The sequence below is a fragment of the Globicephala melas genome, chromosome 2 (genome assembly GCF_963455315.2).
Source record: "Globicephala melas chromosome 2, mGloMel1.2, whole genome shotgun sequence".
NCBI lineage: Eukaryota > Metazoa > Chordata > Mammalia > Artiodactyla > Delphinidae > Globicephala > Globicephala melas.
Window position 1 is genome coordinate 172,811,759 of NC_083315.2, and position 281,371 is coordinate 173,093,129.

The window sequence follows — 281,371 nt, forward strand, 5'->3', positions numbered from 1 at the left end:
CTGACGTCACAGGCTGATGCTGGGGATTCAACGGGGTGTGAAGGCCCAGGAGAGCTGGCCCCTCCTGCAGCGGAAGCTGGGCCCTCTCCTGCCTTCCTCTGCGGGCGGGCGGGGGCTTCTGGCTCAGCAGTTGGAAGGAGCGTCCAGGCTGTAGCTGTGGAGACTCAGCGTGTCCAGGATTGACTGCAGGAGGCTGGGCAGAAGTGGGGGTGGGCAGACATGAAGACACTCCTTTGGCAAGCGAGGCTTCCTCCAGGAAGCCCTCTCGGACCACTTAGGTTGGGCTAGGTCTAACCTCAGAGGGACAGGTCCATTCGCCCTTCAGAGCTCCACTCAGACCTCCCCTCCTCCGGGAGGCTGAGTCTGGCCTCAGCTCGTGTCCCCTGAGCCCTCCCACCTCAGTACTTGCAGAGAGCTCCTAGCACAGGTCGCCTGCCCTGCCCAGCGGGAGGATGGATGGCGCCCAGGCCTCCCATCACCCGGTCACAACAGTCACGGAGAAGCGCTTGCTGCCCGGCTGCGACTGTGCTCAGCATGTTTGTGAGCCGTGCTCCCTTAATCCTCACGCCTCCATTAGCCCCATTGTGTAGATGAGGAAACCGACGGTCTGGAGGTACCCCGTAGCTGGCCCAGGTCAGGCAGACCACCACCATGCTGGCCCCTCTGACTCGTGTCGGGGTGGGACTGAGACCTCTTCCTCTACGATACACAAAGCCCCGCTGTCTTAAAAAAACAAAGAACACTTTATTCCCTTGGCGGTTTCTGTACAACAGTGATGCCACAAGGTGGGAGTCCTGTCCTTCCTTGAGCACAGCCTGCCTCCTGGGAGAGCTTATCACTTTGCCCAAGAGGCTGAGCGCCACTCGGGGCAAAGGAGGCCACAGTCACCTCCAACTTGTGCAGAAGCATCCTCCTCCCCGCCTATTCCCACGGCCATGATGCACTGGATGCGCCCGGGCTGCCCTGAGCTCACACCACAGCCCCGCTTCTAGTGACAGCCCCTGGAGCGTGGGCTCAGATGCCCTTCGGCCTGGAGAGGCCCAAACTGGCGGTACCTGTGCCCACTTACAGGCCCTGCGATGATTCACAGGGACACGAAGCATTGAGGTTGCCTGGGAAAGACACCATTTCCTGGGGAACCCTGGTGTTGGTTCCTGGCCGTTGGTAGTGGGCCAGAGCCCCAGACATCCGCTGACCCACGTCCCCATTTTACAGATGGGCAGCCTGAAAGCCCAGAGGGTGAAAAGACTTCTCCTTGCCATGGCTGTATTTACCTGTTGAGACCTCCCCTCCCACTGACCTGTGCCCGCTCCCCCACCCCGGCCCCTAGGCCAATACGGAGCTTCCAGAAGGTCTCATGGCTTCTTAGTGGTCCCCCAGATTACCCTCCAGTGGGAGCGTCAGGGGTAGGGGTATTCCCAGCCTTGCCACATGGAGAAGCTGGAGTGCACTGGCAGAGGATTCAGTTCTATGACACCAGGAGCCCCTGAGCTGCCTCTCTGTCCCTAACACAGACTGGACAGGTGGCCGAGAAGTGTCCCGAGAGCTCCGCCAGGTGGAGGATTTGCAGCGTTAGCGAGTCGCTGGCAAGCTCATGGGTGGGTCATCAGAGACCCCATGGTGGTGTGGCTGGGATCCCAGGAAAGGGCTGGCGTGATGGCTGGGTTTCTGGAAGACTCCAAGTAACAGCGCCAGGCTGGGCGCCGCAGGGGCATCATCTCTGAGCTTCCTGACTGTACAACGTGGGCATGAGGATCCCCATTTCACAGAGGAGAAAACCGAGGATGTCAAATTTGTGGCCAGGGTCACCCAGCTCGGGCGTGGAATTCAACCCAGGTCTGATGGAGTCCACAGCCCACGGGGTCTGGGAGTCCGGTGCAGGGCGGTTGGCGTCAGGGGCCCAATTTATGTCTAGGCTGCGTTTTGGAAAAGCGGCCCCGGGAGAGGTCGGGCCCTCTGGTGCCGGGGGCCCCGGGTGTCACAGGCTGGAGGGCTGGGCCAAGGCGGGCCCCGCCGGGGCGGCGGGCACGGCATCGCCCTCGGGCCGGGCCTCCTCGCCGCGCGCGTAGCTGAGCACCACGGTGACGGTGGCGAAGGTGGCGGCGTTGACGGGGAAGGCGCGCAGCAGCGTGGAGGCCAGCCCGCGCGTGAAGACGCGCCAGCCCTCGGCGCGGTAGCTCTGGCGCACGCAGTCGAGGATGCCCCGGTAGCGTGGGGCGCCCCGCAGCCCGTCAGCCTGCAGCCGCGACTTGACCACGTCCAAGGGGTAGGTGGAGAGCCAGGACGCGATGCCCGACGTGCCGCCCGCCAGCAGCAGCTTGGGCACCAGCAGGCGGTCGCCCGGCTCGCAGCCCAGCACGCGTGTCAGCGTGTCGTAGGTGAGGAAGTAGACGCCGAAGCTGGGGGTCTCGCGCAGCAGCGTGGACACCATGCCCCGGTTGACGCCGCGCATGCCCTCCCGCCGGTAGACCTGCGCCAGGCAGTCCAGGGGCCCGCGGTAGGTGCGGGCCGGCCCCGCCTCCTGCAGCTGCAGCCGCGTCTTGGCCAGCTCCATGGGGCAGCAGATGACACACTGGATGGCGCCCGCCGCCGCGCCCGCCAGGAACTGGTTCAGCGGCGAGTCCCGGCCCAGGGCCCGGAGGGTGTTGCCCTGCACGCCGAACACCAGCGCGTTGATGAAGGTGAGCCCCAGGAGGGGCGAGCCCAGGCCGCGGTACAGGCCCAGCACCTGCGGGGCGCACAGAGACGCGTCAGGGGCGTTCCCGCTTGGAGTCCGGGGTTGCCCAGGCCCACCTCTCCAGGGACCCTCCATGCAGCTGGCGGCTGCCCCGGCCCACCCTAGCGGTACACGAGGATCAAGAAGAATTTTAGTAGAACCGAAGCCCTCAATCTGAGAGGCCTGGGCACTTGCACCCTGCCATTCGCAAAGCCCGGATTTGCCCGACAGTTGCCCCGACGCCTCTTCTTCCAGCTCTGTGGTCTGCGGACGGCAGCATCCCAGAGGCTGGTTCCCCGCCACACCCCCACCGGCCCCAGGCCACTCACGCCTTCCTGCTTGATGATGGCTTGGAAGCAGTGCAAGGTCCCTCGGTACTGGGGCTTCTCCACGCTCTGGACCTGGAGCCGCACCTGGAAGGAGGGCCCGGTGAAAGGCGGGCTAGTGGAGCCAGGACGCCCAGCTCCCCGGGGCCAGCACTCAGGACACCCGGGGAGGCGCTCTCCAGGAGGCCCAAGGCCAGACCCAGAAGGCAGGGAGCCAGGGAGCTTTCTGTGGCTTTAGGAGTTCCGGGGGGGGGGCAGGGCTGGGTGTCTGTGCCTCTTCAGGGAAGGCTATCAGCGGGCAGTCACAGGGACAGCCAGCTGCAGAGGGGCAGGGGTCCTCAAGACCCCTGCTTCACTATCTCTGCACCGTGTAGTGACAGTGGGGCATGAGACATCTCTCGAGACCTCCCCACCCTCCCGGTAGCAAATCGTGGCCGACGCCAAAGGGGCTCAGGATCTAACATCCCACCACGCACTCCCTTCATCAGGGGCTGGCAGCGCGCAATGGGCACTGAAAGTGAGGAGCCTCGGGCCTCGTGGGCCTTCTGCTTGGTTTCTGCCAGTGCCCCCCGGTGAGGGCAGTGGTCATGAGTTAGTAAAGCGGTGACAGGAGAGCAGCTGGCAGCCTCCTTGGGGACCGTGTCAGCAACTCTGGGGCCTGGGGGATCAGGCTGCACTGCCCTTGGAGCCCAGCGGGCCAGAACCTCACTGTGAAAGCGTTCTTTGTTGACCGAGAGCTTATCTCTGTCCTTGATACGCAGGCCCCACAGTGCAGAGCAGAAGCACATTTCCTGAACTCCGAATCCCTGTCACGCGGGTCGGGGTGAGCTAGGTGAGGTCCCATTCCGGGAGCTGGTCTCCGGCTCTGACTCAGAGATTATCACCATTACAGGCATAATCACTGGCTGAAGTGGGTTCGGTCACTCCCATTTCAAAGGTGGGAAGACAGGCTCGGAGATGTTTTGCAGCTCGGTCAGGCTGTCCACTCCAGGGACCTGAGTGGCTGTGTTGGTCGGGGCCAGGGTGGGGTAGGGGTGCTGGCGAGTGCACTTACAGGAAATGTTTTGTAAGGAAGGAAAGAATATACCATCTCGGCACACGAGGACCTCAGCCAACAGCTGGCAGACACTGCTCTGAGAGGCAGCTGACCACCGAGGGCACCCTGCGACGTTCACCCCAGCACCCCTCCCTGCCCTGGCTGCCAGCTCAGAGGAGAGAAGCACAACCACTCGATGAACTTGGAGAACATATTAACACCATGAGCTCTGTCTCAGGTTGTTTTCTGTGATGGGAGGCTCTTCATTTTCCCTTCAATGTTCTGGGGTCTCTGGGGGACTCTCTCTTCCTCCTGTGGTCCCCCAACAGTGACACCAAGAGGGCTGTGTCAGCAGACATGACCTGAAACGGAGCTGTTCCCTCCGAGGCTGGACTTTCAGATGCCTCGGGGGAGTCTTTTAAGTCTTGACAGGATGTCATTTGAGGACTGAGGGACCCACCCCTGGAAAAGTGGTCATTCGCACACAAGCCCCGGAGGCTCCCAGCTCCCCGACGGGGCTGGGAGACCCCACGTGAAGACTCCCTGATCCAGAGGGGGCTGATTTTTCTCAGCCAGCCCCCAGGGCTCCCACCCCAGGATCTGGGCTGGGCCCAAGCTCACCTCACACCCTCCCTGTCCCTAGCTGGGGAGAGATCTCTGGGGCATGGGGGGTGGGGAGGGGCGTGGCGTGGCGGGGTCCAGGCCCAGGGTCTGATTGTGGGGGGCGGGGAGGGGGGAACGACAGAGAAGAGAAGCGTTGGGTTCACCTGGTCTGTACTTACTAGCGCTCTCCGGGGTGAGGCTTAACGCTCATCTACAACAAAGTTACATTTTGCTATGGATGGAGACAGCCCCTAGCTCAGAAAGTAAAGGCGGTTAAAGCAACACAAAATTTCAACATCACATCCAGGCAGGGACCCCGGAGGCCAGCCCCCAGCCTCCCCGCCCCCTCCCCTGCCCGGGCCGGCTGTTCCCTGGTGAAAGAGGGCTCAGACACGGTGTCCCTGGTCACTGTCACATCCAGTGACACAGGACAGAAAATGGCCTTCCCACAGAAACATGTGCGAAGGCGGTGTGCCTGCGGACAGCAGCTGTGATTCTGGGTGCAACAGAGGAAAACCAAACTTTGGACTCAGATTTTAGCCCCAAAGACCTGGAGGAACAAGCTGCCAATGTTGCAGCCATAAGACAGCGTGGATGGGCATGGAGCACGGGTGTCCCTGCGCGCATAAGGCAGCGTGGATGGGCATGGAGCACGGGTGTCCCTGCGCGCATAAGGCAGCGTGGATGGGCATGGAGCACGGGTGTCCCTGCGCGCATAAGGCAGCGTGGATGGGCATGGAGCACGGGTGTCCCTGCGCGCATTCCGGAGCCCAGGTCCGAGTTCATGAGGTTCAAGAGGTAAAACAGACCACAGATGAGAATTAGGATGGTGGCCGCCTGGAAAAGGGGAGGGCGGAGGTGTCAGGAGGGGAGGGGGGCTTCGGAGGGACCGGCCTTGTTTCTTCTCCCAGGTGTGTGCTTCACGGTGATTCATAGATTCGTACACGGAGCGCGTGCATACATTTCTCTGTGTGTGACACTTCAATTAAAACAACCACCGCAGAGCTATGAAGTAAATCCCACCTTTGCCAAAAGCAAGCAATACATATGGGCCTGTGTACATGTCTGTTTTTTGGTAGAAATCATTAACAAGGTTTGGGGGAAAGGTTACATAAAGGACTGTTGTCTTTTTGTTTTCTTTTTAGTTTATATGTCTCTGTTACGGAGAACATTTTTTATGACCTACATTACTTCTGTAATAGAAAGTCAACGAAAAAAATGTGTATGTACCCGATGATTAAAAAAGCCATCAAAAAAAAATCACGTTTCCCAATTTTCTTTGAGAATGCTTAACTTTTATAATGGAAAACAGTAAAAAAAAAAAAAAAAAAAAAAAGGCCATTGGTGATAGAGCATTAAATCAAACCAAATGAGTGTCTCTAGAATGAGCACAATTTAATGGTACCTGAGCCCATGGGTGGGACAAGAGCGTCAGTGGTGACTGCTGGGGGTGGGTTTTCTCTCCCTGCAGAATAAAAAGCTTGGCTTTTTGTTTTTTTTTTTTTAAGAAGGAAACAATGTAAATATTTTAATAAAAACAATCCCACAGCATTTATTGTCATCTGATAATAACATAAAGGTGAGCAAAACAATACGAATAAATGCTTTAGAACTACACTTCTAACAAAGGACACCTGAAAACACTGTATTGCCTTCTCAACAATTTCTCACTTCACTGATCATCTCTAGTTGGAGACACTCTGGAGCACAGTAATGTTATCTCCTTTCAGCGTGATCCGACTCAGCTGTTTTCTTGACTTTGTTTTAGCATGAATCTCTTCTGCATCATCTAATACGAAGTTCATATACTCATCAAAACCAGTGATACAGCCCCCTATCTGCATATTCACTTGCTCATAAAGCCACACCTGAATCCCAGATTTTGCAAGCATCGGACGATAAGATCGATGGGATGCACCTGCACCTTCTGCACCTTCCGGCCCCGGCCCCGGTACGCCATGGTGGAAGTTCACAAAGACACACTACCCCGCACACCAAGAGCTTGGCCTTTTAAAGACAGCTTTGCCCAGATGGGATGCTGGTGGGCCACGGTGGCAAAAACACAGTTCCAAACGGATCTCCTCAAAGCCCACCCTCCAGGTGCCAGGTAAGGTGGGGGGAGAGGGGTGTCCCGGGGGCAGGAACCCAGTGGGGCAGAGGCTCCTGTGCTCAAATTACTGCCGGGGGTGCTGGTCATGGTTCACAAGGTCCGAGGGAGCTAGAGACGCCAGAGCAAAGTGCCCCCCAGCCTGGCGGGCCTGACTGAGGGCCGGGGGTGGGGAGCTGCAGAAGGCCTGGCCAGGCCTGGCTGAGTCCTAGCTCAGAGAGGCCTCTGCAAAGCTGGGCTGAAGAAGTGAATCGGAGACACTTCCTGGCTGGATGCAGCTCTGAGAGGCATTCACAACACATGAACACGCGACAGAAACACAGCACGACGTGGACCCTGCTTGACTGTCCTGGGCTGCTCTGGCCCGTGGGCAGGCCCCGGGGGGTGGCCAGCTGGGCAGACACTGGAAGCCGTGCGGACAGGCTGCCCCAGCACCTCACTCTCACAGGTCCATATGGGGGCTCAGGGGCTGCTGAGTGGCCAGAAAGCCCGGCCTTTCCAACTCCTCCCCAAATGCGCTGAGTGGCTTGGAAGGAATAAGGAATTCCACGACCTTCGGAACCAGCACTTCACCCGGCACAAACTGCACTGTTGAGCACCGGGCCCAAAGGCCTCAGTAATCTTGCCAACCCCTCACTGTGCAGGTCAGAACTTTACCCAGAGGTAAAGTGACTGACCCACAGTCCCATGACAGATCAGCCGGGCAGGGGGCCCGGAGCTGCACAGGCCCAGGGACAGACTTATTTTTTTTGGCAGGGGGTGGGGTGGGGGGCGGGGGAGACTTTGCTGAGTGGCTTGAGGGATCTGAGTTCCCCGACCAGGGATTGAACCTGGACCCTCAGCAGTGAAAGTGGGGAGTCCTAACTACTGGACCACCAGGGAATTCCCGGGACAGACCTTTTTAAAGTCAGAGCCAGTGCATAAGGCAGGGCCCTCACGCCTGTGCTGGAGAAAATCCCTGCCCTAGTTCACAAGACTTGTTCTCAGCCCAGGAACACCTGGGTTCCTGAAGAAAGAGGAGACAGGGAGTCCTCTCAAACCCACCTAGGGCTGACGTCCTCGCCTGCGCTCTGCCCTCGCCCCCCTGGGAAGAGATGCCAAGTTCAGTGTTCACAGCGGGACACCAGGTCTGGCCGAGTGCCTGCTGCTGGCAGCTCACCGGGCTCCCAGGGGAAGCCCGCAAGGAAGGGTCCTGACGTGGCTACAGCTGAAGGACCAAAAAGCCCCAGAAACGGGGGAATCTTATTTGGGAATTTCCAACTGGGTATGCGGACTTCCTTGGTTTCCGTTGAGGTGCCGGAGAACCTGGGGCCCGACGACGTGCCAAGGTGTGGGCTCGCAGAGGGGAACTGGGCGCCGGCCCCGGGGCCATGCTCAGGAGCCACCAGCACCCTACAGGTGCACACCAGCCCTCGGGAAACGACTGCTCAGTTTCTCAGCCCTGATCACCACCGCTCTGTGAAGATCACGGTCACGGGAAAGGCTGACAAGGTTTGATTTTTCTGCATTTTCTCCCTGAACTTTTTTTCTTTTTCAGGAAGCTGTCTGGAGGAGTTCTGTGTAAAAACGGGGGGTGGGGGTGCCCCTTGCTCTGGGTGGGAGGAAACCTGTCCTTCGGCCCCTCAGTCCCAGCTGGCCAAGCCCCAGAATGGAGCTCCAAGTTCAGCCCCAGCTGGGAGACTGCAGGGACAAACCTGGGAGGAAAGGCCGACTTGGCCCGGTGGACAAGCTGCCTCTCACCTGGGCAGCAGGGAGAAGAACCCTGACTCTACCTTCATTCTAGAACCTGTGGTAGGACCTTGGAAGGGCTCCCAAGGTGGTGCCCAGAAAGGGGGGTCCAGCCACCAGGACGCTGCAGGCCGCCCTCCAATGTCTGTGCCTCCACGAGGGCCTGAGAATAAAACCTCGACGAGAGACTCACCTTGACCGTGTCAAACGGGTGTCCCACCAGCACACCTGCCACACCTGGAGGGAGAAGGGAGGACGTGTGACCCAGATGCCTCGGAAACCGCAGCGTGGGGCACGGTTCTGGCAAGGACGTGCCTGGCACATCCGGAGAGCCCCTTAATCCTCCGCGTGAGGGTAAGTGAGGGTGACCGCCCCGAGGTCAGGCCAGCACCTGGCCAGCTCAAAGCTGGTGACCCTCCCTCCGCCCTGCTGCTCACTGCAGGAGCTCCCCCTTGGGAGGCTGCATGTGCCATTTCTAAGATGCTCACATCACTCCAAATGCCTGGCCCGGCTGGGGGCTCCAGGGCTCTGGGCTTGGGGCGGCCCCTCGCCCAGATTTGAACTTTCCCTGTCATTTACCAGCTGCTCGAGCTCACAGAGAACTCGGTGTCCGAGCATCACTCTCCACCTGTACAGGTGTGAAGATCAACCTCCCCAGGGCTGCTCCTGGCCCCGAAGTGCTGACCCAGGACCTGAGGCGTTCATGCCTGGTTATGTACCAGTCCAGGACCTGTCCGAATCCAGCCCCCCTCAGAGGACAAAGGCTCCCCCTCCAAATGGCCCACAAGCACCTGTCAGAGTCCTGCGTGCTGTGTGTGTTACAAACATCCCTGTGAATCAGGCAGTCTTGTTACTCTGCTTCATGGAAGAAGTGAGGCTCAGTGAGGTCGGGTGACTGCTGCGCTGACTCCCATGCTTTCCTCCCTAGAATTTCATGTGTGTACATCTTACAGTTCTTTTTTTTTTTTTTTGCTATATTTAAATGTATAATTAAATACAGCAATTAAACAGGCTAACATTTGTTGAGTAACAAACAGTAACGTTTCTACCTTCTGGTTACCGTTCTTAGTTTTGTCCGTGTACCAACTCTCTTTCTTATGTATGTAAAGAAAGGACCATTAGCCCGTTTTACAGATGAGGAAACTGAGGCATAGAAAAGTAATATGTCCATGCCACACAGCTAGGTAAACGGTGGAGCCGAGATCTGGACCCAAACCTTCTGGCCCTGGAGCCGCCCTCCTTAACCACTCAGAGCTAGCTCCCTGTCAGAGCTGGTTAGCATGTTCATGGATGCCCAGAGTCAACGGGAGTTACTATGCTTCTTCATAAATTGAATTTTTAAAAATTTATTTATTATTATTATTACTTTTTGGCCGCACCGCACAGCATGTGGGATCTTAGTTCCCCGACCAGGGATTGAACCCGTGCTCCCTGCACCGGAAATGTGGAGTCTTAACCACTGGACTGCCAGGGAATTCCCCCATAAATTGTATTTTTAATCCTTGTATAATGTCCTCTTCATCTTAATGCTTCGGACCTTAAAATCCACTTTGTTTGATATTAGCTTTGCCAATCCTGCTTTGTTTTTGGTCACGTGTGTCTGGTATAGTTTTGTCCAGTTCCTAATTTTCAACCTTGTCTTACTGCTTTGTTTTAGTTGTTCCACAATCTACAGCTGGGTTTTGGTTTCTACTCTGGCCTGCAGCAGTCTCAGATTTTGCCAAGACAAGAGCTCTGACATGATTCCGTCTTATTTTATGGGCATGATCTATGTACTTCCTTTCCTTTCCACATTTTTGCTGGTTCAGGCAAACTACTATTTATCCCCTTTCTGCTTGCTCATTTCTAACTTCAGCTAAGAGTTACTTCTGCTTTTGAACACTCATAACCCTTATGTAGAAACAGGGTGAGAACCGTCCCTGCCATGGGGTGAGAGTAGGAGGCTCTCTCTGCCCTCTACTGCCCCACCCTACCCCCAAGGGGGTTCCCACCCTGCCAGCTTCCACTGATCTACAAACCCCACGGGACTCGGGGCTATCCCATCTCCTCTTCACCTCTCCCGCCATCTCGGGGTCTCTACTCCGATCGTTGGAGCCTTTCTTGACTATGGCCCTCAGTTGTAACACATGGGAGACATGCCCTCTGAATTCCTGCTCATCTGCAAAATCTGCTTCTTTAACGCCATTAGGGAAAACAGTCCTGTGCTCTGGTGAGAATTCCGGGCCCAGGCCATTAAGGGCGGCAACGTCCCAGAATCTTCCGGTTTCCAGTGCAGATGAGAAATCTGTTGTCAGCGTGTCTGTTCTCCTTTATCAATAACTTATTTATTCTGTGAAGAAGCCACTGAGATTTTATCTGTAGATTTCAGGAATGTCCCCAGGAGATACCAAGGGTGTTGTCTTTTTCCTTTAAAAGAACCCAGCCTGGAACTCTCCCAGCACAGACTAGCCTTTTCCTGATCAGAGAAAATTTCCTCTATTATCTATTCATCGTCTCCAGACCTTTTCCTCCCTCTGGGGCCCCTAACATTCAAGGTGGGTGAAAAGACACCCCAAGCCTGTCTTTCCCCTCGAGACTTCCGCCTCTGTGTCTCTGATCTTCGAGACACACTTTGTTTTTCTCTCTTGAGATCTACCTTCTTTTTCATTTCATGTTTCGAATTTTCTGAATTTGAAAATCCTAATTCTAGGACCTCCTCTCGTGGGCTGTAACTGGATCTCCTCGGGTTCTGGAAACCTAACACTGCCTGGGGTGCGTTGCCTGGCCTTCCTTCTCTCTCCAGCCGTGCCCCCTGCAGCCAGGCCCAGGAAGGGTGGTCCCCTTCCTGTGGGTGGATGCCCCCGCCTTTGGTCCCAGACTTGCCCAGGTGCCAGTAACAGCCTTCATCAGCCTGTGGGGTGGGAGAGGCGCCCCTCAATCCCACCAAGGGCTCCGAGAGCAGGCAGCTGCATTCCTATTTTCTCCCTTGATCTGAGGGCCCTCAGGCGAAGGGCTGGCGCCCCTCACCCTAAACATCTCCATCCACAGAAACAAGAGTCGGCTACGGGCCTGCCTCCATCAGGGCCTCCAGTCCCCCAAATCCTTACCCTTTTAACCTCCCAGTCACCTTGAGAGCCAGGAAGCCTGAGGGCCGTCTCCCTGAGAGGGGCCTACAGTCACAGCAGCCAAAGTGGACCGTGTCTCCCAACTCCAAAGCCGGTGCCCACTGCCTTACATAAGCTGGCCTTTGAGGGGCAACCCGCATCCCATGACCCTCAAGGGCAGGAGGTGGGACCACTGTCCTGGAGGCGCCTGGCAGAAGAAGTGGTGGGAAGGGACACCAGGATGACTGACCTGTCCCCCATATGCAGGGTCCCACTGCCTATGGTTGAATTTCTCTCCTCCCATCCATGCCTGTGGCAAGGGGACCCCCATTCAGAGCCCAAGGTCAGACCAGGAACTGACCCGTGGTGGGGGAGTGCAGGCGGGCATTGGGACCCTTCCACCCCGGGAGACCTCGGGGAAGCTGGCAATCAAGGTCCCATCCGCACCTCCCCGGAAGGCGAGGTTGAACACGTGGCCCACACCCAGCCAATCAGAGGTGACGTACTGTCCTTCCTCCGGGCAATCTGAATCAAGAGGCACCCCAGCTGCGGAAAGGCAGCCTTCATCTGCCCTGAGCCTCCAGGCCTAGAGGAGCTCAAACCCCAAGGAGCCAGGCAGCCTCTGGGGGCCAGGCCCCAAGGCAGGGGCGCCACCTGCGCAAGGTTCCTGGACGGCCCCTCTGCTCCAGCCAGGCCGTGCCAGGGGCCCGGAAGGCAGGCCTGGGACACAATCCGGTCACTGTCCTGTGGGCCGGCCCCTAGCGCCCGTGAGGCTGGGGGAAGGGAAGAGCTTGGCAGCCTCTCTCCACTTCTGAGGGCCTAGGTTTCTCCTGGGTCAAATATACCAGGAGAGGGTCTCTCCTATCCTTTCCCGTCACCGCTCACACAGTGCGGGAGAAGGTGGGCACCACCAGCCCCAGGCTTCCACCTGGATCCAGGTAGGGCAGTCGGTTTGGGGGCTGTGGTCCAGCTCTCCCGGGTGCTGGACCCTGGCCTTGCCCCAACCCTGGGGCCTGGACAGGATCTCTCCCAGGTGGGCTTGGTGAGGATGGGCAGAAGGCATTCCAGGCAGGGTCCTGGGTAAGCAAGAGCCCAGAGTGACTTAACAAGTGTGTCTGGGGGGATGGGCCTGGCCTTAGGATGAGTGTTCCCAGCCCAATCCCCGTGGATCCCAGGACGCCTGCGTGAATACAGAAGGAATCCTGCGCCTCTGGGGAAAGAACCCACACTCTGCCTAGCGGAAAGGGGTTGGAAGGGGTGTTGGCCCTGGGGCTGAGGGGTGGGTAGAGAAGGGTCTGGGGCCCAGGAGAAGCCGGCGGCCTGGCGGCAGGACACTCAGGGAGGTCCCTCAAGGGGGACAGGAAGAGCAGAGAGTGGAATGGGGATGGGGGGGATTGAGAGCTGGGTCCACAGAGGCCAACCCCTCCTGTCTCCTCTGGCACCCTGGGCTTGGGAGAAATGCTCCCCAAATTACTGAAAGCTCTGGGGCCTGGAGGTCTGATTGGGTAACCGTCTGGGACACTTCCTGGGCACACCCCCTTCTCCACCAGCCCTCCTCTGGTGCAGAACACGAAGCTAGCAACGCACTGGTTTAAATGCTAGATGCTCTCCTCTTCCTCCAGGTGCTCACGGCTGGCAGGTAGCTGAGAGCTTTATTAAAGACAACAGGGGCAGGTGCCGGAGAAGAGAAGCACCTGATGTCAGAGACTGGATGGGGCCTGGGGACACCCAGCCAGCAGCCCTCTCCCCGTGAGGCAGAGCCCTGCCACTTCTGTCCACTCTGCTGAATTCCTGAGGGCTAAACCTGGCTCCCAGTGAATACCTGTTGAATAAATTAACTCTACAAGTAAAAGCAGAGAAACTAAAGGCCAGAGAGGCCAGTGCAGAGCCCGACGCCCAACGGTCAGGCCACAGCAGAGCCCGTACAGCACACTGACTCAGGTCCTCCCCGGGACACAGGACCCCAGCGCCACGCCCCGGCTCCGGTGACACGCACGCGTGAGACCAAGGCCTAGCTCGCGCGGCGTGTCAGGCCCACTCTGCCAGCCGGGTGGAGTCTAACCACCAGCAGAGCCACGTAGGAAGGGGGCGGGGCGCCAAAGCGTGACTCGGTGCCTGGGGTCGTGCCGGCGCCTTTTACGCCATCTCCCTAGGGCATCGTCCAGTGGCCCCGGCCCCAGCCCCACCCAGACGGCTACGGGAGACGGGGGTAAAGCCAGCTTCAAACTTTTTGGGTCGAGGGAGGGGACCCTGCTCCAGGTGGGCGCGGGCTGGGGGAGGGGGAGAGGGAAATGGGCTCGGGGCCTCGCCGTCCGCTGGCCTCGGGCGAGGAGGGCTGTGGGGCATCCTTCTGGCAGTCCCCTGGCAGCCACGGTACTGTCCCGGAGCGCCAGACCTCTCGTCCGAACGTGCCCTGAAGGACTTAGAAGACACCTGCCCTCGCGGACAGCGTGCTAGGCACCCTCCCGGCTTGTCGGCAATTCACGCCCACGAGAATCCCGTGAGACAAGAGCACTGTTAACCCATTTTACAGACGAGGAATCCCCAGCCTCAGGGTAAGCCACTGGGCCGAGAGCTCGCAGGTGGGCTGGCCTCCCAGCCCGGATGCCTCGCCCCGGCGGCCCGGCGTTCCCGGCCCCCGCACGCGCCCGGGCAGGACCCGCCCGCCTCCTTACCCCCAGCGCATCCAGCCAGAAAGTCGAGCGCCATTGCCGGGTCCTCGGTGAGGCCGCCCTTCCTCCTTGTCCTCTTTCTCTAGCCCTTCGCCGGGCTGGTCGCCGTCGAAGGCTCCCCCTGCCCTGCTGGGCCGGGACTCGGCCTGGCCGCCTCCAGGCACGGAGCACCGCGCAGGCTGGGGTCTGGCGGCGGCGAAGGCGGCTCAGCGCGCGACTCCTCGCCGGGCGCACGTCCTTCGCTGGCCGGCTCGCTGGCCCTTGCTGTCGCCAGCGCACCGCCCGTGGTCCCTCACCTCGGTCGGCGGGTCCGGCCCCTCGGACCTGCCGGCCGGGCTCGGGCGGGGCGCAGAGCTCAGCCAACGGGCGGGCGAGGCTCGGACAACACCCCGGGCCCTGCGCGCCGCCGCCGCGCTTCATTGGCTGGGCGGACCTGGGGCGGGCGGGGCGGGAGGCACGTAACAGGCAGGCGGGCGGGCGGGCGGGGGAGCTGCCGAGGCGCTGCAGACAAAGAATGTGCTTCGTGCGCCCGCCCGCGCCGCCCCGGGCGGGAGAGGAAGCCGGGTGTGTGCTGCTGCGGGAAGGTGGGGCCCGGCCCGGCCGGGGAGCCAACGGCCTGCGCGGCCCAGGAGCTTCCCGGCGTGCGCGATGCGGATCAGCGGGGCGGGAGGTGGCGTGCGCTCGCTCCGGATTGGGCCTGGGATCCTGGGGCCTGGGTTTAGATCCCGACTCCGCCGCCCAGCCTCAGGGTCCTCGCCTGTATAATGGGGACACGCCGCGGTAACGAACGTGGACGCACCAGGACCCTCCAAGGCCTGCAGGCTCGGACACTAATTGTCACACTCCTCGAGCGGCGAAACACCCCCTCGGGGAGTCTTCGCCCCTCCCGTCTGTGCGCCCTCCTGGCGGCGGCCCTGCGGCTTCCGGCCGCCTGGCTCACCTCGGGAGGGGCGAGGAGCGTGGTCAGGCCCTCGCGGGCCCGCACCTGAGCGCGAACTGCGGGAGCCGCGGAAGGTTGTGAGGCGGGGGAGGTTCCTGGACTGGTCCGAGAGCCGCGAGGCGGGAGAGGCCAGATCGCGTCGCCTCCATATCGGCGGCCAGGCGCTGTGTGGCCGGAGGGGACGGTCCTCGAGCCGCGGCTCTGGGAGGCCTGCGGGCCTGGAGAGCCGGGCGGAGGGGAGGGAGGGTGCGAAGGCGAAGTGGGAGGGCGCTGGGCTCCTGTCTACGCGGGTGGCTGGGCGGCGGGGGGTCGGGGGGGTTAAGTAGGAGCCGAATCCGACGCCGCTCCCCGGCCCTCCCCCCCAGTCCCCGAGATTGGCAGTGGCAAGGGACCCCCTCCCTGCTCCCTGGGGAGGGTCCGGGTCAGAGACTTCCCCCTGCCCTCCTTCCCCAGCGCCTCACGAAGTCCTGATTGGCCGGTTGGGACCGGGCTTGGCTGGACGCTTACTCACAATGGGAGTCAGGTGACACCTTCAGGCCTGCGCCCAACTTCCTTCTTCGTGCTCCTGTGGTCAGGACCACACCTTGCGGTGTGGCAGATCACACAGTTCTTTTATTTGCATTTTACTGTTTCTGAAATCGACACGGGGGTTGCCGTGGACATGTATCTCATGGACAGGTTTTAAATATTATATATACTTGGTACTAGGGGGTATATGTCAGGAGAATGTACAATAAGTAGTGAACCCTGGTGGTACAGAGGCCACTAGGAATCCGACGATTATGTGCGGTTTCCTTTTCTTCTTCTTAGAATCTAAATAGAACATTCCGTAAGCAGAGACCCAAACCCAGGTCTGCTGACTCCTAGTCCAGTGCTTGTGATGGCTGGTGGGCCCTGAGCTAGGGGTCTGGAGGCCTGGGTTTGAACATCGCCAGCCTCTGACCCAGCTCAGGCCTCAACAAGGCCCATGAGCCAGAAAAGCATGTGGGCCCCAGGAGCAGCCCAGACTCAAAACAGGAGCAGGAGTTGGCTGGAGACCTCTGAGGCCGTGGCGATTAAACTGGACAACCTACGTCCAGGTGACTCACCTCTAGGAACAGGGGGTCCCTGGGTGACTGAGGCCTCAGGAGGTAAAGCACAAATGCCTGCAGCATCTGTCCCTGTTTTTGGAGGTTTGAGAGGAGAGTCAAGTGCCTTAACAGGGCAGTGAGTCAGAAGATTATTATGGACCAATTCATAAGGAGACAAAGAGGACCCGCTTTGTTTTGCTTTTAAGAGAACACAAGTGCCTTTAAGTTAATGCCGTGCTTGGGGCAGGTGGCATGAGCCCTGACTCCTTGGGGGGGGGTCCTTGGGAAGGGGCCCAGCAGCCTGGTGCACAGTAGGCACTCAATATTTGAGCTTCAGAAAGCTCCTTGGAGGGAAGCCCTGTTCGGGCCGACCCTACAGGGATCCAGGTGGGGGAGCTGGTAGCTGGAGGGTGGGATCCTACAGGCCAGGGAGGAGGGGTGAGGTGTGAGGCCTCTAGCTGTGCATCCTGCTGGGAGGGCTTGGAAGTGGGGCTGGGCTGCGGGGGAGCCAGCGTTCAGGCTGAGGTGTGTCGGGTCTGGGGACAAAGGTCCAGTATGTGGTGAGCAGTAGAGGGGTGGGCTCTGGGGCAGGTCTGCCCACAGCGGCGTGTTGGAGAGGCCTAGGCTGTGGGTGCTGGGCAGTGGCCTCCAGCTGGGAGCACCCCAAGGGCAAGTCCAGGGTCTGTCCCGTTCATCCCAGGGTGTGCTGGAAGCAGCATTTTCAAGGCCGTGAGGAAGGAGTAAAAGCAGGCACTGCGAGGGGTGCGCCGCTGGCTTACTAAACCCTACGACCACAGCTCCTGAAAGCCGCCTCTCCCTGAGAATCACGCATGTCCCCGCTGCCCGGGAATCCCTCCCCCGGCTGGTGCTCTGGGCCTGGAGCAGACCCTGGACCACATACAGTGTCACTCTAGGAACTGGACGAAAGCAGGGCATGGGGATGGGGTGGGGGGAAACCCTCCTCCCTGACCTCCTGGGCCTTCCATGACAGCTGGGGAGAGACCCAGAAGCGAAGAAGTCGTGGCCAAGTAAATGAGTACGTCCAGACAGGCCTGCGTTATTACATCAGCCGCTGGGGCCCATGTCTGTTCTTCTTCATTTCCTGAGGATAAAATTACAGCACAGAATGTGCTCTTTCAAACTTCTCACGTTCCACGGGGCCCCAGGACACTTCCCCCTCCCAGGGGAGGCCACCTTGCGGGGCTCAGACCCCAGCCTTTAAGAGGTGGGAAGGGCCCAAGGCCAGAGCAGTATGAGGACAGCTGGGAGGGGAGAAGTGGCACAGGGGACCAGGGGTCAAGCCAGGTCACTGAATGCACGGTAGAGTTTTTATTTTGCACAGCTTTTATAACTTCTTCCACAAGACAGTTTGGGTTTGGAAAATTTAGAAACACGAGCAGGTAAAAAAAAAAAAAAGGGTCGTAAATGTTCTCACCTTGGAATCTGATGAATTCAGTGACGGGAGGCTATTTGGACCCCGGGTGGGGTGGGGAGTGAGGTTGGAGCTCAAGGTGTCACAGGGTGAGTGGGGTGAGGGTGGACCGAGGCACCTGCTGTGTAGACCTTCTGGGGTGTTAGGCTGTGCCGGAGGGTGCGCAGGGTGAGGCTGGGGGCCAGGGCAGGCGTGATTCTAGGATGGAAGCCACCGGAACAGGTTCCAAAGCTCCTGGGCAAAGGCTGGTGGGGGGGACAGGGCTGTCAACTGGCCCCCCTCTCACTTGGAATAAAACCCAAGCTCAGTGCCTCAGAGCCCAAGGTGACCTGGCTGCACCCTCACAACTCCAAGCTCATTCCCACCTCAGGGCCTTTGCACTGACTGCTTCCCCTGGGTGGGAGCTCCTCCTCCCAGCCTGGCACAGGTCATCTCCAGAACTCAGTTCCCTGCTCAACTCTCAGCTCCTCAAAAGGGGCTCAGCTGGGGGCCCCCCCACCCCATCCCCATGCCCTGCTTTCATCCAGTTCCTAGAGTGACACTGTATGTTCCTCTGTGTTTATCACCTCCCTTCCTCAGGCATGTTAGCTCCACCAGGGCCGGGACTTTGCCCCTCTTTACTAACACTAAACTGGGCCTGGCACACAGCAGGGGGTGAGCAGGCAGCCGAGGAGCCTGCCCTGGGTGAGTGAGTCCTGCCCTGTGGCCACGGGTCTCCCACCCCAAACCTCTAGGATTGGAGTCTCCCAGAGAGACCGCTAAAATGCAGATTCTAGGGCCCCACCTGGGCCCTCGGAGCAGGCAGAGGCAAAACCTGCATTGAAACTGACCTCTTCAGGGGCCGAGACCGTCTCCAAGGACAGGTTCGGGAAGCTCTGGCTCAGATTTGCTTTTCAGTCTCAACTTGGACCCCTCCTGGCTGTGTGGCCCTGTGAGCCATCTTTGTCTCAGGTTTGTCATCTGTCAGATGGCTTCAGGAGGATTCTAGGGTCCAGAGCAAGTGAAGGAGGCCACGCAGAGTGGGCACAGAGCAGGCGCAGACCCGGCCTTGCTGTCGTTCCTCCAGAGCAAAGTGCCCGGCTCTCTGCCTTTATCCATTGACACCTTTGCAGGAAACATGGAAGATCAGAATTAATTAATCAGCTGAGGTACTGAAGGGTTTCCTAAGGGCCTCTTTTTTTTTTTTTCTAAGGTCTTCTTAAACCCTGACCCCACAGCTGGGCTCCAGGCCCTGGCTCAGGAGGGCCCTCTAATGGCTGCTGAAGATGCTGCAGTGAACAGGCCTGGTGGCTTTGTGCCGGTGCCGATGAAGGGGCTCTGCCCAAGGGGCGCCTTTCTCCCGGTGGATAAACGTCTGCCGTCTGCGTGACCCTCTGGCCTCTGGTCCAGTCTGCACTGGGAGTGACTCAGCCACCCCAGTGAGGGTGTCTGCGCTGGGCCTCAGAGGGTGGAGGGCCTGGGACCCCTTAGGGACAGTCAGCCAGTGTCCTGGCGGCCCCTCCCGAGTCCACGGCGCCCAGAGTTCTCCTGTTGGGTAGACTTTGTGGAATTCACATCTCAGTTGAATTTAGTCATCCCCAAAGCGGCCACCGCGCTGTGTGTGTGGGTTTCTTGCATCTTCCTTCAGCTGCAAACAGTCACAGTTTTCCCCAGGGCCACCTCTCCAAGTGAGCTGTGGCCTCCGCTGCGCTCCGCACCCACTTGGCCTTGGAGTGAGTGGACCGAGAGGCAGGATCGAGGGAGGCTCTGGCCAGAGTATGAGATGAACAGAAACTCAAGATGGGGAGTGATATAAATAGACACGGCAAGTGCTCCTGGTGTAAAAATAGAGCTAAGGGGAAGTGCCGGGGGCGCCCTGGACCCGGAAGGCCAGTAGAGGTGGACCCCGGCGTGGGTTGGGCTGACTGGCCAGCACGAGGGGCTGGGCGGGGGGGGCTCGGCCAAGCGTGGACACGTGTGCTTTGCTGCCCACGGGCCTCCTGGGGCCAGGCCTGATCGGTGCCCTCTGGGGGCTCCACTGCCGTGGTGGGGACAGCTGGGTGAGCAGACCGTCCCCGGCTGACGGGCAGTGTGAGCAGGCACCCAGCGCAGTGGCCAGAGGAGGGCCGTGTGACCCCACCCAGGCGGAGTCGGTGGGAGGGTGGGGCCCCGGGCAGGGGTACTGGGTACTGAGCCCAGGGGCGTGTCCGGACAGCAGGGTGGCAGGCAGGCTCCTCGCCAGCGCCGGAGACCACGGAGAAAGGGGCTGAGAGAAAGACATCAGCACCCTGGAAACCAGGAGCCCTGCTGTGGTTGTTGGACCCAGAGTCCAAGCTCCCCTTTTCCAGAACCTGTCCGGGTGGGAGGGGCCTTTGTCAGCGCTGTGTCCCTCCTCCCTCCTGTGGCTTCCTCTGTCCTGCCTGCCCAGCCTGGGGCAGTCACCCAGCCAGACGTGAGCCAGCGCCCGACTGGGGCAACCGAGCAGGGAGAACGGTCCCCTCTGCCCGAGCCAGAATCCCCCCTCTGCCACCTGCCCCGCTGCTTTGGGCTCTGCCCTCTGGAGCCCCTGCCACGGGCCCGGCCTTGGGCCCCTTGGGTGCCTGACACTCGGCTCCTGTGCCACTCAGCCAGGGGCCAGGCTCCCCTCCCAGGTGAACCCCTCTCGGGGCCTTGCTGTCCAAATGGAGGGTGGCGGGCCGGCTTCTGTCATCCGCCTTTGAGCATCTGTTGTGCCAGCGGGGGTGCAGGTGAGCCTGCCCTCAGGGGCTTCCTGTCAGAGTGTGCCTCTCTCTCCTTCCCAGCTGGCTCAGGTGTCTCCTCCACCCTGACACTTTGTCCCAGCCTCCCCTCCTTCACTGGCCACTGCCCCCCCAGGCCCGCCGCTTCCCCTGGATGTGCCCGTGCCCACAACCAATGAGATGTGTCCACATGCTCCAGCCAGGGTGGTCCAAGCCCCTCCCAGTCCTGGCCCGCCTTCGGCCTTCCCCCACCGCGCTCCCTGCCGGTCTCGTCCAGGTCTCATGTGCTGAGGACGCCCGTCCAGGCAAGCGCTCCTCTTGCTGCCTGTGAGCAATTTGTCTTTTTTTTTTTTTTTTTGGCTGCATGACGTGGCCTGCGGAACTTCCCCGGCCGGGGATCAAACCCAAGCACCCTGCAGTGCAAGTGCGGAGTCTTAACCGCTGGACCACCAGGCAGGTCCCTCTGTTGCTGCCTGTGCAGAAACCACCCCCTTCAAGAGGGCCACGACTGCATAAAGGCACTGTGGCCGGACCCCGGCTGTGTGGGAAGCTAGGCGCCGTGTTCTGAGCCTGCTCAGGCGGCCCTGTGGAGCAGGTCCATTTGGCCAGGAACTGAGGCCCCCAGCCGACAGCCGTGTGAGCGAGTCAGCCCGGAACATGGTCCTCCGGCCCCTGGCAGGCGTCCGATGGCGCAGCCCTGGCTGACAGCTTGACTGCAGCCTCACGAGAGACCGTGAGCCAGAGCCCCGAAACTAAGCTGTTACCGGATCCCCGACCCTCAGAAATGGTGAGATAATAAACATTTGGTATCATAAGCTTCTGAGGAATTTGGGGATAATTTCTCATGCAGTAATAGATAACGAATACACTCCCCAGCCAGGCCGGGGCTGCCGGGCAGCATCTGAGTCATTTTTGAATCCCAGCACCCAATGTGAGGCCTGCACAAGAAGGTGTGCGCTGGAATGAATGAATGACTGACAGACGTCAATAGCTTGCTCTCCCCACATCATCGGATATGCTAGGCCTCAGGCCCTGCTTGGGACAGAGCCTCATTCCTCAATCCACGCCCCTGGGTCTTAGGTCTGGGTGGTGTCAGAGGTCATCTTGTCCAGGCGAGAAGCCTGAGGCCCAGGGGGTATGATCCTCTCAGCCCTTCCAGCCAGTGGACCCCAGGGTTGAAGATGCCTCCTGGGCAGGTCGTGAAGGGGTCACAGGGGACTGGAAACAGAAGACGCTGCAAGAAGTGACCGGAGGGTGCCGGGGAACTGGGGAGACAAGGCCGGCGTGTGGGTGGAGGCAGGGCAGGACTGGAGGAGCCTGACCGCAGGCCCAGGAGCAAGCCAGCAGCGGAGCCGGGCCTGAGGCTGCTGGCTGGCCCTTCGAGGGTCTCTTCTGCTCCGTCTGACAGCCGGTGCCTGGAGCCTTCAAAGTCCTTACTGGCATTGGGACTTCCCTGGCCGTCCAGTGGTTAAGACTCCGCGCTTCCACTGCAGGGGCTGTGCGTTCGACCCCTGGTCGGGGAGCTAAGATCCCACATGCTGTGTGGTGAGGCCAACAAAATAAGAAAAAAAGAATTTTAAAAGTCCTTATCTGCATTAACCCTGCCCTAGGTAGCTGTCGTCCCTGTTCGCAGATAGGGAAACTGAGTCATGGGGTCCAGTTCATTGGTGTCACCGGTGGCACAGCGGGGCTCAAATTCCAGGTCTTCCCCTAATTGTCACTGGCCCACGGTGTCCTCATCTGTAACACAGGGGTGGCTCCAGGGGGCCTGGCGCTCTGAGCTGAGCTCAGACGTAAAGGCAGCACCATCTGGCACCCCCAGTGGGAGCAGTGGGAGCTGGGGGCAGCCCTTCCTGTTCACCCCGTTGCCAGGGTGGAGGTGAGGGCACGGCAGACAGCAGGGGACGCCCTGTCATATGCTTTGCAACCGAGGCCCTGGGAGCCAGGGCCCTAACCCCTCAGGATATCAGAGGGGGGCTAGGGTGTCTGGGAGAACTGAGGTGGGGACTCTTCCACCCCCTTTCCCCCGAACCAGTCACACCCTAGAGATAGCCCCCCCACCAAAGGTGGGTGCAGCCTTGCCTCCTGCCCGTGGCCGTGTGGTCTGCAGCACCCAGCTGGGCATGGTGCGATCGCGCAGAGCACGGCAGGGGTCGAGCCAGAGTGTACAGGCTTCTCTCCCGTCCCATTTTACAGATGAAGAAACTGAGGCTCGGAGAGTCACAGGGTGAGCCAGGAGAGCACCCGGGCCCTCCTGACCTTGTCCAGTCTTGCCAAGGAGCCCCATTTTCTGGAAATGCCAATCTCCGGAGCCAGCCCAGTCCTCCAGTGCCCATTCTGGACTCATTGCCTGGAAATCCCACTGTCCCCCTCACCCCCGCCCCTCTAAATCCTGCCAAAAATGGCAACGTATGTGACAGATAAAAATAGTTCAGGTATCCTTGACCCAGCAGACTCCTCTCTGAGAACGTGCCCACTGAAACACCAAAGACTCCAAAGCGTGATTATTGGAGCACTTTCTGTAATAGACCGGAGTATCAAGTACAGTCCAAAGGACATCACTAGCTCCAAGGACACCACTAGCAAGTTGAATCATAAGGGTGATATTCAGAGCTCCTGGCTGAAGGCATGGCTCCAGGAGCCTCGTGGCTGCTGACGCTTTAGCTCTCTCAAAGCCATACGGTGGGAAGCAACAGAACTGCTCTCTTACAAAGACACTGAGGCCCCAGCGGATCACACAGTGAGAAGCGCAGGGTGAAGGCCACGCCCGGGCAGCCTGGCTCAGCCTCCTGTCCACCCAGGCCCCGCGGCCACCCCACGGGCACTGTGTTCATGCAGGAGAAGGAAGTGAGTCCCCAGGTGCCACGGTGGCAAGGCGTCCCAGATGTATTGATAAGGAAAGGAAGCAAGTCGCGAAACGATGGTAAAAAAGAACTTGTATCTGCCTGCGTCGTGCTGGGAGGCGGGACCCGCGCCTGGGTGGCGGGGCTCTCACTTCTGTGCCGGCTGCATCTCTTTGGTCTGGACTTTTTGTTAGTAACGTGCAGTCATTCCTTTTGCTATGAAGTGTAAGAACGCGTCTTAGGATGTGTCAAGCTCCTCCATGGCGCCTCGGCCAGCAAACAGCCCCGCCATGCCCAGGGGGGTCTCGCTCCCCCGAGCCCTTTGCATTGGCGGGCCCACGGTTGTCTGTGCCATGTCTGTCTCCCCCTAGAGGGCGGTTCGGAACTCCTCGCTCGGGCTTTGTAGGGCCGCACGTGGTGGGGCTCTGCCGTTGGTGGAGGAGGCCTACAGCCGACCTTGCTGCTAGTAATAGTAACCCTTGCCACTGGGAGGCGTGGCCCCAGCAGCTGCCCATGGGCTCTGTCTCCTGCCATCCATGCAAGACTCAGAGAGGTCACACCACTGTCCGAGTTCACACAGCTGGGAGAGGTGGAGCCAGGAGCCAAGTCTAGGCTGGGGTCTCCCCCAAACCATGTGGGGTTCTCCTGAGCCAAAACCCCTGCCCACCCTGCCACCAGACGGCCTCTTTGCCAACTCCTGTGTCAGGGGTGAGCACATGACCCTGCCCTGGGTTCGTCCATCTGTCCATCCACTATCCATCCATCCAACCATCCCTCATCTAGCTACCCATCCCCCACCTTTCCATCTCTCTGTCTGTCCTTCCATCTACCAGTCCTTCTCTGCTTCTGTCTATCCATCCATCCATCTCTCCATCTATCCGCCCTTCCATTCACTGACGCATTTACTCATCCAGTCTCGCCAGGGTGCTCGCCCTGGGCTGGGCGCTGTGGGCTCAGGGACAAGTCCAGTACGACCCCGCCTGCAGAAGCTCACAGCTGGCTGGGGATACGCGTAGACCGGCACAAAGCAGCCTGAACAGTGAGGTGGCGTGTTTTCTGTTTCTGCTGTGGAGAAGGCTAAAGTTTGGGCATGTTTGTTCAGGAGACAAAGGGCAGGTGAAACCTGGCTGCAGTGACCAAGAAAACACGCCTGTCTCAAATGCCACCTCTTGGGGTGCCCTTTCTAGCACTGTCCCCGCCCCCACCAACACCCCCTGTCCCCTCCCTGCTCTGACTCTCACTGGCACTTATCGCCCTCTGGCAGACTCTTTATTTTGGATATTTATTGTGTTGGTTTTCTGTCTCCTCCCCTGGAACGTAAGAGCCAGGAGAGGACCTTTGCCTGTGTTTACCGCGGTGGCCCAGTGCCTAGAATGTGGCATGTAGCAGGCATGCAGCGTTTGTTGCCCAGGTGGGGGGCATGGGTGGGGTGGGCTGTTGTCCAGGGGTGGAGACCATGCAGCTGGGGGCTGTGCACATGGGTAGCGGGAGTGGATCCCAACGTGAACTTCAGAGGGTTGACCTCAGGACTGGGTGCCTCACAGGTTATGGGGTGCAGGGGGAAGGGTGGCCAGGGCAATTCCTGGGCTCTGGCTCAGGTGCCTGGGGCTGGGTGGCACTTAACTACATTAGACACTGCAGGAAACATGAGACTAGACAGTTCCCTGTTCTTTCAGTTAGACAACACGCCTCAAGCTCCCTCATCATCCAAGGTTCCGGTCCCTCAAGTGTAACATCTGCAGTTGAACCCATGTCCCAAATGGATTTGCCCTGCTCAGAACTGTCCTGTCGTCACCTCCCTCCTTCTAGAACCTATGCTCCTACTAATGCAGCCTTAGCGTCTGGCTGGCCACTCCCACAGGGACACACGCGGGGTTTGCCCTGAGTGCTCACAGAGAGGCAGGCACTGTCCTCATTTCATGGGTGCAGAAACGGAGGTTCAGAGAGGTCAAGGGCTTGCGCAAGGTCTCAGAGCTGGGATTTGAAGGCAGACAGCCTGGCTCCTAACCAGATGCTAGCCTGAACCTCTCTAAAGGCCAGGATGGATATCAGGACTGGCCTTGGAAAGGCTGCCTTTTGCCCTTTGTCCTCTGTCGTGGCAGCGGCCACTGCCAACCTGTGTCCCCCTCCTTGCTCCACAAACAGCTGGGCAGGTGGAGGCAGGGCTCCCCCTCTGTCAGCACCAGTCAGTTCAAGGCCAGCCTGCAGATCCTTCTGTCAGAGGACAGGAAATGGGCGGACACATGGCCCCTGCCCCAGGGCCGCCTGGACAGGGCTGCCCAGACACTGCCATGTCAACACCTCCCCACCGGGGGTGACCCTGGGCAAGTGCACAGCCTCCCTGAGCCTCAGTGACCTCGAAGGGCTGTGTGGGGTCACGTGGGGGCGTGTGGGTCGATGGCCATGAGCGCAGGGCTCACGGGCGTCAGGGCCTGGCCCTCGGCAGCAGAGAGGGGCTGGTTGTGCAAGTATCCAGCGATCAACTCTGGCCCTGCCGCTTGCATGGCCCTGGACGAGCCCCTTTTCCGGGCCTCAGCGGCTCCATCTGTAAAATGAGACCATCAGCCCTGCCTCCCTCCCGGGGCTGTGACGGGGACCCCCTGAGCTGGTGAAGGAGGGCTTGGTTAACTGAAGCGGGCTGCAACTGCCGGGGGGTGCGTCACCATTCTTTACAGTGGTTTCCAGTGCCCAGCAGACAGAAGTGGCCTCTTATTGGAGCGGCGTCCCCTCCAGGAGTGCCCTGGTTTGGTTAGAGGCCAAATCAGCAGCCTCTGCCCCCGTCCTTCTGTTCAGTGAGCCCTGTTCAGTGCTGGGTCCGTGTTGGGCGCTAGGGACTCAGAACAGAGGCAGACCTGGCTGGGGCCCTGGGCGCAGGGAGAGAGCTATGGAAGCGGCAGGGGAAGTGTGGGCCCAGGGTGGTGTGAAGGGCGTGGAGTAGAGGGTGGGCTGCCCGTGACCTCTGTTGGGGCTGCTCACAGAAGGGCTCTGGCCAGCCTCCTGGATGCTTAGTCGTCGGTGGCCTGTCGCCCCCAACTCCCTCCCTGCTAACTGGAGCTCCTTGGGGACAGGGCCGGGGTCTTATTTGCCTCAGTGCAGCCTCAACTCAGATAGTGTTTGTTGAATGAATCAGCGACGGAGCTTTGAGGGTTCCCTGGGCAGGAACAATTCCAGGGGAGTCGAGGAGGCCCCAGGACACGGATAAAGTCTGAGCTTGGGCTGGGAGGGATGGGGGCATCACAGCCTCCCCAGGAGCTGCCTGGACGTGGCCTGGGGCCAGGCCTGCAGGCGGTGCAGACGGTGATCCTGCTTCCCGAGCTTAAGCCTCCCGTGGTCTCCCACACACTTCCCGACACCTGGGTTCTGAGCACACTGGAACAAGGGTCCTTTGGGGTAGTGGGGAGGGAGTCCAGGTGGGCACTGACCTGCCTGCTGCCCAGCACGGCCTCTGCCTTCGGGGCCACTGGTCAGCAGGCTCCGCCCCCCACCGCAGGTATAAGGTCTGAGAGGAGCCAGCGGGGAGCTGTTGAGGCCACCCTGGTGGTGGCAACGTACCTCCCTCAGGCACGCTGACCGCAGGGCCTTCCCTACCAGCCACGCTGTCCATGGAGTTTGCTGCTGGAGCCATCGGAGGTAACAGTGGGGACAGAGGGGTCTCGGGGGGGACGCTGCTCCTGGGGCCAGCAGGAGGGGCTGGAGGGGGTGCTCTGCCCGGGCAGCAGTGGGGTTTGAAGCCCCCCGGAAGTGGCCGGCACCTGGCGTGGGCCACAGGTGCTGGGAGGACAGAGCAGTCTTCCCGGAGGCTCGGGGCAGGCGACACAGGGCCCAGGAGGAGCTTTTGGGGGGCCGGCGGGGGGGAGTCTGCACTGGCCTGGGGGGGCTCAGCCTGGGAGGCTGAGGGGCTGCTGGGTGGGAGCAGAGGGTGGTCTCTGCGTGGCCAGGGGGAGCCTGGGAGCTGTAAGCATGGAGTGGGATGGCGGAGTCATGGGAGGGGAGGGGAGGCTCCAGGAGACGGTGGACAGTCAGGACAGATGGGGCCTGGGTCCTGCCACACTGACTGCAAGGGTGGGTGCGGAAAGGGAGGGTCCCAGCCGAGCCCGGCACCCCCGTCCGCTGGCTGTGTGCACACACAGGGCCAATCCCGGCCTTGCTGACCCCCGGACCATTTTCACTTTCGGGGAAAGGGCTATTGTGAACGCCCGATGCAGAGACAGCCGGCCCACGGGGAACGGGCTCCTACCGGCCTCGATCACACACACACAGGCTATTTTGGGCGAGGCGCCCTTGGCCTTGCTCCTCTTGTGAAACAGCAGCGGCTGCCCGTCAATACTTCTGGGAACGGTGTGGGGTGTTTTCAGAAGGGGAGGGCGGTGCCGAGCCAGGAAAGACCAGGGCCCTGGCCTCATCAGTGGGTTTCCTGAGGTCCCGCTGTGGGCCGGGCCTGAGGCCAGCTGCTTCCCTGGACATTAGCCCCCTAAGGAGGAGGCTCAGAGAAGGGGCTTGACTTGCCCAAGATCACACGGCAGGAAGGGCTCCCGAGTCCTGCATCTTTTCTCCAGAGCCCAGGGAAGCCCTAGGTGGCAAGGGCTCCTGCTCTGTGCCTGGCTCCGGGTCACGGGGATCAGACCTGGGCCTCTTCCTTGAGGAACTCTAGTTCTGGAGTCAGAGACGGCAGGCGGTGGGACAGCAGCAAAGCCATATGACAGGGGCTGTGACTAACGTGTTTTCTGGCACAGAGGCAGCCCGGAGTATAGGGGTCAGGGAGGGCTCCTGAGAGGAGGTGATGCTATGGCAGGCCTTTGATGGATGAGTAGGAGTTTGGTGAGGTATATGTAAGGGTCAAGGAGGGGTAATTCTACCCAAGTCAGTCAGTCAGTCTTTTGCTTCACTCTTTGTTCCTTCACTCATTCATTCAGTTTATTCTTTCATTCATGCGTATTTCGCGAGTCCTGGGATACACAGTAAATAGGGCACAGCCCCCACATGCCTTACTGTCCTCAGATGGCCCTCACCGCCCCCCACAACCAGGGATGAAATCCCAGGGACCTGCCCACTAGCTCTCTTTCTCATGGCAGTGCTGGGGGCTTGGACGTTGAGACCCTGGTGTCAAGACAGGAGAAAGAGATAGGCGGGTGGCACCTGGCCCTCTTTGCAGGAGGCAGAGGGCCCTGGTCCAGGAAGCCTTGAGTCCTACTCTGTCCCATGCAAACTCGTGCTTCCAGGCAGTTCCTCACAGAGGCCTGGGGTGACCCGGACTTTCCCAGCCCCCAGCCTCTGCTTGGGCTGTGTCCCCCCGCCATCACCCCCAGAGCTGTGAGGCGCAGCTGCCTCCTGGCTTGCAGACAAACCCTCCACAGACTGAGACTTGAGGGCGAGCTCGGCCTGGCTTGGAGACAGGGCCCAGCAAATTTTGGACCAAGTCTCCCAAAACACACCGCCAGAGGGGAGGCCAAGGAGTGTCCCTGGCTTTCAGAATGAGGCCCCAGTGGGCCAAGACTCGGGAAGGAGAAACCACTAGCAGCCTGGCAGACATCAGTTTACCTCTCTGAGCCTCAGTTTCCTCATCTGTAAAATGGGGGTCACGCTCCCTCACTGATGAGACACGGTGTGGAAGAGAAGAGCCAGGTGTGGCCTTTCTCAGCAGAAGCACCGTCAGGGTTCACCCGCCCCCTCTCCCTGGGACGGCTCAGGCTCCCGCTCCTCTCACCGGTTCCTCTGGTTTCCTTCCAGGCGTCTGCGGTGTTGCTGTGGGCTACCCCCTGGACACGGTGAAGGTGCGGTCATCACCAGGCCCCTGCTACCCACCCCAAGGCCCCTGCCTGGGCTTAAGCCCCCCATTCATGGCCAGAAGACCTTTCTAGCCTGCTATTCAGAGCCAGTCGCCCCAGGCTCCTCGGGACTGTAGTGCCCCTTTCTCCCCCTGTGCCTCAAATTTCTCATCTTAAATGGGGCTCACTGTCCCTGCTCTGCCCACAGTCAGCAAGGCTGCGACAATCAGGTGTTGGCTCTTCCCCTCCCCCAGGGCCTGCCAACCTTGCCCCTGGCCTGGAGCCACCCCTTCCTGAAGCCCACTTCTCCCACAGGTCAGGATCCAGACAGAGCCCAAGTACACGGGCATCTGGCACTGCATCCGGGACACGTATCGCCGAGAGCGGGTAGGCCTGGGGAGAGGGTCACGGCAGCAGGATGTTGGGGCCTCGGACCCCAGGGCTGCCACTCACCAACCAGCCTGGCAATACTGAGCTCCTCTCTGAGCCTCAGTTCTCTCACCTTCCAAATGGGAAAAGTTGTACCAACCTCCTGGATTCCTCCGAGAACAAGAGCCAGGGTGTCTGGCACACAGGAGGTGCTCAGAATGAGGTCCTGCCTCCAGAAGAGGGTCTAGAGGGGACATCTGGGGACTTGGAAGGTCTGGGGAGGAACCTGTTTGCATTTCTGTCCCCTCCAGCCTGGGCACCCCTTGAAAGAATGCTGGGTGGAGTCATCAGGGGTCCCAGGGTCCAGCTCGGAGCCCCGTCCAGAGGAGGGTCTCAGGGACACTTACCAAAGTGAACTTGGGAATCAGTGCCGACCACGGGTGAGCAAAAGAGAAACAGCAACGACCAAGCTGCTAGTTCAATGTCATCGTCATCAAACAGCTGCCCTAGGTCAGGCCTGGCCCCCCGCCCTTCAATCCCTCAGCACAACCTCACGAGTCGGGGGTTACAATCCCCATTTTACAGCCAAGGAAACTGAGGCCTGAGGCAGTCTACATGACTTGCCTGAGGGAGGACAGGGCAGGGGCTCAGGACCCCCTCGGGCAGCCACTCCCCCCAGCTGGGCCTCTGGCCTGACTCGAGCCCTCGGGCCCCCTCCACCTGCCGCCAGGTGTGGGGCTTCTACAGGGGCCTCTCGCTGCCCGTGTGCACCGTGTCCCTGGTGTCGTCCGTGTCTTTCGGCACCTATCGCCACTGCCTTGCACATGTCTGCCGGTTCCGCTATGGCAGCGCCGACGCCAAGCCTGCCAAGACGGACATCACGCTCTCTGGATTCGCCTCCGGCCTCGTCCGCGTGAGTGGGGCGGGGTGACGGGGTCCCGGGACCGCAGGGGTGGGGAGACGCTGGATGGATCCTGGGGGACTGTGGCTGAGTACACAGCTGACTCGGTAACTGAGGGCAGGCTAGGGAGCCTCTCTGAGCTTCTGTCTCTTCATCTGTAAGAGGGGTGGTGAGGTCACGCACGTGAAGCCACCCAGCACGGGGTCTGACAGGTATGAGCGAGCACGACATGTAGCCAATGTTATTAGTAAAATTATCCTCTATGTTATCTATTAACTTTATCAATGCTTACATTAAGTGTTACATTATTCTTACAGTAAATACTTACATTAATTAAATAATACATTAATATGTCATTAATAGATTAATGATGAGATTAAGCGCTTTCGTGAACTGGAGTCACATTTACCCGACACCTACTGTGTGTCAGGCCACTCTGCCAGCAGAGAACGTGTAGCTAAAGGAAGCACTGGCTCCGGCTGGGTGGGCGCAGCCGCCTTTGAACCCCACTCCACCATGGCCCGTGGGCCAGCCCGGAGCTTCCTGGGGCCCAGGCTCCCTGGCGGTCACCACGGGCCACAGGGGCGGAGGGAGGCCAGGGGCAGGGAGTGCGGGCAGCGGGCAGCGCTGCATCCTCGTCCCTGTCGGCCCCGCCCCTGCTCCAGGTGTTCCTGACCTCGCCCACCGAGGTGGCCAAGGTCCGCCTGCAGACGCAGACGCACACGCAGATGCAGACGCAGCAGCGGCGCCCCTCGGCCTCGGGGCCCTCGGCTGCGCCCCCCACGTGCCCTGCGCCCGCTGTGGGTCGGGCGCCAGGGCCCAAGTACCGCGGGCCGCTGCACTGCCTGGCCTCGGTGGCCCGGGAGGAGGGGCTGCGCGGCCTCTACAAGGGCAGCTCGGCCCTGCTTTTCCGGGACGGTCACTCCTTTGCCACCTACTTCCTCTCGTACGCCGTCCTCTGTGAGCAGCTGACTCCCGCTGGCCGCAGCCGGCCAGGTGAGCGGGGGCCAGGGCCTGGGGCGGTGCTGGTGGCGAGGCTCAGCCTGGCGGGAGTTGACGTGGGGGGAGGAGACGGGCTGAGGTCACACTGGCACCCAGTGCCTCCCAGGTGGGACGCTCATTGCCCTCAACAGGAGTCAGGACAGGCCTGCTCTGGGTGGCCCTGGACAGGTCATGTCAGGGGCGAGAGCCCAGGGCTCCCTCATGGCCAGGCCCCGCCCTGGGTGCCCACCAGCTCTCCTCGGGGGCCCCAGTGCGGCTTCCAACCAACGTGCCCGTGGGGCCCTCCCCGCAGACGTCTTGGGCGTGCTGGTGGCCGGTGGCTGTGCAGGGGTGCTGGCCTGGGCCGTGGCCACCCCTATGGACGTGATCAAGTCGCGCCTGCAGGCGGATGGGCAGGGCCAGCGCCGCTACCGGGGCCTCCTGCACTGCGTGGTGACCAGCGTTCGGGAGGAGGGGCCGAGGGTGCTCTTCAAGGGGCTGTCGCTCAACTGCTGCCGCGCCTTCCCCGTCAACATGGTGGTCTTTGTCACCTACGAGGCCGTGCTGAGGCTCATGCAGGGCCTGCTCTCATAGCTGGCGCCCATCCCCCGGGGCCAACCCGCCAGCAGCTTCCAGAGGCCGCAGGGGCTGGAGGGGGCGGAGGGGAGTGTCGGGGTCTGGGCCCCAGGGGGCCATCCCCCCGACTGACCACGAGGAGGTCAAGGGGCCCAGGGCTGGCCTGAGGGTCACAGGAGCCAGGGAAAAGCGGGCCTCTGGGATGAGGATGCGGCCGCCTGCAGCCGTCTTTGCGTGTGGTCAGTGGCTCGTACCGGCTCCCCTCCCACCTCGTCCCGCCACCCCCTCGGCTCCCCATCCTTCTCTCCCCGCTCAGCTCTCCCTGCTGGGCAGCGTGCTCTTCATTCCTGGTCCTCAGACGCAGCCAACTGGTCTCCCCACCAACCGGAACCCGGGTGCAGCCGCCTGGCACCCGGCGCGCTTGGTCCCCACACCAGGATGCTCAGGGAGGTGTCGCCCGAGCCCGGTCACCCCGCCTCACTCCGCCTGTGGACCCGAGACTCAGCGGCGAGCTGTTGCCAATAAAACGTTTCTCGGGCAGTTCGGTGGTGTTGCTCCGTGGTCTGTGGGGCTGGTGACTGGGTCCCCATCTCCAGCTTGTCCTCAGAGGCCAAGCCCTCCAAACCTGTGTGACCAGGGCTCCCACTGCACTGACAGCACGCTGAGGCCCCGCCAGCTCTCCGGCTGGCCCCGCTCCCTCGGCCTTTGGGGCCGGGGGCCACGCCTGTGCGCTGAACCTGCCCCAGGGGGCCGTTCAGCATGATGCCTGCTCTCCTCACCACCTCCATCCCAAACCCACCCCCTTTCTGAGTGAAACTGATCTCCAGCCAGTTCCAGACACCAGGATGTGAGCTGCCTTTCCATGGGGCCTGGAGGAGGGAGGCTCCGTGTGTCCTCAACACCGCTGGGTCCGTACACAGGTTATCACAATGGCTCAGAGAGGACCGGCCTACCCAAGGCCACCCAGCAGGGAGAATGGGGGTCTCACACCTGCACTTCTGAGGCCCCAGCCCTCTCTCTGGCATCACATGGCTTCCGGTGACGGTCCAACACGAACCTTCCGGGTGCCCACCACAGCAGCCCTCTGGTAAAGCCAGACAGCACCTGCCTTGATGCTCACTCAGACACTAGCCTTGACCGTGACTTTGGACTGAAGTCCAGTGTTCACTGGTCCACCTCCAGTGTTCTGGCTGAACACAACTTTCCTGTTCCCAGAACACGTGGGTGGACCCTCTCCTCCGGCCTCTGCTGTCGTACGGACCCAAGCATTTGCTTACACCCTGCGCTCCCTGCCAGGGACGCCCTTCCCTCCGCTCTGCCTGGCTAACGCCACGCATCACTAATCCCAGACATCACTTCCCCCAGGAAGCTCAGCTGCTTTGAGGTGTCTCCTGCTCTGCTCCGTGGGGCCTGGTTTGTGGTCTGGTCACTTACCCACCTCCTGCACCGCCCCGCCCCCGCCGCCCCGAGACGGTAAGCCGCGCACGGGCTGCACATGCCTGATGTCAGGGCCCGGCACGCAGCAGGCGCTCAGGGAGTGTGGAGTGCATGAATGCATGAGGGAGTGAACGAAGGCCCGCAGTGGATTCCTGGAAGTTCATCAGGCTGCGGTTAAAGACACTGGGATGCTTTGGCCAGGTGCAGGGAAAAGGGCGTCTCCTAACAAAAGGTTTCAATATTCGTCAAACCCTGTGTCCACTTTTGGCAAGAAGACGACTAGTGTGTCCTCCTGCTTTGGCCCTGGAAGGAGAGTTACTCCTTCCTCATGGGGAGGGTGGGGACCGTCGGTCACGGAGCACCAGCTCTGCTGTGCTGGGGAAGTGGCTCTGCAGGAAGGCCCGGGCCTTGCTCCGGCTGCATCCTCTGGGAAGCAGGGCCCTTTGGAGGGCGGATGTGAAGGGACAGGGAAGAGAAGGGCTGGGCCCAGTGTCAGCGGGCCAGAGCTGGGCTCTCCTACTGAACGGGGCCACCCTAACCACGTCCGGGCTGCACCTGAAGTTTCAAATGGGAGATAAAGGGTGGTCACCCAAGGGCTCCCAGAGCCTGTGCTGACTGGGGGTCATGGGGCCTCCGAGCCGCATCTGCCGCAGCCTGCGCAGGGCCTGGCCCAGCTCTCCACTGCCGTCAGCGGGCTCCTCAGTGCCCCTCAGATGCAGCTCCACTGGGCTCCCCCAGACTGGGGACAGAGGCGGAGCAAGGTCTGAGGGGTGGACATTAACAGTCACGGGGGCTGGGGACCGACCTCCCACTTCAGCCCCCAGACACCGCCGGGCCGCACACCTGCCCATCCTCATCCAGGGCATCTCTCGGGGAACTTTAAGAATCTACTGGTTTGCAGCAAAATGTGGCGGGTGGGAGGGTCTGTGGCCCTTACCAGCAGTGACCTTGGGCAAGTCACCTGACCTCTGGCCCAGGGCCCGGCTGACCCAAACATGAGGTGTCAGTGCTCTTGTTTTACGGGCAACGGGGGGTCCCGCCCAAAGTCACTGGCCTGTGTGGGGCCTCAGCCCTGCCCTTCTGTGGCCCCGGGATGACACCCACTCCTTCTGGAGGCTCTGGCTGGGTGAAGGGGCGGCTCTGCCACCCCGGGGACTTTGTTGTGGTCCCTCCTGTGACGTGGACACAATGGAGCAGAGAGAGGTTGTCTCAGCTGCCCAGGCCACACAGCCTCGCCACCTTCTGGGCTCACCTCCACGGGCCACATCCGGTCCAGCGGGAGCTGAGGCCGGGAGAGGAGACGGGATGAGCTCGTGCCGCACACGGCACCCGGCCACCCAGGTGGAAACCTCAGGGCCCTCACGTGTAAAACAGCCTGTGCGAGGAGACAGCACACGAGACAGGATGGGCATGTTTGGTCGCAACTCACTGTGTGGCCTCGGACAAGTCACATTCCTCTCCTGAGCCTCAGTTTGCCCACGTGCAGTACAGGGTGGGCGGGCAGAGCGAGCCCAGGGCTCCATTCCGGCTGGGCCCCTGGCCTGGGCCCTGTCACTACATGGCGCTGCTCTGACGCCCCCGTGCTGTCTGCGAAACAAGGACATCTGCTTGCATTCTCCAGCAGCTGCTGGGGACCTCCAGGAGGGTGGAAACCAGCACGGGGAGACCGCTGAGCGCCAGGAAGGCGCCGCTTCCAGCCTATTCCCGAAGCCTGCACCTCCACACCGTGGGGCTCCTGGGACCACGCTTCCATCCCACACGCATCCCGGTGTGACCCGTGCAGGAGCTAGGGCATCCACGGAGGGTCAGGCGCAGCACGGCCCTGGGCTGGAGCGAGGCCTCTGCTCACCCCTCAAAGCCCAGACGGAGCACAGTGACACAGGCGGGACCAAAGGAAGTTTATCTGTCACGAGCGAGACCAGAGCGGGGCACCCAGGAGTGGACCCTGCACCTCCAGCCAGGGCAGGCTCTCGGACCCAGGGCTTCCCCGGGACAGGCCATTGCTTTTCTGAAAGTACACAGGGCGCTTGGTTAAACAGGCCTCCCACAGACACACAGCCGAGGGCCTCGAGGGCTGCTGCACGCTGCCTAGCTGTGCCCACCCGTCTGGGGCACAGGCAGGGCACTGCTCTGTGCAGACAGACTTCCACGCCAGTCAAGTGTCAAAACAAAAGCACCTGCAAAGGCAACAGACTCCCCTCAGCGTCTGGCACCATCAGAGTAAAGCAGCCATCAGTTCTCAGGATGGAGTGTCTAGGATTACTTTGTGCAAACAAAATATTAGTACGTTCAGGGAAAACAGCATGATTTCTGGAGTACAGTACACGCACGGTCTGGAGTCTGGCACGCAAACTGGGAAGTTTCACCCACAGAAGACTCAATTTAGTAAAAACTGGCCCACTCTGGCCAATGTTCAGAAACGTTCAAGGCCGCTTCCAAGCCGAGAGGTCTCTTGGTGAAATGCTTAGCAAAGCTCTTGGCCAGCACTTCTCTTTTGATTTTGGGGGCATTGCTGAAATGCCTCTTGTGCCCATTAAGCTTCCCCACAACAATTTTTCGAAGCACTTCTTTTTGGTTTTATGATAATAACATCTTGATTCCAGGTATGCATACACAGACTACATATTCTTTGATAGAGCACGTTTAAGAGTATGTTTGGATGTAGGATGCTTTCAAACAGGAGCTGTCCTGTGGACCAGAACAGGCTGGCCAGTGGACATCCAGCCCAAGGCTGCACATCCTTGGGGCTGCTTTGTGGGAGAGACTCCAGCTGGACTTGCCTGTGTGACCACTCAGTGTTACCCGGCACCCAATCACCCCACAGGGTTATGCTCACAGGAGACAGGGAATGACATTCAGCAGAAGAAACAGCATTGATACACACAGAGGGCTTATAGACACCAGGCCAGTAATTACCGTGTGACACAGCCTAAGGGAAGTGGTGATTCGACTGGGCTGGGATTCTTGGTAAATTACATCTCAGTAAATGTATAGAAAGTGAGCGTTACTCAAAGTCGTAGGACAGCTTCCGGGGAGTCATGAACTCTTTCACTATCTCGTCTGTGACCTCCTTGCGCCGGGCCTGGTGCTCGGCGATCAAGGGCTGCAGAACTTCTATGAGCTCCTTCTTGAGCTCGCCGGTGAGCATGGCCCCGCTGGTATAATCCTGCCCGGGAGGAGACAGGCCATGTGAGAAACGGCTGCGCACGCCCTGGGTACCTCCCTTGCCCGGGCACCACCCATGCAGAGCCTGGCACACGGGCGGCATAGAAAAACGAGAACCTTAAGCCATGCCTTTCTTAAAATGACTCTGGGCCCTGGTAAGCAGCTGCGACTCAGGCTGGCACAGCGAGGGGAACAACGGGGTCCGCCCCCCCACCTCGCCCACCCTCCTGCGGGGTCGGGGGACTCCAAGCCCTGAGCCCGGGGCTGCCCCCTTCAGCCTTACTGGCTTCTCTAAAATCTCTGCCGAATCTTTTTTCATTTTCTGATCGTGATGGTAACATGTACTTACTGAACAAACTTAACAAGGTACCGAAACCACAGAGCAGCAGCAAAGTAAAGAAAAAAACCCCCTGCGAAGCCAGTGCCCAGAGGCTAAGGGCCACTGCTACTATCCTGGCATGTCTCCTTTTAGACTTTTTCTGGTGCGTTGTATTTAAACATAGTGGATCTCACTGCACGTCCAATTTGGGGTCCTTTTATCACTGTCACTGGCGTACTCCCCCGTGTGATCATAAACCTCACACCTGTGTGATAATCCCTCCTGACGATTCTCAGTTAAGGTTTCCTCTGTTGTACAGAGTCTCTTCTGAACTTTTTGCTACTGTCATTTTTACCGTCTTTGCATAGAGAGCTCTTTCTTATTCAGGATTAGTTTCTTGGAAAAGATGCCAAGAATTGGAAAACCTGAAGCAGGAGCTATGAACATTCTTCGGGCTCTTTGGCTCGCTGAGAGGCACGCAGGGAACGCTCGACTCACCCGGGTGAGCCCCAAAGCGTCTGGATTACAATCAGTGCAAATACGGCACAAACCCGCTAAATTGGTAGTGGAATTGTTTCAACATTGAAGGCGTCCTGATTTCACTTCTATTTCTCGATGACTCGTGGGATTAAACCTCTCTGTGTGGCTACTCACTAGCGGTTTGTATTTTCTCTTTTGGGAACTATCTGTTCATGAGGTTTCTGGGCACGTGGTCAGAACACGACCGACCTACTCAACTCTAATCTGGTCTAAGCTGAGCGCCTGCCCCTCAGGCACCAGGGACACCGGCTGCCCCCAGCGTGGCTGCCAGGCCTTCCAGGTGCCGTGTGGGCACTGGGCCCCCGCCTCACCTTCCTGATCTGCTCCAGCCTGTCGTCATCCTCCAGGAAGAAGGTCAGGTACATGAAGGACACGTCCACGTCGCAGTTGCCCCCAAACTGCCGGTGCTCCTCCGTGGTGTCTCTGCCTCCGGAGAACGCGTGCTTGTTGACCTGCGCCAGCGAGAGGACACACATGCTCGTCGGGCCGCCGCCCTGCGCATGCAAGCCGGCCCGAGCAGTGGGGGGAGGCCTCGGACGCTCCTTCCCACCGAGCCCGGGACGGGCCACCGCGGGGCTCGCTGCGGAGAAGGGGGGACCGGAGGGGGTCTGACCCCCCCACTCCCCAGAGACACAGAATAGAATCGGGAAAGCCAAAGCACCACCTGTGCTGAAATTTGGGGAAAATGTCCTGAAGTGTCCTCGGATTCAGTAAGAGGACAGATACGAGCCATCTTCAGAGCAAAAGGGACGAGCAGGGAAGGGCGGCTGCTGCCTGCGAGGGCGCGCTCTTGGCGGAGGACAGGAGAGCAGAGCACCCCCCCACCAGCCCCCCACCGTGGACGGGAGGACGCGAGGCACAGGACTGGGCTCCCGGGAGGGCAGAACCCGTGAGGAGCGCCGAGGTGGGCAGGGCCCGCAGGCGGTGCCCACCTAAAGACAGGCACTTCAAGAAGCTGAAGAAAGACAGACTCAGAAACTAACAAAATGGTTTGTAGGATTGAAGATAATCTTAGAGAAATCAGGATCAAGAGGTAAGAGAAGAAAAGCCAAAAAGGGGAGACAAAGTTCCTTCAGTGTTCTTTCAACGACTATTTGAGAAACCTATCACGTACAAATGTCACCCTCATTTTCTTCCGGAAAAGGGTGTGTCAGCAGTCTCAGTGGAGACGTTTGGTACAGCAGGACTCCAGAGAGGATTCCTAACCGGATCATCCAGAATCGCAGACTAACGTCGGGGGGCAGAGGCTGGCGGCCACGAGTGAGGCCAGAGAAAGCTGGACTTTCTGGTGGGAGTGCCAGCGGCTCTGAGGGACAGCAGAAGCTCCGACCTGTCCCTGGGCGTGACGTCCCAGGGAGGCGGGAGGCACGTTTTGGCCCGCATGACGAAGGAGCGGTCCAACGATCCACATTTGAACTGAAATCTTAAATTTGGGTGGTACTCTACAGTTTGCAACCACTTTATATGTGATCTCATGCAAGCCTTGCCCCTAGTCTGCAGTTTTGTACAGCTGCTCCCACTTGACAGTGACACCTGGACAGCCATGGTCACCCACCAATGGCAGGTAAGTGGCGGGGCCCAGACAACCCAGGGCTCCTGCCTCCAGGCCACCCGAGGGCCCAAGCCGTGCGGGACCCGGGTTATGGCCCTGCCCCACTGCTTCCCAGCTGTGTGAAAGTAGGGAAGCTGCCGGACCCCTCTGAGCCCTACGTCCTTGCTTCTGAAATGGACGCAGCCCCCGGGGTGGCTGTCAGGACTCAGTGAGCTCGCACAGGTGAGCACATGGCAGGTGATCACGCAGCCAAGCTGCCGTGTCCCCAGCACTCTACTGTTGTTATTCGTGGGAGGGGCCTGGAGCAGATGCCCCCTCTCCTGGCTGGCGTGGAGATTCTGCTTCTGGAGTTGAAGGTGGGCTTGGGGATTGGGAACAAGGGTCTGGCCTGACCCTGTCCTGCCCCACAGGGTGCTCATGACCCTGGCAGCCTGGGTGGCTCCCGACCCTCCACTCACTGCTCACCCAGCCCTCGGGTCTTTGCTCATCCTGAGTGAATGAAAAATGTCCCAGAGCCAAAATGACTTCTTTAAAACTTCCAAAAACAAAACAAAATGACTTCTCTGCTAGAGGGAACAGGAGCTTCCCGTCCCCTCTAATGCACTCCGTGCTCTGGAATTTTCGGCCAGAAGTGAAAGAGAAAGGAAAGCCCTGCCGAGGCTGGGAAAGCTGGTGGCTACCACTTCCTGGAAGACAGTTCTGATACTAAGGGTTCCCCATTGTCAACCAGAATCTGGGACTTTCCAGAAGGCGTAGGGGCCCGGTGGTCACTCAGATGGGTGCCCTACATGCCTCAAATCCAGTTTCTGTCACTCCTGTTGTGATCGTCCAACCCGCAAACGTGCACTTGGTTCCAAATGAAATGTCAACAGCTTTGTGGAACAGAGAGGGGACTGAACACATACTGGCAGTTCAGAACTGAGCAACAGAAGTGCGGCCCTGAAAAGTAAGGAAGTTCAAACTAATTCTGATTTCCAGTTTCTCTGGTGACCCGGAAAATATTTACTGAGCTCCTGCTGCATGCCGGGCCGGGCATAGCACTCCCAGGCGGGACCCGACTGTGGAAGGAGGCTGATCAGTCCTGAGTCTCAGTAAGAACGCTCTGGAGAAAACTAGCCCCTACCAGCTTGGTAACGGCAGCTCGTGGGCCGTGGGCCAGGAGGGCATCTCCTGGTTTCCGGTGGAAACCTGGTCAAGCTGGTCATCCTCTCCGGGCCTCATCCTTCTTGTCTTTAAAGGGAACACACCACTATCTCCCAGTGAGAATTAAAACCTAGAAACATAAAGAAAGCACCTGGCCCAGCTCCTGGAATACGGCTGACGCCCAGAAATACACTACATTTTTTCTATTGTTTAACTGTAACTAAAGAAAATTGCCGTGATTTTGCTTCCCGAACAGGGTTGGTGAGGAAATCAGAGAAGAAAAAAAAAGAAAAAAATTCCAAAGCCTTGCCCACATGAAAAGACACAAATAAGAAAATCCCCCTGTCATCTGGGAACGGGGACAGGCTGCCTGGACCCTGGAATTCAGGGCCCCCGTGGCAGCGGAGGCCAAAGGGCAGAGCAGCACCACGCGTGCGTGTCTCCCCGGGGTGTGGCCCTGCGCAGGGGCCGCCCGCGCCCCGGGTGCCGCTCACCTTGGTCTTGATCTGCTTGGCCGTGTCTGTGAGGAAGATGGAGGAGTTGGGGTCACTGGCGCTCATCTTGGTCTGGGCCCCCTGCAGGGCGGGGAAGAAGGTCGAGTGCAGCAGGGCTGGCTTAGGGTAGCCGATCCTGGGGGCCACGTCTCTGGTCATCCTGAAGTATGGGTCCTGTGGGGAGGGAGGGGACGGTGGGAGGCGTGGGCCAGCTGCTAGCCCGTGAGCAGCCCCAGCTTCCGGTGAGCGCAAAGAGTCAGCCCCGCCCCGCGGCACCTTTTAGACCCTCCTTTCCCACCGAAGAGGGCAAAGAGCCTCGTGCAACACCCAGGATGACACAACCCTGGCCCTGCCTCCTGACCTGGTCAATGGCACACGGGATGAGGCACTGGACATCTGTCCGGTCTCGGAAGATCTGGGGGAACGAGTTGCTGAAGGAGGGAGCGGCCTGGATGGCAGGAAAACTGATCTTCCCTGGAAAGGAGGACAAAACATCTTTATACACGAGACCGCTTCCTGCTGGAACTGTAAAAGGGGTGAACAAAAATCGGCTTTCTCCCCACTGGAAAAGTAACAGTCATTAAAGAAAACCTGAAAACTACAGAAGAGTAGAAGGAAGAAAAAACCCCCTATAGTCCCGGTTTGTGTCTCTTTTCACCCATTTCCTCTCCCTTTCACACTCTGCATTTCAGTTGTGATTCTCCTCCGGTCTGTTTTTACAGGTTCCACTTTGTACCCACACTCTATCCCATCCACGTGCCCTGGAGAGTCAGCGGTTCTCCACCCCCTGGGCGTCTGGGGTGTTCCTCGGCTTTAATTATGATACATTATGACCTCCTGGTGCATAAAACGTTCTCAATATTTTGGATGCTGCTGTTGTTAACACTGCTACTGCTATTTGCTTAGACCTGCAGAAGCGGAACTCTGGGGTCAAAGGGCATGGATCTTGGTGTGACCCTTGATAAGTGGAGCTGGGCCAGTCTACCCCTCTGCGCTGCTCAGGCATTTCCCAGGTAGCCCACGTGGCTCCAGCCCTGAAATGCTGTCTCTGTGATGCTCTTTCCCGGCAGCTGTTCTCTCCCCTCTGCAGAAAGACATGCCTCATTTCTGGGCTCCTTTCTGCCTCTGGGTGTCCGCGTGGCAGCTGCCACTGACACCAGCACCCCCTTTACAGCACTGAGCAGCCCCGGCTCTGGCTCAGGGCCTTCCCTGGGCTCGTCTACGCCCCACGACTCTATGGAGAAGGTGTCACTGTCGTCCCCATTTTATGCACGTGGACACCAGGCTCAGACTGCCTCTGTGGTTTCCTGGGACTAGTGTGCAGTCAGTGAGTGGCTGAGCCAGGGTTCGAGCCCAGGTCCCCTGGCAGCAAAGTGTGTGCAGCTCCTCGTCGCGCCTGCTGTCTCCCTACTCACTTGGGCAGCCTTCAGGGAGACACCTCTCCACTCCATGCCGGGATTCCCAGGGTTAAAAAACCCTTTCAAAAGCACCGGGTTTATGCCCCAGTTGTCAGGAATGATCTGACCGAAACATCGAAGGGTTCTGCTTATGTGAAAAGCCTCCCAGTAAGGCCTCTGCACATTTCTCTCTGCACTCTTCCTTACAGGCCCCTCACGGTGGGCCCTGGAATGTGCTCCGTCCCAGCAGGCACACCCGGCACAGAGCGCCTGCAGGCACATCCTGGGAGCTGCCTGGGGCCGTGCACCCAAAATAAAGGGGAGGGGGTCCGGAGGCCCAGCCGCTAGTCTCAGGATTGATTCTCTGCCCAAGGAGCTAAGGGTCTCAAAGGAGAGAAAGCCAACGCATCTGAAGGGGGCGTGGAGGGAGACACAGGGAGAGGGGCGTAAACGTGGGCAAAGGGGCCTATCTGCTGCAGACAAGCCTGGAAGGAGAGCGAGGGAGCGCAGGTAGGGTGGGCTTCCCAGGGCCTCCAGTCAGGACCCTCCTTTTGCAGGTGGGGAAGCTGAGGTCCAGGGAGACAAAGACGGCAGGTTCCGGCCATAGAGCAGGCCCTCCTGCAGCCCCTGGGCCCCCACCAAGGCCTCCCACGCGGACTGGCGTCCCAGGAGCAGGCGGAGGACAGAAGTCATCCGTACCCTTCTCTTCCTTCTAAACCTTAAAACGAACGGATAACTAAGGAGAGGGACAGAGGGTGTCCCGAGGGATAGCTCCACATGGCCCAGAAAAGGGGCCAAAGGCATCACACCAGCTCTTGATGTTCCAGGGAAAACCCACCTATTTAAAGAGACAAACTGCAAATGCTACCACCTCAGAGAGAGCTCAGCCCCGGGCAGGCACCAAGCGCGTCAACCTGCCTCCTGCTGAGCTTGGCTCCTGTCTGAGGGCAGCGGGGCGGGGACCGCGGGCAGCAGCGGCTCCTTACCGATGCAGTCACTGTCAGTGAAGCCGAAAATGCCTTTCACCTGGTTGAAGGTGACGTGCTTCTGTATCTTCACCACGTTCTTGTAGAAGCCTGGGCTCATCCTGCAAAGACAGTCAGAATCAAACTCCGGACCCAGAGGGTGGCGTCCACTGAGGGCAAAGCAGCAGATGGTACAACATGGCAGGCCAGACACAGGCCGGAACACACTGGGGAGGAAGGCGCTGTGACGCCCCCTGTACGCAAAGATGCCTGCGGCAGGCGAGGCGAACACACCTCTACCTGTGGAAGGAAATCAACATGAAGCTGATAAGCAACTAAGACAAGAACACACCGGATTCAGTGGTTGACTCAGCGGCTAACATGAGATATTGAGATTCTGCCAGGGTCACTGCTGAGCTTATGGGGCTGTAAGTTTGGGGGCCCCAGTGCAGCTTTTCTGTTGAGACGGACCATGTGCTTTCTCGTGGGAGATTACCGTTGACCCTGGAACAACGCGGGTCCACTTACACGTGGTACTTTTCAGTAGTTAACACTGCAGTGCTACATGGTCTTGGCTTGTTGAATCCACGGATGTGGGGAACTTAGGCTGTGGAGGGCCGACTGTGAGTTATACGTGGATTAACCTTCTCATTGTTCAAGGGTATTTGCAACCTGTTGCTGGATGTAGTGTCCGGATAGCAACTGACGGGCCCAGGAAGGAGGGTCTGTCTCAGTGCAGCTGGTCCTCCCTGCATCCGGCCACCACTGTCCCCTCCACCGTGGGGCAGCCAGGCTGTCTGGACAGGGCGAACTCTCCTGGGTGGTGAGGGGTGTGAATACAAGGCCTGGATCTGTGGCAGCCATTCTGCTATTAGAAGGAACTAGGCTGAAGGGGCAAAACCCAGAGGGGCTTCTTACACTGCATCTTTTGACTGACATATTCAGTAGCTTTTCCTCCAGGCCCTATTATGTGTCAGGCACCATAAAGATAAAAGGAAAAGGCGGGAAAGCTGCCGTTTACTATCGGGGGCAGGAGCTGTGCTGAGTGCGGGAGATACACTGCCACTGCCCCGCTCCCCTGTGAGGAGGCAGCTTTGCCTCCACTTTCACAGAGGCTCAGAGAGGTTATGGTCATAGACCTAGTGAATCTAGGACCTGGGATCCAAACCTAGGCTCGTCTGGCCCCAAGGCCTGTGCTTTTCTCACCACATCTCACAGCGTTTGAAGAGTTTAAGGCTTCTGGCCTGACGGAGGGCCACCGAATGCCTCTGGGCAGGCACGGGGCGAGCGTCAGAAGCGCAGGGATGCCGGCTGCCTGCGTCTAGGGCAGCCACAAGGCAGGGAGGCCGGTAAAGGCCAAGGCCACCGCAGCAGGGTCTGTTTGAGTTGAGCAGAGTCCCACTCAGACAGGGAGCAAGGGCGGGGGAGGGATGGTGGCTTCCACTTCAGCCCTGGGGGCACCGGCCAGGGTGGGAACAGCGCTGCGAGGACGCGCCAGGAGCAATGGCAGCAAAGCGCTCCCAGCACAGGCCACCCCCCCCACCCCCCCCCCGACGTACACTGAACACACTAGAGAGCAGAGCGGGATAGCCACCTGCAGAGATGCCCGCTCGTTCATCCTGCCGGAACAGGAGCGACCTCCGTGCCAGGGGTCTCCTGGGGGAAAGCAGCAGGCCTCGTGCTGCCTACGCCTGGCGAGGACCAGCGCTGTCCACCACCGGGGGGGGATGGGCAAGAACTCCGTGCATCCTGGGGTTGAGGCGACCGTCAATGCTAGTCCCCTGGGCAGGTCAGCCGGTAGGCCCATCCTCTTGTGTCTGGGGTCGTGCTGCATAAGATGGCCTCCAAGGCCCACAAGGAGGGAAAGTCTACAGCAGCCCTAGTATCAGAAGCAGTGCTTCTGAAGAAGACCGCCTTGACCGTTCTTGGAGGCCGGGTCGCTCTCTGGCTGCACCGAGAGCATGGCCACCCCCCGCCACCCCCCCAGGGATGTCTGTCCCCCGGGCTCGCCCCTGTGCCGATGCAGCGTGACGCACCCCGAGGCTTCGCCTTGGGGACCAGGAACAGACCCAGCTGCATCCTGTAAATGAGGGCTGGGTACCAGTTTGTCCCCCGAGAACACCTGCCCCTCACACTCACATAGCTTGGAGAACATGGCCTGGATTTCCTCACACAGGCAGGCAAATGAGCGACAGGGTTCTAAGTTGGAAGAGATTTTCAAGAGTGACACTGGGCACTCACCAGGGCCAGGCTCTGCTGGAAGCGCCCCACATGCAGCAGTTCAGTGGTCAGTCCTCATGAAGCTGCAGCGTAGGTGCTCCCGTCCACTGAGCTAACCACCCTGTCCTTTCTGTTCTTCCTTTGTCCTCACAACACTCATTCTCACCTGGTTTACTACCTGTTAAGTCCCGTTAGAGAGAACCTGACGGAGCGGCTGGATAACTGTCTTGGCTGCTGACCCCCAGCATCATCTGACATGTAGCAGATGCTCAATAAACACCTGTCCAACATTCACTGCCCGAGTCACACAGGAGGTGGCGGTCAGGATGCGAGCCCAGGCGGGCACTCTGAACCCCTCAGCTAGACCACCCCTAACTAGTAGTAACCCCCCACTGCATAGGAAAACGGGAGCTCAGAGAACTGAAGGACTTGCCCACAGGAACCAAACCAAGCCCGGCACAGAGCTGGGTCTGGACCACTGGCTTTCAGCGTCCCGGAGCAGTGTCCTTCCACCCCTCGGGGGTCCTGTCAGGAAGGCCCCTCTGGGCCCAAACGTGTGGGGGGACAGGGTGGCGGGAAGCCTCAGCCCCAGCACCGACTCCTTCCCCCATGGAGCCCCCCGAGGGGGTGGAGGAGGCTTTGTTGTGTTTCTTGTTCGTAAGGAAGACTGGCTTGGGGAAGGAGCTTTATGAAGTCAGAGGTTTAGATTTTGAGTTAAACTTCAAGAAAAACAGTAAAATGCTTGAGTGTTTAGAAGAAACTCTTAAAGGGAAAAAGACACTTGAAAACAGACTTTAACATTTAAATGTCCCTCCTAACTTTAGGTTCAACATAAAATACCTAAGAAGAGCTAGGACAGGCCCTTTGTCTGGGCTTTCATCTTTACCCCACGTTCATAAAGAAAAAGGGAGTTCTTAGGGAGCAAAGGTGGCAGAATTGAAGCTGCAGGTACCAGAAAGACAGGGTGGAAACCAGTCGCCACAGACGCCACATTCTCTCAGAACGAGCTGAAAGCACGTGGGCCATGGTGGTCTTCTCACGCGGACTGTTCAGAAGTTCACGCCCCCGCCCTGACATTCTCACGGACTCGTCAGAGGTGTTTGTTTCTGTCCTATCAACATCTCAGCACCACAACAGGGGACTTTGTTTTGCTCAGTGCTGTGTTCTCGGGGCCTCGGGGGGCACCTGCCACGGCGAGCACCCCGTGACGGCTGCTTTACTGGTCTAGTGTGAGAGGACAACCCCTCACACTGCACCAGAGGGGGGGCCCGGGGCGCAGGGGGACCAGAGAGGGGTACCTAAATCTGGCTGCAGGAGGGACAGCTCCCAGGAGAAGGTGGTGCTTGACCACGTGTTTGGAAGGCAGCATAGGAATCCGCGGAGCTGGGAGTCCTGGGGTCAGGGCAGAGAAGAGCAGGGACAAAGGCGAGGGTGTGGAACAGCAAATTGTTCTGTATAGCTGCAGGGGGCGGTGACCAGAGAGGAACACAGGTCAAATCACAAGGGGCTGGTGTGCAAAGGAGAAAGCGAGAACTTTATCCTGATGATGATGGAGAACCAGGAAAGCTGTGAGCAGGGGACTGAGCCACACCTGCCTTTTAGAAAGATCGCTGGCTGGTGGGGGACCAGAGGCTGAGAGGGGCCACGGTGGGTGGGAAGGGGCTGCACAAAAGGATGCCAGTGACTGTGTGATGCCAGTACTGCCTTGTCCTAAAAAGAGCAGAACCCATGGTGTGTCTATGGGTTCAAGCAGTTGAATCAGGTCCTTTTAAGGAATAGGGGGAGAGAAATAAAACTAAGTGTCATGAAAATGATAATAACGGTGACAACTAAGGTCTCATCTAACCCTATTTCATGGACCAGACTTGCTGACTCACAGACCCTGAACAGAGGAGACCTGGGACTCGAACCCAGGTCTATTTTCCTCCCTTGGAAGGTCATGTTTCTTCATGGACCCCACAATGCCTCTGTGCCCACAAGAGAGTGGTTAAAAAAATGTAATAGGTAAAATTAGAAAATGCATTCATTTACTGGCTGCTAGAAAGGTCAGATTTCATACCAAGGCGTGTATTCCTCTCAATGGCTATAAAGCTCCCCCTCAGATCTCAGTAGTTACAGAAGGGACCCTTCTGGGCAGTGTTAACCAGCAAGCTCCTCTGCGCCTACTGCTCACGCAGCCTTTGGTGTTTCCGCTACACCCCGTCTGGGCCTCTAACGAATCTCCTAACAGGGGCCACACTCCACCAGCAAGGTGGGCCCTCAGGCACTGTCCCCCACGGGCGGCCAGACCCGTGCAGGGAGCGCCATATCTTAGGGGCCCATGCAATACTTGGTGACCTGAAGAGCATTCTTCTTGGGACGGTGGACAGAGTCTTACTTTTCTAGCACACTTCTTGGTAGTCGTCTGGAATGAAGTTCAAAACCGCAGAAGCTACAGTTTGAGGACTTCCAGAAGGAAATCTTTTGGACTATTAAGTGTCTGGTTTAACTAGACTGTGAGGGAACTGTGTCACCAGTGAGTCTTTTCTCTGTAGGGAAAAAGGTACACTGAGAAAGAGAAAGACACCCAAATTGGCACAACTGACCATCCGTGGAGAGAAACTACGACACAGATGCACATCTGTCACAAGCTGAGGATGGAAATCGTATTTGTCAATAAACCAATAAACCAGACCATAACATTTAATAAGGGAAGAAAAACACCTTCCAGACCTCGAGATGCTTCAGGTGTTTCAGCTGCAGCCGTGGCCATGATGACTTGTCTACAATCTGCATCTACTTATTTAAAAGGCAGGCAGGCGTTCTCTCCTTACCCCATGTAGTCAAGGTCAGAGAAGATGAAAGTCTTCTTGATGTCAAAGCCGCAGGCGATGATGTCCTTGGCGTTCTCCACAGCGTAGCCATAGGCCTGGTCCAGGGTCAGGTCCTTCCACAGGTACTTCTCGTCATCGGTCATCTGGATGACCAAGGGCACATTGAACACATCCTGCAGCCACCTAAGAGAGGGGGGGAAGAAGGCCGTCATCTCATTTCCCTGCAGAAAAACGCCACTGTGCCTCTGAAAACACGGTTCCTGCTAACAATGTATGTCAAAACGTCCCTGCCCACAAAATCACACGCTCTGATCACACTGTGAATTTGACTCCTGTTAATAAGGGCTACAACTGTTTATTACCATGTCAGCTCTGTGCTGGTTTCCCTGCACACTTTATTTTGAAGCCTTACGAGAACTGTAGGTGGTAGGTATTATTACTCCCTCTGGCAGATGTGGAAACTAAGGCCCAGAGAAGTAACTCTTCTATGGTCACGTGGACAGGGGAAGAGGAGGACGCAGGTCCACTGACTCCAAAGCAGTGCTCTCTCTACCACCCACATCCCGCTAAAGCGACACCAGGAACAGGGTGAAGAGAAGCCACAAAGGCAGCAACTCCCCAAGACCTTGGTTGTTCAAGCAGATGTGAACTAGTACTGTCTTGTCAGTTCTAGACAAGGTTTGTGACTAACATTTCTTTCTTTTTTTTTTTGGCAAAATAATACATATATTATCTATGATTGGCAGATATACTGCTGATTTAGTCTCTCCATGGTTCAAAAGAATTTCAAAATAACAAAGTAATTTTATACACCATACTCGATCAGTAATGTGACTAACATTTCTGATTCACTAATACAAGTGAGAACAGTCACACGACGCAATACTTACTTTGTGAAGATAAACGGGATGAGATGACCTACGTGCATTGCTTCAGAAGAGGGGCCCCTGCCCGTATACAGGTAAAATGGTTTCTTATTTTCATAGGCATCAAGAATTTGATGCATGTCTCTAAAGGAAAAAGGAGAAAAGAAAATAGTGTGATGTTCTGAGAAAAAAATCGCGGTGTGAATGCTCATTTGGAAATGATAAACAGACAAAACAACCCGGATAATCACTAGAGCTTGTTATCCTTGGCGCTTATGCTGTAAAAACAACAGGAAACTTCTTCTGAGCTGGTTCTCCTGTGATTGTTTTAAAAGTGGAAGACATGCAGATTGGGAATAATATATTTAAATGTTGGTCAGACACTGGATCTCTTGGAATTCCTCCAAGTATCGATGTTGACATACTGCCTGCTTCACACACTTTCCTGGGAGTGACACCAGGCCAACACCACCCAGTCCTTGTTGAGAACCGCACAGCGCCGACACTCTGCTGGCCCAGATGGGGGAAATCACAGGGCTCCCACAGTCCTGACTTAGGCAGGGAAGTGAGGGATGCCCCCAGGTGGAGATCTGCTTTGGGCTCCCTCAGCTACACTGGGACCAGGTGTCTTCATCTGGGAGTTATTCTGGAATCATCCACCCTCCCCAAGGACTGGGGTCCACTAACAGCACACACGAAGAGGCCTCCTCCCTGGCGGTGCATCAGAATCACCTGGCCGGCTGTTTCCACACCACATCTGCCTGAGCTGTGCCTCCACAGACTCTGGTCCAGTGGGTCTGGGGTGACGCCTGGGAATCTGTATTTTTAAAACCCCTGCCGGTTCAGAATGGCCATCATCAAAAAATCTACAAACAATAAATGCTGGAGAGGGTGTGGAGAAAAGGGAACCCTCTTGCACTGTTGGTGGGAATATAAATTGATACAGCCACTGTGGAGAACAGTATGGAGGTTCCTCAAAAAACTAAAAACAGAACTACCATGTGACCCAGCAATCCCACTACTGGGCATATACCCAGAGAAAACCATAATTCAAAAAGGGTCATGTACCACAATGTTCACTGCAGCTCTATTTACAATAGCCAGGACATGGAAGCAACCTAAATGCCCATCAACAGGTGAATGGATAAAGAAGATGTGGCACATATGTACAATGGAATATTACTCAGCCATAAAAAGAAATGAAATTGAGTTATTTGTAGTGAGGTGGATGGACCTAGAGACTGTCATACAGAGTGAAGTAAGTCAGAAAGAGAAAAACAAATACCGTATGTTAACACATATACATGGAATCTAAAGAAATGGTACTGATGAACCTAGTGGCAGGGCAGGAATAAAGATGCAGATGTAGAGAATGGACTTGAGGACACGGGGAGGGGGAAGGGTAAGCTGGGACGAAGTGAAAGAGAGGCATGGACATGTATACACTACCAAATGTAAAACAGCTAGCTAGTGGGAAGCAGCTGCTTACCACAGGGAGATCAGCTCAGTGCTTTGTGACCACCTAGAGGGTGGGATAGGGAAGGTGGGAGGGAGATGCAAGAGGGAGGAGATATGGGGATATATGTATATGTATAGCTGATTCACTTTGTTATACAGCAGAAACTAACACACCATTGTAAAGCAATTATACTCCAGTCAAGACGTTAAAAAAATCCCACAAAACAAAACAAACCCTGCCAGTGACTGCAACGTTTGGCAGGGTATGAAACCACCCTTCCAGGGTGTGAATGTTCTTTGTTTCTGGGCAAAGTATGCCCAAATAAAAGAGGAATAGCTGCCTTTTCCAGAGGTCTGGGTAGGAGAACCCAGACAAGAGTATTCTGAAAGTGACTTCTCCTTATGCCCCAGACCAGGGGCTAACAGTGCTTATCTCTGGGCTGATAGGATTAGGGGGATTCTGGTTTTCGTGCATAGTTTTGATTTTTCCCCAAGGAATGATCACCCAGTGCTTCTGAGATAAGGAAAGAATGAAACACTTGATTTTGGAAGAAAAAGAGTCCTTCTTTGGTTCTCATGAGTAACCAAATCAAACTTTTATCAGCTTATAGAAAAGAAAAAGAGCACAGCCGTCCCATGAGCTGCTCTTTTTATTTTTTTGCCGCACCGTGTGGCATGTGAGATCTTAGCTCCCCGACCAGGGACTGAACCTGTGCCACCTGCAGTGGGAGCACGGAGACCAGGTCCCGGCTGCGCTGCTCCAGATGGCTTTGCAGGAAGTCTCTGAGCACTCACGACGTGCTGTCCCGAGGGGTGCTGTCCCGAGGGCAGGGCGCCGACGAGGCTCCCGTGCTGGGCTCAGCTTTGTGAGGATGGCTTCCCGCAGGGCCCCCTCGGCTGCAGAGGGAGACAGCGCGTGGCAGATCTCATCAAACGCCTACTTCACAGACCTGAGAGGCGTTCTTAAATCTGAGCATGGCCAAAGCTTCAAGTCCTATGCCTCCCTAAACCAAGAGCCCACAGCATTATTATACTGAAGTAAATACGTCACAGGGCAGTGAGAACTGTAAAATGCTAAGATAAAAATTTGATTTAAGATCAACAAAATTGATAAAGCTTGAGCTAAAAAAACAAAAGACTCAAATTACCAAAGTCAACAGTACTAAACACTTTATAGGAGTAAAAAGGATTATAAGGGAATAATACTAGGAACAGCTGTATGCCAGCAAGTTAGACAACCTTGATGTAACAGACAAATTTACCAAAACTGACTCAAGAAGAAACAGAAAATCTGAACAGATCTATAGCAAGCAAAGAAATTGAACTAGGAATAAAAAAAAGTCACACAAAGAAAAGCCTCGGGCCAGATGGCTTCACTAGTGAATTCTCTCAAATTTTCAAAAGAGAATTAACAACAATCCTTCACAAACTTCCAGAAAAATGGAAGAGGGAATACGTCTCAACTCATGCTATGAAGCCAGTATTATTCTGATACCCAAAGCAAAGACATCAAAAGAAAACTACAGACCAATGTCCCTTATGAATACAGATGAAAAAATCTTCAGCAACTCACAAACCAAATCCAGCAACATATAAAAAGGATTACACACCATAATCAACTGGAATTTGTTCCAGGAATGCAAACTTGGTTCAACATACAAAAATCCATCAATGTGATACACGGTATTAATAGAAAGCATGACAAAAGCCACATGATCATCTCAACAGAGGAAGAAAAGGGATTTGATAAAACCCAATATTCTTTCATGATAAAAATACTCAACAAACTCAGAACAGAAGGGAACTTCCTTAAAATGAAGGGCATTTATGGAAAACCCAAAGCTACTCAATGGTGAAAGACTGAAAGATTTCCCCCTAAGATCAGGAATCAGACAAGGATGCTCACTTTCACAAGGACTGTACTAGAATTTCTAGCCAGAGCAATTAGGCAAGAAAAAGAAATCCAAATTGGAAAGGAAGAAGTAAAATTATCCTTACTCGCAGGTGAAATAATGCTATATAACAAAAATGCTCCAGAATCCACAAAAAAAGAAAAAAAAAAGAGAGAGAACGTTAAAAAGAAAACCACAGGCCCAAATGGTACCATGTTAAAGCCCATGACACTAAACCTAGACTTAATATCTGATTTAACTGCACTTTCCACCTTCCCCAGAAATGTAATCTTAATCAACCAGTCTGGAATTTTCTGCTCAGCACCTATGAGGTAAACTGTCTCCTGCCCTACACCTTCGATCCCTCAAGAATCAATCTGCGTGGTAAAACCCTTGCCATTCCCGTCCACAAAAAGATGTCCTGGCCTAAAAATAATCCTTTTTTCCCTTTTGCTAATTCCTCCCTTGCCCCACCCCTCTCCCTGTAAAAAGCTTCCATTTTGTAAAACCCCTTGGAGCACCTTTCTAGTTGCTAGATGGGAGGCTGCCTGATTTATGAATCACTGAATAAAGATAATTAGATCTTCAAATTTATGTGGCTGAACTTTGTTTTTTTTAATAAGAACTAATAAATGAACTCAGCAAAGTTGCAGCACGTAAGATCAACACACAAACATCAGTTGTGGTATTTCTATACAGTAGTGCAATATCGTGATTGATTGTAAGAAATATACATTTGGTCTTCGTTCTATCCTGTTTCAAGCACAGAGCTCCTTTAACCATTGTGGGAATTTCCTAAGTGAAAAGAATGATAAAGATAGGAGTGTTATTCATATAATAAGCTCCTTTCAACCACACCAAAATTTATGTTACTTAAGTGACTTTTGGAAAGCCCATAGATAACCTAAGGAGGCGGGCTGGTTCCCAGGGGAGCTAACTCTGATTAGAGGATTGGAACTTTCAGTCCCCCCTGCCTTCGCCCCACTTTCTGGGGAGGGCGGAGGGGCTGGATATTGAGTTTAATTACCAGTGGCCAGTGATTTAAATAATCACGTCTATGTAGTGAAGGCTCTATAAAAACCCAAAGGACAGCTTCAGAGAGCTTCCGGGTTGGTGAACACATGGAGAAGTGGGGAGAGAGGTGCCCAGGGAGACCATGGAAGCGCTGTGCTCCCACACACCCTGCCTTGTGCACCTCTTCCATCTGGCTGTTCTTGAATTATACCTTTTATAATAAACTGGTAATCTAGTAAGTAAAATGTTTTCCTGACTTACGTGAGATGCTCTGGCAAATTCACTCCACGAAGCAGTCATGGGACCCTCTGATTTATGGCACGGGTAACAGTCCAGACCCGTGATTCCTGTCTGAAGTAGGGAGGTGGGGGGCAGTCTTCTGGGACTGAGCCCTTAACCTGTGGGATCAGACGCTATCTCCAGGTAGACAGTGTCAGAACTGGGTTAAATTGTAAGACACCAGCTTGTGCTGCAAAACCTGATGTGTGGAAACCCCACACATCCGGTATCAGAAGTGAAGCAGAGCTGCAGTGAGCACTGAGCTAGAGGAAACACACAGGAGTGTGCTTTCCCTTCAGAAACAGCAATGAACAATCCAAAAAAGAAATGAAGAAAACGTTATCTTCAACAGCATCAAAACAAACAAAACCTTAGGAATAAATCTAACAAAAGAAGTGCAAGGCTTGGGGCTTCCCTGGTGGCACAGTGGTTAAGAATCTGCCTGCCAATGTCGGGGACACGGGTTTGAGCCCTGGTCTGGGAAGATCCCACATGCCACGGAGCAACTAAGCCCGTGTGCCACAACTACTGAGGCTGCGCTCTAGAGCCCACGTGGCACAACTACTGAAGCCCACGCACCTAGAGCCCATGCTCCACAACAAGAGAAGCCACCGCAGTGAGAAGCCCGCGCGCAGCAACAAAGACCCAATGCAGCCAAAAATAAATAAATAAATAAATTTATTTAAAAAAAGGAAGTGCAAGACTTGTACACTGAAAACTATAAAACACTGCTGGAAGAAACTAAAGACCTGGTGAATGGAAAGACGTCTATGTGCATGGATAGGAAGACTTGATATTTTAAGATGGCAACACTCCCCAAATTGATCTATAGATTCAGTGCAAAATCTCTACCAAAATCCTAGCTGCCTTTTTTACAGAAATTAGCAAGTTGATCCTAAAATTCACTTGGAAATGCAAGGGACCTAGAACAGCCAAAATAATCTTGAGAAGAACAACGTTGGAGGACTCACACTTTCCAGTGTCAAAACTTACTACAAAGCTACAGTAATCAAGACTATGTAGTATATTTAATAAACCCTTAAATATACGGTCAATTGATTTTCAACAAGAGTGTCAAGAAAATTCAACAACAGTCTTCAAAAATTGGCGCTGGGACAACTGGATATTCACATGCAAAAGAATGAAGTTGAATCCTCCCTCACATATATACAAAAATTAACTCAAAATGGATCAGAGACCTAAATGTAAGGGCTAAAAGAATAAAACTCTTAGAAGAAAAAACAGGTGTAAATATTCATGACCTTGAATTAGGCAATGGTTTCTTAGATATGACACCAAGCAACGAAAAACAAACAGAAGAAAACTGGATTTCACCAAAATTAAAAATTTGTGCTTCTAAGGACACTGTAAATTAAGAGCTAATATTTGAAAATCAAGTATTTGATAAGAAACTAGTATCCAGAATATATAAAGAACTATTATAACTCAATAATGAAAAGATAAATAACCCAATTAAAAAGTTGGCAAAGGATCAGAGGAGACAGTTCTCTAAAGAATACATAAAAACAGTCAATAAGCATATGAAAAGGTGCTCAACATCATTAGTCATTATGGAAATACAAATCAAAATCACAGTGAAATACCACCTCACACTTACTAGTATGGTTATGGAAAAACACAAAATGGAAAAGAATAAATGTTGGCGAGGATGTGGAGAAACTGGGACCTTTGTTTGCACTTTGCTGGTGGGAATGCAAAATGATGCAGTCACTGTGGAAAACAGTTTGGAAGTTCCTCAAAAAGTTAAATGGTTAACTTATGACCCAGCAGTTCCACTCCCACGTACACACTCAAGAGAACTTAAAATATATGTCCACATAAAAGCCTGTATACAGGACTTCCCTGGTGGCGCAGTGGTTAAGAATCCTCCTGCCAATGCAGGGGACACGGGTTCGAGCCCTGGTCTGGGAAGATCCCACATGCCGTGCAGCAACTAAGCCCGTGCACCACAACTACTGAGCCTGCGCGCCACAACTACTGAAGCCCGAGTGCCTAGAGCCTGTGCTCCGCAACAAGAGAAGCCACTGCAGTGAGAAGTCCGCCCACCGCAACGAAGAGAAGCCTCCGCTCGCCGCAACTAGAAAAAGCCCACAGACAGCAATGAAGACCCAACACAGCCAAAAATAAATAAATAAAATAAATAAATTTATTAAAAAAAAAAACCTGTATGCAAGTGTTCGGAGCAGCATTATTGATAACCCAAAAGTGAAAATACCCCAAATGTCCATCAACTGTTGAATGGGGGGGTATGTCCATTCAATAAAATATTTTTCAGGTATGAAAAGGAATGAAGTACTGACATATGATACATCATGGAGGAACTTTGAAAACATGATGCTAAGTGAATGAAGCCAGACACAAAAGGCCGCATGTGGTATGATTCTATTTATATGAAATGTTCAGAACAGGCAAATCCACGGACACAGGAAGTAGGTTAGTGGTTGCCAGTGGTGCTGGTGGGGAGGGAGGAATAGGGAGTGACTGCTAATGGGTAGAGGGTTATTTTTTGGGGTGAGGAAAATGTTCTGGAATTAGACAGTGGTGATGGTTGCACAACCTTGTGAATACACCAAAAAAACCCACTGAATTATGTACTTTCAGAAGGTGAATTTTATGTCATGTGAATTAAATCTCAATTAAGGAAAAAGCTTTGATTGCATTCTGCCCAGAAAGAGGGCTGAGCGGGGCTTGGAGTTCTCGGCCTGTAGAATTTAAAGTGTTCGGCAGACTGCCGAGTTCTGTCCTGCACGTGCTCTCCGTAACCCTGATGTGCGGGCAGAACAGAACAACCCTACCTCGGACTATAAACTCCACGAACATGGCCTTGAACCCAACCCGAGGCGATGTGTGGGGTGGGAGAGGCAAGACCTCACTCAGAAGCCGGCTGTTCTCTGATGTTATCTGCATGGAATTTATGATCTCAGGTAGGGATATTCTGTGCGTGTTCGCTCTATTAGTTTCTCTCTCTTTTTTTAACTTTTTTTTAACTTTTAATTTTGTATTGGTGTATAGCTGATGAACAACGCTGTGACAGTTTCAGGTGCACAGCAAAGCGACTCTTTGGCTATTATTTATGAGTAGGCCAGAACAATAGGAGGAAGAAGTATGTAATTTCAGGAAGCCTCCTGCTTATCTCATGGGAAATGCTGAACTTGGACACGTTGATCTCTTTTGTTTTGTGACATTTTATAGTTTATTGCACGTAACCTGGCATGAATCTCATCTGCTGTGTACTTGACCTTCACCTTGTGAGGTGGGCAGTTTACAGGTGAATAAACTAAGGGCCAGAGGTGAAGGGACGGGCACCATCCCATGGCCAGTCACTGCCAGCACAGGAGGTGGAACCGGCCTTCTGCCAACTGGCAACCACTCGCCGCAAGGGCCTGGAGGTCTGAGGGAACAGCACCCTGATAGTTTTCTTCATTAGAAGAAGAGGAGGGGTGGGAGGCCCTGCAGTGAGAAGACCCTGACCTGTGTGAGAAGAAGATTCCCCTGCGCAGGAAGCGGTGCGGCCTCTGACCCGTGGCTCTCTCTATTCGGTTTATCAGCTCCTTGTCAATTTTACTGCTTCCGAACCGAACTGGAAAAAAAAAGAAGAGATGCCGATCTCAGGTGGTGGGAGGTTTGGTGATATTGCTGAAACGAGAGGGAAAGCCTTGTGATCCACGCACAGTCTCAACAGACCCAGGCCTCTTCAGGCCTGAGGCTCTGGTCCCTTCCACCAGCCCAGAGTGGAGGTCACAGCCAGCAGAACAGAAAATAAATTACAGAACAGGGATGGGATTCTGACAGGAAACAGATCCAGAATGCAGTTTAGCTAGCAACTCCAGGCAACCACACACACACACACACACACGCCCCCGCTGCTGACTGCTCATTAAGCTATCATTTATATTCACTCACAACCATAAATTTAAATAGTCTTTAACCGAATTAACAGCTGTCTTCAAGAGAATTTTCCCTCATTGATAGTCTATAATAAATCATGGACAATGGCTTAGACTTAGGTAAGAACATTTTAGTTCTGTTTCTTTTTTGACAGCCATCAATGTTCTCAGAGTAAGGATTTTCCTGAGCAGGAAGCCCTCCAGTGAAGGGCTTGGCAGTGAGGACCTGCCCCCTGTGAGGAGTCATCTTTCTTAAGCTGACTTCCAGCTGTTTAGCTCCACACTCAGTATCACACTGGAGGAGAAACCTTAAGTAATCTATGACTGACTTGTACCCACTAAGTTAGAGACAACTTAAGTGACTGTAAAGATGCCCAGTTCCATGGACCTTCCCCAAGTTCTGAATTGCTCAAAAAAAGGAAAAAGCTTCTACTAAGCTCTCTACTATAAATCAGTATTTTGAGATTTATTTTATATTGTTATGTTAATTAACAATAATCCTCTGGGAATAAAATGCACCACAAAAGATTTTAGGATCTATTTTCTCCTTGGCATTGAAGCTTGACTGGATGTATGATTAATTCAAATTAGAAAACATCAGTGGAATCAACTCAATGGAATCACTCCTAAAAGCTGGGGCTTTTCCCATAACGTACCGATGAGCTTGTCATAGTCAATGCCTTTTGCACTGCTTGTCTGTACTGTCCATGGGTCCACAAAATCCTCGCCTGCTTCTGTGGCATCCAGGCCACCATCACTCCCAGGTGCCGGGTCCCTTGGAGGGTAGTCAGCCTTGTAATCCTCCCCCGTGGCAGCTTTGTAGCTCATTTTCAAGGATAACAACATCTCCACTGCGGAATCAATTTCATTCTGCACAAAGGAGCAAGGGTGAAGGCTGAGTGTATTAACAACGACTAACATTTGCCGAATGTTACTGCTGTGTGGCAGGTGTTGTGCTAACTGCTTTCACACACATTACCTCCTTTAGCCTTACAATGACCCTACGAGGAAGGCGTCATTGTCACTGTTCTTTTCCAGTTGAAGAACGTGAGACTCAGAGAGGTGAAGGAGCTTGCCCATGGACACACAGCAAGTCATGGGCCTGAACTTATTTTAATTTATGATTTTAAAAAAATCTATTTATTTTATTTATTTATTTGTGGCCGCGTTGGGTCTTCGTTGCTGCGCGTGGGCTCTCTCTAGTTGTGGAGCATGGGCTTCTCATTGCGGTGGCTTCTCTTGTTGCGGAGCACAGGCTCTAGGCGCGCCAGCCTCAGTAGTTGTGGCTCATGGGCTCTAGAGCGCAGGCTCAGTAGTTGTGGTGCACAGGCTTAGTAGCTCCGCGGCATGTGGGATCTTCCCGGACCAGGGCTCGAACCCGTGTCCCCTGCATTGGCAGGCGGATTCTTAACCACTGCGCCACCAGGGAAGCCCCTTTGTTTTTTTTATCTGTTGGTCTAGTGCTACGGATTACTACCACAAACACTATAGGATACGTGTAGCGACACAATTTACACCGTTGTTTATGACAGAGTTAATGCGCTAAATGTTACTTAAACACCACCAATGCCAGCGAACATATGGGACAAGCTCCACTAATCAATTACACTGAGCTCTGCACTGGAACTTGTTTTTACAATCCACACAGGTTGAGATGAATATTTATGGAAACTTAAACAACGATGCCACCAAGGACAGCAACAGCAACTCAAGTAGACATTGTGAAAACAGATAAAGGCAAGGAAAAAATACAGACTTTCAGGTCATAAATTAAGGAGGGATTCACTGGGAAACAGTTATACTACACCATTTTGGAGTCTTATCAAGCTGTCCAAAGTGTTTGCACATTTAGTGTTTTAAAATAAGCATAAGAAAAACAAATGTAAAATATATCCTTGGGTAAGCTGGAAACCTATTAAAGACCTCCTCTCTTCCAGGAGCCCACACTAGCCACCCCTGGAAGCCTGGCATTTGAAAAAGCAAACCTAATTAAGCAGATCAGTCATGCTATGCCCTAAAGCTCTACTCCCACAATTGGCCTTGCTGGATTAGATCACAAAGAATATACACAGTCCAATCTGCTTGCCAAGGGAAATACAAACACTTCCATTTAGAGTTTATACATAATGTGCTATAAACTGGGCTTCCCAGTGGAGAAACATCACAGCACCAAACTCCATTCAGAGAGAGCTCCTCTGTCAGGTGCGGCACCTGGGCCACAGAGGACTGTTACTGTAGGGTGATTTCGCAAGCCCAGATTTGTGTTTCAAACTCCGAAACCATCTGGAATTCAGCGTTTAAACGAGTCAGAGTTGTGGCATCAATAGCCCCATGGATAGACCTCATGCAAGAGACAGGATGTTGGCCTACCTTAGACAGGCAAGCATGTTTTCCTCACCTCATTACGGTAGTGCCTAGGCTGTACGTGCAGCAGAATAAAGGCTTAGCAAGCATGATCTATCAAGTTATCTATGGGAGAATTACCTTGCTTTGAAGTGCCCTGAAGTCACTACCCTTTAATCACCAGCTGTGTGACTTGTTTTTCATACTCTATGTGGCCTAACTCAGCTTCCAACCAGGTGGCTCTTTGAAAGTCAAACATCTAACCAGGGTCCCAGTTCAAGGACCACCTGTTAACTGGAATGGGACCGAAACAGACAAGCAGGCTCGTCTTGTCCGTTTTCTTGTTCTCAATCTAACATGGACCAGGACACTGAAACAGATTTTAAAAGCTGATGTTCTGAAAAAAGCCAGACATGAAAGACTCTATATACACTACCTGATTAAATAAAGTTCCAACACAGAAGGAACTATCCACAGTGGGGGAGGCAGGGTGGAGGCCTCTCTTGGGAGAGTAGAGGCAGGGCCTGAAGCGGCCCGAGGGTGGCTTCTGTGCCATTTCTCCAACTGGATGCTGGTTACACAGGTTTGGTCATTTTGTGAAAATTCAGTGAGCTGCCTGTTTGTGATCTCCATATTTTTCTGAACGAATGATGTATTTCAATTTAAAAAGTTTACTTAAACTAAAAGAAGAAGAAAAAAGGCTCTGTTCTCTACCTTAACCCCTACGATCCAGTGTCATTTCGTGAATCCCGCTCTAACTGTCTCCCGTTAGAGCCCCCAGATTCCGACCTACCCGCCAGGAGAAGCTTTGTGAGCTACTGTTTCTGAAAGCAGTGGGTGTTATTCTCTTGGTACACGAAGGAGAAAGAACGCCGAGGGCCATGACCTGGACAGACGGCAGAGAGAGTGGAGGAAGAGCCTGCGGCACCCTCACTGGACCAGAGATCCCCGAGTAGCTCAGCTATTTCACTTAAAGTGAATTTCCAAAACATCAGGTGCTTCTAGTATGATACATTTCAGGGTCAGATACAAACTTACTCCATTTAACTCTGGTTTCATCATGTAACCTCTGATCTCTCTTGTTGAGTCAGCTGACTATGCATTAGTCAAAGACCACCCTCGAAAGAGTTATTCTAAACTGTGTTAACAATGTTCATTGCAGCACTACTTACAATAGCCAGGACATGGAAGCAACCTAAGTGTCCACTGACAGATGAATGGATAAAGAAGATGTGGTACATACATACAAGGGAATATTACTCAGACACAAAAAGGAACGAAATTGAGTTATTTGTGATGAGGTGGATGGACCTAGAGTCTGTCACACAGAGTGAAGTAAGTCAGAAAGAGAAAAACAAATACCGTATGCTAAAGCACATGTATGGAATCTAAAGAAATGGTACTGATGAAGCTAGGGGCAGGGCAGGAATAAAGATGCAGATGTAGAGAATGGACTTGAGGACACGGGGAGGGGGAAAGGTAAGCTGGGACGAAGTGAGAGAGAGGCATGGACTTATATATACTACCAAATGTAAAACAGCCAGCTAGTGGGAAGCAGCTGCTTAGCACAGGGAGATCAGCTCAGTGCTTTGTGACCACCTAGAGGGGTGGGATAGGGAGGGTGGGAGGGAGACGCAAGAGGGAGGAGATATGGGGATGTATGTATATGTAGAACTGATTCACTTTGTTATACAGCAGAAACTAACACACCATTGTAAAGCAATTACAAGATGTTAAAAAAAAAACCATGTTAAGTATTGTTTGCTAAAATGCTGAACATAACTGGAGTCACTAAGAGTTACTAACTAAAAGCATTTATTAACATTATTCGAATTTAACGTTAAATGACAAAAATATCACCGTCAGGTTCCTAAAATGGGTTTATAGAGTAAATGATCAACATTTCGGTCCTTTATTTATTTTAGGTTTTCAGATTTTTTTTTTTAAAACAACTTAGCCTCATCTATTGAGCCCTGCCTGGTGTTGTAAACCCCTTTCTGTGAATAATCAACTCCTTTTTTTGGATATCACTGTTTCTTTCTTTTAAAATGTAATGGATTATTTAGGGTCCAAATAGTCAAAGTAAACTACTGGAGTGACTGTGATATGGTTGATACCATCTGGTGAGAACCTAGGAAGAGATTTTTGAAAAGACGACGACAGGGATTGGAAGTGACAGACGAGGAAGTCATGGACATGAAGAAGCTGGGTGACCGAGAGTGAAAGAAAGTGCTTAGGTGATGGTTACAGACGCAGACTGAATGGGTTACACTTCTAAAACCCACTGCAGCAACAGCAAAGAGATCTTTAAAAAAGGCATAACCCACGAGGACCAAGGGAACAGGAAGAGGATGACAGCAACAAGATTCAGAAGCTGGAAAGCGGAGGGATGAGTGGTACCTGACCGAACACGGGAGAAGAACAAATGCTAAGACAACACGGGGAACCTGGGCAGCGACTGGACTTACATTGCTGTGGAATCCCTGAGAGGTCTGGGCATTGGCGGCCCTAGATACTCAAAGAAGTGAGGGTGAAAGCGGGCTGTAAAACTAGGAGCACTTTGAAAGTCTGTCTAAGAAGCAGTTCCTGAGATCTCCCCCCTACCCGGTACATCCCCCCTCCCCCATCCAGAGGTTTAGTGTCTCATCAAGGAGAGTAAAAAGTGTCCAGACTGGAGGCGCTTTGCCCAGCGGGGGCGGGGGCGGGGGCAGTGCACAGAGAACGGGGGCTTCAGCGAGCGATCACACAGCCCAGCTCCTCTGCCCCACTCAGCTCACAAGGCTGGCGGCCGGACCCGCACCCTCTGGACAGCAGACTGGAGGAGTCCTCTCTGGGGACTCTACAAGCCTCAAAGAAGAGCTAAAGACCCTGACACTGAAGCCTTCCCAAGGCCAGAGAGCAGCGTGGCTGCCGTCCAGGGAAGGGAAAGCCACAGGACAAGCCCCTCCCAGCTCTGAGCGCTCCCGCTAAAGTGCCGCTACATGGCTGAGCGTCACCAAACACCAGACGACGGCATCTAATACAAAAGGCAGAAGGAACAAAAAGCTAACTTGGAAGAAACCGAGTTTATAAAGTGGGTGGAGAACACTGGAAAAACTATCACCAAGATCTCAGAGACAGAAGGACAGTGTACCCATGAAATAAGAGCAGAGAGCTATGAGGAAAGGCACGTTCAGAGATCAAACGGCTCTTGGAAGCCAAAAATGACAGAATAAGTGAAAAACCATAGGAGGGTTAGAAGTTGACGAAACATACCTAAAAGAAGAACAAAAAGAAAAATAAATGAGGAAAATAAGTCAAAAAATAAAAAATTCAGAGGACCAGTCTTTGAATTAAAAAAATACACAAAGAAACAGAAACCAAAACAAAAAACCCAGGATAAATCAAAGAAATAATATAATTTCTGAGAATTAAAGGTCATGAATTTCTGGTTTGAAAGGAACAAACTAAAAGATCCTGTACGCTGCAACTAGATCCCACGTGCTATGACTAAGAGCTGGCGGGCGCAGCCAAATTAAAAAGGAAAAAGAAAGGCCAAGCAGGGGCGTTCCCAAGCGGCCTGGGTTTAGGATTCTGGGCTTTCGCTACCGCGGCCTGGGTTCAGTCCCTGGTTGGGGAACTGAGATCCTGCAGGCCGCAAGATGCGGCCAAAAAACCCCAAAATGAAACAAAGAAAAGCCAAGCAAAAAGCAATTAAGACAACTATCAACTCTGGAAAAAACAAAAGTTGGGCAGGAAAGGAGAAGCACTTATGCTATACCCAGTGGGTCAGCAGCGTTTACATGGAGACTGGGGGGATGGGAAGTGCTTATGAAAGTGCTAATTCCTTGTCGTCCACAGTGAAAGCCCCAAACCCGAACACCTATCAGGAGCAATATAATGTGTGGGTTTTTTTTTTTTTTTTTTTTTAATGTGTGGTTTTGAGAGACGTAGGGGTTATATAGCCAAAGAATCAGCTAAAAGAATTGAAAATCGTTGTTTCTGGGAGCAGGAAAGAGAGAGAGGCGGGGTGGACGGCTGCTGTTTCCCAGCGGCTTCCCTTTAGACTATACGCATCGATGCTGATAAAGGAGAAAATACATTTAAATTGAGAGCCAAAACACCTCAGGTGGTGAGGGAATGGAATCCTGGTAACATGACCCTACAGACGTGGCTTGGATGTGTGTGTGTGTGTGTGTGTGTGTGTGTAGGACCCAGCTAAACGACATACCTTCGCCGCGTTTCTGGCTTTGAGGGCCCTCACGAGCTCCCCTTGAGCAGCAATGTTCTTGAACAGCTCCAGTGGAGACCCACAGCCCTGCTCACCGTTGGGCACATCTGCCATTTTCCAGGACCTGCGTTCACAGCCGGCTAGGGTGTTGGCAGATTTGCTCAGTGGTCCAGACAAGACTGTGGGGGGAGGAGAGAGAGAGATTAACAAACCATCGCAGCTGTTTTTCCTTTACCGTAGCTAGTTCTTCTTTCCAAAAAGGTTGGAGATGAGCTATAATAAAGGGCATAGATAATATAACATTAATAAAAATATAAGCAGAAATTTGGAGCCATGAAACAGGGGAAAAGAGGAAGAACAAATGCTAATGATGAGGTCGAAAGGAATCGCTGTGATATACAGACTTAGGGAGGGCAAAGAAAGACCCCTCCTGACCGAGGGCAAGTGTGCATCTGCCGAGGTGCCCCTGTGCCTCGGCCAGTGCCCAGGACACAGGAAGGACTCGTGTCTGCTCAGGCAGCAAACACCAAAGTGCTTTAGTAACCCTAAGTTCACCACAGCTAGAAACATTTGGCAAATGGCTATTTACTCTTTATCTTAATTGCTTTTGGGATGAATTCCCAGGCCTTTGCAGTCATAACCAACATACTGCTGAACAAATGGCTTCCTTTGCTGGCCAGCTGTTCCGTTCTCAGACGAAGGGAAGTCTGGGTGGAGGCAGGGCCTTATCCCTTTTGGGTTCCAAATGAGGTAAGAATCATATACAGCCTGTCCACTCCACATGCTGCCTTATATAACCGCAAACCTCTGAAGAAGGTGTCCCTGCACCTCCTATTGGTCATTATTTACTATTAACCTTAAGAAAGGTGGGGCACATGGCAGGCTACCTGAGGCCGCCTTGGGGCCCCTTTTGGGTTGGTCACTTCCCTTTTCTGAGTGTCAGCTTCCTCAGCTATAAAGCAGCAGCATCGGGAACTCTGTCACCTACCTCAAGGGCTGTTATGAGAAGAAATGAGAAAAAACGACATGGTGGCATTTTACAAAACGTAAAGTAAGGCACAAACCCATTGCAAGTATTACTTGTTAGGGTTCCAGAGCTTGGCTGAGCTCCAGTTCCATCTGTAACTTGCTGTTACACCTTGGACGAGGAGGATGACCGTGACAGTGCGGCTACACCAGAGCAGCTAACCTCCAGCTCTTAAGTGCCTGGTATTCTTCTAAGCACCTTATACATAGTAATTCACTTAAACCTACAGCAATCCTATGGGACAGATCTGTTATCTCTGTTTCGTAGATGAGCAAACTGAGAGGCTATAACACTTGCCCAAGATAACGCAGTTCGTGAGTGGTCGAGATGAGATACAAACCCAAACAGTTTGACCCCAGAACCTATGCTCTCAAACATTATACTATGGGCTACTTAACTGTCATACGCCTCAGTTTCTCAACTGTAAAATGGGAATAACAATAACAACACTAACTTGCAGGACTGGTCACGGAATAAGTGTGATAATGTCGGTAAGTAAATAGCAAAGCATCAGCCACAGAGGAGAGGTTTAACGAATGACTATTTTGTGTCTTTGATCATTAAAAATTTTTTTTCTAGCAGCTCTATGAACAAAACACAAATTTGAGGGGGTAATTTATTTTTATTCATCCATTTGTTAAATATCTGTTTAAAAAATACGTAAAATTTAAACCAATCTTTATATAAGTCAATGAAACCGTAATACTGAAACCAGGATGGAACAGTAGCCAGTTTCTTTCCCCTCCTTGCTGAGAATTGCCTCAATTCCTGGAAAGGGAGGCCCGTAAAAAAGAGAAGGAATGTGGAAGAAGCTTCTGACTAGCGCTGGAGAGGAGAAACACTCAGGCCCATATCAAATAACCACCAAAGTGATGAAAATTACTTCTAGCCACAAATGCTCAAACATCACGCCCAGATGCTTTACCCATGATCCCCAATTCTCCCAACCTTCAAAGCTGGGTGGTACAGTATCTGCTCTGCATTAGCGACCACAGGCTGACGGCTCAGGGAAGTTAGAACCGTCCTCTGAGGTTCCATGCCAGAGTAGCCGAACCGGGATCCGATGCCAAAGCCCCCCTCGAGCATGTGCTCTCTCAAATTCCAGCTGCTCCCCCTGCCCGGAACGTCTCATACCCTCCTCTGCCCGCTGTCTTACTAATTCAAACCTCGGCTCCTCTTTGCGGCCTTTCCTGACCCCTGCACCCACGGGGCCAAGCTGGTTGCTCTGTCCTTGGTGATCCCTGAGCACTCGTGAGTGAGGTTATTAGAGCACTCACACTGCATGTAGTTATTTATGAAAATCCACCACACAGAGAATGCAAGTACTGGGTTTTATTCTTTCATGTGCTTCTAGCACCTGGTACAGAGTAGCTCATCAACAGACGTTTACTGAATGAATGTCTCACAAATCATCTAGTTTAATTTTCCCCTTCTGGTTTATATCCTCTTATAATACCTCTGCAGTATTCCAGTTTAAGGTAGATTTCTCCTACCTGGACTTTAGAAGTCCTCTTAGAACGTCCTGACACTGCACTGAGCCTTCCGAGACTTGGGAAGAGCCAGGTTAATCCCACGTACCCAGTCTTGTTTCCTCACCCATTGCGAACATCTGCCCACTATCCTGGTCACTCTTTTTGGAATTCCCTTCGGTTTACCCATGTCCTTCCAAAAATGTGGTGTCCTGCACAGAAGGCAACAAGTGGCTTTTGAAGTCTGCGAGTAGGACCCAAATCAAGCACAGATGAAAATTACCCTTAAAAATTCCTAGGGAAAGCGCCAGGTAGAATGACTTGGTGAGCCCCAGACGGCGAATCTACCCCTGCGAAGGAGCAGATAACTGCAGAGGATCAGCTAGATGAACTGAGCCTGCATTTAGGGTCCCTGTTGTAGGGAAAAACATGTATCTTTAACTATCAGAATCCCATTTAAGGAAGAAGAGGCACACGGGAATGAAACTTGACTGAGGAAACAGCAGGTGAGGTCTCCCTGCTCTCAGGATCACGAGGCATGTGCTCACTGTGTGGGAATCACCCACACTGGAGTCTCGTGTGTGTGCGCATGATGCAACTTCTTGAGTGATTACAGTGCTTCGGCAGTGATCAGAGACAAAGAGAACAGAACTATCACTTCCCTCATGTCAGGCATCCTTTCATTAGCCCATTTATGGGCACATATTCTCCTTTTGTCCTCCTATCTAGTCAACGTTCTCCTTTATTTCTTTGTTAACTAACTTTTAGAATTTAATTTAGCTTCAGAGGTTTTTAACCCAGAGTTCAGAACCTCTGAAATGACATCAACGTTTGCCCGCACGTTTGCGGTTCTAAGCAGAGTATCCAGGTTTTACTACTTTCTCAAAGTGGTCCGAGATGCCAAGAGACTAAGGACCACTGCCTTCAGTGTTTACTGTGTAAACTGCAAACAGGGCTTTGAATTTTTGTCAAGGAAAACTGCTTTATCTATTTCACAAATACTACAATCTAAAACAAAGAAATGAAGCTATATCTGTGAAGTAATGTATCATCTCCTCTAAAAAAGGACTGGGAGTGAAAAGAGCAAAACTGCAGAGTCCACAGCAGGTCAGCACACAGCTAAGGAGGAAACTACAAGACTCTTCAAAATGAACTCTCCGTCCCTCTTTTTAAGGAACTTGAAACTTGTGCTCATTTTGAAAGGTTCCACTGTTCCCAAGGAGCATAACAGGCACCTGAAGAAACTGGGCACAGTTTGGGGATGAGGAATGGAAAGAGGAATTACAGAACTGTTTAACAGAACGGCAGGACAATCCCTTGGGCCACAATGAAACCATCTCACAGATAAGATCAGAATACACTGATTCTGCAATTTGGGGGAAGGGTGGCATTACGCACTACAGCCAATTCTGGAGCAGCTGAGAAGAGTGGGGTACCCAGAAGTTCCTGGATGCCTGGAATATTACCAGGAGGTGGGAGACCATCTTCCACATCCTGACCCCTGAGTGTGGATGACAATGGCCTTGGACTGTCAAGTTTCCAGAGGACAAGAAAATGATGTCTTACCAGCTAGGAGCTTTAACGCTTCAAACCTTGGAACAGATTGAGGTCACTTTTTCTTTTTTAAACACTGAGAGGAAAGCTTACTTTCCCCTCCAAATAATAAAATGAACATCATCTTAAAAGGCAAAGAGGACATTAATTTATATGAAGCCAGGCATAAGCTACTTATGAGTATCACAATGAGATACCGTGGATGGATATCGACTATTTAAGGAGGGCTCATCAGTGAAAAATAGGATAGCCAACATCAAAGTGCTGAAAGTCAAGCTACGAATCCAAATAGGCAGCTACTCTTCCAGTATCTCCATTCCCTACAGAAGCTGTGAGCCACCTGAACTTTGGGACAATGAGATGAAATAAAATGCACAACACCCTGGTCCTAAGAGATGCTACTCCTCATGCCCTAAGCCAAGGTTTCCAGTACTTTGGGAAAAGGCTGGTAGAAATGCTAATAAACTCTAAGCCTAGCAAAGACGGCAATACATACCCTGGTTGCAGGAGGTGCTGCAGAGGTGGCCACTGGTCACGCTGGGCAGTTGAGAAGCTGAGACTGCCCAGTGCAGCTCGAGCTCGTCTTTAATAGTCTTTCCCTTTTTCTTTCAGTTTCCTTTCTAGAAAAAACTCTTCTCTCTCTTTTTTTTTCCTGTTTACCCCACCCTTTACTACTTGCATGTAGGAGCTTCTCGTAAATCACCCAATTTCTCAGAAACACTTGAGCCTCTCGACCAACCTCTTCGATGAGACTGTCCAATCAGGGGTGGGCGGAGGGGGGGATGCGGGTGGGGACCAGGGAAACTCTCTCGGGAAGCAAGACATTAGCTGGTCATTGCATCAGCCACCCCGTATCCCAGGTTGGCCTCCATATAACCTCCCCACCCTCTTCCCGTTCCCTATTCTCAGGATCCGTATGAATAACTGTGTTTGTGTATAGTCTTGGGGCGGGGAGGGAGGGGGTTGGGGGGGAAGGCGGATGGTAAATTCCTCGCCGCTGCTGTTCACGGAGGCGGCACAGGGCAGTGGAGAGATCATGAGTTCTGGGGTCAGACCCGGATTTCAAACCCAGTTTGGGAGTCTTCTTGTTACAAGACCTTGCGCAAGTCACATTCCCTCTCCGCTTCATCCTGCGTTTCCTCATTTGTGAAATGGGCATAAAGAAGCCTCGTAACTTTATCGTGGAGGGGACTAAGTGCGATACTACCGGCAAAGCCCCTGTCACATGGCAGGCACTCGTTAAAAGTGAGGGCCTCTCCCCTTGGCGAACGAGAAGAGGAGGGAGACGATGAAAGGTCGGTGCCGGTGGCAGTGGGCGACAGGCCAGGTCGGCGGCGCTGGGAGGACGGGGGCGATGGGCGCCGTGGCAGCCTCCGCGCACCCCGTGGTGCCAGAACCCGGCGAGCAGCGAGCCGGGCTCTGAGGAGGATACTCCGGGCCTTCGCGTGCAGGCGGCTCCGGGAGGGCCAGGTCATCTGGCGCCGCTCCGGCCTCCCTCCCTCTTTCATCCCCTCACTTACCCGCCCAGCCGGGGCCGTCAGCGCTGCCGGCTCAGCCACGGGTGGCCTCCTGGGCGTCCGTGGAAACGCCTTCCGGCCGGAACAACTTCCGGCCTGGCTGCGCCATCATTGGCTGTTCGCGTCGCGGGGCCGGGCGGAGGCCGCCGCTGATTGGCTGGCGGCCCCGGCGCCGGCAGAACGCGACTGGGTTGCGGGGTACAGGCAAGACAGCCTCCGGGAGGACCGAGAGCTTCCGGTGCGTGTGGTGAGCGGAGGGCCGGGGGCGGTAGGGGACTGGGATCTGGCGGTGGGCCGAGCGCTCCACGCCACTCCGCGCGGGCAGTTCACTGCCGCTCGCCTGTCCTGTGTCTCCGGTTACTTCCGAACGCGCAGTGCTCTGGACGATCCTCACCTCTCACTCTTGACAGCCCGGCTAACTCCTTTGCATTCTTCAAAACCCATCTCTGGTCGTATCTTGTTTGTTGCCTTCATCAGTCTGTGGCCTCCGGCGCAGGATCCGTGTTTTGTGCTTAATCTCTGTCCATAAGACCTAACATAAGGCTTGGCACAGAGTAGGTAATCAGGAAATATTTGTTGAATGAGAATATCCTATTCCTTTTACTTTCTCTGTGCCCCCCCACCCCCCAGGTTGCATTTCACAAATATTTCTAGATGCTGGCGATCAAACAGTGAACAGAACACAAAAAGTCCTGCCCTGGTGGAGCAGACATGCTGATGACTGCCAATGCCACTCCCCCCTTTTGTAGTCTTATTTCTCCAAAGACGACTTTTTCTTCTGGCTGTTCTTCTTCTTGGTTTAATCGCTCCCTCTTTCCATGAAAAAGTTTCCTTTTCTTCCCCCTTTGCCTTAGAAACATAAAAGGCAGCAAACACTTTCCCCCTAAAGTTTACGTTGTCCCCAGTGGCTCACAATCTTCTCTGTTTTTGCCTGTTTTTCTTGAGTCATCCTTGCCTCCTTCTCTCTCACCCCATTTGATCAGTTTTGTTGGTCCGGTCTTCAGTGTTTTTTTATCACCTCTGCTCCCTCACCTGCAGAGCATCACCTTCTGCCTTAGGCCTGCCTCGGCCTCCCAATGTTAAACTGCATCCCAGGCCCACTACCACGCCTCCTTTTCTTTTCTGTTTTACTTTTCTCCTTAGGATTTCTCACCTCCGGACATGCTCTGTTTCGCTTGGTTCTGGTCTGTCTCTCCCCACTGGCATGTGAGCATGGCGAGCACAGGGCATCGTCGACCGTCTCATTTGCCCTGGTGTTCCTGGTGCCTCGTGTGGGGCTTGGCTAGTAGCCCATGCTCCGTCAGTGTTTGTTGAATGACTGAATGAAATGTACATGAAGCAGATAGGGAGCCCGTCAGTGTTTGTTGAATGACTGAATGAAATGTACATGAAGCAGATGGGGAGCCCTATCATCCACCTGCCTGCATTCATTCAGTCCTTGCTGCCTTGCCTTGTAGGAAGTGGGACTCATGGGCCCCAAGCCCACTACTCTCTGATCTTTTGCTGTTGACTTCATCTTTAGTTCTGGTCATTGGCGTCTCCTGTGATTCGACAACTGTGGACAACTGGGTGGGTAGGAATCCATCCCAGTGGCTGCAGACAGGAGCCTTTGTGGTGGGAACCTGGTGGGTTCCCTCTGGCAGGACGGAATGCTGTGGTGGGCGGTCCTGTGCATAGGAATTGAGACAGATGAAGTGTCTGATCAGGATGCAGGACCAGACTAAGTAGTGAGAGAAAAGAAATGCCAAATCCTTCACAGTGCACGCTTCCCTTTGTTTATAATTCGTCCGTTATATTAGTTCCATTTGAGATGGGCTGGCTTGTTGTGGAAGTTTTATTTAGATAACGGCTCTGTGTGTGGAAGGTGTTACCTGCCTGGATTGGGCTACAGGTGGGGGTGGGATTTTTGGAGGAGGCAGGCAACAGACATTTTTTGAATGATGACATAACTTGTTTGGTACCCTTTATGGGAAAGGCATGGAAGGGGTGGGATGGTTGATTCCAGGGGACATGAAACCCACTGCCCAGGGGAAGATGTGGGTGATAGACAGGCTGTCTGGAATGGCGTAATCGAGGACCCCCAGGGAGTCTTCAGGCCTCACCTGACCCCACGTGTGGGAAGAGGAGCTCAGGATGGTTTATTAAGGTAGGGGACGCAGGCTTTCCCGGAAGTGGCCTGTTGCCTGAGCTTTCAGGGCTGCTCCACCGCGCCCTCTGCTGTCCTGCATGTGTGCAGCAGCGTTGTTTTCCTCTTGATTACTTGCTTCATGTTAACTGCACAGAATTGAATTCCAGGAGGAAGTACTTCTTTGTAGAAACTAGTTGGCTACAACTGATTCTGTAGGATGTTTCAGAATTCCAGGAAGAGTTTTTTAGAAAGGGGAAGTTGTTGTGTGAGCCTGTGTTTGGAGTGAAACTGGCAGATTTGGTTCACACCCTTGGAATGGGGTGGACCCATGCCTCAGGCACCTCTCCGCGCTGTGTTGCCGGTCTATCTCTCCGACTGGCTTGTAGTTGAGATGGGATATCTGGGTAAGAGTGTTCTAGGTAGAGAGAATAAAAGGAAGGACTGGAGCATAAAGGGAGGACAAAGGTGAGGGCAGCTGCTTTTAGCACATGGTGGGTCCTGGTCATCTTTGCATTTCAGTATTTTCAGAACTAACCTCACTCGCGTTGATGAGTGTATGCTCTTCTTGTCTGTTGCTCATAAACAGTGCTGCAGGCTCTCTGTACACCTATCTTTGCAAACACGTGCTAGTATTTGTGTAGGACAGAGTTCCAAAGTGGGTTGTGGCAGTAAAAGCTATGTGTGTTTAAATTTACAATAGATCCTGCCCAAAGCGCCCTTCCAAAACGTCTCTTTAAAACCATGAGTCTTTCTGTCCAGGCACCCTGTCTCCATTTAGTCAGGTCCTCTTTTATATCTTTCAGTACATTTTTAGTTTTCTTTGTGTAGGTCTTACTATTTTCTTGTTGTTAAATTTTTTTTTTTTTTTTTTTTTGGCCGTGCGGCACAGCATGTGGGGGGATCCCCGACCAGGGATCGAACCCGCGCGTGGAAGCACGGAGTCTTAACCACTGGACCCCCAGGGAAGTCCCAAGGCCTCATTTTTAATGTGTTTATTCTTATGGGTTTTTCAGTCTTGGATTTGCTCTGTGGCACGTTTGCTTTTGGAACGTGGTAGGAAACATTCTGCCATGCACATCTTCTGACACTTTGTTTGACCTTAGGTAGTTTGCCCTTGACGGACAAGGAGAAACTGTGTCTTCAATGGCTTCGCTGGTGGCTTATGACGACTCGGACTCAGAGCCTGAGACTGAGCCTGGGGGCAGTTTTAATCCTGCTGGCCAGATGAAAGATGCTTCAGATGCCATCAGACCTCCTGGGCGGGATTTTGCCTCGGAAGTCTTGGATGCGAAGGACGGGGGCGCACTGCCCACAAAGCATGGTTCTTGTGAAGATGCAGCCAGCTGTCGTCTCCCTCTGGCTCGGCTCTGGAGCAGTGACTCAGGATCTTGCCCCAACCAGAGGCTGCAGTGGCCCAGGACAGAGCCTGAGGTCACCTTCCCCACCAGCCAGCCTGCTCGTCCTTCCCTGTGGACCAGCCATGCTCCAGCTGGCCACGTGCCCCTGGCAGCTGCCCGCTTAAAGCAGGTGAAACTCTCCTGGGGAACTTCTGGCTCCCCTGAGCCATCTTTCTGTGCCCGAACTGGATCTGAAACCCCAGGTAAAAATGGCAGCTCTCTTCAGAGGCAGTGGTGTGAGGACTGTGTTGTACCCTATACCCCGAAAAGACTAAGACAGTTGCAAGCATTAAGCACGGAAACAGGCAAGAGTAAAGACATGGAGCCCCAGGGTCCCTGTGCAGGGCGTGCCCCAGCCCCTCTCTGTGTGGCGCCCCAAGTGTCCGAGTTTATTCAGCCGTATTTGGACTGTCAGTATAAGGAAACCAAGATTCCCAGGAAGGTACTCTTCCATCTGAGAGGCCACCGGGGCCCAGTCAACAACATTCAGTGGTGTCCAGTCTCTTCCAAGAGCCACATGCTTCTCTCAACTTCTATGGATAAAACCTTCAAGGTAAGACTTGAGTGAAATTGCTCTTTTCAGCTGCTCTTAGGAATAAACTGCTGGGCTGTTTTGTTCTTCAAAACGGTGAGGTGGGGCCTGGTTACAGGTTTCTTTTTGGGCATTTCTGGAGTTCTCTTTGTTGCCTTTGGGAGAGGGTTTTCAATGGCCCACCTGGACGGCTGGTGCGTCCTGTCCCATCGCCGCCCCCCTCCCCCGAGGCGGCCTTGCCCAGGCCACCAGAGGATGCTAGCCCTGCTCCCTGCTGGGGGCGCCAGGGGCGCCCAGACACACTCACGCCCCCGGAGGATGAGGTCGCTGAGTGAGAGGGAGCAGAGGGGGAAGAAAGGCCCAGGCCAGGCCCCAGGACCTTGGGGACATCCACTGCGACCCCCACTGAGTGCCGAACAACAGTTAGCTCTGTACCAGGTGCTGTGCCGGATGCAGGGGGTGTAAAGGTCGCTGAGCTGACCCTGGCTTCCAGGCCGGCACAGTGGACTAGGGGCCATGGACTAGCGGAGAGGCGCTCACAAGCCCGCGTCGGGGCCGTGAGGATGGGGCCCCAGGGGGTTCCATGGGGGCTGAGGGCACCCGGGGGAGGGCAGCAGCTCAGCTGGAAAGGGCTTGGTGAAGGCTTCCAGGAGGGAAGTTTCACTTGGTGAAGGGAGTGGGCTTGGCTCTAAGCATGGGCAGCTATGAGGCCCATGATGGGGTGAGGGGCCCGAGGCTGGGGAATAGGGCAGGGTCAGAGCAGGGAGGGCTCTGGATGCCCCGCCGGGGACTTCCGGTTTACGCAGAAACTCTTTTTTGGTTGTTATTTATTTATTTTAAAAGCTCCCGAGGTAAGGCAGACTTGTAGTAAGCAGTGCCCATGTGGACAGGTAGGTAGTGTGACAGGTGTGTCACACCTGCCTGGAACCTGCCCTCCAGCCCCCTCGCCTGCCCCCCGCCCCGCCCCAGACTGTCCTCTGTCCCCCTCCTCACTTTCCTCGGCCCCTAGCAAAGCCCAGTACATAGTTGGTGCCAAATACACGTGAGCCAAGCAAAAGCTTCCTGGAAAGAAAGTAGCTTTGGAGTTGCAGGGACGGGGCTTCGGGTGCAGCTTTGCTGTAAGTGGCTGGCCAGCTGCCCAAGCCGCCCCCTCTGAGTCTGGAGGCTCATCTGTGAAGGGCCTGGTTGTACCTGGGTCATGGGACTGTGTGATGAAAACGCTTCCAAAGCCCCTGGCGCAGAGGCAGGAGCCCCATAGGTGCTCAATAGATGTCAGCTTCCCCGCCTGTTTTCCTCACGGTTCTGGATCCTGCCTGCCGAGGACACTGTATTTGCACGTTTCATTTTGAGCTTTTTTTCTCAGGAGGCATTTTTGGAAGCTAAGAAAGGAAGCCCAAGTACAGTGAAGTCTTGGAAACGACCTCTGTCGATGAGTGTCATTTTAGGTGGCACGTTTGAGTCCTGGAATGACGTGTCTGTGTTCTTGTCTGCGAGGCTGATGGAGTTCTGTGGGGACAGTGTCGTGTCCCGTCTGCAGCCTGGAGCCCCAGGGTTTACATGCATATTTTTGTTGCTTTTCCTGCGAGTTCGGGGGCCCTGTGGTCCGCTCAGGAGGCTCCTCGCGTCCCTGGTGTGCGTTGTCACGTGCTTGGACCCATCCCCCAGTCCTGGGGCTTCTTGGCCCTTCCTCCCGCGAGCCTGCACCTGTCCCTCTGGTCAGGAGCCTGTCTGGAGGGTTTCTGGTGGGCAGTGTCTGGCTGGCCCCTGGAGTTAGAATGATCTGGGCTCAAGGGCTGGCTCCATCCCCAAAGCTTCGTGATCTTGGGCAAGGCACTTGACCTCTCTGAGCCTCTTTCCTCGATGAGACAAGCTTGTGAGACCTACGGCCGGGGCTTCTCAGGTGGGACACACGCCCAGGTGCTGTGTGTAAAGCCCCCAGTCTGATGCCGGGCCCGTGGTGTGGTGGAGTTCTGTGGAGAGTGGCATGGTTACAGGTGGGCCACCTGAAGGGCGTGGGCAGCCCCTTCCTAGGACCCCAGGGGGTGGGGCCAGTCTGCCAGACATGGGCAGCCCAGGCTTTTGTGTGTGTGTATATGTGTGTATAGTATGTGGCGTGATGTGTGTGTGTGCACGAACATGCAGGTATTTAAATTTTTCTTTTTTCTTCCTATTTTTTTTATTTTTTTATTTTATTTTTTTATACAGCAGGTTCTTATTAGTCATCCATTTTATACACATCCGTGTGTACATGTCAATCCCAATCTCCCAATTCATCACACCACCCCCACCCCGCTGCTTTCCCCCCTTGGTGTCCATACGTTTGTTCTCTGCATCTGTGTCTCCATTTCTGCCCTGCAGGCCGGTTCACCTGTACCATTTTTCTAGGCTCCACATACATGCGTTAATATAGGACACTTGTTGAGGAGGCGGCAAGCTTGCCGGGGGCCTCAGAGGACAGGCTGGGTCGCTGTGGGCAGAGCTGGGTGGAGGGATGTGTCTGCCCACCCGCCCTCGGGGCTGTGTCTCCTGGTGGGGAAGGGCAGGCCTGGAGCCCTGTGGGGACCGGTCTGCACCCGGCCTCAGTCAGGTGCTCTGCGGGCCCTGCTCCGGTCACTTTTGCCCAGAAAGTTTAGATTTGCTGAGCAGGGGCATCCCATGATAGTTTTGGAACACAGAGCGTCTGAGTGACGCCGCTGACTCGGGGCGTGGTGTTTGTTCGGCCGTGTAGCGGGTGTTCGCGCAGAGATGAGCCTGCGGGCTGTGTGCTGGGGAGGCGGGGAGGCCCCGCGGAGGGGACCTGGGAGCAGCCAACCCGCTGTGACAGCTCATGACCAGAAGAGGGCGCAGTTGGTCCACCTTGGGACGGCTGCTCAGGCAGAGGGACTATCTGTTACAGGAAAGCAAGCCCTGCTTGGGGCAATTCCCTGAGGCCTCCCCTGGCCGTGGGGCTGCCCTGGGCGGGGCCTGGCACCGCTGCGTCGCCCATCTGTCCCGAGGACGGTGGTGTGTGCTGCAGGCAATGACGCGGGCACTGGCTCCTTGCTTGGCCAGGCACCCTCCAGGGAGGCCTGCCCCCGGCGCTGTCCGTCTCTCATGGTGGGGCTGCAGAGTGGCGTTGGGGGTGGCCCCAGGGGCAGAGTGTGGCTGCCGTCATGGCTGCTGCGGTCCGCATCTCCTGACCATTTTCTTACCGTGGGTGTCTCGAAAATCAGGGCCTCTACAAGCCATAGATGCAAATAGTCTGGCCAGGGTCCTCTCTGCTTTATGATGTTTGACAGTTTTCAGTGACAGAATTATTTGGCAAATCGACCTTAAGCAACTTTTCAGTGTGAAGACCTTGAGGCAGGGCTGGAGGAGCCAGGATGGGAAGATGGATGGAGAGCAGCTGGGGGCGGGGGGCTGGAAGCCCGGGAGGGAAGTCCTGGCTGGGGCCTTGGAAGCGCTGGGCCCTCAGGATTGTGTGTGTACCGGTGGGCAGCTGGCAGCCTTTCCCTCCCCGGTGTCGGAAGGTGGGCCACGTGGGGGTCCTTGTGGTCGGGTAGGAGCTGGAGGGGTGCTTGGGAGGCACTGCATGGATGCTTCATCTGAGGTGGGGACAGGATCGTGGGCGCAGGCAGGAGTCCTGGCTTGCTGCAGCCCAGTCCTGGGCGGAGAGCAGATGCTGGGTGAGTAGGGAATGAGCTAGAAGAGGTGGGTGCGACAGGGCACGCCCCCCCCCCCTTCGCCACTCTGCACTCTCTTTGGAGGGCACCTTCCCCTTGTCTTTCAGTTAAAGTCTACCAGAGTGCCTTCTTACCGGCCCCCCCCCCCCCGCCTTGGTCAGGAAGGAGGGGAGAGCTTGGGGGCTGGGGTCCTAGGACTTCAATTTGAATCCTCCCTCTGCTGCTGACTGGCTGTGTGATATCAGGCAAGTTACTTCACTTCTCTGAGCCTCAACCTGTGTTATGTAAAGTAGAGGTAGTTATGCATAGCTTGCTGGGTTTTCATGAAAAATAAATGCTATTAGTTATGAATTACCTGGTGCGGCTCCTGGCACATAGGAGGCACTTACTGCGTGCTCCCTCTCTTGCTCTCCCTGGGAATTTTCACCCTTCCTTAACCATGGGGTGGTATCTCTTTCTACCTGCATTGCCATGGAACCGTGTCTGCTTGTAGATTTTAAACTTCTTGAGCATGGGAACTGTACCAAATCCACTTTTATATTCCCCAGAGCACCTGGCACAAAGTTTTGTACATGTTAAGTGATCAATAAAGATTAAAAAATTATTTTGGATTTTACTTCCAGCCTTTGGGAAAGGATTCTCTTTGACGTGCATAAATGCTCTTTGCCACTAGGGGGCACAGTAAGACAGTATAAGCTGCTCACCCAAGCTTCTAGAACGTGGAAGAATCCTTGATTCAAGGTAACATTTACAGAAATACGATTTCTTTTCTGATCAGGAGAAAAACAGCACAATCCATGTGATTGATCTAAAGAACGTGGCGCGCCAGTTCCTTCGTTGCCTTAAAATGCAGCTTTGGAATTCATAAAGTTCAACTGGGCACATTACAGCAGAAAGATACTTATTTTAATATGTTCTAAATGTTCTGTGAGCGGTAAATTATGGTTATATTAGTTTTGAAAAATTTACAGCTGGAGAAATTAAGTAAAACAAAACAATGACTCATAATTCCTCATCGATGCTCCGTTTTCTTTCCTGCCCGTCCCTCCCTGGCCCTGTCGGTACTGTGCGTCTGTTCCCGTAGTTGTAATCCCAGCACGAATACCCTGCTGTACACTCTTTTCATTTCCCCCCTGTCTTCACTTGGCTCAACATGCTTGAATACCCATTCCACGTAAAGGTAGACTTCAGACTTTGAGGCCCTTTTTGAAGGAAAAAGCACAAACGGAATGTATCCTGCTTTGGCCAAACACGGGCAGCCCTGATGGTCAGCCCCGTGTGCAGAGCCCTCTGCCAGGCACCGAGAAGACTCCCAGAGGCATACGGCATGTTTCTTGCTGCCAGGGACCGACTTTGAAAATGCAGAAAACTCGAAGAATGAAGGAGAAAACAGAAATCACTGACAATCCTCACCCGAGCCAGCAGCTCATTAACACAGGGAGCTCCCCTGGTCAGGACAGCGCATCCCTCTGCGTTTACAGAATCGGTCTGGCGCTGCAGAGCGTGTGTGGTTTTGACTGTGCACTTCCCCACCCGCATCTTTTTTTTTTTTTTTTTTTTGCGGTACGTGGGCCTCTCACTGTTGTGGCCTCTCCCGTTGCGGAGCACAGGCTCCGGACGCGCAGGCTCAGCGGCCATGGCTCACGGGCCCAGCCACTCCGCGGCATGTGGGATCTTCCCGGACCGGGGCACGAACCCGTGTCCCCTGCATCGGCAGGCGGACTCTCAACCACTGCGCCACCAGGGAAGCCCCCCACCCGCATCTTTTGTACTGTTTGTAAGGGGCATTTTTCTACCTCATTCAAAACTTTCCCCAAACATATTTTTCTCACTCTCTCAGATTCCAAACTTTGCTTGGTCATTTCCATGTTGTGTCCTATTGTTTCCTGCTTTTGTTTTTCAAATAGTCAGTACGGCAGTGAACATGGCTATACATAAATGTCTTTTTGCTGCTTTAATGCAGTTAAGGAGGGCTTTGATTTGAACGCAAGCTTTAGCTGAAACCTTTGTGTGTGGTGAGTAGAACCTGATTAGATTGGCCAACCTCCATCAGTGCCATTGTTACTCGAGACTCCTGGGTTGCCATTTCGTATCTGTGCTTGGTAGCTTTGTGACTTTGGGAAAACCACCTAGCCTCTCTGATCCCACATTTTTTTACTGGTAAAATGGGGATAATGGCTACCTGTTAGGGTTGTTGCTGTGGAAGAGAAATGAGAAGATGCAGCCCAGTGCCTAGCAGTGGGAGGGGCTGTAGAAACAGGTTCCCGACTCCCCTGCATCTGGATCTGTTAATTAAAAACAACTGGATGAGAGACAAGTCACCCAGAATCCTCCGACTTCATGTAACTCTTGTTCTTGTGAATCTCTTCATAATCTGTCTATAGCTATATAGTTTTCAAGAGTTTCAATATTACTTCCTGAGATGGCTACTTTTAAAATTTAGAAAGTTTTTGAGATTGTCTGTAGCAAGCCATTTACACGCTCCGTTTTCATGCACCGTGCGCTTGGAAGTTTACATTGGAGGGCTGGGTCCACGTCTCCAAACTGATCGCGTTCAAGTGTGATGGAGGAGCATGGACCCAGCGACATTCGCCAGTTTGCAGAGTGTTTCTGTGTCTGGGCCTCTGGCAGTGCTGGGGGCAGCGATTTCCCACCCGAAGAGACCCAGGAGAGTGAGTGCCCGGTAGGGTAGGTGTGCCGCCAGGTGGGCCTCGGGTCCCCTTCTTATGTACGTTGTCCTGGAGGCTGCGACCTCTGCCTGTGATACAGATGAGAGGATGGGGAGAGCCAACCATCCTGGAGCGCCCACCACCTGCTAGGCACACCCCTAAAACACCCCATCTCGTCTTCATAACAGGCGTACAAGGCAAGCGCTGTTATTATTCCCATTTTACAGGTGAGGAAGTCGAGGCACAGAGGGTTAAGGGATTTGTCCACGGTGACACAGCTGGTAAACGGTAGAGGCAACTGGCTGTCAGGCTCCAGAGCCTGAGCAACAAAAGCTAGAAGACCCATTCTGCTCCTCTGCCTCTGAGAATAAAGGATGGAAAAGCGTATCCCCTCGCCTCGGGGGTGCCCAAGCACTGCCCAGCTTCAAAGCCTTGTGGTTCTTGTCAGGGGCATCAGGAGACGAGGTGATTTCCGTGGTGGTTTGGATTTGCATTTTTATGTATTACAGGATCCCGTTGATTTGTCCTTGTTAGCGTATCAGATGATGTTAGGGTGTCTTAGATGTGCTTTGTAGCAAGTAGTGTATCTCAGATTCAAAGACAAGGAATTTATGGATTCAAGTGCCAGAGTGAGGGTTTATTTCAGTTTTGAAAGAATTATTCTTGACGGATTTTACAAAATGAGATTGAGAAAGGACGTGGTGTGTACAGTGAGGAGTCGTGGAACATTATGCAGATGACCGGCAATGTATTCCAAGCACGAGGCAGATCTATTGGAAATGAGAGCCGCACAGCTGGGGAGGAGGGCTGGGTTGTGGTGGTGGGCGTTTGGTATTTGGGGAGTGAATGATTAACAGTGCATCGAGGGTAATTAGGTGAAGGCGAGGAGAGAATGGGTGGTGTGTGCGCGCGTGCGTGTGTGTGTGCACGCAGAGATCATCTGGTTCCATCTGCATTTGACAGAAGCCCAGAGAGGGGAAGACACTTGCCCGAGGGCACGCAGGGAGGTCAGGTGTAGGAAGTGTTCGGCTGCTTCCCTCTCTGTACCCTACGTTTGCTCCTCTCTGTTCCCATCTTTTAAGGGTTTTCCTTCCAGGGAAAGTTCACGACCATCTGAATTGTAACAGACCGGGGAGTGAGGGCTTTAGGCTGGTCGACAGCAGGGCTGCCGAGCCTCCGGGAGGAGCTGTGAGATCCTGGGTTGGAACCTTCTCCTCGTGGGAAGTGAAGTTTTGACACTCCTCTCCCCCATATGAAAGCTGCGACGTTTCTGAGGCCAACAAATGAGATATTTCCCACTTCTCCCTCGCCTGCCAGAAGGGCCTTGTAAGCTTGTGACTTGCAGGAAAAACCCTGGGTTGAAAGAGGGATAAGAGAGGAAAGTGTGGCAGAACCCAAGCTGTGTTTTCTTTATGTCTTTTGAAAACTTCATTCGGTTTAACTTAAACAGTTCAGTGTCCCCAGTGCCAGAGGCTGATGGGGAGAAAACAGTGCCGTGTGAAGGTGCAGACTCTGTTCTCCGGGAACCGGCCTCATCCAGTCTCATCCTGTGTCATTAAGGGAAGAATAGAGCAATTTGGGAAAATGCTTTTAATGTAATTGAAAAATGCTGATTGCAAAATTGGCACACTTAGGAGTTGAGACAATCTAGTAAATTATTTCTTGCTGCTTTTAAAACTTGGACACCGAAGACTCTTAAAGGCCCCTATCTAGTGCCCAGTGATGGCTTTGTCCTCCTTTTTTTTAAGAAAAAAGGCAGAAAATTAAAGATGTAACCATAGACCCTCCACTCAAACATATGGACTATGAACATCGGGCAGGGAGTGTTTCCCTCCAGTCTTTTTCCCCATGTGCATCAGCTGATTTTAATCATAGCCTAGGTACTTTATTTGTGTAACCAGCATTAAAAACTGTCATGGTGGTCATTTCCTCTCCCAACTGCTAGGATTTTTATCCCTTAAAAGAAGGAGTGGATGAGTCTCTCCAACTTCTCAGCCTTTTCTCCCGGCTTCCGCAGTTTGTAGTTTCGTCTCTCCCAGATGAACACGGCTCTAGCAAAGACCCCACGAACTGGGGGAGTAGAGCGGGTTGCAGGGGCCAGAGCCCTTGAGTGAGGCCGCGGTGTCAGCCCAGCATCCCTGGAAGCCTGCCTTCACATAGCTTCCCTTTGGCAAGCTTCCTGAAGTTTCTTTACTCGACAAGAAAAAAGAGAGCATGCTTCAGCCCCCTCACAAGATACTGTGACCCAGCATGAAATGGAGGAGGGGCAGGAGGGCTTTGGAAACCTAGCACCGGGGAGGGTGTAGCTCTGCTTTGCCAGGGGTCTTGGAGCTGGTCCAGGGCTGTCTTTCCTCACGAGGAGTGAGGTGTGGGGACCTCAGGCCCTTGCAGGGAAGGGGGACCACGGGGAGATGGGCGACACCCCCCGTCTATTGCCGGTCAAGGGCGTTGACTCGGACTCTGATTAGTTAGATGATCTGCGTGTCCCTGGATTGCGCTTCTAATTTTTCTTATCTAGTTCTCTGTTGCTTTGCGTTTCTGTTTTATTTTTCTGGGGAATTTCCTCCTTTATCTTTCAATCCTTTTTTTCCTGGGATTTTGTTATTTCTGATGTCCTATGCTTAAACTTTTCTACTGAAGTATAACATATATTCAGAGAAGTATTCGGTTCTATCATATTTTTACATTCCAAGAGCTGTTTATTTTCTGAATGTTCCTTTTAAAAGATATTTATAGGGTATTATTTTTTATTGCATGTTTACAAGGTCTTTTCTTAGCTCTCTGAGTTCTTTGAAAGTTTCCCCATGTTTTCTGAAATGTTTCTGTCTTTTTTCAGCTCCTTTTGTCTTTTTTTTTTTTTTTTTTTTTTTGCGGTACGCGGGCCTCTCACTGCTGTGGCCTCTCCCGTTGCGGAGCACAGGCTCTGGACGCACAGGCTCAGCGGCCATGGCTCACGGGCCCAGCCGCTCCGCGGCATGTGGGATCTTCCCGGACGGGGGCACGAACCCGTGTCCCCTGCATCGGCAGGCGGACCCCCAACAACTGCACCACCAGGGAAGCCCTGTCTTTTTGTTTTGGTGTCTGTGTTTCACATTAGAGATTTTCTGCTGCTCATTCTGATTCAGGAGGGAGACCCAAAAAAGCTGATGTGACCATAGGCTCTGTGTGTGCGTGTGTGCGTGTGTGTGTGTGTGTGTGTGTGTGTGTGTGTGGCTTGTCCACAGTGACGTTGTTACAGAGTGATGAGGTAAGCTGGACCCCCACATGTGAACATCTCTGATGATTTTCTCTCAGCCTAGTCAGCTTCCCAGAGAGGAACCTTCCGCTCCCTGGGGTGCGCTCAGCCCTGCTACCTGCATTCTGGCATCTGAGTGGGGAGGACTGGGGTCTTTGTCTAGCATGCAACTGCCCTCCGCGTGCCGTCCCCCAGCTGGGTTTTTCACTCACGTGTGGTGCACATCTTTCCCTCTCAGTGCCCAGATCTACTTCCTTCTTTCTTTTTTTTTTCTTTTAATTGGCGTATAGTTGCTTTACAATATTGTGTTAGTTTCTGCTGTACAATGAAGTGAATCAGCTATATGTATACATATATCCCCTCCCTCTTGGACCTCCCTCCCCCCGCCCCCAATCCCACCCATCTAGGTCCCCGCAGAGCACGGAGCTGAGCTCCCTGCGCTATACGGCAGGTTCCCACTAGCTATCTGTTTTACGCATGGTAGCGTATATATGTCATTCCCAATCTCCCAATTCTGTTTATGGCACACAACATCATTTACGAATGTGATCATGTCTCCTCATCCGCGACAGCGTTAGAATTATTACATCTTTAAACGCTTGCTAATCTAGTGGTATCTTGTTTGAGAACCAAATGAGTTCATTTATGTGCAGCTCTTTTAGAACTGAGCCTGGCACCTCGTTAAGGCTGAAGGAGTGTTTGTGGTGGTGGTTCTTGCCCATTAATCTCCTGTAGTCTTGGTGTTTCTCTTACCAGAGCAATTTACATACTAATGCTATTGACCTGTCAAAATAATCGCCCCTCCCCACCCCCTGCCATGTGGTGTTTGACTTTGGTATTTCATCGTTTTATTTTATTTTTTGCAGAGAAAACCTAACATTTTTTGTGGTCAAGTCTGTGGACCTTCCCCTTTGTAACTGTCCTCTGGCTTTAGAGCATGTCCTCTCCCATCCGGGTGCTGATAAATAGTCACCTATATTTGACCTTCATCTAGAAGTGATTGGCTGGGGCCCGCTGCAATTCTCGTCATCTCTCCCCGGCTCTCCGTGGGTCTGGACAGGCCGTGCGTGCTGTGATGGATGTGGTCCGGGTACCAGCGATCGATGGGTATACCAGGAGCTGCCGCGCTTGGTCACGCTCCCCACACGGATGCTGGCTACCAATGATTCAAAATGACCTTCTTCCCATCGGCTGCTTCCATAGGGCACGGATACACCGCGGCTACCCAAGCCATTCCTCCAAAAAGAAATGTTGTTTTTGACCATAAAAGAAATACACATACACTATGGAAAAAACAGGAAGGCATAAAGAAAGAAATTGCCCAGCTTCTTTCCACCCAGAGGCAATGACTGCAGACTTTTTAGTGTATTTCCATCCACTCTTCAAAAAAATTCCATGTTGTTGAGTTCCAGCTATACATATCATTTTAAATCGCCCCCTCCCCATTACAGCAGCAGTTTTCAATGCTGTAGTTTATTGCAGTGGTTTTCAGCGTGTCTGCAAACCCCTAGGGGTCCTCGAGACCCTCTCATGGGGGTCTGTGGAGTGAAAATTATTTTCAAAATAACACCTAGAAGTTCCTTGCCTTTTCACTCTCATTCTCTCATGAGTGTACGTGGAGTTTTCCAGAGGCTATGGGATGTGTGCTGTTGCCATTGATTAAATGCAGAAGCAGCTATGAGAACGCAGCTGTCTTGTATTAAGCCAGCCATTAAAGAGATGGCAAAAATGTAAACAGTGCTTTCTCACTCTTTTTTTTTTTGCCTTGGAAAACAGTTATTTTTCATAAGAGATACGTTATTTATGTTAACGTGTAATGAGTTTATTATTGTTACTTTTACATAAATTAGTAAATATTTTAAAATGTCCTCGGTTTTAATTTTTAATATGCTAAATGTGGAGGGATTAAAACTCACACAAACAGCAGCTCTTTGGAGTCCTCCCTCGCTTTAGAGAGTGTCAACGGGACCCAAGGGTTTGAGAACTGCGGTTTTATCCTCATCTGTAATTCCATCTGGGGGCATGTTTGTAGTGTTCACAACGGTGTCACATCCCTGCTCCGGCGCGTGTGTGCAGGTCAGCCCCAGCTCTGCCACTGCCGCCTCCTGTTTGGTTGGATTTCCAAACTGTGTGACCGAAACACGACCCTGCAGGGTCCAAGCCTCCCTCGGTCCCCCTGCCTCTCCTCCCTGCCCTCCATTTTGCCCTTTACAAAGATGATTTAACAGCATTACAAAATGATGGGGGAAGATCGCCCAATTCCAACGTACACTAAAATTATGATTATCCTTTTAACACCCTCCCATCAATTTCTGGTCCATATGGGCTTGTGTTTCTCACAGGGTGCACGCACAATTTTGCAGCCTGCTTTTCCCACTTAACATTCTCTCCCAGCCTCTCCTGCCACAGCGCTACCGGCTGCCTCTGAGTCGTTGGAGGGCCGTCAATTTCCACTGGTTCCATGATACTCTATCGAGTTGATTAACTGTAATTTACTTAGCTGTCCTTGGACACTTAGGTGGTTGCTAATTTTTGCTATTATAGATAATGCTGAAGTGGTTATCTTCATGCATGAAACCTTTTCTGTTGGATTATTTCTTTCAGATTGATTCCCAGAAGTGGGACTGCTGGGTCAAAGGGTTGTACATTTTCATGGGTCCAGATACATTTCCTGTCAGATTGCTTTCCAAAAGGATTATACCAATTTGCACTGCCACCACAAAGCCTGCGTAATAACCAACTATTTTGCTTAACTATCATGCCTAGAATTTTCCCTTGGAGCCCCGAGGGGGCAAAGGCTCTTATCTAAGTGAATGTGACCTATAATTATTTAGACTAACACCCAAATTGCTTTCAGAACATTTTTAACCTGCTGAGTTTAGGATTCTAATTCACATAGGTGCCAGCATTAAGAGTTTCACAAGTAGCAGTTTCTCTTTCCCCGCTCACAGTGTGTTTACACAAGCCCTGGCAACTGGAGGAAAACTCAAGGGCTTTTATAAACAGAAGTGGTTTCTTTCTAAACTAGCTGAAGTGTTATTTTGAAAGGTACAAAAACACAAATTAAAACTCATTTTCATTGTAACCTTTGGTTAGAGAAGTTGTTTGTTCTCATCCTGGTTTCTTTTCATGTTCTTTTGCTCTCACCCAAGTGTGTTCTGAAATGTCCTGGCTCCTCAGGGTCTCGTTGTGATGCTCTTAGCCAGGTGGTGGGGGGGACGAGTGGGGAGCACGTGGTGCTGGCAGGGCCTTGGTGGGGAAGAGGAACGAGACGCACTCTGATTTGCTCCTAGGGCAGGAGCAGGACTAAAGGTGGAAATTGCAGGGGACAGAGTCAGCACAGGGGAGGGAGAACCTTCCAGCACTCAAGAACTGGTCACCATGGCGAGCGGATTCCTCTCAAAAGGGCTGAGGATGGAAGGGTTCAGGGCAGGCTGGAGCCCACGTGGCCAGTGGGCAGGGAGGTGGGTGCGGGTGTGTGTCGAGGCTCCAAGGCCCCTTCTGGAACAGTGGCTCTGCTGCCCACGGCCAGCCCCAAGCTTGGTCTTGACACGCGGCAGCCCTGGCCTGCACGTGTTCAGAATAAGGTCGCGAGTCCTCCCCTGATTTGTCTGGGCTTCCGTGTTCTCATCTGTGAAATAATTACCTCACAGGGCTGTAAGGATCAGATGAGGTTAGATGTGTGAAACCACTTTGTAAACTCTAAACCCTTACAAATGGAAGGTATTATCAAGAAGCTTCAAGCCAGGGTTTCTTCTGTAATTGCCTACTAAGCCTCGTTCCTAAGCACACGGGGCTGGCGGTCCAGTCTGCCTCCAGTTGCCTCGATTTGTTGAACGAATAATCTGGCGGGCGCCCACTGACGCCAGCAGCCTCTCCAGGCACCTGGGCTGCGCCTGCCTATTTTCCGGCTCAGCAGCATGACGTCGGCCGCTGGTCATTGGGGTGTAGACTTGGGACGTGCAAGCCAGGCCTTCTGGACTCTCTGTTGTACGGCCAGTGAGTTGCTCGGACCTTGTTTTAGGCTCTGTCTGTGGTGTGAGCGGCGAGGGCCCCAGAGGGGCACCAGGTGCCAGAGTGCATGAGTTGCCCCTCCGAGTCTGTGTCAGGAGACCTGCTTCCCCTAGCACTTCCTTTGATTGAGCATCCGTTGGTCCAGCCATTGATTAAATGCTGGCTCTGGACAGGCTCGGAGGGGATCAGACACCCTTGCTGGCACGAAAGCTAATGGGGGACAGGCATCAAAACAGACTGACAGTGTGACAGGCCCTCCAGGGGCCCCCTGTGCTGGGGACGGGAAGACAAGGGCAGTGGGGTGGCTCTCTTGGGGACAGGGGCTGAGGGCCAGCCAGACTTCAGGGAAGGGGAAGGTTGAGCCGGGTCTTAGAGGACGAGGCGGTGGGCAGCTGGCTGGGTGACAGGGATGACCCTGCGCTGTGCTGACTGCCACACTGTAGGGGGGCCAGGGAGGGTGGGCCTAGGCAGTGCTGGGGCCCACCGAGGGGAGCCAGGCGGGGGTTCTTGTGGGCTCTAGGCCTGGACAGTCGGTGGCATGAGGCCAGCGGCTGTTTCCTGTGTTGGGTCAGCCTCCATACGGGCTTTTTCATCTCATGTACCCCCAGCTGCGGCACAGGGCAGTCAGCAGAGCTGGAGTCTCACTGTGGTGGGTGAGGGTGTGTGCTCAACCCTGGCCCCCGCACTTTCTAACTGTGTAGCTTTGAGTAAGTTACATAACTCTTGGGACCTCAGCTTCTCCATCAGTACAGCAGGGGTAATCATAGCATCCATCTCAGTCATCTGACAATTAAGCAAGAAAACTCGTGGAAAACTCTTTGGCGAGCATACAGCAGGCGCTCCCTAATGTAAGCTGGCACCGCCATTAGCAGCATCCTTATGTCCATTTTACAGATGAGGAAACTGAGGAGCAGAGAGGGGCAAGCACAGAGCTGGTATGTGATCTCCCCTCTCTCTGCTCTTGCCTTCTGTGGTTGTTCCCTGTGCCCTTCCTGCTTGGGAACTCCAGAAGGCAGTCACGTGTGTGTTGGCAGGGCCCTTAATCTTCGTGAGTCTTAACTAGTTCATCTGTGAAATGAGAAGAACTCTAATAACAATTCCATGATGGCAGGCAGTTTATTTTCTTCCTTTGTTGTATCTCCCCTTCTGGGAGGTGAGCTGAGCACATAGTAGGTGCTGAAGAAACATTTGGGAATGAATAAATAGCACCTACTCGGTCTGCCACACTTTTGTGGGCCTCCTTGGACCTCAGGGGCATGGAGGCTCTTGGGGCTGGTCTTGTCCACACACCTTGACGCCGTCCCCCACCTCCAATCCGTGCAGGAAGCATCCCTGCAGAGGTGGCTGGGCTTTGGAAAGGGCTTCGAAGATCATAGCTGGACACTAAATCAAAGCAATGATTGTTCCCCATCTGTTGAGATGTTTGCCTGTACACTCTCAGGTAATGGGCTTGGGCCGACGCTTGCAGCTTGCATGTTTATTTATTATTTATTTATAAATCATAAATCGAGAAAAGGTTTGAGGAGGCTTACTATAAAAGACACGAATACAGTAAAGCTGTTAAAACAAAACACAGCATGAAAAGCCACCCTGAACGGAGAAGGAGGCACCTAAATCAGGGCTGAGCACCGCCGTAGGGCTGGCGTGGCTCTGCGTGTCCTCGCGGCCCCAGGGCAGGGGTGCAGGGATGCGCAGTCTTGCTGCCCGAGCGTAGCCACAGCAAGTGGTCCCGAGCCGGGACGTGGGCTGGCAGGACGGTGGGGCTTGGGGACAGGCATTTTATTCCAGGGCCTTGGCTGCCCTGCGATGAGATCTGAGGGTCAGAGCGGAGGCTTGGGGCAGTTGTGTAGAGACAGCCTGAGGAGTTCGTGTGCTCTCCCCGGGGCCCTGGGCCGAGTGGCCTGGGATGCCCCTCACTTTTCTGCACCTCAGTTTCTCTCCTGTCAAATGGTGCTAAGAATACGTACCCGGCTCGGCGGACTGTTGTGAGGATTAAACGTGGCCCGAGACCTGGCACTTGGCAAGCGCAGTTGTTGCAAATCTGACCTGTGTGGGCTGATTCCCTTGATGAATGTGGTCCTGGGCAGGTCCTCACCCGGGGGCCCCGCTGGAGGCGGTGGCAGGACGGGGTGCCCCCGCATGTCCTCGGCTCGTCCGTACTGACGCCGTGCACACGGAGCCTGGCCTGTTCGTTACTGCTTATAAACACTTAAGGAGTTCGAAGCAAAGAGAACATACTTTTTAATTATTTCCCTGCTTGTCTCCAGCAATGCTGTTGTCAAGGAAACCAAAACCTTTGAAAAGCTTTTCAGCTCTCTGGTCAGAAGAGGATACTTGTGCGGGACTCGTGTTATCTGTGGAAATGAGCCCTTAAAAGGGCTTGCTTCCTTCACTTCTGACAAATAAGACCTTTTTGACCCTTTAACGGACGATGGAAGGTTGTATACTGGTATTTTCTCTTTTAAAAGAGTTGCCCATATTCTTGACTCTGAGGCTTTCATTCATTGAGTATCTGTCCCAAGACTTGGGTGCTGGGAATGGGAGTGGGATGCAGAGACGAATACAGCGTCTCACCCTTCCTTGAAAGACTCCTGGCCTCTTTGGGAGAAAGAAACGGGTGGACGTATACTTCTAGTGCATCATAGCTGCTCTGGTGGGTGGAGGATAAGATGCCATGGGGCACAAAGGATAGCCCTGGGTGCGCAGTTTCAGCCTGAGTCACATGGGGTCTTAGAGGATGGGTAGAAGTTGTTCAGCAGGAAAGAGATGGAAGAGCATTCGGGCAGAGGGAGTGGACTGTGTGAAGGCTGCGACGCGTGGAGGAGCCTGCAGATTAGGCAGGGCTGGTCGTTGGACCCATGGACCGAGGGGAGCGAGGTTCTCTGGAGAAGGCTCAGGAGGCAGGGAATCCAGAGCGTGCAGTGTGAGGAGGTTGTAAAGGCAGGCTCTTCAAAGCTGTTCTAGTTCTGTCAGACAGAAACCTCGCTCCTTGATGCACGGGGACACGCCACTCCTTATATCCCAGGTGCAAAGCGCAGGGACACTGCTAACATGTTCCGAGTTCAGTAATTCACTTTTGCTGCAGGAGTACAGCTTTCGCTGTAATGTTTCAGTCAGCCTTCCAGGAAAGCTTTAGGATAGTTAAACCCTATCAAGGGCGTTGGTTTTCTATGAAAAAACTAAATCAGTGGGAGAAAAACAGGAGTCTCGTTTTTAAACAGACCTCGTTGTTTTTCTTTGAAAACTTTAAAAAATAATTTTAGATTTATAGGAGAGTTGTAATCCAGAGAGTTCCTGTATACCCGTCCCCAGCTTACCGTGGGGCGTTTGTCAAAACCAAGATGATAACATCCGTATAATTCCGTTCACTAAACTATAGGCTTTCCTGGGGTTTCACCAGTTTTTCCCCTCATGTCCTTTTCTCTTTCAGGATCCAAGCCAGGATCCCATGTTGCATTTAGAGCGCTTGTTATTTTTATTTGTTAATTATCCGCTCTTGGGGGGGGGAGCTGGGGGGACAGGAAGTGGACTGAATCTTGTCCTGGCCACTTATTCTGAGCTCCTTGCACTGAGGCCCCCCACCCCCTGTCCCCCAGTCCCTGGCTGCTATCCCCTGTCAGTGCCCTACAGCCAAGCTCAGGCTGGACACTTTTTGGTTTTCAGGACCTGTTTCCTTGTGGAATCTCGAGCAGGACCCGCAGGTTGGCCCGTTAATGAGGCTCAGCGAGCACGCTCACTCATCAGGCACCAGTGGGTCCCTGTCCTAATGGCTGTAGGTCAGTGATAACAGGTCTCCGGGGCCTTTTCTTTTTTCTTTCTTTTTTCCTTCTGGATTTAAGCCAGCCAGACCTTTGGGCTGATGTTGACATTAGTGAGGGTTTGGAGTTAGACCTCTCACTGCACTGACGTTTTTACACAGCTTTCCTGGGGTTTATCAGATAATTGAGCGTGTCTCGGGGCACTGACTGAGAGTTGAAATGTGTTACATTTAATGACTGAAACTAGAACATTCTTTGCGGACAGATAGAAGCACATCTGTAGGTGATTTGGCCTGACTGAAGTCTCAGCTGTTTCCTCCCCTCCCTTCCCTTCCTTCTCTCACACCCCTCCCCACATTCCCCCATCCTTTCTTTCGCTGTCTTTTTCTGTACTTCCCCCCCGCCCCCCCCCACCTTCCACCACGTCCTGTCCCCGTTTGACCTCTTTTTAGCTTTTCCTCCTTTCCACTCCCCCCTTGCCTCTTTTCCCTCTCCCCCTCCAGTTTCCTCCTTCCATTCCTTTCTGTGACAGGCCAGTGAAGCTGTTACCACAGAAACAGAAGCCCAGCAGAAGCTCTGCTCTGCTTTCCGGACGCTTCTAACGATGATGACGCAGATAATGTTGAGCTCTAGAATCAGCTGAGCCCCGGCCTGTGGCCTTCAGAGTCCCTTCATTTATCAAAGGCCAAGCTGGTACCACGGCTCGTAAGTCTGTTCAGTAGACGGTCCCTTTTGATTTGGCAGCTTCAAAATTTTGAGTCATCCACTTCCCCGTGGCCCCAGAAGACTGGTTGCAACCCGTGTGAAGAATACTCGGTGGAGTTTACTTATATTAACGGAGGGAAAACGCCAGGGGAACGGCAGTGGGGCTGCCCGGTTCAGAGAGTCATTTACATTCCACCTGGGAGGGGGGTGCTGCACGGTGGTCGCGTTCTTGGGGTGGGTGACTGATTGCTTTTAAAGGAGGTTGGGGGAAAGAGAAATACAGTTGGGGCCTTAAAAAAATCTTCAGATACTTAGTTTCACTCAACAAATGTTCAGTGAGGACTTGCCAGTTCCAAGACAGGCGCTGCTCCTCTGGAGAAGCCCATACTTGAGTAACAGAGCTGGGGTACGTGTGTGCGTGCATGTGTATGCAAGAGTGCACGCGCGAGCACCCCCCCCCACACACACTTTACTGCAGAGTCACATTCCTTGATATTTGTCATAGTAATCCAGTGAGTCCAGCTGTTGTCAGTTCTGCGGAACAGCCCGCATGCCTGCACATTAAGTAGGCTTTGTGGTCCCCTCAGAGGGCTATTGGCTTCTGCGTCTTCGTGGAGCTGGTTTATAGTGGTGGCAGCGTTGCTCCTCTCTGTTTGTTCAGGGTCTGACTTAGGCCCAGCTTGTTGGCATTAGCTCAGATTTGGAGTTTTGCCATTCAGCCAATAACCCAGCTAATAACCCAGCAGGAAAGAGTTAGTTCATGGATTATATTTAAGTTAGTACTTATTCCCAAAGGTAACTTTACTTAATGAAAACCTTAAGCCTTTATTACTGTGCTTATGGGTATCTTAGCTCCAGGGTGTAAAAATAAGACTTGTAAAATCCAAGCATTATTTGTGGAAATGCAAAAACATTTTCATTAATAGAGGGTGTGATAAAAAGCAAAAGGTGCTTCTCGTTGATGCCTAAGTGGTCTTTCCGCACTCGGGTCTTTTTATTTTCATAGTCATTTCGAGCTTATTTAAATATCGTCCTTTCAGCGGTGAGTTTTAAAGGAAGGAAGCTTTGGTGTGTGAATAACTTTATCACAACGCACGGTATTTCCAGCCAGTTGCTGTGACTTAAGTTGATGATGGACCCCACACAGCAGTCGCTAATGGCTGATAATCTGGAGTGTTTTTGTTATTGTGGTTTTTATTTTAGAAGAAAGGATTGAAATTAGCATAGTAAATCTCTGTGGAATCTTTGCAAATAAAAGAATATTCACGTTAAAAACAACTTTCAGGAAAGATGTATGGTAATGAATAAAACATCAGTGAGTGAAAATAAGCGTGTTTAATTATTCAAGTAGAAGTAGTAATTTCAACTAATTATTGCTTGCGGATTTCATAATTCAGTTTTCGTCTTGCAATAATATTTCCTCTGGGCCTCTGGGGCGCATCGGCGGCTGCTCCCATTCCCGGGGCGGGGCCCCCCTCCCTCCCCACCACAGCCCCTTCTCCTCTGAGCATCTGCACGGCCTCCTGGGTGGCCTCGGGCCCGCGTGGATCCCCCCTTGCACTGCTTGATTAAGCATTTCCTTGCTTATGGCTTTCTCTGGCTGCTTCAGGGAGTCCCAGACCAGTCCTGCCCACGGGTCCTAGGTGTTATGGGGGCAAGACACCTCTCCCCGCCGCAGTGTCTTAGACTTCTCTCCCCTACCCTGGCAGAAGTGACCCCAGGGCCCACGTCCCTGCATCCCCAGTTCTTCACGAGGCAGGTCCTTGCCTTCCTGGGCTGCCGCGAGTTCCCTCTCTGCTGGATGGCCATCCTCACCCCCTGCTGGAATTGATCATTTCTTTCTCCTCGTAGCTTTGGACCAGTAGGCTCTTAGGACCAGTGGTCCGTTAAAAAATTTTTTTGTTTGTTTACAGTTTTTTATTTCTTTGGCTTTTCACTTTGTTTCTGATTCTAAAAGAAAAACATGTTCATGTGGAGGAATTGAAAAGTCCTGGAGAGGACAAGAAACTGCGGGTGATGAATTGCCCGTAACTCGCGCCTGGGCCTCTCTCCTCCTTCCGCAGCTGCCCTCTGCCCTCGTAGTTCAGCTCATCCTCTGCGTGCTGGTGCTTGCCATCTTCCCCCTGGATTTTGGGGGGTCATCTTATTTATTTATTTTTGGCCGCACCGTGCGGCTTGTGGGATCTTAGTTCCCCAACCAGGGATCAAATTCGGGTCCACGGCAGTGAAAGTGGACCGGGACCGCCAGGGAATTCCCTCGGGGTGTCATTTTAGCACGACTCCTGGGAGGGGCTCTAGCTCACTCTCCTTGGTGCACCTTTCTGGGGTCTGACTGGCATTAGTAGGTGCTGGGGAAGGAGTAGTAAGTGCTGGAAAGGACTCGTGCTCAATCGTATGGGGCTTTTAAAACCCAGTGATTACTGCTGCTGCCATGAATGCCTGCGATGGTGCGGGAGCTCTGGAACCTCCCTTTATTACACATATGCCACCCTGAACAAGTCTTGACGATTCAGGTGGATTATTATTCTACCCCTCAGAAAGTAAAGGGAAAGCTTTCTCTTTGTAACTTCTTCTTCCCAAGTGCCCTCTGTCAAAAGGTAGTGACATCTGCTCTCCTGACATGTGACAGCCATTATTAGCTTGGTATAATCACACACCATTCCATCTCATGCCCAAAAGCTTTCCATCCATCATGTCAGGAAGGACAGGCTTTATTTAAGACACCCCCCCGCCTCTGTTATTACTTTTTCCTAAAAAAACAACCTTCTGATTTTACAGGCATGATCTGGGTGAGCAAGTGACTCATTTCTTTGTGCAGCTATTACTGTGGACGGGAACAAGACAGGAGAGCCACGGGGGTGGGGAGAGCCGTGGGCTGGCTGTCGGGGCCGGAGTCCACGTGCGGATCTGCGTCTACCAGCTGAGACCCTGAGAAGTCAGGCCAGCTCTGGCTTTGGTCTCATATTGGGAAAACAGGAAGGTTCCACGGATCTCCAGGGCCCTTTTAAGTGGTTTTGTGATCTGCAAACTAACTTTAGCTAAATGAGGTAATGAGAGGATTACAGGTGTCACCCCAGCTCTTGCTGCAGAGTCACTGAAATGAGCTTTCCGGATGCTGAATCGGAAGTCGTTAAGCGAGCAGGGAAGTTACTAACACCTTGTGACCACCGTGAAAGAAAATGCCACGGGGATGAAACTGAGGCAGCAGCACCGTGCGGGTCCTTCCCTCTCGGAGGAACTGACGGCTGAGTTCCACTGCCTTTGTGACCTGTCTGGCCGAGCTCAGGGCCTCCATAACACAAGAGCCCAATAAATGGTTGTTGGGGTGAATGAAATTTTTCCTGTAGATCAAATCTCATCTCCCCTATTTGACTGTAAGCTTCCTCAGGAGGAAGAAACCATTTTTACTTATGTCATTAAAAAACTTATTTTTAAGAGTAGAAATACATGAATTTGGTACAAAATTCAAAAGAAATGGGTGAACTGTTTTTAATTTTTTTAGTTTAAATAACTTGGGAAAAAAATAGGCAATTAAAAGAAATCAGAGGAGACAAAGGATGTACAGAGAAAAATGGGTCTCCTCCTCTCTGCCCTCGTGCCCCCCGGTCCCCTGTCCTGAGTCTGGAAGAGCCACTCATCACTCATCTCTGAACCTTGGGGAGCAGTCCGCCCAACCGCAAACTGACTTGGGCTCAGTGGAATTAGAAGGACCTAGCTGCCTTTCCAACCAAAGCACTTATGGCCACATATTGAGAGAGTGAACTGGAGGCAAAAGCCTTCGGAATTATTGGGATCAGTGGGACTCCTGGAAGAAGCTAGCGGACTTGTCCTTTAGCGGCCGGTCTACCTGGGGCCTAGGGAAGGCCCTTGGCCTCTCTCTCCTGTGTCTTGTGAAGTGAGGCTAGTGCCACTCCGCCTGCAGGGCTGCTTTGCACAGTCAGCAAGATGGCAGCCCTGAGTGACGCCCGGAGCTTCGCGCAGCCATGGTAACTCCCGGTTCCTTCCCGGTGCTTAAAATTCAAGATGGAGAATGAATATGCATCGTTTTGAATGATAATGTAAAATCATTGTGGAGGTGTGATTCCATTAATAGATTGCTGATTAACTCAACTTTTTAGGAGCCCATTTGTTGCCCAGGGTGAATCTGGCTGGAATGAAGTGGAATTAGAATGGCCAGCCTACTCTTCTAATTGAAACGTACATAAAGTGCTTGGCCCTCAGACTTCCATCGAGATGATTGCGGCGATCAATATTCCAGTTTGTTTGGCTGGCAGCTTGCAGGGAATAGAATGGATGACGGACCTAGGGAAGCACTGCCAAACGGAGCATTAAGTTAATTCTCGTTGGCCTGGTTTCTGCCTTGCCTGATGAAGTGTCTCGAGGAGAAGGGGCCCATGCTGGTGCAGACTTTACCATGGGCCGCCTCTCGTATCACCAGAACTCAAGGTGAGATGGAATTTTGGTGGGATGATAAGTCCCACTGGCTGAGATCCCACCATGTTCCCAGCTCAGTGCTGGCATCACACACATGATCAGTCCTCCCCGAACCTCTGAGATGTTGATGGTCTGCCCATCCTACAGTCAAGGAGCCCAGGGCTCAGGCCCATCCTACAGTCAAGGAGCCCAGGGCTCAGAGGGCCTAGGGGCTTGCCGCTAGCAGGTGGCGGAGTTGGGACTGGAGTCCGCGACTGTTTACTTCCAAAGCCAGCGTTCTTCCCACCCTCGCGTGCTGAGTAAGTCACATATTTGGATTCTCCCAAGGCTTTGAGGCTCCAACTCAATCAAGACGTGTGGGCCCCGAGTTCAAAGCAAAGGACGGAGAAGGGAAGTCTGAAGTCCTCGTGCTCACATGGATAGACGTGTGCCAGCACTGAGACCTGGATGACTGGCTTTGGAGGCCGGTTGGGCTGCTGAGTACTGATGGAGTGGGCTCGCCGCAGGAGCACAGGGCAAGCGTGTGTCCTGGTCATCATACACCCAGGAGGGGGTGTGGGACGATTCAGTGACATAATTCAGCAGCAGCTGTTGACTGTTCACCATGCGCGTGGACCTTCGTGTGGATAGCCCCCACTTCTTCAGGAGCCACTTTTAGGTGTTCTGTCTTCATTCTGCAGTTGAAGAAATTGAGACTTAAGCTGGCGGTGTCTGTATTTAGTGTGAGGAGCTGGGAGTTGAGTGGGAAATGCACGTGTGGCAGCAGGTACCAGGTCCCTCCTGGGCGGCTTGCCCAAGGTCAGGCTGCTACCGGTGGTAGAGCAGGAATCCGTGCCACCCAGCTTCATTAATCCCCACCCCGCCCCACGCACCTCCAGAATTTGTGCCTGTCGTATGTGCGCAGCCTGGGTCCCCTGATCGTCTTCATGTCCTTTTGGACTGGGTTCTTTAAGGTCGGGGCCGCGTCTGCACTTCCCGGGCTCTCTGCCTTGCACAGAGTGGGTGCCGGCTAGGCATTGGTGCCGTGAGTGAATGAATGGCACACCATGGGGACAGAGAAAGGAGGGGCGGGCTCAGGGCAGTTGGGCAGATGTGAAACATGATTTAAAGACTCGGCAGTAGATCTGTAGTTGGGTCCCCTCCTTTCTCCATTCCCTTCTTTTTTCCTCATTGTGACTCAGAATTGCTGTCTGGGCAGGGGGCCACCGAGCAGGACCAAAGGTGGGGACCTGGGATGAGCCCAACTTGTTAGGGAAGCCCCGAGGCGTGCATTGTGGGGATTCAGCATGGTGGTGGCTGCAGTTTGGGAGTGGAGTGAGTTAAGCGCAGAAGACAAAGTTTGCTGAAGTCCTTTCAGGGGAAGAAGCTCGATGCCGGGCTGAGTCTGCAGTTAACGTCGTGATAGTAACCAAAGAGTTTCTCAGAGATTAGGTATATATATATATATATATATATATATATATATATATACTGATGTATGTGCAGTGCTCAGACATTTAATTTGCATTGTGTCCTATATTCCTGAAAAGTTGCTTTCACATTCTTATTGATGTGCTCCCATTCTGCGGGGTACTTGTTCTCCTTTGACATGAATAACTCCCCTGTTTACTCTCAGGCCCACATACCTCTCACAGTCCGGGGGCAATGAGGAAAAGCTTTTAATTCTAAGCGCTATTCACCTTCCCAGCTCAGGTGAGATGGGGATTGGAAAGTCAACTTGGCTTCGATCAGCGAGGCTGGCTCCTGGCTGGCTGCTGTGGGCTCCCTCGACTCCTTCTTCAGGGTGCCCTCGTTGGGAGCTGGTGCATTCCCAGGGCAGCTGCTACTGGTGGCTGCTTATTACATGCAAATCAGAGAAACCTGCCAGGCCACCTGTACTCTGGGAGCTCTGGCTATGCCCTTTCTGGAGGCTTTGGAGGCAGCTGTCCCCTGAAGCATAAATGTATTAAGAGCGGGGACCACAGTTTCACACTTTGGTGCCCAAACAGGCTCCGATGCCCAGTATTGCTAGGTTGAGTCTGGGTGCCAGAGATTGGAGCGGGGACAGAGATGTGGCCAGGCCCTCCCCTGAGCGCTCTTGGTGTCTGGTGAACGTCCAGACAATTATAATAACGTGGGCTGTAGGAAGGACCCTTGGCTGGCGTAAACCGGGTGTCGGGGAGCAACGAGGAAGAGAGCCAGTCCTGATGGGGGCGGGAGGGGACAGGTGAGCTGGGCCTGGGGGTTGGGAGGTGGTTGGGGTGGGAGAGAGACTGCAGGCCGAAGGCCCTTGGGTGCAGAGTGCAGATGCCTGCACATCAGAAGGGGAGGAGGGGTCTGGGGTGGGGAGCCGTGGTCATGGTAGTGGCCTGTAGTGGGGGGTCGGGGCTTTGTGGGGCATGTGGCTGGATCTCAAGTGTTTCGTATAAGAAGTGGGAGCCGTGGCGAGTTTGTGTACTGGTGTGTACGCAGTTGGAGGGAAACCCCCCTGGGGAGGCCTCTTCTGAGGCTCCTGCGATAATGTAGACCCCGGGATAGAGCAGATGGGGAACGGGTGCGGCAAGCCCGGCTTCAGACAGCTTTGCCCACTCCTTTATTGCAGACTCCCGAGATTTAGGTATAAATGTAATCAAAATTTAGGGGCTTAAAAATGCCTGCATTTACTGAAAATCCATTTGTACGTATATTGAGCTCCAGTATTGCCTGGCCCTGTGTGGCGGATGTTAGGGGTGAAGAAACCCGAGGTGCGGGAAGGCCAAGATCTTTCTGGAAGCTTCCACAGAGCCCCTACCCTCTTAGTGCCGGCTCTTTTCCTTCCGGTGCCCCCCTCCCGCCCCCAGTCTCTAAAGCTGAAGGCGGCTGGGGTTATGAGTGTTTGCGCAGGCCTGCACAGGGCTCGGTGGCGCAGCAGAGAGCCGCAGAGCGCTGGGTGACTCATCAGACCTTTCCAGACGCTGTGGTATTTTGCTGCTCTGAAGGGACGAAAGCAATTAGCTGTTAACGCTGGCAGATGACGCTGGAAGAGTACAAAAACCTTCCCGGCTGGTCTCTTCTGTGCCTCGGGTGTTTTTGTTTTGTTTTTTTTTAAAGCCATGTGAATTATTTTCTTTTTAATAATGTTTGTTTTCTTCCGGTTATTAAAATAATGTATGCTTATTGTATAAAATACATAAATGCATTAAATAGGAAATAAAATGCATGAATTATTTTTCCATTACAGTCCTATTAAGAGCGTTTTGCTTGTGCAAAGGAAACTCGGAGCACTAGACTTATTTTATTGGAGGGTCCTGTCGAGATAACTCAGATGGTTGGTTTGCAAACTGTGCTTTGGGGGCTCTGAGGGCTTCATGGAAATTTTCGGGGGCTGCCGCCAAGGAGGGTGAGCTGGGGGGCTCGAGCACCCTCCTCCCTCGCCCCGCATAGTTCTGCATTATCTGTCTCAGGTGGGCTTCCTCACATGGCTGCCTTGGAGCAAATGGCTCCGTGGCTTATATCAGGATGGGGACTCAGTGATCCGGGCCCAGCCTGTCATCTCACAAGTGAGGAGTCTGAGGCCGTGGGGAGATGTGTCTGGCCTAAGGTGACATGGTGGCTTGGGGCTGGTCTCTGTGCTTTCTGACTCTGCATTGCCTTTTAGAATATGCATCAGAAATATTGGCAGACTTGAATGTCGTTATCCCAAGCTATGCCACCGTGCAGAGATCCCCCGCAGGGTGAGCAAGGATCTCTAAAGGGCGTGCTTTAGAGGGAAGGGGAGACCTCAGAGCAGCTGGCCCTCGAAAAGATGAAAAGTAAAGCTCCATCATGACTGTTAGGCACACAGAGGACGAGAAATTGCTCTGGGTGATCCCTGGTTGTATGAATAATGAGAAGAAATTAAGTAAAGGCCGTGTTTCCTGACACTGATGTATTAGAACACAGAGTAGCTTTCTACAGGAAATTGGAACAGGGATCCCTTTAAATTGAATTTGAAGCTGTGAATAGCAAGCCTACATTGGCCCTGCTTGTCCTAAAGCAAGTTAAGTAAGCAGTTTCCTGGGTAGGAGTTAAGTACTTTAGGGATACAGGTTAATGTTGAGGCCAACATGGCACGAGTTAATAAATTACCTCTCCCGTGTACTGTCTGTGAAGACGCAGAAGAGTAATTTGCTGCCCGCAGAGCCGCGCCCGATTTCTCCTACTTGTTTTATTAGATTTTTGGCCCAATACATTTGTTCCCTCTCGTTGGTTTCGTTGATAATAATTACCCACCCTCCTTCCATCTCCCCATGGATCGCTTTCGATTTTAATTGTTCGCAGTAGCTGAAAAAGTTTACCATTCTAGAAAACAAGTGTTTTAAAATAAGAACAGTCGGGGCCAGAGCCCTTCTGAGTTTCCAGAGGGAGATAGTTAAAGCTCTGTTTTAAAAGGGATTCTGAGGATGACAGCCACTGAGATCAGGAAAAAGAGCAGCCCCCATCTACCGTGTGAGGCCAGTCCCTGGCCTCAGGGAGCTGCTTCCCGGTGTTTGGAGCTGCTCGAGAGCCTCGCAGGGGAGGATGGAGGCCAGAGCGCACGGCCTCCACTATGCTGCTCAGGTGTGGCTCTTGACCCTGCGGGCCCAGGGGAAGACAGCCGTTGGTAATGGCAGCCATACTCACTGAGGGCCTCCGGGGTGCCAGACACCATGTGGGGCCGCTGTGCCTAGCTCACAGTCTAATAACTTAACTCATTTACAAGGTAATTATAAGTAGCAAAGTGCTCTTTACTGGGAAATAGAGGAAAATGGCCAGTAGGTAGGGGAGAACCCGTGGAAAGACAACATGGAAGCTGAGCTTGGAAGTGTGAGGGAAGGAACGAGAATGGAGGGGGCAGGGCAGGCGGTGGGGCACGGAGGCTGGGGCTGGGGCTTGGTGTGGCAAGGAGGGAGACAGATGCAAGACCCGGCTCGTCCTCAGGTTCTCCTCAGACGAGGCATTTCCTGTATAGTTGAGTCTGTTGAAGTTTCTCAAATTATAGGACACTCTTAATTTTGGGCCACAAAGTTTAAGCAGATCTTTTGATATTTTGTCTATCACTTAGTTTGTTCCAGCCCATCTCTCTCTCTCTCTCTCTCTCTCTCACACACACACACACACACACACACACACACACACTCACTCATACACACAGTCTTGATAAAGCATTTAGCAGTAAATGTATCTGTGAAGGCCATGTTGCTTTGTGCTGGGTTTGGACCCCAACTTCTTAGCTCTGTGGTTTTGGGTGAGCAATCGCTTGGTGCCTCAGTTTCCCCATCTGTAAAATAGAGACAGTGGTGCAGAGGGTCTCAGTTTACAACGCTCTTAGTGTCACAGTAACGTCTCCCACCTTTCTCCAGGCCAAAGGAAGCCCCTTAGTGGTCCTGTTTACTAAGGAGTTCGGGCCAAACAGCTTAAGTATTTGTGTCCTAACAGCTCGGCACCTGTTGGACACGCACAAGTTCTCCAGTGTCAGGGGCGGGCCGGGCACTGCCACCCACATGTCTTGTTCCACCTTGATTTTCATGTGATACTTGCTTTTTATCACAGAACCTCTGATGAAAACCCAGCTTTGCATAGATATGACCATGGAATATAGAAACGCAGAATGATCTAACGTTGAAACGGTTAACGACCTCAGCTAGCAGTCTGCATGGGGTCAACAGATAGTACTGCATTTCCTTTAAAAAGTTAAAATATCTCTTGACACTCACCCTGGTGAGTTTGCTGGTGTGCCTTGGGGTGCCCTGGTGCAGAGTTTGGGAACTGCAGTGATGTTTACCTCTTGTGGTTTTGTGAAGGTTTAAATGAAGTGTTCATTGCAAATGCTCAAGGCAATGCCCTATACTAGGTGCTTAGTAGCCGCTGGGTTCCCTTTTGGACACACGTAGAATCGTCTCCTTGGAGTGGTGAATACACTGATCTTGAGGAGGCCTAGGGATGGCAGTGGAAGGAGACAGTATTTCTGCACTTGTCATAATAGGTGATTCTAAATATGCGTGTGTGTAAGTTAATAAATTAAATATAAATATAGATATTTGATTATTTCCTCAGTATCTCTACAAGTGTATATGTTCAAGATGGCCTCTCTCCTTTTTGTTTTGTTTTTAATCTTCTCATTGGGAAAATGAGGGAGTTCCCTACAGTTTGCCTTAGATTTGGGATATTAGCAAAGGGGAGAGTGGTGTGAGTTGAGGTTGGTGACTTAGGCAGGAACCAGATTGTGAGAGGCCTCGAAGGACATGACCGGGCCTTAGGATTTTGTTTTAGTTTTTAATTTTTTTGCTAGGCACTGTTTTATTTATTTATTTATTTTTTCCTTTTTTTTTTTTTTCTTTAACTTTTTATTTTATATTGGAATATAGTTGATTAACAGTGTTGTGATAGTCTTAGGTGTACAGCAAAGTGATTCAGTTGTACATATACACGTATCTATTCTTTTCGATTCTTTTCCCATTTAGGTTGTTACATAATATTGAGCAGAGTTCCCTGTGCGGTACAGTAGGTGGGATTTTATTCATAATGAAGTAGAGAGGTTTTACATTTTTTAAAAAGTGAATTAACTTTATTAAGGTGCAATTTACATGTAATGAAAGGCACCCATTTTAAGTGTGCTGTTGGATGAGTTTTGACAGATCTGTACACTTGTGCAATCATCCACCCCTTCTGCATCATCAAGATACGGAACATTTCCACGACCCAGAAAGTTCCTAGTGTCCTTTATCAGTTACCCTCTTCCTCCTAACCCCAGCCCCAGGCAACCATTGATCTGCCTTGTTATTATAGATTAGTTTTGCCTGTTCTAGAATGTCACGTAAATGGAGTTATGCAGCGTGTAATCTCTGTGTCCGGCTTCTCGCACTCGGTGTAATGTCTTGGAGGCTGGTCCACATCGCCGTGTGCATCAGTAGTGCGTTCCTTTTTATTGCTGAGTAGTACCCATGGCATGAAAATGCCACCATTTGTTTATCTGTTCTTCTGCTAATGGGCATTTGGTTTGTTTCCAATTTGGGGCTATTAGAGTTAGGACTTTTATGAACACCTGTGTGTGGACATTTGTTTTCGTGCCTCAAGTAAATATCTAGGAGTGGAACTCCTGGGTTGTATGGTCATTGTACGTTCAACTTTGCAGGAAACCACCTATCTTGAGCAGGGGTGCGACCTATTACCTGTGGGCATCTGCTGTGCCGGGCCTGTGCCGACACCAGCTGAGGGAGGAGTGCTTTATAGCAGGACACTTAACACATGCTGGGGGCTTCGAGTTCCTCAGTCTCCCATCACCCAGCGAGTCCCTGGGGAGGCAGAGGACCTCAGGCCTGCAGAGCTAGAGTTGGAGCCATGTTTGGGGCCAGGCTCTTTCCCACAACCTGGGTGACTTGCCCCGAAAGGGCCTGAGCCTCCAGGCTGTGGATCCAGCCGCCCTGGCCCTGGCCCTGCCCCTGCCCCGATGCTACTGTGAGCATCTCCCTCCCACAGGAAGGAGAGCTGTAAGCATTACCTCGTCCTGCGGATAGGGGTGCTAGAGACCGAGCCTTGTGCCGGCTGCGTCTGCCTGCGAGGTGGGAGAGCGAGCCATTACCTCGACGCTGCCTGGTCTGTCTGTGTGACAGACACAGAGCCGCCATCGCATTTTCCGCCCGACTTCTCTGGGGCCGCAGTGACCCTGAGCTGTTCCTGGCCACTGCCATCTACCTTCCACTGTCTCTGTGATGGTGACCTTCTCCCCGCGCTGGGCCCCGACACTTAAACTCCGTGCGTGTACTTTTAGGTTGGCATGAAGGTCATTACTGAATTCCTCACATCCTGCTTCCCTGCCCGTGATTTTGTAATTATGCACACGTTGACGGCCCTGCATCCACTTCCCTGCATCTATTAAAAGTGACGACTTTGAGCAAAATGGTGCCGTAGTCCCAGCCACGTGCGTAAAAGGCAGGATGTGTGACTGGGACACACACCTGGGACAGGCCTAGGGGTCACCGCAGGCCGTACTGAGTGGAAGTCTCCCCCCTGCCAGCATCACCCCCGATGGCAGAGCGGGCCGGGGAGTGGTCTCCACGCCGCAACTCACGTGAATCCCGTCCCCTCTCCTCTGTTTTCTCACGTGGGACCCCGGCCCTGAAATGCCGCGCTCCAGGGCAGCTCTGTTCCCCTCTCCGAGGGGGCTTCCTCTCTCTGGCTTCCTGGTGCCTCTCACGGCCTGCCTCTCACTGCCTGTCCTGTAATGTGATCTCCTTCTCAGGGAGTCTTCAAATGAACAGTTTTTAGAATTGTCAAAAGCTCTGTTGGAAAACAGAAAAGGCTATTTCATGGGAAGATGATGCCCTTTTTAACTATAATTAGGCAATTCACAGAGGTTTCCAGTACAGTCCAGCATCTTGCCTGGCTGAAATTCGGGGAAAATTCTATGGTAATGTCTTTGGGGATGTAATAGTCTTTAACACATTAACAGTTTAATTTCTTCTTGAAGGTTTGGCAGCCTGGTGTTTTCATTTAGCAAGCCGAGGTAGAGTTTTACAGTCAGCCACATTAATATAATGATTATAATTGTGAGCAAGTCATTTCAGACACTGACATCAGGAGTTGTTTTTATAGCGGGAGGAGATCTCAGGTAAGAAGGTGGAGCCTCACGTCTAATCCCCCGCGAGAAGCATGATACGGCACACACAGGCGGTCCACGTCTCTGGACTAGACTTCGTATTTCGGGCCGGGGATGTAAATGCTCGGAAATTCTTTCTGCACTCAGTCCTCAGAGAACACACGTATTTGAAGTTAATGGGAAACTTTCTTTTCTGAAGAGTTTCAAGTACATGAGCCCATGCTCTGAAATTCCTTCTGGACTCTTTGTATCAGGTTGCCCCGTGCCCTGGGGTTGTGTGAGGATGCACCTGGGAGGGGGCAGCACCCACCGAGTCCCACGAGAGCTTCCCTCACCAGGCTGTGTTGCCCTGACCTCTGAGGGCCCCTGGCAGCCTGGAGCTGCCATCTTCTGGGCAAGGAGGCTGTTACTCCCCACCCCCCGGCCCCCTGCACCCCTCCCCTCCGCACGCATCAGGCCCTGGCCGCTCCCTTTCCTCTCAGCTCCTTTTGCTGGCTGGGCCGTCCCTGCCCACAGCGAATAACCTGGGTTTTGTGTTTCACCTTTCCCTTGTGAACAGATTTTTTACAGTTCTGTAGGTATTATTCATATATCATTTTGGATCCTGTTTCTGAAGCTTAATGTCTCTCCCTCTTTTTATAGCCTTCCAAATAGACGTCTTCTTTCATGTGGTTGCACCACAACTTACTAAATCGTGTCCCTATTGCTGAACGTTGAGGTTTGTTCCAGCAGGTTTTTTATTGTTGTTTTATAGGCAAGGCTGCGGTGATCATCTTTATGTACATAATGTTTAGCTTCTGTGTAGTTATTTTCTTGGGCTTGGTTCCTAGGGCTGGAATTTCTAGCCAAGACTCGGATCAACTTAAAGAAAAACATAAAAATTTTCTTATCATGGTAACAGCATTTGGAAAATAGGAAAAGGGAGAAAAGGGAGAATAAAGATGGCCAGTTGTCCCCTCACTTGGCGTTTGCACCCTGTCGACTAGGAGTGCCCTAGGCTGCACATAACAGGAAACGCCCCCCCCCCCGCCCCCCCAGGGCAGCTCAACCAGGTGGAGGCGCGTGGCTCAGGGGACAGGATGCTCGAGGGGGCCCGTGGCTGGCTCCTGGGTACCGCTGAGCCGTTAGAGGTGCTGCCTGTTCTCTTCCACCCCCCATCCTCAGTGGCTTGGCCGTGGTCCACAGCCCGCTTCCTTGTCCTCTGCTCAGCCTTCCCCATGCAGCAGCTTCCTCCTTGCCTGGCTGCAGCCTTCCCCATCCCTTCCTCTGGATGAGCCTTTTGATTTCTGTCCGCTTCTGCTCCTCAGACAGACCGTCTCCGTCTCCTGCATTTGGGCTGTTATTATAATGAGATATTTGCTGCTATTTTCTGTACCTTCTGCATTTGCAGCTGCCTGTGTTTGTGACATACCGTTTGGCCAAAGCTGCAATCTTAACAGTGTCCAGGCAGAGAAGAGGGAGCCGTGCGCCTCAGGCCGAGGAAGGGGCTCGTCTTTCTCTTTAGTGGAGCTGTCTTTCATCCTGCGTTTTGAGGCCTGCCGAGTCCCTTGGGTTAATTAGCGCATCTCCTTTGCTCTCTGCTTGGCTCCCATGCACCAGGGGAGGGAATGCACTCTTCCTGCGGCCTGTTGGTTTCTCCGGTCGACCTGGCAAAGGGAAGTCCGTCAAGCACCAACCGCGTGCAGTGGCGATCTCGAGCACAGTCCTTGCCTCAAGGAACTCCCAGGAGAGTGGAGGAATCAGCCAGAAATGCCATCACCAGCCTATCATCGTGTAAACCAAGCTGAGCGGCACAGAAATGAGCAGTTAGTGACCTGCTCTAATCCTACAGAAAATAAAAGATAATAAAAGGCTCCCATGGACCCCCACCGGATCTAACTGTTACTAACGTTTTGCCGTGTTTGTGTTGGGTCCCTCTTCTTGTTTTGTAAGGAGTAAAATATTTCTGATATAGCCAAAGGCTTGCCTCCCTCCCTGGCAATGGCTGCTCGCCTGAGTCTGGTGGATCTGCTTTTGAACTTTACTGCATGTGCTTATCCATAAACAACGTGTAATATCGGCATTGTACTTTAAAGATTTATGGAAATATTACCATGCGCTATATCCTTTTGTAATTCGTAAAACATTAAACATTATGTTTTTGCAGTTTTTCCATACACACAAACACACACTCGCATCTGTCTGTTTTTCTGGATTATTCATTTTTAACTGCTGTGTACTATTCCACAGGATGGACTAACCTATAGTTTGTTTATTCATTCCGCTACTCATGGAAGGTTGTTTTTCGCTTTTTATCTCTTGCAAACAATATTTCAGTGAACGTGTTCCAGTCATCCACTGCTGTATAATAAAGCACCTCCAAATTTAGTAACTTAAAACAGTAATGTTTCTTTTGCTTGTGAATCTGCAATTTGGGCCGGGCTTCGTGGGGAGAGCTCATCTCTGCTCTGCTTGGCGTCATGTGGGGTGGAGTCATCTGAAGGCTGTGCGCTCACATGGCCGAGGGTGACTCTGGCTGCTAGCCAGGTCCTTGACTATGCTGCTGCCTGGAGTGCTGTGGCCTGGGCTTCCTCACAACGTGGCGTCTGGTTCTGTGCGCAAAAGAGCCAGGCCGTAACGGGATTGCTTTTATGATCTTGGCTCAGAAGTCAGGAAGCGTCCTGTTTGCTGCATTCTGTTCGCTGGAAGCCAGTCACCAAGGCTGACTCCCATTAAGGCTGGGGGGGATCCGGCTCCATCTTAACGGGACAAACGTCACAGCTTTTAGAGCTGCTTTAAAACCGACAGCCTTAGCTCTGCTTCCTGTACACACCTGGGAGGGGCTCTTGGACCCCTCTGGGTGGGCTGACAGGCCTTGGCGTGTTGCCCCTTTGGCCCACCCTGATGTTGCCAGATTGCTGTCCTTGGTGTTTGTTCTCCTGACGCCACCACAGCACTCGAGAGTTCCATTACTTCACACCCTCTCCAGCCCTTGCTGGTAGGGATTTTGAGTTTTGCCCCTCTGGTGGGTGTGAAACAGGATCTTGTTGTTTTAATTTGTCTGTCCTCCAGTGAGGCCAAGCGCCACACTGCCTCCTGAGATGGTGTTGTGTTCCCTTTCCCAGCTGGTTGCCCTAAAGAAGACAGAAACGTCAAAGGGCTATTTTTTTGGCTTATGATGTCAATTTTTCAAAAGAGAAGTGGTGAGTATCCCACAGAGTTTATTGAAAACTATTATAAAGACCTTGGAGTTATTATTGGTGTGACTCACTTATGAAAAAAATATGATCTCAGTAACTGCAGGCTGAATTTGTAATGTGATAGATTTTCATTTAATCTCTCACCTCTCTATAATTTGCCCAATTTAAAAATGCCCTGAAGCTTGCTTTCTCCTTGTCTGGGAGTCCTGTTCTTGCTGTGTGTTATCACAATAATAGTAATAAGAAATGATGCCGATATGAGTCTGTCTTCGAGCCTTGCTGCCTCCTTGGTCATTTAATTACTTCTGGTACCGATTCCCCCACCCTGGTCTCCTGCTAGAACAGCGTGTACGTGAAGCTTCTGGGCAGAAGGCCATCCAGGACTGGTAGCCATCGGGGTTGGCAGGCCCCAGGTTGGGAGGCTCACCGTGACCCCCAGGCTGGGTTGGGGTCCTCCCTGGGCCGCCTGGCACCCCACTACTCAAACACACCTTGCTTAATGACGCTATGAGGTCCAGTGGGCAGTCTATCGCCTTCAGAAAGCCTGGCACCTGGGAGCGTTCAGGAAATGCTCACTGAACCAAATAATTCAAAACGCTTGATTATTGTAATGATCAGTCTGACCTACTGGCTTCTCTCCCAAACATCTGGAAAATAGCCACATCTGATCACGAGTTTTAAAATGAATCCCTAGGCCTTCCTTGAAAAGCGAACTTTGGGCTACTTTTAAATTTAATCAGGTTCCGTCTGAACACTCTCTCCGCGGCTTGCTGGAGAACATTATCTTCTCCATCGCCCTCCTAAGGGGCGCTCGGCTTCTTATCTGTGCTTAGAGCCGGAGCCTCTGTGCCGGAAATGAGGCCTCGTCTGTGTGCTGAGAGCTGGCTCAGATCCTCTGCAGACGCTCTGGAAGCAGCCTCTGCCTCCAAACCAGGGCCCCCGGTGAACCGTGCATGCCACTGCCTGAAGCTTCTAGGTCGGGTGCCTGCAGTGTCCTCATGCCATCGCTGCTGCCTTGCTGTCCAGACCTTGCAGCGGGCGCACAGGTCACTGCAGGAAGCTCAGGGGAGCTTCTGTCCTGGCCAGGCTCCATGCTGGTCCTGGGGAGCTGGTGATGGGTGTTGCTTCACAGAACAGGGCGGCCAGCCAGGACTGTCAATGCTGGTCTCACGGGGCTTGCCCTGTACCAACCAGAGTGGGTATAAATGAATAGTTCATTATCTGTATTTTTCAGGGGAGGAAGGCTTTGTGGTGGTTCGTTCGCTCCTACGTGGAGCCGCTGGGTCCTATTTGGGTTCTACTTGGGCAAGGCCTCCTAGGCTGGGGGGGTGGGTGCCCGCAGCTCAGGCACTCCCAAGACCATCCCACTTCCGGGGAGCCAAGTTTCAGAGCCTGTGGAGTTTTCACACCACATTCCAGGGGCCAGCAAAAGTCTAACAAGGGCAGGGCATTAGCTCCATTTTTGTGACAAGTTTGTTCACGGCCTAACAGTTTGTATCCCGTGTAAGCAAATACAAGTACCCGCTGTCTTAAACTCAGACCTCATTTGCATAAGGAGAGTAAGCAGGACATATCCTTTGCTGTTGGGGACCTACCCACTGACCCCAGGGCTTCCTTATCTGATGACCCAGGTGTGACCTGACTATGCTTTGCCAAGGGGCCCCAACCTCCTGTGGGTCTTGAAGGCGAGGACCCTCGCCGTTGCTTGGCATTTGGGCCGGAGCATCCTGGGCCCAGGGGTCTGGGGCCTGCGTTCTGGGACAGCCCTTCCCAGCTCGGGTCTTGGTTTCCTAGTCTGTGAGATTCGTGGGTTGGGCTGATTTGGGGCTCCACCCAACAGCAGCTGATGCTGTCATCACCTAGAGGGCACCCGCGATGGACCAGCCTCTGCCAGGTACCTTGCAGTCACGCAGGGCAAGAGTTTAATCATTCATCGCCCTGGTAGGGATACGTAGGTCCAACAAGGTGATACCTTGCCCGGCACACCCGCCCTTCCTGCCTGCCCCTCACAGCGAATGATCCCACCTCCTGCTTGGTGGTTGGGTGAAGATACAGATGTTGCTGTGGGGTGCACAGCTAATAATTAGGGAGACCAGGATTTGGACCCGCATCTGTTAGATTCCAAAACTTCGAGGTGTGATGGGGAACGATACCCAGGCCAAAGCCCGCCTTGTGTATTTCGAAGGAAGCGTCCCTGGCAGCCTGACTCGCCTCTGTGTGAAACCCATTAGGCAGGGCCGTCCCATGCTGACGACGGTGGGACCCGTCCCGCGTTGACGCGCACTCGGCAGGCTGTTATGAAGGCCTTGGCAAATTTTTGTTTTAAAAGAGTTCTCGAAAATGACAGCCGTCCTTTCGGGGGTCTTTGTTAATCTAACAGTGTTTCCTGGCTGAACAGTGTGGACTGTGTGGACTGTTTACCAAAGTTCTTGCACATAATGAGCTCGGGGCAGAATTAAAACAATTCTGGCTTGTTTCAGGCCCGGTGTGCAGCCGGAGAAGCCATCTGGGGGAAGGAGCCCTCAACACGAGCCCAGGGCTATCCGGGTGGTGCCAGGGTTAGACCTTGAGGCTGTCGAAGGCCCCGTGCTAACATTTTCACCCCCAAGTGGATTTGCATCAGCACAAAGCAGTGCCCGGTTATTCTCCGCACGGTGTCACTGCACATATGCATTCCACGGCTTCGCATGGCGTAGTTTAAAAAATTAATAGACGAGCCTTTATTTCTCTCTCTGTGAGCCAATGCTTAGAATTAATTTTTTCTGGCCCACTAACTCCTGTGGTTAAAAGTACAAATTAAGCTTTCTGGGAGAATCCATCACAAAATTATTGAAAAGTCAGTGTGGAGAAGATAATGGGCCCTGTATTGGGTTATGTCTATAGGGTTATTGTTTTCTGCAATTACACTTTTCTTTGTTTTTCTTCTTCTGTGCTTTGGGAAATCAACCCTAGAATGGTCTTCCAACTCGGAAGAGTTATGGGCTATTTTTCCCGAATGGGATTGCCCTTCCCGAGAACAGTGGGCATCTATTTGACAACAGGTTATAAATTTGTGCTCCAAGTTCTCTGAAGAAAGCATGAATCTCAGACAATGGTGCTGTGGTGCGATATTTCAGGCGGGCGTGTAGAGGTGTCAGAAGTCAATAAAGTCCTCAGGCTCCAGCGTGTACCCAGGCAGCATCTGTCAAGCATTCTGTGTGGACTTTGCGCGGGATTAGAAGGTGGATTACAGCGAGTTCTCCAGCGTTTCTTGCCCTGCAACTTCCCTGTGCCCCAAAGCCCATCCTAGAGCGTGCTCCGCTCGAGCCCCAGCCCTCTGGGGGAGTGTGCCAGAGCCGCGCCATCTGTCGGCCACGCTCACAGAATCTTTCCAGTCACTAGACCCTGCTGGGTGCCAGGCGTGGGGCCGGGCAGTGGAGCACACAGAACGCAGGTGTGCCCTGCCCCGGAGAGCAGCTCCCCTGCCAGGTGGGCCCTGTGCCTGTTTCCCGCTCATTTCTCTAGTGGCAGCTACTGAAGTTGCAGGCAGAGGGGCTCAGAGGTCCTTGATCACTCCCAGTCTTGCTTCAAACCATCCAGAGGTGCCCCTGCATCTCCAGAAGAGAGTCCCGATTCCCCCGTGCGCCTCTGAGTCCTTCTGGGGCCTTCCTCTTCCCTTCTGCGGTTTCATCCGCGTAATTCCAGCTGGACCTTTTCCCAGGGTCCACCCCCCCACACTGGGTTGGGTGCCCCTCCCAGCGTGTCCCCACTGCCCCTAATCTCTCCCCTCACCACACTTGTCTGTCACCTCTTGGAATGTGTCCCTTTGGTTAACATGGGGGCAGGGCCGCGGGGTCTTTCTCATGGCTGTGTCCCCAGCATGATCATGGTGCTTTGTCAGTGTTTGTGGAGTGACACACGGTGCCCTGCGGGATGGCGCCGGCTCCGTGGGCTGAGCGTGACGGCCCAGCAGCCGCCAGCATGTTAGCGGAGGTCTCAGGGAAGGAGCTGGAGGTGGCGTGTAGGTGAAGGATGTGTGCTGGGGTCCCAGTCATCACTTTCTTTATTAAACTGGGCCTATCACTTGACATCCTTCGCCACTGAGGGAAAAATAGCCTGTTTCAAAGTACAAGTTCAGGGGTGTCTGGGCTGCTGCCGCTGGGAGAAAAATGACTCCTGGCGAGAGTGCTGGGGTGGGCGGGGCTGCCGTTAGGCTGCATTGACGGGCTTCCTTCCTGCTGCCCGCTCCGCTGTACCCACAAGGACACTGGGGCCAGAGGGCAGGGGGAGGAGCTGGGGCCCTGGCTGCCTGACTCCTGGTGCAGGGCTCCTTCCTGCTGTTTTTCCAGGCAGCGGAAGGGCCGAGCAGGCAAGAAGGCAGGCCTGTGCGCTGGAGTGGACGTCTTTGGCCCAACGGCCAGGTGGGTGCTTCTGGTGATTCTGCTGATGCCCCGCCTGGGCTGGGAGGCTCCTCCTTTACCGTTCCCAGCCTGGTTCCCCTGGGGAGCGCCCACCAAGGCCACTTTTCCCTCCCGGGGAAACACCTGTTGTGTGCGCCCATCGCGAGATTTGAGGCGGTGCTGTGGGTTCCCAGACGCCGGCTAGAGGCAGGCGGCGTCCCCTCTGCCCCTGGACGGTGAGGGTGGCCTGGGGCCCACGGGCAGAGGGCCGGGACGACTGGGCTCCGGTGTGGGTGGGCGGGTCAGCGTGGAGTGCGCGCTGGTGGGTGTGCGGAGCCACTGTCCCGGCCCCTCTGGGCTCCGTCCCCTCGTCTGCGGAGGGCTGGCCCCTGAGCTCTGTGCCTGTCGAGGGGAGCAGACCCCTCCGTGTGGTTCCTCCCGGTGCCGTGCCCTGCCTGCAGCTGCCCCTGAGCGGAGCCCTCTCACTTCTCTTTAATCAAGTGGATGCACATGTGTTTTGTTTTTTAATCTATAATACGTTTTTCAAAAGTACCGCACCTTAGTTTTTATTCTACTTTGAATGTAAGTTTAATTTCAATGCACATTTATATTTAAAATCTCATATGTATTAATTTCATGATACTGGTTTGCTTTTCTTCTCACCTTCACGAAGCAGTATTATTGAGCGTTCTCCTGCCTCTCTGGCACCCGCGTCGTCACGATCCCCCAGGCCACTCTGAGACATCTGATAGAGTTTTCCAGAGCGTGGCAGCTTCACTTCCACCTAAGTCATTTCAGATCCTGCACTTATTGAATCAGTGAACGGTGCTGTCACTGGAAGCTTTCTACCGGGCCGCAGGTGCTCATTTGTAAAACTTTTGGACATTTTGTTTTTCTATTTGGCACTTTGTGGACGTGGTCCACCCACCTTCTAGAACTCTGACCTTCAGCTTGTCACCACTCCCCCTGTCCTTGGGGACCAGGGAGGTATGGGGGCAGGGTAGCACAGCAGAGGGAAAGGGGGCCTTGCATACTCCCACCGCTTGGGGCTCACAGGAGACCTACCTACTAGCAGGTGAGCAGGGCCCAGAGTGAAAGGAAAGAGATGGAGCCATCCCCTCAGGGTTCAGGGGCTCGAGTGGTACAGGATACAAGCCTGTCCTCTTGTAGGACAATCCACTGTTTATCTGCAAGATGCCTTTTTTTTTTTTTTTTTGAGGTACGCGGGCCTCTCACTGCTGTGGCCTCTCCCGTTGCAGAGCACAGGCTCCGGACGCGCAGGCCCAGTGGCCATGGCTCACGGGCCCAGCCGCTCCGCGGCATGTGGGATCTTCCCAGACCGGGGCACGAACCCGTGTCCCCTGCATCGGCAGGCGGACTCTCAACCACTGCGCCACCAGGGAAGCCCTGCAAGATGTCTTTTATAAACAAGGTCCCAGTGGCTTGTGGGGAGGCCTAGGCAGTCCTACACATACAGCTTCTAAGAGCCTCAGAAAATCAAAGATTCAACCCAGTGATGTATGTGAAATGCCATGTCTTAGTCTGCCCGGGCTGCCATGACAAAATACCACAGACTGCGTGGCTTACACAACAGAAATTTATTTTCCCACAGTTCTGGAGACTAGAAATCCAAGATCAAGGTGCAAAGGGTTGGTATCTGGGGAGGGCTCTCCTCTTAGGCTGCAGACGGCCACCTTCTTGCTGTATGCTCACGTGGCCTTTTCTCCTGCATGGAGAGAGAGTGAGCAAGCTCTCTGGTGTCTCTTACGAGGACACTAATGCTGTCAGATCAGAGCCCCACTCTTATGACCCCATTTTATCTTATTTACTTCCTTAGAGGCCCTGTCTCCAAATACAGCCACGCTGGGGGTTTTAGGCTTCAACTTATGAATTTTGGGGGGACACAATTCAGTCTGTAATATGTTTAGCACATTGCCTGACACATGGTGGGTGCTGCTCAGTGAACATTTGTTGCATGTGAATCTGAAACGTCTTAGGTAAGATGGAATTTGCCCCAAAGGCTCTAGCCAAATCCTGAAGATCAAGAGGCCCTGGGGAGTGGTGTATCTTCCTAGGAAGGCACATCCTGAACCTGTGCCCTTTAATCTGAGCCATCTCCAGATGCCTTGGTCTCTGACTTCCTGACCCTCCTGGGGAAGTGGAAGAGTTGCAAGGTTTGACCAAGGTGAGGGGATGATACTAATGGGGCCAAATACTGTGAAGCCCAAATTCTTAGTCTGTTTGTTAATCATAATACCTTATTTCTGAGGAATTAGCTCCAGGAAAGCCAGGAGTTTGACTGTTTCATGACCAGCATGTTAAACAGTGCCCCGCAAAAATTAGGTGCTCCCTGAATGGATGTTGAATGGGTGTTGACTTAATCGGAAGAGTTGCAGGGTCCTCATGGACCGCTTAATGCTTCCTGCACTGGCAACTTCGGACGAGGCTGGCAGGGCTGCTGTCCCCGCTGGTAGGTGAGGACACAGAGGCGCAGACGGGACCGGGGACCGTGTAGGTGATCCAGTAAGGAAGCCTGGGCCTGCTGGACTCAAGGGGGCGACGTGGGGCAGGTCCCAGGAGGACCGGGCTGGGCAGGCGTGCACGGGAGGGGCTTGCTCTTCGGGTTCCCCCCCCCCCCCGCCCCCGGCGGCCTGTGCCTTTCTGGCAGGTGGGGAGGGCCCCGGGAGGTGCCCACTCTGCGGTGCTCCAGTCCTCAGCCTGCAGGGACAAACCGCTGGAGAAAGCCTCCCTTCTGGCCTGCCTCGGGTCTCCATGGCCAGCCCGAGGCAGGGGTTTCCTGAGTGAGTGAGTGAGTCAATGCAAGGACACGTTAACCACCCTCGCAGGTTTAAATGGAGGCCATTTCTGCTCAGCTGGTTAACCTGTCACTCCCTTTGGCCCCTGACATTCATTCTGAGGTGCATTCTTCTTTTATTGGTGTGGCTAATTAATGCATGACATTAAAATATTGACATGGATTGATTCGGGTATCTGAACCCTTGGAGCCTCAGTTAATAAAACAACTTTTGATAAGACTAGTGGTTTTAAAACGTTTAGACTTAATTATATTTTCTAAAGGATTTTTCTAGACTCATATGACTGCCTGGCAAGGTACTTCAATTCCCTAGTTAACTGAAAGAAATTGGTTTTTCATTTGGTTTTGCTTAATACAAATTAAAAGTCATATACATTTGATGCAAGTAGTTAAAGGATTATTTATTAAAGTCTCCCTCTTTATGTATTGGGGGAAAAATCTGTCAGAACTGAATTAACTTTGAGCATGATGTGAGGAGAATCTGACAGTTGGAGAGCTGTTTGGCCTGGCGAAAGCTCATTTCTGTCTAGAACTCCCTTTTCGATTCTTCCTCCGGGATGACTGCATTTCTTCTTTGAGTTTCTTCTGTGCGGTAGATGTGTTAGCCCACGTGCATCTCACTTTCAGCGTCAGCAAGTTGTGAATGAAGACAGTGCTTGAAATGGGAGAGCTGAGGAGAATTCAGGGGTTTTATTCTCATCTCACTCAGGTTAGGAAGCCTGCCAGAGGTAGCAATTTCAAAAGAAAGAAAAAAAGAGAGGAAATGAAAAGGAAAGTATCCTCAGAAACACTAACTGTAAGAGGATATAATAAGTCAATGGATATTACCCCACTTGTAAGAGTCAACTCCTCTCATTAATTATTTTCAGAAAGCTCACTGTCACAATGCCAAAATCTCCCAAAAGCATAGCCTAACAAAAGACCTTGCAAATAACTCCATCAAATTTACCAGCCTTCAAAAGAAATCTTTTCTCCTTTCTTCTTCTTTTTTAAGGTTTTGACATAATTTCAGCCTTACAGAAAAGTTTTGAGAGTAGTGCAAAGAATTTCCAGACACCCTTTACCCAGATTCCACTACTGTTAATACCATTTTATCCTCTCTCTTTCTCTCTCTCTTGATATATAGATGTACGTGTATATACATTCGTACATACATACTTAGATACATTTTTTTTTCTGAACCACTTAAGAGTAAGTTGCAGACTGATGGCCCTTTACCTCTAAATACTTCAATGTGTATTTCTTAAAAACAACAAATTCTCTTTCATAACCACAGTGCATTTATCAAAATCAGGAAAATAACATTGAAACAACATTATTATCTAATCTCCTGTGTATACCTTACTGAGATTTTTTTTCCACAATGTCCTAATAATGTCCTTTATAGTGAAAGAAAACTCACGATCATGTGTTACCTTCATTGTCATGTCTCTTTAGTCTCCTTTAGTTTACAGCCTGTAAACATTCCTGTATTTCATGACATTCACATGTTTGGAGGGTACAAGCCAGTTATTTTGTAGACTATACTTCATTTTGGGTTTGTCTGGTGCTTCCTCATGGTTAGATTCAGGTTGTAGACTTTTGGGCAGGAATGTCCTAGGGGTGATGCTGTGTCCTTCTCGGTGCCTTGTGTCAGGAGGCACATGCTGTCAGTTAGTCCTATTGTTGGAGTTACTGGCTTTGTTTGGTTAGTGTGATGTCTTTCCAGTATAGTTACTGTTTTGCCTCTTTTTTTTTTTTTTTTTTTTCGGAACGTGGGCCTCTCACTGTTGTGTCCTCTCCCGTTGCAGAGCACAGGCTCTGGACGCGCAGGCTCAGCGGCCATGGCTCACTGGCCCAGCCGCTCCGCGGCATGTGGCATCCTCCTGGACTGGGGCACGAACCCGTGTCCCCTGCATCGTCAGGCGGACTCTCAACCACTGCGCCACCAGGGAAGCCCGTTTTGCCTTTTGTAACTCAAAAGTATCATGTAGGGAGAAACTTTGAGACTAAATAGCCTGTTATCCCTCAAACTTTATCCACTAGTTTTAGCATACACTGATGATTCTTGCTGTATCAGTTCCTATGATGATGGTTGGAAAATGGTGATTTCTGACTCTATCATTTCTTCCTACTATAAAGAGACCCCCCGCTCCCCATAAGTTTATTTATTTTATAAGAGTGTGGGTTCATGGACTCTTTGTCTAACAAATTCTAATTTTTTTTTAAAATAGAATTGCTGGGATTCTTTCTCCTGTGGGGTTTTTTTTTTAATTATTTATTTTTGGCTGTGTTGGGTCTTCATTGCTGCGCGCAGGCTTTCTCTAGTGGTGGCGAGTGGGGGCTACTCTTCGTTGCGGTGCGTGGGCTTCTTATTGCGGTGGCTTCTCTTGTTGCGGAGCACGGGCTCTAGGTGTGCAGGCTTCAGTATTTGTGGCACATGGGCTCAGTAGTTGTAGCGCACGGGCTTAGTTGCTCCGCAACATGTGGGATCTTCCCGGACCAGGGCTCGAACCCGTGTCCTCTGCATTGGCAGGTGGATTCTTAACCACTGCGCCACCAGGGAAGCCCTCTAATCTCTTTTTATCATTGGACCAGTGGAAGCTCCTTCAAGCTGCCTCCTGTGTCCATTTGTCTCCATCATTCCGTGAACACCCACTTACTATTTGGCACGGCAAAATAATCCGGTCTCATCTTGTTCTATCCCTGTCCCATCTCCAAGGAGCTATCTCCAAGGAGCTCTAAGGAGCTCTGCCTTCTTTTAGTGGAGAAAGGCATTTAGAAACCAAGATTTGGGTTTTAAGTGTGCTCACCACTGCTGGGGTGTCAGTGCATCTCAGAAGACAGATCAGTAGATGTACACGTGCACATACCCATATATACCTCTATCTAGTTCTTTCCATTAAACCCACGAGTTCATGTGGGTTTCTCTGAATCCTGCCCGGTATTGTGGGGTTCACTTCGCCCTTTTCCATTTCCATATTTGTGACTTCCTTCTCTAGTAATGTGAAACTTAGCTCCCATTTTCACAACATATTTATATAGTTGCTCAATTCTAGAATGTCAAAAAGCCATTTCAGAATTGTTAACCTCTGTAAAAAAGCCTACTAATTAGAATTCATTATTAAGAGTTCTTTTATGCCTTTAGCCTGAGGGTATATAGTCCAAATGTATTCAGATGTTCCTTGGGCTAAGTTCTTTTTCTCTTTCCCTTTCAGTGTGATTTTGTCGTTTGTTTGAAATACCATTTGGTGCATTTGTTTTTCTTTGTGTTCTATTTTTTCCTTTTCCCTCCCTTCCTTCCTGCCTCCCTCCCTTCCCCCTTTCCTTCCTTCCTTCCATCTTCCATGTGAACCACTCACATATATATGCAAGTCAAATCTATAAAAAAAGTTCTATTTAGAGAGGTATCCCCCATCCCCACACCATTTTCTCTATCCCATCTGCCCACTTCCCAGCCCTGCCCTGTAGGTAACCAATCTCATTAGTCTTTGGCTTTTCCTTCTATGTTTCTTTTTGCTCAAATGGGTAGTTTCTTTTTTCTTTTTCTTTCTTTCTTTTTTTTTTTTTTGATGTGGACCATTTTTAAAGTCTTTATTGAATTTGTTGCAGTATTGTTTCTGTTTTGGTTTTTTGGCCCCGAGGCATGTGGGATCTTAGCTCCCCAACCAGGGATAGAACCCGCACCCCCTGCACTGGAAGGTGAAGTCTTAACCACTGGACCACCAGGGAAGTTTCTTTCTTCTCCTTTTTTTTTTTTTGTGACTGTGCCATGAGGCTTGTGGGATCTTAGCTCCCCGACCAGGGATTAAACCGGAGCCCCCGGCAGTGAGAGTGTGGAGTCCCAACCACTGAACCGGCAGGGAAGTCCCTCTCCTTCTTTCTTCATGAAAACATATTAGCATATTATAGATCCTCTTTCACATTTTGCTTTTTTTTTTTTCCCCTCCCACTTAACAATGTGTCCAATCAGGCCACACCAGTCCCTAGAGCTCCCCTGGTAGCTTTGTCACAGCTGCAGAGTATTCCATTGCATTCTCCTTCCTTTTGGCTATCATTTGGGTACATGAGAATGAACTATACTGCGTGTATCTAGGTGCTGGTAATAGTACAGTCCTTCCTGGATGTCACCTCGTTTCCACCTGATGGTGGAAGAGTGGCAGTGTGCTTGGAGGAGGAAACTGAGGCTAAGAGTAGTAGCATTGACCCCATGTTATGCACACTGAGCTGGATCCTGGGGTTTGAGGTCTGTCTGTGTGGTGCTGGAGATCGAGCTCATGCACGACGGCTACATTACACGCCCTAGTGGCCCGTCCTCTGTCAGGAGACGGGGATCAAACGGAGGGTGCTCCTAAAAGCAAGGCTCACATCCCTGGGTGCCATGATCCTGGGGGAGGGAGGGTAACCCAGGAGAAGTTGTTGTGCATTCCATTTAGAGCTACTTTTCATATCATCATTCTGAAATTTCTGTTTGTGTGTGTACGTGTTTTATTTTTTTATTTTTTATTTTTTATTTTTTTGCGGTACGCGGGCCTCTCACTGCCGTGGCCTCTCCCGTTGCGGGCCCAGCCGCTCACGGGCCCAGCCGCTCCGTGGCATGTGGGATCTTCCCGGACCGGGGCACGAACCTGTGTCCCCTGCATCGGCAGGCGGACTCTCAACCACTGCGCCACCAGGCAAGCCCTGTACGTGTTTTATAATGTATCTAATGTGTCGGTAGAATAGTATTTCTGTACTCGAGTTTGTGTGCTCAAAAAAAAATTTTTTTTTTAATGCTAGTGATAAGTGATCAAAAAAGTTTGGAGGCTACTGAAAGAGTTGTTCTCTCAGCTGTCCTGGAGTGGAAAGAGCCTGGCTGGGCCTTTGGTCCAGAGGTGACTCTTGTGACCCGACCTGTCCCTGCCAAGCGGGGTGAGGAGCTGGGCACTCATTGATTCATTTACTCAGCTCTGCTGGGTGGTGGGTTAATGCGGTGAGCAGTGCATTGCCCAGACCTCATCTAGTGGCTCCCAGTCCAGATGGGAACTCCCAGGCCTCTCAGGGAAGAACACGGTGCTGCGGCTCACCTAGGAGAGGCGCCTAAGCGAGATTTGGTGGTTGGACACGTCTTCCAGGGAGAAACGAGTGACAGCGCAGGAGACACCTGCGAGCCTTCAGCTGAAGAGGGGCCTGGAGGAGGGAGAGCGCAGCTGCGGGTGGAGTTCACCGTGCACAGATCTTTAATCTCCCCGGGGCCTCAGTTGACTGCTGTGCACCACCAGCCCAAGGGCGAGTCTTCTCAGATGAGTGTAGATGCTTCCAGCCCAGACTCAGGCGTCACCCTTCCAGACTCTTCCTTCTACTGACCAGCCACGTGAGCTTGAGATGTGTAGTGTCTGAGCACGTAACTTTCTCCCTCTCCACTCATCTCATTTAACCCTCCCATCAACATAGCATTTTTTGCATACGGGATCTTGAGGCTCAGGGAGGTGAAATGCTTATGGAGGGTCACACAGCTAGCTGGGGATTGAGGCCAGGCGGGAACGCAGGGCTGATTGCCAAGTCTGGGCTCAGCTTTTCACCACAGACTGCGTGCTTTTTACTTAGAATTCTCTTGAGCTTGAGAAAGGGGTTGTTTGCTTTAACGTTACTTTAATGTTTCTTGGAATCTATTTCCTTTGTTTATTTTACAGCAGTATAATTTGCAATAGAATAGTTTTGCATTGAGCTTCCATGTTTTAATGGTGTTTTAATGGCCTCTTAATGGTGTCTCCATGGATTTGTAGTCAGATACTTTTGTTATCCTAACTTCCTCGCGGCCTGAGCGCCCCTCCAGGCCTGTTGGACAGCTCTGCGATGGGTGCCGCGTGTCTCAGGGCGAAGAGGCCTCTGTGCGCTGGGGAGAGGAGAAGGGGACGTAGGTTGCCCGTGCGCCTGGGTTTCACTTTGCCACGTCATTGGGTCGCTCCTGGGGTTGATTTCCACCTAACAGCACCTGCCCGGGCATCATCTACATAGAAGAGAAAGTCCGAGTCTCTGTCCCCGAGTCCTTGGGGATGTGGAGGGCGTGCACCCACCCTGGAAGCCAGGACGCTGACCCCACAGGGCCTCGGTTTGCTAGGATGCCCTGCTTGCAGTTGTCCCTGTGCCACACCATAGGCTGAACCATCTGTTCTGCCTTTCTGTTTTGGAAACCGTGACACAACAGTTAGGGTCTTGCCTGGTGGAGCACAGAAGGCCCTTTAGGTCTGCGGCTGGGCCTCAGCCTTTTGGGTCCCCCCAGTGCTTGGCATGGAGCAGGGGCTCAGTGCTTGCTCATTGAATGAATGAATGAATGAATGAAGGCTTGAATGCTGAAGACGATGATAAGAAACGAGGAGGTGAAACCCAGTCCCGGGGACTTCTGTTCAGGACGAGCCCACTTGTTGGCCTTGCTCCTGGGACAGTGTCCAGCTACAGAGAGCAGGTCCCTCCATCTCTACCGCCATCCAGCCTCAGCCCTACTTTCTTCTTGGCTTCAGCAAGACCCACCTCCAAGGTACCAGCCGGTGCTCGTCGAGGGCCGAACCTTGCTGTTGTGGTGGTGTTGGCACCCAGTACGTGGTGCTCGTGCGCTAGGGAAAGCTACCCAAAGCTGGGCTCGTACTCCCGCTCTGGCGCTCACTAGCTGTGTGGCCTTGGACCAGGTGGGTGCCGAGCTCCGGCACCTCAGTGCCCTTATCTCGAAGTGGGGACAGTGTGTCCCCGTTTGCAGAGAGTGGCTGTGGGGACTTGGAATGCTGTGTGTCCTGCCCAGCACCCAGACACGCGGACATTAGTTGCTGCTGTCATCATTGTCATTACTATTACTGTGCCACCCCAATGCGATTATCTGCTGTCCCCCACTAGCACACTCCCCCCACTGCGTGTTCACCCACAGCCCTGGCGCGTTAACTCTCCCTCAGTGAGACAGGAGAGACGCTGGCGTCAGTGTGTATGTCTGCTAAGCTGCTCAGAGGCCCCAGCGGATGACTGGGGATTGAGGACCGGAGGGGCTGGAAGGGAGCGGCTGCCCTCCCTTTTCCTCGCCTTCTCTCTCTCTCCTCTCCTGACGCACCACACTTTTCTCAAAAGAAAAAAAGACATGGTTTGAGTCAGGGAGAGAAATCCCCAGGGCCCTGTTTCACACAATTGTCCCATTTCTAAACTTGAGTTAATAAGAATAAACAAAGTAGTAGGAGGGTTTGCACAGAAGAATATTATTCTGACGATTATGTAAATATTTATGTGTTCTGGCTTTCTCATTTTGTTACTGGTGTCTAATTTCTGAGTCTCATAATGAAGTGTAATTTGGAGAAGATTTGCAAAGACAGGCGCAGCCGTGAAATAATTTGATTTGTTCAGTAAACTTGGTTTCAGCTATTCCTTTTCATCAGTTGTTTTAGAACCGCTTCAAGTTCTTTGTGATTTGACAACCGCTTTTAGCCTGATGAAGATATGACTCTTAAACATTGCCAGGAATTCAGAAGAGGTTTATAATATTGTTGCTTAATAAGAAAATGCATTCATCGGCAGGATATAAAATTTATGGGCTTCAAATGGATTTGAGTTTGTAGTTTTAGCCTTCTGTGCTCCTGCCATTCTTGAGGCTACGAGTGGGGTTTTTTCATTAAGTTAAATTGAATTGAATGAGCTTTTACTGAGAGCCCACTCCCTGCTAGACACAGTCTCCTTAACCCGTGCACTGCCTGTACGGTGGCAATGGGGGGCGAGCTAGCGGAGGCCCAGCGAGGTTCTGCCCCGCGCTCACGCACATCCGGCTGGCGAATCTGGGAGGTGGGATCTGAAGTTAGGGCTGAGGCGTCTGCTCTTTCATCCCCTGCTGATTCCAGGCAGAGCTGATTAGAGAGAAGAGACGGGTTGAGTGGCTTTGCATATGTTACCTGGTTTAATCTTCTCAACCACCCTGTGAAGTTCAAGTTTGTTACATTTCCTTTCCTTTACATCTGAGGAAACTAAGGCTCCGAATGGTGTGGTGACACGCCAGGTCACAGAGCTGGTGAGAGACGGAGCTGGGATTTGAACTCAGAAGCCTCTGGCTCCAAAGCCAGCGTTCCTTCTAGAACTCCTGGGGGGAGGTGGGGGGAGGAGTGTCTGCATTTCCTCCAGCATGTGGCTGACCGCCTGCCGTGAAAGTGGCCTAGCACTAGTGACTGGGGCACCTTCCTGTAAACCGAGGCAAGGGGAGGTATGGAGGCGGGGCTGGCCTTCAGTTTCCTGGGCACTTTCTAACTCTCTGCCCCAGCCAGGGCCATCTGTCCTCTCTGACCCTCCCTTTTCCCGCTGGTGAATGAATGGCCACGATGACACATCCTGGGTTGTTGGTGGGATTACAGAGAGTATGTGTGAGGCACCTGGCGGTGTGTCTGGCGCGTGGCGGGCCCTGCAGTGAGGAGCCCTGCCCTTTAGAGACCCGCTCGCTGCCGCGGCTGAGAAGCTGCCATTGCTTCAGCCCCGGGACTCCTGTGCATCATGGAGCTGATTGCCAGTGGAGACGGGCGATTCATTCGACGGCCTTTTGTGTGGCATTGTGCAGTTCAGCCTGGCACAGCACGCCACGTCCACAGCAGGTATTCAAGAGCCATTAGTGTTTATGAAGGTGATAAAATTGCTGAGATGGAGGGAAGCCGTCAAAGTAAGAGCCTCTGGCTGTCTTGTGAAAGTTAACTCGCAAACCTAATGACTGTTGCGCTGTCGAAAAAGTGTCATCTGGGTTTCTCGCTGGAGATGGAACCCTCTGGAAGGGTAGTCGGGCAGCCCCTGATGGCTGCGCGGGGGCGGTGCTTTTTCTATGACAGTGAGTTGGAGAAATTAACAGTGGTCTCTGAGGAGCCGCACTCAGCTTAACCCTTTGAATGGCAAAAGCTTTAAAATGGATCCTGGAAATAGCTGTATATTCTTCATACCCCGCCATGTTTTCTCTGAAAATGAAAGCGACTTTGAATGTTTGAGGTTTTGGTGACAAAGATCCCTCTCCTTCGTAAAGCATGTTGCAGTGGTTGGGAACGAAACCAGCACAGCGTGTTCTGTGCTGTAGGGGAGGCTGAGAGATTTGTCCAAGCCCCACTTCTGTTCGGTGGGGGGGAAACAAGGACGCCGACTTTTGGTCCGTGTCCAGATCTATGTCAAGGAGAGGATTCATTCTTTAGAAACAAATGTGAGTAACAGCCCCTGAATAGTCATTTTCAAGTCATTCTCTGATAAAGATAGAATGCTTAATTGAGGCACATTGAATGGTTTCAGGGCATTTGGAGTAGTCCCAGGGTGGAACGTTTCTACCTGACTTCATTCTGCCATGTGGGTTAAGTGTCGTTATACCAGGGGAGCATTTTCCTCTTGGCTGCGTTTGTACCTGGCAAGTTGCGCAGGAATTCCTTAATTGCAAAGTAGCTGCTCTCAGAATGCAGCCAGGCAGCCGCACTCAGTAGCCTCTTGGCCACGGGCAGCGGGCTGGTGCCAGACACCTGGGCTTGAGTCCTGTTGCGCACGCTGCTTAGCTGTTCTCAGCTGCCATTTGCTCGCTTGTAAAATGGGGCTAGGATGGGACCCCTCGGAAGGTTCTGGGGGGCACGGAGGCCGGCTAGTGTGATGCGGTGTGTTAGCTCTGCGGGGGCCGCACTGGGCGCTGAGGGACCGTGGGACAGAAAGACAGGCCCCGGTCCACTGAGGTGGAAGAAGCTCGTGTGTCCGGGGCCGCGCGACACCCACCTTTCCCGGCGACCTCTACCTTCTGGGGTATTGCGAGGCTCGTTCCTTGTTTTTGTTCCCTTTTCTTATGTAGGGAGAGTCGGAGCAGCAATTCTCAGGTCAGATTATTTGGAAGATCCATATTACCACTGATTATTTACGAAGGGACAGGCCAGGGGGAGGTAACCAACTCGATTAATTTGTCAGCGAGGCAGCTGGAAGGATGTGTGACAAACAGACCAAGCTGTCATTTGGCCAGAGATTGTCAGCGCTGGGGTTGTTCCCCCAGGAGAGCCATGATGGCAAATGTAATTGACATTTTTTATTAACCCTGAAATGATTAAAGATGCCACTGCTGACTTTGTGTCAAAGTGCCCAGTCCCTGGCATTTTGAACCAGGGTTCTATGTTGGAGCCAGTAAACAGCCTTGTGTTTACTTCCTGCTCATCGCTTTAATCAAACAAGGCATACAGAGATCTGCCTGATTTGGTCTTGAAACCAAGCCAGGGAGCCAAGGCTCTGCTTCCTGGCTTAGGTTCTCAGAACATTCTGGTACGAGCGTCATGATGGACACTTAGAAGGCACTCTGTTCATTGACCCACTTAGGCATCAAGCGTTAGCTGAGCTCCTACTGTGTGCTGGGTACCGAGGTGTACAGAGGTGCGGGTTGGGGGCCCTCCTCTCGAGGGAGGTGTCACTACAGAGCGGGGATGGATAAATGTTCATCACTAATTGCGTGACCCAAGCTGTTGGGACCGCGACCAGGGCTGCCCTCATTGCCGGGGGAGTGGGGAAAGTGGCACAGGGGTGATTTGGGTCTCAAAGGGAGAGCGTCTCCTCACCATGCAGGACTCACCTCAGGGGCTTTCCAGGCAGAGGTGGAAGCAGCCGTGCCTGGGGTGAGCGGGCACGTGGAGGGGCGTGAGGGGGGAGGGTGAAGGGCACATAGGGCCGCTGGCAAGAGCATCCCTGCAGGTGGGCTGGGGGCTCAGTGGAGAGCGGCGTGGGCCTGCTGCTTCCTCTCCTGCCGCCCAAGTTACTGAAGCTCTGTGTGCTCAGTTTCCTCATCTGTGAAGTAGAAGCAGTCATAATCTCCCATCTGTCAGGGCTGCTCTGAGGAGGGAATGACCCTGGGGGTAAAGCTCCCGACCAGCCCGGGCCTGGCAGAGGGCCTGCAGGCACGCCGGCGGGGGAGGAGGGAGGTTTGCGGCCATGCAGAGTCCTCACTCTGACTCTCCGTTAGGTATTTTTATTCCCATTTTATAGCGGAGAAGCCTCCTCGTAAGAGGGTCAAGCAGCTGCCCAAGGTCGTACACGGCAGTGCAGGGGCTGGGAGGGTGCAGGGGGGCTCCCGGAAGAGGAGCGGGCCTGTGTAGCAAGGGGGTTAGGACGTGGCCCATCACGGCGAAAGTCGGTTTGTCGCACCGCCCCTGAGTGGAGCAATGACTCGTATGTTTCCTGAGCACCTGCTTTGTGGCCCGCTCTCAGATGGGCGGTACACACGTTCACTCAGTCACTGAGCAGTATTTAGTAGGCACCGACTGCATCCCAGGTATTCTACCAGATCCAGAGTACCCTAGTGGGTACCTGGCGGGGAAAGAAGGAAAGAAAATAAAATTATGACATGTCCAGCAATGTGGATAATTGCTGTTTCAGCCTTGAAATAGTGGGTGCGTGTCATTAAAGTTTTATATACTAGCTCCCCTACAGCCCCAGCTAAAGCCCCCTCTGTCGCCCTCCCCCACTCCCCCCCTCCTCCCCACAGTACAGACTTAGAACGAGATTTATCGCTTGTGACTTAGACCTGTTGCTTGGGAGCCTTCCCCATCAGTTTAATCTCTTCTCCCTTTTAATCCTGTGGCTGGCAGGATGTTGCAGGGGCAGTAATTTAATAAAAGTACGCAGTTTGTAAAGCAGCTGCTATTCTGTGTACTAAGCACATTTGCCAACCTTTTCGGGGAAACCTCCAAGCTGTTCTAGGAACTTGGCGATATTGCAGGAAGAAAAAAGTTATATTTAATTTCATCCTTTGGGTTCTGCGGCTAATAGAAGCGTAAATGCGAGCCATGTCTGAAAGCCATTTCTTTATGTGATTCAGAGAATCAGGACGCTGCAATTACCCCGTGTATGAGATTTATGAAAACATTAATGCCTAACGAGAAGAAAACATCTCGGTAAGTTATTTAATTTGAGGTTGCAGGCCTGGCTGCTGGTTCCTAATTCAGACCTCGTGCTCTGCCGCCAGCCCACAGGCACTCACTGCCCTCTGGCTCGCCCAGGAGCAGGGGTGGGGCAGGGCAAGGCGGAGCTGGGTTTGAATCCCGTCCGTCTGATTCCGAGCCCACCCCTCGCTCCCCAGCCCTGCACGGGCAACCTCTTTAGGTTTGTCACATGTGGCAGCTGCATGATCTGCACACATTTAAAAAAATTTACGTGCCGCATGCTTTTCCTTTCTTTATTTCGCTTTCCCCTGAACTGACATAAAAAGGGGAGTCACACACAAGCAGATGTCAAAATGACTGCCGTGCTTTGCCTCATCAACTGGAAAAGCCACCGACTGAATTACTCGCGACACCATGTCTGTTTACGGCAGATGCAGAGCGGGCGCTCGGGCTGGGGGCCGTATGTTTTCCTGTTTTTGGCGATGGCTGAAGCCTTAATTCAAAAACAAATTAAGTCCTTCAGCTGTCACTTGATTGTTCCCTCCGATCTTTGGGGATAAATATCATCGCTCCTACCTCGTATCTCTTCTCTCTCCTTTTCCCCAAAGGTTTTCCCCCCTTAATTTTTTTCTCTTTGCCCAGAACTGAACATTTTTTTTTGACAAAAGCATGCATTATTTAGAGCCTGTCGCTTCCTGAAGTTCTTTAATTACAGAATTAAACCAAAGTAATGACAGTTTAATTTGTTCTTTCATTAATTGGGAGCGCTCCGGGCCGATGTGAAATGAATGCATTTGGAAAGCATGAGGAATGTGCGTTGAGTGATTGGAGCATGGTAATAATAATCGCTGTCGTTTAACGCCTGGCACTGGGCAAGGTGCTCTTAAAGCATATTCTCAGTTTATCCTCCTAGCCACCTTGAGGAGGGGGTCACGCTTCTCTGTCCTGCAGATTAGATCTGGAGGCCAAGAGAGGAATGACAGGGCGAAGTCCTTCCGGGTGCCCGGAGGGAGAGTCAGGCCCGCACACCAGGTCGGGCCGCCGAGCCCCTGTCCTGTCCACAGCACCACTCGGTCCTCAGGCCCGAGCAGTGGTCTCAGTTCTACAAGGAGCTGCCCACAGGAAGACAGGCACAGCCTGGTGGGGTGTGCCTGAGAAGCACGCACCCGTGCCAGGCTGAATGCTGAGGTTGAACCCGTGGAAATGAAAGGAAAGCTGGGCAGGAGGGGGCTGATGCTTCGCCGAGGCTGCTGGTGGTTTTTCTACTTTGAAAGTAGCCATGGGGATGCAGAGAGGCGCGCTTGCAAGCACGGCCCGTTCCGTTTCGTTGTGGGTCAGGAGAGCTGCCCCAGAGAACCACAGGACCTATGTCTCTCTGAAGCCTGTGGTTCAGGGTGGAACCCAGGTGTGTGGGGCTCTGTCAGGCCTGCACTCCTGGGCTCCACTCTGTCCAGGGCCCGGTCCAGGTCTGCTCCGGCTTAGGACGGGTCTCATCTCCAGCTGAGGCCAAGGCCAGGGCAGCTGCTGAAGCCAAGATGGCAGTCATCAGGGCAGCTGCCTTTCCACGGACACACGTGGCCCGGGCATCGTCCTCCTCACACTGGCCTCAGGGTCCGCCAGACCTTTGGACCCTTCTGTGCAGACTTCGGATGTCCCCGTCATGTCTGCATTGGCCCTGGGCTGGGGCTTTGGTACTGGGCTTCTGGGACCGAACTGAGGGTGGACACTTGGTACCTTCACTTGTGCAGCTGAGCCATCTGGCCCGGCCAGCATCCCGAAGGGAGGCACTCAAGAAGGACCTTACTTTGTAGGGTCTCGAGTCCTGTTTGCTCCAACAGAGGGTCATTTCGGCAGCAGGTGGTAAAAGACGGGAAAGAGAACAGACGGCTAGTGGCGCCTTCCTTTGTACCTCCTACTTTACCGTAATGCCCTCTGAGCCTCCCTGCAGCTCTGGGAAGCGGTAGGCCTGGCCCCATTTTCTAGCTGTGGACATGGCAGCTCAGAGACGTGGTCGTCTGCTCAGGCCATGTCAATAGAAGGGGCACAGCGGGGTTAGGATTCGGGGTGTCTGAAGTGCCCTGTGGAATCGGACCTTGATGTCCTTGTTGCTTTCATCCGGTGTCCCCCAGGCCGCCTGCTTGCTCTCACGGTTCCCAGCCCCCGGGACTCTCAGAGCCCCGCGCTACAGTTCCCCCGTGAACTTGGGATTTTATTATTAATGCGTTCTCTGCAGCCACGTCTAGATGAGTTTAGGGTTAGAGGATTCAGTTACACTTTATTATTGTTTGCCATTAAAAATCATGCAAATAAGACACAGAACAAAGCAACTTGTACTGTTTTGGACAGCAGACTTACATGCCTACTGCAAGAAAATGACACCGAACGCCTGCAAGGTGGTAATAAAATTGTACCTCAGAGCTTTCGCTTTGTTGGTCTTTATTCATAATTTATGCCACGACAACTTCCAAAAGAGGTTTTAGACTAGTTTATCATAAAAACTTACAGCACAGCAAGAGGATTTTAAAGCTTACTGTTGTAGAGATGAAAAGAAAGCCTGGAAGCCATGTAGCTCGGGGGAGGGGGTGGAGGCGGCAACACATGCTGTAGCCGGCTGACCTGGGCCCCGAAACTGCCGCAAGCTTCCTGGTCGCTAGAGCTGAAAGGAGGCCTGCTGGGTGGCAGGCTTCTCAGTTTTGGATTAACAGGAAGCTTTCCTCCACCTTCGTTCTCAAGCCCTTGGGTTGCCTTGTTGGGCTTCTGACTTCTCTCTGGGAAGAAGTGGGCACGGAGCCTGTCTGGGAGCATCTGGGCGGAGAAGGGCTGGTGTAGAAAGACACTCTGTTCCATCCTAACCCGAGTGTCGGAGGTGGTGCTGGGGAGCTGTTACCACGCCTTGGAGTTTAGAACCCTGGGCTTCTGACTTGGTGGTGGGGCTGCCTGGGCGATGCCAGCCTTAGGGGCAAGGACTTTAGGTCGGCCAAGGAAAAGGAGGCTCAGTCCACGGTGACCCCAAGCCTTCAGTTAACTGCTACGTCTGGTGCTTCCCCAGCACTGTGACCACCTGATGTTTCAGCCCTGGGCCCACCTTCCGGCGGGCAGGGTGGGAAGGATCGACCGAGGCCCAATCAGAGTCCAGAGCAGAAGCGGGCTGGCCTTGTGCGCCTGCTCCTGGGGTCCCCAGGGGTCTTCACAGATGATGTGGAGCCACAACAGGTGCACTGCCGACGTTGATGGTCACATCAGTAAAAATATATAAATCACAGCACACGGTACACACAGCGCAGTACTGGTAATAATTAACTCAACAAAGGACAGCTCGAAAGCTAAGCAGCAGCTGTCCTGCTTTCCCTCTTCCAAAAAAAAAAGTTGGAAGCCGCGTGCCATGTCTGAAAGCTTGTGATCAAGAGTGTAGGAGAGACAGATTGACTAATGGCCAAATGAGCCTTCTGTAATCACTACAGGTATTGCTGACCTCACCTGGCTCTTGGGGGAACTGCTGTTCTCTGATGTGTGAATCCTTGTTGCTGTCAGCACAGGTTCAGGTAAAGGGATTTCTGGCCGTTAAACTCCCAGCCAAGCAGCTTCTGTAAACTACAGGCTGTGTGACCACAAAAATCATTGACCTAAGTGCTATGGACTTATTATCCTATTATATAACTTTTCTTAATCCTTTAGAATCACTTGTTAGACTTTTATAGGTAACATAATTTTGTGCTCATTGAAGTAATGTAATTATACAGACTAATTCAAGACTATTAGAAATTTTGGGGACACCATTTATAATACCACCGAATGCATTCCAGGCACAGTTTGTTAGGGAATAATGAATATTCAACCCCCAAGAACCCCAGGCCTGGGCGTGAGCTTGGGCGCTGAGGAGGTTTGAGTTGACCGAAAGCTACTGGAAACTGGTTAGTTAGTCCTTAGCTGGCCCCTTCAGAAGCCATTAGACTTAGGGGTTGTTTCTGAGAAATGAACTTGAGACGCATAAATGTACTATGATTTTATTTTTGGGCACCAGCCTGGAGATATCACAAAGATAATTTCTGGGGAGTTAACAGCAGTGCCGGCCGCAGAGCAGGAACTTCTGCTGCCGGTGGGCATGGTGGGCATGCGAGCTTTCTGGGGGGAGATGGGACTTGTTCCTTGTCAAGTGTCAGCAGCTCTTTTACTGTCTGTGAATTGAGCAGATCAGAACCATCTCCTTGTCTTTCAGGAGGGATTTGGGGGTGATCTGGGCCGAGGGGCTCAGCCTGCTACCACCCCGGGTGCGAGTGCTCTGAGTTTGTCTACACCTAATGCAGCGCCGTGGGGCACCACTGGGCGGGTCGGGGAGGTGGCAGAAGCCGGGCCTGCAGAATGACATTTCTGTGGCCTAATGATTTTCAAAAACCATTTGTGAGATTGAGGTAATGTATTTCCCAGGCACAAGCAATTTACTCCTTCCCACCGTGCTGAACCAGGCTGTTAAATCCTCTTGCTGTGTGCATATAGCTGTCGGCACCAGGGGGAAATGGTCAAGTTCAAGGCCCCTGCCATAGCCATGCTTGGCTTTTCTGGAATTGATGAGTAACTGCTCTTTTGGAAAGGAAGTTTTTAAGAACACTGGAAAGTGTTAAGTGAGGAAAGCAGGAGGCCAAATTGTATATTCAGTGAGATCCCAGGAAAAACCAAGCCTGCAGAGAAAAACACTGGGCGGGTGCTGGCAGCAGGGTCACAGTGGCTCCTTCGCCTGAGCACAAGGATTAGATTCAGTGTCCCCTTCTGTACTTTTTCAGTCCCTTACCCACTTCCCACTGCCTAGAGTGGTAACACCTGGCACCCAGGCGAGGAGCACCCCAGCGAGAAGCACACAGATTTGGACACTGGCCATGAATCCCGGGCCCGTTACTTGCACATTGTGTAACCTTGGGCAACTCTCTTCATACCTCAGTCTCTTCACCTATCAAATGGCCCAGTTACATCTACCTCAGAGGGGTGCTGTGAAGATTCCATCACTCGGCTCAGCACCTGGCAGTGTGGGGCAGGTGGGGGTCTAAAGAAGTGATAGCCCCGGGCTTCCCTGGTGGCGCAGTGGTTAAGAATCCGCCTGCCAATGCAGGGGACATGGGTTCGAGCCCTGGTCCGGGAAGATCCCACACACCGCAGAGCAACTAAGCCCGTGCGCCACAACTACTGAGCCCACGTGCCACAACTACTGAAGCTCGCATGGCTAGAGCCCGTGCTCCACAACAAGAGAAGCCACCGCAATGAGAAGCCCGCGCACCGCAACGAAGAGTAGCCCCCGCTCGCTGCAACTAGAGAAGAGCCTGCACTCAGCATCAAAGACCCAACGCAGCCAAAAATAAAAAAGAAATAAAATAAATAAAAAAAAAGAAATGATAGCCCTTGTGGGGGTTATTATATAAGTGCATGTGTTTCTTTCATAATCTTAAAAACATTATAAATAAATAATGGGAGAAAGGAGTAATGACTGAAAATGGAAGAACAAAGCAGTCCATCCAGCTGCACAGTGCCACCGACCACTCTGTCCCGACCACAATGACCACTCTTCACTTGTCTTCAGGAAAGAGGTCAGAGGGCAACCACTGCCACATGGTGCATCCAGCCCTCCAGGAGGGAAAGCATGGAGCGTGATGGGAACATCCACTGGGATTATATCCCAGATAGTCAGGAGGGCTTCCTGGAGGAAGGAACATCTCAGCTGAGACTGGAGGGAAGAGTAGGGGCCAATGTGGTGGAGAGGGAGGAATTTGCCCTTCGGGTACAGGGAAGGGCATGTGTAAAGCCACAGGTCGCAAAGAGCAAGGTGAGTTTGGGAAGCCTAGCTAGAGGGCGATGCGCAGGTGAGGTGGTGGTGAGAGGTGAGGCTGGGCAGGTGAGTAGGTGGCTCTCAGGTCAACTGGAGGCTTTCCCACTAGACTGGGTCCATTTGCAACCCGTATGGAGTCCCTGAGCGTGGCCAGCAGAAGCCCACAGCCAGATAAGGCCTTAAGGCCAGAAGGCTCTGAGCGTACCTCCTTGCTGGGTGTCTGCATGCGTTTTAGGGTGAGGGGCCTGCGTTTTTTGTTTCGTTTTGTTTTTTAATGCATAGTGAGAAATCATAATGAGAATGACCACCCCCATCCAAACCCCCTCACGGAGGGCTGGTGAGAACCGTGGCTTTGGTGGGCAGTGTGGGCCTGACAGAGCCTGCCCTCAGGGCTGCCCTGGAAGGCCTCTTTGGGGAGCAGAGACAGCCTGGCGCTGGCCTGTGGCGGTTGACGTGGCAGCAGGACCTGAGTGGCCTCACTTTCTGAGAGTGGTCACCCTGTTGGGGGGTCCTGCCCTGGCTGGCGTCAGGTGGGGTGGGGGACTTAGCTGGGTCTCTGGAAAAGCTGTCAGGAGGTGCTCCCCGGGGACAAGGCTGTGTGTGACAGCCAGGACACCAGGGCCCCCCAGCCTGGGCCTGCACAAGGATTAAGTTGGAGGCCACTGGAAATAAGTCAGGCCGTGCTCTCAGGGGCCCCCACTCAGTGACTGCTGCACGCAGCCCCTCCCTGCCCGTGGGTGAAGCAGACACGCTGATCACGAACCGGCTCCTCCCCCAGCTCAGGTGGCGGGTGTCCCACCTCCCTGCCACTACTGTCCCTTGTCCCCGTCTGTCTTCCCTGCCACTCCTCCAGTGGTGCCCCCTCTGCCTGCAGCACCCCACCTTCTCAGCTTCTCTCCTTCCACCTCACTGCCAGTCAGATCCACCCCCAGGTCCTGGTGACACTTCTCCAAAATGACGTCCAGTGTGTCCTTAGCCCCGGCCTGCTCCCTCCCCTCTGGTCGTCCTCTTCACTGGTCTCCCCACAGGTTTCTGGCCTCCTGTGCAGACTGTTCTTTCAAAAGGAAAGCTGACTCCTGCTTTTCTCTCCTATGTTTAACCCTTCAACAGCTCCCCATCTTTTGTGGAGGGAGACACTTCCAAAGTTCTCCGATCTGTTTCGCCCGCCCCTGCTGCACTCCCATCCACATGGGGCCCCTGGCCTCTCTGCAGGCTGGCTCTCCCCGCCCTCCCACCTCCCACCTTCCTCAGCAGCCCGCCCACCTCCCCAGTCAGAATTAAGCTTCACCTGCTATTATTATCTCTTGGAGGCCAGCTCTTTTCTCTTAACACTGTCCCCAGTTGTAATACCCGTTTGTACATTTGCTTAATATCTTTTTCTTTCATTAGACTCTTGTGAGCTGTTTTGTTCCCCGGAGATTCTAGCAGTGAGCAGTGTTCTTGGCACGTAGTGGACCCTGAATAAATAAATATCTGTGGAATAAACCCAGTGAATGAATGAGAGTTGCCCAATTTTCAAAGCCTCTGTTTGCACATCTGTAAAATGGAGGTAACTTCCCTGCTGACCTCATGGGTCTATGTGAGGGTCACATGGTTCCGTAATTTGGAAAAGTACTGTGGAAAGTGATGCACAGACGTTAAAGTATGATATTACGACTCCTTCTAGCCAGGTCACACCCTCCTCTTTCCCCGGGCATTTTTTGAGAACGAGTACTTCTTAGCATAAAAGAGTAGGGAGCAGTACGAAGCCCCTTTTGGTGATCTGGCTTTAGGGTAGGCGCGCCACGGAGGAGAGAGGCCTGCGGCTCAAGGGCAGATGTGACATTCAGCCTGGAAAAGTCCCTAACTGCCCTTCCTGTTCCCCCTGAGGTGGGCTGGTCTGGAAGAGCACCTGGCAGTGTTTAAGTGAGCTCCAGCACTGAGACCTAGAGCATTCTACCTATGTTGATGGGCTGCGGTAGTGCTTAGAAACTGTGGAGAAGGGGGGAAATTTGAGGAGACGAGATGGGCTTTCCAAGAGAGAGAAAAGGTGGTGTTAGAAGCTAACTATCAATAAAACTAACATTGACCTCTGGAAAAATTCTACAGTGGATTTGTGTTAGAACTCTTGGTTCCAAGTGATAGAACACTCAATTCCTAGTAGCTTAAAGCAAAGAAGTGAATCTGTTGGTTCAAGGGTGACAATGCTGAGGGCTGTTTAGCTTCAGGCGTGGCTGCACTCAGGGGTCAGATGTCCTCATGTCTTTGTCTCACCTTCTCTGTCTCTAGGTGTGCCCTGGTCCCAGGGACACACCACCCCTGTGGTGGCTCCCTTTCAGCCTCAGGGCTACTGCTTCGCAGCCCCAATAGAGAGGAAATGCCTCTTCCCCTCTACTGCCTGCTGCAGCCCTGGGCTTGTACCCCAGTGCCTCGGGTTGTCCAGGACTGGGTTACGTGTCCTTTGTAGAAGCTTTGAGCCAGTGCCTCATGCAACACACTAGCCGAGTGGGGCATGCGTGGTTCTCCAAGGAAGGTGGGCGCATGGACACCAGGCAAGCAGTAGAATCCATGGCACTGCAGGACTAAAAGACAGGTGTGCTGCTGGGAGCCAGCATTCAGTCACCAAAACCATTCATTCTTTTTTGAGTTCTTAGACTCATAGGATCTGTGTATATTGAGGCCGGAGACCAAGTGTATCTTAATTTGCAAAGGCACCTGACACTCATGGGGCCCAGGTCTTTAGAATCTTGACGATTCTATCTCATCCTTATTTTGCAGAAGAGCTGGAACCCCAGGTCCTCCTGGTGCCAGAGAATCTCAGGCTGTTCTTGCGAACATGGCAAGGGGGTGGTGGTGGTGTCCACCATGCGATAGTGTCCAACTAGATGGCCGTGGCTTGTTCAAAAATAGCACCTAACCTAAAGAATTAACGATTTACTTCTAGGGTGGTAGAGGTTTCTCATGACCAAAGGGCACGATACTTAGCATTCTTCTGTTCCACAGCTTAATAATAAACAAATTGGGTAGCATTTCAGAAGGGAGGTCTGCTTGTCCAAGCTATAGAGGACTCAAAACTAGGATAGCCATCCTTTGGTTCCTCTGTCCATTTGTCCATACATCCGTTCATCTGTCCATTTGTCTATTCATCCGTCCCTAAAGGGCTGTCAGTGGGAAGAGGGCTCGGTCTGACTTTGTGTTGTATTAGTCCAGAGCCGTGTATGGGACCGCAGAGCACACTGCAGGTGGGAGGTGGGTGAGCGTTGATGGTTGAGCCTGAAGGCTTTCCAGCCAGTCTGCCCCCGTCTGATTCTCTGCTCCACCTCTCACCATGTGACCTGGGGCAGATAACCTCTCTGTGCTTCAGTTATCTCAACTGTCAAATGATGTTTATAATAATACCCACCTCCTACTGTGCGGTAAAGATTGAGTTAATTCTTGTGAAGTGCTTAAAACACGGCTTCTGTGTAGTACGGTTGAGTGCGTGATTACTGTTACCTGGAGGTATGAGGTGAGGTGGTATTTTGTCTCAGAATAATGTCCAAGGTTGCAGTGCTCTCAGAAGGGGCTCCAGCTCCTCCTGGAGTCGGGCAATCCCCACCGCTGGACAGGCTGCACCACCTGCTGGGGGCCCTGCAGGCCGCCGAGGGCTCCTCCCCACTCCACAAGGAGGGTGGAGTGATGACCTCTAGAGCCCCCGCCTCCACTCTCCACACATTCTTCAGCAACCTCTGCAGACATCTTGCTCTTAATCCTTTTTACGCAAAGAAAACTCTTTTTTGCTCCTTTACATCTTCTACTGGCATTTAAAACTCCTTCCCTTTGTTCTGACCTTATTGAACGAGAGAATAATTTCTTGGAATTCTCTGTCTAATGAAAATGCTCATGTACTTACAGATTCTGATCAAGTTTCTCCTCAACCTTTACTTTGAGGGAACTTGCATCATTTGGTATAGAAAACATTTTTTTTTTTTTTTTTTTTTTGCGGTACACGGGCCTCTCACTGCTGTGGCCTCTCCCGTTGCAGAGCACAGGCTCTGGACGCTAGACTCAGCGGCCATGGCTCACGGGCCCAGCTGCTCCGCGGCATGTGGGATCTTCCCAGACCGGGGCACGAACCCGTGTCCCCCGCATCGGCAGGCGGACTCTCAACCACTGTGCCACCAGGGAAGCCCCTGGAATGGCATCTTTAAAGTGCTGATAGAGAAATAAAAATTCTCAACTCATGATTCTGTATCCTTTAAGAATGAAGGTGAAATAAAGACATTTTCAGATGAATGAGAAGTAAGTGAGAATTCATTGGAAGCAGATGTGCACTACAGAAACGTTAAAGGAAGTTCTTTAGGATGGAGGAATATGATACCAGATAGGAACTCATATCTTTAGGAAGGATTGAAGTGGCTGTCAATGGCAAATATGTGGGAAGATATAAAAGACTATTTTTTCCTCTTAAATTAAAAGAATACATATGACTATTTAAAGCAAACGTTTTCACATTGCATTGTGGGGTTTATAACATATATGGGTGAAATACATATGACAACTATAGTGTAAAGAATGGGGGTTGGAGAAGACATTTATGGTTGCAAGCTTCTTATATTTTATGTAAACTGGTACAATTTACTATAAGAAGACTTTAAAATATTAAGCATGACATATATACAATGGAATGTTACTCAGCCGTAGAAAGAATGAAATTGAGTTATTTGTAGTGAGGTGGATGGACCTAGAGTCTATCATACAGAGTGAAGTAAGTCAGAAAGAGAAAAACAAATACTGTATGCTAACGCACATATATGAAATTTAAAAAAATGGTACTGAAGAGCCTAGTCACAGGGTAGGAATAAAGACTCAGACGTAGAGAATGGACTTGAGGACACGGGGGGCACAGGAAGCTGGGATGAAGTGAGAGAGTAGCATTGACATATATACACTACCAAATGTAAAATAGGTAGTGGGAAGCAGCTGCATAGCACAGGGAGGTCAGCTCGGTGCTTTGCAATGACCTAGAGTGGTGGGATAGGGAGGGTGGGAGGGAGGCTCAAGAGGGAGGGGATATGGGGATATATGTATACATATAGCTGATTCACTTTGTTATACAGCAGAAACTAACACAACATTGTAAAGCAATTATACTCCAATAAAGATGAAAAAAATAAAATATTAAGCATGTATATTATAATCCCTAGAGCAACCACTTTAAAAAGGTTAAGAGGCATAGCTAAGAAGCAAATAGATAAAATGGAATTCTAAAAATAGGTATTTCAAAAGAAGGCAGTAAAGGGGGAAAGGAGGAATAAAACAGAGGTAAAACAGAAAACTAATAGCAAAATGGTAGATGTAAATCTGCTCACATCAACAATTACATTAAATGTACATGGACTAAACACTACAATCAAAAGAGATTGTCAGGGCTTCCCTGGTGGCGCAGTGGTTGAGAGTCCGCCTGCCGATGCAGGGGACACGGGTTCGTGCCCCGGTCCGGGAAGATCCCACATGCCGCGGAGCGGCTGGGCCCGTGAGCCATGGCCGTTAAGCCTGCGCGTCCGGAGCCTGTGCTCTGCAACGGGAGAGGCCACAAAAAAAAAAAAAAAAAGAGATTGTCAGAATGGATACAAAAGCAAGACTAAATTATATGCTGTTGACAAGAGGTTCACTTCAAGTAAAAAAGAAACAAGCTAAAAGTAAATAGGTGGAATAAAGGGATATCATCCAAATAGTAAGCATAAGAAGACTGGAAGTATTATAATACTAACCAATAAAATAGACTTCAAGACAAAGGGTATTACCAGAGATAAGAGGGACTTTTCATAGTGATAAAATGATTAATTCATCAGGAAGACGTAACAATCTGTGTACCTAAAAACAGAGCTTCAAAATACATGAAAAAGTTTTCATAGAATTAAAGGAAGAATAAACAAATCCATAGTCATAATTGGAGATATTAACACTCTTCTCTAAGTAGTTGATAGAACAACTAGACACATCAATAAAGATGGAAGATCTGCATAACATTATCAACTACCTTAACTAAACTGACATTTATGGAACACTATACATAACAATGCTGGGTGCAGATGCTTTTCAAATTCAAATAGTACTTCTCTAAGGTAGGCCATGTGCTAGGACATAAAGCAAATATCAATACATTTAAAAAAGCTTAGAGACTTCCCTGGTGGTCCAGTGGGTAAGAATCCATGCTCCAAATGCAGGGGACCCGGGTTCAATCCCTGGTCGGGGAACTAGATCCCACATGCATGCTGCAACTAAAACATGCTGCAGTGAAAATCCTGTGTGCCACAACTAAGATCCGGCACAGCCTAAATAAATGTAAATAAATGAATATTAAAAGAGGGTTTAAACAATAGAAAGCCAAGTCTTTGATCACAGTGGAATTAAATTAATAATAAATAATAATAAGATACTGAAAAGTAAGAAAAACTCCATAAACATTTGACGGTTAAATCACATACTTCTAAATAACTTATGGGGATTTATGCTTTCGGCTAAGATGGAGTAATAGGGACCAGATTTATGCTTCAATCTTAAATAATTAAAAGAAACAGGTAAAATATAAGGAACAGTGGTTTTCAGGCACTGAACACCAGGTAGTGTAGACAGTGATCCCTGAGAGAGGGGAAACAAAATGGGATGAGCCCTGAGATTGTTGCAGCTTACAGCCCGATGAGAGTTTCTGGACTATAGCACAGGGAGAAGAAACCCAGATGGGTCCCAGTGATCTTCCTGAGTTGAGGAGACAGAGCTGGAATCCAGGAAGGGCAAGGCAGCTAGAGTTCTCAGAGTTCTCTCTAGAGTTCTGGTTCTCAGAATAGAGAACCAGAGACTAGAGAGCTGCCCAGAGAGAGAGAGAGCTCCAGAGCCTACAGGAGGTTCCCTCAAAGTCTTCAGTGAAATACTGATCAGCACACGTGTAGGAGGAAACTCCCCAAGGTGGGGAAAGAGCCACTTGAAAGGAACAGGATGAACAATCCCCAGAGCTCACAGGACCAAGAATACGTCATATTCCCATAAGCCAGAGTGGGAAATCCTTGTAATTCACAAGGGTATTGCCTCAGGAATGGAGTAAAACAACCCTAGATAAATGCTGCTCTTTTTCCTCCTATCAAAGCTTAGAGACTATCCTGGCGAGAAGTGAACTGTTTCCAAGTAATTTAATTGTGTCCCAGAACAAACCTCAAGACTATTATAGGAATACAAAAATAAAAAAAAAATCCACTAAAGTAAAATTCACTGTGTCTTGCTTCCAAACAAAGATTACAAAGGCATGTGAAAGAAGAAGAAAAATCTGAACCATGATGAGAAGAAAAATCAATAAATAGAAACATACCTAGAAATGGCAAGATGATACAATTAGAAAATAACGTTATACCAGCTGTTATAAATATGCCTTATCTATACAAAGAGGTGGAGAAAAGTATGAACAGAATAAGGAGAGACATGGAAGACAGAAGAAAGGTCCAAATCGAACTCTAGAGGTGAAAAAAAAATGTTTTGGATGAAAACTACACTAGATGGAATTAATTGCAGATCATAAACTGTAAAAGAAAAGGTTAGCAAATTTGAAGACATAGTTATAGAAACTATCTAAAATGCAGCACAGAGAGTAAAAAGCTTGGGGAAAAAAATAAACAGAGCACCAGTGAACTGTGAGATAACTTCAAGCTTACCCAATATACATGAAAGTATATGTATACATGGAGTATACATGTATACATATACTTGGAGTATACATGGAGTCTTCAGAGGAAGAGAGAACAGAAAAAATTATTTAAAGAAATAAAGGCTGAGGGCTTCCCTGGTGGCGCAGTGGTTAAGAATCCACCTGCCAATGCAGGGGACACAGGTTCAAGCCCTGTTCCGGGAAGATCCCACATGCCATGGAGCAACTTAGCCTGTGCACCACAACTACTGAGCCTGCGCTCTAGAGCCCACAAGCCACAACTACTGAGCCCGCACGCCTAGAGTCCGTGCTCCACAACAAAAGAAGCCACTGCAATGAGAAGCCCACATACCGCAACAAAGAGTAGCCTCTGCTCACAGCAACTAGAGAAAGCCTGCATGGAGCAACGAAGACCCATCACAGACAAAAATTAAAAATAAATAAATAAATAGAAAGAAAAAATTTTAAATAAAAGAAAGAATGGCTGAAAGTTTTCCAAATTTGATGAAAATTAGAAACCCATATATCCAAGAACCTCAATGAACCCCAAGCACAAGAAATATGAGGAAAAAGTTTACCAAGGTACATCATAATGGAATTTCTTATAATCAATGATAAAGATAAAAATCTTAAATGCAGCCAGAGAGGGAGAAAAAGACAAGTTACATACAGAGGAACAAAGATAAGAATGGCAACAGACTTCTTATTGGAAATGATGCCAGTGGAATAGCATACTTAAAGTACCAAGAGAAAACAAACAGACCACTGTTAACCCAAAATTCAAAACCCAGCAAAACATCTTTTTAAAACAAAGGCAAAATACTGTTTCAGACATTTAAAAGTTGAAGCAATTCATTTCCAGCAGACCTGCACTAAAGGAAATGTTAAAGTTCTTGAAACAGAAAGAAGGTGATGCCAGATAGAAATTACATCTTCACAGAGGAATGATGAGCACCAGAAATGGTGAATATGTGGGTAAATGTAAATATTTTTCTTTTTATTAAAAAATCACTTTAAATGATGATTTATGTTTAAAGTAAAAATAATAACAATGTTTTGTGGAGTTTATAACATATGTAGGTATAAAATATATGATAACATGCATAAAAGCTGAGATAGGAGGAATGGTGTATATTGTTATTATGATTGTTATGATTCTTAAGGCAAGTGCTAATATTACTTGAAGGTAGACTGTGATAAATTACAAATGTATGCTGTAAGTCTTAAAGCAAATAGTAATAAAACAAAACCAAGATTTATGGTTAGTAATCTAACAATGGAGATAAAATGAAGTAACAAAAGATACTCTTAACAAAAGATAAAATGAAGTAACAAAAGATACTCAATCCAAAAGAAGGCCAAAAAAAAATTAGGAAAGAGGGAACAATCGAGATAAATGGAAAACAAATAGCAAATTTAAGCCCAAACCATATCAGTAGTGGATAAAATGGCCTAAATACCCATTTAAAAGACAAAGTTTGGGGACTTCCCTGGTGGTGCAGTGGTTAAGAATCCACCTGCCAATGCAGGGGACATGGGTTTGATCGCTGGTCTGGGAAGCCTGTGCCACAACTACTGAACCTGCTCTCTAAAGCCCGCGAGCCACAACTACTGAAGCCTGCACGCCACAACTACTGAAGCCCATGTGCCTAGAGCCCATGCTCCGCAACAAGAGAAGCAACCGCAATGAGAAGCCTGTGCACTGCAACGAAGAGTAGCCCCTCCTCGCCACAACTAGAGAAAAGCCTGTGTGCAGCAACGAAGACCCAACACAGCCAAAATAAATAAATTTAAAAAAAAAAAGACAAAGTTTGTTAGGTTGGATAAAAAGGCAAGACCCAATTATACAATACCTGCAAGAAACCTTAAATGAAAAGACACCAAAGGTTAAATGTAAAAGGATGGAAGAAGATATACCATACTAATAGTAATTAAAAAAAAGAGTGGCCATATTAATATTAGACAAAGTAGATTTCAGAGCAAAGAATATTAGCAGGGATAAAGAGAGACATCTTATAATGAGAAAGGGGTCAATTCATCAAAGGACATAACACTAGATACTTAACTTTGGGCACATAAACATTAAGGGCATAAATATGTATACATCTAATAAGAGAGCTTTAAAACACATGAGGCAAAGCTGATAGAACTGCATGGAGAAATAATCATATATACAATTATAGTTGGAGCTTTCAACACCATTTTTTCGATAATCAATAGATCAAGTAGACAGAAAATCAGTAAAGGTGTAGAAGACTTGAACAACACTATCACCAACTTAGCCTAATTGGCATTGATAGAACAATCCATGTAACAACAGCAGAACACACATTCTTTTCAAGTGTACATGGAATGTTTACCAAGATAGACCATATTCTAGGCCATAAAACAAGGCTCAGTAAATTTAAAAGGATTGAAATTATTCAAAGTATATTCTCTAATGGTGATAAGATTAAATTAAAAATCAATGACAGATATCCCAAATATTTGGAAACTAGACAGCACACTTGTAATTAACCTCTGGGTTCAGGGAGAAACTGATAGGGATATTAGAAAGTATTTTGAACCAAATGCAAATGAAAACACAACATATAAAATTTTGTGGAATGTAGCTAGAGTAGTTCTCAGATGGTAATTTATAGCATTAATGCCTATATTAAAGAAGAAAATTTCAAATCAATGATCTTAGCTTCCACTTTACATACAAAAGAAAGAAAAGCAAATACAACCCAAAGTAAGCAAAAGAGAGGAAATAAAGAAAAAGCAGAAATAATTGAAAGAGAAAACAGATAAACAGTAGAGAAAAGTCAGTGGTGCCAAAAGCTGGTTCTTTGAGATCAGTGAAAGTGATAAACCTTTAGCCACTCATCAGGAATAAAGACAAAACATACAAGTTACCAATATTAGGAATAAGAGAAGTGACTTAATTACAAATTCTAAAGATATTAAGAGAGTACTAAGGTAATATTATGATCAACTTTCTGTCAATGAATTCTACAACTTAGATGACCTGGATAAATCCCTTGAGAGACTCAAGCAATAAAAGCTCACTGACAAAATTAGATAACTCCAAAGCCTTTTCTCTATTAAAGAAATTGAATTCATAGTTAAAAGCCTTCCCATAAAGAAAACTCCATGCCCCAAAACTTCACTAGTGAATTTTACCGAACATTTAAGTAAGAAATAGGACCAATTTGTTATGAGTTGAATTGTGTCTCTCTCAAAATTTGTATTTCTAAGTCCTAACCCCCAGTGCCTCAGAATATGTCTTTATTTGGAGATGGGATTTTTTTTTTTTTTTTTTTTTTTTTTGCGGTACGCGGGCCTCTCACCTCTGCGGCCTCTCCCGCTGCGGAGCACAGGCTCCAGATGCACAGGCTCAGCGGCCATGGCTCACAGGCCCAGCTGCTCTGCGGCATGTGGGATCTTCCCGGACCGGGGCACGAACCCATGTCCCCTGCATTGGCAGGTGGACTCTCAACCACTGTGCCACTAGGGAAGCCCTGGAGATGGGATCTTTATAGAGATATTCAAGTTAAAATGAAGTCTTTAGGCTGGACCCTAATCCAGTATGACTTTCATTTTCTTTTCTTTTTTTAAAATTTATTTATTTATTTTTGGCTGCATTGGGTCTTCGTTGCTGTGTGTGGGTTTTCTCTAGTTGTGGTGAGCAGGTGAGCAGAAGACTGCTCACCACTCTTCGTTGTGGTGAGCAGGCTTCTCATTGCAGTGGCTTCTCCTCTTGCAGAGCACAAGCTCCAGGTATGCGGGCTTCAGTAGTTGTGGCTCTTGGGCTCTATAATGCATGCTCAGCAGTTGTGACGCATGGGCTTAGCTGCTCTCTGGCATGCGGGATCTTCCCAGACCAGGGCTTGAACCCGTGTCCCCTGCATTGACAGGTGGATTCGTAACCACTGCACCACCAGGGAAGTCCCTATGTTTTCATAAAAAGGGGATATATGAAGACAGACAGGCATAGAAGGAGAACACCATGTGAGCGTGAAGACAGCCATCTACAAGTCAAGAAGAGAGGTCTGGAACAGATCCTTCCCTCACAGCCCTCAGAAGGAACCAATCCTGCCTTGATTTCTGACTTTTGACTTCCAGAACCACGAGACAATACATATCTATTGTTTAAACCAGCCAGTTTGTGGTATTTTGTTATGGCAGCCCTAGAAAATTAATACACAATTCTTTTCAAACTCCTCCAGAAAATCAAAGAGGAGGAAGCACTTCCCAACTTGTTCTGTGAGGCCACCATTACTGTGGTACCAAACCAAGAGAAGAAATAAGATTTAGCAAATCAATCCAACATTTATTTATTTATTTATTTATTTATTTATTTATTTATTTATTTATATGTCATGACTAAGTAGGATCTGTCCCAGGAATTCAAGTTTAGCTTAATATTTGAGAATCAATTAATATAATACAACCTATTGATGAACTATAAAAGAAGAACCATATGATGATCATCTCAAGAGATATAGAAAGAGCTTTTGACAATATCCAGCTTTCATTCCTGATAAAAAGTTTCAGCAAACTGGAAATAGTAGATAATTTTCTCAAACTGTTAAGGAGCATTTATGAAAACATAACCTCTAGCATCTTACTTAACTGTGTAAAAGACTGACTGCTTTCCCCATGAGGTCAGGAACAAGGCAGGGGTGTTCACTCACACCGTGTCTATTCAGCATTGTTCTGGGGATTATAGCCTGTGCAATAAGGCAAGAAAAAGAAATAAAAGGTATCTGGATTGGAAAGGAGGAAGTGAACTTCTTTTTGTTCACATATGTGATTGTCTATGTAGAAAACTCTTCTGAATCTACAAAAAAAAACCCTTTAGAACTAATAGTTTAGCAAGTTTGCCGAATTCAAGGTCAATATAGAAAATTAATTGTATTTCTACATTAGAAAAGAACCTGAAATTTAAAAATTTTAAATACTATTTACAATGTCATCACAACATGAAAAAAATAGGGATACATTTGACAAAAGTTGTGCAAGATTTTCTATCAAAAAACTATAAACCATTGCTTAGAGAAATTAAAGACCTAAATATTGATAAAAAGAGAGATATATCCTGTTCATGCATCAGAAGACTCAATATTGTTAGGACATCTCCCCAAATTGGTCTGTGGATTCAACGCAATTCCAGCCCTTGAATACACACACGCCCTGAAGGATTCCCAAAACTTTTGCAGGTAAATGGCCTGATGAAGGCTTGGGCACTGGCTGCACAGGCTTGTGCTAAGCTGTGCAAGCCTGACAGCAGTCTCTAGAATGATATCCTGGGACAGCAGAGACTGTCGAGGATAAACAGGAGTCCATGAGCTGGGACTGAACTAGGCGGGTCCGTGAGGCAGGAGCTGGCAGGACAGGGCCAAACGGGAGGCAAAGATTCACCCAGAAGTCTGACAGCTATTATCTCCAGGTAGTGGGATGATAGCTGCCTCTTATTTTCTTCTTTGTGTTTTTCTGTTTTTGTTTGTTTGTTTGTTTGTTTTGAAAAATTTTTTGCAGAACACTTATTTACAATGTAATCAGAGAAACAGCCATCCTGTTGTTGATTCCTATGGGGTTTTACTTTTTGCACTTTTGTATAATTTGAGTATTTTTTACAGAGATTGTATTTGTTTTATAATATTGGGTTGGCCAAAAAGTGCCTTCGGTTTTTAAGGAAAAATAAAAGACACATTTTTCATTTTCACCAAGAACTTTATTGAGCAACATATTCACCCTTTTGTTCCACTACCTTCTGCCATTTTTTAGGCAACTTCATAATTCCATCTTCCCAAAACTTTTTATCTTTTTGAGCAAGGAACTGTTCCAGGTGCCTTTTACAGTCTTCTAGGGAATTGACATTTTTTCCCTTAAGAGAATTTTGTAAAAACCGAAATAAATGGAAATCCAAAGGTGCAACGTCTGGTGAGTACGGCGGATGAATCAGAGCTTCCCAGCCAAGCTGTGACAGTTTTTGCCTGGTCAGCAAAAAACATGTGGTCTTGCGTTATCCTGATGGAAGATTATGTGTTTTCTGTTGACTAATTCTGGATGCTTTTCGTCAAGTGCTGCTTTCAGTTGGTCTAACTGGGAGCAACACTTGTTGGAATTAATCGTTTGGTTTTCTGGAAGGAGCTCGTAATAGAGGGCTCCCTTCTAACCCCACCATATACACAACATCGCCTTCTTTGGATGAAGACTGGCCTTTGGTGTGGTTGGTGGTGGTTCATTTCACTTGCCCCACGATCTCTTCTGTTCCACATCATTGTACAGTATCCACTTTTCATCGCCCATCACAATTTGTTTTAAAAACGGAACATTTTCGTTATGTTTAAGTAGAGAATCACATGTGGAAATGCAGTCAAGAAGGTTTTTTTCACTTAACTTATGTGGAACCCAAACATTAAAGTGATGAACATAACCAAGCTGTTGCGAATGATTGTCAACGCATGAGTTGCATACTTTGAGTATGTCAGCTATCTCCTGAGTGGTTCTCAATTAATGTCTCGATTTGATTGGTATCAACTTCAACTGGTCTACCTGACCATGGAGCATCGTCCAGCGAGAAATCTCCAGCGTGAAACTTTGCAAACCACTTTTGACATGTTCAATCAGTCAGAGCATCATCTCCATACACCGCACAAATCTTTTTTAGTGTTTCAGTTGCATTTTTACCTTTCTTAAAATAATAAAGCATAGTATGCCGAAAATGTTGCTTTCTTTCTTCCCTCTTCAGTATTAAAATGGCAACACAAAAATTCACCAATTTTGATGTATTTATTTATTTATTTGTTTTTATTGGGGTATAGCTGTTTTACAATGTTGTGTTAGTTTCTACTGTACAGCGAAGTGAAGTAGAGTTCCCTGTGCTATACAGCAGGTTCTCATCAGTTATCTGTTGTATACATATTAGTGTATATATGTCAATCCCAATCTCCCAGTTCATCCCACCCCCCCTTTCCCTCCTTGGTGTCCATACATTTGTTCTCTATGTCTGTGTCTCTGTCTCTGCCTTGCAAACCGGTTCATCTGTACCGTTTTTCTAGATTCCACATATATGTGTTAATATACGATATTTGTTTTTCTGTTTCTGACTTACTTCACTCTGTATGACAGTCTCTAGGTCCATCCACATCTCTATAAATGACCCAATTTCATTCCTTTTTATGGCTGAATAATATTCCATTGTACCACATCTTCTTTATCCATTCATCTGTCAATGGGCATTTAGGTTGCTTCCATGACCTGGCTATTGTAAATAGTGCTGCAGTGGACATTGGAGTGCATGTGTCGATAAGTCTTTTTTATAAATGCATGCTGATATGACAGCTGTCACATACAATCTAACAAAATCGTTTTGAATAAAGTTAAAAACAACTAAGTGCTACCACAGCCATCTTATGGAAAAAACTGAACAAACCTTTTGGCCAACCCAATAAAAAACAAAAGTCAGGCAGGTAGGCAGAGAGAAGGTGACCCGTGGCTAAAGCTATAGGTCTTGAGAGACTGTTAGGAACTCCTGGTGGGGCCATGTCTCAGTAAGCAGAACACGGAAACTGCAGTGAACGTGCACCTGCACCACATTTCACTTGTCATGTTCTTTCTAAACCTGACTTTTGTTGGACACGTAGAATGTCTCCAGTTAATACAGCAAGTCATCTTAGCACATGTGACAGAAGACTTAACTCCTTAATTCCATGAAGGCAGATTGGGCTCTCTAATTACTTAATTGAAAAAAGGTACACACTTCAGGCTGCGCGGTGTTTGGGAATTAATCTTTAAAACCTGACAGCAAACATTAAATTCAATTAGGGAGAGCGATTAGCAAAGATTCTTCTCTCCCTCACCCTGGGTACTTTGAGAAGTGGCTGACTGGGGTGCATTGATTCTGATGCTATCGTTGTGTATATAGCAACCAGGAGGGCCAAGTACGCATTTTGCATTTCAGAGGGGAGTTACTGGATAATTTACGGATTGATGGATGTCCTTAAGCATGTCTCCGCGGCTGATTTAGGAGGCCGTGGCCAGGAACTCAGACCTCTCTGGTTGCTGCTTTCGGCCTTGGTGCCACCGGGTTTAAGGTCTCTTTTTCCCTCCGTCTTTGATTAGGGTTATGAGCCACCCCCTCCTCGTCCCCCACCACCTCCTTCTCCTCCTTTCCCAACACCTAGCTGATAGCAGGTACCCAGGAAGTGTTTGCTGAATGAATGATTAAATGAATGACTTTAATAGATGGGGACATTTGGGCATATTTGCTTTGGAGCACATTCATTTTCTCACGCTCTTTTTTTTTTTTTTTTTTTTTTTCTGTACGCGGGCCTCTCACTGCTGTGGCCTCTCCTGTTGCGGAGCACAGGCTCCGGACGCGCAGGCTCAGCGGCCATGGCTCACGGGCCCAGCCGCTCCGCGGCACGTGGGATCTTCCCGGACCGGGGCACGAACCCGCGTCCCCTGCATCGGCAGGCGGACTCCCAACCACTGCGCCACCAGGGAAGCCCTCTCACGCTCTCTTTGCCTCTCTTTAGGGGAAATACAGTGTGCTGTTCACAGCTCCCATCCCCCAACCCTGCCCCTCTCCCTCTCCCCTCTCCAAGCATATTTTTTATAGTCTGACTACAAGTACACAAAGAAACATGATAGAGTTTTGCTTCATGTGTGTTTTTAAAATTGTGGTGAAATACACATAAGGGTTACCAGCGTAGCCATTTTTAAGTGTAGGTTCAGCGGCATTAAGTACATTCATTCACATTGTTGTGCAGCCGTCATCACCATCCATCTGCAGAACTCTTCATCTTGCAAAACTGAAACTCTGTCCCCATTAAAGTCTCCATTTCCCCCTCCCCGCAGCCCCTGGTAACCACCGTTCTACTTTCTACGTCTATGATTTTGACTACTCCAGGGACCCCACATATGTGGAATTATACTTTCTGTCTTTTTGTGAGTGGCTTATTTCACTTAGCGTGTTGTCTTCAAGGTTTATCCATGTGGTGGGTTGTGTCAGAATTTCCTTTCTTCTTAAGACAGTAATATTCCATTGTGTGTATATATATATATATATATACACATATATATATATGTATATATATATCACATTTTGTTTATCCATCAGTGGACACTTGGGTTGCTTCCACATTTTCACTGTTGTGACTAATGCAGCTGTAAACATTGGGATACAGATATCTCTTTGAGATCCTGGTTTTAATTTTTTGAGCGCATACAGACAAGTGGAATTGCTGGATCATACTGTAAGTCTATGCTTAATGTTTTGAAGTTCTGCTCTGCTGTTTTCTCTAGTGGCTGGACCATTTTGCCTTCCCACTAACAATGTACAAAGGTTCTGATTTCTCCACCTCCTTGCCAACACATATCTTCTTTTTTTTTTTTTTTTTGATAGAAGCCATTCTGCTGGGTGTGAGGTGGTGTTCCATGTGTTTTTAAAACTTAGATGGCATCGTACTGCATATATGCAGTTGCCTTATGTATTCAATATTATCTTTTCACTGTTTAGCCAAGTTAACCCTGTAGATCTAGCTCACTCATTTTACTTTATTTTTTCCTTTCAAGTCATACTTGCACATCATTTTGAGAAAACAGCAGTTCCCTGTGCTCTGCGTTTCTGCCATGAATTCTCACTTCACTTTGAAGTCTTCTGGCTCTTTCCTCTGTTATCTCTGTTCGTATTTCTAAATGTAAATGTTGCTACTTTTTGCTTTTCAGTCTGAAACCCCAGCTGTTGACCCCTAATTAGGAAGAAAGGAACTGAGCTGTCTTACCATTCTTTCAAGGCTACCCTTGACCTCTTGTTTTCTTAATCTTAGACGTTTCCGTATGCCCGGGAAATACGCGTTCAGAGCTCTCATCCTATGCATTTTGAGAACCTTCAGGATGTGGCGGGGTGAACTTTCTCATCTTGAAAGGGGAGCTTATCTCTCACATCCAGTTTGTGGATCTGTGTGGGCACGCTTTGGGTTTACTCTTATCAAGGAAATAAGAGAGGGTCAGGGAATCCTGCTGTTAAGAACCGCATGCACTACCTGCCTCAAGGAGCACAGCCTCCGGCGCCGTGGCTCCTGCTGTGCTCCAGCTGCGGTGCGGTGTGCCCAGCCCTCGCTCATTCCTCACTACTGCCCTTGGGACGGGGCTCTTCTTATGCCCACTATATGGACGAGGAGACTGAGGCCTGAAGAGGCCAAGCTTCAGCCAAGTCACAAGGCTGGAAGCATCACACAGGAGGCCCTGTGGGTGCCTTCCTGCTTCTGTGTTCAGTCCTCTGACCCACCTTGGATGGCAGGTGAGAGCATTCCTTTCTTCCAGCAGTGACACCAAGGGAGGACAGTAGCACTGCTGAGCATCTCCGCGTGCCAGGCCCTGGGCCAGCCTGGTTGGGCTCCTCGCCTGCCGGCCTTTCCCTGGGGTGTGTGGTGGTCGGCAGAGTTTCCTGGGAGAGCCGGTGGGAAGCCGAACGCAGCCCTTTCATGCACAAGTGGTCCTGGCCCTTGGAATGTACAGTTCTATACTTGAGGGCCTAAAAACACATTTCAGAGGTCGTTAAGTGTACATAGGGCTTTCTGCCACAAGCCTCGCTCCCCAGAGAAAGCAGAGGGGAGTGAGGGGCAGTACTTTCTCTCCCAGAAAAAAAGCCAGCTTGCCCCTCGGGCAGAGATCTGCTCTGCCTGGTTGCAAACACAGGTGTGGCAGACTCTATTTTGGATCTTAGTCTTAAAGCGGGACCCGTGCAGGTAGCCTGGCCTGGTGCGGCATCCACTACAGGTCTCAGAAAGTCCTGTCTCGGAGGACACATGTCAGAGGTGCAGGTGAGGCTGGGCTGGAACTTTTTGGTGGTGAGCAGGTGTGAATCAGGTGTGAAGGGCTGGGCAGGTGAGCGGCAGAACACAGGACATGCTGTTTCCTTGTGAGCTCCCTTAACCCCCAGAAAAAATTTTGTGAAAGTCTCCCCCTCGACTTGCCAGTCCCAAGGCCTTATTACATTTCCACGAAGAGAAGTTTAACATCTAGATGTTGCTTTGATGGTAAAATATTGGGAATCTAGTTCCACTGTGAGAGCCTTTTCCCCGTGCACAGGGGCTGAGCTGAGCCCCCAGGATCAGGCCCCCGCTTGTGACATCTGGCGCTGTGTTTGCCTCGTAGGTGTGGAACGCCGTGGACTCGGGAAGCTGCTTGCAGACCTACTCCCTGCACAGTGAGGCAGTGCGGGCCGCCCGGTGGTCCCCCTGTGGCCAGCGCATCCTCAGTGGTGGCTTCGACTCCGCCCTGCACCTAACAGACCTCGAAACAGGTGTGTTTCATTACCCCGAGGCGCCCCCTCCTCCGAGTTGGCGCCTTTCTCACTGGGGAGGTTTCTGGGAGGGGGATTCTGCAGCCGCCAGCTGCAGACGGTTTCAGGGCAGGGGCAGACGGGACGAGGGGAGACTCATACTCGGCAAGCCTGTCTCCAGGCTGTTTGCCTGAAACCGAGACTGGCCCGTAGGCTTCACAGTGGACCTCTGCCAACCTGCCCGGAGGACAGAGTCCCAAGGTTGTCCCAGCCCCAACCTGTGGAGCTGGATAGAGGTGGCTTTTTAATCAACTTCTGACATGCAGTTTGTACTGAGATAGATTTAGCTTTATCACAGCGTCCTTTGGTTGGAATCAGTTTAGAATTCCTGTCAATTCACTGTCGCTGAAAGGCTGTAAGGAATGATTCCAGCTCGTACGGAAAGCCAGCAAATGAGCTCTGCTTTCATGCCCACACTGAAAAGGCATTTGGGCGAGATGGATTCGCGCTGGCTAAATCCTAAGGGGGCTCTCAACAAGCAGCGCGAGGAGGAGAGAGGAGTCAGTGGGAGGAACTTTCCATTCCCCGGCATTCCGATGCAGCCGGCACGTTGAGCACGAATCCCGCCACAGCCCCGGAGCGGGGGCCTGTCTGTGCTTCGGGCGAGAACAGAGCCAGCGAGCGCAGACCTGGGTTCCAGCCTTGCCCCTGACCCCCGGGCCGGCTGCCCTCAGCGCCCACGTTGCCTTTTCCTCCCTGGGTTCCTCCTGGGTCACTTTTCTGCTGGGCATCGCTGCCAGCACCAGGAGGGGAGGCCTGGGTTCACACCAGTGCCCGGGGCGTCCCTCGAGCCCTCAGGCAGCCCCTGCCTGCCTGGCCCAGCTGTGGTGGTCCTGGGGTCCGTGCCTCTCCCAGAGCCTGGCAAACAGGGGGTGATCACTCCGGGGTCCAGCCACCCAGCTCCGCCCCGCAGCTTGGATGCAGCGGGTTTGTTGCTCACCTGGAGTGTCCTCCTCTCTTGCTGGGTCACTGAGGGACGACCCTTTTGAGGCCATGCAGCTCCTTTGGCTGGGCCCCGTGCGCCGTCAGTGGGGTGTTGGCCAGGCTGTTGGCTGTGTCGGCGGCTGGCGCTGTGCCACAGGCTTTGCACACATTTCAATCCTGCCAGCCATTGTTAGCCCCATTTCACAGGCGACTAGACTGAGGCCGCAAGGGCCGAGTGACTGGCTCAGGGCCTCCAGTGGTGCAGGGCAGGTGGGGGTTTGGAGCCACGTCCGTGCAGCTGCAAACCCTGGGCCCTTTACACAGTGCTGAGTGTACGGTGTTCTTTTTGGCAACAAAGACCACGCTCTTCCTGTGAGCCCCTCTGAGAGGGAGTCGAGGCTTAGGGGGTTTGGTGCCCTGGGTGACGGTGACAGTTGGGTCGCTGGTGCCAGCAGTAGGTACTGTCACTGAGCACCGACGGTGTGCAAGGCATTCCTCTGCAGCTTAACATGTGGGGTGAGGGCCCATTCACCCTTTGAGACTGGCGCCACCGGAATCCCCTCGTCACACACAGGCACGGGGCACAACCAGGAAGTGGCTGAACCAGGATGCACACAGGTCTGCCAGGCTCCGAAGCCAGCTGCCTGACAGTTATACTTTGTTACCTGTGTGTCCAATAAGCCGTGCTCGGTATTGGAGACACAGAGGTGAATAAGTCCCAGGATCCACCCTGGAGGAGCTCACATCCACTGGGGGAGACAGAATTGCAGAGAGTCCCAGGGTACAGTGATGGAGAGAGATATAGGAACCGCAAGGACATCTAGCCTGGGAGATCAAGGAAGGCTTCCTGGAGGAAGTGGGACCCAAGCTGAGGCAGGAACTGGGGGACAGAGAATCAGGATGGAGTGGGGCTGGGGAGGGGGAGAGAAGTGGGTTCTCAGCAGATGGAATGAGGACGGAGTTCAGGAACATGAACCACGCGGTGTGTGTGGAAGTGTGGGGTGCAGGGAGCTGGGGGAAGTGAGTTTGGGGGTGCAGGAAGGGGAGCTCGGGCTCCATGCGCTTCCTGGCCTGTGGGGTGTGCATTCCCCAGATGCCGCTCCCCAGTCCAGTGTCACTGAGCACCCATGGGTACCTGCACTGCCTGCCCAAGAGTGGAGAAGGGATGCTTCTCACATGCTGGTGATGCTGTCGTGTTAATCAAATACAAGTTCATTTGATAACATTAATGGATTCCTAGCGGCCCTTTGTCATAATCTATCTTCTCAATCAACAGATGTTAAGCAGACATTGCCATTGTGTGTGTGTATGTGTGTGTGTGAGTGAGTGAGTGGGGGGGGGCTCTGACATTTTCAGACGTTCGAAGAGAGTCCTCTCACCTGGCCAGTTAGGCACTGCCGCAGCAGGTGGCAGTAGGGGCCACTGCTGCGTTTGGAGCAGGAGAGAATCATGGCTCCATGTGCACCCTGGGCAGGCCTCCCTGGTGGCTGTAGCGGGCTGGGGGTGACCCGAGGCTGGGTGGGGAGCTTCAGGGGGGGATGTGGCAGCCCTGCCCAGCTGGTGGTAGAACTCGCTGGAGGGAACATTGTCTGGCCCGGTCCCAGCTGCTCCTCTAGCTGTGGTGTGTTGGGTGGGACAGGGAAAGCATGGCCGGGCCCTCAGGGCTTTGCCGTCCCCCCGGGGAGGTGAGGGGGCACTTTTGCCCCCCACCCCTCTGCTGGGAATGGGCTCACCACCCGGTTTGCCTATTGAAGGCCCCCTCTCATTCCTTCAGCAGCTACTTGTACAGGACCTGGGCTGGGGCTACCATGGTCAGCGTGCTGGATGTCCTTTGTTGCTTGGTGCGTAGGGTCCAGGGGTCTGGCCTTGCCCTTGGGGAAGGCCGCCAACCCCTGGGTGGGGCCTCTGCCACTGAGAGGTTTGGTTTCTGTGTCCATCTCCATGGCTAGTGTGGGAGCTCCTTGAGGATGGGGCCCATCCAGGTGGTCTTTGTGTCTCTGTCACGTGGCCAGGCCTGGCTCGGAGCAGCTGCTCAGCGTGCGTGCACGTGAGGCAGAGCTGAGGAGGCCCTTGCCAGGCGGGGGTGGGTTCATCAGGGGCCGCCGGAGTGGGGTCTGCACGCACGCCCACGCCGCATTCCGGCACCCCACCTGGCCCAGGGCGTGCGGGGGCTGTATACAGCCCCCGTGGCTCTCGGCCTCGTTTGACTTCTGTCCTTTCTTGTCACCGAGTCTGATCTTCCTTTTCACTTGCTTTGCCTCTTTCCGCCCTTGGTGATTTGGCTGTTCCATTTCAATCTAATTAGAACTCCCCGCCAGGAGAAAGCAGCGCAGGGCGTTCTCACCGCAGCGCTCTGGGAATTAGTCACTCGGTGCCCATTGTCGTTAATGGGAATTTGGCGCGAAGGCCATTTATCCTGGTGTCCTCAGTCAATACAGTTAAAAATCTGTGGATTCTAAAACGTCAATACCCGGCCTGAAATATGGAGGGCCAGCAACATTTTATCTCGTTAATTTATAGTTCTGACGGGCTGTTGGCTTAGAGAACAACCATGAATCAACACTTAAATAAAATCTGCTCACAGGTTAATTATTTCTGGTGCTATCATTTCAGTCTGTAATCTTCCTAAGGAAACGTCTCTGATGCGTCAGGCTGAGGCGGCCTCGGGGAGCGCTGGTCTTCGACTCCACCAGGGCCCCGAGTGCCGCCGGCTTTATGAGTCAGCTGTCCGGCACACCACATCAGCCCGTCTCCTCAAAAGCCCCCGAAGAGCTTGAGCTCGTTCAGTTCTAAGTGGTACTGGTTCTTGCAGATTCCACCCCTTAGACCATCGCCCCCAGCCTGGCTGTTAAGGCCTGGGAGGCACACGAGGCCTTGAACTTTGCATTTGTTGGCTGCAAAGGAGATGGTCCTTTCCCTGGAGCCTCCAGGGCCCTGGATGGGCAGGGCACCCTGTCCTCCTTCCTGTGCCCAGTCAGCTCTCCTGACGTGTGTCCAGCCCATCCGGGGCATCCAGGCCGTGCCACCCGGTCCCAGCTCCCGGATGCTGGAGGCAGCCCAGTGTGGTAGGAGGAACTTGGATGGGGTGGAGACACGGCTCTTCCACCTACCCAAGCCGGGCGTCCTCGGGGAAGCTTCCTTTACTTCCGTTTCCGCATCTGTGAGATGGGTAGCAATGCCCAGCAGCTGGGGTCATGGAGGGGAACAGCTGGGATAACGTATCCAGAGTGCCTGCTGCACGGCAAGCACTCAGCAAAGGCTGCCCTTCCCTTCCCCGCCCCTGCCCCACAAGGCCCTTCAGAAGGTAGGAAATCATAGCCGTGTTCCTCTGAGCATCCGGAGAGCCGCAGTGGCTGGACCACGTCCCCAAACGGGGCAGCTTTGGTGGCTCAGTTCCAAAAGCCCCCAGAGGTCCCCCTGAGCCAGCTTCCTGGTGTCGCTCTTGATCCCACGTGTGGGTCTGGGGGCAGACCAGCAGGAAGACCGCCTTTCAGGGTCTCCCAGCCTCTCCTACGTCCTCCGCTGCTCCGTGACAAAATGGCCTGAGCGGGGTAGCAGCTTCCTCCTCGTGATGGGTCGGCACGTGCCTTTCACTTGAGCGGGCGTCCTCTTCACTCAGACCCCGCTTCCCACGCCCTGCTGCCCCCGCCCCTGCCTGGCTCCTTCTGCTCTGGGGTCCCTGTGTCTTTCCGTGGGGGTCATGGTGCGTGGGCCCGAGTGACCGACTGGAACTGGACCCATGAATGATCATGACTTTTCTTTTCCAAGAAGTGTCTTCTGGTGTCTCCCTTGTTTTTGCGTCATGACTGGGGCCTCCATCACAGGAATGCTCCAAGGAAAAGGGGAGTGACAAATCGGCTGGGCGCTCCCTGTGGGCCAGGCTGTGAGCCGTGTAGCCCTGGTTCCTGGCACCCTGCCTGGCCTGGATCAAGCCAGAATGAATAAGTGGATGTTAGGCTCTCTGCTTATTACATAGTTAGTCTTCACGCTAACCTATGGGGGAAGTGTTTTCATCCCTATTTCATGGGCTCAGAAACTGAGGCTTGGAGCGTTGGATGACTTGCAGTGACAGAGCTGGGGTTCAGCTCCGGCCCGTGTGACTGGCAGAGGCTTTGGCTGTTCAAGGACAAGAGTGGGTACCCTCAAGCACGTGTGTTTCTGGGCTGTGACCGAACAGTTTGCTTAAGCCGACTCCGGGGGAGCCCGCTCTCACCCGGGCAGCTGGCTCACCACCTGCCGAGGATAACTCGGGGCCTCTGGGAAGAAAGCGCGCCCAGACTGATCCCTCTGATGAAGTGACTGGCTGAAGGGTGCTTCTCCGGCTGTCGACAGCCGCCGTCCCAGCAGGAGAAATGTTTGCCCTGACGATTTTAAAACACTTGTCAGAGGAAGGGTGAGAAGCGTCCATACTAAAAGCCCGGAGAAGAGTGTCAGGGGCTCACTCGGCTTTGGAGAAGTGGCGGCAGGGGGGCTCCTTGTTGGGCTAAAGCCTTCAGAGTGGTGCCGCCCCCTGACCCTGGGTCTCCTGCGAGGCGCTGGTGAGAGGGGCCTGGGCTTTTCCAGCCTTTAGGCTTTCCAGCACCATGACTATTCTCTGGAACAGCTCAGAGGAACCCGGTTAGGTGTCCTTCACGCGCCCGCGGACAGCAGCGGGCATGGACATGGAGCTCCCGAGGGTGTGGGCACGTCTCGTGTCATCGCTCCTTTGGTCCTCGGGGTTTTACTACTAGATCCAGATATGGAGGCTGTGCAGAGCTCTGTGCCCCAGTGAGGTCTGAGCTGATGGCGGTCCCTGGCTGCCGCCCCTCCAGTGTCCTCTTGCCCTGGGAGCAGCCGCCTGCCCTCCTGTCCTCCGTCCCACAGATACAGGTGGGACCCCGCAGACTCCTCTACACAGTGGAGTCCCACTTTCTCCTAAGCTCGCTCCTTCACCGGCATCCCTTTCCCAGCCCTCCTTTAAACTAGTCTGTTCTCAAGGCTGTGCCCTTTTGATCCCGGGCACCCGTCCCCATTCCCACCCACGCTCTTCTCCTCCGCTGAGGAGTATTTCTCTCCAGTCCCAACCTCGATTTCTCCCCCTCTTTCCATACAGCTTTGGAATAAGAAGCTGACCTAGTTGTGGATATTAAATCAGATGTTACCAAGCTTGAGTAAAGCCCCTGCCAGCCCCGTATCTCACACTTTAGAACCTGCCTTCGAGGTCCTTCCACGCCTCCACAAACCTCTGACTAGTCATCTGCCTCTAGTTAAGCTCGTGCCAGCCCTCTGGATAAATCAAAGGTGGTTTTTAATCAACGGCACTATTTCATTCATTACCATTATTGCACAGAGGTGATGTTTTTATCTGTGTGTGTGTTTAATTGTGCTTGCACTGCAGTTTGGCTCCCTTTGTAGGTAGGACGACCTCTGTTGACTGACCCCGGAGGCTAAACACAGTCACGGCTTGTTCGTTGTCCTGGTGGTGACTTCTGAGTCCCAGAAAACCAACATAAGTTGTACCTTTGGGACCTGTTTGCAAGTTGAGAACTTTTTTTTTTTTTTTGAATTTTGGAAAATTCAGTCTTGTCCAGTTAATGAAATGCAGTGGCCAAACTTGATATGAAAGAAATTTCTACAACAGCTACTGCTGTTTCTGCTGCTGCTGCAGCCGCTGTCTGTCGGGCCTGTCGTTTGCCTGGGGCTTGCTGTCTTATGTGCATTATTTCTAATTCTCACAACAAGCCCTGAAGGTAAGATTTATTCTCCTGAGTGCACGTATTAGGAGCCCACGGATCTGAGAGGCTTGCCGGCGGATCCCGGGGCTGCTAGCTTACCTACAGGGAGCGTGCAGACGCGGGCCCGTCTGACTCTGGCCTGGACCCTCCCCGGGACTCTGCCCGGCGTGCCAAGATGGTGCTCATTTCTGATTCACAGAGTTTGATTTGAAAGTTAGTAAGCTCCTTTCTTCGTTAACTTTGAGTCAGGAGGGTTAAATTTACGGCTGGCTGAATACTTCCCAGAGCATGAGTGTAACGATATTGATTTTCACAGGATGAGTCATACACCGCCTGCCTGGGAACACGAGCTCAATCACCACCAGCCGACAGCACCAGCCAATCCCTCGTCAGCATCTCCCCTACCCGCTCCCGAGCCTGTGATGTGCGCGCAGAGCTCAGCGGAAGGAAAGGTCACGAATCGCTCGCGGGCGGGCTCCGGGGTCACAGGGGTCCAGCCTCTGTCCCAGCGTGGCCGACTCACAAGGCCCTGGACGAGGCCTCACCTCTCTGGGCTTCCATCCCTCATTCCCCCAACGCTGAGAAATGGGGTAATTACACCTCCCACGCAGGGTTGTGGCATGACACGTGCAAGCCCCAGGCAGGCCTGGAGGCGATAGGCGCCATCTCTCTGGAGAGGAGGGCATGAGCTTCCCTGCTCTTTCTTGGGGCCCCCTACTTGGGTTTCACCTGACCTGTGTCAAGTGCTTCTTACGTGCCAGGAACTGGGCCGGGGGCCAGACGTGCTGGGACAGAGGAGGCCCCTCAGGGCCCTGGAGCCCTCGTGACCATAGGGTCCCACAGGGTAGGCGTTAGGGTTGACAGGCAGTGTTGCCTGGCCACGCAGGTGGTCACCCTGGGAAGCTCAGTGTCTCCACCGGAGAAAGAGGGGGGCTCCCCGAGGAGGAGCGCGGCCAGTGTTACAGCTGCCTTATCACAGCAATATTGGTGACGGTGCATTGCCAGCGCTAGTCGTGTCAAGAGACCCAGTTGAGTTTCTGCGTTCTGTCTTAAACAGGCTTTTGTTTTAATGGCGATGTGTAGTTTATCTGTATCATTATGGATTCAAGGAGGAAAAGAAGTGGTTTTTCCTAACTCCAAGAGAGTCTGAGCAGTTCTTTTATCCTGGTTGAGATCATTAGAACAAGATCAATAAAGTCAGTGTCAGTGGACTAAATATTTTAAAACTCGGTTTCTTATAAGCAGCATGCAGTGAATAAATGGAATTTTCCATAACAAACATGTAAACAAGCCAGATAAGTCTCACGGTTAAAGGTTATGTACAACTAACCATTGTGCTCAAAGTAGCATTGCCCAGGAGGGGGTGCGATAAACAAGCTACTCCCGGCTTCCCTGGTGGCACAGTGGTTAAGAATCCGCCTGCCAATGCAGGGGACACGGGTTCGAGCCCTGGTCCAGGAAGATCCCACGTGCTGCGGAGCAACTAAGCCTGTGTGCCACAACTACTGAGCCTGCGCTCTAGAGCCCGCGAGCCACAGCTACTGAAGCCCGCGCGTCTAGGGCCTGTGCTCCGCAACAAGAGAAGACACCACAGTGAGAAGCCTGTGCGCTGCAAGGAAGAGCAGCCTCCGCTCACCACAACTAGAGAAAGCCCGCGCACAGCAACGAAGACCTAACACAGCCAAAAATAAAAATAAAAAAAATAAAGAAAATAAATAAAGAAAAATTAAAAAAAACAAAAACAACAAACAAAAAAAGCTACTCCATTTATGAAAAGTTGCAGAGTAGGAACACATCTGACAGCAAAGGACCTTCACCTCCAGCGTGGCTATCACCTTCAAGACAGTTTCTGATAAATATTTACCAGCCTTTATTTGTATCTCTTTAACTAAATGTAAAGGCAGCCCAAGGCATTGTATTCTCATAGCCTCAGAACAGAAACTCAACGTCAGTGATCTCTCAAGTTCCCTCAGAACAGAAACTCAACGTCAGTGATCTCTCAAGTTCCCTCAGAACAGAAACTCAACGTCAGTGATCTCTCAGGTTCCCTGCTCTTAAAAACTCACATCCCTTGGCTTTAGCTTTCAGTTTAACTGAGGGTGAATTCAATAATTTGAGGTTTAGTTTTTTTCAAACTGTAAGAGTTCTCCCCTTTGTTGTTTGCTGTCTGCCAGGCCCTCTAGAATGCTTTCCGTACAGCCCTCCCGACAGACGTGTGTTTATGAGGGCGTGTGACACAGCAGGGAAGGGCCCTGCCCAAGGTCGCTCCACTGGAAGTGACAGAGCTGGGGTGGGACCCGGGTGTGTGTGACTCCCCACCCCTCTGCTGTATCACCTCCCACTTTGAACAGGTTGCTGGGTGACAATGGCTGGGGTCCTGATTTCTGTGCCACAGTCTCGCCCCAGACCTCCTTACCTCGTGTTTCCCAATAGGTATCTGTAATTATTATTCAAAACTGGAAAAATTTCATTTTGGTCCCTTTTAACAAAGAAGTACAGTGAAGGCCTAGTTATTACAAGTAAAAGTAGGAAAAAATAGAAATTACAGCTTGTCTTCTAACTGGAAAATTTTAGTACTTAAAAGACATAGATTCTCTCTCAATCTCTTTGGGGGATTGAGGATGAATAACGTAGTCAGAAATACATTTTTTCAGCAAAAAAGTCCAGTCATTATCTTTTAGCAACTCGACTTTCACTTTTCCTCTCATCTTTTTCCCCCATTATTGGCAAGACTGTCACGGCACTTTTTGAAAAAAACATGGCTAATTCACTGCTTTTCCTGAAATAAGCATATGGTATATGCTATGGTCCAAGAAACAGGGAGAATTTTTTCTCCAGGCATATAGAGTTTGTTTTTCCTTTTGGACTTAAGGGTTGGCAGTGAGTTCCAAATGAGCAAGGAGTCGGCATTAGGCGCGGCTGTATCTGTCTGGAGAGAAGACTTCTGGCCTACAGGGGCCTTCTTGCGCCGGTGTGAGGGTCACAGCGACATCTGTGCTCCTTTTCCATCGAGGGGATGTAGTGATAGTCCCTCGCCCTTAGCCCCCATGTGGCTCCCCCAGCCCCCTGGCTGGAGCGAAGCTCCTGCAGCCAGCGCTGCAGGCACGAAGCCCATCCCCAGGGCACGCGGTACCGCACGGGCGGGCGGCCCCCTGCTCCATCCTCCCTGGGCGAGGGGCTTGCTAACCGGGCATGTCACGCTTGCTTTCTGACCCCGAAGTGTAGCAGAAAAGGCGAGGAAGAGTTTGGGTCCCAGACAAGTTTCAGGAAAGGAAAAGAAGAATAAGAACTGGGAATACCAGGTTTCCAATTAGACCAGTTCCTCAGGAAGTGATTTTTCTGGTCTATTTGAGAGTGTTGCTTGTCTCTTGACCTAATGAGAGGGACACAGCACACAGAATACGACAAGTCTGCTCATCTTCCTCGTGCTTTTATAGAAGAGTTCTTTACTTATTAGAAAAACAGTATTATGACAGCAATATTAGTATAATTTAAGAAGTTACCTTACTACCCCTAGAACAGCTCATTTCCTGTGGGTGAATCACATCTTCCCTATCTTTGTTCATGACAGTCCTTCTTTAATACTCCTGTAATTTAAGAACGGGTATCGAGCTTTGTCCCTCTTGCCACAGAATGCTATTTATCATTCCAGTTGGAAATGGCTTTTCAACATCTCACCAGGCAGAGAACCACATCTGCCTTAACTGCCCTCTCAGCTCGGACAGCTAGGCTGCTGTCTATAGTCCCGTCACCGTAGTCAGTGCAACGACCCAAACTGGCCAGGTCTTGACAGCATTGTGATGACATAGGATGACCGTGGAAATCTTTGTGAGTTGCATTTTGTAGCAAAATAGTTAAGGGGCTTGTTGAGCTTAAAGAGGTATAGAGTCTTCATTTACAAAAAGCCAAGTGTTTCCAGAGTTTTCTCTGATGACAACTGACTGCCAATTGTAGGCCCTTAGAAGATACTAGAAAAAAATCCACACAGTTCGTCATCCATCAGGGTAAAGGTGATGCTTGAACAAAGAACAAGGGAGCAGCCTCTTTCCAAGAAATCTGCGCTTTGGAGAGAACACTTTGAAAACAGATGTTTTTAATTGTTTATACCACTCTGTAATTTTTGTTGCCAAAAACTATGTGAACGTGTCACCTATTAAAAACTTCAGTGTCAGCACTGTTAACCTGGGAACAGTGTTTTTCTACTCCTGCTTTAAAATCCTGTAAATGAAAATTTCAGTGGATTTTGAATTAGGTTGTTAGAAATGGGAGCATATACAGCAATACCCACTGATTAGTGGCAGGAGCCATTATTTGACATTAGGGGAACTGGAGCTTCATTAGCAAATTGTTCACAAAATCCTTTGCATCAGTGGTAGAGGGAAGCGGAAAATGTCTCCCCTGTTGCTAGTGGTAAACGTCTCTTCCATTCTGGGTCCTCACATCTCTGGAAGGAGGCTTTGGGGCTCTGACAGTGTTCAGTGTGTAAACTTAAGCTGTAACCGGGCTACTGTCAAATCACTGAGTCACAAAAAGGTCCCTACGTTTTAAAAAAGTGTAAGCATATTCAGTCCTGTTGCTCTTACTAAAATTATTATAACTCATTTGATTTAATAATTTCCAAGAGGTTTGTTGATACTCTTAGTAAATGGCATATTAAAATATATTTTAAAATGTTGTTTATTTTATCCTTGTCTCATCTTTCAAAATGTTCTTATTTTGGTAATTGCTTTTAGACTCATAATATACTGGTACAGTAGCACATAAATAAATATACACGTGTTGGCGGTATGTGCCTAAGGGTTTCTCATGGCTGGGATGTACTGTCAGACAAGTTTGGAGACCAAGGATCTAGGCAAATTGGATTTGTCAAGGCTTCTGCTGTAACTCTCGAGAGGACCAATTGATGCCTTTCACTTCCTTACCTGGTGAGCCGGTGGAGCATTTAACTACAGTGTGGTCCTAAGCACAGAGCAGGGCAGCCTTCCGGAAGTGCTCTCTGAATTGAAGGACCAAGTGTACTTCCTGGGTTCCCGTAAGAGGAGGTGATGCTTGAGATCTTGGCGTTGCACTGGTATCCAGCTTCTTATGTCCAGGGGAAGGGTTTCAAGCTAATTGAGTACCAGGTGGCCAGAGAGTGAGGGCAAATGCCGCTGCTGTTGTGTTTCCAGAAAGTCTCCATTGGCCGCCTCAGGCCCAGGTGGGCTTGTGCTTTCCTGTGGCTCCGTATCAGATGGCATCTTAGTGTCAAGGTATTTCATTTGTGATCTGAGTAGTTTCTAACCCTCTCTTCTCTTTTCGTGTTGTAGGAACCCAGCTCTTCAGTGGTCAAAGTGACTTTAGAATCACTACCTTGAAATTTCATCCAAGAGACCACAACGTTTTCGTATGTGGCGGCTTCAGCTCTGAAATGAAAGCTTGGGATGTAAGGACCAGCAAGGTAACACCCCTCTTCCTCACATGGCCTTTCCAGCAGAGCTTGCCTGGACATTTTGAATGATTGGGAGTGGGTCAGCATCTATATATAGGACCCTTGAGATGGAATAATTACCACTTAATATTGAATCAGTGGGAAGCATAATTTTTAGATGTTTTTGAAAGAACATTCTTGAGTTGTTAGATTATTAAAGCACCATAGGTAACAATTCTATACAGCATGTTACTAAACATATTTGTTGAGCACCTACTGTGTGCAAATGCTTCCCGATGTTATAAGATGAATCAACCTCAGATTACTCAGGGGAATAATATGTAGATACAAATAAGTGGGGTGGAGAAGTGCTCTGTGTGTGTATGTGAGTGAGAGGAGGGGTGGTGGGGAGGGAGGGGCTGGCATTCAGAGCAGGTGAGCTTTCAGTTCAGCTCAGTGTAAGGAAGGCTTCTCGGAGGAGACAGTGTTCCCGTTGGGGCTTAAAGGCTGGTCACCGTCAGTCCCACAGAGAAGTGATGTCCACTCCCGTCCTTCACCACAGCCTGCCACTCCTGTTGCTTCCCTAACTTAGGAAATGGCAAGTCCAGGACTTCCCTGGTGGTCCAGTGGTTAAGACTCCACGTTCTCAATGCAGGGGGCATGGGTTCGATCCCTGGCCAGGGAACTAAGATCCCGCATGCCACACAGTGTGGCCAAAAAAAAAGTGGCAACTCCATCTTTCTGGTTGTTCAGGCCCAAACCATCAGAATCATCCCTCTCTCCACTCTTCCTGTCATCCCCCCAACACCCAAACCATCAGCAAACCCAGTCGTAACTCGGGTTTAAGCTGCCGTTGTCTCTTGCTCAGATAATTGCAGTAGTTTCCTCTCTGGTATCTGTCTTCCCCCACCACAGCCCCCCACCTCCCCCGACCCCTTACGGTTTGTTCTCAACACAGTAGCCGGCGTGGCCTGTGACAGTGGAAGTCAGACGTGTCACTCTTCTGGTCAGAACCCTCCAGGCTCAGGTCTCACTCACAGGAAAAGCTGTGTCCCTAGGGCGGCCCACAAGGCCTCAAGATCTCCGCTCAGCCTCAGCCCCACCCGCCTCCTTGCCTTTCCTAGAACACACCAGCACAGTCCTGCCTCAGGGCCTTTGCACTTTCTGCCTGGAAGGCTCTCCTCCCAGTTTTCTATGGAGAGGCTCCCTCCCTCCTACAGGGTTCTGCTCAAATGCCACCTCTGCAGTGAGGCCTTCCCAGACCACCATGCCAGCCACCCCTGGCATTCACTAGTCCCCCTGCCACCTCTTTTCTCCCCATAGCACTTATGATCACCCGGCACACTATGGATTTTGCTTGTCTATTTGCCTTGTCTCCATCCCCTCGAATGTAAGCTCTTCCAGGGCAGGGATTTTTGTCTGTTTTGTTTGCTGCTGACTCTAGCTCCTAGAACAGTGCCTGGCACGTAGTAGGCACTCATCAGACCGTGGGTGACTGAATGAGTGGACGGAGGCAGAGGGCAGTCACACGGGATGGGGGATACAAGGTGTGTGCAGGGCCAGTGGCCTGCTCAACTTGGCCAGGCGTGGGCCCCAGGCAGTGGGACAGGCCGGGCAGAGAGGTTTTTAATGCCATGAGTCTGGGTTTGGATCAGCAGTGGGGAGCCATGGGAGGTTTGTGAGCAGGGGTCTGGGATCAGGGGTGCAGAGGGGCTCAGGGAGGGGCAGTGGGGAAGAGCCTGACTGCCTCCTGCCTCTGGGGGGCTCAGTGATTTCAGGATGGCTGTTTCAAGCTCTGAGAAGCACCGCCCTGGTCTGAAGGAGGCACACAGCCACTAGAATGCTACAGGGTAGTTCATGATGATACCGGCATTGATCTTGACCTTGAAAGAAGAGGGTGTGGAACGTCAGAGAGTGTCGTCCTCCATTAGGGATTCAGGGGAGTCAGTGGTCCCACGCCAAAGGGCTCTAGCCTGCTGCATCTGCAGCGCCAAAGACTCTACCTAAAGGCATCCCCCTCCAGGGCCGCCTCCTGCCCCATCCTGGGCAGGTGCAGCCCCCCATCAGGTCTTCACTGAGCAGAGGCCGTTCTGCGTGGCCAGGATGGAAGGAGGTGGGACAAGACCTCCAGTGCCGGATTCGAAAGGCGAGTTGGTGCGTCAGACCGGCTGCTGCAGAAAGGCACTTTCCCCCCAGGCTGTGGGAAGGGGCTGCTGGTGTTTGCAGGAGAACCTAAAACCAGAGACAGTTTCCTTAAAGAGAACAGGATGTTCTATCCGTAGGTATTTTGCCTAAAGTACTTCACAAGTGGGAGAATTAGAGCATAGAGAGATGTACTCTTTTTAAAAAAACACACATTTTTCTTTTACAAGACTTTTTAAAAACAAGAACATTTGGAAATGAGAGAAAAGTTACCCGTAAAGAAGTGGATGTGTGGACTTTTAAAAGCACTTGAACACTTGTATATGGGATATAAATACATGATAAATGAAAGAAGACATTGGAAAGTGCTGCTGGAGTTAGAAACTCTTAGTCATGCTGTTTGAAGCAGGGCCTCCTGATCAACCAGCCCCTGGTGACAGCCACGTCCCTTAGAGGTGTGCTGTTTTTAGCCTCAAAGAGCAAACACGTAAGAAATTACTCATCAAGGACGCCATCTGATTTAAGACTTTGTTAAAAATATCGGATTTTCTCCTAGGGCAGACGCCAGCTGACGTGTTCTGAGAATGCTGGGGGGGAAGCAATTAGGAGCAGATGTTGCTGTGACTGGTATCGGCATGTTTGCCAGTCTCTCCCCAGCTAATAATGTGGGTAAAGGGATCTGTGCAATATTTGTTTTTACTTCCTTTTTACCAACAATCTGACTGCCTGTCCTCCCTTGCTGGGTCACAAGGACTGTTTCCATGTGCATCAGCCAGACTCAGGGGACCAGTCTCTTTCCTGCTTCAGTTCTGTTTCCTCTGATAGGTGTGGCCCAAGTGCCTTGTACGGACCCAGCAGGAGGTCCAGAGAGGAAAGGTGTGGACAGCCACCTGGGGTGGCTCTCTGCCCTCCTGCTGGGCTCCCGTGGGGCCTGGGGCTCTGTCCCAGGTGCTGAACTTTCCAGCCCTCCCTGGTGAGCGTAGGAACACCTAGGGCTGAGCGGCTTGTCTTCTGACTGCCTTCAGGGGCAGCTGTGGAAACTGCAGGAGGGACACAGACCTTAGCTTAAAATCAAGACGGGTTTCCTCTTTTAAAAACAACGGAAGGACTGTTATTATTATAAAAGTAATATGCGATTATATGAAAAAACAAATAGAAACAGAGAGAAGGGGTAGTTGAGCCAGCCAAAGGTAAACATTAGTAACATTTAAATATTTTTATTTCATTGTTCTTTTCCACTGTGTGTGTGTGTTTTTTTTTTTTTTTGCGGTACGCTGGCCTCTCACTGTTGTGGCCTCTCCCGTTGCGGAGCACAGGCTCCGGACACGCAGGCTCAGCGGCCATGGCTCACGGGCCCAGCCGCTCCACGGCACGTGGGATCTTCCCGGACCGGGGCACGAACCCACGTCCCCTGCATCGGCAGGTGGACTCTCAACCACTGCGCCACCAGGGGAGCCCCACATTTAAATATTTTTATTTCACTGTTCTTTTCCACTGTGTGTTTTTCAAAACATTGTTTGGTCTTATTTTGCTTTTCACACAGCATTGCAAGGGTTTTCCTTGCAGTGAAATGAACTCTTGTAGGTGTTTAATGCGTCCCTCTGAGGCAGCTGCTTGGCTAATTCGCTCCATGCTTTAGCCTCAGCACTCAGGGCCGCGTCTGACACAGCAGGCACTCGATAAATATGGCTCGAATGAGTCAATTTCAGATGGTTGAGCTTATTAAGCCATTTCCTGAGGTTGGATTTTAGGACATTTCCTTTTGTTTGGTTTGGTTTGCCATTTAAAGTTAGTAGATGTGAAGGTGGAGATCAGGGATCGGCAAGTGCAGCTTGGGGCTAAATCTGACTTGCTGCCTGTTTTTGTAAATAAAGTTTTATCGGAATGCAGTTCCTGTCATTCATTTGTGTAACGGCTGCAGCTGCTTTCACACCACAGTGGTAGAGTTGAGTAATTGCACCGGAGACCACATGGCCCGCGAAGCCAAAAATACTTAGGATCTGGCCCATCCCTGCTAAGACGTATCTGGCTGTGGTGTGTGTCACGCTGTGGCTTGTGGGGACTGATCCTTCTGACCTGGCTGACAAGATGGGTGCCCCTGTGCCTCACCCTATTATGGGCACCCTGTGGAAGCCGTGTGCTCAGAGAATGGCTTTTCCAGAGAGCCGCGCCTCAGTCGGGTTTGTGGGCCGTCTCCCCCTCTCGCTTTAACCTCCAGACAAACCATCGCAGTCTACTTTGTGATACATTCCACGGTGGGACACGTCTGTGCATCTAGTGTTGTCCACATTTGCAGTTTCTTTCCTGCAGCTTGTGCCCCAGAACTCAAACTGCTGGGTTAAAAGTGAGTCAGCATTTTGAAGGTAAGGGGTAGGTTTCCGACGATGGAGCTGAGCCCACCACTGGAGCAGGACGGTGCGGCCAGACAGCCTCTTGCCGGGTCTGAGGAGTAGTTGGAACAGATAACTTTAAAGCTACTTTCCAGTCATAGACTTTCATTCCTTAAGCTTAGCCACACGATGAATGTTGGGATTCTGGACTTCTCTGGTCCAGCCCGGTGCATTACAGCAAACGGGCTCTTTGGTTCCCCTGTCTTTTCTTGGTCCATCTCTCTCTGCTCTGGTTTGATGAGTGGATCACATCCCTTGTCGCCGCAGAGCGCCTGGCTTCATTTCCGGCAGGTCGGCAGGATGTGTTCTGCACGAACCCTCCGAGCCTGCTTACTCGTGCCGGCCCCGTGCTGCCAGTGCCGGGTCTTCTGACTCTTCTGTCTCCCGACGGTCTGCTTGAACGTGGGTCTGGTCTGGAACCCAGGATGTCTGTGGTCTGACCTTCATGTTACCACGGGGGTCCAAGCCCCTCCGGGCTGCCAGTGCTTATTGGCCTGAGATCCAGCAGCCCTGGGTTCCCATCCTCCCTCTCCTACTTGCTTAGCTGGCTGATTTTAGGCAAATCTCTAAACTCAAGCCTCTCCCAGTCAAGGGTTTCCCCCGTGGTATAGTAAAGGGGCAGGATGAGGTCATCTTTCAAGCAGGGCCTCTGAACTCTCCTGTGCGTAGGAGAGCGCCTGGGACTCTTGTTAGGATGCAGACTCTGTTTCAGCAAGATGATGTCTTAGTCAGCTCAGACTGCTGTAATGAAATACCACAGCCTTGGGGGGCTTAAACAGCAGACATTTATTTCTCATTGTTCTGGAGGCTGGAAGTCCGAGATCAGGGTGCCAGGGTGGTCGGGTTCTGGTGAGGGGGCTTCTCCTGGTTTGTAGATAGCTGCCTCTTGCTGTGTCCTCACATGATGGAGAGCGAGCAAGCTCTGGCCTCTTCATCCCTTAGAAAGGTCCCATCCACTCCCATCATGGGACCTCCACCCTCATGACCTTATCCAAACCTAATTACCTCACAAAGGCCCCACCTCCAGATATCATCACACTGGGGATTAGAGCTTCAAAATATAGATTTTGGGGGGGACACAAACATTCAGTCCTTTGCAGGTGAGATCCTGCATTTCAGCAAGCTCCCAGGAGATGCAGAGACAGACGGCCCATGGACCACACTTTGAGAAGCCAGGTCTCAAAGGGCCTCTGAACACAGAGGTCCCATGCTTCTCTCACGTGAGCACCCTTGGTCTTCGTCTGCGATTGACCTGCACCACCTGTGACCTATCTCAGCGATAAACAGGTTGTGAGCACCTTCACCTGACAGCTATTCATTTACAACTGCCTGTGAGGGGGGCTCGGTCCAGTCATGTCTGCGCCTTGGCATCTTCCACAGGACCTGGAACCGGAGCAGGTGCTCAGGGGGTAACTTGGAGTGAGCTGCTGGGGTCAGCCGCCCCTCCCATCACGATGGAGCCCTGCAGGAGCATCCACCTGCCCACATTTCGGGGGGCAGTGGCCTCCCTGGGATTTCTGCAGAGGGAGTGGGCCCTCCAACAAATGGGAAATAAAGGCTAGCTGCAATTCAGCTGTAACTGGTCATTCCAGAAGTGTAGACAGAGGCCGAGGACTTGGGAGATCCTGGGCCAGATGAGGGCTGGTGCAGTGGTTCTAACACTGCAGCCCTCAGCCAAGTCTGAGCTCTCATGTGCCCCAGTGTCTCGTAGATGATGGGGTGTCCAGCCTCGCAGGGCCCTGGCTCTTTGCCCGGCCAGGAATGGGAGCTGGAGAGTTCCAGGTCTGCAGGGCCCACCAGCACTGTGGGAAAGGCTCCAAGGCAGTTACTTTTAGGTTTGCTTTAAGATGACTATGTAGTTTGAGCCAAAAGTTAGGATAGGTAATGAAATTTCTCCCCTGTATCATGCATGAAAGTTGTAGAAAAACTCCTACAGAGGCTTAACAATCCTATTGCGTATTTCGTGAATCACCCTTTTTGCGAGACCAAATTCTGGAACCCCAACCTCAGCAAATGACCTCTCGGCCAAGCAAAACTGAGCACTGCCAATTGGAGCAGCCCTGGAAAATCTGGGACATGTGGCTCCCGACACTGGGAGCCTGGCCTCTGCTCCGGTTCTCTTCCCTTCCGTGGGCAGGGCCGACACTGGGCAGGCTAGGGCCCAGCACGACTTCCGATGCATAGGTCTACTCTGTTCCCGAGAAGGAGGGTCTCAGGTGCCCTCAGGTCCCCACTGGGCCTCGAAAACACCGACCCCCACCCGCTCGGGTAGTTCTCAGGGTGAGATCTACTCTGACAGACCAGCTCACTTCTTTGCTCTAGTGTTGGTTTGACCCGAATCATCAATAGTCCATGCTTGTTCTACATCTTTCTCTCCTTTCAAGTTTGTAAAGGGCCGTCTTGACGTCCAGATCTTGAGTTCATTCCTTGACCTCCTTTGGGAGCTTTGTCCCAAACCCACTGCAGGTGTGTGTCCTATCATGCAGGTGACAGTGGGCGAGGCCTCTGGCTCGTCCTTCCCACCTGCTTGGGTTCTCATCTCTGCCTGTTGTTGTCACAGCCCCTCACTCTGCTGCAGTTTCCCCACAGAATGTAAGCTCCCTGAGGGCAGGGATTTGCTCCTTTCCTGCTGTTTTCCCTGAGCCTAGCGAAGTGCTGGCTGGATGGGATGGGACTGTTGCAGGAATGACTAACGGCCTTAATCCAGGCCAATTTAAAAAAAAATCCCAAGTGATAAGCCCACCCAGGTGAAGTGGAAGCTGAGTCAGCATCTGTTAACACGCTCTTCTCCGGCACTGACCGACCTTGGCCGTCCTGCCCCGAGGGGGAATGAACCAGCTGGTCATGCAGCCAGTGGTTGCTGGTCTGGACTGGCTGCCCTGGTGCCATGGTCAGAGCACCCGGAGCCTTAGAGGATACCCACCCGCCCCTGCAGGTGGCCTCGGCCTCCAGCGTTGTGAAAACCCTCCAGGTGATTCTAATGAAGAGCCCGAGTGGCGAACCACAGCCCTGGAGGCCAGGGTTTGGGAGCATCAGTGTGAGTCCCGAAGGGTGTTTTGCAGGGTCTCTGCTGTGTAGGTGAGGGTGTCCTGAAATGTCCGTTCCTGCCGTGGCAGCTGTCGGGAAGACTCAGCACCTTCACCTCCTGGTTCCTGGGCGCCATCAGTCTTCGTGGCGTTGTAGGCAGGTTGCTTATTTGCCCTAATGAGGTTCTGATTACTCTCCATTTGTCTCTTTCATCAGCTTTATACTAAAAAGCCTTTTGTTTGGGCTCTTCGTACTTCTGCAGTTCTGGCTAAGTTTTGCCTTCGGCCAAACTTTTTATGAGATGAGAGCGGGAGCCTAAGGGAGGTGGAGACGGGGAAGGGCGTAGACAGCCTGGGGCTGAGGGAAGCGTGGTCACCGCTCCGTGTGACTCGCCATGGGTCCTTGTCTCTTTCGGGCTCCCATTGCCCCATCTGTCAGGTGGCGGTGGGATGCTCTCGGGTGGCATGGACTGGGCGGCCACCACCTGCCAGGCTCTGTACTGGACCCTCCCTGTGTGTCATCTACTGCGACACAGCAGTCCTGGGAGGTGTACCAGGTGCTGCTGTCACCCCATCCCCCTGGCGGGGTGCCCGAGGTTCAGCAAGGTTCCAGCAGCCAGCACACGGCTGGTTGGTAGGGGGGTAAGACCTTGACCCGGTGCCTTGATTCCCGCGCCCTTGCAGGCCCTCCTGTTCACAGGTCGAAGGAAGCGTTGGTCTTGGGTGTAAATAAAGCTTTGGCAGTGAGAGCCGTGTGCTTTCTTCTTGGAGAAGCCTGCAGGGGGCAGCCCTCGAGTTCAGACGCCTGCTCGGTCCCGCCGCTTGCAGCTCGATGCCCGGTGTCAGGGGCCCCCCTGTGAACTTGACAGTGGTGGGCCCTGCGGCCTCAGGCCTGAAGTCACAACCCCGGCGCCTCTGTGAGGGCAGCCCTTCGGCCTCCACAGGTGGATGTGGAAACCAGTCCTGAAAGGCTCAGCTTTCAGCGCAGGGGTGGACGGCCACTGTGGGGCTTGGACCTGATCTGTCGGCCTCACCGGCTGCCTTCACAAGCGGCCAGGGGGTCCTCATGTGTCTCCTGGGTCATCCAAAATCTTGGGCGAAGCTGGGGAAGGGGTCCCTGGAATCCAGAACCTCAGACCCCTGCCCCCAGCCCAGTCCTTCTCTTCACCTTCACTCGGCAGCACTTGTCTTGGGGTGTCAAGCAGACTCCAGTTAAAAACCTGAAATGTGAGTTGCCACCTGGAGCTCAGTGTGTGACAACGGGAGAGCATGGCACTCAGGAGGGCCACGTCCCCGTGTGATCACTTGGGCTCTTAAAGATGCAGTAGGATGTATCAGAAAATATAAAGCAGACTCTGGACCCGTAATGATTATATAAATAAAATATTTATGTAATGCTAACGTATATGACCTTTGTAATTTGTTTTGCCACTAAAATAAGCTGTGTTACATACACTGAACATCTCTTGTTGAGATTTTTTATCTCCTTGAGATTTTAAAAAATTTAATATCTTTATGAAATAGATTCACAGTTTTTGTTTTACCTAAAAACTTAGTTTGCCATAACTAATAGTATCCAAAAAAAATCATGGGTTTGATGCCCTAGTTATTTTTTGTCTTAATATACTTTAAATACTTATTACGTTTTTTTGGTAGCAGCTTTTTTTCTTTTAATTAATTAATTAATTAATTTTTTTGGCGGTACGCGGGCCTCTCACTGTTGTGGCCTCTCCCGTTGTGGAGCACAGGCTCCGGACGCGCAGGCTCAGCGGCCATGGCTCACGGGCCCAGCTGCTCTGCAGCATGTGGGATCTTCCCGGACCGGGGCACGAACCCATGTCCCCTGCATCGGCAGGCGGACCCTCAACCACTGCGCCACCAGGGAAGCCCTAATTTACTTATTTACTTGCCTGCTCCAGGTCTTAGTTGCGGCATGCAAGATCTGGGTTGCGGCGTGTGGGATCTTTAGTTGCGGCATGCAGGCTCTTTTAGTTGCAGCATGCGGGCTCTTAGTTGCGGCATGCAGGATCAAGTTCCCTGACCAGAGATCGAACCCGGGCCCCCTGCACTGGGAGCGCGGAGTTTTAACCGCTGGACCACCAGAGAAGTCCCAGTAGCAGCTTTGTTGAGATGCAATTCATATACCATACAATGCGCTCATTTAAAGTATACAATGCGTTCGTTGTTAGTATATTTACAGAGTTATACAACCATCATCACTGTCAGTTTAGAACATTTTCATCACCTCAGAAAGAAACCCTCTACCCTTTTTAGCAGTCACCCCAACTCCCCTGCCTCTATCCCCTACCCCCAGCCCCTGGCAACCACTGATCTACCTTCTGTCTCTGTAGATTCGCCTATTCTGTACATTTTATAGAAACAGAATCATACAGTATGTCACTTAGCATAATGTTTTCAAGGTTCACCTATGTTGTAGCGTGTGTCAGTACTTCATTCCTTTTTACGGTCAAATAATATTCCATTGTACGGATAGATGCATTTCGTTTATTCATCAGTTGATAGGCATTTGTGTTCTTTCCATTTTTTGGCTCTTATGAATAATACTCTTATAAATATTCATTTACAAGTTTTTGTGTGGACATGTGTTTTCGTTCCTCTCGGACTCCACCTGGGAGTGAAATTGCTGAGTCCTGGTCCCTCTATGGGTGACCTTTTGAGAAACTGCCAGACTGTCTTCCAGAGTGGTTGCACCATTTTGCAATGTATGAAGGGTCCGATTTCCCCGTCCTCGCCTTACTTGTCGTCGGTCTCCTTGCTTTTCCCCATCCCAGTGGGTGTGAGGTGGCGTCTCCTTGTGGTCTCCTTAAGGTTTGGCATAGGACTGTGCACACTGTGTATTTCTTCATGAATGAGCTCTGGTAGTTTGTGTCTCTCAAAGAATTTGTTCATTACATCTAAGTTATCAAATTTATAAACATAAACTTGTTCATAATATTCCTTTATTATCCCTTTTGATGTCTTTAGGTTCTATCTTCTCCTTCATTCCTAATATTGATAGTTATATCTTCTTTTTTTTCCTTAGTCAGTGTGGCTAGAGATGTATTTTCTTCTACTTGCTTTGGGTTTAATTAGCTCTTCTTTTTCTCATTTCTTAAGGTAGCAATTTAGATCATTGATTCAAAATCCTTTTTAATGTAAGCATTTTAATGCTATACATTTCCCTCTAAGAATGCATCCCACAAATCTTGATATGCAGTATTTACATTTTCATTCAATTAAAACATATTTTCTAATTTGATTTTTACCTCCTCTTTGAACTATGGGATATTTAGAACTTATTACTCAGCTTCCGAATTTGTGGGGATTTCCCTGCTATCTTTCTGTTGTTAATTTCCTTGTTATCAATTCTGTTATGCTCAGAAAACATACTTTATATGATTCAAATACTTCTACGGCCCAGAATATGGTCTGTTTCGCTGAATGTTTCATGCGCTCTTGGCAAGAATGTATATTTCACTGTTGTTGGGTGGAGTGTTCTATAAATGACAGTTTGGTCAAGTTAGATGATGGTATTGTTCAGTTAGTTCTTCTAGATCCTTGCCGATTTTTTGTCTACTTGTTCTTTCAGTTATTGAGAGAGGAGTGTTGAGGTCGCCAGCTATAATTGTGGATTTGTGTATTTCTCTCTTCAGTTCTGTCTTTTCTCCCTTATGTATTTTGAAGCTGCTACCACAGCTCCACTGGGGGCCTGCTTGCTGGTCAAAGCTGTTAGACAAAATAAGAAGAAGAAGAAGAAGAAAAAAAAAGACCAAGGAAAGAAAATAGCAGCTCGTCTCCGTGCTGTGCACTCCTCCAGCTTTGCCCTCTCTCCGGGGTCTGTCTGCTTGAGTTCACTTTCAGTGTTCTCAAACGCCAGAGCCTGTCGTAATCAGTGGGCAGAGAGGCTCTGGTGGGCTTACTGGATCCCACGTGGCCCCAGGTGGACTTTGAACATATTTTTTTCCTGGCCTTGAGTTTCCCCTCTTCTGTTGGCTGGATGCCACCTGCCCGTGGGCCTCCACTGCTGTCTCCTCTCCAGGGGCTTTTCCCAAGGCCCCCCTGGGTCGGGTGCCCCCCTCCTTCTCTCAGTCTGGGTTGTAGCTGCTTGGCAAGTGTCACCCCCGCACTGGAATGTGAGCCGCATGAGGGCTGGGGGACACGACGGCCTTGTCCAACCTGGCATTGTGTCCCCAGACTCTGTATTGCTGGCATGGGGTCAGCGGCTCAGTCAGTGTTTCTCGAATAAATGGTCACAGCAACCTCCGTGAATCTGCAGCCTAACTCTGCAAAGATGCTATGACTTTAGGATAAAGTTTGTGCGATCCAAATTCGTGCCCCAACCAAGAGCCCCCCAGTTAGAGGGCGGTGTGGACAGCTGTGCTGTTTCCAGTGCATGGATGTTCTGTGTACCCTGCCAGTGGGCAGACTCTCCCGGTGGCCACAGCCTTCCCTGCCTACCCTGAGGGAAGACTGCCTGGTGCCTTTCACAGACGTAGTGCGCAAGCTGAGAAGGATGAGGGGACGTGTGAGAGGAAACCTCGTGGTGCATCCTGTAATTAGGCTGTGCCGAGCTGTCCACTCATCACGCTGGATTCAGAGAGGAGATGAAGGGTGGACATCTCTCCTCACCCGCTGTGTGCCCTTTTTATATCAAGTGAATTTCTCAGTTTTTAATTCTAGTATTTCACTTAAAAAAATTTTTAAAAAAGATGTGGTTACCTGGTTTGCCTCATTCATTTACTCATTGAACATTTGCTGAGCACCTGCCACGTGTAGGGCATCTTCCTAGTTTCCAAGACTCAAAGAAGCTACAGGAAACGCCACGCCTGCTGTTGGCACCGTTATCCACCAAGTTGCTAGACCATGTGGGAAACCTCCCTGGCAGCTTTAGGATTGCCCTCCCCATACCACCCCCATACCCTGTGCTTCCCTCTTCTGGGGTCGTGCACGCTGTCCACTGTGCACAGGCACCTGGCCAAGGGGGTGGCTGGGTGCTGGAATCCAGCCTATGCTCCGCTGCCCAAGCGATGGCCCTAGCATGGGGTGATCTCCACCTGAAGGAGGGTCTTTTCCCGATATGCACCAAGGGGCCAGGTGGGCCAGCCGTGGCCCCGTCCCTTCCCCTCTGTCTGCTCCATCCACTCCCTCTCCATCCCCGCAGCCTCACCAGGTCTGCCCCTCGCCCTCTCCCCCCGGGATGCCAGCGCTGCCCACTGCCCACCGCCTTACGTCTTCCCCACCACGGCAAGTATCATCATTTGGAAACGCAAATCCGAACACATCGCCCTTGGGCTCGGGGCTCTTCCCGGCCCAGCACCCTGCAGTGCCCGTGAGAGCAGGTCCAGGCCTTCCTTCCTGGTGAGGACAGCTCCGCACCGCCCAGCCCAGCCTCCCTCACCAGGCTTGGCTCTGAGAGCCCAGCCTGTCCCAAGCCACCACCTCACAGGACTGGGGGACTTCACACCTTTCCAGACTGTTTGACTTGTCTGCCACGAGTGGGATTTACTCTTCAGAATAAAAGAGTAGATACATTATTTTCCAAAGAAGATAGAGGAAGGGGAGCTTGCAAAGGAGCAGCCAGAGACCTGGGAGGAGAGCTGGGTCCAGGGCTGCGAGCTGATGGGGATTGGGGGAGGGACTGTGGACTCGGGGTTCCAGCAACATGCAGAGGTAGAGGTGTGAAAGGATGTCAGGGACCTGGAGACGTGGTGTGCCGGTGACATGAGAGCAGAAAGGGAGGCTGTTCTCTAGACGTTCAGATTACAGAAGTAATCTGTGCTTTTTGCAGGCACTTGCAAAATGGAAAACTGTAATGAGGACGATAACGCATTCAATTTCAACACAGCCAGAACCACCGTTGACAGTTGGGGTCCTTCCTTCCAGTTTTTCAATGCATATATTTACATTTTTAAGTAATTTCCCCCCAACTGAATATATCCTTAGTGTTTCTGTATTGTTAAACAGTTTTGGGTGGTGTAATTTTTAATAGTTACCCAATATACTGTCATGTATTTAACCAGCCCTCTATGATCGGGTATTTATCATCTTCCCAGTGTTCCCTTTATGACAGCACTAAGGCGAACATCCCTGTGTGCAAATTCCCAGATGCAGACTTGATCAAAGGGTACGTGTGCTTTTAGGTTCTGGATCGCACTGAATCCAGAAGCCACTCCTTCCAGAAGGGATTACCAGTTCACCCTGGGAACGGGCTTGGTGGGCTAGCTCGCTTGTTTTGGGCATAGGCGAGGCGCATGCAGGCTCACCACCGTCCGGGGAAGAGCTGGTTCAGGGGGAGGGGCTGAAGGTTGGGGTGGGCGGGGCGACCGGAGGTGGAAGGAAGTGGGGCGGGGGGGCCAGGGCAGCCAGGCCAGGGGGCTGTCCTGCTTCCTTCCAGGGCCCCTGTCTCGGCCATGGACTAGGTCCCTTGTGCTCTGGTTTCCTTCTCTCCGGCCCAGGCAGGACAGCCCCACACTCTCCGTCTGTCCTGTCCAGAGTAGGCCTGAGCCTCTGTGCGTTGCCCCGTGTTGCTTCTTGAGGGTCCGAGACGCCTGGAAGAGATGGGTGCATACCGTGCACGGCGCAGGCGCCCAGACTCCGCCGAGCTGCGCTGCCCTTGGAGGTGGCTGCATTGTTAGAACCCTATTTTAATTCATACCTCCATTGTAAAGTGAGGAAAACCAATTTTTCACTTGAGAGGTTCAGCAATGTGGATACATGTGTAATTGTCTATTTCTGCCTTTCTTCCTTTCTCTCGTGTTCTGTAGCCGTAATTTAAAATTTCACGGTCTGCAACCTGATGGCTTCTCTGTGGGCATGTTCAGATCCGCCTCAGGTTCAGCAGGCACTAATTGAGCAGCTACTCTCTGCCTCTGGCTGGGCAGCCTGTGGGGTGCGGTGGGGGGTGGGGACGGGCTCCGGTGTCGGCCGCAGATCGCATGTCACGCCGGCTCTGCCTCTACTCAGCTGTGTGGTCACCGGCAGGCCCTTCCCGTTTCTGAGCCTGGGTGTCCTCGTCTGCACAGTGGGGCTGGTAATCTCCACCCCGCAAGGTGGTCATGAGGATTAAGTGAGGTCACACGTGAAGCCCCTAGCAAGGCGCATGGCACACAGTAGGTGTTCAGTTAATGCACCCTGCCGTCTCCGATGATCACCACAGGGTGGTGCTTTCCATGAGCTTGGGATAATTGGCAGTCAGGAGCTGCCTTCAGCTTTGCTAAAAGCTGAGTGCGGATCGTACCTTTCCCCCAGCCAGGCAGCGCGCCTGACCGAAGAAGTGTCAAGTGCCTGCTTCCGGCTGAAGACGTTCTAACCGGTTGTGATAACACGGGCTCTCTCAAGCTGATCAGAGGCTCAGATATGCATTCCCCCGCGTCTCTGATTAATTTTTAAAAGAGAGAAATGAATTAATTATTGCCTAGTGAGCATGGATGCTCAGAGTACAGGGGAAGAGCAGACAGCGGGACCGCAGGAGATGCCTCGTTGGGAACCTAGCCCCAGGCGCCCAGGAGTTGTCCCAGGTCCGGTGAGTCCCAGAAAACTGGCCAGTGCAGAGACAGAGGAAGGTGGCGACTCAGGCCCTATCCAGGGGTGACTGTGTGGGTGTGGGTTTCCTGGATTCCCTGGGGCTCCTGGACAGTGAGATGCAGTTGGCTGCTTCTCTCCAGGTGTCCCCTCATGTCCCCCTCCCCCAGGCCCGAGGCCCACGACCTGCCCTGCTACTCCCTGGCCAGCTCCTCGGGCTACATTGTGGAGGGTCACACCTAGGAAGGCGGTCCTTGGGGGCCATATCCTGCTCCTGCTTGGCCGTGGTGGAGGAGACTGAGGCAGTTTCTGGAGGTGCCGTGTGGGGAGAGGTGCAGTGCCCTGGGCCTCCCACCCAGCTGCAGACAGCTGGTGGCTTCCTTCTCCACGTGGTCTGAGGGACAATCGTCCCCGCCACTCCTCCACCCCCACCCCCTTGGGGAAAAGGCCCGTCCTCTGGGCCGTAGTCCTCCCATCTGTCAGGAAGGGGCTGGACTCTGTGATGGGGTCTGCACCGAGCAGAGCCCCCTCCGCACAGGGTGTATCTGGGAAGGGCTCAGCTGAGGCTTCATGCTGCAAGCAGTCAGCCTCCTGTCCCGCGCTCAGGGGAACTGGAGGCCCAGACGGGGCTGCTCCCCACCCGCTGACTCCCCAGGGTCCTGGAGTGCTTGGTCTAGATCCATTCATCAGGGGCTCCTTCAGACGCTCACCAAATACCTGCCGGGTGGCATGTGGCCACAGGATGGAGGGAAACGAGGCTCATCCCTGCTCCGAGCCCTGAGCTCACAGTCAAGGGGAAGAGACAGAATCAGGCAGAGTGTAGTGTGATGGTAGCTGCCGTGGAGGGGATGACGAGAGGCCCACAGAGGAAGGAACTGATGAGTCTGCCTGGCACTTTGGGAGGCTTGGTTGGCAGAGGGTTTTAAAGGATGCATAGGAGTGTTCTAGGCATCAAGTCTGGGTAAGGAATTCTAGGCATAAGGAATGCACAAAGGCACAGAGGCGTGAAAGGGCTTGACAGGTGAGGGAATGGTGAGGGGTCTGTGTGGCTGGAGTGCGCACAGGATGTGTGTGTAAGTCGATGTGGGTATGTTTGTGTGTGTGTGTCCAGGAGGGTTAGGAATCAAGGTGGCTGTCTGTGCAGGGCCTCCACCGCAGCCATGTTTAGTTTGTGGCCCAGGGCTGAACACCTCGAGGGAGGCTTTAGAGACAGGGAGCCCTCGGACACCCCCGGTGCCCTCAAACAGGCACGCAGGCACCCCCAGTGCTCACGACATTGCCTTTAGGGAAGGCTCAGAGCAGAGGCTGGTCCTCTGGGAGCCCGAGCCAGCTCATCAGTTACACCTAAATGTAAAAGGGAAAGGTGTCCTCCCCCAGCATATGGTTATTAAAGCTCGCCATCTTTAAACCTCATTAAGGAGTGTTAAATGCTAATGAATTTACAGAAGGGCATCTTGGGGCCTCTGTTTCCTAGGAAACATTTGAGAGCAGGTGCTTTATAATGAGCTGTACCTATTTTAAAAGTGAGCCACGAGGCCCACTTTGATAGGCTGGATCTCAGATGCTGATGGGTAAGTGTGAACAAAGCCGGTGGAGGCCAGTGGAGATGCTCTGAGCTCTCTGAAATATCATTCTCTGGTGGTTTCTATAGAAACCACTGGCACCTAGGTAGGAGAATTGCCGAGCTCTGGAGTCTCATTTACGCAACACAGCGTTGCCTGCAGCCTCAGCAACTCGGCCCCAGCCTCTGAAGACCACTGGAGTCCTGTTGGCAGGTTGGGACTGGGTTCTGGACAAAACAGGACAGATGTGTGTTGCCACAGCTGTAATTTTGCTTTAATTATGTCTGTTCTATACCTGCTGCTTGATTTCCGCTGGTCCCCACTCTGCTTGTTATTTCAGGCCCACTGACAATGAGAAGAATTAACATTTGTGGAGCTCATTCCTCCCCACAGAGCACTTTAAAGAAACTTTTTATTATTGAAGCAGTTAAATATATACCAAAGTAGAGAAAACTGATGAACCTCCAGCACCCTGTTTAAACAATTATAAACATATGGCCAAGCTTCTTTTAGCTATAATCCTACCCATTTTCCCAACAGTCTCTCCCTCTGTGCCCCCGCTGCTGAATTATTCTGAAGCAAATCCCAGAAACATGCTAGTATTTCATTTGTACACACTCTTGTTTCTTTAAAAGATAAGGACTGAAAAAGATGATTATCATACTGTTGTCCCTTCTAACAATTTAGCAATAATTCCTTTATATCATCAGATATTCAGTACATCTTTCAGTGTCCCTGATTGCCTCATAATTTTAAACATTTTAAAACAGTTGCCTTGTTCAAATGGGCATCTGAACATTTGGTTGATAAATCTCCCAAGCCTTGTTTAATCTCTGGGTTTCTCTCCTTCTTTGTTTTCCTTGTAACTTATTTACTGGGGAATGAATTGGTTGTTTGTCCTTCATTTTCCTCACTGCATCCCCTGTGGTGTGATTTAACACATTCCTCTGTTCCCTGTATGTCTTATAAACCGGCAGTTAAGGCCAGACAGGGCTTCTCATGCTGTGGCGTGCATGCAGATCACCTGCGGAGCTTGTTACTCCAATTCTAATTGACTCTGTGGCTCCAGAGAAGGTACATTTCTAATAAGCTCCCAGGTAATACCTATGATGGAGGCTTGATAAGATGCAGGGACTTATTTTCTCTTTCCTTTTTTAAAAAAAATTTTTATTATAAATTTATTTATTTTATCTTTGGCTGCATTGGGTCTTCGTTGCTGCGCGTGGGCTTTCTCTAGTGGCGGCGAGCGGGGGCTACTCTGTTGGGGTGCGGGGCCTTCTCGTTGCGGTGGCTTCTCTTGTTGCAGAGCACAGGCTCTAGGTGCGTGGGCTTCAGTAGTTGTGGCGTGCGGGCTCAGTAGCTGTGGCTCATGGGCTCTAGAGCACAGGCTCAGTAGTTGTGGCGCACAGGCTTAGTTGCTCCGTGGCATGTGGGATCTTCCCGGACAGGGCTCGAACCCATGTCCCCTGCATCGACAGGTGGATTCTTAACCACTGCGCCACCAGGGAAACGCTCTTTTCTTTTTTTCAAGAATATTTGATCAGATTCAGGCTCAGTTTTTTGAAGAAGAGGTCATAGGTGGTGGTACATACTTCCATCAGGAGGCACCTAATGTCTGCTTGAACCATTTTTGATGATGATGTGATTGATCAGGGAGTTCAGGGGTTGTCTGCCTGGTACCTCATTTATAAAGTCCTCATCAGCTTTGCACCTAATGGTCTCAGTAGTTACTAATGATCATTGTCTAGATCTATGAAGTCATTAGAAGTTGGAAAATACTGGACTACTTCTATAGAGAAAGATTTGCTTTCAAACTTAGCTACCCTGAGGTCAGGAAAGCCAAGAGAAAGGCTTGAGTCTTTTCCTTTATTCACAAGTAAAGGGTTGCTTCCCTAGCATCTCCAAAGGTACCTAATTGGGTTTTCATGGGTGTTCTTTTTTTTTTTTTAGTGTCCTTATGAACTTTTGACTTTATAAAATATTTGCTATGTCTCAATCAGTTGTGGCCCTTATTACCGCGGTGGTCAAATTGCCCTGTATTTCGTGAGTGAGCCTGTTTAAATATGCTTCTGAATCTTTTTTTTAAACTCAGCTTTACTGAAGTATAACTTAATACAGTCGACTGCCACCCATTAGGGCGCACAAGTCAGTGAGTTTTGACAGATGTACACATGTGTGGAGCCACCGCTACAATCAAGACACAGAACATTTCCATCACCCCAAAATTCCCTCGTGCCCCTTTGCGATGAATCCATTCCTCTATTTCAGCCCCTTGGTAACTACTGACCTACTTTCTGTCACTAAAGAGAGGTTTGCATTTTCCTGGACTTTTCTATAAATGGAATCATAAGTAGGTAATCTTCTGTATCTGGTTTCTTTTAGCATCATTATTTTTGGGTTCATCCATATTGTTGTTTGTATCAGTATTCCTTCTTATTGCTGAGTAGTATTCCATTGTACGAACATGTCACACATTGTTTATCCGTTTACCTGCTGATGGACATTTTGGGTTGTCTCCAGTTTGGGGCTGTTACAAATGAAGCTGCTGTGACTGTTCATGAGCAGGTCTTTGCGTGGATACGTATTGATATTTTCATTTCTCTGGGGTATGTAACTGGGAGTGTAGGTGTTAAGTGGTCTAGTATGTGTAAGTTTACATTTATAATAAACTGCTAAGCTGTTTCCCAAGTGGTTGCACCATTTTGCATTCCCATCAACAGTGCAGGAGAGTTTCGGTTCCCCCCACGCTCTGACCAACACTTCGCGTTGTCGATCTTTTCCATTTTAGCCATTGTAGTGGGTGTGTAGTGGTGTCTGATTGTGGCTTTCATTTCATTTTCCTGATGACTAATGATGCTGCTCATCTTTTCCTGAGTTTGTAAACCAACCATTTGAATATCTTCTCCTATGAAGGTCTGTTCAAATCTTTTGCCTATTTAAGATGATGATGATGATGATGATGAAGAAGTTCTACGAATTCTTTGTATAATTTCTTCTCCCATTCCATGGCTTTTTGTGTCCTAGCTAAGAAATCTTTGTCCACTGTAAGGCTGCAAAGATTTTCTCCTGTTTTCTTATACAAGTTTTATAGTTTTTCCTTGTTTTTTTTTTTTGTTTTTTTTTTTTGGCTGCGTTGGGTCTTCGTTGCTGCGTGCGGGCTTTCTCTAGTTGCGGCGAGCGGGGGCTCCTCTTCGTTGTAGCGCGTGGGCTTCTCACTGTGGTTGCTTCTCCTGTTGCGGAACACGGGCCCTAGGCTCACGGGCTTCAGTAGTTGTGGCGTGCAGGCTTCAGTAGTTGCGGCACATGGGCTCAGTAGTTGCGGTGGGCTCAGTAGTTGTGGCTTGCAGACTCTCGAGCACAGGCTCAGTAGTTGTTGCTTGTATTTTTAAGTCTATGATCCATTTTGAGTTAATTTTTGTGTATGGTATGAGGTAAGGTTTTTTTTTTATTTTTATTTATTTTTATTTTTGGCTGTGTTGGGTCGTCGCTTCTGTGCAAGGGCTTTCTGTAGTTGCGGCGAGCGGGGGCCACTCTTCATCGCGGTGCGCGGGCCTCTTACTGTCTCGGCCTCTCTTGTTGCGGAGCACAGGCTCCAGACGCGCAGGCTCAGTAGTTGTGGCTCACAGGCCCAGTTGCTCCGCGGCATGTGGGATCCTCCCAGACCAGGGCTCGAACCCGTGTTCCCTGCATTGGCAGGCAGGTTCTCAACCACTGCGCCACCAGGGAAGCCCTGAGGTAAGGTTTTTATTTTTGTCACAGTATTTTGTAGGATACTCAGTTGCTTTAGCACCATTTGTTGAAAAGACATTCCCTTCCCCATTAGATTGTTTTAGGACCTCTGTTTGAAAATCAATTGGCCATGTAAGCCTGGTCTCTTTCTGGGTTCTCAGTTCTGTTCATTGATTGATATAGCTATCCTTTTACCAATACCATTCTCTCTTGGTTACTGTAGCTTTACAGTAGTTCTTGAAATTGGATAGTACAAGCCCTCCAACTTCGTTTTTCTTTTTCAACATTTTTCTGGCTATTTTAGGTTCTTTATCGTCCCATTTCAGTTTTATAATCACCTTGTCAATGTCTACAATAAAGTACCTTCTGATATTTTGATTAGGATTATGTTTAATTTATAGATTGATTTCAGGAGAACTGACATCTTAACAATATTGAGTCTTCTGACTCATGAGCATTATATCTTTCTGTTTGTTTAGATCTTCTTTAATTTCTCTCAGCAGTGTTTTGTAGTTTCCAGTGTTCAGATGTTTCACATATTGTATGACATTTATTCCTTGGTATAAACTATATTTCATGGTTTTGGATACTGTTGTGAATGAATTCTTTTAAAATTTCATTTTCCAATGTTTGTTGCTTGTATATAGAAATACTATTTACTTTCTCATTTGACCTTGTATCCTGTGACCTTACTAAATTAACTTCTTAGTCCTAGTAGTTTTTTCATAGATTACTTAGGAATTTTCATGTACATGATCATGTTGTCTGCAAATAATACAGTTTCATAGCTTCCTTTCCAATGTATATGCATTTCTATCTTTTTCTCACTATATTGCAATGGCTAGCACCTCCAGTACAGTGTTGGATAAAAGTGGTGAGAGTGAACATCCTTGTCCTGTTCCTGATCTTATGGGGTTTTACCATTAAGAATGATGTTATATGTGGGGGTTTCTAGATATCTTAAATTGGTTTAAGGGACTTACCTTCTAGTCTTAATTTTCTGAAAGTTTTTATCATATGTTGGTGTTGAATTTTGTCAAATCTTTTTTTCCTAGATTCAGTTAATATGGTGGATTACGTTGATTTTTAAAAAAATGTTAAATCAATATTTATGCATTTCTGGGATAAACCCTACTTGGTTATGATATATTATCCTTTTTATATACAGTTTAATTCTAGTTGCTAATAATTTGTTAAGGATTTTATATCTATGTTCATGATGATTATTGGCTTATACTTTTTTCTTATGTTGTCTATGTCTGGTTTTGATGTGAGGTTAATATTTTCCTCACAAAAATGAATTGAGAAAGGTTCTCTCCTTGTATACTTTCTGAATGTTTGTGTAGGATTGGTGTTATTTCTTTCTTAATGTTTGATAGAATTCACCAGTGAAGATACCTGAACCCAAGGTTTTCTTTGTTGGAAGGCTTTTACTTATAAAATAATTTTTTTTTAAGTATAAATAAGGAAACCATAAACAAAATGAAAAGACAGCCCACAGAATGGGAGAAAATATTTGCAAATGAAGCCACTGATGAGGGATTATCTCCAAAATATACAAACAGCTCATGCAGCTCAATATCAAAAAAACAAACACCCAATCAAAAAATGGGCTGAAGATCTAAATAGACCTTTCTCTAAAGAAAACATACAGATGGAATAGACACATGAAAAGATGCTCAACATTGCTAATTATTAGAGAAATGCAGATCTAAACTACAGTGAGGTATTACCTCACACCGGTCACAATGGCCATCATCAAAAAGTCTACAAAAAATAAATGCAGAGAGGGTGTGGAGAAAAGGGAACCCTCCTACACCGTTGGTGGGAATGTAAATTGGTACAACTACTACGGGGAACAAACAGTATGGAGGTTCCTTAAAAAACTAAAAGTAGAAGTACCATAGAATCCAGCAGTCCCACTCTTGGCCATATATCCAAAGAAAACCATAATTCAAAAAGACACATGCACCCCAGTGTTCGTTGCAACACTATTTACAATAGCCAAGACATGGAAGCAACCTAAATGTCCATCAACAGATGAATGGATAAAGAAGATGTGGTACCTATATACAATGGAATAGTACTCAGCTGTAAAAAAATAATGAAACAGTGCCATTTGCAGCAATATGGGTAGCCTAGAGATTATCATACTAAGTGAAGTAAGTCAGACAGAGAAAGACAAATATCATATGATATCACTTATATGTGGAATCTAAAAAAAATGATACAGGTGAACTTATTTACAAAATAGACTCACAGACTTCAAAAATAAACTTATGGTTACCAGAGGGGAAAGGTGGGGGTGGGGGGCTTCCCTGGTGGCGCAGTGGTTAGGAACCCACCTGCCAACGCAGGGGACATGGGTTCGAGCCCTGGTCCAGGAAGATCCCACATGCCGCGGAGCAACTAAGCCCATGAACCACAACTACTGAGCCCGCGTGCCACAACAACTGAAAGCCCATGTGCCTAGAGCCCGTGCTCAGCAACAAGACGAGCCACCACAACGAGAAGCCCGTGCACCGCAACGAAGAGTAGCCCCCTCTCGCTGCAACTATAGAAAGATCATGCACAACAGCAGAGACCCAACTCAGCCAAAATAAATGAATAAATTAATTAATTAAAATTTTTTTCTTAAAAAAAAATCTGAAAAGGAATGGATATGTGTATATGGATAACTGAATCACTTTGCTGTACACCTGAAACTAACACAACATGTAAATCAACTATACCCCGATATAATATAAAAAGTAAATTTAAAAAAATTATATATAGGGCTATTCAGGTATTCTATTTCTTCCTCATTTTTGTAACTTTTTTCTTTCAAGGAATTTGTCCATTTCATCTAAGTTGTCAGATTTGTTGGCCTAAAATTGCTCTTATCATTATTTCTTTCAATTTATTTTTTAATTGGCTGTAAGGTCTTCATTTCTTCCTGTTGATCTGAGTACCAATCTGCTGTCATTACCCTTCAGCCTGAAGAACTTCCTTTAACGTTTCTTGTAGTACAGGTTTGCGGGTTGTGAATTCTCTCAGTTTTTGTTTATCAAAAAAGTCTTTATTTTGCCTTCATTTTTTCCATGTCAGCCCTTTAAAAAACACCTTTATAGAAGTACAAATGACATATAATAAACAGCACATATCTGAAGCATACAGTTTGATAAGTGTCGACATGCACATATGTGCATGAAACCATCACCACAACCAGGGTTAAGTATTGATACATCCATGACCTTCAGCTGTTTCTGTGCCCCTTCATAATGCTTTCCTCCTACCCCTCCACTGATTTGTTTCCTGTCATTGTAAGTTAGTGTCCATTTTCTAGAATTTTTGTGTAAATATGGTCATATGGCAGGTGATTTTTGATTTTGCGTGATTTTTTTTCCCATTCAGCATAATTATTTTGAGATTGATCCATGTTGTTGTGTATCAGTAATAGTTCATTCCTTCATATTGCTAAGTATTCCATAGTATTCCATTGTAAGGATATACCACAGTGTATCTTTTTACATATTGATGGACATTGGGTTGTTTCCAGTGTTTAGTTATTACAAACAACGTTACAATGACCATTCATGTACATGCCTTTGTGTGGACACATGTTTTCATTTCTTTAGGTGTTATGGGCCGAATTGTGTCCCCACCCCCCGGACCCCTTCCCCCAAACTAAACTGGTATGTTGAAGACCTAACCCCTAATGTAACTATATTTTGAAAGCAGGACTTTAAAGACATAATTAAGGTTAAATGAGGTCATAAGAGTGAGGCCCTAAACCAATAGGACTGGTGTTCTTAGAAGAAGAGGAAGAATCACCAGAGCTTTCCCTGTGCACCGCATAGAGAAAAGGCCACGTGGGAACACAGCAAGAAGGCACCGTCGTCAAGCCAAGGAGAAAGGCCTCCCCAGAAACCAGCCCTGTTGGCACCTTGATCTTAAGACTTCCAGCCTCCAGAACTGTGGGAAAATAAACGTCTGTTGTGTTAAGCCCCCAAGTCTATGGAACTTTGTTATGGCAGCCTGAGCTGCCTGAGACATTGGGTAAATACCTAGGACTGGAATGTCTGGGTCATATGCTGGGGTACGTGTAACTCTTTTAGAGAAACTGCCAGTTTTCCAAATGATTGCACTATTTTACATTCCTGCCAACATTTTGTGAGGATTCCGTTGCTCTCTGTCTTAGCCAACATTTGGTATGGTCAATCTTTCTAAGTTTAGACGTTCTAAAATGTACTGATACATAGTGTGGTATCTCACTGTGGTTTTGATTTGCATTTCCCTAATGACTAACAATGTTGAGGATGTTTTCATGAACTTATTTGCCATCTGTTGATTTTTTTGATGAAGTGTTTGTTCAGATTTTTTGCTCATTTAAAAAATCGGACTGTTTGTTTTTGTAATACTGAGTTTTGAGTGTTCTTTATATTTAGAATATAAGATGTTTATCACATATGTGATATGCAGATACTTCCTCACAGTCTATAGGTTGTATTTTCATTCTCATAACAGTTTTTTTTTAAAAGAACAAATTAAAAAATTTTTGGTAAAGTCCGATTTATCAACATATCTTATTGGTGTACAATCTAAGTAAACTTTGCCTAACCTAAGGCCACAAAGATTTGCTCCTGTTTACTTCCAGAAGTGGTATAGTTTTGGGCTTTATATTAGTCTGTGGTCCATTTTGTATGAATTTTTATTTTTGGTGCAAGGTATGGATGGAAGTTAATGGTTTTGCATATAGATATTCAATATTCCTGTAACATTTGTTGAAAACAATATCTGTGCCTTTATGCCTCTGTGGAAAATCAGATGACTAAATATGTGTAGGTCTTTTTTGAACTCTCTCTTCAATTCCATTGTTTTCTTTGTCTATCTTTACCCCATTGTTTCCATTATTGTAATCTTATAATGGGTCTTGTAATCAGGTAGTGTAAGTCTTCCAATTTTTTTCTTTCGCAAAATTGTTTTGACTATTCTAGGTTCTTCGCATTTACATTTCAATTTTACAATCACTTTGTCAGTTTCTACAAGAAAAGCCTGCTTAAACGTTGAATGATATTGCATTTATTTAATCTACAGATCAATTTGGAGGAGGACTGAATTCTTTTTTCTTTTTATATTGACTTATAGTTCTGTTTCAGTGTTCTTATGTGAGCTTATGTGAGCTTTATGAGGGAGGACTCTACCCTAGTTTTATTTATACCTTAATTACCATTCCTCCAAAAACCAACCAACCAACCAACCATCCAACCAGCACTCCTTATTGCTATCTAAAGGGACATTTTATATATATATATATATATATATATATATATATATATATAAAATTTTTAATTTTTGAATTTTATTTTATTTCTTTTTTTATACAGCAGGTTCTTATTAGTCATCAATTTTATACACATCAGTGTATACATGTCAATCCCAATAGCCCAATTCATCACACCACCATCCCCACCCCCCTGCGGCTTTCCTCCTTGGTGTCCATAGGTTTGTTCTCAACATTTGTGTCTCAACTTCTGCCCTGCAAACTGGTTCATCTGTACCATTTTTCTAGGTTCCACATACATGCGTTAATATACGATATTTGTTTTTCTCTTTCTGACTTACTTCACTCTGTATGACCGTCTCTAGATCCATCCATGTCTCAACAAGTGACCCAATTTCATTCCTCTTTATGGCTGAGTAATATTCCATTGTATATATGTACCACAACTTCTTTATCCATTCGTCTGTTGATGGGCATTTAGGTTGCTTCCATGACCTGGCTATTGTAAATAGTGCTGCAATGAACATTGGGGTACATGTGTCTTTTTGAATTATGGTTTTCTCTGGGTATATGCCCAGTAGTGGGATTGCTGGATCATATGGTAATTCTATTTTTAGTTTTTTAAGGACCCTCCGTACTGTTCTCCATAGTGGCTGTATCAATTTACACTGCCACCAACAGTGCAAGAGGGTTCCCTTTTCTCCACACCCTCTCCAGCATTTGTTGTTTGTAGATTTCCTGATGATGGCCATTCTAACTGGTGTGAGGTGATACCTCATTGTAGTTTTGATTTGCATTTCTCTAATGATTAGTGATGTTGAGCAGCTTTTCATGTGCTTCTTGGCCATCTTTATGTCTTCTTTGGAGAAATGTCTGTTTAGGTCTTCTGCCCATTTTTGGATTGGGTTGTTTGTTTCTTTAATATTGAGCTGCATGAGTTGTTTATATATTTTGGAGATTAATCCTTTGTCCGTTGGTTCATTTGCAAATATTTTCTCCTGTTCTGAGGGTTGTCTTTTCATCTTGTTTATGGTTTCCTTTGCTGTGAAAAGCTTTGCAGTTTCATTAGGTCCCATTTGTTTATGTTTGGTTTTATTTCCATTACTCTAGAAGGTGGATCAAAAAAGATCTTGCTGTGATTTATGTCAAAGAGTGTTCTTCCTATGTTTTCCTCTAAGAGTTTTATAGTGTTTGGTCTTACATTTAGGTCTCGAATCCATTTTGAGTTTATTTTTGTGTATGGTGTTAGGGAGTGTTCTAACTTCATTCTTTTTCATGTAGCTGTCCAGTTTTCCCAGCACCACTTATTGAAGAGACTGTCTTTTCTCCATTGTATATCCTTGCCTCCTTTGTCATAGATTAGTTGACCATAGGTGCATGGGTTTATCTCTGGGCTTTCTGTCTTATTCCATTGATCTATGTTTCTGTTTTTGTGCCAGTACCATATTGTCTTGATTACTGTAGCTTTGTAGTATAGTCTGAAGTCAGGGAGTCTGATTCCTCCAGCTCCGTTTTTTTCCCTCAAGACTGCTTTGGCTACTGGGGGTCTTTTCTGTCTCCATACAAATTTTAAGACTTTTTCTTCTAGTTCTGTAAAAACTGCCATTGGTAATTTGATAGAGATTGCATTGAATCTGTAGATTGCTTTGGGTAGTATAGTCATTTTCACAATATTGATTCTTCCAATCCAAGAACATGATATATCTCTCCATCTGTTGGTGTCATCTTTAATTTCTTTCATCAGTGTCTTATAGTTTTCTGCATACAGGTCTTTTGTCTCCCTAGGTAGGTTTATTCCTAGGTATTTTATTCTTTTTGTTGCAATGGTAAATGGGAGTGTTTCCTTGATTTCTCTTTCAGATTTTTCATCATTAGTATATAGGAATGCAAGAGATTTCTGTGCATTAATTTTGTATCCTGCTACTTTACCAAATTCATTGATTAGCTCTAGTAGTTTTCTGGTGGCATTTTTAGGATTCTCTATGTATAGTATCATATCATCTGCAAACAGTGACAGTTTTACTTCTTCTTTTCCAATTTGTATTCCTTTTATTTCTTTTTCTTCTCTGATTGCCTTGGCTAGGACTTCCAAAACTATGTTGAATAACAGTGTTGAGAGTGGACATTCTTGTCTTGTTCCTGATCTTAGAGGAAATGCTTTCAGTTTTTCACCATTGAGAATGATGTTTGCTGTGGGTTTGTCGTATATGGCCTTTATTATGTTTAGGTAGGTTCCCTCTATGCCAACTTTCTGGAGAGTTTTTATCATAAATGGGTGTTGAATTTTGTCAAAAGCTTTTTCTGCATCTATTGAGATGATCGTATGGTTTTTATTCTTCAATTTGTTAGTATGGTGTATCACATTGATTGATTTGCGAATATTGAAGAATCCTTGCATCCCTGGGATAAATCCCACTTGATCATGGTGTATGATCCTTTTAATGTGTTCTTGGATTCTGTTTGCTAGTATTTTGTTGAGGATTTTTGCATCTATATTCATCAGTGATATTGGTCTGTAGTTTTCTTTTTTTGTAGTACCTTTGTCTGGTTTTGGTATCAGGGTGATGGTGGCCTCATAGAATGAGTTTGGGAGTGTTCCTTCCTCTGCAATTTTTTGGAAGAGTTTGAGAAGGATGGGTGTTAGCTCTTCTCTAAATGTTTGATAGAATTCACCTATGAAGCCATCTGGTCCAGGACTTTTGTTTGTTGGAAGATTTTTAATCACAATTTCAATTTCAGTGCTTGTGATTGGTCTGTTCATATTTTCTATTTCTTCCTGGTTCAGTCTTGGAAGGTTATACCTTTCTAAGAATTTGTCCATTTCTTCCAGGTTGTCCATTTTATTGGCATAGAGTTGCTTGTAGTAGTCTCTTAGGATGCTTTGTATTTCTGCGGTGTCTGTTGTAACTTCTCCTTTTTCATTTCTAATTTTATTGATTTGAGTCCTCTCCCTCTTGATGAGTCTGGCTAATGGTTTATCAATTTTGTTTATTTTCTCAAAGAACCAGCTTTTAGTATTATTGATCTTTTCTATTGTTTTCTTTGTTTCTATTTCAATTATTTCTGCTCTGATTGTTATGATTTCTTTCCTTCTGCTAACTTTGGGTTTTGTGTGTTCTTCTTTCTCTAGTTCCTTTAGGTGTAAGGTTAGATTGTTTATTTGAGATTTTTCTCGTTTCTTGAGGTAGGCTTGTATAGCTATAAACTTCCCTCTTAGAACTGCTTTTGCTGCATCCCATAGTTTTTGGATCATCGCATTTTCATTGTCATTTGTCTCTAGGTATTTTTTTATTTCCTCTTTGATTTCTTCAGTGATATCTTGGTTATTTAGTAACATATTGTTTAGCCTCCATGTGTTTGTGTTTTTTAGGGTTTTTTCCCTGTAATTCATTTCTAATCTCATAGTGTTATGGTCAGAAAAGATGCTTGATATGATTTCAATTTTCTTAAATTCACTGAGGCTTGATTTGTGACCCAAGATGTGATCTATCCTGGAGAATGTTCCGTGCGCACTTGAGAAGAAAGTGTAATCTGCTGTTTTTGGATGGAATGTCCTATAAATATCAATTAAATCTATCTGATCTATTGTGTCATTTAAAGCTTCTGTTTCCTTATTTATTTTCATTTTGGATGATCTGTCCATTGGTGTAAGTGAGGTGTTAAAGTCCCCCACTAATATTGTGTTACTGTCAATTTCCTCTTTTATAGCTGTGAGCAGTTGCCTTATGTATTGAGGTGCTCCTATGTTGGGTGCATATATATTTATAATTGTTATATCTTCTTCTTGGATTGATCCCTTGATCATTAGGTAGTGTCCTTCCTTGTCTCTTGTAACATTCTTTATTTTAAAGTCTATTTTATCTGATATGAGTATTGCTACTCCAGCTTTCTTTTGATTTCCATTGGCACGGAATATCTTTTTCCATCCCCTCACTTTCAGTCTGTATGTGTCCCTAGGTCTGAAGTGGGTCTCTTGTAGACAGCATATATATGCGTCTTGTTTTTGTATCCATTCAGCAAGGCTGTGTCTTTTGGTTGGAGCATTTAATCCATTCATGTTTAAGGTAATTATCGATATGTATGTTCCTATGACCATTTTCTTAATTGTTTTGGGTTTGTTTTTGTAGGTCCTTTTCTTCTCTTGTGTTTCCCACTTAGAGAAGTTCCTTTAGCATTTGTTGTAGAGCTGGTTTGGTGGTGCTGAATTCTCTTAGCTTTTGCTTGTCTGTAAAGCTTTTGATTTCTCCATCGAATCTGAATGAGATCCTTGCTGGGTAGAGTAATCTTGGTTGTAGGTTCTTCCCTTTCATCACTTTAAGTATATCATGCCACTCCCTTCTGGCTTGTAGAGTTTCTGCTGAGAAATCAGCTGTTAACCTTATGGGAGTTCCCTTGTATGTTATTTGTCATTTTTCCCTGGCTGCTTTCAATAATTTTTCTTTGTCTTTAATTTTTGCCAATTTGATTACTATGTGTCTCGGCGTGTTTCTCCCTGGGTTTATCCTGTATGGGACTCACTGCGCTTCCTGGACTTGGGTGGCTATTTCCTTTCCCATGTTAGGGAAGTTTTCGACTGTAATCTCTTCAAATATTTTCTCTGGTCCTTTCTCTGTCTCTTCTCCTTCTGCTACCCCTACAATGTGAATGTTGTTGTGTTTAATGTTGTCCCAGAGGTCTCTTAGGCTGTCTTCATTTCTTTTCATTCTTTTTTCTTTATTCTGTTCCATAGCAGTGAATTCCACCATTCTGTCTTCCAGGTCACTTATCCGTTCTTCTGCCTCAGTTATTCTGCTATTGATCCTTTCTAGTGTAGTTTTTCATTTCAGTTATTGTATTGTTCATCTCTGTTTGTTTGTTCTTTAATTCTTCTAGGTCTTTGTTAAACATTTCTTGCATCTTCTCGATCTTTGCCTCCATTCTTTTGACAAGGTCCTGGATCATCTTCACTATCATTATTCTGAATTCTTTTTCTGGAAGGTTGCCTATCTCCACTTCATTTAGTTGTTTTCTGGGGGTTTTATCTTGTTTCTTCTTCTGGTACATAGCCCTCTACCTTTTCATCTTGTCTGTCTTTCTGTGAATGTCAGCACTGAATTCTTAACTTCAAGTCTTCCAATCCATAATCATAGTATATTTCTCCATATATTTAAACCTTTATTTTTTCTCACCAATGTTTTGTAGTTTTTATTGTACAACTCCATCACATTGTTTTTGTTTAGATTTATCCCTAAGTATTTATATATTTTTATGCTATTGTAAATAGTATTTTTCAATTTCAATTTCTGGTTATACATTGTTAGAATATAGAAATATAGTGGATATTTGTATATTTACCTTGAATTCTGCAACTGTGGTAAGCTCATTTATTAGTTCTAGTTGCTTCTTTGTAGGTTCTGTTTCTGCAAAGATGATCATGTCATCTGTGAATAAAGGCAGCTTTAATTCTTCTTTTCTAATTTGGATGTAATTTCTTCTTTCCTTCTTCCTCCTGTTACCTTATTGCACTGGCTCAAACCTCTAGAACAATGTTGACTTAGAAGTGGTGAGAATGGACATACTTGCCTTTCCAATCCTAGAAAAAAAAATTTCATTCTTTTTCATAGTTACATATGATGTTAACTGTAGTTTTTTTCGGTAGATGCCCCTAGCAGTTTGAGGACATCCCCTTTTATTCCTAGTTTGTTGAGATTTTTTATCGTGAATAAACGTTGGATTTTGTCAAATGCCTTTCTCACATCTATTGAAGGGATAGTGTGGTTTTTCTCTTTTATTTTGTTAATATGGTGGAATTTCTTGATAGATTTTCAAATATTAAAACAACATGGTATTACTTGGATAAATCTCATTTTATTATGATACATTCTCTTCTTTATATCTTTATGGGATTCTATTAGGTAAAATGTGTTAAGAATTTTTAATGTATGTTCATCAGGGGTATTGATCTATATTTTTCTTATAATATCTTTGTCTGGTTTTGGTATCAGAGTAATTCTGGCCTCGTAAGTAATTTGGGAAGTTTTCCTTTCTCTTCAGTTTTCTGGAAGAGTTTGTGTATAATTGATATTATTTATTCCATAAATATTTGCTAGAATTGACTAGTGATGAGACTGGCTTGGCCTGAAATTTTCTTTGCGGGAAGATTTGAAACCTCAAATAAATTTATTTAGTAAATATAAGGTTATTCCAATTTTCTGTTTCTCTTTGAGTGACCTTTAGTAGTTTGTATCCTTCAAGAAATTTATCCATTTCATCAAAGTTATCTCTTTGACATAAAGTTTTTCATACTATTTTAATTATTTAAAAAATATCTGTATAATCTGTAGTGATGTCACCTCATTTCTCTCATTCCTGATATTGGTAATTTGAGTCTTTTATCTTTTTCCTCTGATCAGTCTGGATAGAGATTTATCAATTTTGTTGATCTCCTTTAAGTATACATTTTTGTATCATTGATTTTTCTCTATTTCTTGTTTTTAATAAATTTATTTATTTATTTTTGGCTGTGTTGGGTCTTTGTTGCTGCACGTGGGCTTTCTCTAGTTGAGGGGAGAGGGGGCTACTCTTCATTGTGGTTTGTGGGCTTGTCATTGGGTGGCTTCTCTTGTTGCGGAGCATGGGCTCTAGGTGCATGGGCTTCAGTAGTTGTGGCTTGCGGGCTCTAGAGCACAGGCTCAGTAGCTGTGGCGCATGGGCTTTGTTGCTCTGCGGCATGTGGAATCTTCCTGGACCAGGGATTGAACCCATGTCCTCTGCATTAGCAGGCATATTCTTAACCACTGGGTCACCAGGGATGCCCTGATTTTTCTCTATTTCTTTTATTTAAAAAAGTGATCAATTTTGCTTTTAAACATTTTTTTTTCTGCTTAAAACTTAGGTTTATCATTTTTTTCCATCATAAAGTGGAAGTTGAGGTCATTATTTTGGGATTTTTATTCTTTTCTATTATAGATGTTCAGTACTTTTAATTTTCCTCTAGGTTTTGCAGCTGCATTACACAACTGTTGATATATTGTTTTTTATTTTCATTCAGTTAAAAATACTTTCTAATTACGTTTTGTATTTCTTCTTGATTCATGGATTATTTAAGAGTGTTTAGATTACAAATACTTGGGAAATTTCTACATACCTGTTAGTGATTTCTAATTTAACTCCATTGTGGTCACAAAACATACATTGTATGTTTGAATCCTTTTAAATTTATTGAAATTTTGTTTGATGTCCTATAACATGGTCTGTTTTGGTAAATGCTCTGTGTGCATTTGGAAATAATGTATATTCTACTGTGTTGTGTGCAATGTTCTATAAATGTCAATTATCTCAAGTTGGTTAATAGTGTTATTCAAGTATTCTGTATCCTTTCTGATATTTCTATTTGTTCTGTTAGTTATGAGCACCTAGTTGAAATTTGTGACTATAAGCGTAAATTTGTCTAATTTACTTTTTAAGTTCTGTTAGTTTCCCGTCACTTACTTTGAAGCCCTGTTATCAGGTGCATAAACATTTAGGATTGTTATGTTATCCTGATGAATTGATTCTTTTATCATTGTGAAGGACCCTTTTCATCCCTGAAAATATTTTTTACTGTGAAATCTACTTTGTCTGTTACTAACAGGCATTCTTGGTTTATTTTGATTACTGTTAGCATGGTATATCTTTTTCATCTTTTTACTTTAACCTATTTGTGTCTTTATTTTTAAAACATGTTTCTTATAGACAGCATTTAGTTGGGTATTGCTCTTTCATTTTAATTCTATATAACAATCTTTTCCTTTGACTTGTGTATTTACCCTATTTTAATTTAATGTAATTTTTGATACGGCTGGGTTTAAATCTAGCATCTTGCTATTGTTTTTTGTTTGTTCCATCTATTCCTTTTTCTCCTTTTTTTGTTTTTATGGTTTCCTTATAGATTAATTTAGCTTTTATTTTGTGATTTCTTTCTTATCTCCTTTGTTGCTTTATTATCTGTGGATTTGTGTTGTGGTTTATTTTTAGTGGTTGCTTTAGAGGTTATAATATATATTTTCATCTCATCAGTCTACCTTCAAGTCTTAACTCTTTTTCTATTGTATGAGGACCTTGGAACAATATGCAGATTTTCAATTTTACCCCTCAGGGTCTTTGTGCTATTTTTGGCATAAATTTTACTTGTACGTGTATTACAATCCCCTACAATACATTGTTATTATTTTTGCTAGAAACAGCAAGTTATCTTTAAAATATTTTAATAATAGAAAAGCATTTTTTATTCCCTTCGTATTTACCATTTTTGGCTGCTTTTCATCCTCTTGTGTAGATTCAAGTCTGGTATAGTTTTCTTTCTGCCTTAAGGACTTAGAATTTTTGTTTTCAACAGTCATGCATATTTTAAAGAATTTAACTGGAGAAAAATGACCTTTTATATTTGCCCAATCGTATGCCATTTCTGTTGTTCTTCCTTCATTCCCGAAGTCCCAAGTTTTCCTCTGCTATTATTTCTCTTCAACTTGAAGAACTTCCTTTAGCGCTTGTTTTAAATAGAGCAGGTCTCCTGATGACAAATTCTCTTAGTTTTTCTTCATTTGTCAAGGTCTTTATTTCACCTTCATTCCTGAAGGATATTTTTACTGTCTATAAAATTCTGGGTTGACACTCCTTTCTTTCACCATTTTCAGTATGTCCCACTGCCTTTTAACCTCCATAGTTTCTGATGAGAAATCCACAGTATTTAAATTGTCGTTCATATAATGGTTCATTTTTTCCCCAGGTGCTTTCAAGATATTTTTCTTTGAGGTTTTCAGCAGTTGGATTGTGGTGTGTCAGGGCTTGGATTTCTTTGATTTTTACCCTCTTTGTGGCTTGCTGAATCTCTTGACTCTAAATTTATGCCTTTCACCAAATTTGGGCATGTTCAGTCAGTATTTCTTTTCTGCACTGCTCTCTTTTCCCTCTCCTTCAGGAACTCCATTGACAAAAATATTTAAGCTTCTGATATTATCTCACAGGTTCCTAAGTCTTTGCTTATTTTTTCTTTAGATTGAATTATTTCTATTGATCCTTTTTCAAGTTCACTAAGTCTTTCTTTTGTCACTTCCATTTTGTTATTGTGCTTATCCCATGATTAAAAAAAATTTTTTTCGTTCTAAAATTTCTACTTAAAAGTATATATATAATTTCTGTTTCTCTGTTGAAATCATCTCTCCATTTATTTCAAGGGTGTTTATCTCATTGATGATTATTATTTAATAGCTGTTTAAATGTGTCTGATAATATGGGTCAAACATCTGGGTCACTTCAGGGTTGACATCTATGGTTTCTCTTTTCTCAAGGGTACTGTTTACATTTTCCTGGTTTTTGTGTGTCAAGTAATTTCAGAATATATCCTGAATATTTTGAACATTATGTTGTAAGATCCTGGGTCCTATTAAAATCCTGTAGAGAATAGTGATTTGTTTGTCTTAACAGGCAACCAAACCTGCTAGATTCATATTGCAAGTTCCTTCTCTCCTGTGGTCAGTGGCTCCATTTTCAGTTCTGTATTAAAAACCTTTGTTATGCGGAGCCACTAAAGGGTTAGTTTCGGACTGAGGCAGCAGTCATATGGTACTCCACTTCTCAAAGCTCTAGCTGTGCCCCTTTGTCCATGTTCCATGCACATGTAGCTTAGGGATTGTCCTGGGATGTGTGTCAGTTCATATACAGAAGTAGAGGATTCCCTTCTCAGCTATCTCCTCTTTGGAATTTCACCCACACTGCCTGGCTTCCTGGGCCTTCCTTTCCTCCTTTCCTTGCCCAGAGCAATGGAGTTCTTTCAGAATGTTAGCCTTCTCCCTTGTCACACAGTGTCCATAACCGGGATCCCTTCCAAAGCAAATGGGCCAGAGAAGATAGAGGAAAAAATAACATGAATTTCCGTCCCTTTTCCCAGTTCTTCTCTTCAGGTTTTTTTCCCTTCTGGTTTTTAGGTATTTGTGCTGCACTGCCAGAGCTGTTGGGATTGCCATCAGGGCAGGGCTAGGAGAGCAAGGAGATATTTTTAAAATTTCACCTGATACTCTCTGGCTTACAAGGACCCATTTTCTTGTTCCTCTGGCCAGGATGATGGATTTATTTCAGAAGCTTTGCTGTCCATGTCTACTGTGTAATTCCTTGATTCGGTCTGTCTGTGGGTCAACACCAGGAGTTAAAAGACAAAAAAACTCCCCCAAACCCCCAAAGTAAAAACTCAAACAAAAAACTAGAACCTTACCTGTCATATGGGTCTTTCTTCAAATTTTGACTTCCCTCTTCAACCTATCAGCTGTTATTTACTTTTCAAAATCTTCGGGTAGTTGCTTCTTGAATTTCGTCCAGAGTTTTTAGTTGTAATTTATGAAAGAGAGTGAGAGACCATAGTGGGTTTGCTCCATTTTGGTTTAAAACTAGATTTTGTTCATTTTAAAAATTCAGTCTTTTTTCTCTCCAGTATGTTTTGAAATTTTCCATTGCTATGTCCTCTAGTTTCAGTAATGTTCTCTTTTGCAATGTCTCATCTGATGTTAATCCCATCTAATATAGTTTTTCCTCAAACATTGTGCATTTCATCTTTAGAAATTCAATGAGGGGCTCATACATCCTCCATGCCTCTACTAACCTTGCTCAGTCTTCCTTCTACCTTCTTAAACATATGTTATGTATAGTTGATGACCATTGTAATGCCTTGCTCTGTCATCTGTGTCACTTGTGGGTTTAGAGACCAGAATCTGAGTGTTGTGGTTGGTCATTGTTTCTAGACTTCTTCTGTGGACAGAGCTAAGAAATGTGTTTCTTGTTAAGAAAAAAATATATCATTGTTTATGCTGACTTGTCCAATTCAAATTTAGCATTACAGAATTTTTCTTTAGCTTCTTTGTTTTTATATGTTTTTGATCTCTTTTAAACTGAAAAAATTTATTTCTGTCTTCCTTACCACAATTTTTTGGGTGTATGTGGACACTAGCAATGTAATGACTGAAAACAATTGAAGATTTCTCACAGTTCTTTTTGTCCATAAGGTATATCCAATTAGGGTTTACCATCAGATTACTGGTTTTCTGTTCATAATGTATATTCAGCTGAGGATCTGCCTTAAACTACTATGCTTTAATGTCTCTTAAAATAAACCCCATTTGTGTGATTAAGCTACCAACTCAATACATGTTTAGTTTCATTTGCTTAATTTTGCTTTCACATTTTAGAGCCTGCTTTTTAAGTTAATTTTGTTGTATAATTTTATAAAATACGTACATGGTTCTGGAGAAGGGATTGGAAAACTACAGCCCATGGGCCCAGTCTGGCCTACGGCCTGTTTTTGTATGGTCCTTGAGTTAAGAATGATTTTTACATTTTTAAATGGCTGTAACGCGCACACACACACACACACACACAAAGAGAATGCAACGGTGACTAAATGTAGCTTCCAAATCCTAAGATATTTACTGTCTGCCCCTCTATAGAAAGCCTCTACTTTCTGCCTCCAGCCCTGTCTCCCCCGTTCTGTCCCCTCCCCTCTAGAGGCAGTCTGACTGATTTATTTATTTAGTTTCTGGTTTATCTTTCTACTGTTTTTTATGGAAGCAGACACAAACCTCTCGTATTTCCTGTACGCCCTTTTGCTCTCCACCTTGCTTTTGCACTGAGCAGTACCTCCTGGAAGCCAGCCCACAGCAGGCGGGGAGATGGGCCTCTTTTTTACAGCAGCACACATGGTATTCCAGAGTGTGTCTGGACTGATGTCTGTGTAACTGGTCCCTTCTTGTACATTTGGGTTATTTCTGCTTTTTAATTTTACAGGTAGTGCTGCTTTCAGCGGCCTTGTGCTTGTGTTTTCTGGTGTTTGCTGCTGTAACTTCGGGGTCAGTTCCTACAAGTTGGTTTGCTGGGTTATGTATATTGCCGAGTAACAAGGCACATGCTGTTTTGCTTGGTGTCACCCTAATTCTCTCCATAGGGACCGTACCATTTTGCATTTCTGTCAGCAGTGTGCAAAGTAAGTAATGCCCAACAGCTACCTAACGGAGTGTGTTGTCAAACTTCTGGCTTTTCTAATCTGACAAGTAAGAAATGATATCTCCATGTAATTTAAAGTTTCATTTCTTATGAGCAAGATTGAAGGACCAGTTACATTCCCTCTCATATGAACTCTCTGTTCACTTCTCTTGCCCATTTTTCTGTAGAGCTCTTGGTCTTTTTCATCGATTTTTAGACCCTGTCTGTGTACTAGGGACAGTGACCTTTGCCTCTAATATAAGTTGCAAATATCTCTCCCATTTGTCTTTTTTATTTTTCTTAATTATTTACCTGTTTTTTATGCCGTGCAATAATGTTTATTATTATTATTACTACTACTATTATTTTCATGTAGCCAGATTTATGCATCTTTTCTTTTATTGCTCTGGCCTTGGCGTGATGACCAGGAAAGTTTCCCCTACTCTCAGATTGTAGAAAAATTCAGTCATACTCTCTTTTCATACTTGTATAGTTTCTTTTGTTTTAATATAAATTTCTGTTTTTTAAAAGAAATTATCCACAGAGCACTTTTTTTTTTTTTTTTTTTTTTTGCGATACGCGGGCCTCTCCCTGTTGTGGCCTCTCCCGCTGCGGAGCACAGCCTCCGGACACGCAGGCTCAGCGGCCATGGCTCACGGGTCTAGGCGCTCCGCGGCATGTGGGATCCTTCTGGACCGGGGCACGAACCCGTGTCCCCTGCATCGGCAGGCGGACTCTCAACCACTGCGCCACCAAGGAAGCCCCACAGAGCACTTTTGGTGTACACCATCCCATGTGATTGGCTACTTTTACTTGTGTGATTTTAAACCGTAGAAAGGGGCTCTTTACTCACCTCTCCAGTTTGCCATTGTGCAGAGACTCCTCGCATCTTAGAGTTTGAAGAGACCAATATATTCAAGGGGAAGGAATTGAAATCTGGGGAGAAGGGACTTGCCCAGGGACCCCCAGCCCCATCCCAGGGACTAGCTCTGGCCGGCCTGGGAAGAGGTTTATGAGCATCTGCTGTGTGCTGGCCTCTTGGCCAGGCCTGTCACCGTCCTTCACGCCCAAGCTCTAGGTCCTGCTATTAGCCCCACCTTATAGGTGTGGAGACTGAAGCGCTGAGAGGTGAGCTGCCTGCCCAGCGGCGCGCAGCCAGTGATAGGCTATCAGGCTCAGATACCCGGGTGTCTGCCTGAGAGCTTGGCCCTCCCGCCTCCGGACGTCTGGTGGTGGCGTGCATGCGCTGAGCCCTTCCCTCCCCTCCCCCCTCTACGGTCTTGGAGGACCTTGGCGGATGAGGTGTCCTTGTCTCCACGCCGAGGGCCGTGGAGGGCCCCGTGAATGAACATCATCTCCCAGGGCGCCTGCTGGAGCCAGTGGCAGCAGGTCCACGTGCATTGCCTCAGCCCCAAGGGCCCGCCTGTTACTGGCAGCCAGAGGCCTTTCAAGCTGTCCTTTCGTTCGTCCGTCCGTTTGGTTATCTGCTCATTCACTTATCCAGCCCTTAATTCAGCACAACTTACTGACGCCTGCAGTGTGCAGACCCAGTCCTGGCCAAGGGTGTCCCAGAAATGTGACAGGCGTCTGTCCCCAGGAACTCACAGTCCTGTAGGGCGGGCAGGTGGCCTCGGCCGTCCTGGGGGGCCCAGAGCAGTGTCTCCCTCATTTTCCCTCCAGGCTTGGGTGCAGAGGACTGGCCGGGGTGGAGGGGAGTGGGGAGCTGGGCCCCCAGCCTCCCTCTTTCTGGGGTCCGGTAGCGCATAGACGCGAGAGGCTGGCTTGTTGTCCAGTCCAGGCCCCTGGTGGTGATGACTCAAAACCAGCCGCGGAGCGGGCAGGGATGCCCCAGGCACACAGTGAGTCAGCAGCGGGCCAGGACCGGAGCCTGCCCCCCAACCCCGCGCACCTCGGAAGCGGCACGGCCCGGGGAAGGGAAAGGCGAGCCTTCGGAGGTCTGTTTGGTGGGCCAAGCAGACAAGATTTTAAGGATATTAGGTGATTTTCATCACACCTGAATGTGTCTTGATCACGTCTTCCATTTTTCCCAAAGCCGTAGACTTTTGGCCAAGTGTCTGCAACTGTCTGCCGACAGGGGCCCTGGTTGCCAGAAGGGTCTGAGTGAGGTTCCCTCCGGCTCCAGCTAGTTAGGCCCTGCAGCGCTGTCCCACGCCCCTGGGATGGGACGTACCAGCTGTCGGTGTAATTAAGGTTGCCATAAAACCCACCAGCTAGACACACAAATGGCTCCTCTGCTCTTTCCCGGGGCAGCAGCAGTTGTGAAGGCAAGTAAATCATGTTCGGCGGCAATCACTTCAAAGGTCAGCCTTCCACTTACAGCAGCACTGTTGGCAGGGATCGCCCGTAACACGGCTTGTTTCCCGGCCATTCGATTTTACGACGCCCTAATGAATTGGGCCATTTCCATCCATTCTCAGGAAGTGTACAGAACGAGGGTTTTCGTTCTCCTGGAAAAGGCAGGTGGTGTGTCGGTGGGCACGTGGGTGGTTCTGCCGGGGACAGGCCGAGGACCCCGGCACGTTGCTTCTCTGGGCCTTCGCACCGCCCTCTGGGAGCAGCTGCCCCCTGCTGCCATCAGGAGATGATTTCTGTGAAACCCCCGGCCTGTGGCTGGAACTCAACAGGCCCTCCTCTTCCTCCAGGCTTTCCTGGGTCAGTGTGTTTTCCGAGTGCGTGTGGGGATCCAGGTGCCGCCGCTGGAGAGGGGCTCAGGTGCCCACAGATGTCACGGTCCTGCCCATCGGCAGCCACTCCCAATGGGCTCTTGGGGCTGTGTCCCCGCCGCCCGGGAGGAGATGCGCCTCAGTGCACAGGCCACATCTAGGGACGTGAGTTGGGCCGGACTTATCCCTCTCCCTTGATTCCCTGCTCCTCGCCTGGACTGTGGTGATGGGGAGGACGTCGGGAAAGGCGGCAGGAAGGCCTTCAGGCCCCACGTGGCCTTGGCAGATGGAGGCCTGGGGCTGCTGGTGGAGAGGGTGGTTTAAGTCAGAGGTGACCGTGGCGCTGGGGATGGGAGGTGGGGATGGATCTGGAGCCATGACGACGGGCCTTGCTCACTCCCCTCCCTTCTCTTCCCACCAGAGCAGATTCCAAACCCTGGCCTGGGATGGCGCTGTTCTTTGAGTCGGGATGTTGTGCACTTCTCAGAGCACGTGTTGGGGACTCTGGTGGTCCACGTCCCCTCCCAGGTCCTAGACCGCTGCCCCAGCTCCAGGCTGGGCTGGCCAGAGCATCTGCCAGCAGCACGGCTCCTATGCCCTTCCTGGCGGGGGCTCTGGAGCTTTCCTTCCAGTCCACACTCCAGGAGACTCATGGCTACCTGGGAGGGCAAAGCGGGCATGTGGGATCCTGGTGCACAGAGTGGGAGAGGAAGGGAGGGAGGAAGGTGGGCAGTTCCACGCTGCCTGGGGTGCAGCTACACAGGCTGGCCAGTGTTCAGAGGCCTGCAGGACTGCCTTCACTTTTCTACCCCTGGACTACTCCTCAGGCTCCAGGGGGCCCACCCTGAACTCGCCCTAGCTGAGGGCTGCTTCTGAAAAGGCTCAGAGAAGGTAATCGTTTGTTCCCCACCCTCCACCAGGAATTTGCCCCAGCGTTTACTGAGGCAGGACTTGGCCAGCAGGAGACGGGGATGTGGGCCCCAGAGAAGCACCACACCCTGGCCCTGCGCCCTGAGTAAATCCCTGCATCTCTCTGAGCCTCAGTGTTCCTCATCTGGAGAATGGGTCTCAAAATACCCCTCTGTCTAAATTGGATTTATGGAGTGCTGCATTTATTGTGAATTTGACATATATATTTGAAAGAGGATGATAGAAGATCTATGTCTGAAACATTTTGAAAGTTTGTAAACTCCAGTTTTTATTTTATTTTTTTTTTTAGATATTTACTATTTAAAATTATGTTTATTTATTTATCTTTGGCTGCTTTGGGTCTTCGTTGCTGCGTGTGGGCTTTCTCTAGTTGTGGTGAGCGGGGGCTACTCTTCCTTGGTGTGCGCAGGCTTCTCACTGCGGTGGCTTCTCTTGCTGCAGAGCATGGGCTCTAGGTGCCGCAGGCTTCAGTAGCTGTGGCGGACGGGCTGAGTTGCCCTGTGGCATGTGGGATCTTCAGGGACCAGGGCTCAAACCCATGTACCCTGTCTTCTCAGGCGGATTCTTAACTACTGCGCCACCAGGGAATCCCTAAACTCCAGTTTTTAAGTAAGTGTGAAGGCAGCTCGTTTCACGGCCGGCTGCCAAGGTGCCGGAGAGCTGTGTTTATGCTGTGGCCACATGGTGGCGCCCTGGGAGCTGGTAAACAGGCCGCCAGACCCGGCAGGCAGGCCCGAGGCACTGTGCCCGCGGCCTGTTGCTCACTATTGCAATTTAAAGTCGTGTTGCCCAGGAGTTTACTGCATGGAGGTGCGTGTTAGTCCAGGTGCTGGGACCTCCACCCTGCCCCTGCCCAGCCCAGTTGCTGTAGGCTGGAAGGTTCAGGTGAGAAAACGCCCTGAAGGAAGCGGGACAGCAGCTGGCCGCTTGATTGTGTTAGTTTAGAGACCGGAGGCTGTGGAGTGTTGGTGATGACGTAAGAAAGAAAGAGTGTCTTTAAAGCTAACTTCCATGCTGCGGTTCTGTGGGCTCGAGAACACTGGCTCCCACGATGCACTTATCGCTCCAGGGACGTTAGGCTGAGGCTTTGAAAGCTGTGAATTACGTGACCTCTTCAGAAGCAAGACCCTCGCACAGAGTATGGCCCTGGCATTGATGGGCATCACTGGTGCCTTTAGGTGCCCTGGGCTAGGCGTGGGCCCTTCCCTAAGCTCTCCTTCGCTGGACCCCCGCTGCTCTCCAGGGCACCAGTCTGACTGGGGAGATCTTCATGCCTCCCTGCACCCATGCGCCAGTGGGTGTGGGGAGGGGACGCGGAGGACCGCCCACTGTGGAGGTATCACGGGGCAGGGCCTGAGGTCACCCCGCAGCAGCCCCACCTCCACGCTTGGGCTCCTCAGCCTGGGGGCGCATTTTCCAGCACCAGCCTCTCCAAACTCTCCAACCCTCGGGGCCCTCGGCGGCCCTCCTTGTCCCTGTCTGTGGCACCCGCCCTGTACCCCTGGGGCCCACCGGCATGACGGGTGCCCACTCTTGCAGGTGGTGAGAAGCTACAAGGCCACCATCCAGCAGACCCTGGACATCCTCTTCCTCCGGGAAGGCTCCGAGTTTCTGAGCAGCACAGATGCTTCGAGCCGGGACTCTGCCGACCGCACCATTATTGCCTGGGATTTCCGGAGCTCCGCCAAAATCTCCAACCAGATTTTCCACGTGAGAAACCCTGTTTGGCATTGCTTCCAGTTTCAGGGTGCATCTGTGTAGTCCCAGGCTGTCCGGGGCCCCAGGTCACTTCTGCGGAGATGGTTCAGCAGACAGGACCTTTGGAGACAGATGGGCTGCCTGAAATCTGCAGGGTCGGGGAAGGCAAAATGCAGGTCCAGGCCTGCCCAGAGAACCTTCCACTGGCTCCCAGATCGGAGTGACTCCCTAACGGTCCTCTCACTCATCCTCTGTCCAGCACAGCCTGGCTCCGGGGTAAGCGTGTGGAGGGGCGGCCTGGTCCAGATCCACGGGAACGCGGATGCACCCCCGAGACACCCCTACCCTCCCTCCGCCACCCCAGCCAGCCTGCAGGGTTCCACCTTGCCCTGGCTCAGTGGTTTTGGCAGGGGCTGTGACTCAAGGGTTCAAGCAGGGACCCTGAAGGTAGGCCACCTGCATTAAAATCCTGCATTCACCACTTATAGGCAGAGGGCCTGGGCCCATCATTTACCCTCTTTGATTCTCATTTTTCTCTTCATAAACTGAGGGTGAGAATGTTTCTTGCCTCATAGAGTGGCTTTGAGAATTAAAAGACATAAGTACTTATAAAGAATCCAGCACAGTGCCAGGCACAGGGAGTTCTCCATAAAATGCACCACCTGTCACCACCCCACCTCTATTACCATCACCACTGTCATCATCATCACTACTGTCATCACCATCACCTTTAGTACCATCACCATCTCCAGCACCATCACCATCTCCAGCACCATCACCATGCGTCACCGCCATCACCGACATCACTATCGCCACCCACCATCATCTTTTAAGGTTTCAAATTAGCTATGGCTAGTCTCTTTGGTGCTGCCACCCTGAATTTAAAAATATATGTCACGTGTATATATACACCATCTTCCTCTCCCTGCTTTTCCCTTGTTCTTAGAGGATTCTAAGTGACCCTGAGCCAACCTGCCTCTAGACCTTCACTTCAGGGTTCTAGTGCAACCCACCGAGAACAATAAGCCCTGGGAGGGCCCGGAGGGTCATGTCTAGCCATTGGGGCATCCTGCCTCTGACGGCCCTGCAGAGACCAGGGAAGCAAGTGAGGTAGAGAAAGTGCTGCGTGCCTGAGCCACCAGCCCTCCTAGGGTCACACCTCCTCACCTTCTGTGCAGGCAAGCAGGCACTCCGCCCGGTAGCATCACACCAGGAGCTCATTATCAGGTTCCCATGTGCCTCTGACAGCACATTAGTCTGCAGCCATGGTTCCACCTGCTCCTGACATCACCCTCTGAATTTGGGCTCATTTAGAGGCTGTGGCTTCAGGACATCACCTAGAACACGGAACGCGTACAATGGAGAAGGGAGCTTTTAGGGGTGTTTCTGTGTGACCGAGCCTGTTAAACAGTGAGATTTTCCCTCCTGTTTGGAACCCCTTGTGCAGGCGTTTACCTCCCCACTTGGCCAGTCACCTTCTCACTTACTATGTGTTCTGGCTGCGTGGGACCCTGGGCTGGGCCGGGGACCCTTGACGGCTCACTGTGGAGGTGGGGAGATGGGCGTGTGGATTCGTTTTCTATCGCTGTATGACAAATTACAAATTACCATAAACCTGGTGGCTTAAATCAACAGAAACGTATTTTTTCAGTGATGGAGGCCAGAAATTTGTAAAAAGTATCACGGGGCTGAAATCAAGATGTCGTCAGGGCCCGCTCCCCTTGGAGGCTCGGGGGAGCGCCTGTCCCTTGCTTCTTCCAGCTTCTGGTGATACTGGCTTGTGGCTGCATCACTCCAGTCTCCGTGCCAGCATCTTCAGGTCTCTCTCTGCTCCGTCTTCACATCGCCTCCTCTGTGTGTCTGATCTCCTCTGCTTCCCTTTTATAAGGGTGCCTGTGATTGCATTTAGGGCAGTAATACACGATAATCTCATCTCAAGATCCTTAAGTTAATTATACTTGCAAGCTCCCACCGCCTTTTTTTTTTTTTTTTTTGACATATAAGGGGACATTCACACGTCCCAGGAATTAGGACATGGAAGTATTTGGTGGGACATTTTTCAGTCTACTCCAAAGGCCATGAGCCGAGGAGTGCAGGGGGCCCCTAGAAGCCAGAAAAGACAAGGGAACAGATTCCCCCCTGAGGACTCCAGAAGGAACGAAGCCCTGCCGGCCTCTTGAGCTCAGTTAGCCCAGAGAGCCCGTTTCGGACTTCTGAGCCCCAGAACTGTAAGATAATACATGTGTTGCTTTAAGCCACGACCCTGGAGGCATTTTGTTACAGCAGCAGCAGGGAACCCACACACCCCTAAGCCAGGTCTGGGCAGAGGGCCCGGGGCCCCGCGGGCAGAGTCTGGGGGGCGAGTCCGTCAGAGGCAGAAGCCCAGTTGGGAGCCTCCTCCGCCCTCTCTGTGGCCCTGCTGTTTCTCAGGAGCGGTACACCTGCCCCAGCCTCACCTTGCACCCGAGGGAGCCTGTGTTCCTGGCGCAGACCAACGGCAACTACCTGGCCCTCTTCTCTGCCGTGTGGCCCTACCGGATGAGCAGAAGGCGGCGCTACGAAGGCCACAAGGTACCTCGTCCCTGTCCCCCAGGTGGAAAATTGTCCCACTGACAACGCCAGCAAGGGGCTTGCAGCCCCCGAGGGCAGGGACCCTCTGTCCAGGCAATTCGTTTTTTCTCTTTCCTGGGTGACCCCATGCCACGTGGCCTGGTGTCCACTCGAGGCCCCGGGCCACGTCTGGGCAGGGACAGTTTCGTTGATCTGTCAGCTCACGTGGACAGGTCACGGGGCTTGGGGAGGGGCGCAGGACGGAACGGGAGTGGGGCTGTTTCTCCATCTGCCCCCTTTCCCTGCTGAGGGCTGCCTCATGGGGCAGAGCCAGTGGGGACCCAGCGCCTGGCGCGGAGGCCAGACGCCATCAGCTGTGCTGGAGCTGGGCTGTCTGGGGTACACTAAACCAGCCTTGTGGCACAGGCCGATGCCGGGGCCCTGGCCTCAGGGCAGGAGCTCGGCCGCTGGGTGTGAGGCCCCGCCCTGCTCCTGGCCGGCTCTGGGCCCCAGCCCGCTCCCCTGTGGGAGGGGCAGGCGAGGCCGTGCGCCCTGTGCCGCGCGGCCTGCTCACCCCGGGTCGCCCTCTGACCCCGGGTCGCCCTCTGCAGGTGGAAGGCTACTCGGTGGGCTGCGAGTGCTCTCCAGATGGTGACCTGCTGCTGACGGGCAGTGCCGACGGCCGGGTCCTCGTGTACAGCTTCCGCACCGCCAGCCGCGCCCGCACGCTGCACGGGCACACGCAGGCCTGTGTGGGCACCACCTTCCACCCCGTGCTGCCCTCCGTCCTCGCCACCTGCTCCTGGGAGGGCGACGTTAAGATCTGGCACTGAGCCTCCCAGCACGGAACCTTCCAGACACCGGCCGGGGTGGGCGGGTGTGTGTGATGAGGAGGCTCTGAGGTTGGCTTCGGGGTCCGGCTCGGGTGGCCGCTGCCTTCTCCACCCTCTGAGCCTCAGCGTCCTCATCTGTAAAATGGGGACAAAACCCGTGTGCCTCGGGGTTCTGAGGACTGCGTGAGCGAAAGCGCCTGGCACGGTGCTGGTGACGCTCAATAAACGTGAGTGTTTTGCTCTTTCTTAGGTTATTTCAGCGACAAATATGTATCGGCTCCCCACTCGCAGGCCTGCTGGAGCTCGGAGACAAAACCTGGGGTGGGAGCTGGAGGGGGGGCAGCCCCCGGGGGCGCTGGGTCCGGGTCTCACAGGGCCTGCTCAGGCGCAGGCCGCCCTCTCCCTCCCCCGAAGTGTGGCCAGCGGGGTCCCCGGGTTTGTCCGAGCCCTGGGCCATCTGCGCTCCTCCTCGCCCACTGCCTGTCAGGTGTGCGTGCTGCCCCCGGGAGTGCATCTGCCCCGGGGGAGGGAGCAACGTGCAGACGCAAAGGTCCCTTGAGGAGCCTCGAGGAGCCGTAAGCCCCAGGAGCCCGAGGTCCACCGATGGGCGAGGGTGGGGACCAAAGGTGCGCACGTCTCAGGACGGGCATCCCCGAAGCCTTGGGAGTCTCCCTGGAGGGGGCAGACCGTGAGCCTGTTAGGAGGGTGTCCCTGGCAGGGGGTCAGTGAGGAAACACAGGGGACCCGAGGAGGAAGCCACGGGAGCAGCTGGTGCCCAGCCTGGCCTCTCCAGAGCCTGGGCTCCAGGCCCGGCTCTGCTGTCCGTGTAGCCGAGACCAAGTCATATTCCCTCTCGGAGCCTCAGTTACCCCCTCTGTAAAGCGGTGTCAGGACCCCCAGCCTGCAGGCTTGCTGTGAGGGTCCAAGAAGGTCAAGTATGTGGGGGGTGTCAGCACCCTGGGAGCTCCAGTCTGGGGAGGGGCTCTGGGCAGATTGGGGGGGGGGCTCTGGGGCTTGCTGGGGCTGGTGGTAAACGTTTATTTCAGTGTGTCTAACCCACCCCCGGGCCCTCGGGAATCTTGGGGTCCACAAGCAGGGCATCCCAGGCAGAGGGAAGGGCAGTGCAAAGGCCCTGAGGCGGGACTCATCCTGAGGGCCGACCCCTTTTCTGTCCTTCGTCCTCTTCCCCTGCAGTCAGCACGAAGCCTGGCCTGCAGTGGGTGTTGAGCGGACGCTGTGTCCCCGAGCTGGGCTGGAGAGCCCAGGGCCAAGCGCGTGGGTGGGTGGCAAGCACAGGATCCCGGGTGTCCCTCACACCAGGGAGGTGAAGAATGGCTCAAGAATGGCTTCTTTGGTGGAGGGAAAGATAACCGCACCCCACGCCCAGCCCTGGCAGAAGTGGAGGCCCGCACGGGGGGCTGCCCCAGCCTGAGCAGAGGGGAGGCTGAGTGTGCATCCGCTCAGAGCCTGGGCAGGAAGTGGACACTCCTGCCTCGCCCCTCACGCCCCCAGGTGGCTTCGCTTCACAGAGGAAGTGACCCGCCCTGGGGTCACTTCCTCTGTGAAGCCTTCCCAGGTTACAGCTGCCTCCCGCCGCCCCCTGTGCTGGGCCCCTCTTCCCCCCGCACCCCGCACCCCGCTCCTTCAGGGCTCCGAGTGTAACAGGCGCCCTGAGCCCCGCCCCCTCCTGACGCTGCCTCCCAGCGTGCGTGCTCAGTGCCGTGCAAACTTCCCGGGCTCGCAGGGCCCTGCTCCCGGCTGCATCCCTGGCCCCTGCGTGCGGGAGGCATTCTGTGAATAACTGCAGGTAAGACCTGCCCACAGGATGTGGGCTTTGGGATCAGACGGCCATGGACTTCAACCCCGTCACCCCCTTTCGCTATTGTGCGGTCACAGCCAGTGCTGAGCTGCCCCGTGCCTCAGTGTCCCCTGCTGTAAACGAGAACTCACAGCACCCAGCTTGTGGGGATTCGTGAGGTTGGGTGCGACGGCTCTCGGCAGGACGTGTATGCAGCGGGCGCTCAGGAGCAGCAGTGGGAGTATCAGTATTAGCGATAGTATTAGCATCAGTGTCAGCCCAGCCACTGGTGCAGGCGTTGAGCCAGTTCAGGCCAGAGGGCGCGGTTGGGTTCATCCTCAGACCTGGTCTGGCGAGGCCCCCTCTGGCCAGCTCTGGCTCACTCTCACGGCAGAAGCCCCCAGTGAGCTCCTCCCACTTGACAAGTCTCAGGGAAGGCCTCTGACTGGCTGGCTTGTGTCACATGCCCGCCCCAGACCAGGGGTCCCTGGCCAGGCATAGCTGCCACTATGCAGCTGGAGGGGAGAGTGACGGGACCCCCACAGTATTGTCATGAGGGTGTGTCCCCCCAGGTCCAGCCCGAACAGCCCCTTGGCTGGCATTTGTCGGATGGATTGACCACGTGTGAATGAGCCCAGACACAGGCCGGGAGGGGAGGCTGTGCTCGTCTGGGGCGTAGCGGGGCCCAGCCTTCCCAGGTGCCTCTCGCCCGCCTCTCCTGCCCCCACCTTGCATCCAGCCCCAGATCCTGGGGTCCAGACATCCTACTTTCTAGCCCAGCCCGAAGCGGGCGTTTTTCTGCCTTCCTTGATGTGGAGTGTGTACTGAGTGAGAATTTCATCGCGTGGTTTGCTGACTGCTCTCCCCACTGTGATATGTCAATATGACCACTCCTTTGTTTAATGAGCATCAGTTACACACGTACTCGACTGGCTTTGGCGTGGCTGCTGGGGTGTGGCCAGGGGATGACCTCCCTGTCCACCGAGCTGCCCGGCCCCTCCCCTGTGCTGAGTCCACACCCCGGCTACCTGCAGCCTTGTGGGACACCATGGGTCCCAGACCCGTCACCTGCTTGCATGGGGCCTTTGTGGGCTGGGACCCTTTTGACTTCTCTCGGGGCAAACAGCAGCCAAATCTCTGTCCTCGGAGGCCGTTTCTTTACCACACTGGTCACCTGGAGCCAGCCGAAGCTCTGACCCTCCTGGGACAGGGATATCCAGGGATCCCCAGACACCACTGCAGCTGCTTCTTAGCACCCCTCCCCTGTGGATTTGATTTCTTAACTACGTGCCCTGCAAGCCCTACCCCTTCTTAGGTTATTTTACTGGGAAGAATGGCAGGTGCTCTCCGTACCCTGATCCTCTGCAAGGCGTCTAGGAGTTCACCATTTGCAATTTTAAAATAAGAGAGCTAAATTTAGAAAGTATGGAGCCAGAAAGAAAAAGGAGTGTGGGCTGCCCCTCCACCCACCTTCCTGGGGCTGCGTGCCTACCTTCGCCTCACCCGTGAATCTGAAATACAGATCCGAAGCCGTCGTGGGAGAAGAACGCTTTCATGTTGAGATGCCAGCGTGGCTGTGTCTGTTGCTGAGCGAGGCTGATGCTCGCAGCCCCCGTGAGGTGGCTGTGGGCCCCACCGTCCCGGTGGGCAGAGGGACAGGCCCGGGAAGCCTGCGCTCCTCCCCTCCCTCGGGACCCATCTCTGGCCCAGCCTGGGGCTCTCCATGCAGTGGGATAGCCACCAGTCTCGAGGGCCCCTGGGAATCTCACGAGTCACAGTCCTCAGGCTCCAGAAGGGGAAACTGGCCCAGAGGGCCCAGGACTTGCCCAAGGTCATACAGCCCTGCACTGCCTGCTGTGGGCTGAGAAGAAACATGGACAGAAGGGTCGGTGGACGGTGGGTGCACAGCCAGGGTCCTGTTGGGAGGGAGGCAGGACCGGAGTGGAGCGAGGGGTGCTTGGGGAAGGAGGGAAGGAGGGAAGGAGGGAAGCCCATCCCGGCCGTGGCTGGCTTCAGAGGCCATGGCAGGACAGCTCTGTGAGGCCTGTTGGCCGCCTGCAGGGACGAGCAGTCAGACTCTGAAGTGACCATGTAGGGGCTCGCCCTTCTGGGCCCAGACTGCAAAGTCCTCGGGGTTCCCAGCCCTGCTGTCCGGTCTCCCAGCCCACGTGGTGCTGACGAGGCTCAGGGCCCCTCTGGGAGCGTCTCTGAGCGAGAGCCTGCTGGGTGTCAGGGGCCATGTGTTTTCCCCTCCACCCACTCATTTGCCCCCCAGTTCGGTGAGGGTTCCTTCCCCACCTGCCCACAGGGAAACCGGGCCCCACACAGGGGAGCTGACTCCGGAGCCTCTCCACAGCCCCTCCCCCGCCAGCAGGCTGCTTCCTGGGGCGCATCTGCTCCTGCGGGTGGGCAGCCGGGCCTGCAGTGGCAGGTCAGGTGCAGGCACCCTGGAGCTACACAAAGCTGGGTGGGCCGGAGAACTTCAGGTGTGCACCTGGGCCGAGGTGGTCCCCTCCCAGTGGGAAGAAGCAGACCTAAAGCCCCCTGGGGGAGGGGCCCTCCATCCTAGGCCTTGCAGAACGTTCACAAGTACTGTCTCAAGGGCATCAATGAGCATGCTCAAAGATAACCAGGCAGACAAAGAAACAAGGCGACATGGGCAGGAGCCAAGATAAACAGTCTACACAGACCCCACCTGATGGACGTGTCAGGCCCAGACCGTGAGGCAGCTGTGCCCGCTCTGTTTAAGGAAACAAAAGACAAGCTTGGAAATCTCTCCAGGGAATAGGAAACTATTAGAAAGTGGCATAGTGGGTTTGTAGAATGACCAGACAGAACTTCTAGAAATGGAAAACGTTAATAACCAAAACTAAAAACGTGGTGGCTGTGTTGGGCAGCTGAATGGACGCAGCAGAAGAGAATTAGTGACCTGGAAGAATGCAGGTTGAGCACGGTGACACCACGGTGTGGGTCTCAAGGAGGCAGGGACACGGAGGTAGAGGACACAGAGGTTCTGATGGCAGTCCCAGGAGGAGGGAAGGGTGGAGAAATAGTTTAAGAAGCAGCTGAGGATTTTCCTCAACTACTGAGATACACCAATCCACAGATGCAAGACTCCCTGTGAATTCCCAACAAGGAGGAATCCACAGCGAGGCACACCTCAGGGAAATTGCAGAAAACCAAAGGGAAGATCTTCCACCGCTGGAGAGAAGAAGACAGATTAGCACCAAAGGAACAACTCCTGGGAAGGGGGGGGACTGATGGCGAGTCCCACCCCAGCAGGAAGCCAGGGGACATCTCTGTGCACTGAGGGTAAGAGACCCCCGCTGACATTCTCCCCAGTGAGAATATCCTTCAGAAATGGGGCAAAGACATCTTCAGAGCAAAAAAAAAAAAAAAAAAACCAAAAGAGTTTGTCACCAGCAGAGCCGAACTAAAGGACATCCTAAGGAAGCTTGAGGCAGAAGCAAAGTCTATAAGGAACATTGTATGAAATGGCAAAAACAACGTTTAGTGGGTTGAGACGATGGAAGAATTCAAACACTGGACGACACGGTGCCAGGGCGGGGGAGGTTATCATCAGGCTGCCCTGGCCTCAGAGAGGGGAGGATGGGGGGAGACACCCAAGGCCACACGTCCCGAGATCAAAAGGCAGGGGGGAGAAGAAACTACCCAAACCCAAATTCTTTCCACCGACGTCTTTTATTAATGAATGCAAAATACAGTACTGAGACGGGGCATGCATCACAGACGACAGGAAAGCAAGCTACAGAAACCGGGGTCGGAGGGCCTCATTACATCTGAGGTAGAGCGAGGTGGTACCAGGGAGCGGGACACTGGGGGGACGAGCACCGGCCCCACTTGGGACTACGGACCACGGGGGAGCTGGGGGGTGGTCGGTCGTCGGCCACACGGCAAGAACAGCTGAAAACGTTACACATCCCTCCACCCGTTCCAGTCCCCCTCTTTGTGGACAGAGCGTCAGGGTTCCCTTGTCACTGGCTGGCGGGGGGTCTCCGCAGGACACCGTCCTTCCCTCTGAGGGGCAGGCCCCACTCACCCTCACCCGAAAATCAAGGAGCGTCGCGTCGAAAACGCCTAGGCCACCATCCAGGGAGCTGGAGGCTGAGTGCGTTAAGAAAGACCCTTTTGCTCTATAAAAATAGTTGCGCTTTATAAAAGGGGGGATGCTCATCTCCGGTGGGGAAGGAGGCTGCTGTGTGAGAAACGGTCCACCGTGGCGGTGCGGGGGCGGACGAGACACGTGGGTGGGGTGCGCCCCCTCCCCCGGCTCAACGGGGTCCTCGTTTGCGGGGCCGGGAGGACGGGTATCAGGGAGGCGAGGCAGCACCCCTCGGGACCCGGTGTGCGGGGTGGCCACGGCCGAGGCCTGCACGTGGGTGCTCAGTTGAGCAGGGTTCCGTAGAGCTGGGCTTTTGTGAGACTGTCCTTGCGGCTGAGCCCCGAGCCGCCAGTCCGAGGGAAGGCGGGCTGTGGGCTGAGGCGGGCGCCGGGGTGCATCTCCGGGGAGGCCTCCATGGAGCTGGGCTCCAGGGAATCCCTGGAGCTCCGAGGGCTGTGCTCGGGCTCGGGGCTGCCCCCCGCCCCACAGAGCTGCACCCCGAGCCTCTCCCGCTCCCCCTCGCTGGCCGCGTAGCTGGGCAGGGGCTCAGCCGAGCGGCCGGGGCTGAGGCTCAGGTCACCGGCCGCCCGGAGGTAGCGGGGCTCGGCCAGGTGGCCCTGGGAGAGGTCATCGCCCTCCGAGAAGCTGTCAGCCTTGTAGCTGGCATAGAGGGGGCTGGCGCGGCCCTCGGCCTTCTCGCCCGGGCCGCCTCCGGCCCCGAAGTAGCGGTCGTTGAAGCCGCCGGGCGAGGCGCGGCCGGGGGCGGCGGCGGCGGCCGCAGAAGCGGCCGGGAAGGGGTAGGCGCCGATGTCCTCCACGCTCAGCGGCCGCCACTGGCCGCGCACGTCCTCTGCGGCCAGCCGGGCCGACCCCGGCTTGGCCCGCAGGTTCCACAGGTTGGGGGGCATCAGGGCGGGCTGGGGGCCGGGGGAGACCGGGAAGCGGTAGGGCTCGGCGGGGTACGGCGACACAGTCCTCGCGAACCCCGGGGCCGCCTCGGCCTCGAGCGGGGCGGCCACCGCAGCCGCGGCCGAGGCATAGCGCGGGCTGCCCCCGTAGGCCGCAGGCGGCGTGCGGCCGAAGAGCTCGTCGCGGCTGTTCAGGTAGATGGCCTGCTGCGAGGCGGTGAGCGTGCTGGCCTGGGCGTGCTCCTTCTCCTCCGACGCGGCGCTGAAGCTCGAGTAGGAGCTGGACGTGGGCAGCGAGGCCGCGTAGCCCCCGAAGGCCCCGTGCCGGTAGCCCGCGGGGTAGGCCGCCGCCTCGGGCTCCTCCTCCTCGGCCGCGCTGTCAGTGGAATTCTGGGCCCGCAGGAAGCCCACGTCGGTCACGGGCCCGTCCGCACTGGGCCGCCGGTCACGGCGCCGCTCCTCGGGGCAGTAGAGGGCCGTGTCGCTGCAGTAGATGTCCCCCTTGTAGGGGGGCCGGGGGCCCGGCTTTTCCAGCCTGTCGCGGAAGGCCAGGTCACGGGCTGAGGCATCCGACAGATGGGAGGACAGGCTGCCGGGATCTGGCTTCTCCAGCACCTTGGCGAGGACGCAGGGGGGGACACTGTCAGCGTAGGCCGGGCGGCAGAGCGGGGAGGGCAGGCTGCAGCCTTGCTTCTCCATGTGCAGGCTCACGTGCTCCTGGAACTCTGAGGGCAGCTAGAATGGGATGCCGCGAGGAAGAGGAGGGGACGGGGGTCACGGTCGGCCCCAGACCGGCAGCCGAGGCTGACCCACCGGGGACCTGCCCAGGGCCTCTCTAATCCCACCAGCTGGAGCCGACGCCCGGGATGCTCTATTTCGCAAGCTCCCGGGATGTGCCTGTGAACCCCTGGTCACCGCCACCCACCCAGGCCCACTCCAGTGGGGCACTGCAGAGCCTGGAGGCTGGAACCCGGCTCTGACTCAGGCCTCTCTCGGGCCTTCCCCTGAGGGGCTGACTTGCTCTCCCAGCCCCAGGGTCTCTGGGAGGGCACCCCTGGCCCACGCACGTGACTTGGGTGCTCCCAAACCAGACAGACTCAGAAACAGATGCGACAAAGATTGAGGGCCAGGCGCCCAGCGGTTTCCGCAGGAGCGCCTGGTGCCCTGTGGGGGGCGTCCCGCTACTGTTTGATCTATTTTGTGAGCGTCTTAGGTGTGGCCCAGGCTCGGGGAGGCGGCAGGTGGAAAGGCCTGGGTGAGGGGAAGGGCAGCCTGGCTGGGGTGGGAGCCCTGGGTCCGAGGCTGGGCCCTGTGGCCTTGGCCCAGTGACTCCTGTGTGAAGCCAGTTTCTTATCTCTGAAATGAGCACTGTTAGGAATTGTACCCAAACCAAACCACAGGGTTTCGGGGGGGGGCTCACACAGCAGGTGGGGACTGGGGGCTGTGCCCGGAGGAAACGGGGTGGGGGGTGCGCCGGCTGTCTGGGCTTGGCGGGGAGGTGTGTATGCGGTGGTCCCTCCACCACGTACCCAGAGAGGCCAGGGCACGGCAGGATCGAGTAGGGCCAGGGGGCCTCGGGCGCAGCCAGCCCCTTCGCTCTCAAGGGTGGGACCTGCGAGGAAGGGGCCCCGAGTGGTGGCAGGGGGAGCGGTGGGCCTGGCCGGGGCGGGGCTCACGTTACCTCGGACACCTTATGGCCCCTGCCGTACGTCTGGCTGCACTGCAGCAGCTGGGCCGCTAGATTGCAGTCCTTCCTATAGAGCTCCTAAAAGACAAGAGAAGCTGTTCTGCACAGGCTCGCCCCTCGCCAAGGTCGCTGCCACCCTGACCGGTGCCCAGTGGCCAATGCGGAAACCGGCGGGCAGAGCCAGCTGTGCAGTGGGCAGCACGAGGACCCTCTCTGGGCCTCACACTCTCGCCTGCAGAACGGGGGCCCCTGCTCTGACCTGGAGCCGCTGGTGCATGGAGGGCGCCCTCCCAGGCAGTCCCACCACTGACCCGGGTGGGAAGCTCCCACAGGGTGGGGGGCAGTGGGAGAAGAAGGGCCTGCAACGTGCCCTAAAGTCCCAGAGGCCCCAGGCATGGACACCAGGCCCGGTCTCCCTGCCCGCGGCCTCTGAGTCCCTCCCAAGGGAACACAGTGGAGAGCGCCGGCAACGGCGAGGGACGAGGAACAGGCCTGCCGCTCCCACGTCTCAGAGTGAGGCCTGGACTCGGGCGTGGCTGCAGGGCCGGGCAAGGGTCAGGGCGAGTGGGGGGCAGAGGGCCTGTGTGACCCCGGGTCCGGGCGGGGACCAGCTCAGCCTCCTGAGCTGAAAACAGATGCAAACAGTAAGCCTCGAGGGGTTTTGGTTTCATCTTTGGAAAATCTCTGTTGCACGTGCCTGCCTCTGGGCCTTGGTTCCCACTGCCGGCCAGGGACCCTCTGCAGCCAGGGCTCTGACGGGGGCAGGGGGTCTGGGGTCCACCGATGGGCCCTGAGGTCTACCTGCTCCCATAGTCTCAAGTCAACCAGGCCCAGGCGTCCTGCAGCTCAGGCGAGCTGCTGAGGGCGTGGGCGCCCCTGCCATGCCCTGACCCTGGTCCTGGTGGCTGCCGCCCCTCCACCTTCTGCACTGAGGCTGGTGCCCCGGCTTGGCCTGCACAGTGGAGGGAACCCGGGTCTCCCACTCCTTCATGCATCCCTGAAAGGGTATAGTTGGTTGAGAGCTGGGAACTGGGCTCCTGTGAGGCCCCAGACTGGCTGCCGCTGGCATCAGAGGGCTGCAGGCACCGTCTGGCCAGCCCAGACCTGCCACCAAGCTGTTAACCGTCTTCTGAGAGCCGCCCCTCATCTCTGTGCACTCTTCCGCCATCTCCTACCTGTGGCATCTCCACCTGGCTGTCCAGGGCCCGGCTCCAGCCCCACGCCTGCCACCCCTCCCACGTCTCCCCCAGAAGGTCCCAGCCCAGGAGACGGCAGGTGGCTCCCTTCCAGCAGACTCTGACCCCTGCAGTCGGGCTGGACCCATTTTTTCTTCTCATAACCCACATCCCAAATCGGTCAATCACTTTGGTTCCAGCTTCAAAATATAACCAGAATCCAAGCCCCCCTCTTCCCACCTCCCTGGCCGCCATCCTGGCCAAGCCACCATCGTCTTTCTCCCAGGTTGCTGTCTCATTGACCTTCCCACTCATGGCTTTGTCCTCTACGGTCTGTCCTCAGCAGAGCAGCCACTGGAGCCCAGTAAGAGTAAGTTCAGTCAGGCTACCCCTCTGTTCAAGAACCTTCAGTGGCTCCCTACTTCACTCAAAAAAACCCCCCAGATTCCTATCGAAGCCTATACAATGCGGCCTCCTGTTTTCCTTCTGATCTCAGACCCTCGGCCTCTCCTCCCCACAAGAGCCCCTTCTGGTCTCTTTGCTGGTCTTCAAGTTACTCAGACCCACCTTTGCCGCTGTGGCTCTTTCTGCCTGGGAAGCGCCCTTCCCCGCTGTCCCATGGCTAGCTCCCTCATCGCTTTCAGGTCTCAGCTCCAGCAGCCTCTTCCAGGAGCACCCGACTGAGATTCCCTAACCCTGCAACTGGCAACTCCCAGCGCCATCCCCTGCTTTATTTTTCTCTGCAGCATTTAGCACTTCTAAGTCACTACACAGTTGACATATCTATCCTGTTTACTGTCCGCCCTCCCCACTCCCCTGCTCAGATGTAAACTCCACGTGGGCAGGGCGCTTGCCTGTGTTGTTCACACGTATTCTCAGAGCCTCGTAGGGTCTGGCCCGGCGAGGAGCAGATGCTAATCAGTGAGTGTGTGCTCAGCTGACGGGTCTGTGGCGGGCAGCGGGGCCCTTCTCGCGGGACCCTGGAAGTCAGGACCCACGGGTAGCCACAGGACTCTGATGTCCACTGCAAGTGGCTGAAGGCAGGAGTCCTGAGTGGCCACGCCCCAAACCTGGGGTCAGGAAGCCCTGCCTTGACTGGGACAGCGTGGCCCCATGCTCCCTATCTCAAGTCCCATCTCCTTCCAGTAGAGGGTCTCGCGGGATGCAGTTTGTGAGGCAGCCCCGTCCTTCCCCGACTGCCCAGGTACTCCGTGAGGTCCTGACCATCCCGTCTGTCCACCCGGCCCTGCGCCAGCCCCTCAGGGTCAGAATGGCCCGGCACTCACGTTGTCCTCCGATAGCTTGTCGATGGTCACCTTGGCCTCCAGCAGGTGGCTGTTGAGGGCGACGATCTCGTGGCTAAGCGCTCGTTTCTCTTCCTCATAGTGCTGGCCCTGGAGGTGGGGGACAGGCAGAAGAGGGAGGCGCTCAGCAGCCAGCCAAGGCCTGGGGCCTCCTGGGTCCCCTCTCGCAGCCGATAACGAGGAGGAGTTTGGAGGCCAAGGCACGCAAGGGTCAGAGCACAGAGCAGCCCATGGTCCAGTCCCGCTCTGCCAGGGAGGAGCCAGACGGCCTTGGGCAAGTCACTGCCTCTCTGAGCCTCAGTCTCTCCTCTGCACCGTGGGGACAGTGATAAGTGAGTGCTGGAGAGCACCCAATCAGGGCAGAGACAGGTGGGACTGGCCCAACCCCGGGGAGCAGGGAGCGGGCAGCGTGGAAACGAGGCCTTTGGCCCAGCTCCTCATGGGCAAGGGCATGACCACCAGGCCCAAGGTCCTCACCATGGTTCCAGAGCTGGGGGCCCAGGGCTGGGAGTGCTGGGGTGTGGGGGTGTGTGGCGTGCCCTCACCATGCGGTACAGCTTGTCCTCCAGCTCCTGGTTGATCCTCTGCAGCGCCATGTAGTTGCTCTGAATCCTGGAACGGAGGCCTTGACGTCACTGCTGTGCCAGGCCTGACCCGCCCACGGCCCCTGTAGCCATACAGCCCGCTGAGGGCTCAACACAGGCCCCACCCTGCTCTAACTGCTCCTGTGCTAGAAAGCATCTGATTGAAGCTAACTTGTTGCAACATTTCCTGGGCCAGGGCCGAGGACCCCTGTAGATGAGAAGGGAAGGCCTGTCGTTCACAAGGGACTCTGTCGGGTCCTCACTCAGAGCCGGTTAACTCACAGTTTACACACAGTCCTTACAAGGCTGGCGAAAGGGTTCACAGTTCAATAGCAGGTTAGCAGGGGTCTAACCTTAAGACTGTGTGATGTGCCCTGGGGTGAGTGCTGGGGACACACAGTGAATAGGATACGGTTCCCCCTGGAAGAGGCTGAGACGGAGGCAGGTGTTGGGTGGGAAGCCGTTGCCGCCATGCGGTGTGACGGTGGAAGGGGCAGTGTCCATCCTCTCGACAACCTATGTGTAGTGTTATTGCCCCTGTCTTGCGAGTGGGGAAACTGAGGCTGGAGGTGCTTAAGTAGTAAGGGACAAACAGCCTCCCTGCAAATCCAGTGCTCTATAAACATTTATAACAAACCAAGCCAACAGCAAAGTTTGCGTTTTCTTTACATTCTTCCTAAAAGAAGCCTGGAAAGCGTGTAATAGTTTTTAGAAGAATACCCATCTTACCTGTGCAGCACGATGTTTACAGAAGTTTTGTTTTTAAGGGAGCCATTGCTCAGGGTCCCGCACCCTAGCCTGCTGTCACTGGCTGCTATGCTGCTCAAGGGAACCGTCTCTAAATGCTGGTTCACCTCCAAGGCTGGACATCATTTCCCGGTCAGAGACCCAGGCGCCAGTGGCTGGGGTCTGGGTGTGGGGATGGCTGCTCCTGTGTCATGCTGCCGCCCCACCACATAAATACAAGAGAAGGAATGAGCAGGGGCCGCAGAGGTGCCTGGGAAGAGCCTGTACCCGGCGGTAGCCAGCGCCAGTTCAGATCCTGGTTTGGCAGCTCTTGGCACAAAGCGCGACTCTTGTCAGAGCCGCCTGCCCTCGCTGAGCCTTGGACTCCCCGTGTACGAATGGGGTCACCAGCTCGGGCGGGAGGCACGGCTCTGCTAGCGGCAGGTCGCCGGCCCCGCGCCCCGCGCCGCCCAGGCCCCGCCCCTCCCAGGCCCCGCCCCCTTACCTGCGCAGCTTCTCCGTGACCTTCTCCAGCTCCTCCTGCGCTCGGCGCAGCTCGATCTCCAGGTAGTGGCGGGTGGAGTCGAACTCGGTCTCGAGCTTCTCGAGCTTGTGCGTGGTGTAGGACAGCCGCTTGCGCAGCTCGCCCTTCTGCTCCTGCAGCGCGCTGCAACGACACGCGGCGGCGGCGGGCCGGGCCGCGGCGCTGAGCTCGAGGCGCCGGTGGGTGCGCACGGGGTGCGCCAGGCCGCACCAACGCACGCGCACACGCACCACAGGCACGCACACCGCCCAGCCCCCGCCCCGGGGGTCAGGGTCTCTGACCCTGAGCCAGTCTGGCACTCGGGGGGGGGGGGGGCAAGTGCTTGGGGCGGCTTAAAGGACCCTGGTTTAAAGAGCACCCATCGGCACCCAGTCTCTCGGTCTGGGAGCCGACCTCCAGATGGCATCGCTTACAGGGTCCCCCACTTTTGCTCCTCCACAGCGCTGGCTGGGGACGCTGAGGCCCAGAGGCACTAGTGCCACACCCTAGACCAGGATTGTCTTCCCCAAATCGACTGTGTGGTCCCAGCAGGCTGTGTGACCTCTGGGCCAGGGAGAGGATGAGCCTGGATGCCGCACATCCAGGTAGCATCCGCCACAGTGGCCAGCTAGCTGCACAGAACATCAGACACTCAGAAAACCACTGGCCTGCTCATGTCTCCCTTCCTCCAGGAAGCCTTCCAGGGCCAGGCTTGGCTCTTGAGGCACTATTTTCCCCACAGACTGAGGGCTCCTCTGGGACCCCGGGCCGCCGAGTTCCCATGCTCAGGAAAGAGAAACGGGATGATTCACCCTCTGAGCCATATGCCATCAATTCACATCAGCTACCGTTGGGCACAAGGCAGGAGGGACAGGTGTGGTGGCCACACCCAGGGGACTGGCCGCGAACTCCACCAGGGCAGGGGCCACACCCTCCTGTCGGCAGCCACCCAGCTCCCAGAGAGCACCTAACCACGGGCCGACCTGAGGCACCTTTCCCCTGACCGGCTGAGCACGCAGAAGGGGCCAAGGGGGAAGGACTCACCTTTATAGCCGGGAGGGCTGATTTCTGCAGGGAAGGGAGAGCGGCCCGGTGGGTGAGGGGCGCCAGGGGAGTTCTGCTGGCTGTTAGCCACGAGTGAGGCTAAGGTTCAAGCTGCCGTTCAGTGCCCTGGGTGTGCGCTTTGCTCCGTCACTCCCTGCACTTTGCCCCCGTCACCCCCTACGTTACAGTCACAACGAAGCCCAGAATGGTGCAGCCTGAAAGTGAACTCCATGGTGTCACGGGGTGGGCGGGGTCCCTGCCATCACACAGACCTGGCTGCTGGTCCCCGCCACGCACCCCCCCCAGTCCACCTGCGACTGTCCCCATCTTGCCCTGGGGACACAAAGCCCTGGCTTCAGAGAGGTGTCCGGGTCGGAGTAGGGGCCCAACTGGGCTGTTTGCTGGAGGAAGCCCAACCCTCCTCAGGGGACCATTTGGAGCTAAGACTCTTTGGATGGTAACTTCTGGTGGGTTTGCTGTGGGCAAGCAGGAGGCTTCCTCCAGAGCCCGGGGTAGAGTGAGCTTCAGTCTCGGGCCCTGCCTGTAAACCACGCGTGTTACCATAGGCGCACACCCAGAGAGCCCCGATTAAGCCTTCCTGGATTCCTGCCCAGGTCTACAGTCTTAAAAATAAATAAAAATAGGGCTTCCCTGGTGGCGCAGTGGTTGAGGGTCCGCCTGCCGATGCAGGGGACATGGGTTCGTGCCCCGGTCCGGGAAGATCCCACATGCCGCGGAGCGGCTGGGCCCGTGAGCCGTGGCCGCTGAGCCTGCACGTCCGGAGCCTGTGCTCCGCAACGGGGGAGGCCACAACAGTGAGAGGCCGCATACCCCCCCCCCAAAAAATAAATAAATAAATAAATAAAAATAAAGAGTTGCCTACGTTTTGAGAACCTCAGAGAAGGGCGGGGTGGGTCCTCCCAAGAGTTGGTCCCCAAGGAAGATGCAGAGTGACAAGCAAGGAGGGAGACCAGTGGCAGAGTGCCCGCCCATGGCTGCCAAGCAGGCCCTGCCGCTTCCTCCAGGCAGCACGCCTGACTGATTCACTCCAAGCCCCCTGCAGCTACAGGTCCCAGACTGCCCCTGGCCCAGGCCTTTCTCCCCAGGGGGCTGGCGAGCTTCCTGGGGGCTCTCCCATGTCACCCAGGGCCCCCTGCACACATGGGGTCAGGCGTGGGAGTGGGGCGGTGGCCCCTGAAGTCAGTCATCCTGCAGGGGCTGCAGGTCACCCACAGCCCTCGGTCACAGGGTACAGGCGGGGTCCGCACCCTCGGGAAGAGGTGAGAGCACCCGTGGGGCCACCTGAGCCCCCGCCCTCCCCCACCTTGGTCACTCGCCTGCAGCCACAGCTCGGACCCTGCCGTCAAGACTGTCCACCCCTGACGTGACCCAGCCGTATCCCCCTACGATGCATCCACCCGTCACCCTCCTTCCTTCCTTTCCTGCCCTGTCCCGCCATTCCCTGCGCCTCACAGCACGAATGAGACAAACGTGGTCCCCCCCCCACGGAGCTTATAGTCTCGAGGGGAGACAAACAGTGAACAAGGGAGCAGGTTCACCAACAAGGCACGTGGAGGAGGAAAATATGACAGGGCTGTAAGGTGGGCTCCGAGCAGAGCCGGGACCCGCCAGACGGGCATCTGAGCCGCGACGGCCCCTCGCGAGGCAGCCAGCTTCATCGAGCCGGCCCACCCCAGCCTCAGTTTACCCCTGGCCTCCGGAGGGCCTTCCAGACATACTGGGCGGCTCTGTCCCACCATCCTTCAAGTACTGCTCTCACCTCCTGAGCCCCTCACACCGACCCACCCACCCCTCAGCCGCAGCGGGTCCGGCCCTGGGCTGCCACAGCCCCCAGCCCGCTTGCTGGAGGTACCTGGGCCCTGGCCCTGGACACGCCCCCCTGGTCCCTCAGTCACAGCAGCGCCAACCCCGGTGCCCCACCACGCCTCCCCACCTCTGCCGCTCCAGCTCCGTCGCCCAGGCTGATCCTCAGGGCCCCGGTTTACCCCTCGCCCCCTCCCCGCACATCTCAGGCCTAAGGTCCTCTGTGCCCAGCCACACACGAACCCCTCCCCAGCCTCCATCTGCAGCCCCGACCTCTCTCTAGGGCTCTACTGCCCTCCACGTCCAGCCGCCCACCGGCCTCTCCTCCCAGAAGGCCTACAGGCACCTCACAGCCAGTGCGTCCAGTGCTGACTCTCCTCTGTACCCTGTGCTCCCCAGCCCCGGGAAGGTCACAGCTACCAGCGGTCCCCAGTCAGACCCTGAGAAGCTGTGGTGACTCCTCTCACTGCCTGTGGCCACCCTTCACAGTCCTTCACCAAGTCCTGGCCATCAACTACTCCAAAGCTTTGGACATGTCCCCTCCCCTGCCTGGTCCAGGGAGGGCCCTGGGCTGGGCACCCTGAGGTCTTCAGTCGCCTGTTTGGTACCACCATCCTTTCCTGCCTTTCCCTCCCAGGGAATTTGCCCAAGCCCTGCCTGACCTCAGCCTCAGTCTCCACATCTGTAAAACGCGGATGTGTGCCCCCACACGCTGAAGTACCCACCCTCAGGGAGCAGGGCTGTCACCGTGGTCCCTGCACTCCCCGGATCATCAGAACCGCCAAGAGACGATGCCGGGGGCAGGCACCATGGGGGGAATGCTCAGTGCCTCTGCCTCCCCCCTGGTGTGGAGTTGGCTCAGGGGGCCCCTCAGCAGATGCACAGGGAGGGCCTGGAAACCCCTCATGTGCCACCCTCCGGATCAGGGTCACCCTCCCGGCTGGGGGGCTCGGGAAGCCCTGCTCACACTGCTGCCCGGGGGTGTCACCTCGCTTTGACCTGGGTCCTGGTGAATTGATCATATCTGGCCTCACCCGGCAGGGTGTGTGCTGGTGGGTGCGTGCTTCGTGGTGCCCTCCTTGCCCGTGGGAAGCCCCTGGAAGGCTTCCCCACCTCACAGGGGAGAAAGATGAGCTCCCTCGGCGCAGAGTGGGACCCCGCCTGCCTCCCACCAGGAGCCCCTCTGGCTGCTCAGCAGAGGCCGGAGCCCGATGACCGAGCCCGGGGCTGGTCTGTGGGGACACCGGGGCCTCGCCTCCAAGACCAGATGGCCGGAAGCAATGGCGAGGGTGTGCTGGCAGCCGACACCCTCCCCCTCTCTGGGCCTCGTCGGGGGAGTTGATGCAGATGTGGGATGGACGTCTGGGGACAGGCGCAGAGACATCGAGGAGCCGGGGAGACAACAGGTGTATTACCTGTCCCAGAGCGAGGGTGAGGACCTGGCCAGTCGGCCCTGCAGGACGCGGGGTTGCCCGAGGCACGAGGGCACCCAGGGGCTGCGCAGCCTGTGGGTGAAGAGGACAGAGCTGCTCAGAACGGGGACCGGGGGCCACGCCGGGCCCGCCGTGGGCACGCAGTCACAGAGACGTGGGGGATCGTCCCCCACCGGCAGGAGAGCTCCTTGTCATCAGCAGGGTGGCAGGGTAGGAGCGTAGGAGCTGGGGGGTAGGCACCTGCCAGCCCCGGCTGCCCGACTGCATTGCTGTCACCGAGTCCCACCCCAGGCCTGCATCCCCATCTCAGCCTCAGAGGGGAGCCACGGGGGGCAGGCTCCCCCAGCTCCAGGTTTCTGTCCGGCTACTGCTCCTTCCTTGCAGGACCCGTTGGTCAGAGAGCCTGGGAGGCAAGGAGGATGGAGGGCGTGTGACCCCCGACCTCTGCTGACGGACACCAGTGGGGTATTCTGGAGGTTGTGGGACCTACTGGATGTTAGGGGTCCAGGGCAGGACCCACTTCACCCCTCCTGGCACCCCTTCTCACTCACCCTGCCTGTGGCCTGTCTGGGCTGGGCAGGGGGTGGGACAGAGGCGGGTGGATGACCCACCCCAGCCCCATGGTGCCACCCTGCTTGGGGGCAACGGGACGTACATCACAGCTTTAGGCGCAAGTCGGCTTGGTCGCCCCCTTCCTGTAGTCTCTCCAGGGAGGGCTCCCGGTGGCCTGGCTGGCCCCGGAGCCGGAGCAGAAATCTGACGGGAGGACGCTGCCCCGGACATCAGGCGTCCAGACAAGGCTTAGAGACACGGGCGAGTGTATGTGTTAAGAGAAAGGGCAGCAGAGTCCCATTTACAAAATAACTGCGTACAGACGCCACACAAGATAACAGAAGGGAAGGAACGTTAATGTTGTCTTGGGTGGGTGGTGGGATTCTGGGCAATTAAAAAATTTTCTTTTATACTTTTCTGGATTTGTCATATTTCCTACAGCGAGGATGAAAAATCCTCACTGGCGGTCCAGTGGTTAAGACTCTGTGATTCCACTGCAGGGGGCGTGGTTTTGTTCCCCGGTCAGGGAACTAAGATCCCACATGCTGTGGGGTGCAGCAAAGAAAAAATTTACTAAGGATCAAATTTTGCCCCTCCCCCCAGAAAAGGTTGAAAGTATTGATTTGATAGGCTGGGGGCTGAGGGGGCCGCGAGCTGCACGTCGATCACCACTTCCGTAAGCCCCCATCTGCTCATCTGTGAAATGGGCTGCCCCTGGCCCTGGTCTCCTGGGCTGATCTGCAGGCTGGGCTGGGGGAGGGGTGGGGGGAGAGGCGGCCGCTCGATCTCCATTTGAACTGGACTTTGGAAGCCCAGGCCCAGGGTTCACTCTTGGCCCATGACCCCGACGCTGCTGAGTGAACGGAGAGGAGGGGCAGGACTGGCCCGTTCCCGTGGGAGCAGCCAGAGACCCAGTCTCCCCTTTGGCGGCTCGGCTGGGTCCAGCAACCCCTGGGGGAGTCCCCGTCCCAGCCCTCGCCAGCCAGTCCCCACCCCAGAAGGCCCTTCCGCTGGGGACTCCTGGCAGGTGAGTTCTCAGAAGAGTAGAAGGGAGACTGGGACCCTGGGAAACTGAGGCCCAGGGAAGGGGCGGGGCTTGCCTGGAAGCACAGAGAATGGGGGGCATGGCTGCGACTTGACCCAGACTCTGCCGCTGGTCACACACAAGGCATTTATCCCTGACAACCGCTCTTGTTCTGACGCAAATTCTCATTTCAGGCCTATGGCATGGGGAGCGCCTCTTCCTAGAGATGAGAAAACTGGGGCCCAGAGAGGTTAAGCGAGATCACACAGCAAGTCTGGGATGAGGCTGAAATCCCCCGATGCCTGTGGTGCTGTGCTGGGCACGGGTGGAAGGACATGTGAGCTCTGGGGCCCGGGGGCCATCCTTCCCTCCTCCGCGGTGCGAACAAGGTTCCTGGGGGCAGAGGTGCTCCCTGGTGGGCTGTGGTGATGGGGCGGGTGGGGCTGAAGGAGTGTCCGCCCTCCGGCTCCCAGGTACCAGGAGCCGGTCCCCGTGGCACCCCCGTGGCACTGCCTGTCTCCACACGCACTGTCCGCGCTCAGGCTCTGGCCCCCAGTCATGCTCCAGTGACACCAAATTGCTTGTCATTCTCCACACGCTGCAGGCAGCTTCTCATCTTGGTGACTTTGTCGCTGTGTCCCCTCTGCCAGGACGGCACTCACTCTTTCCCGCTCAGGTTAACTCCTCCCCACCCAGGGCTCACTGGTGGGACCCTGACACCCATCCCGCCCCAGCCTGCCCGCCAGGGAGCGTCACTGGGGTTGAGCCTCTGTCCCGGGGCCCGGTCTTCTGCCCTGTGCCGGCCCGCAGTCCGGTCTCCGCCCTCCGCCAGGTCACGAAACCCAGCCAGACCACTCCCGCCTCTGGGCAAAATTCCCCAAGATTCCTCCCCGAAGCCCCCGTCCCCTCAGACCCCCCATGGCCCCCACCTCGCCCTGCGCTGGCCCCCTTCCCGCGCGCTGGCTCCAGGCTGTGCCCGAGTTACCCTGAGCCCCTTCCTCTCCACCTCAGGGCCTTTGTCCTCGCCGTCCTCTCGGCCAGGTACCCCCCCCACACACACACCTCAGGCCCCTGCAGCCAGGGACAGCATAGCCTCCTCCACCCTCTCTCATTCCTGCGGGGACAAGGACCTGGGGACCTACCTGCCTGCCCTCCCCTGGGACCACCTCCCTCCTTCACCGACTCGTCCCGGTGCCCCGTGCTGTGTCCACGTGGAGCCAGAGACCAGCAGCATGTGTTGCGTGAACGGCTGCAGAAACATCTGCAGAAACATCTGCAGGAGAGGAGCCGATCTTGTCTCCGGGCTGCAAGGTCCGGTGCATTTTTATATCCCCGGGGCCTACTCTGGGGTTGGATACATGGGGGGGTAAGCCCCCCCAAGTCCTCCTTGCTCCCCTGAGGTGCTGGTGAGAGCACCCGGCTCCTCCCCCACTGGCCTCTCCCCTTCCCGCAGGGGCCGACACCCTGGAACTCATGGCACAGGGACTTGTGCCAGCTCCCAGTGTCAAGGGCAATGCCCAGCAGAGGCAGACACCATGGAACCACCCTCAGAGCTACCACTGACGGGCCACCTTGGCCAAGGAGAGCCCAGCCCTGGGAGAAGGTCTTTGCCCCCAGAGCTGCTCAGACCCAGCTGGTCCTCTCCCAGCTGGGCCTCCAGTGGGCACCTTGGGACCACCGCATCAGACTCTTGGGATGCCCTGCGTGGGCCCGGGGGCGGGTCCCTGCAGAATAGCCTCTGGCCCTGTCCCATGCTGGCATCATCTCTGAGTCTCCCTGTAGAAGGTCTGGTACCACCATCCTTCCACAAAAGGAGCCAGAGGCAACCCCTGCAGGGCCTCAGAGCCCCCTCGCCCCTGCCGCGGCCCCCTGTGCCCTGGCCTGTGCCCCCGTGCTTGGTGGCCACCACTTTTCTGTGTCTCAGAACAAACAGTCTTTCTCTATTCCCCTTGAACTTGTTCACTGCCGCACTGATTCCATCCTGTGTCCCCAGTGGGAACCTACTGAGGACCCTTCTCGAGGGGCAGGTGGGCATGAATGGTTCACCAACGCCCCAGCACCTGCCGAGGGCCTGCCCTGCCCCAGGTGCCCACACATACCTACTCATCTAGTCTCAGGCCACCCTGTGAGGGAGGCGTGCACCACACCCATATGACAGATGAGTAAACTGAGGTTCATGGCAATGACGTCACACAGTCCTCCTGGGGTTCAACACTGGGCCAGCTGTTCTTCCCCTCACGTTGAGATGACAGATTTTAGCGCAAATCGCAGCCCTTTACTCTTCCTTGAACCATCTCCCGCACGTCAGAATCACAAGGCACAGCCACGGTCTCCCTGCGAGGGTCGACCGCGGCCAGCTTGACGGGGCAGAGGCTGGAGTCTAAGAGGTTAGCCACCTGGCAGGGTCAAGGGCAGGGGCCTGGAGTCCCACAGGACAGCTCATCCCGCTTCCTGGTGGGCCGTGAGCTTCTCCTTGGAGGGAAGCAGTCCTGGGCCTCCGGCTGGCACTGGTCTGCGCTCAGACACGCCTGCGCAGCCCCTGGGCAGCCCCTGGGCTGACTCTGTAGCAATTTCACCAGCACCGCCACGTGCACGGAGAAGGGGACTCTGGACACGCCAGGCCACTGTGCAACAGCGTGTGTGTGTGTACTGGGGGAGGGGACTGTCACAGGGCTGGCCTGGGGGCCCACAGCCAGGAGGGGTCACCCACTCAAGCCAGACAGGGAGTGACCTCAAACTCTACGCCTGCTCAGGCCCTGCTCTCTCCTGGTTTGCTGACCGAGGTCATCCAGTGGAACCAGTCCCTCTTCCCTCCTCGCGGCCCGGTGACACGGACGCTCCACTGCTCTCCTGCCCAGACAGGAGACGGGAGACGCTGCAGGGAACATTTCATCTCGCTTCCGCCTCATCTTATCAGGCGGCTGCAGCCCTGCTCCCGCCACCCCCTCCCCCCACGCCCATCAAGGCAGAACCACGTGCTGGGAGCTGGCAGCTCTGCAGCCTGGGAGCCCTCAGTGGGCGGGTGGACCCAGGGGTGCTCAGGGCCAGGACAAAGAAGAGCAACCTGGGCAAGTGGGCGGAGCAGCTGCAGAGTCACCGCCGGGCCTTTGCACATGCTTCCCCTCCTGCTGAGAACACCCCTCCCCTGTTCTTTAGTTCATTCTATCTACCTCTTCCAAGAAGCCCTCCCGGACCTCCCAAACCCCACTCTGGTTAGGGTCAGCTCTCCATAGACTCGGCGCCTGCACGTGTACAGATGGCAGGAAGTCACACAGCCGAGCTGACAGGCCTCCCTTTCTGCTCATCCGGCAGACTGACCCGGGAACCTTACTACATCCCCTGTTCCGTTCCTTCACTTTCTCCTGTCTGCTCAACCTCCCAACGCCTCCTCCCGCACCGCCACTCACAGCTGATGACCTCGCTTCCTTTTCCACGGCAAAAAAGAAGCCACCCCTAGGGAACTTTCGCAGATGCCACCGCCAGGTCTCCCCACCTACCAGCATCTGCCCGCCTGTTACTATAGACAGCCCGCCAGGCAGCCCCTCCGCCCACTCCAGGCGTGGCTCCAGCTACCCTCCCCTCACTCCCAGACCACCAATTTTCCCCTCTTTACTGCATCATTGTCTCCAGCACAAGAACATGCAGGTACGCTTGCCATATTGAGAACAACCCTCTGCTGACCCTCCTGGACCTGTCCTCATTCTCTGCTCCAAGAAACGTTGCCTGTCCTTGCACCCAGCCTGCCAGGACCAATACCCAACCTGGCTCGCGTCCCCTCCACGCGACTGAACCAGCTCTCGCCGGTCCCTGACCTCAGTGCCCAGGTGACCTGAACCCTCAGCGGCCAACGGCACGGTCGACGCCTCCCTCCTCATGCAAACACCATCCTCACCTGGCCATCCTTCTCAGCCCCCTCTGCGGGTGGCCCTCCTCTCCCTGGCCTCCTAACCAGCAGGACCCAGGAATAGTGCCTCCAATCTCTCTCCTGCCCTGGGTACACTCACCCCATGGTGGCCCCAGCCACAAATACCATCGCTCCACTGAGGGCACCCAAATTTGTGTCTCCCCGACTTCAGGCGTGCATACCCTCAGCTGCCTCTGACTCTGCTTGGATATCTCGCAGGCGGCACAGACCTGCGGGGCCCACTGTATCCCACTCCGCTCGCCCTCCCCAAATCCACAGCCTTCCCTCCCCAATCCCTGCCCCGACCCAGCAGGGCCAGCACTCCTCCCCGAGCCTGGAGGCACCCTTGACTCCTTTTCTCTTTCCAGCGCCGCCCACCACGCTGAGTCCAACTTTTCTTGTGCGGCATTGCTGCACACCCTCCTAACTGGCTCCTGCCCTCACCTGCTCTCAGCCAGAGGGGTCCTGTTGAAGGCTAAGTCCAATCCACCCTCCATCTCCAAAGCTCCTGCATCGCTAGAGTCAGGCCCAACGTGCTCACACGGATCACCTGATGGCAGGTAGCCTTCCCATTGCCCCCTGGACCTCACCTTCCAGCCGCATTCAGCATGGCCTTGCCTCAGGGCCGTTGCACGTGCTGTTCTTCTGCCTGGATCTGTCTCCCAGATAGCCCACGGCTGCCCCTCTCCTCCTTCACTCAACATTCAAAGGCAACTTTCTTGGCGAGGCCTTTCCTACACTCTGCAGGCATCCTCTCTCCCCGTTTCCCTGCCGGGCCTGTGTGTCCTTGGCCTCACCCCCTGGAGTGGCAGCTCCCCAGGACAGGGATTTCTGTCTGCCTCGTTCCCTGCTGGGTCCTCAGACCCTGCAGCAGAGGCTGGCAACCAGGAGGGCCCAATAAACATTCGCTGAATGAATGAAAAACACAGAGTGAATGCATTTTACAGATGAGCAAACTGGGGCTTAGAGGGAGAAAGCGCGCCCCGCCCCAGGTCAACAGGCTGCAGGCCTCCTGGCAATCAACCCGAATTCCCCTCCGCAGCTTCCAGTGCTTTGGGCTTTTTCTTGCCTCTGAGGTCAGCGGCTTTAGGGGGTTGGCTTTGTTTGTCTGGCTCTGCCAGAAGAAGTTGCTCTCTGATTTCCATAAGGGCTGAGCCCCCTGAAATGATCATGAGAGGGTGAAATGTGAATTTCAGGTCCATAATGAGTGTTCAGTGTAAGTACGTACAAAACACGGCATGGAAGTACTTACACTAAGTAAGCATCCAGCTGTTTATTGAGGTCGGGGAGCCCGACAAAGTAGAGGATGCCCAGTGAAATTTATTTAAATTCGCTTAAATTTCACTGGCCATTCTGTACTCTATCTGGCAGCCCGAGTACGGAGACAGAGGTGACCCCATGGAGGAGGGCCTCCAGCACCGGCAGGAGAGGTCATCCCGTGCCCGTCATGAAGAAGGCCGGCCATCTGCGCGGGAAACACAGCTTGGGCAAAGGCCGGGAGATGAGTGTGGCCAGAGCCCAGGCCTGGGGCAGCTGGCAGGAGGCCGAGAGCGCCTGGCCCTGAGTGTGGGCCAAGTGTCCGGTCCCCTTGCTCGGGGCGCCGGGAGCCCCAGGGGAGCTCCACAGCGGAAAGCACTGGCGACAGGCTCCGGCCTGGGGCTGCCCCTCTGGTGGGTGAGTCGGGACAGGGAGTCCCAAGGAGGCTGCCTCAGGAGAGGTAGGGCCAGCCACACAGCGGGCCCCAGGAAGCCCCCAAGGCCCCCCTTTCTGGCTGTGTTGGGGCTCCTTGGGCACCCCCGCCTGGCCTCGTCTTTCCCAGCACCCAGCCCAGCACCGCTGCTCATCTACTCTCTTTCCTCACCCCCTAGACTGAGGGGGCCTGGAGGGTGGGACTGTGCACACGTTGGCCCTGGACCCCTCCCCTGCCCCAAGGCCACACCTGCTCTCTGCCCAGAATCCGTGTGCAGGGGGCGTCCGCTGGGAGGACAGGTGGGTGGTGTGGTGCTACCGCTGGTGGGGCTCCCAGATGAAGCTCCCAGCGCCCGCCACGCTGCCCTGGAGCCCAGGTGAGAAGAGGCTGCCGTGCAACACTCTGATGATCAGGTTCTGCCCACCACGGAGCCCACGCTGGCTTCACTCATGTGACCACCCCACCACAGACACGGGCACGCATTAACTGGACCGGCGGTGGGGCCCGCTTTCCAGAATTCTGGGGATCATAAAGGTAATCAGGGCTGTGGGAGGCTTGTTGATGACCCTGGAGCGCGGGGCATAGGGTGGCCTGCCCCATCCCGGCACTCTCTACGTGCCCCTGGGCCCCTCCGGGATGCCCTTGGTCCCTGGTCCCTCTGCCCTCACCGCCCCACCTACCCCGCACCTCTCCACACCCACAGGAGACAGTCCTGGGGGCCAAACTGAGTCTGGAAGGAAAGAACACTGGCGTTATGATCATAGATTTTAGCAGCAGCTGGTGGTTGCAAGGCACTGGGGCCGAGGAAGGAGGCTGCTTTTCTGGGCCTCAGTTTCCCCATCAGTAACCAAAGCCCAAAGGACACCTGTGACCATCACCTCCTCTGGAAGCTTCCCCCGAGATCACCCCCATTCAATCACTCAATCACCCAGTGAGACCTACTGCGTGCCCTTGACAGTCCCCTCACTGAATCCTCACCCGAGGCCTGGCAGGGAGTGGGGAAGCTACCCATTGTACAGATGAAAGAATTGTGGCCTGGAGGGCCAGGGCCTTTCTCAAGGGCACCCAGCTAGTGAGCATGGGAGCCAGGATAGAACCCTCCCCGTGGCAGCCCCTCTGGCCAGGACACAGGGCACAGAGGCGCAACCCCCTGCCCTGGCAGGGCACCCCCCCGTGCTGTCTGCCACGAGGGCTGAGGATACCTGCTCCCGAGCACCCATCCCACAGACATCTCGTGCATCCCCGCCTGCCCCATCTCCATCCTCCCCATGTCAGGTAGCAGCAGCTCCATCGCTCAAGAAAGACACCCAGGCCTTGTCCCCGACACCGGCGCCCTGATGGGCAACGCCTCCAGAGCCTCAGTGGGCCTGTCGAGGGATGCAGGCAATGCGGCAGCCCTCAGGCTGTCATGAAGGTAGGGTGAGAGCGTGCAGGAGGGGGCCAGAGATCTCAAACAGTCAGGGCTGGCTTTCTGCCCGTGGTCAATGGGGGTGAGGCAGAACGCCGAGAAACAGGTACACGGCACGTCCTTGCTCTGAAATACTCAGCCACCACCAGGACTGGTGATGCGCCCTCTCTGGGAAAGATGCAGTCTGGGGGCACAGCAGAGCCGGCTCGCTGCCCCCGACCCTGAAATGCTCTCGCAGTCCTAACTCAGTCTAGGTCTGCAGGTCACAGCCCGACACCCCCCCTCGCCAGGTGGTCCTCTCCTTCACGATGGGAATAACGCCATCTGCCCAATGGTTGGGGAAACAGGGTCTGGGAACAAATGAGACCATGTGAGAGGCGGGCAGGAGGCTAACAGGGTGAAGCGGCCCACACAGTGCCAGCCACGTGCCCAGCTCCACGTTCACGAGTTCATTCGCAAAACAATCTTCCAAGTTAGGTGCTATTATTATGATCTGCGTTTTAGAGATGCAGAAACTGAGAATCAGAGAGGTTCAGAAACTTGCCCAGGTCCACACAGCCAGTAAGTGGCAGGTCTGGGATTCAAATCCAGGTAAGTCCACCTTCTTAACCACGTACTTCATCAGGGAGCCTTTGCAGAGGAGTGGGACTCAGATGGGCTGTGAGGACAGGAGACTTTGAAGGGCAGGGCAGAAGAAGGTAAGAGAGAACAGTCCATGTGGATGGTCCCTTTATAATGCCCTGACTGCCAAAGGGAGAAATCAAAGTGAGGCAGTCATTCACAGCTTAGTAAGAATTAGCGCATAAGACTTCCTCTGCTAGAATCATGTTTAGAAGTGAGGCAGAGCTGGGAGGAGCAGCTGGGTCCAGGGATCAGGTGGCCACACAGAGGGGCTCTGGGTGCCACACAAGAGCTTTGGGTTTTCTGAAGGGTCAGTGGGGGCCAGAGGCCTCGGAGGTGCATCCTCACTCTGGGCTTCGGGAAGGGTGCGGGTGTGGCCCTCAGGAGGGAAGGGGCAAGTGGGCTGCAAATTTTGGCCCAGACACAGAGAGGCCTCCTCCCACTGGGAAGTGTCCAGCTGCTCTGGGAGGCTGTGGCTGTCCTGACCCCGGAGACCTAGACAAGCCCCTTTCCGCCTCTGGCCTCTGTTTCCCCAAACCCCTTCGGCTCCGTGATCCCTCCTGGCTGGCAGGGGCGGGAGGCCGAGAGCCCGAGAACGGCAGAGCTCAGCTGCCAGGTGAGGAAGAGCATCCTCCCTGCCTGTGGGCCTTTGCCCACGTCGTACCCCCTGCCGGGAATGCCCTCCCCCCACCCCTCCTTATCTCCGTCCAAGCACCTCCCTCTCAGGAAGGCTCCCCTACATGCTGCTGAGGCCAGATCCCTCCGGTGGAGGCTCTCACACCTCTGAGGGCCTCTCACGGGGTGATTTTTTTAAAAAACCACTACTCCCTGAGGGGGTGGGGGGCAAAAGTGTCCCCAACACTCCCCTTCCTGGGGGGCAGAGTGGAGGCCCCCCTCTCGGGCATCATGAAGCGTGGGGAATCACTGTTCCCCATCCTCCTTCCTCACTGTGCACCACACTTTGGTCTCATTCCAGAGCATTTACTGAGCATCTACTACGTGACAGCTCTAAGTGCTGGGGGTCAGCAGTCAGTTGCTGTTCTTGGCGGGGAGACGGATGTAAATAAGATAAATAAATAAGACAAATTGAGAGTCAGGTGGGGATGAGGGAGATGGAAAATCAAGGCAGGGAGGAGGAGGAGGCTGGGGGAGGGGCTATAATTGTACATGGAATGAGTGGTCAGGAGCACCACCCTGACCAGGGATGACATTTGAGAAAGATGTGAAAGGAGGGGAGGCAGGGAGTCACGTGGATATCTGGGGATGAACATTCCACGCAGAAGGAAAGGCACCTGCAAAGGCCCTGGGGCAGGAGCCTAAAAAAAAAAAAACCCAAAACAAGGAAAACCAAAAATATTTAAAAAACAAAAAACGAAAAAATTAAAAACACAAAACAACCCCCCAAACAAAAAAAAAGCCAAAAAACCCCAAACTCCCACAAAACCCCAAAAAACACAAACCCAAAAAAACCCAAACAAAAAAACGAAAAAATTAAAAAACACAAAACACAAAAAATCTCCAAAAACCAAAAAAAAAATTTAAAAACAGAAAACCCAGAAAACCAGAAAACAAAAAACCGAAAAAAATTTTTTAACCCAAAAAACAAAAAAATCCCCAAAACCAATAAAAAAAAAACCCAAAGTAAAAACCCACAAAACTCCAAAAAGCAAAAAAACACATACACACAAAACGAAAAACCAAAACCAAACCAACCAACCAAACAACAGCAGCAACAAAAACCCACAGAGAACGACGACCAAGAGGAGCCTGACCTCAAAACCATACGCGAAAATCACTTTCAATAGCTTCATGACGTCAGAAGGGTTTCTTAAACAAGACACAAAAAGCTTTCATCAAAAAGTGAAAGCCTGAAAGATTCAAGAGAAATTCAACGGAATTAAAATTAAGAACTTCTGTTCATCAGAGGACCATTGAAAGAGTGAGAAGCAAGCAAACCAGCGGGAGGTGCATTTGCCACACGTGTGACTGACAAGGGCTCTCTGAAGAGCTCCAAATCAATAGGACAAGCGATGGAAAAACACACAGAAGTCACAAACGAGGAAGCCCAAACGGGCAGTAATCCAGGGCCGTGCAATTAACGCTACAGCTACCGGAGGAGCAGCTCCCCGCCTGTGGCCTGAGGGAGCCCAGGGAGGGGAGGCTGCGGAGACACAGGAAGTCCCAGCGCCGCGGGGAGGGCGTGGCCTCATCTCCTAAAGCTGGCGGTGGGCGTGCCCTGTGCCCCCGCAGTGCCGCCCCGAGGTACCCCAGGAAGGCTGCACGAGCTCCCCAGCACCTGGACAGGCACGGTCACAGCAGTTTCATTCAACAATGGTCCAGGCTGGAAGCCGCCCGTCCGGATGGCCATCAGTGAACAAAGAGGTATAACTTCACTCACAAATGCCGTTCCCCAAGACAGCCAGCAATGGGCAGCTCCACGCACTCTAAGGACACCTCTCGAAAACATGATGCTTTAGTGGAAAAAAAAAAAAGCCAACCTGAAAGCACAGGCTAATAGACACCATGTATGTGAAGTTCCAGACCGGGCAAAACAAAACGATGTCTGTTAGGGATGCTCTCAGGTGGCCAAATCGGGAAGAAAACAAGCAACCACTTTATCACAAAAGCCAGGATCCTGAAGACTTCCGGGGGAGGGGGAGGGGGCTGTGACTGGGGAAGGGTCTCGATGGGGCTGATCCCTGGGAGGTTGGCAGCATTCAACGTGTTGACCTGGGTGGCGGTCGTCCTAAAGTTAACCTCTAAACGGCACAGATGTTTATTACTTTTTCTAGATGCCTATCACAGCTCACAACTTTGAACAATTATATTGTGGGGGGAGGGATGGACTTGGAACAGGAATAGCTCTGGGTTTCCTAGGCACCTTCTGTGTCCCAGGTGCCATGTGAGGCGACTGACCCACTTTGCTCTATGACAGAGGAGAGAACTGAGGCTCCCACAGAGGAAATGGCTTGCCAAAAGGCATGCAGCAAAGCGGCCACGGCGGTTGTTAAAACAGGCGGAGCCGGGGCAGACAAGGCAGAGGAGGGGATTAGCTTGGGATTAGCGGTGCAGTGGCTCCGCGTGCTGACAGCCAGCCGGGACTCGCTAATATCTGCAAATATTTGAGTGTCACAGGAAGAGTTTTTCAAGCAGTCAGAGGCAGGAGAGCTGGGTGAGCGAGGGGCAGGGGGCATGCATCAGGCCAGAGCAGAGGCGGCCAGATCTGGGGCTGGAGAAATGGACCCCATGCTCTGCTCCCAGGGGCTTCCTTATGGGGCGGAGAGGACAGAGGACACCCCACCGACCTCCACTCCCCACCCCTCACCGGTCTCCCTGAACACAGCCTTGTTTCCTCAGGCCCCCAGGACTCTGCACCTCTAGGAAGGCTCGTCCTATCTGTCCTCCTTGCAAACTCCTACTCATTCTTTAAGCCTTGGCTCAAGTGTCCCTGCTTCCAGGAAGCCCTCTCTGATTCCCCAGGCTAGTGTCTCCAACCTGGGATCCCTGGGGGCCTGTGTTTTGGGCCTGGGTCCCTGTTCTGGAGGGCTGACCTGTCTCAGCATCAGCGCAGGACCTGGTACACAGAGGGGGAATGAGCCCATCTGGGGGTGAGGGATAGGAGAGTCACAAAAGCCTCAGAGAAAAGTGACAAGGAGGATAACTAGTCTGTCATGTGGACAAGAAGGTGGGTGGAAGGGCATTCTGAGCAGAGACAACAGCATGGGAGGCCTGAAAGGCAGAGAGGCATGAAGGTGACAGCTAGTTCGGGACTCAGAAGTGGGGCTGCAGCGTGGGGGGGTGGTGAGGAGAGAGGCTCGGGCAGAGGGAGCCCCAGCTGGGTACCTGCTCACAAAGGGAGCCGCTGAGGGTCACAGGACACAGTCTTTGTGGTTCGGGCACTGCGGGTGGGTGTGTGTGTTGTGTGACAAGTGTTGGACGGGACAAAGGGCCTGCCCTCTCGGAGCTCAGTTCAGATTCCTAGGCCCAGCCTGCGATGCGGGCCCCAGGACAGGAGAAAGGACCCCAGCACAGAGCCATCCTGCTGGACAGCCAAGACCCCTTCACTTGGACCACAGATGAATCTTCTCCCGCCTGAGAACCCAGAGTTGTGCAGGTCGGATGCCCCACAGTGAACCTCTACCTGGACACCTGCTGTGGGCCAGGTCCCAGGTGAGGCCCGTCAGACCCCAGTATCTCAGGTCGTCCTCCCAACAGCCCTGCAAGGTGGAGGTGCTCAGGATACCCACTTTACAGATGAGGAAACTGAGCCCCAGAGAGGGTCAGGACTTTGCCAGAAGACCCTGTGACCTACACCATGGGAGGCCATGCTGACCAGCTTCCCCTACATCCCTTGGGGCCTCTTGGTCCTGGACCCCCGACACTAAATGCAGGGCAGAACCCTACAGGGGCAGCCCCAGTACTGGCTGGGAAGAAATAGTCTGGAAAGGCCCTCGAGGTCGCTCTGAAACTACTAATAGGGTGAGAGGGAGAGGAGAGCAGGATGCTCCCCAATTCTGGGAGGCTATGCTGTGTCCTGGCCACACGGGACCCCCAATCCCACCAGCTCCTGAGCTCTGCTTCCGATGCCTCAGTGAAGCCAAGAAGCCTGGGCCCTGGCCACTGCGACCAACCTTCAGGATTCCGCTCAGGGAAGCCCTGAGCCCACCCAACAAAGAGATGCTCGTGCCCTCAGCAGCTGGGACAGTGGATCTGCCCACCCGGCTCACTTGTCCACCTGTGTTCCAGCCAGGCTGGGCCATGTCTCTGTCCCTACTGCTCACAAGCTCCAGGCTGGGCATGGAGAGAGAGGGAAAGAGAACCAGAGAGGGGCCCCCCACCAGGCTGGCCTCAAGGTGCCCCATGAATGCTACCTTCTTTTCAAGTCCCAGCTACGTAGTGATGCCTCCTCCACAGACAGCCCCATCCAGTAGGGGTACTGGTGAGATGATAGCCGATGGGGGTATAGAGGAGGGTCCTGGCATGAGGTCAGAGGCCTGAGCTCATCTATGTGGCCAGAGGCAGAGCTGCCGCTGTCTGGGCCTCATCAGCCCCACCTGGACCTTGACCATGATAAGGTGGGCCTGGCTGATGGACGTTTGGTTTTGTGTCTGAGCTCCTACGACCTAAGAGACTGGACTCCTCCTCCCAGCCCAAGACAGATGGGTTCTGGTCCTATGGGACCCACAAGGGAGGGCTGCACTCCAGCTCAGCAGCCAGAAGAAGGCCCTGCTCTCATGTCCAGTCTGGGGCCTCCGTGTTGGGCCCACCTGTCCCCAGGTCCCCTGGGCATTCCCGAGTGACTCATCCACAGCACTGAGGGTCACTTGGGAAGGCCCCGGGGCCCTCTCCCCTAGCCCGTGGGACCTGCACTGGAACAAGCTGGGCTCTGCTGGGTCCCTGCCCCCTGGGGAATGGGTGCACCCGCTACCGAGCTGCCTCCCCAGGGATGCTGATCCTGGCCTTGGGAGGGGGGAAGAGGGGGGAGGAGGAGGCCAAGAGACCCTCCAGGCCCCGCGGATCTTCCTGAAACCCAGCAGCCAGAGCTGGGCCTCGGTGCAGCTTCCGGAAGGAAGACACAGGAGGGGTGATCCCAAAGTGGGGGTCAGGGCGCCCAAGGGAAGTTGTGAATATTCAAGTCGACTGATCCCGAGCCAGCCGAGAAGGGCGCCCAGTGGAGTCCTTAACGCTCAAAGTTTAGCACCTGGAGGGAGGCCGAGGGGGACTCTCCCCAGACGCCCTCTCGGGATTCCCCTAAAATGGCTCCAAGACGCGACTGCCTGGCCCGCCGGGAGGACCCCATCCCCCGCCCCTGCCCCCACAAGGTGGAAACTTAAAAACTCAGAACAGGCAACTGTCAGCTGGGGGATGGGAGACCGGCCGGCGCGGGGGACTGATGCGTAACGGCAGGAGCAGGGTCCCGGGGGACAATCCAGAGTCCAGGGCAGGGCCCGGGGTACCGCGTAAACCCGCGCGCGCGCCGACCCGGCCCTGGGTGGCGCACTCCCACCCGCAGCTGCATCGGCCCCGGCCCGGCCGGGGACCCCCCGCGCGGCGCTCCCCGCGGTCTAGCCGAGCGCGCGCGCGCGCACACACACGCACCACACACACGCATACCGGCCCGGGCCAGCCCCGCCGGGCGGCCGCGGGCCGTAGATGCGCTCGGGCAAAGCCCTCTCCCGTCGCCCTCCCTAGCGCCCCCATCCCCGACCCCGGCCCCGGGAGCCGCGGCACGGAAGGCGCTCCACTCACCTGAGTTTCTCCATGTCTGCGGCAGAGGCCTGCGAGAAACCAAACGAAAGGGTCAGCAGGCAGGAGGCGTGCGCTCCGCGGCCGCGCCGGGCGGAGCTGGGCACCGCGGGCACAGGCGGGCGCGGCGGCGGGTCACCCCCGCGCGGCTCGGTTGTTGGAAAGTCCGGCCCGCGCGCCCCCAGCCCACACTCACTGGCCGCAGTCCCTGGGACTCAGTGGGTGCGCGGGGCCTCGGCCGAGTAACAGGTGAGCCCGCCCGGGCCGCCGCGCACCGAGTTACGCCCCCCGGGGAGAGGAAGGGGCTGGCCCGGGGACTCGGGACCGCGCTGACCGGGGCGATCCCAGTCTCGCCTGCCTGAAAAAGAGGGGACCCGGACTGGCTGCGTTAACTCTCCGGCGGCCGCGGTCCCCGCTGCACCCCCCCCCCCGCCCCACCCCGCCCGTTAACCCTTCCAGCCCCGCGCTCCCTCCCGGAGGAAGCCAAACCCTGAATTGCAGAATCTCCGAGTCGGAGAATGTTCAAATCGGGCAATTGGGGGCCATATGGAAGTGCAGAACCTGACACGCACACGATCCGAGGGTGCTAGCAGTCGGGACCTCAGACTCCTCAATCAGGGACCCTGCTGCCCTCAGCTCCTGGGGTCCGGGCCTGGCTCGCCCCTCCGGGCCCAAGGGATTAACCCTTGCGCGCCCTGTTCGCCAGCGGGGCTCCCTGCCGGGCTTGCGCAGACCCGCCCGCGCGCGGCTTGGAGACCCTCCCCGCCCAGCCCGGCGCAGCCGGGAAGCCCCTCCGAGGGCCGGACGGGGGGCCCACCGGCTGCCGTTAACCCTGCGGGCGCCGGCGAACAACCCGGACCGCTAGCGGCCCAGGCGGGATCGCACTTCCTGCGCGAAGCTGGGGGCGCGGGGAGGGCTCTCCATCGCCCGGGAGAGGCCGCTCCCGGGGGCTTTTCCCCGTCCTTCCGTACCATGGCCGGCATTAAAGGGGGACGGGGGGCTGAGCCCAGGGACCACGCGACACACCTGGGAAGACTGATGGCTGCCCATCCCGGCCCCTCGCGCCAGGAGCCGCCGCCGCGTCCGCCGGGAGCGCGCTCCGCTCCGGTCGGGGCCCCACGCCGCCTCCCCACCGCCCCGCCGGGCGAGGGCGCAGCCCGGCAGCCAGCGCCGAGCTGGAAGGCCCGACCGGGGGCCCTCCGCCAGGCTCGGCCACCAATTCCCCGGGTGCTGGTCAGGCCCTCCCGAGACTCCCCTGGCCTCAGTTTCCTCACCTGCGAGCTGGGCTTGGGGGCAGGGGGAGCAAGACAAGGCGCTCTGCTGCCCTTCTCCATCGCGGACTGCGGAGGGGCTGGGGTGCGGGAAGGAATTCCAGAGGAAAGGATCCCCGAGGCGTCTGGACTGGCGGCCAGACACAATCCCCGACGCTCTAAAAGTTGTCGGAGACCACGAGCCCAGACCCCTCTATATACCCTCCTCCCCCAAGACAAAGAGCTGGCCGATTGGCCAGCATCTCCCCGACGCCCCCTATGTACCCAGGCCCACCTTTCCCAGGTTCCCATCACCGCGCTCAGCACACTAGATCCCAGCATACAGCAGGCGCTCAATAAACACGGATAATGCATGCTTGAATCCTACACCTCTCTGGCGTGTCTTTCCTGCCTCTTCCCTTCTGGCTGTGAGTTCCAGGCAGGAGCCCGGTCCCTTCACCAGGGCACCCCCAGCACCCAGCAGGCCTGGCTTCCACCCCGCCAACGCAGGGTGGGAGGAGCCCTGCGCTGCGAGGGTCAGCCCCAAGCCCCAAAGTCCAAGTGTTCCATCATCCACCCACGGTGTCTCGCTCATTCATTAGCTCTGGGCTTGGTTCTTGCGGTTCGGAGGCGGCAGCAAATGAGGCGAGCCCTGCCCTCAGGGGCTAATGGTTGAGAAATGAAACCGCGGCTCGCCTCCCGGGAGTGTCCACTCACAGCAGAACGGCAGAGATAATAAGGACACCACCGCCCAGCAGCCCTGCGTTCACCGCACTGTCCGGCTCTTCCTCAGGGAAGCAGTCACTCGCATTTTACGCATAAGGAGAGCGAAGCTCAGAGACAGAGCCCAGCCGGGCCTGGACCCCATTCCTCAGAGACCTTTCCCACCCAAAGCCTGGGGACACCCCTCAGATGCCTCCAGTTGCCTCAGTCACTCACAGTGAATGACCTGCCAGGGAGTTTGTCTAAAATTAATAAGAATGTATTAAAATTTAATTATAAAAATCTCACATTTATTATTTATATTGAATGTTTCAGCTCTTCTAAAAGGCCTGTCTGGGAATTTCTTCCCCAAGAAGGGACTCTAGGAGAGGCTACTGAGTCGCCCTGGTGGCAGGGGGTGGGGTGGGAGGGAGGGAGGGGGGTGGGAGGGGCAGAAGGCTGACAGGGAATGGGAGGGGGGGGTCCAGCCGCAGCACCTCAGCAGTCCCTGCCTTCACACTGCTAATCCAGACCCTGAAGCCTGGCTCTGATCCTACCACGCAGTCTCCCCAGACCCAGTGACTGTGTGGTCACCACCGCCCTCACCCTTAAAGGCCGCTTCCTCCAGTCAGCCCTCCATGACGGAGGCCCAGCGGAGTAGTTGGGTTTGGCCTCCACACCAGTTCTGTACTCCCTGGGGCAGGGCCTGTGTCTTGCCCAGCTGTGTCCCGGGGCTAGCCCAGCACCTCACCCAGGGGGTGGGAGCTGTGCGTGAAGCTCTGGGTGTATGTGCAAAGTGCAGTCACAGCTGTGTGTGGCTGGCCCTGTGCGGAGGGGCTATGCCTTTGGCAATGGTCTTGGTATTGAGGCCAGAGAACCACGTTTGAGTCTTGACTCTGCAAATCCTAATCACAAGATTTGGGGATATTCCTGACATGCCCCTCTTTTGGATGAGGACACCTGGGCCAGAGCATGAAGTGGCTTGCCCAGAGTCACCTGAGGTTAGCTGAGGCCTGCCTGTTGGGCTGGGTGGAGGAGAATGGGTCTGCGTGGGTCTCAGACCAGAGGTGGTGCCTCCATTATAGAAGGGGGGCCGGGGCTGGTGGAGACCATGACTATGAGGGACCTTGAGATGTCTAGGGTCCCCAGTGTGAAATGATGGGGCAGGAAATACCCTCAAGGTCCCATCTGGCCCCTCCAGGGACCACAGGCAAGTGGGGTCCCAGTGCTCTCCTGATACAGGTAGGAACACAGGCTGGCACTCTGGGTGCCCTCAGAGGGAGAGTTCATCCCTGCCCTGGGCGCTGTCCCTCTGGTTCACCCCATACTCACAGCCCCACGCCTATTCCTGCGACACACCTGTGACATTGTCACTGTCTGTCCTAGACTCTCCTCTTGTCTCTTCTAGGTGGTCCAGCCCAGTGGCCATCTTTATTTCACACAAGCCTCACACAAGCCCCACTTGTTGGCTAAACCGGACCACACCATGCATCCCTGCCTCAGCCCACCTGCTACGTCTTCCTCCATGCCTTTGCTGGCTGGCCCCTGCCGCCCCGAATGCTCACCCTCCTTCACCCCGAGCCATATTCTGAGCTCCCTGCCGACCACCACGGCCCCACCACCTCCCTCCTTTCCCTATTCCCTGAGAGACTCTGAGCTTCCCGAGGGCCAGAGACAGGCCCCTCCACCCTTAGTTGCCTGCTGTACAGCCAGCGCAGCCTTTGGCCGTTAAGGAAATCAATCCTGTTTAATCCCCATCGTGACTTGCGAGGTGGGTCTTACAACCCCCATTTTACAGATGCAAAAACAGAGGCTCCAAGACGCAAACCCCTGCAGGTTGGGTGCAGAAGCGTGGAGGGTTGGGGCAGCTTCCCGAGCGGCCATCCTCCCGGTGGCACCTGGGCACGTGACTGATGCACACAGTAGGTGCTCCCAAGGGCAATGGAGGGAGGCGACTCTGCGTCACAAGTCAAGCCTCAACGAGGGGTCGGTAAATACTGACTGGGCCCGGCCTAACCCTCTGACCACACCCCCACCACCTGCCCTTCACTTGGCACACATTGGTCACACTGGCCACTTTGCTGGTCCCAAGCTCACCCAGCTCACTCCTGCCTCAGGGCCTTTGCACTTCCTTCCCTCTGCCTGGATCTTTCCTTCTCTGACTACCCACCTAAAGTAGCTCCTCTCTCCCACCAAATGATTTCTCATCACGCCCTGTCCCTTTGGACGCATCCTCCGTGTCCATTTGCCTGCCCTCGCCCCTGCACCTGCACTACAAGAGACATCCCCGAGAGCAGGGCCCCTCTGCTTCAGCCACGGTGTCTCCATCACTAGGGCCTGTTGCAGAGGCCTCTGATGAGCCGTTGGTGACGCCTGAATGAATGCGATCGCTCTTAATCCCCAGCCAGTGGCATCTGCTCTCCACCTCGAGCAGCCTCTGGTCTGCTCTCACGGTCCCTGTCACTCACCCGTCGTCCCATCCCCTCCCCCAACCCACCCCCACGTTGGGGGCACCTGAGCCCGCTTGGTACCCAGCACACACACCTGCACAGAGCCCCGCCCAGGGAGCCCCTCTGCTGATGGGGGTCGGTCCCACACTGGCCCCCGCGAGCAGGTGTGTGAACCCTCTACTGGACCATCTGGCCCGGGTGTGTTGCTGCCTTTCCCACCCAAATCTTGTGATGCCTGGAAACTGTCGCGCGAAGGAAAGCGGGTCCAGGTCAGGGAGGGGTCTGCTGGGTGCTGAGGCCTCCCCTCTGCCTCCGACTCACCCTGTGACCCTGGGCGAGTCCCTGCCCTCCCTCAGGGCCTGTGATGGGTCCCCTGGGCCCTCCTTAGATCTACTCTGAGCTCCAGCTTCCTTGGTTTCTTCCTGACCCTGTTCTCTCACCCTCTTCTCAAGGGGAGGAAACGAGCCGAAGAGTACAGAGGGCAGAGATGGGGGGGACCAAATCCCAGATGTGGCCCAGGCAGCGGCCACCCACCTCCCACTGACGGAGACTTGGGCTTCCTATGCAGCTATGTGAACTTGGGCAAAACCCTCAACCTCTCCGAGCTCAATCCCTCATCTAGGGAGGATGGAAGGTCTTCAAAGGACGTTGTGAGTGACACGGTGGCCACGCATGCGTATGGGCCTGTCTTGGGGATAGGGCTGGTGAAGGGCTGCAGCCACACCCGAGCCAGACTTCAGACGTCATCACTCAGGGTGGACCCTCTTCTCAGAGGTTTTACATCACTCCTTGCCTTCTTGCATTCACTCAACAAACATTCACCGTGTGCCCTGTTCTAGGGGACTCAGCAGTGAACAGACTAAACTAGAGGACCTTCTCTGCTCTCACGGTGCTGAGATTCCCACAGCGGGGAGGCTCGGGGCATCAGTGCAGTGCCCGTCCTGCCCTGAGTTCAGGAAGCGTCCGGTCACCAGTGGGGAGCAGAGGTTGAGTTGGGGGCCCCTTGGGCTGCTGTGCGGAGGACGCACTGAGGGGTGAGGGCAGGGCCCAAGGAGTCCAGCTGCAGGCACCTATACAAATCCAGTGGGGACCAGGGTGGAGGCGGGAGAGGCACTCAGATGCCCTGACAGACTAGAGAAGGGGGTGGAAGGAAGAATCGCCAAAGATGAGGCCATGGGTTTTGGCCTGAGCAGCTTGAAGGGGGCTGGGGAGAAGCTCAGGGTTCGGGTCCAGACATCCCAGCAGGGATACGGACAAGAGGGTGGGGACTGGGGTTTGGAGTTCAGAGGAGGGTCCAGGAGATGTGAATCTGGGAGTGGCCAGCATGGAGACAGCAATTAGGCTCAGAAACTGGATGAGGTCGCCAAGGGAGTGAGCGTAGATGGGGAAGAGGAGGGGCTCTGCCAGGCGAGGGTTCAGAGAGGGGGAGGGGCAGGCGGGGAGGTAGGAGGGGAGAGGCGGTGTCACAGACTGTGTCATGGGTGAGAAGCCAGCCTCGGGTCCCTCAGCATCCCCCGCAAGGCTCGCTGCGCTGGGCACACAGTGGGTCATCCCGATACCTTAGTCGGAATACCAAGGTGAGCACACGTGGATGGGAAAGGGGCGAGCGCTGGCCCAAGGTCACTCAGCAAGTTGGGGACTTGAACCCATGCCTTGGCTTGGGGCTGTCCCCAGATGGGGCCAAGAACGTCCTTCCCCTGGGGATTCTGGAGGACCTTGCTGCGGGCTGAGAGGTGCCTCGTCCCATGCCCCCGGCCGGGCCCCAAGCTCCTCTGCGTGGCCTGGGCGGGGCCTCAGCTCCCCAGCCGTGCGCCGGTGCAGACGGACCAGGCCCGCGGCAGCAAACTGGCCCGCCGAGCTAAATCGGGCCCGCCCGCATGTTGTATTTGGCCTGCGAGAGGGTTTTAATTTTTTTTTTTAAACGTTTGAGCCAACATTTAAAAATTGGGAGAGTTTACATTTTAAAATCCGTATTTTTGGCTTCTACTGAAATTTTGGAAGATCTGGCAACTCCGGCCCACATTCCCACATGGCAACAGTTGGGGAGCAGGGAAGCAGCTGCCCCCTCCAGAAGCACCTTGGGGGTCCCCCACCGGGGAGAGGCGCCATCACACCTTACGCTGGCCCTACAGACGGGGAGCCTGAGGCCCAGAGGGTGGAGGGGGCTCGCTCGTGAGGTCTCACGGTGGGAAAGCCCCTCAGGCCGGATCCAAACACAGCCCTGGGGAGTTCCAGGCCTGGCGTCTGGGTCTTGTCACAACATCACTAAGGCCACTTCAGGGTCGCCAGCCCGCCTCTCCTTCCTTGACCCCGGCCTGTGCTTTCTGCTCTCTTCCGCCCGTTTTGTTCTCAGGAAACACTGGCTTCAGTCATTCACACTGTAGTACGAGTGAGCCTTGGTACCAGGTCTGTGACAGTGACGGCTGGAGGCCCCGGAGACCTTCCACAGTGGCTTCTTGTTTGCTGGACAGTGAAGGGGCGGACCAGAGTCCCCCACGACCGTGCCGCCAGGCGGGGCAGAGGCCTTCCCCCACCCTTGCCTGCTCTGCCACTTCCTCCCTGAACTGGCTGACGGCGCGGCTCCAGGCACTGTCCTCCAGAAAGGGCTTTCAGACTGCTGCCTGGAGCCCGGGGTCTCCCTACCTTCCCGGAGCCCCACCTTCACCCTGGGAACTGTTCCGAGGACACAAGCCTGTCCAGGCTAGGTAGAGGGACCGTCATCATCACCTTCACGGCCACCATCGTCCCAGGGACGGGATTCCTGTCGTGCGCCAGGCGCCTCCACTGGCCACACACACGAAGACACTGGGGGATGCGGCTTGTCCGGGTTCCCTGAGCTGGGGCACAGCCCAGCCAGGACCCTGCCGGGCCCTGCTCGCTGAGCCTCAGTTCCTGGTCTGAGAAATGGGCCAGATCCTAGTATCTCTCTCACTGGCCTGTTTGGAGTATTCGGCGCGAGGCCGGAGCTGACCACATATGACGCTGGGCTGGGCTGGGCTGGGCTGGGGGCTGATGGCCCCCTCCCGCTTCAAGGAGCCAACACCAGCTCCTTGGGAAGGACATGCTGGCCGGGACCCAGGACAGAGCCCTGCCCCCCAGCACCTGCTGCAGGACCCCGACAGGTCCCCGAGGCCCTGTGCTGCCTTCAGACAGAATCTTCCAGAGGCCTGAGCATCACGGGGCTCCCCCGGACCCAGTGGTCCCTGGAATGAGGTCTGCATGGTGTGCAGAGCCTAGAGCGGAGGGTGGGGAGGTCCCGGATGGCCAGGCCCGCGTGGAGGAGGCCGGGGACACGATCCTTACTGGGTGCCTGCTGGATGCTTTCCCCGTGACAAGGTGAAAGAAAACTCGTGACCATGACCGCTTTTCCACAGCCGGGGAAACCGAGGCCCCGAGTGGGTGGGCAACCTGCCCAGGTCCTTGAGCTGGGTCCCCCTGAGCTGAGAACTCCCCGGCTGCACTTGGCCCAGCAGACCCCAGAGGAAGGGCTGGTGGTCTTCAAATACCCAGCGCTCCCCTCCAGCCACGCTGCTCCCTGGCTCTCCCTGGAGAAAGGCAGGTCAGGTCATTGGAGGCAAGTGACGCGGAGAAGCGTAGGTGCAGAGGGGGAGGTGAGACGGCCTGTGTCCAGCCCCGGCTCCTCCCGTGACCTCCCCTCGCCTGTCGCCTCCCAGTGCGCAGTAGTTCTGCAGCACAAGGATGACACCGACCCGCTGGGGGTGCACAGGGATGGAGAGTTAGAACAACTCTGGTAAGCACTAGGCAAGCATCAGCTCTCTGCTACCGCCCAGGATTTTATTTTTAAAAGAACCCCTCCGTGCAGGGTGGCCATTCCGGGAGAGGCCGGGACGAGATCTCCACCACCTGGCCCTGCAGCCCCACCTCGAGCCTGTGGCCAGGACAAGGCCCTCAACAGCCCATAAGGACCCGCCCTGGTCCCTGGGGACACAGGTGGTTTGGGAGACGAAGGCTAGCAGCGAGGTGGGGTGCCGTCATCCTGACACCTGCACGACCCGATCCCCCAGGACGGCCGAGCAGGTCTCACCGAGTCCTTCTTCCCACCTGTCTGAGGCTGAAGTGTGTGTGTGTGGGGGGTGATGATGTGCTACTTAGATTCGAAGACCTCAGTCCAAGCCCAGACTCCCCAGGGGCCCCGGGGCAACTCAGAGCCTCAGTTTTCCAACTCCATAAAATGGGCAGCTAGGAAGGACGTGGACCCACCCGTCTGCCTGACAGGACTGTGACATCCGACCTCACGTGGACGTGTCTGAGGTTCAAAACTTCAAAAGAATCATCATATAAAATCCCGTGGTGAAACACCAAGGTCTCTGCCACTGGGGGTGTGATATTATTGTTATCATTGTTTACTCATGCGTACTCCGGAAATAGCCTGCCTGCCCCAAAGCCAGAAATTTCATCCTAGAGCTGCATTCTTCGGGTGCTTAAGGTCTTTCCCGTTACAGTGATTATGAAAGAGGGGTGATGAGGGAACTCGGAGGGGGTCAGCCAGAACTTGTGAGGAAATGGCCCATCAAGGAGAAGGGAAGGGGCCCCAGCAGACCTCTGTCCAGCTGCCCCCTAGGGGATGGGCGAGGGCTGAGACTCACCGGGCTTGGAGGCTTCTGGGGGGAAGCAGCTGGGCCTCCATGCTTGCCGCCGCCCACGCGAGTCTCCGTGGCCCGGCCCGGCCCCCCTCTGCTTGCAGCCTCCGGGGCCACCTCCGAGGACAGCTGGGGGCTCAGGGCCAGGGTCTTCTCTGGGGCTGCAGATCCTGCGAGGGGCTCCCGGGCCAGGCCTGGGTCTTCCTCGCCTGGGGAGAGCTCCGGGCTGCGGCCTCTGGGGCCCCGGAAGGCCTCCAGGGTCCCGGGGTCCAGAACACGCACGGCGACCTCATCCAGGAATCTGGAGAAGGGCAGCCTGGCCTCCTGTCGGCGGCTCAGCCGGGCGAGAGGGCCGGTGGCAGCCCTGCTGCCAGTGCCCAGGGGCTCCGGGATGGACAGCAAGCCAGGTGATGCATTTGTCTCCTCCTGGCCAGGCTGTTTCAGCCAGCTGGGGTGAGATGGTGGGCCCTTGGGGTTCTGACCTGAGCTGGGGCTCAGTCTGCAGCTTTGAAGGTCCTCTCTGCAGACCTCCTTCCTGGGGGCTTCAGCCCTAGGCTCCACAAGGGAGCCGTGGCCATCCTGTCTGCGGCTGCCGGGGTCAGAGCCCCGTGCCTGGAAGCCGGCCCCTGAGAGCATCCTCCTTGGGCAGTCCAAGGCCAAGCCTCTCCAAGTACCTCACTGACACCTACTTCTCTCCTCCCACGTGGCTGGGACCCCTTTGCCCTCTGTGGGGGGCGGCGGCAGGGCCACCCGTCCCTCACTGGCCAGAGTGATCAGCTGAACGCTCGCCCCCATCGATCCAGAGAGCACGTGGCAGGGGGCCTCCCGCCCCCTAAATTGATTCTCAGTAAATAGGAGCTGGACTCCAGGGCTTAGAAAGTGCTAGAGAAGGGAAGGTCATGTCCTGGGCTCTTCATCTGCCTGGGGAGGCAGCCTGCACTGAATGAGCACCTGCTGTGTGCCGGGGGGCGGGGGGAAGCCCTGGGCTGGGCCTCACACCCTGCACTCCCCACGTCTCCTCATCTCTGCCAGGTGTGGGGTTGGGTGCAGGGACATGGGTGAATATGGGGCCTGAAGGAGGGGAAATTAGAACCGCAACCATCTGGCAGAATGGGAGGGTGTGGTGGAGACTGCTGGCTGCCCACTGTCCTCCCACTCTTCCTTAGTGAAGAACCCTCCTTTTATTCTGGGAGGCAAGATACCCAACTAAAAGACTGCATTTCCCAGGCTCCTCTGCAGCCAGGGGTAGCCAATGAGATATAAACAGAAATTACTGGGTGTGACTGCTCCTTAAAAGGGATCAGAAAGCTTGGCTGTGCCCTTTTTGCTCCCACTCCCAAACCCTCCTGCTTCTTATCTAAAACATGGAAGTGATGGTCGGAGCTACTGCAGCTGTTTCGCACTGCGAGGCAAACTTGAGGCGGAAGCCATATATAAAGGCTGGAGGAACAGAAAGACAAAAAAGAACCTGGGTTCCTGATGACCACTGAGTCATCACACTAGCCCTGGACCACCTGCCTCTGGCACTGCCTTAACTTGACAGAAATAACCCCCTGTCTTATTTAAGCCATGGTTATTTCCAGTCCCTGTTACTAGCAGCTGTGTGCAATTCCTCACTGATACACAGGGGATAAGGTTAGGAACCATGGTTGACAGCGCTACGAGGCAAGAGCCTTTGGCACATGGGGGCCCAGGGTGCAGTTAGATGGGGAGTGAGGTGGGGAAGAATACCCCAGAGAAGGGCCAGAGCCCTTGCTCCTTTGCGTGAAGGGAGACACACAGATCCCTGGCATCTCAGGAAGCCAGGGGTCCACGCAGAACTCCTGGGATGCAGCTGCATGAGTCAAAGGAAGGCTCGCTAGGGGGCGGCAGCCCCAGGCTCTTGGCCATGATCCCCAGCCCTGGCTTCTGGTGCTGCTTGGAGGATGGTCTAGGCTCTCTTTGGCACTGCCTGCTCACGGCTGTGTACCTGGGGCCTCTGCCCATGTGGCAGTGCCGAGGTGCCTCACATCAAGTGCTGGGGACCCTTCTTTCTGAGCTCGGCTGGACACCTCTCTGGACGCCTCACAGCACCTGTGACTAAATGTCTGAAGAGCTTCATGAGCTCACCTGCCCACGACAGGGATGGAAGCTGCCTGGACCTGCCCTCTCCCTCTCCCTCTCCCCCTTTCCCCCACTGTACCCCTAGCCGTCAGGCCCTGACTATTCAGCCTTTCTCACACCTGGCCACCTCCCTCCATCCTCAGCATCACCTTGCTGGTCCCAGGTGCCGCCATGTTTCATCCGAACACCTATAATCACCCCTCCCTGGGGTCCCTGACCCCAGCTTGGTCCACCCCACAAACGAGCCAGTGTGAACTTTTAAAATCACAGACCAGATAACCAGACAACATCACACATTCATACGCCCTGCAAGGCCCCAGTGTCTTTTCTACCCTCCCCCACAGACCACTCCAGGAACTTCCGGCTAGTTCCTGGATGTGCCAAGCTCTCTCTGGCCTCAGGGCCTTTGCACTTGCTGTTCCCTCTCATCACTAACTCCCAGCTAACTTTCAGGGCCCCAGTTCAATAGCCTGTCACCTTCCTGGCCCCAGTTCAACAGCCTGTCCCCAGGCTATTGAACTGGGGCCCTGAAAGTACATGATGCTAGCATGTACCCATTCACACCTGGTCTGATCTGGACTAGCCCCAGATCAGATCAGGCACCTCTGCAGCAGCCTCTCATAACCCCTGCTCTTCTTAACATGACCCCTACCTGTAATCGACATTGCAATTATTTGTTTATTATCTGTATCCCCCTAGAATGTAAGCTCTACTCTACCCCAGCTCCCTGCACAGGGCCAGGCACATAGGGGGCACTCAACAAGTAGTTCTCGAATGAATGAGTAAGTGAAGGCACCCCAGGTCCGACTCTCTCTTCACAGGCATCCCCAGCCTGGTGTGGGCCTCCTCTGGGCTGGGCACTGGGCAGGAGAACGTGGGGAGTCAGGGGTCTCAGGCTCTTTGGAAGGCCACAGTGCTCCCAGCCACTGCTGCAGGCCCTGGAAGGCCACCCCTTTACGCATGGACACCCCCCTCCCCCGCAGCAGTCATCCAGCCCTGCTCCATTACTAGTGGGAACTGAACTTGGAGGCCGGCAGGTCCAAGGTCAAATCTACCTCCAACACCCCAACTGATCCTGGGCAAGTCACGTCCCCTCCTCATTGCCACGTGGGGACACAGCAGTACACCGCCCCGGGCAGTGATGTAGTGAGAGTGCAGAGAGCGCGCTGGGTGTCTTCAGCACAGAGCCTGGCATCTCGTGGGACCTCAGAACCCATCAGCCCAGGGCTCTAAGTTGGCCATTCCCCTACTATGTGCGGTCACAGGAATGTGCTGGGGGCCCTGGCCAGCCGGTCCTCTGAGCCTCTCCCAGAGTTGCTGGCTGTATCAGACAAGTTCCTGTTGTCATAACAACCCCCTGGCTGTCCGCCGCCTGGGCCCGAGGCCCCGGAGGATGCTGTCGGCTGCCACGGCTCGCAGCCTGGGCCTGCTCACCTCTTAGCAGCCCGGGCTGCCTCTCCTGAAAGGGCTTCCGGCTCCCCTGCCTCTTGACTCATCTGCTCCAGCCCCGCTTCCTGAGCCCCTACTGTGTGCCAAGCTCCACACCATCGCCCAGATCCTCACCCAGTCCTGTGAGGGGGGACAGCCGTGAACTGTCTTATGCTTAAAGGAGCAGCCTCTCACGGGGGGCAGGTGACTTGTCTGAGGTCACGTGGCTTGGAGGCGGCAGACCCAGGATGGGACCCCCAGAGGTCAGGCACTCATGCCCTGTTTCACTCCTGGACCCCCTCAGTCCCTCCTCTACCACCCAGACCCACCCTGCTCCCAAGGATGGGAAGCTGGTGTCTGTGAGCTCCGAGGGAGGAGGGACCCAGCTCCTGGTTGCCTCCTGGGGCTGGAACAGGAAAACCCGGCCACAGGGCACTGGTGGGACCCTGCAGCGGGGGCTGGGGGGTGGGGAGGGCAGGCTGAGCATTCGCTAAGAGCTCCAAACATCACCTCACTTATTCTCACGGCACCCCCCAAACTGGGCCGTGCTACCCTATTTTATGGAGGAGGGCACGGGCTTCGGGGGCTGAATGGTAAACAGCCATGGCCTGCCACAGGCCAGGGACTGCAGCCAACACCCACAGAGCGCAGTCACCTTCCAAGCCTCCCTCAAGCCAGCGCAGAAGTTCCTATTACCATCCCCCGCTTTCATAGATGAGGACTTTCCGGGTCTGAGGATTTGCACTCTTTTCATCACCCTGCCTCTGCTTCTGGTTATTTCTGTGCTGGCCTCAGAACCCTCGAGGGCGGCCACAGCCCCAGCATTCATGCTCTGTGCCGTCATTCCTGCACTCTGAATTTGGCCCCGGCCTTTGTTCCTCAGAAGGGGGCTGCACTTGAGCCATCCAGACCTTCCAGAAAGTCTCCCGGGACAAGGAGCTCCATGCAGGAGTCCCCGCTGGTCACCTGTCTTTACAGAAGGCTATACTGCGGCTTCATCGTTCCCTGAGCATGTCTTCCAGCATAACTGGAGAGGCCTCATGGCCCCCTGCCCTCTCCCCAGCTCTGCAGCCTCCCTGCTATGGGATCACGGAACGGGAGGGACGGGGGGTTACATGAAAAGAGGCTCCACCCATCCATCCCCGTAACCATTCATCTGCTAGCACGTACCCATTCACTCCTCAGTGCGTCCTTCCGTGCCTGTACCTGCCATCCGCCTCCCATTCACCCATGTATCCATCCTTGTCATTTGTATCTTGTATCCACACATCCATCTGTCCATCCACGGTTGCATACCTCCACTGACGTGTGTCTATTCGTGCACTGATCCACCCTCAAGCATGTCTCCATCCACTCTTCCTGTACCCATCCATTCACCCATCCGTTCTTACATCCATCCCCTTATGGACATTATTCAAGTCCCCATCCATCCAGCCCGGCATCCACGTGTTGCTGCAGTGGCAGCCTCCAGGCGCATGGCCTTTGGGGGCTGGAGCCACTGCTGCGTCCCCTTCCTGGCTGGGGGCGGGGGGACAGTGAAGGTCCCCGTCACTCTCCTAACACCTGCCACACTAGTCAAGGTCCATGTCTCCTGGCGGTAGACTGAGATCTTGAAAGGTGAGGTCTGTATCAGAGTCACCTAAGTGGTCCCAATGAAAGGGGCAGAGGGGTACATGGGGAGAGTGCGCTAGGGGGATGGAGAATTCCTTCATTTATTTGCTCACTCAGCCATTCATTCCTGTAATATTGAACCAACAGAGACAGCTCTGGTCAGCTCTTCCCACCACCAGCTACCATCGAGGGCCTGCTCTCGGGTCACGGAAGCCACTCCTCTGACCGAGAGAGGTGTTGTGCCTCAGACAGTGAGCCCCAGAGGGGGCAGGGCCTTGCTCAAGGTCACACAGCAGAGGAGGAACTGGAACCCGCGACTCCAGACTCCTATCCAGGCCTCTCCTCCAGGCTAGTGACCTGCTCTGCGGCAGGAGGGGGAACCCGGAGGGGACCCTGGGGGTGATTCTAGGCCAACACAGTGAGCCTGGGGTCACCCTTGGATTTGTCTCCAGAGATCTTTACCTGCTGTGAGGGGAGGAGACACACACACACACACACACACACATGCCGACCCATGGCCATGCCCTTGACCTCCACACTCCAGCTGGACTGACCCTCCTCTGATCCTCGCACGCCCCCCTCTCACCCCCAGGCCTTGACTCAGGCTGTGCTTCTCAGGCTCCTCCACCCCTCCCCTGTTCAACTCCTACTCACTCCTGGGCTTCACGAGCCTCCTGGGATTTGGGAAATTGTGAACCATCTCCAACCAAGCCCTGGATCCACGGACTGCCCTCCTCCCCTCTCATTCATTCATTCTTAACCATCCTTAAGTGCCTACAGGAGTAGGGGTGCTACTTCAAAGTGTTGCCGGGGAGACGATGCGTGAAGATGTTTATACCGGGCCTGGCACGTAGTAGGTGCTCAGTAAGTGGCAGCTACCTGGGGCCAGACCCTGTACCCAAGGGTCTTTGAGAGAGGATGGGGTATCGATCACCTTCCAGACTGCTTTGACTCACTTCCGCTCCCTGACCCGGAAACGACCCACTCCCCACGCCCGGCGCATGGAAAGCCAGACCCACACCACTGAGGCTCTAGGCACCCCTAGCCCTGCCCACTCAGCATCCCAGGTGCGAACAGCTCCAAGTTCTGAGGATAAGAGGAACTCGAGCGCAGGAATCTATAAATATGAGACAATAGCTCGGGAGGGTCCCTCTGCAGCAGCGCAGCCTCCCCTCGCCCGGCGCCAGCGCTTAGCAGCCGGGAAGAAGCCGCATCTGCCACTGTGCCTGCTTTTCTGTGCCGGCCTGATTATAGTGAGACTTGGGGAAATTAAGGGTTTTCGGGGACGCTGCCAGGGCCCAGGCTGCTGCCTTCCCGCCCTGTGCGTCACAGATGCCAGCGGAGCCGCCTCCATGGGCCACTTGCCCCAGCCGGCAGGGCCGCACCCGGCATGGCTGGGACGGCACACCACAGTGTATAAGGGGCTTTCTTCCACAGTCCTCCCTGGCCCTGGGAGTGCAGAGGGCTCTGCTGCAGGCAGTGGGCAGGGGAACTGGGGCCCGGTGAAGGGCAAGGACCTGTCCCCGGCCCCAAAGATCTAGGGCACTGGGGCCTCCATAGGAGCCAGGCCCATGGAGACCCTGTCCTGCTGGCCTGGGGCCCCAAGGCCTTGACCCCTGGGCAGCTTTCGGTCTGCACAGCCCAGGTCTGTGGCTGACCTTGGCCATCCAGGGCTCCTCCTTTGTAGGCACAGCTCATTCTGCCACCCCCGCTCACTCCTGGGTGCCTACTCTGCTCCCATCCTGCTGGTCCAGGAGGCTCCAGGATGTCGCCCACGCTGTTCCTGCCCCAAAGGAACCACACTGGGGATGGGGTGGGGCCCAGACAAGGAAGGAAACACCTCTAAACCAGGCAGGAAGCGGAAACGCTAGGGCAGCAATTCCCATCCAACAGGGCTGGGGTTCAGGGAGGGAGGAAGCTCCAGTGGAGCGGCCCTGGGCGAGCCCTCCCCTCCCTGAGCCTCAGCGGCTTCGCTTCTTACTGAGGAGAAGGGGAACACCTGCCCCGCAGGTGCCGAATGAGACCACCGAGGGGGTCTGGGGCCGGCGCAAGCCCACGCGCTGCAAACGCTCAGTGAACCAGCCCCTGGTCCAGCCTCCTTCCGGCTCCTCGACCTCTCCCAGGCGGTCGGCCTCACCGAGCCCTGACCCCGGGCAGGAGGGGGCCTGCCTGCACCGCGGCCACCCGCCGGGCACAGCGGAGGGTCCCAGATCCCTAGGCCCCGCCCTGCCCCCCTCCCCCGTCCCCCCCTCCCTTTCGCCGCAGGGACGCACGTGTTGGGGGGCGAAGACCCGGCAACTCGGGCCCAGGTGCTGAGGCCGGCCGCGTGGGGGGCAGGGCAGCGCGCTGAGGCCGAGTCCCCGCCCCGCCCCGCCCCGCAAGCGCGCCCCGCGAGTGCTCCCCGCGGCCGGGCAAGCGTTCCTGTTGGGGCCCCGGCGCACCGGCACCGGAGGGAGCGCCGCGGGCGGGGGAGACGACGCTGGACCGTCGCCCCCCTAGCGGGAGGGGGCACGCGGGCCGCCTCCGGCGCCGCGCGGAGACCGCCCTGCCGCGTGGGTGGTGCCCGCCCCGCCTCCGCGCCCGTGCCCGCGCCCTGCCCTCCCGGCTCGCAGGTACTCACCGCCCGGCGGAGCCGGCCCGGCCGCCGGCCACCCGTCCACATGGCCCCGGGGCAGCCACGCCGCTCGCCGCCGCGCTCGGGTCCCGCCGCTGCCGCCGCCCCCGGCCCGCGCCCTCCCCGCCGAGGCCGAGCGCGCCCGGAGCCGGCGCGGCCGGGGCTCCCCCACCCCGCCCGGCTTCCCGCAGGGAGCGCCCGCCCCCCGCCCCCAGCCCGGCTCCTCGCCAGCCCCGGCCCCGCGCAGCCGCGGCTGATTCAGCGGCTCCCCCCGCAGCGCCCTGGTGGGGCGCGCTCGGGGGCCGCGGGGCCGGACTGGGGGCGCGGGGCGCCACGTGCGCACGGGAACCGGGGAGGGAATGGCGGCGGGGCAGGGAATGAATGAACCTGCGTGAGCATGAATGGCAGAGCGCGTGAATGAATGAGTGCGGAGTGTGCGGGAGGAACGAATGAATGAGGAATGAATGCACAGGCCGAGCTTTGAGGGAGAGAGTGAATGAGCCCTTGAAGGCGGGAACCCTCAGTACTCACCTGTCTAACCCATTCACACATTCACTCAATCCATCCCTCAACATTTATTGAACACCTCCTGTATACCAGCCCTGCTCTAGGCCCTGGGGATACTCCGCCTCCTGGAGCTCACGCTTCCCAGATTTAGAAAATTCAGGGCGAAGGGCTCGACCCGCCGACTTCCCCCTGTCCCTTGCTCTGCCCCGCTTCCCACTCGGTGGCCCACTCCAGCACTGCAGATGTCTGCCCCACTTTCCCTCTCTGCCTGACCCGGCACACGTGTGCCAAGGTAGCCAAGTGATGAGGGAGGGGCACTCCCTTCCCCCACCCCGCCAGCAATCAGGAAGGGGAGGTGGCCTCTGGATGGGTCAGTGTTGCTCCGGGAACCTCTAGCTGGAGCACCCCTATCCCTGGCCCCAGCGGAGCCCAAGGCTGGCCCTTTCCTAGCCCTGAGGAAGGGTGCAAGGTGAACCTCAGCCCTTCCTCCCTGAGGCATTGGGCAAGGCGACCTTGCTGGTCCAAGCCAGGCTGGGGCCTCCTCAAGAAGCAGCCTCAGTTCTGAGGGCACCAGAGCTCCCTGGGGGCAGCTGGACAAGTCTGCCAGCCCACCCAGCCCAGCAGCAGCCAGTATTCGAACCCTGGAAACAAACACAAGGGGGCCAGGAAGGATCCTGGCTGGTGCGAAGAGAGGTCACAACGCACAGGCACTTGACTCGTGTCCTCCCTCAGGACCTCCGGGCCCATCGTTCACACGTGTTTATATAATTCCCAAGCACATGCTACCAATGAATATATTTTTTGACTTTTTTTCATCATATGGTAAAACATATACACAGAATGTACCGTCTTAACCATTTTGCAGCGTAAGTTCAGTGGCCTTCAGTACATTCACCTTGTTGTGCAGCCATCACCACCGTCCAGCTTATATTTTATGTGTTGTGTACTTTGCAGATTCTATTCACTCATTTAATTAGGGGAGTAGGTTGCGACATTCAGGCATAGGACAGTGCTGTGAAAAGGCATTGAAAGCAAGGGAAGTGAGAAAAACAATAAAAGGAGACAGGAAAAAGGAGCCAGCAGCTGACTGGAGGCATGAATGTGGAGGCAGAGTCCTCTCTCTCCTCCCCCTCAGGCCCTGGGGACATTGTTGAGTAACAAATGGAGAAAGGGAGGTGCAGGGTGGGGTGAGCGTCAGAGGACAAGCTTCTGTCTCCAGGCGGGCACACAGGGTCTACGATCCGGACAAGAGGAGAGGTGGCGGCTCCGTGACCTTCACTCCTGCCCTTTAGGGTTCTGACACCGTTCAGGCCACAGGCAGGGGTGGGAGTGGCCCACAAGAGGCAGTGGGAGCCCAACCCCCCACCCGCCAGCCCTAAGGTCCCTGCCCTCCCAGGTCCCAGGGGGACAACAGTAACGGCGGAATGTGGATGAAGTGTGCACACAGGGCTCTGCCCACATCTCCTGCCCAGACACTGGTCCTGCTCAGATGGTGCCAGAACATTCGCCAGCAGCCCTGGCTCTGCTGCTGCCAACGCTGCAGATGGCTGGGGAGGCGGGGGAGGGGCGGGGGCGCCCATGCCCAGCTCTGGCAGCTTGCACACTTGAGCTTGGGGCCGGCTTGGGGAGGCCCCAGGAGAGCCCTTCCCCCACGCTGCACACCTAATCCCCACCCAGCAAGCCCTCTCTTCTCCCCTCTCCCAGCTCACTGATGATGGGAAGGAGGGGAGAATGCCAGCACTGGCTGGTGGTTGGGGGGGGGTCTCAGTTAACCCCCATGGGACCTTGTGAGGGAGGTGGCACTAGCCCTCTTGGGCTGATGGGAAAACTGAGGCTCAGAGAGGCAAAGTCCCTTGCCTAAGGCACTCAGCAAATAGGGACTAAGCTGGGATTTAGTACCTTGGTCATTCTGGTCAGATGTTCACCCCCATTCAAGTCGCACCTTAGGACCCACCTCTAGGCATCTCTGAGGAGAAGGTCCAGTTGATGCAACCTGAAGATCCTTGCAAGACGGGCTGGTCTGGAAGGGCCTCTGAAGCCAGTGTAGCAGGAGCCTGGAGCATCAGTGGCATCCAGGCAGGCTTCCTGGAGGAGGTGGGGTTTCAGGTGAAGGTGGGAAGAAGAGATAAAAGTGGCAGGGCTTGGAGACCATGCCCTGGGGTGGGGTAGGTCCCTTGTCCCCTGGCCTCCTGCCCTCATTTGGGCGTCTGTGGACCACCCTGGCCACAATCCCTGCCCTCTATCTCTCAATCCCGTTCCCTGGTTTTATCTTCTTCATGGCTCTTGCTAATCTCTGCGGTTACCTGATTTACTTGTTCTGTGTGTTTACTTGATCTCCCCAGCCGGAGTGTGTGCTTTGAGATGAGAGGAGGGGAGCTGGGGAGGAGAATGAACAAATGAGTGGAGGATTGATGGAGGGAGGGGAGGAGAAGGAGGGAGGGTTGGAGGAGGCCTCTGGTTGCGGTGGCCGAGTGGAAGAGGGAGGACAGCAGATCAGGGGTCATTGAGAGTGAGGTTCCTGTAGACACCCAGGTGTAGGAGTCCAGCCCGTCCCTGCCTCGGGCTCCAGAGTTGGCCAGTCTGGCCAGATGCGAGCCTTCTGTGTTTCCTGCTGCCTCTCAGGCTGGGGTGGAGAAGTTTCTTGGAATGTGAGCTCTGGACCTTGCGGCAGCAGAGAGGTTTGTTCACGCCATACCCCTACGGATGCTGCGACTTAGCCTCCAGGCTGCCCTGCAGGGTCTGGTGGAGCTGCCCTCTGCAGGGCCAACGCCCCCAAACCACTGCTGCCCCATCCTGTTGCCCTCACCGTCCCTCACTCATTTCTCCTGGGAACACTTTCTTAGAAGTCAAGGATTCAGGGAATTCCCTGGCAGTCCAGTGGTTAGGGCTCTGTGCTTCCACTCCAGGGGGCATGTCTTCCATCGCTGGTCGGGGTACCAAGATCCTGCCTGCCGCACGGTACGGCCAAAAAAAAGTCAAGGATTCAGTGTCTGCTTCTGGGGGTAACCAGACTTCCAGGCAACCAAAGAACAAAATTGTACCCAATTCACTCAAAAAAATAGGGGAGTCAACGCCATGTAGCAAAGGCTCCAAGAAGAGTCCTGCGCTCTCCCGCCTCCCGCGGTCCTGGGCCCGCCTCACGGGATTGCATCCCACCCACAGGTCCCGGGGCCCAGCTTCTGGCCCAGGGCTGTCTTTGGGTTCCTCATCCTCCCTGCTGTGTCCCCACCCTGGGCCATCCCTGTGGGAAGCGGCAGCAGCCTCTCCAAGACTCTGCCCCGTGCTGGGCTGTTCTACCAGGTGAGGATGGACTGAGCGCTGTGACTTGGACTCAGAAACTATAAGGAGGGGAAACATTTCTACCAAATATTTATCAAAACAATACATGTGAATATACTTACTTATCACGCAGAAATAGACAAGCCAGGTCAGGCAGAGAAAAATGAGGGCAGCCCTCCTGGAAGGAGGGGCTTCCAGGCACCACAGGACATGGATCATTTCATCCCACCGGGGACAGCTCTGGTCAGTGCCTTGTTCTCCCTCTGGACCACCTGTAGCCCCTGGGGAAGGGCAGCGTCCAGATTCCTGCTGGGAAGGGGCGCAGGCCTGGCAAGGGAGCCTCTCTCTGGGCCTGGATGTGGTGAGAGACACGGAGCACGGGATGGTACCAAGGTGGCCTCACTGGGACGAAATTGCCACTAAGTGTATACCTGCCGCCAGTGGGCAGGTGTTAAGTAAGGTCACACCTGGGGACCCAGGCTTCTTCAGCAGCCCACCTACTTGGTCCTGGTCCAGGCCTTGGCTCCTGGGGTGGGTGGGCTCCCGCCCTCCTGCCAGGCTGAGGGCCCTTCCGCAGCTGGCCTCAGCTCCAGCCCCATTGTCAACGTCCACACGTTCCCGTTTCTGGGCCTTTGCACCTGGTGTCCTCTCACCGTGGGACGCCTTTCCATGGAGTGTCCTCCTGGAAAACTCCTCATCTCAGCTCCCAAAGTTGCCTTCTCTCAGGAGGTGTGACCCCAATCGGTGTGTGTGGCTTCCAAACGGCAGCAGCCTGGGGGTCACCAAGCAGGTCGTAGGAGGGGGACCCTGCAGGGGCCTGGGCACTGGGGCAGGGAAATGGAGGCCAGCCCTCTGAGAGGCTCAGGAGGCAGGAACAGACCAAGAGGCAGAGCCTGAGGTCAGGGATGGCCACAAGCCAGGTTGCCTGGAGGCGGAGCACCGACTCCTGGTGTGCTCATCTGGCACTGTGCTGAATGGCATGGCTGACGGCGGGGGGCAAGGCAGTGCCGAGCGGGTGGGCTGGTCCAACAGGGTGGAAGCTGAGGGTGCCTGGATCTGGGCAGGTCGCTACACCCACTATTCCCAGCCCAGAAGCTCCCATCTCCAGGGAGCCCCCACAGGTTCCCTGTCGCTCCCTCTCTCTGAAACCTGCCTTATGTCTATTCTGGGTCCTGGACAGTGTCCCCGGTACCCTTCTCACCCTGTCCCTCTATTGTTCAGGAACCTGCAATGGCTCCCCACTGCCTGACACATCCCATCCGGCACTCAAGGCCTTCCGTGGGCTTCCCTGAGTCTCCGGGAACCTGCAAAGGCTCCCCACTGCCTGACACGTCCCATCCGGCACTCAGGGCCTTCCACGGGCCTCCCTGAGTCTCCGGGAACCTACAATGTCTCCCCACTGCCTGACACGTCCCATCCGGCACTCAGGGCCTTCCACGGGCCTCCCTGAGTCTCTGGTGTGACTTAAACTCTTAACAGAGGTGGAGGCTCTTCTGCTTCCTCATGTCCCTTCCAGACTGCCTGCTGCCCCCCTCCACCCCCAGGAATGCCCACTCAGCTACTTTTCCTCTTGTCCCAGCTCAGAACAGGAGACAACACTCCAATCAAATAAAGGCATGGGCTTCAGAGCCCCTGGAATGGTGAGGGGGGGCCCCGGGTGTGGGGCGGGGTCCGCATGGTGCCACCTCTGTCCAGATGTCCCCCCTTCCTGGCCCCCAGCACACACCGTTTCACCACTTCATTCTTCAATAGCTGTAAACCCTCTTCTCCAACCAGAGGGTGACCCCTTCTGTGGTCCCTTCTTGGTGGCTCCCACCCAGGACGATGACAAGGTATGGGTGACCTGTAAGTCCCCTAGATGTCCAAACGGCCACTGGTTAGGCCTCTGGCCTGGGCCCCAGGAGACCGCGGTTCCGGTCCTGTCTGCCTGGGATTCCCCGGCAAGACATTCTCCCCTCTGATCTGTTTCCTCACCTGGGGGATGGGAACCAAGCCTATGAGCCCAGGGACAGAGGAGTTTGCAGCCTCGGTCTGGGGGTCAAAGACCCCGGACGCCCCGTCGCTGGGACGCAGAGCCACGCAGACGGCGAGGTGGGCGTGCAGGCCGGGGCCGCTGGAACTGGGCGGGCTGTGCTTGGTGAAACTGGGCTGCAGAGGTGGACGCCAATTTTCTCCACTCCACTGGGCAGGAAAATTATTTCTTCGGATTCTTCTGTGTTCCCGCCGGTTCCGTGCCTGCAAGAGATCTAGAGGCTGGTCGGAACAGTGGCTGCGGCGAGCCTCAAAGTCACGCAGCGGCAGGGACACCCGCTCCGGCCGCGATTGGAGGCCGAGGCAGCCTGCCCGCAGTGGCCGGAGCTCTTCGGGGCCCTGGAGCATCTCCAGCTCCTCTTTCTGTGGGCTCTGCTCTGACGGCCCCCACGCCAGGGCAGTGGATTCGCTCTGGGCTTCTTACGTCCAAAACGAGGGGCCCGAAAGAAAAGCGCGTGGGACCGACCCGCACGTCCTCTGCCCATTATTGCTGATCCCATGGCAGCCTTGCCAGGAAGAGTCTCAGCCCCACCTTAGAGGGGAAGCCGAGGCACAGAGGATGAGGTAAAAGTTCCCAGCGGAAGTGAAGAGGCTGCGATTTGTCTGCCACAACATCCGAGCTCTTCCCCGTAGCCAGTGGCCTCGCTTGTCCACAGATGGGGCCAGCCAGGCGGAGGGAAGCCGCAGCAGGTGAAGCAATGGAGGTGGTCCCTGTACCGAAGCGCCCAGGACAGAGAAGTCACGTCCGGGCGGTCAGACTCAGGGAGAACACAACCAAAGCCTCGCGTCTGAGGATGCAGGCCAGGGGTGGGGTCACAGCTGAGGTCTGGGAGCCCAGCGTGCTGCTCTGGGGCTGGGGGGCGGGGGCGCCAGGGACCGGGGCAGCCTGGAACACAGCTAGGGTGACTGACCCAGTTGGCACAGGACTGAGTGGGTTCCCGGGACCTGGGGCTTTCGGCTCTCAAATGGGACAGTCCTGGGCAAACCAGGATCAGTTGGTCACCCTAGGCAGATAAAGAACTTGCAAGGGTTCAAGTCCAAAACGGTAGACTGGGAGGTAGTGGAAGCTGCAGGGCTAGAAGGAATCAAGTGGAGGGGAGGAGGGCTTTGCCTCTGGAAGCATTTCTGGCTGGGAGGGAGGTCAGGGCGGCGTGTTCCAAGGGTCTGCCAGGAGCTGAGCACAGTCCTGAGGGACTTGTGGGCTTTTCCTGGTGGAGCTGCCCCTCCGGGACCCGGTGTTGGACCCCACCCCTCCTCAGGGCAGCCACCCCCGGATGCTGGGTCCGGCCTCCGGGCCATCTGGATAGCCATCCCTTCATTGCTAGCGTCTCTCTGGCCAAACGAGCAAACCAGGAGGCAGAGGGAGCACAGTCAGGGCTTCGTTCAGTTCTCAGCTTGGCCTCCTCCTTTCCCTGGGAGAGGCCATTGCAGCTCGCGCCTTTGTTCCTGCATCTGCAAGACTGCATACTGACTCTTCTCTGCAAGGATGCTGTGAAGCTGGAAGACTTGAAATAAGGTCTGTGGAGGCCCTGGCATGGACCCTGGCGCACCGAGGGAGTGTAGCTTCCCCTGGGCATTGGGTCCGGGAGCAAGGAGCTTGGAAACGAATGGAACAAGTTTGAATTGCTGAGCAGGAAGACAGGGGCTGGATAGGGGCTCCCAGACCCCGGTCAGCCCCGGGGGCCCATCCACAGCCCCCAGGGGGTGCTAACCCAGAGACTGCACTTGTGGCCAGTGTCTCCCACCCACATGGCTCCCTCCCTCCCTCCTGAAGAGAACCTTGTTCTGGGGGCGGAGGCCCAGGCCCAGCCGAAGGACGACATTTTCCAGCCATCCTCACAGCCAGAACGGCCAGGTGAATCGTGTGGGGAATCGTGTGGAAGAAGGTGTTAAAAGGGATTTCTTGTCGTCGTCGTTTTCTTACAGCATTATTAAGGCACAATTGACTTACAATAATCTGCTCACACGTAAACTGCACAAGTTGATAAGTTTCGACATGTATGTCAGGAAACCATCACAATCAAGATAGCAAACATTTCCACCAACTGCAAACACTTCCTCCTGCCTCTTTGCAAGCCGTGCATCACTTCCCCCGTCCCCAGGCAACCCCTGATCTGCCTTCTACCATTACAGATTAGCTTGCACTTTCTAGAGTTTTATATAAGTGGAATCCTACAGTGTGTATTTGCTCTCCTTTTTTTATTTTTTATTTTTGGCTGGGGGAGTTCTGGCTCTTTCCACTCAGCATCATGATTTTAAGATTCATCCATGCTGTTGGGTGTATCAGTAGTTCATTCCTCTTTGTTGTTGAGTCATATTCCACTGTATGAATAAGCTATCATTTGTTTATCCATTTCCCTATTAATGGACACTTGGGTTTTTCCACTCTTTGGCTATGATAAGCAGAGCTACTATGAACATTTGGGTCCAAGTTTGTGTGTGGACATATTACTTTCACTTCTCTTGGGAAAATACCTCCGAGTGGAATGGCTTGATCATATAGTAGGTGTATCTCTAACTTGTTAAAACATTGCCAAACTGTTTTCAAAGTGGTTGCACCATTTTACCTTCCCAACAGCCGAGTATGAAAGATCCAGCCGTTCCACATCCCTGCCGGCACTGGATATGGTGAGTCTTTTCAATGTTAGCCATTCATAATGGGTATGGGCTGATACCTCGCTGTGCTTTTAATTCTCATTTTTTGAATGACTGATGATGTTAAGAATCGACTTTAGTGAAGCGTCTGTTCAAATCATTTGCTTATTTCCTAGTTGGATTGTTTGGGTTATTATTATTCAGTTAGAACTGCTCTCTCTCTATTCTGGACATGAGTTCATTGTCAGAGACCTGTTTTACAAATACTCTCGGGCTTCACTGGTGACACAGTGGTTAAGAACCCGTCTGCCAATGCAGGGGACACAGGTTCGAGCCCTGGTCCGGGAAGATCTCACATGCCGTGGAGCAACTAAGCCCGTGCGCCACAACTACTGAAGCCCGCGCGCCTAGAGCCCGTGCTCCGCAACAAGAGAAGCCACCGCAGTGAGAAGCCCGCACACCACAACGAAGAGTAGCCCCCGCTCGCTGCAACTAGAGAAAGCCCACATGCAGCAACAAAGACCCAAGGCAGCCAAAATTAAATAAGTAAATTAAAAAAAACCAAACCAGACAAATACTCTTTACCAGGCTTTTTTTTTTTTTTTTTTGCTGTACACGGGCCTCTTACTGCTGTGGCCTCTCCTGTTGCGGAGCACAGGCTCCGGACGCATAGGCTCAGCGGCCATAGCTCATGGGCCCAGCCGCTCCGTGGCATGTGGGATCCTCGCGGACTGGGGCATGAACCCATGTCCTCTGCATCGACAGGCGGACTCTCAACCACTGCGCCACCAGGGAAGCCCCTCTTTACCAGGCTTTTGCTTGCCTTTTAACTTTCTTAAAACTCTTTTTATTTTTTTTATTTTTGGCTGTGTTGGGTCTTCATTGCCGTGCACAGGCTTTCTTAGTTGCAGTGAGCAGGGGCTACTCTTCGTTGCAGTGCGTGGGCTTCTCATTGCAGTGGCTTCTCTTCTTGTGGAGCACAGACTCTAGGCACGCAGGCTTCAGTAGCTGTGGCTCACAGGCTTAGTTGCTCTGCGGCATGTGGGATCTTCCCAGACCAGGGCTTGGACCCGTGTCCCTGCATTGGCAGGCGGATTCTTAACCACTGCGCCACCAGGGAAGTCCCAAAACTGTCTTTTGAAGAGTAATGTTTTGATAAAGTCCATATTATCAATTTTTAAAAATAATTTGTATTTATTGTGTTAAGAAATCCTACCTAGCCAATCATTTGTTGCTAGTATGTAGAAATACAATTGGCTTTGTATCTGGCAATCTTGCTAATCTCACAGATTAGTTTTAATAGCTTTTTTTGTAAATTCCTTAGAAATTTTTATGTAGGTGACCATGACATCTGTGTGTAAAGTGTAGCTTTACTTCTTTCTTTACATCAGTATGATTCTCACTTTGTTTTATTTTCTTGCCTTATTGCACTAGCTAGGAACTCCATTACAGTGTTGGATAGAAGTGGTAAGAGTGGACACCCTTACCTTGTTCTCTGTGTTGGGGGCAAGCATTGAATTCTTCACTATTAAGTGTAACTTAGTATTAAGCTGTTAGGTTTTTCTTAGATGCCTTTTTCAGGTTAAGAAAATTCCTTTCTGGTACTCCCCTGGCAGTCCAGTGGTTAAGACTCCACACTTCCACTGCAGGGGGCATGGATTTGATCTCTAGTTGGGAAACTAAGATCACACGGTGTGGCAAAAAAAAAAAAAAATCCTTTCTGTTCCAAGTTTACTGAGTCTTTTTTAAAATAAATAAATAATTAATTATTGGCTGTGTTGGGTCTTTGTCGCTGTGTGCAGGCTTTCTCTAGTTGCGGCGAGTGGGGGCCACTCTTCATTGTGGTGCGTGGGCTTCTCATTGTCGTGGCTTCTCTTGTTGCGGAGCACGGGATCCAGGCACGCAGGCTTCAGTAGTTGTGGCTCGTGGGCTATAGAGCTCAGGCTCACTAGTTGTGGCGCACGGGCTTAGTTGCTCCGCAGCATGTGGGATCTTCCCGGACCAGGGTTCGAACCCGTATCCCCTGCATTGGCAGGCGGGCTCTTAACCACTGCACCACCAGGGAAGCCCTACTGAATCTTTATTAGGAATGAAAGTTGAAATATGTCAAAAAATTTTTTGCGTGTGTTGAGATGATCATATATATATATATGATCATATATATACACATATATATTTTAGTTTGTCAACATGCTGAATCACAATGATGGATTTTCAAATGTTAAACCAATCTTATATTGCTGGGATAAACCCTACTTTGACATGTTGTCATTCTTTTTATACTTTGTTGAATTCCACTTGCAAATATTTTGTTAAGAACTTTTGTGTCTATGTTTATGAGGAATATCGGTCTGTAGATTCTTCTCCTGTAATGTTGTTGTCTAGTTTTGGTATCAGGGTAATGCTGGCCTCAAAAGATAAGTTGGAAAGTTTTCTCGTCTTCTACCTTTTGGGAGAGTTTCTTTAGAATGGGTATTATCTCTTCCATAAGTGTTCGGTAGAATTTGCCAGAAAAGCCATCTGGGTCTGGAATTTTCTTTGCGGAAGGTTTTAAATACAAATATAATTTATTTAATAGATATGGGGTTATTCAGATATCAATTTATTCTTCAGAGAGCTTCGGTAGTTCAGATCCTTCAAAGAATTTGTTCAGTTCACTTAAGTTGTCAACTTTTTTGGCATAAAGTTGTTCAAAATATTCACTTGCTATCCTTTTAAGTTCTGTAGGATCCATTGTCCCCTTTCCTACCCCTGAGATTGGTAATGTATGTTTTCTCTCCTTTTTTCTCTGATCGGTCTGGTCAGAGATTTGTCAAGTTTATTGACTTCTTCAAGACCTAGCTTTTGGTTTCATTGATTTTTAAAATTGTTTTAGTGTTTTCTATTTCACTGATTTCTGCTCTTTATAATTTCCTTTCTTCTGTTTACTTTGGGTTTTTCTCTTCTTTTCTCTGGTTTCTTAAGGTGAATACTGATATCACTAATTTGAGACTTTTCTTCTTCTATATATAAGCATTTAGTGCTATGACTTTCCCTCCAACCATTGCTTTAGCTTCATCCCACACATTTTTATATGCTGTGTTTTCACTGTATTCAGCTTAAAATATTTTCCAATTTCCATTGTAATTTCTTCTTTGACCCATGGCTTGTTTAGGAGTGTGTTGTTTAGTGTCCAAATGTTTGGTGATTTCTAGGCATCTCTCTGTTATTGATTTCTAATTTAATTCCATTGTGATAGGAGAACATACTTTGTAGGATTTCAATTCTTTAAACTTCACTGAGATTTGTTGATCGCCCAAAATATGTTTTATCTTGGTAAATGTTTTGTGTGCACTTAAGAAGAATGTGTATTCTGCTTTTATTGAGTAGTGTTCTATAAATGTCAAGTTCATTGATATTATTGTTCAGATCTTCTATATCCATATTGATTTTCTGTCTCTTCTATTAATTACTGAGAGAATAGTGTCAAAATCTCCCATTGTAATTGTGGATTTGTTTATTTTTCTTTGCCATCAGCTCTTGCATCATACATTTTGAAGTGTTGTTACTAGGTACACAAACATTAAGATTGTTAAGATTGTCCTCAAGCTGAACTCTTGAGGAATTAAAGTCTTTATCATTATGAAACTACCCTCTTTATTCCTGGTAATATTCTTTACTCTTAAATCTACTTTGTATGTTCCTAGGATAGCCACTTCAGCTTTCTTTTGACAAGTGTTAATACAGTATATTTTTCTCTATATATTTTACTGTTAATTTATCTATGCCTTTATACTTAGAGTGGGTTTCTTGTACATACTGTATAATTGAGTCTTGCTTGTTCATCTTATCTGAAAATCTCTGCTTTTTAATTGGTGAGTTTAGACAATTTGTATTTAGTATGATGATTATTATGGTTAGGTTTAAATTGATTATCTTAATACTTATTTTACTATTCTTAATTCCCTTTTCCTATTTTCCTGCCTTCTTTTCTGATTAATAGAGTAATATTTATTATTCCATTTTACCCTTTTTTAGCTTAACAGCTGTGCTTCCTTGGTTGTGTATGTGATGTTGTGGTTTAGTGGTTTAGATCTTACATCTTTAATTTATCACACTCTACCTTCAAATAACATTGTATTATTACTTCATGGTTAATATAAGAACCTTACCACGATGTACTTCCATTTCCCCCCATTCTAGACTTCAGGTTATTTTGTTGTACATTTTACTTCTGCATATACTATAAGCTCCACAATTTGTTTTCCCTCCCTTTAAACAGTAAATCAGTTTGTAAAGAGATTTTTAAAAATAAGAAAAAAAAAGCCATTTATCTTTACCTACATAGTAGCCATTTCTGGTGCTCTTCATTCCTTTTTGTAGATCCAGATTCCTTCTGTTATCATTTTCCTTCTGCTTGAAGGACTCCCTTTAACATTTTGAGCTGTTCTGCTGGTGATGGGTTCCCTCCAATTATGATGGTCTGAAAAAGTCTTTATTTTACCTCCAAGTTTGAAAGGAATTTTCACTGGGCATTAAATTTAAGGTGGTCAGCTTTTATTCTTATGATAAAGCTGTTGCTCCATTTCCTTTTAGCTTGGATTATTTCCAACAAGAAATCTGCTCTTACTCTTATCTTTTTTTTCGCTGTACATAATTTGTCTTTTTATTCTACTTTTATGGGTTTTCAGCAATTTGATTATAATATGGCCTGGTGTAGTTTTCTTTACCTGCTTGAGGTTCAGTGAGATTCTTTGCTTTGTTTTGTTCCCTGCTTGGGGTTCATTGAGCTTTTTGGATCTGTAGATTTATACTTTTCATCAAATTTAGAAAATTTTTGGTCATTATTTCTTCAATTATTTTTTCTGTCCCTTCTCCTTTTTTCTCCCTGTGACCCCAGTTACACGTGTGTTGGGCCACTTGATGTTGTCCCACAGGTCAGTGATCTTCTGTTCATTTTTTAACCCAGTCATTTTCTTCTCTATGTTTAATTTTGGGTAGTTTTTATTGCTGTGGCTTCCAGTTCACCAGTCTTTCGTTTTGAAGTGTTTAATATGCTGTTAAATCCCACCTAGTGTATTTTTCCATCTTGCACTTTGTATTTTTTTTGGTTTGAGAACACCTTTTTTTTTTTTTAATATTCTCTTCCATTACGGTTTATCACAGGATATTGAATATAGTTCCCTGTGCTATACATTAGGGCCTTGTTGTCTATCCATTCTATATGTAATAGTTTGCATCTACTAACCCCAAACTCCCAGTCCATCCCTCTCCCTCCCCCTCTCTCCCTTGGCAACCACAAGTCTGTTCTCTACATCTATGAGTCTGTTTCTGTTTTGTAGATAGGTTCATTTGTGCCATATTTAGATTCCACATATAAGTGATATCATATGGTACTTGTCTTTCTCTTTCTGACTTACTTCACTTAGTATGATAATCTCTAGTTGCATCCATGTTGCTGCAAATGGCATTATTTCATTCTTTTTTTTTATGGCTGAGTAGTATTCTGCTATATATATATGTACCATATCTTCTTTATCCATTCACCTGTTGATGGACATTTAGGTTGTTTCCATGTTTTGGCTATTGTGAATAGTACTGCTATGAACATAGGGTGCATGTATCTTTTTTGTTTTTTGTTTTTTTTGGCTGAGTTGGGTCTTCATTGCTGTGTGCGGACATTCTCTAGTTGCAGTGAGCGGGGGCTACTCTTCGTTGTGTTGCGTGGGCTTCTCATTATCGTGGCTTCTCTTGTTGCGGAGCACAGGGTCTACGCGTGCAGGCTTCAGTAGATGTGGCACGTGGGCTCAGTAGTTGTGGCTGTGGGCTCTAGAACTCAGGCTCAGTAGTTATGGCGCATGGGCTTAGTTGCTCCGTGGCATGTAGGATCTTCCTGGGCCAGGGCTCAAACCCATGTCCCTTGCATTGGCAGGCAGATTCTTAACCACTACGTCACCAGGGAAGCCCTCATGTATGTTTTTGAATTATAGTTTTGTCTGGGTGTATTCCCAGGAGTGGGATTGCTGGATCTTATGGTAATTCTATTTTTAGTTTTCTGAGAACCTCTGTACTGTTCTCCATAGTGGCTGTACCAACTTACATTCCCACCAGCAGTGTAGGAGGTTCCTTTTTCTCCACACCCTCTCCAACTCTTGTTATTTGTAGACATTTTTGATGATGGCCATTGTGACCAATATGAGGTGGCACCTCATTGTGGTTTTGATTTGCATTTCTCTAATGATTAGTGATGCTGAGCATCTTTTCATGTTGCACATTGTATATTTTAACTCTAAAAGCTCAATTTGGGCCTTTTAAAATATATTCTATTTCTTTCATTTTCAAGCTCATGGTTTCTTCTACCTTCTTGCACATATATCTATTTTATCATCCTTTTTCCTCATTCTATCATCAGGTCATTTACGGATTCATGTATATTGATTTATTTGTCTTCTTATGGATCCTATTTTCCTCCTACTTTGCATTCCTGGTAATTTTTTTTTTGTGTGGTACGCGGGCCTCTCACTGTTGTGGCCTCTCCCGTAGTGGAGCACAGGCTCCGGACGCGCAGGCTCAGCGGCCATGGCTCACGGGCCTAGCTGCTCCGCGGCATGTGGGATCTTCCCGGACTGGGGCACGAACCCATGTCCCCTGCATCAGCAGGCGGACCCTCAACCACTGCGCCACCAGGGAAGCCCATTCCTGGTAATTTTTGATTAGATGCCAGGCATTGTAATTTTCCTTTGTTAGGTGCTAGAGTTTTTCATATTTCTTTAAATATTTTTGGCTTTGTTCTGAGCTGTAGTTACTTGGAGACAATTTGATTCTTTCAAGGTTTACTTTTAAGCTTTGAGGCAGATCCAGATCAGCCTTTAGTCTAGGGCTAATTGGGCACAACCATGAAGGCAATAGTCTTCTGAGGACTCTACTTATGCCCTATCGTTATGAAGTCTTTCCACTTGGGCTGGTGGGAAGATGAACTATTCTCATCCCTGTACAAGTCCAGGGGATTGTTCTGCCTCTTCCATTCTTTCTTCGGCCTTGGTAGTTTCCTCACACTCATGCACTGATCAGTACTTAGCTAAAGACTGGAGGAGAACCCTCTGCAGATCTCTGAAGCTCTTTACCTCTGTGCAGCTCTCTCTTCTCTGGTGTTCTAGATTGTGAATTATAGCTGTCTTGGACGCTCTGATCTCTGTGTCCCAGCTCAGAGACACTGTTGGGCTCTGAGTAGGTCTCCCTTCTCTGGATGTGGCCTGGAAACTGTCTCTAGGGGACATTGGTAGTGCTCACCTCATTTGTTTACCTTCTCTCAGAGCTCCCTATCCTGGGCTGCCTTCTATCCACTGTTTGAAAAACCACAGTTTCATTAGCGTGTGTGTGTGTGTGTGTGTGTGTGTGTGTGTGTGTAGATTAAGATTGGAGGGTAAATCTTATCCCTGTTACTCAATTTTGGCTGGAAATGGAAGTGCTTTGCATGACTTTGGCGAAGGGAGACAGCTGGGCAAAGTCTCCCTTTGCATTCCCCCATCCTCGTTCCTGTTATCTGGGATTAAGACACGATGGCTGGAGCTCCAGGAGCTTTCTTAGATCAGGAGGTGACTTACAGCATGGAAGCTACCTTCTAAGGATGTAGGAAAAGAGAGATGGATGGAAGCAGCCCAGGACCCAGCCATGCCAGCTCTGCACGGCCAACTTCTCAATTTCTTTTCCTTGAGAAAACAAATCCTTGTGTGTTTAATCCTCATTATTTTGTGCTTTCTGCTTTGCAGCTAACCCTGATTCTAGTGGATACAGCCCCTCATCCCATCCCACCCCAATCTTCCTCTCAAATGTCCAAAGAGTGCCCAAAGGACGTGGCTCCACAGTGAGGAGTGGCGAGGCTGGCATTGCCCCCGACCACCGCTCATTCCATCTGGCTTGGGTCTGGGCAGGTCTGGGCTTCCCTCCCACCCTCTGTAGCTGGCCCATGGGTGGCCTTTGCTCTGGGCTCTACTTCCTGACTCTGCTCGTGCTCCTTGGATCCAACCCCCAGCCATGGTCCCGCACTCCTGGGCCCCACTCACCTTACAAGGTGCAGTGGTGGGACTTCCCTGGTGGTGCAGTGGTTAAGAATCCGCCTGCCAATGCAGGGGACATGGGTTCGATCCCTGGTCCGGGAAGATCCCACATGCCACGGAGGAACTAAGCTCGTGCGCCACAACTACTGAAGCCTGCGCGCCTAGAGCCCGTGTTCCGCAACAAGAGAAGCCACCGCAATGAGAAGCCCGCGCGCTGCAATGAAGAGTAGCCCCCATCCGCTGCGACTAGAGAAAGCCCGCGTGCGGCAACGAAGACGCAACACAGCCAAAAATAAATAAATAAATGAATGAATAAATGAATTTTTTTAAAAAAAGGTGCAGTGGTGCAGATGGTGTGGCTGTGTGGCAGTGGGGAGGGCGGTCCAATGGGATGAGTGGTGCAGTGGCAGAGTCGTGCAGGGGCCAAGGGTTTGGTGGTTTGGTAGCGCAGGCAGGCAGCAGAGGTGGTGCAGGTGATGTGGGTGGTGCAGCGCAAGGGTGTGGCTTTGGTGCGGATGGTCTGACTTCGCTTCTACTTCTGCCTCCTGCTGACTGTGGTCCACTGGCAAGGTGGCCGACACTGACTGGGAATTGTCCACCCACACCCTTCTGCTCACTCCCTTGCCCGCCCTTCCTCCTCGCCAAGGGAACATCTATTTGCTCTGGTCACCTGGCTTCCTGCACGCAGCCACTAAGCCAATCACAGCAGTGCCATTGCCCTCCCCAGCAGTGGTCTGGGAAGGCCACTGGGACAGGTTGAGGAGACCAGAGGAAAGTATGCAGGGGTCTGTGGGGACCCATCAAAGAGACTCACAGCAAAGACAGCACCTCTTTCCCCTGAAGATGTGTTGTGGATGCAGGTGACATCGGGAACCCGGGGCTACCCTAGGGCAGGTGGAAGCCAGGTCGACACGCCACGGCTAGGAGAACAGACAAACGGAGGGGTCTGAGTCCCGGTGATGCCGTCAAGGTGTGTCCCCTTCCTTGGGTGACACGCCTTCCTATGGCTTGAGGCAGTCACATCCTGCAGGTCAGTGTCCCTGGTTGTGAGGCAGGGACAAGAGTCACCATTTGCCACGTGGTCATGAGGAGCAAAGAGCCCGAGCCGGGGACCCCCAACCAGCTTGGGCACACTGTGCACCCCCGAAGTGCTTGCTTTCCTCCCTTGAACGGGAGGCGGTCCGTGGCAAGAAACCCTTGGGTCCTGGATGCCCACCTGGGGGCACACAGAGGACTTCAGTATTATCTGTAATGTTTCTATATTCTGCATTGAAAGAGAGAAAGAGTTGAAACAATTGGAACAAAATGCCAGTGATTGTCATGTCTGCGCGGCGCGTGCACAGCTGTGCGCTCTTTGTTCCGTGTACTTTTCCAAAAAGAAATCAGAGGCGGTGCGGAGCTGCCCTTCCTCCCTCCCCCGTGCGGGTCTGCAGGCCCACTGGCGGGGCAGGAGTGGCCCCTGCTCTGCTCACATCGGGGTTGGGGGGGGCACTGCCAGCCCAGCGGCCCTTGCCGGCGTCCTAGCTGCCGGCTCACGCGCCTCTCTGCAGCCCACCGTGCTCGGGGCACAGGAGCAGATGGCGCTCCAGGGGCCTCCCTGACGCCCTCCAGCTTGTCCCTGATCCCTGCCATTGTGCCGGGGCCACGCTGCCTTCCAGCAGCTCCTGGGCAAGGCTGTGCGAGGCCTGCCATGGGCTGAGAGCCGGGAGGTCCCTGCGGGGGGCCGGGGAGGGTCGGGGGAGATGGGGGCCAGGGGCGAGGGAGGGTTGGCGCTCTCCGCTGCTCCTGAACCAGCAGCTTTCAGACCACAGCTGTGTGTGCGTGTGTCGGGGGCAGGAGACACAGTCAAGAAACCTAGTGTCACTGGGGGTCCTGCTTTACTGCTTGGGGGTCAAAGGATGCCCTCAGTGGGGTCCCAAAGAGCAACTCGTATATCCCAACACATGCACAGTGACAGGAAGCCCCAGGAGGTCCCCTGGCTCCAATCAGTGTCATGTGTCCTCAGTCCCTCCTGCACGTCTCGCTGCCCCTGCCAGGTGCCCGGGTCCACGGGGGTTTGGCAGAGGATGACTTGGAGGAGGGGCTGGGTTGATGGCAGCAAGGTAAGGGATGGCGCAAACTGAGCATGACGGGAATGGGTTTGGGGAGGATTGGACTCTTTGAGGGAGAAAAGTGGGGCTGGTGGGTCCGGGTGGGTCAGAGCAGGGTTCAGTCCCGGTCTGGTTCAGAGTGGCTGAGTGACCTTGGGCCAGTCATACTGCCTCTCAGCCTCGGGTTTACCCCTTCATAAAATGGGTCTAATATTGACAACTCAGGGGTCAATAAAATGTATGTAAAACGTCCACCCTGGACTTCTCTGGTGGTGCAGTGGTTAAGACTCCACCCTTCCACTGCTGGGGGTGCAGGTTTGATCCCCGGTCGGGGAAGTTCCGCATGCTGCGGGGTAGAGCCCAAAAAAAAAAAAAAAGAAAAGAAAAGAAAAACCAAAAACGTCCACCCTGGTGCCTGCCTCATTCAATAATTCAATAACTACCACCCCCTTCCCCTCCTCCGTGGGCGGGCTGGCCGCCCGGTTCCAAGCACCGAAACTCGCAGAGGCCCTGCCCTCTGCCTACTGGGAGCATTTACTTGCTCTCTGTTTGGCCTTCTCTGGGGTCTCATGGCCACCGGGTCACCTGCACGCGGAGCAGCGGGCACCTTGGGAACTGGGCTGAGACATCCCATGCGCGCTGTCTCCGTCCTGGACAGGCCGGAGGAGCCGGCTCACGTACGGGTTAAACGCTGAGCCCTTGTGGCTATTTCACTATTATTGTTGCAAAAAGAAAACCCCCACAATTCTCACACCCGTCCTCCTCAGCAGCGTCTCTGGAGGTACAAACGTGTTAACCGTGTAAAGCAAAGCTGGAGATTTCTAAGCGCAACTGAACCGCAGGACTCCTGGCCTCCATCTTCCTCCCACACGCCCCTCCCCTCCCTCCACCCTCTGTTTCCGGGCTGGGAGCGGCGCCTGAGGTCTGCAAGTCTTCGAAAAGTGATAACAGCGATCAACGTGGGCTGTGTCGCTGGAGGTTTTCTCCCCTTCTGAAATTATGGAGAGGGAAGGAAAGAGCTCCTGTCTGTCCTCCGTGGGTTGTGTTTGCCGAGTGGCGTGCTGGCTGCGTGGGACTGTGAATGTGGGCGGTGCTCACCTTCCTCGTTGCCGTAGCTTCGTCCCTGGGACAGTAGTTACACCCGGAGGCTCCTGGCCGGCCACCAAGCCAGTCATTCATAGTGCCTCTCAGATTCATAGTAGCTGAACTGAGTGATTTTGCTGCAGTGACGAGCAGAAGCCCAGCTGAGCTTTCCAGCCTCCTCTCCTGCCCACTGGCCCAGCCTGAGAAGGCCTTGCTTTTTGTGTCTATTCAGTGAACCCTGTATTTTATGGCCCTGCCCTTGGGCCTCAGGCAACCAGGAGGGATGCTCTATCTCTTATAGGACTCTTTAGGTTGCAAAGGACAAAAAAACAACTCCTCGTGGCTTCAACATAAAGGGAATTTATTGGCTCATATAATTGAAAAGTTTAGAAGCTTCAGGTCAGGCTTGATCCAGCAGCTCAAAAGACTATCACCATAACCCAACTGTATTCTGTCTCTCCACTTGTTTTCCTCTTTGGGCTCCAAATGGTACCCCTAGCAGCACCAGCTGCTCTCCTCTTGGTAGCAAAATGTCTGCCCCACATGCTTAAATCTCCCCATCACCCTATCCCGGGGCAGAGAGAGAGTCATTTTCAGTAGCACCAAACACATCCTGAATTTTCTTCTCTTATTGGCTAGAATTAGGCTACATGCCCATCCCTGACCAATCACAATAGCCGGGGCGGGGGGAACATGCTGATTGGCTTAAGCCAACCCTGGTCACTTTTTAGAGTGAGGTTGGGGTCAACTGTGGAAAACTGAGGCTCAATTGGCCAGAGACGTGGGCAGCCAAGGGAACACAGTGACAGTGCGCCGTCATTGATCGAGCATCTGTGATGCACAGGGTCTGTCTGCCGCGCTCACACGTTATCATCTCATTTAGTTCTCATGACAACCCTGGGTGTGTGTGTGTATTACAACAAGGAAGCTAAGGCTCAGAGAGGAAAGCCATGCAGCCACGGCCACACACCCAAAAGCATGGAACTGGACGGAGGGGAGCCTAGGTCTGGCCCTTTGTGCACCGCAGGGCCCTGTGCGGGAGCCAGAGCTGGCGTCAGTTAGGCCCTCAGTGCAGCACTGGCCATGCCCTCCGCCCACCCCGGGGGATCCTGAGCTTGTGAGCAGTGTCTGGATAAGCTGTCCCCATCCCACCTCAAGTACCTGCATTATCCTGCAGAGGGTTCCCTGGCCTCGGAGCGCTGGGCAGCTGTGAGGTGCCTCTCCAGAGCTGGGGGTGGGAGTGGCGGATAAGCACCCAGTTTCTTCTTCTGGCTGTGGGTTGTGCCTGAGGGTGTTCCCCACCTTCTCTCTGAGGGTCCCCTACAAGGTGAGCCACAGTGGTAACGGATCATTGACACAGCCCGTATGAACCTGCTGCCCACCCCACTCCTTTCCCTGTGTGCTTCCTGGAATCTCCTCCCGGATAAACAGCTTGCACCCAAATCCTTGTTTCAGGATTGCCTTTGGGGACCCAAACTGAGACAGCAGCAGCTGGGACTGAGTCCCTCCCGGAGCTCGAGGGGTGCATGCTGCCAGGCACACTGGGATCGACCCTCTATCCAACCCCTGGGCTCAGGGCCTGAGGACGGGGTCTGGGCATGGGGCATGCGGCAGGAGAAGATGGGGTCCAGCCCTCCAGGTCCAGCTGAGGTCAGAGGCCTGCACATTGTCCATAATCTGGCAAAGGGGGGCTCAGTGGACACTCTCCTGCGCTCCCTACCTGATGGGTAAATTCTCTGTATGGCTTCCCTGTCCTAGTCATCCACTCTGTTTGCATACCCCTAGGGATGGGGAGCTCACTACCACTCCAGCAACCTCCTCCATCTATCAATGGTGATTTCTTAGCACAAATACTGTGTGTTGGGTAAATGACTAACAAAACAGTTATTTTATTTTATTTTATTTTTTTTTGCGGTACGCGGGCCTCTCACTGCTGTGGCCTCTCCCGTTGTGGAGCACAGGCTCCGGACGTGCAGGCCCAACGGCCATGGCTCACGGGCCCAGCCTCTCCGCGGCATGTGGGATCCTCCCGGACCGGGGCACGAACCCGCGTCCCCTGCATCGGCAGGCGGACTCTCAACCACTGCGCCACCAGGGAAGCCCAAAACAGTTATTTTAATATCAACTCTCCCAGTGCCTCCGTTTGGAGGCAAAGAGTCAGAAACACGATAATGCTGGGAACGAGGACATTAGGGAGCACTTCTGTAATCTAGTTCAGAGACAGCCAGTGGCTTGAATCCAGCCTATTGTCTGTTTTCATACATCCTGCAAGCTAAGAATGATCTTTATGTTTTTAAATGGTTGGGGAAAAAAATAGAAAGAAGATTTCATGACACGTGAAATTATATGAAATTCAAAATCCAGTGTCCATAAATAGTGTTCTACTGGAGCAAAGCCAAACGAATTCATTTACATCTCGTCTGTGGCTGCTTCCTTGCCACCGCAGCACAAGTGTTTGCGACAGAGACGGTTTGGCC

At 52.6% G+C, this 281,371-nt stretch overlaps 5 protein-coding genes and 1 pseudogene across 12 annotated transcripts; 2 read left to right on the forward strand and 4 right to left on the reverse strand.

Annotated features, from left to right (window-relative positions):
• Window positions 1–720: 720 nt before the first annotated feature.
• Window positions 721–14,412, reverse strand: SLC25A29 (solute carrier family 25 member 29). 2 transcript variants are annotated; one of them, XM_030883375.2, is made up of 4 exons: window positions 14,275–14,412; window positions 8,710–8,753; window positions 3,046–3,129; window positions 721–2,728 (listed from the first exon to the last, which is right to left on the reverse strand). In XM_030883375.2, exons 1-4 carry the CDS (start codon window positions 14,306–14,308, stop codon window positions 1,979–1,981), a joined length of 912 nt encoding a protein of 303 aa, XP_030739235.1. In that variant the 5' UTR covers window positions 14,309–14,412; the 3' UTR covers window positions 721–1,978. The 2 variants fall into 2 exon arrangements, with proteins under 2 accessions (XP_030739235.1, XP_060151275.1); XM_060295292.1 differs by lacking the exon at window positions 14,275–14,412 and adding an exon at window positions 9,308–9,455.
• LOC115867237 (small nuclear ribonucleoprotein E-like) lies at window positions 6,163–14,380 on the reverse strand (annotated as a pseudogene).
• SLC25A47 (solute carrier family 25 member 47) lies at window positions 13,906–31,927 on the forward strand. The gene is made up of 7 exons (XM_030883373.2): window positions 13,906–14,154; window positions 26,764–26,903; window positions 29,001–29,044; window positions 29,354–29,425; window positions 30,138–30,320; window positions 30,974–31,304; window positions 31,603–31,927. Exons 2-7 carry the CDS (start codon window positions 26,876–26,878, stop codon window positions 31,881–31,883), a joined length of 939 nt encoding a protein of 312 aa, XP_030739233.1. The 5' UTR covers window positions 13,906–14,154; window positions 26,764–26,875; the 3' UTR covers window positions 31,884–31,927.
• A 3,622-nt stretch (window positions 31,928–35,549) lies between these two features.
• On the reverse strand, window positions 35,550–69,527 carry WARS1 (tryptophanyl-tRNA synthetase 1). Of its 2 annotated transcripts, none has more exons than XM_030883370.2 (11): window positions 69,451–69,527; window positions 63,881–64,059; window positions 57,984–58,197; window positions 56,912–57,020; window positions 48,801–48,920; window positions 47,911–48,093; window positions 42,899–42,999; window positions 40,877–40,989; window positions 40,516–40,689; window positions 37,638–37,778; window positions 35,550–36,468 (listed from the first exon to the last, which is right to left on the reverse strand). In XM_030883370.2, the coding sequence occupies exons 2-11, from the start codon at window positions 63,992–63,994 to the stop codon at window positions 36,307–36,309; spliced, it is 1,431 nt and encodes a 476-aa protein (XP_030739230.1). In that variant the 5' UTR covers window positions 63,995–64,059; window positions 69,451–69,527; the 3' UTR covers window positions 35,550–36,306. The 2 variants fall into 2 exon arrangements, with proteins under 2 accessions (XP_030739230.1, XP_030739229.1); XM_030883369.3 differs by lacking the exon at window positions 69,451–69,527 and adding an exon at window positions 68,427–68,600.
• A 118-nt stretch (window positions 69,528–69,645) lies between these two features.
• On the forward strand, window positions 69,646–210,189 carry WDR25 (WD repeat domain 25). The gene is made up of 7 exons (XM_030883368.2): window positions 69,646–69,685; window positions 72,679–73,525; window positions 151,396–151,543; window positions 163,527–163,657; window positions 206,399–206,569; window positions 208,988–209,128; window positions 209,719–210,189. Exons 2-7 carry the CDS (start codon window positions 72,719–72,721, stop codon window positions 209,938–209,940), a joined length of 1,620 nt encoding a protein of 539 aa, XP_030739228.1. The 5' UTR covers window positions 69,646–69,685; window positions 72,679–72,718; the 3' UTR covers window positions 209,941–210,189.
• A 5,245-nt stretch (window positions 210,190–215,434) lies between these two features.
• Window positions 215,435–259,364, reverse strand: BEGAIN (brain enriched guanylate kinase associated). Of its 6 annotated transcripts, none has more exons than XM_060295295.1 (8): window positions 259,280–259,364; window positions 242,518–242,546; window positions 223,813–224,027; window positions 222,751–222,912; window positions 221,481–221,547; window positions 220,918–221,025; window positions 218,451–218,534; window positions 215,435–217,504 (listed from the first exon to the last, which is right to left on the reverse strand). In XM_060295295.1, the coding sequence occupies exons 5-8, from the start codon at window positions 221,529–221,531 to the stop codon at window positions 216,143–216,145; spliced, it is 1,605 nt and encodes a 534-aa protein (XP_060151278.1). In that variant the 5' UTR covers window positions 221,532–221,547; window positions 222,751–222,912; window positions 223,813–224,027; window positions 242,518–242,546; window positions 259,280–259,364; the 3' UTR covers window positions 215,435–216,142. The 6 variants fall into 6 exon arrangements, with proteins under 6 accessions (XP_060151278.1, XP_030739225.2, XP_030739226.2 ...); XM_030883365.2 differs by lacking the exon at window positions 223,813–224,027 and adding an exon at window positions 227,052–227,141 and having other exon boundaries at window positions 259,280–259,360; XM_030883366.2 differs by lacking the exon at window positions 223,813–224,027 and having other exon boundaries at window positions 259,280–259,360.
• Between the last annotated feature and the right edge of the window lie 22,007 nt (window positions 259,365–281,371).

What these genes read in the sequence shown, in the direction of transcription:
- SLC25A29 (XM_060295292.1), bottom strand. Translation starts at nt 9,344, where the DNA reads ATGTTTGTAACACACACAGCACGCAGGACTCTGACAG. An exon ending in AGCACGCAGGACTCTGACAG is followed by an intron (nt 8,754 to 9,307) that starts GTGCTTGTGGGC and finishes TTCTCCCTCCAG; the next exon opens with GTGTGGCAGGTGTGCTGGTG. An exon ending in ACCCGTTTGACACGGTCAAG is followed by an intron (nt 3,130 to 8,709) that starts GTGAGTCTCTCG and finishes CCCTCCTTCCAG; the next exon opens with GTGCGGCTCCAGGTCCAGAG.
- SLC25A47 (XM_030883373.2), top strand. Translation starts at nt 26,876, where the DNA reads ATGGAGTTTGCTGCTGGAGCCATCGGAG. An exon ending in ACACGTATCGCCGAGAGCGG is followed by an intron (nt 29,426 to 30,137) that starts GTAGGCCTGGGG and finishes ACCTGCCGCCAG; the next exon opens with GTGTGGGGCTTCTACAGGGG. An exon ending in CGCTGGCCGCAGCCGGCCAG is followed by an intron (nt 31,305 to 31,602) that starts GTGAGCGGGGGC and finishes CCCTCCCCGCAG; the next exon opens with ACGTCTTGGGCGTGCTGGTG.
- WARS1 (XM_030883370.2), bottom strand. Translation starts at nt 63,994, where the DNA reads ATGGCAGATGTGCCCAACGGTGAGCAGGGCTGTGGGTCTCCACTGGAG. An exon ending in AAGCCAGAAACGCGGCGAAG is followed by an intron (nt 58,198 to 63,880) that starts GTATGTCGTTTA and finishes TCCTTTGTGCAG; the next exon opens with AATGAAATTGATTCCGCAGT. An exon ending in GGAATCTTCTTCTCACACAG is followed by an intron (nt 48,921 to 56,911) that starts GTCAGGGTCTTC and finishes TTTTTCCTTTAG; the next exon opens with AGACATGCATCAAATTCTTG.
- WDR25 (XM_030883368.2), top strand. Translation starts at nt 72,719, where the DNA reads ATGGCTTCGCTGGTGGCTTATGACGACTCGGACTCAGAGCCTGAGACT. An exon ending in CTATGGATAAAACCTTCAAG is followed by an intron (nt 73,526 to 151,395) that starts GTAAGACTTGAG and finishes TTTGCCTCGTAG; the next exon opens with GTGTGGAACGCCGTGGACTC. An exon ending in GGCGCTACGAAGGCCACAAG is followed by an intron (nt 209,129 to 209,718) that starts GTACCTCGTCCC and finishes CGCCCTCTGCAG; the next exon opens with GTGGAAGGCTACTCGGTGGG.
- BEGAIN (XM_030883365.2), bottom strand. Translation starts at nt 259,321, where the DNA reads ATGTGGACGGGTGGCCGGCGGCCGGGCCGGCTCCGCCGGGCG. An exon ending in TCACCCTCGCTCTGGGACAG is followed by an intron (nt 222,913 to 227,051) that starts GTAATACACCTG and finishes GTGTCGTTGCAG; the next exon opens with CGCGCTGCAGGAGCAGAAGG. An exon ending in ACAAGCTATCGGAGGACAAC is followed by an intron (nt 218,535 to 220,917) that starts GTGAGTGCCGGG and finishes CTTGTCTTTTAG; the next exon opens with GAGCTCTATAGGAAGGACTG.